The following is a 280,547-nucleotide window of genomic DNA, read 5'->3' on the forward strand; positions in this document are numbered from 1 at the left end:
TCAAGTGCCTATGAGAATGAATGAATGAACAACAGTAAATCACATCCACATGAAACTTCAAAACTCCAGTGATAAAATGAAAATCCTAAGCACTTCCAGAGAAGTGGAAAAGGTTATCAACTAAGGAATGAGAATTAGATTACTACCTATCTGTCATTTCTCAGACCCAGCAACACTGGGTGTGAGAAAATGCTGGAATACTATGCTCAAAATTCTAAGAAAAATTAACAGTTGAACCTAGAATTCTATGTCAGCCAAATTTCAAGTGCAAACACAATAGAAAGATATTTTTAGATACAGAAGAACTCAGAAAACTTAATTGTTCATCCTTTCTGAAATAATTTTTCAAGATTTACTCCAAAAATTTTTTAAAGTAAATATAAAAAGAGGAAGCTTTGGAATACAATACATTGTAGACAACAAAGAAAACAGTAGCTATTTCAAAAATCATTGATTTTTTAAAATTTAATAACCATTTATAACCAAAATTACAAGAAACCTCAACATGTTAGGTACGTATGGGGTTAATCAAAGAGGGAGAAAGAAAAAGTGCACATCTCTTGTTTGGGAGTAATGTTTAGATACTTATTAACTCTAGACTTCACTTGAAAAACGTAAGTTTGAAATGGTTCATTTCATAAGTATTCATTTTTGAGAAATATATACCTTGAGGGAGTAATTAAAGAAGAGAAATAAGGGGCCTCATTAAGATTACTAATCGCACCAAGTAGCTACTAATACATGTCTGATGGAGTGAAGAAAATGGGCTTATGAGAGGAGCAGAGAGCAATGACCTTCCTTAATTACCCCTTCCATTCCTTGGCTCTATGTTTTGGGAGATGGACAGTGCACTGGACAAAAGTATAGTGTTTAAGTTCCAGCTTCCCATTTATTAGCTGTGTGAGCTTAGTCACCACACTTACCTTCCCAGAACTATGGTTTGTCCATTGTTAAAGTGAAATTGATACCACCATGTAAAATTGCTGCATAAATAAAATAATATAAGCCTCCCTTGGGGACCAACCACGTGCACTTCTGGACAGGAATATAGAATGATGTCTAGACAGAGCCTGAGACCCTCCCCACTCCAAACAACCTTCTGGTTTTCCCTTCTTCCTCTTCTTTTTCCTCACTCTCCTTAGGAATTCTCAGCGATCCAAACTTTGGGACAGTTGTGCAGAGAAATTTTCATGGTGGGCTAGCTGCAGCCGGACCTCACTTTATCTTCCCCAGAATCCCTCAGGAGCTTCATCACAGCCCGGGGGACTTAGTGTAAAGGTCTGGTAGCTTCAGTTTAGCTTTGCCACTGGTCACCACAATCTTGAGGCAAAGAACTATTGTTTTCACAACCTCCTCAGTGGGTAGGACCTCAGAGAAGAGCTCTAGGATTCATTTCTTAATGCCAAAAGTAATAGAACTACAGAGGCATGTTCTTGCTGATTTAAAAGTTGCTTTTCGATATGTCAAATTCTCACCTATATTTGTTGTTGTATTTTCTTTTTTTCTTTTTTTTGCGGTACGCGGACCTCTCACTGTTGTGGCCTCTCCCGTTGCAGAGCACAGGTTCCGGACGTGCAGGCTCAGCGGCCATGGATCACAGGCCTAGCCGCTCCATGGATCACAGGCCTAGCCGCGGCATGTGGGATCTTCCCAGACCGGGGCACGAATCTACGTCCGCTGCATCGGCAGGCAGACTCTCAACCACTGCGACACCAGGGAAGCCCTGTAGTTTTGTTTTAAATGTTCCTCCTTATCTGTCTTTTCTTTACCATTTCCAAACCTAAGAACTGTGGGTTATCTATAATCAGCCTTTAATGTTTTCATTACCCTCAGTTGGTGAATATTTGAAGAAACTGGGAATTCTTTTTTTTTTAATAGACCTTTATTGAAGTATAATTGCTTCACAATACCGTGTTAGTTTCTGTTGCACAACAAGGCGAATCAGCCGTATGCATATATATATCCCCATATCCCCTCCCTCTTGAGTCTCCCTCCCATCCTCCCTATCCCACCCTTCTAGGTCATAGCAAAACACCAAGCAGATCTCCCTGTGCTATGCTGCTGCTTCCCACCAAAACTGGGAATTCTTGAAGCTCTGGTAGTTGCTTGAGAGAGAGTCAACAAATAACAGGGTACAGAAAAGCCTCAAGTAAAACTAGATGGGTATTATTGGGTACGCATGATGTAAGGATACACATAGTCTTTTATGTTGTGGAGTCAAAATGTGCCATCTGAACCGAATAAAAACTGTACAGTTTATTAGCTTTAAAAAAACCTGGTCGGGCTTCCCTTGTGGCGCAGTGGTTGAGAGTCCACCTGCTGATGCAGGGGACACGGGTTCGTGCCCCGGTCCGGGAAGATCCCACATGCCGCGGAGCGGCTGGGCCCATGAGCCATGGCCGCTGAGCCTGCGCGTCCGGAGCCTGTGCTCCGCAGCGGGAGAGGCCACAACAGTGAGAGGCCCGCGTACCGCAAAAAAAAAAAAAAAAGAGAGAAAGAAAGGAAATAAGGTCTTCCTTATTTTCCTTAGCAGTTACAAATTTACCTAATGGTATCAATCCAAATTAAGCAGAGAATAAGGTAAAGTTATTTTAAACATTTGGCAATTTGTGTTTTAAGTCCTACTGACAATACTAAGAAACCCATAATTTAAATCACAAATCAAGTGAAATAGTCATTTTCTTTAAAAATGCTGGGTTTCTTGGCCTATGTTGTAAAAAAAAAATATTATAAGGGACCGATTACAGCAGGAATTTTATAGAACATTTGTGGAATGAAATATGTGAAGAATTTCTCTAGTTTATTGCCTTCAAATGAGCCACACCATAAAAGTGGTTACAACACACTTTTATATATGTAAATATATCCCTGGGCCCTCTTAATTGTTGGTAGACTAGTTTTGCTATGAAAGACTGAAGAACTCCAGCTGGATTCTGTCCTCAATTGTTACTGAATGTTTGATTTAATTATCTAGCTGAGCTGCTGTAATTAGTATCCACAAACTTTGTCCTATGGTGACTTGAATTAGACTTTAGGGAAGGCTGTTACCATCTGGATGGGCCCTCTGAAATATAGCATTCCACCTGGGCAGCTAACCCCAGAAATTAATGTCCATTCAGTTTCCATTCCCTCCTCCTAATGTGTTTGTGTACTGTTCAATGACAACTGTAACATGTTTGTAGTACAAACAGTACTTTGAATTTGGGGTTTAGATCTCTTCAGGCTTTCTCATGTGGCTGGAATGTTGGCATGGCTCAGAAAACAAAAGTCAACTTAAAAAAAAAAAGTTGGTTCTTCCAGGAAGAAAGAGATGGCTATCCAGCTTGACAAATGCAGTGTAACGTGAACAGGGCAGCAGGGCTAATTCTGTTAAGCGACCGCTACAGGCCTTTGCTTGTCTTGGACTTTCAGCCTTTTGCTGCATGCAGGGTGGGCCTTGTTAAACTGCCAGTTCCACAATTTTATATCCAAAGGCTTTTGACCATTTTATATCAGGCTTTGCTTCTCTGTTGTGATTTTTCAACAGCAAAGTTCAAAGTGCTCTGGGACTTTTGTTTCTGAGGCCGTGATAACACTTAGCAGACTAGGTGGATTGTTGTTTGCTGAATGCAGGCTTAGAAATGGGGTTCTAAGAGGAAAACATAATTGAATAAAATCATTGATTTGGATACGACAGTGGGCTTTGCTAATTTCTGTTGGCTGGTACTTTTTTAAAGTTTGAGTTGGACATCGGATCTCTGTTTCCACTGAACCGTTTCAGAAACCAGAATACAAGGCTGAGTTTCAAGGTGAAGAGCAGTGTGGGGTTATCTTTCTACTGCCGGGGCATTCTCCAGCTCGGCAGGGTTCTTGGCATTGTGGAGATGTGTATTAAGTGCTTACATTACCTCATCTGTGTCAAGCTTAACTGAGGCACAGATCATTTAAAAAGTAGACCCAAGTCCTGAGGCCCAGTGCTGAAAATCTAAGAGCTGAAAATCAATGTCACTCGATGGATACAAATCAGCAAGCCTCATTCAGCACACATTTATTAAATACCTGTAATGTATTAGACACTCTACTAACCATGTGTCCCATATTGTGCAAAAAAATAAATAAACATCCAGTTAAAAGTTTCTAAAAATGACTAGATCTCCAACCAGCTCCATCAGAACCCTCAGGCAAGTTTATATACTAAGCAGATTGCTGAATCCTACCCTAGATCTACTTAACCAGACTGAGGGGGAGGCTAATTTTGTATTTCTAACATGTTCCCCAGTGATTCTTATGACTAATGTTTGAAAACTATTCTAGGCCCATGACTCTCAAATCTGGCTAAATATTTGAATCACCTGGTGAATTTAAAACCACCCAAGGGGTGGTGTGGTGAACTGGGAAATTGGGAGATTGGGTTTGACATATATACACTAATATGTATAAAATGGATAACTAATAAGAATCTGCTCTATAAAAAAATAAATAAAACTCTAAAATTTAAAACAAACAAACAAAACCACCCAAAGACGTAGTACCACAGCAGATGGATTAAATCAGGCCCTCTGGAGGGAAGAGGGTTCCTGGAATCAGTTTGTGTTTGTTTTTGTTTTTGTTTTTTAAGAGCTCTTGGAGTGATTCCCGTACGCAGTCAAGGCTGAGAAGAAGCCTGGACAGTAAGCCTTACAGGAATTCACAAGAGAGAGAAATGACTCCCATCTGGGGAAGGCGGGTGCTACCTTTAGTTTCTTCTCATATCTTGTAAGAGACATTATGTTCTCTTTGGAAAGTGTCTGTGTATGGGTTTATTACCGTTAATAAAATGAAATACTTATACAGCATCCATCTAAGAAATAGAGTATTTTTATAGACACTACTTAATCTCATTTATCCTCAATTCATCCCTTGTAATGTAATTAGAAGAAGAATTTATTACTGTCCCCAATACAAATAAAGCAGAAGATCAGTACTTTGCCCGAGATTACACAGCAAGTTCATTCTAAAAACCTGACTCCACTGAGTTTGCTTCCAAGAAAAGTTTTTTTTTAAAAAAATAGTCTTTAAACAGTGCTGGTTGAAATGAACCTATTCAATTCTGAAAATTATTCAAATATACATTTTGCACATGCATATCCCATAATAGACTGTCTTTCTTTTGGCATTCTTTCTTTTGTTTGTAAATGAGGGGATATCCTGAAGGTTTGATAATCTTTTTATTTCCCTGTTTTACTGTCCCCATAAGTCAATAGCATTGAGTGAACTAATGGGCTTACTCAGTTAAGGTTTTCACCTGTCCAGTTTTCCCAGAGCTTTCCCAGTTTTAGTACTGAAAGTCCCATACCCAGTAAACCACTCAGTCCTGGACAAACCTGGACAGTCTCTATCAAAAGTGGAAGTAGCCATGCTTTAAGGATCATGGAGCCTGAGAATTTGCATTTCTAAAAGTTCCTATGTGATGCTAATGTATAGATGGGATGCAAGATCATACTTTGAGAACGAGTACTAGAGGTGCTAGGTAGACTTCAAGTTGAGCATAGGTAACAGGCGGTATAGATGGTGTCTTGGCACCAAAGAGCTAGAAGCAGACCACATTAGGTAGAGATGTAGCCTGGGGGCCAAGGTTAACATGGCAGGACCCAGGCTATAAGGACCTGGAGTACTAGACAGATAATGACAAGAGGACCTCCATTATAAAGGAGTATGACCAAGATCTTTCTACTATATGTAGGTGCAAGGTGGCTCCTCAACCTTAGATCAAGGCAAAATTCAGTTCCGGGGCAACAATGCAAGGTCACAGACTTAATGTCCAGTCAGTGAAGCTATTGATTAGGAATTCTTAAAGATCCCCTAACAAGAATAAAAGTATGGGGACCAACCATCCTTGTTGCCCAGGACTTTCCTGATTTTAGCACTGAAAGGCCAAGGCCTGGGTAATTCCTCGGTCCTAGGACAGTTGATCTCAGGAGACTGGAGCCCAGGTCCACCTCCATCTCTTGGTCAGATGGCTGCAGCCATAGGAAAGGAAGGCACAGGTAGGAAGAGAAGAGGCCAGCTGGAGATAGAGGCACAGAACAAGGATGGTCATTTCAGCCTATGGCCTTCAAGAGAGGGAAAAAGGGCACCCAGGAAAGTAGTCTATAAATGTTGAAATGCATTTGCTTTAAATGGTCAAAAAACATTAAATGACTCCACAGGCCTTCAGTTTTTCTAAACTCATGAAAGGGGAAAAGTTCAGCACAAACAGAATAATCCAGACACCCCATAGATGGAAGTCACTCTCACTGCCTTTTGACAATCATCACATACACTTAAGATCCCACTGTAAGTATAACCTTAAAGGGCCCTGATATGTGCACACACACTCCAATAGGGAAAAATTTTTGTAAATATTGGCAGGTATCCCGTGTTATTTTGGGTCCCCACCATAAAAAAAAAAAAAATTTAGCTAAGTAAACACAGTTCAAGATGACTGAAACATGAAAGAATATTTAAATCTAGGAAAAGAGTCTCTCTGGTTGAAAAGTGATTTTACCTAAGATCCTTAGTGCAATCAGCTAGCATGCCAGAGCCATTCAAATCTCTCCAGGACTGAATATTAATTAACATTCCATCAGAATGGCGAGCACGAGGCCACTATGGACAACAGCACATCCTACGAGTAACAATAGATTTTTAAGTTGTTCTTCGTGAAGGTCATCCACAAACTGTACAAAAATAAATTGACAACAGAAAATTTTCCAACTGTAACAAGGATCATCACTAAGGAAAGTACCAAAACCAGCATAAAGAATCCACAAGCCAATGCTGAACTAACCCATCTTTCCAGTGACCAAGTAAACCTTGCTAAATGCTGCATACATGGAAATAATCTCCTCAGTCATACTTAAAATAGTCACTATGGTGATGAACTTCAGCCTAAATGGATGACGAAGAAGAGTGCCCCAGTATGCTGATTTTTCATGGATTGAGAAGAAATTGATATAACCAAGGTCTTCAAAATGCAAGTATGGGGACTTCCCTGGTGGTCCAGTGGTTAAGGCTTCACCTTCCAATGCAGAGGGTGCCAGTTAGATCCCTGGTCAGGGAGCTAAGATCCCACATGCCTCAGGGCCAAAAAACCAAAACATAAAACAGAAGCAATATTGTAACAAATTCAATAAAGACTAAAAATGGTCCACATCAAGGAAGAAAACCAATCTCTTTAAAAAAATGCAAGTATGTTCCTCCTGGACGAGCCATTCGTCTGATAAATTGCAACAGAGGGACCCAAGGAAGACGCCCTCACAGAGCCCTAGTGAGAGTTCAGAGCAGACAAGAAGATTGAAAATCTCCCAGATAATCTTGGAAAGAACGCCAGGTAAACATGAGATTACTCACTCATGCAATCACTCATTCAACAAATAGTTATTAAGTGGCATCTATATGCCAGATCCGAGGTGCTATGGATATTCATGCTTGTGTCTCCCCCAAATTCATATGTTGAAGCCCTAATGCCCAATGTGATGGTATTAGGAGGTGAAGCCTTTAGGAGGTGATTAGGTTATGAAGGTAGAGCCCACATGATGGGTTAAGTGCCTTTATAAGAAGAAACACATGCAAACTTGCTCTCTCTCTCTCTTCCATGTAAGGATACAGTGAGAAGGTGGCCATCTGCAAACCAGGAAACAGGCCCTCACCAGACATTGAATCTGCTGCTTTCACATTTAATGTACCACTAAGAAGTAAAGGATGTAGGTGGCTCTAACACCTACTAGACTCTGCGACCTACTAGGTGAACGCTCACAATAGCCATGCTAGTTCTAAACAATACATTTGGGGGGAAAAAATGGAAGCTTAAGGGTTTTATTTTGTTTTTCTTCCAAATTGAGAAGTTACTGGACATTGAAAATGAAATGTTCTGCTCATTTGGAGGAAATCCCTAGACAGGTGGCTGGCAGAGGTCCCACCTCCCAGTATGGAAAAGCCTACGAGCAGAAGATCTGCCTGCTCCCAGCCAGAGAGTAGGCCTTTCCTCCGCCAAGGTCTAACCCAGGCTTTGCCTCCCTGAATTCTTGCCAGAGGGTGGTCCTCCATGTAGGTCTATTAAATTCTTCTTTTAAAACCTAAGTTAACCAGAGTCAACTTCTGTATTTGAAACCAAGAATCCTGGGTATGGTACATCCACACAATTATAGGAGAAAATATCTTCAAAATATTTTTTAATGGGTGGGTAGAAGATAGAAAGGGGTGAGAGAAGAAGGCAGAAAGAAGGGAAAAACAAATATTCCATCCATCAATGGAAAAAAAAAACCTTTGAAAATGTGTATTGTCTTCTACTCTGATTTCTTTTGGATGCAACTTATGGGTCCACGAGCCAATAACCACTGGTATTCAGTATATTAATAGACATCAAGTTGTGAGGACAGAAGGGATACAACATGATGTCATGGCTACACAAACAGCAGCAGGTTGATAACTTAAAGTTACAGAAAAGAACAGTATCGCCTTTCAAATAGTAATTGGGCCCTGACATCTACATGCCAAGTATTGTCAGACTCATGTCCATGGCTGTAGGTATTCTATGTCATTTTCAGTATTTGGGCACAAGTTAATGGAAAACAAAAAAACACTGTTTAGTTCAGACTCTTCTTTTTTAATGCAATCGGCATTGTATAAATATTTACTTTAAAAAAATTTTTTTGCAGGGGGAATAGGGCTTAATTTATTAGCAAATTGCTAGGGGGAATTTATTAACTACACGATTTCTTTTTTAAAAGGTTCATATATTATGCAGCTCTTCCAGACTCTAAAAGCACAAATTATTGTGCTTAAGGCCTTTGATTTTCAGTTCTTCAGCATAAACCTCACATAGCAAGGCACAGACACTGGGCATTTCTCCCTGGAGTCACTTTGCCTTATTATCAGGGCTGGACTTAAGTATCCTTCCCTGGAAGGGGCACAAAATCTCACATTATAGGACAAACATTCTGGAACCAGTACAAAGAGGCACAGTCATGTTGCAGGATGTGGTTTCAGCCAAAGGTGATACGATCACAAGGCTAGGTTAAGAGAGGAAATGACAATCAGTTGTCTTGAGTGTGTTCCCAATACCTGGAGTCTCCCTGCTCTTTTTCCTTTCTAACTCTGCAAGTCTCACTTACCACTGATGGGAATAATTAGTAATAAGAGCCGGAAGCAAAAGCTTTGGGACACTTGAGCTCTTTTGAACACAATGTAATAATAGTAATAAACTCACAAAAGAATCACTGAATTGAGGGCAGATTCTATTACACCAAAGAACCTGTACTATGATATTAATTAAGAAGATTGTTCTAAACTATATACTATACTCAGAGTTAAAACTCTCCCAAAACATCCTGCTCCACCTAAGAACCATTAACTCTCCGGTTTTCACACCTGGGTGACAGATATTCACACTCTGGATCTTTGATCTGACTCACTTTTCCATCATTAGAAGATTCAACATACAGGTGTTACACTACATGCAGAAGATTATGTTAATCATAATCATTCATTCATTGATTCATACATTCAAGCAACGACTGAATTGTGTGCCTGCTCACAAGGAACTGAAATTCAGATTCAGCTCATATATTTTGAGTATCCACCATTTAATAGGTATTGAGCTGAACACTTTATGTAGGCACTGATCACATGCTAGGTATTGAGCTAGTTACTTTAAGGAGTTATCTCATCTGTTCATAACAACTTCTGCAGTAGGCACTAGCATTTTTCTTTTACAGATAGCAAACTGAGACTCAGAAAAGTTAAGTGACTTGTCCAAAGTCATATAATCATCCAAGCTTTAAAATTGGTCTTTTAGCCCTAAGTCCTCTGGCTCTTTCCAATTGGTAATATTTTCTGTCTAATGATCCTGCCTTAACATCCTTGCTCTATGTAAAAGGGTGTCTGATCAGGAAGAAAGAAAGCCACTTATACTTTGATCAGGAAGAAATGAAACCACTAACTGTTGGAATCAGCTTTGCCCATGAGCTGATGGATTAGTTCACACCACCTCAAGCAAACACAACCCCCAGAGACATGGCACACATCAAATCTTTTCAGTTCTTGGGAGCATGGTGCCCAAAGGCTGCTACTTATAACTGCAGCAGAGACATATAAACAGATGGATGTGACATATTCCAGAAATGGCAGTTACATAATTTCTAGATTTTTCTAACTGACTCTTACAACTTGTCCAAGACTGAGGATGATTTACCAGGTGCATCCCAACAGGATAATCAAAAAGAAATCATTTCCCAATTAAACAAGTACAAATTTAATTATACGTCTTTCTTGGCTCCATTATTTTGAAATTTCTAACTCGGTGAGGTTGTTTTTAACTTTATTTTTTTCTTTTTAATTTGTGGAAAGAGGCCATATACACACGTTTAGGTAAGAGCATAGGTTCTGAAATTAGACTGCCTGGATTCAAACCCTGGCTCTATTACCTAGTGGTTATGGAAAAAAGCGTATTTCTTTACTGGGATTCAGCTTCCTCATCCATAAAATGGGTATAAAGTGCTTAGAACAAAATCTGGAATATACTAAATAAATGCTTCCTGTTTTTTTTTAATTCTACTAGTATAAAGGAATATACAATTAAACCTGTCCATGTCCTCCAGTTTCTCAGTTCTCCTTCCCTGGGATAAACTCTAGTATCAGTTTAGGTAGATAAATGATAGATAGATGGATAGATAGATAGATAGATAGATAGATAGATAGATAGATAGATATAGAGATGGGTATAGATAGAGACAGATAAAGAGAGAATCTATGTATACGTAGTTATTCTACGTATACAGGCATACCTCGTTTTATCGTGCTTCGATTTACTGTGCTTTACAGATACTGAGAGGGTTTTTTGGTTGGTTGGTTGGGGTTTTTTTTTGCGGTACGCGGGCCTCTCACTGTTGTGGCCTCTCCCGTTGCGGAGCACAGGCTCCGGACGCGCAGGCTCAGCAGCTATGGCTCATGGGCCCAGCCACTCAGTGGCATGTGGGATCTTCCCGGACAGGGTCATGAACCCGTGTCCCCTGCATCGGCAGGGGGACTCTCAACCACTGTGCCACCAGGGAAGCCCGATACTGCGTTTTTTACAAATTGAACGCAACCCTGCTTCATGCAAGTCTATCAGCACCTTTTTTCCAACATTTGCTCACTTTGTGTCTGTGTCACATTTTAGTCATTCTCACAATGTTTCAAACTTTTTCATTATTATTATATTATATTATTATATGTGTTATAGTGATCTGTGATCAGTGATTTTGATGTTACAACTACAACTCACTGAAGCCTCAGATGATGGTTAGCATTTTTTAGCAAAGTATTTTTAGTTAATGTATACACATTGTTTTCTTAGACATAATGCTATTGCACACTTAATGGACTACAGTGCAAACGTAACTTTTATATGCACTGGGAAACAAAAAATTTGTCACTCTCTTTATTGCTATATTTTCTTTATTGCAGGGGTCTGGAACCAAACCCACAATATCTCTGAAGTATGCTTTTATACAGCCACAGACAGACACAAATACATATACTTATGTATACACATTTATATATAATGTGCATATGACTTGCGTGCATGTTCTACTTTTTCACAAATATAAGTACACCATACACATGTTGATTTTCTCCTTTAAAATATTTTTGAAGATATTTCTATATTGACACATTTATATCTGCCACATTCTTCTACAAGTGATGTATAATATTCTATTTTATGGATATACCATAATTTACTTAACTAGGTTCCTACTGACAGATATTCAAGGTGTTTCCAATATTTTGCTACCTAAAAAACAATATTATAATGAGCATCCTTGTGCACACATGTGAGAGCTTATCTGTAGAAAACTCTCAGAAGAGTGAATTTTGGGTTGAATATTCTGTGTATTTTCAATTACTATGGATATTGCCAACTACTTTCTTAAAAAGTTGAGCGAGTTTAACCACCAGCAAAACATGAGAGTCTTTGTTTATCAACACCTTTGTCAAGATGCACTTTTCAATGCCAAATTAGTAGGAGAATACTAATGACATTTTATTATAATCTGAATTTGCATTTAACCTATGAGTGAATTGGGTATATTTCCAATGTTTACATATTTTAATTTCCTTTTCAAAATTGGTTTTAGGTCACCTGCTCCAAAGATGGTTATTGATACTTGAATTTTGTAGAAGACATATGCTGGTTCTCCTGAAGATTATTCTTCAGTAGTTGAAATTGGCAATACATGCTTCTTTGAAATTCAGTGGTGCTGAGCATAAATTCATGGTATTTATTAAAGAAAAATGTATCAGTACCTACATTTTTCATTCCTATCATGAGGAGTTACAGGTGAGGAGGAAGACATCTATACCTATGTCACACTACCTCAAAAGAGGCTTGACAAGATTTTGATTTTTTGTGTGTGTGTGTATTTTTAACAAGGATTCCCATTTTTAATAAGTACTTGAAGGTGATTCTAATGCACTGCTAGCGTTGAAAAGTACTAGTCGCTAGGATTCCCCTGGTGGCGCCAGTGGTTAAGAATCCTCCTGCCAATGCAGGGGACACGGGTTCGAGCCCGGGTCCGGGAAGATCCCACATGCTGCAGAGCAACTAAGCCCGTGCACCACAACTACTGAGCCTGCCCTCTAGAGCCTGCAAGCCATAACTACTGAGCCCACGTGCCACAACTACTGAAGCCCGCGCGCCTAGATCCTGTGCTCCACAACAAGAGAAACAACCTCAATGAGAAGCCCGTGCACCTCAACAAAGAGTAGCCCCCGCTCGCCACAACTAGAGAAAGCCCGCGCGCAGCAACGAAGACCCAATGCAGCCAAAAATAAATAAATAAATAAATTTATAAAAGAAAAAAGAAACTACTAGTTGATGTTACAAACTCACATGGATATATTTATTATAAATCCCCTGCCACCTTTCTGCCAATATACTCTAAGATGTATTCTTTTGACATTCTTTTTTAATATTATTTTCCATTATGGTTTATCACAGGATATTGAATATAGTTCCCTGTGCTATACAGTAGGACCTTGTTGTTTATCCATCCTATATATAATAGTTTACATCTGCTAATCCCACATTCCCAGTCCTTCCCTCCCCGACCCAAGATTTTGACTTGATGCTATATGAATATAAAGAGAAATTCTCCATCCCACACCTTGGTCCAAAACTTGAGTTAAAAGTACTTCTGAAATTGGAATATGAATTTGAGAATTGCCAGATCTAAGTGGTGAAACCTCTCTGAGGTGAAACTCTGCTGAGTTCTTACATACCTTAAATAATTAGTGGACAGACAGCAAAAGAACATCCTTAATTTTTCTTCCATAGAAGATCTTCCAAAGTTGATGCTGGCAGGATACTTGTGCCCTAGGAAATTCCTTGCTTTCATTCTTCATATTCCTTGAAAAGCATTCTATTGTCCCATTTTAACTTCCAATAGAGAATTTTCCAAACATCGGAAGTAAAAGAACATGAAGCAAACAAATTTATTTTATTTGTCTGAAACAGAGTGTCTTCTAATATCAAGAGTAAATTCCTTGGGATTGCTGGGTCGTATGGTAGTTCTATTTGTAGTTTTTTAAGGAACCTCCATTCTGTTCTCCATAGTGGCTGTACCAATCCATATTCCCACCAGCAGTGCAAGAGGGTTCCCTTTTCTCCACACCCTCTCCAGCATTTATTGTTTCTAGATTTTTTGATGATGGCCAGTCTGACTGGTGTGAGATGATATCTCATTGTAGTTTTGATTTGCATTTCTCTCATGATTAGTGATGTTGAGCATTCTTTCATGTGTTTGTTGGCAATCTGTATATCTTCTTTGGAGAAATGTCTATTTAGGTCTTCTGCCCATTTTTGGATTGGGTTGTTTGTTTCTTTGTTATTGAGCTGCATGAGCTGCTTGTAAATTTTGGAGATTAATCCTTGATGGTCCAGTGGTTAGGACTTGGAGCTTTCACTGTCATGGCCCAGGTTCAATCCCTGGTCAGCGAACTAAGATCCCACGAGCCATGTGGCACGGCCAAAAAAAAAATTGTAAATTTCTTATTTTTATTTTTCTATCAGCTATTAAAAATAAAACATAAAATGTACATTCATATGCACTATTTAGGGTGTTATAGGCATGACTGTTTTTGAAAAAAAGGTTTTAAAAATCTATCGCTTATTTATGGTTTAACATAATATGGTATGGTATAACACCTACTTACAAAAATGTGAGACTATAAATAAACATGACGAAAAATTATATATATATACATACATATACATGGTACATATTCATTCACAAATATCACAAAGTCTATATCTTCCAAAACAGTTGATTTGACAGGCTTTAATTTTTTAAGTTCCTCATTGGGAATTTTATTCATAGTCAATATTATGCAATTTTAAATAACCTTAACCATGGCTGGTATTCATTCTTTGAAAACGGGATAGTTTTCTCTAGCTACCTATTGCCTTTCTCTTCACTCCTCACATTAGCTTAACCTTCCATATAATCCCTGACCATATAATCCTATACAGAAATGTACATGTAAATATGTCTACATATATGAGCATTGTTATTTTACAAAAGGGGATCGTATAACTTCTATACCTTGCTCTCCTCACTCAGAAATATATTCAGGGACTTCCCTGGTGGTCCAGTGGTTAAGACTCAATGCTTCCAATGCAGGGGGCCTGGGTTCAATACCTAGTCAGGGACCTAGATCCCACATGCCGCAACTGAAGATCCCACATGCCTCAATTAAAGACCCAGCACAGCCAAATAAATAAATAAATAAATATTTTAAAATATATATATATATATATATCCAGAGAAAAACATGGCTCAAAAAGATACATGCATCCCAATGTTCATTGCAGCGCTGTTTACAATAGCCAACACATGGAAGCAACCTAAATGTCCATGGACAGATGAATGGATAAAGATGTGGTACATATATAAAATGGAGTATTACTCAGCCATTAAAAAGAATGAAATAATGCCATTTGCAGCAACATGGATGGACCTGGAGATTACCATACTAAGTGAAGTAAGTCAGACAGAGAAAGAAAAATATCATGTGATATCACTTAGATGTGGAATCTAAAAAAAAAAATGATACAAACGAACTTATTTACAATACAGAAATAGATTCACAGATTTAGAGAACAAACTCATGGTTACCAGGGAGAGAAGGGTGGAGGGGGAGAGATACATTGGGAATTGGGGAATAACATGTACACACTGCTATATTTAAAATAGAAAACAAAAAAGGACCTACTGTATAGCACAGGGAACTCTGCTCAGTACTCTGTAATAGCCTAAGTGGGAAAAGAATTTGAAAAAGAATAGATACATGTATATGTATAACTGAATCAATCTGCTGTACACCTGAAAGTAACACAACATTGTTAATCAACTATACTTCAATATAAATTTTTAAAAAATTTAAATACCTTGTGGAAAATACTATAGGTCAAGAGATATAACACTAATGCATTATTTCTAATGAGGTTTTTGCCACTACAACATAAAGCCTTACACACTGATGCATTTCTTTCTGTGGAACAGAGTCCATGGACTGGGCAAAAAAAGCATACATATTTTTTTTAATTTAATAGATGTTGGCAGATGGATTTCTCCAAACCTATAACACCTCATATTTCTACCAGCCATGACCATGAGAGTAATCCTTTCCCTAAATCACCACCAGTAATAGTTATCAAAGTTCTCCTCCATTCCTGTCAGTCTGGTGTAAAATGACATTTTATTTTTACTTTTATTTGAATTTTGTTTGCTAATAATGAATTTGAGAATCTTTTTATAAATGTATTGGCCATTTGGATTCACTACTCTTTGTCCATTTTTCAGTTGGGTTGTTTCTCTTTTTGTCAAATATTTAGCTGTTTGGACAAATCAGTTACAAATATTTTATTCTAAATTGAATGTTCATCTGTTATTTTTTATGGTATCTTTTGTCATATCAAGGTTCTTAGCTTTTATAAATTTAAACATGTCTCTGTTTTTATAGCTTCTGGATTTCTATAGCTCCTCAGTGCATAGATTTTATACATTCAGTTTTTAGGTCATCTTACATGACTTTTGCAATTTTACTTTGACCAGGTAAGCTTTTCAGCCATTGGAATTTAAATTTAAATGTAGAATAAGATAGGGACATACTTTTCTTCCAGATGGGTAGTCTGTTGTCTAAACATCATTTGTTAAATAATTGACTGATTTCTCACTAAAATGATCTACCACTTTAGAAATATATTCAACTATCATCTACACTGGACTCTACTTCTTCATTGTTTCTTCTATTCTTTTACCAATACCACATGACTGAGATGCAGTAGCTTTATTATACATGTTAATACCAGTAAGATAAGAGCTCTCACAAATCTCCCTTGCATATTTTCTTAGCTATTCTGGTGCATCTGTTCTTCAATATGGACTTTAACCTTCTTTGACGAATGATCCTCCCAAAAAACACCAATTCTTATTTTAGTGCATTATGCTTACACATTTATTAGGTGTATGTATTTGATGTTTGTGTTATTAAGTACTCCTGTTCCACAGGTATGCTTTCCATTGTTCAAATCTTACTTAATTTGTTTCAGTAAGGTTTTATCATTTCCCTTACAGAAAAAATTTGTCTCTTATTCAGTTAATTCTTAAGTATTTTACATTTTTCAATGACTGTAAATAGGAAATCTTTCCCATTTCTGTTTCTAAGTATTTTGTTAAAGTACATTTTGAAAATTATTGCTTTAAAAAAAATTTATCTTGTATCCATGCCCTCACCAAGTTCTTCTTTTTAAATCTGGTGATATTTACTAGGGCATCTTGAATTTTCTAGGTATACAATATCATCATCAAAAAGAGATCACTTGGACTTCCCTGGTGGCGCAGTGGTTGAGAGTCCGCCTGCTCGTGCAGGCGACACGGGTTCGTGCCCCGGTCTGGGAAGATCCCACATGCCGCGGAGTGGCTGGGCCCGTGAGCCATGGCCGCTGAGCCTACGCGTCCGGAGCCTGTGCTCCGCAGCGGGAGAGGCCACAGCAGTGAGAGGCGTACCGAAAAAAAAAAAATCATTTTATTACTTTTTTCAAAGTTCATATCATTTTTTTTTTCATTTTGGCTGCGCTGCATGGCTTGCAGGATCTTATTTCTCCGAACAAGGATTGAACCCAGGCCCACGCCAGTGAAAGTGCTGAGTCCTCACCACTGGACCACCAGGGAACTCTCAATATATCATTTATTTTAGTTTCTTACCTTCTATATCCACTAGCACCTCCAAGATAATGTTAAGTATGATGGTGGTAGTGGATATCCCTATCTAGTAACTAATTTAATTAAAATAGTTTTTGTGTTTTAAAATTTAAAGCATTTGCTGAGTGGTTTATATTTTCTTATTTCATCATCTATCTTCCTTAATAATTTTATTAGAAGTAACTAATGATTTCTATCAAATGCCTTTTAAGCATCTATTGATAAAATTTCTTTTTTTTCTTCAATGTGTTGATATAATAGATTATGTTGATAGATTTCCTGATACTGAAGAACTCCTGAAAATCTGGGATGGGGAATCTGCTCTGTAAAATGCATTGCAGATACTGTTTGGTAAAATTTATTAAGAATTACCCTCAGACTTCCCTGGTGGTCCAGTGGTTAAGATTCTGCCTTCCAATGCAGGGGGCGAGGGTTCAATCCCTGGTTGGGGAACTGAGATCCCACATGCCTCGCAGTGTGGCAAAAAATTTAAAAAAAAAAAAAAAAAAAAGAATTACCCTCTACACTACTTAGTGATCTATGGGTTTTTTGGTTGGCCATCTTTAGCAAGTTAATTTTAAAGTAATTTTGGCTTGAAAAAGTGGATTTGAAAGATTTCCTTCAACTGTTCAAATAATACTGCAGTTATCTACTTTTTAAAGATTAGCTAAATCTGTTATGAAAACGTCTGATCATGGTGCCTTTCTCAATGTTAAAGTTATAATCATCTTTCCTATATTACCTTTAAAATTTAATCCAATCTTAGGTCAGTTTTGTTAACTTTTATTTTGTTAGGAAATCCTTTATTTTTTTCTAGGTTTTTCGAATTTATTACTCTAGAGTGCATACATTTATTTGTTTGTTTTGTTTTTTATTTAACATCTTTATTGGAGTATAATTACTTTACAATGTTGTGTTAGTTTCTGCTGTATAACAAAGTGAATCAGCTACATATACATATATCCCCATATCCCCTCCCTCTTGTGTCTCCTTCCCACCCTCCCTATCCCACCCCTCTAGGTGGTCACAAAGCACTGAGCTGATCTCCCTGTGCTATGGCTGCTTCCCACTAGCTATCTATTTTACATTTGGTAGTGTATATATGTCAGTGCTATTCTCTCACTTCGTCTCATCTTACCCATCCCCCTCCCCATGTCCTCAAGTCCATTCTCTATGTCTGCGTCTTTATTCCTGTCCTGCCCCTACATTCATCAGAACCTTTTTTTTTTTTAGACTCCATGTATATGTGTTAGCATATGGTATTTGTTTTTCTCTACATTTTTATATTATAATTATTTTAAATTTCTCTCTATATGTGTTTATGTTTCTTTTCTTGTTCTTAATATTTACTCCTTTTCTAACTTCCTTAATCAGTGCTATAAGGTGCTCATCTATTTTATGGGTATTTTTAAATTTTCTTTTGGATTTGTTTTTCTTTTTTCTAATTTTTTATTTGTTATTCATTAATTTTAGATTTCATTTCTTATAACTTATATCTTTTGGTTTACTTTGGACTTCTCTTTCTAATTTCTTAAGTGGAGTTATTATTTTCATCTGTTTCGTTTTCTCCTTTAATAATGATGGCATTAAAAGTAAAAATCTGGACTTCCCTGGTGGCATAGTGGTTGAGAATCTGCCTGCTAATGCAGGGGACACAGGTTCGAGCCCTGGTCTGGGAAGATCCCACATGCCGCGGAGCAACTAGGCCTGTGAGCCACAAGTACTGAGCCTGCGCATCTGGAGCCTGTGCTCCCAACAAGAGAGGCCGCAATAGTGAGAGGCCTGTGCACCGCGATGAAGAGTGGCCCCCGCTTGCCACAACTAGAGAAAGCCCTCGCACAGAAATGAAGACCAAACACAGCCAAAAATAAATAAATAAATAAAAAGCCAAGTATTTGAAGTCCTTTAAAAAAAAGAAAGAAAGAAAGAAAGTAAAAATCTTCCTGATTACAGATTTTGATAGCTTTCAAAGGTTTAGATATGAAATGTTCTCCTTTACACTGTTTTCAACACAGTCTGTAATTTCACTTTTAATATTTTATTTGATCCAAAGATTATCTAGAAGTATACTTTTCAATTTCCAAAGAAACTGAAATTTTAAGCCAACTTTTTATAATTGTTTTTCAATTTTATTGAATTTGATCAGGGATTTTGAACTACAAAATTTCTACTTTAAAATTATTGAAGTTTAGGGACTTTCCTGGCTGTCCAGTGATTAAGACTCCAAACTTCCACTTCGGAGGGCACGGGTTCAATCCCTGGTCAGGGAACTAAGATCCCACATGCCACACAGTGTGGCCAAAAATATAAATAAATAAAATAAAAGTATTGAACTTTAAAAACTTCCAGCCACTCCCCACAGCAGATACTGATGAGCTAACAATGGAAGTCACCCTGGGGCCCCTTAATGAGATAGGGTGATAGCTCCATGACCCCAGCTAGGTAGGGTCTATGAGGCCCATGCCAGCCTAAAGAAGCTACAGAAGACAGACCTTCAACCTTCATCTTCCCAATAAATATTTCTTGCGTCTGTCTACATCTGTCAGGGGGATTTGAGGCAGGAGATGGATGGGCCCCAGGCTGAGCAGCTGGAGTTGTCCCCTGGGGACAGATACTCCAAGACAAAGACAATAGCAGGAGGGAGGAGAAGTTGAGCCCTGCCCAGATAAGAGATAAAGAGACCACATAGTCCTCATTCTCAAGGTCAAGAAGACCTTCCCAACTACACATGCACAGAAAGGCTCCTCAGAGGTCAAAAGGGAAGGGGCACCACCCCATAGTAAGTGATGTCAACCTACCCATAGGCCTCTTCACTAGAATCCATCTTGGCTAGGAGATGCTCCCATGCACACAGGGGAGGACCCTGAGATAAACCAAATACGAACTCAGGATTGGCCAAAGGAAACCCAGAAGAAATGCCCCATATAAGTGATTTAAACTACCACAACTGTGCGACTCTCTCTCTGAGTCTGCCAGTGTGTGCCTATTCACACATACTCTTTTTCCTCCTAATAAACACTTTTCTTGTTTCACTACAAAATAAATAATTAAAAATTTTAAAAAATAAAGTTATTGAAGTTTTCTGACACCAAGTACAGTACAAGAGCAAGATCTACTTTGTAAATGTTCTGTAAGTATGTGAAAAATATTTATTCTCCCTTAGAAGTATGTAAGGTTTAATACACATCTATTAAATAAAGTTTATTGATTGTATCATTCTTTCTATGTCCTTTTTCTGTTTTTAACTAGAGTTGTCCCAGTATGTAAGATGAATATTTTGTCTTCCAAATAATTTTATTTTTTTCAAATTTTGCCTTTATTCCTAAAATATTTTACTTTGTATAGTTAGCTGCTATGTTATTTGGTGTAATATACTCTTCATAAACATTATTACATAATGTACTTCTTCCATGCATTTAATTTTAAATTTGACCTTGTCTGTCATTAATATTGCCATTTGTTGCATAAAATAAATTGTACTTGTGTCAGAAAATAGATGTTCTGGGTTTTGTAAAGAATGGCCAAAGAACGCTCTCCTTTTGGAAAAAGGATTCTATGAGATACTGTCGATGTTAAGTCTTTATACTGTTTAGCCTGCATTCATGTCACAAAGCTATATATGTTCTAGAAACAGTGTTCTTGAATGGTCAGATGCTCATTAAAAACTTTTCAGATTGTGTCAGGTATTGTGGTTGGTTTTGATTTTTAGACAGTAACAGACTCTTGTTTTACAGGTCACGCTGACACAACTCAGCCTGTAATCCCACTATTAAGACCCTCTATCTTTGTTCTTATCTTCTTGCAACTGGACCACAAAACAGCTGCAAATTTCCACCACACACTCCTTTCCTTTTATTTGAATTTGTCTCATATCTCTTTGTTCAGTCTTCAATTTTAGCCATTAACACTGCCTAAATGAGGTTTTATTTTCTTGTAAATAGCATATAACTAGGTGTTATTTTTACCCCAGTCTATGCTCTCTGTCAATGATGTCCCTAACTGCTCTTTTCCCCCACCAGGATGCTCTAGCTCATCTCTACTTCCTTCTCAACCCTGATAAGATGAGGCCCATAGAATATCTTCATTCCCCTCACTCCTCTCCTCCTGCACCCTCTGCCTCCAGTGAGAACCTTGGAGTGCTTCTACTTCCCACTGTTCTCCACAGTCCCAAACTCCTAGGTCTTTCTGAGTTAGTGTCATACATATTAGAAATTTCAAATTTAAAAACTTCTACACAGCAAAGGAAACAATCCACAAAGTGAAAAGGCAATCTATAGGATGGAAGGAAATATTTGCAAATCTTATAGATAAAGGGTTAATATCCATAATGTATAAGGAACTCAAAGCACAAAATAGCAAAAAACAAAACAAACAAAAACCCCTCAAAAAATCCAATTTAAAAATGGACAAATGACCTGAATAGTCATTTCTCCAAAGAAGACATACAAATGGTCAATGTGTATATGAAAATGTTCTCGACGTCACTGATCATCAGAGAAATACAAATCACAACCACTATGAGATATCACCTCACACATGTTAGGATGGCTATTATCAATAAAAGAAATGATAACAAGTATTCGTGAGGATATGGAGAAAAGGAAATTTTTTTATGTTGTTGGTGGGAATTTAAATTGATATAGCCACTATGGAAAAACAGTATGGCAGTTCCTCAAAAAGTTAAAAATAGAAATAAATTTGCTTCAGCAATCTCATGTCTGGGCATATATCCAAAAGAATTGAAATCAGGATCTCAAAGAGATATCTGCATTTCCATGTTCATTGCAGCATTATTCACAATCGCCAAGACATGGAAACAACCTGCATGTCATCAACAGATGAATAGACAAAGAAATGTATATACACACAATGGGATGTTATTCCACCTTAAAAAGAAGGAAATCTGGGACTTCCCTGGTGGCGCAGTGATTAAGAATCCACCTGCCAATGCAGGGCACACGGGTTCGATCCCTGGTCCAGGAAGATACCACATGCCATGGAGCAACTAAGCCTGTGCACCACAGCTACTGAGACTGCACTCTAGAGCCCGAGTGCCACAACTACTGAAGCCCACACACCTAGAGCCCGTGCTCTGCAATAAAAGAAGCCACTGCAATGAGAAGCATGTGCACCGCAATGTAGCCCCATTTGCCGAAACTAGAGAAAGCCCGCACGCAGCCACGAAGACCCAACACACCCAAAAATAAAATAAATAAAATAAAATAAATAAATTTATAAAAAATAAAAAAAGAAGAAGGAAATCCTATCACACATAACACCGTGGTGAACTTGGAGGACGTTATGCTAAGTGAAATAAGCCAGACACAGAAGAAAAAATACTACATGATCCCACTTACAGGAGGAATTTCAAATAGTCAAACTCATAAAAGCTGAGTGCAGAGGGTGGCACTAGGTGCTGGGGGGAGGGGAAAACAAGAAGGTACTGGTCAAAGCATACAAAGTTTCACTTATGCAAGATGAATAAATCCTAGAGATCTTCTGTACATCATTGTGTCTATAGTTAACAATACTGTATTCTCTACTTGAAACCTTACTAAGAGGCTAAGTGTCCTTATCACAAAAATAAAAAATAAAAATAAATAAAGGGGGCAGGAGGAAACTTTTGGAAGTGATGGATGTATTTATGGTATTCTTTACGGTGATGGTTTCACAAGTATGTATCTCCAAACTCATCAAGTTTTATACATTAAATGTGTATACACAATAAAGTGGTTTAAAAAAAAGAAAGGACATTTACTTAAAGCTTATTCTTCCTGTTTCAAAGACCTTGCATGGTACATATGGATCACATTTTGAGCTATCATATTCTTATTCAGGTAGATGTATAGAGGGAAACAAGGGAGGGAGGGAGGGAGGGAAGGAGGAAGGAAGGAAGGAAGGGAGGGAGGGAGGGAGGGAGGGAGGGAGGGAGGGAGAGAGGAAGGAAGGAAGGGAGGAAGGAAGGAAAAAGACATTTACTGCTGCTCACCACTGTTACCTTGCCGCTATATTTTCTCCATCTTAAGACTTCTGTTGTGGTTCATTTGTTGTTCAGTTAGAGGATTTCCACAAGTACTTTTCTTAAAGAGGTGTATGGTTGATATACTCTCTGAATTCTTCTTTATGCTCACATATATTTCTTTCACTCTGACAGGCCAATGATATCTTATTTGAGAATACTTTGGGTTGCAACTCTTTGATTGGTGCTACTCCACTATCTATCAGCATTCAGTAAATTAATTTGAAATATAAATAAAGGATGTCATTTGTCCAGTGCTTCCTGGATATTTGCTTTGGCTGATTGTTTGTTCCTCCTGCCTAGAACATTATAATATTCTCTTCATTATTAAAGTTGGGAGGACTTTATCAGTATATGTGTCTCTCTCTTTATCAGTAATTGTGTCTTTTCTCATCAGTAAAGCCTGTAATTTGGGCAGTCCTTACAACTGACAGTCTCAAGACTTTATTTATTTCAGATAAATATTTTACTAGTATTTGTTTAATTATGCTTTTCTTCCATCTGCTCTTTTTTCCCTTTAGGAATGTTGATTGTTTCCATGATAGTGATCCTCAAATTATATATCCAGGTTGCCTACATTTTCAATTAGGGCTTTCATTTGTGCTTTGAGAGTCCTTTCAGCTGATCATCAGCTGACCAATTCAAACATCCACAACAACCATCCTTATCTTCAACTCATCTACTGAGTTGTTTATTTCAGAAATCATGTTGTTAAGTTCAAAGAAGCCTTTTATCTGCTGCTCTTAAGCACATTTCCTTTTTTAATTTAATTATTCTTCTGCTCTTCCAACAATTCGCTTCTGCTGAATTTGTGCTCTAGGTTTTCCTCCTGATATTTTTTTCTCTCTCACTTATGAGAACCTTAGATTTGTTGTTCTTTATCTTTGACAGTTCACTGGGACCCCAGTCATGGTGTGGAGAATTCTGAATGGCTGGACTCTCATGAGTATTGGAAGGAGAAGCATCCTCTGGCCCCCTAGGCCTGAGTGTGGAAACCTCAGCCTCTTATCCCCCACAGTGTCTCCTTGTAGAGAGAAAAGGAACCAAATTCATGTCACCATGTCCCCAAAAGCCCTACTGCTATCTATCCTTTTCCTCAATGTTTGTTTGTTTTTAATGTATTAATAAATAAACTCTTTGAACTTTAGCTTTTGAAAAAAGGTATACTGAGGTTCCACTTTATTCTATTGGGTTGCAACACTGGGTTGCAATAAGCCTCTATCACCAGGCTTTAGGGAAATAAAGGGTCCTTAACTTCTGGAGGATAACAGGCATCAGGGAGAAACTGAACAAAGCTAGACACTCTTTCTCTAGAAGAAAATGCCCTCTTGGACATTCAGATGGTCACCAGATCTCTAGAAGTACATGAACTTCAGGTTAAGAGATCTCTTTTATAAGGGCACTCATCCCCTTCATGAGGACTCCACCCTCATGAGTTAATCACCTCCCAAAAGCCCCACCTCCTGACACCTTTGCCTTGTGAGTCAAAATTTCAATATATGAATTGAAAACTCAATTTTTATTCATAAGTCAATGAATTATTCATTGAATTTGTGTTTTAATTCATATGGTCAACTGACACCATAGCATTCAGTATGAAGGGAGAAAATAAAACATATAAAAGGAGTGAGCCTGTCATGTCAGTTACAAATATAAGGAGCTGAATCATTTTAAGTTTTCACTAAATTGCTTTTTTAACAATGAAGATTAGGTAGGTGATCTCTAAGATGTCTTTCAGTTATAAAACTTGCTGTATTTGATTCATGCTCTAAAGTTCTGTTATTTCTGTATCAAATATTGTTTTGCAAATCAAATTGTGAAGTCTTTGGAAACAGCAGCTGTGCCTTACACTTGTTTTTATCTGCCACAGAATCTATGGAAATGTCATATACAGAATAGACATTTACACAATGATTGGTCATTCAATATTTTAGTCTCTGGATTTCTCCATATTCCCTTAATTATTTCAATAATTGACATTACCCAAAACAACCAAAGTCGATTATTTTTGGCAGATGAAAATGTGAGTGTACTATTTCTTATTCATTTACTCCTTTACATATAAACCATTCATTTATCCTGTTTATTTGTTGAACATTGGCAGCTCCATCTATTTCATGTAAATTTTTGGAGTTATTATGCCTACTCACAATTATGACTTTTTTGTTGAAGAATTACTTTGGCTATAAGACTTGGCTCAGGGAAATTTCTGGGGAATAATAGTCAACTGCAAGGAATTGGTGACCTAAAATGAGTTGGTCATTAATTTTGTTGAAATGCCAAAGCTCATTTCTGAAAATGGTGGGCAAAATAAGCAAATAGGTAACTTTTAATAGGTAGTACACTTTTAATGCTGTTCACATAGAGACTTTAATGAATTTTCACAACCAAAATGACTTATTAGCATTCCATTCAATAAAGAAAATAATTTTTGTTAGTTTCTAAGTAGCTCTCGTATCCAGAGACTATTTAAAGAGTTTACATCTGATTTAAGATTTATTTGTTTTTTTGGTGTCACTTAAGTATTTCAATTTGTACAGTAATGTTATGGACTAGAAGGAGAATTTGTAACAGATGATTCCGATTATGGTCTTGGTCACACCAGAGAGTAGCTATTGGGCTTCATGAAGCTACTGATCCCCTTGTACTCTTTGGCAAAATAGGAATAATAACCTCCCACTCCAGAATAATAGTATAAACTCTGATGACATGAAGAATTTTTACAGATTTGTCTTTCCTGGAAGACATCTCCTAAAGACATAATGTTCTTTCTAGAATTCTGTGTTTCTAATGACAGAGAAAGTCTTGCATTTATTTTGTCAATTAAATCTGTTAGAATAATTAAGTTTATCACAAATATGCCTGTAGAGACAAAGGTCACTGATGTTCTAATGAAGTCACAGATTCAAATGAGAAATGATGGATAGTGAGCTAAGGATTATAGTGCTGGCATGTATATTATAAGGTTTGGTGGATAAATGTAACTCCTATAACAAACACATTCTAATAAATATAATTTACTTTAACCAACATATGCAACGCCACATAACAAACCATGATGATAAACACACAGGTTACATTCTACAACCACATTTAAAGTCAGAAGCTCACAAACTTAGAAATTATTGGTCTTTAAAACTATTAAACAAAACTTCTTTCTATTATAGGGAAGCTCTTTTCCATTCTTAGCAAACAGACTTGAAAAAGAAAATTCAATGTTATTATAAAAAGAAACTAGATACAGATAGATATAATTTAGATTTCATACATTAAACTAATTGATTCATTAAACTAACTGACACATAGCTGCTAGATTGAGTTATAATTTCTAGTTAGGACTGAATTAAAATTTGAGGCTTATAATTCTCTATTACTGACCTAGTATGCCAATAATAATCACTATAACAATAATAATAATAAAGTATGTAACACTTACTGAGTACTTACGATGTGCCAGGATTTTTTTTTTTTTTTTTTTTTGGCTGTGTCGGGTCTTAGTTGCAGCACGTGGGATCTTTTGTTGGGGCATGCGGGCTTCTCTCTAGTTGTAGCGTGTGGGTTCCAGTGTAGCGTGGGCTCAGTAGTTGCGGCACACGGCTTAGTTGCCTCATGGCATGTGGGATCTTAGCTCCCAGACTAGGGATCGAACCCGAGTTCCCTGCATTGGAAGGTGAATTCTTAACCACTGGACAACCAGGGAAGTCCCCAGGATTTTAACTATGAATATTTTATTTAATCCCCAGAACACCAACGGATGTAGCTACTATTATGACACTCATTTCACAAATGAGGAAATGACAGTTTAAAGAAGTTAAGGTACCAGAGCTAGGAAGAGGGTGGATTCTCATCCAAGCCATGCCCTTAAGAGTTAAACCATTTGTACTTCTCATAAGTCAACAACCTGAAATGCCCTTTTTTCATAATATAATTTAATATGACAGTGCTGTTTTTAATGAAGTAATCTGCATTGCTGAGGTGGGGTCATCACAGGCTACTTTCCACAAAATACTACTTTCCAATCTCTTTCTCCTCAGCATACTGCCTTCCTTTATTTCTCTCTCCTTTATCTCTTTTATTGATTATTCCTTCCCTTTACCAATTTCCATTTTCCCAACTTTTCTCCAATTATCCTTGTCTGTGCAATAAGCTTGCCAGGAGCACCCAGAAATACTGAACAATTCCTGAAAGGGGATCTTTGGGGCTTCAGAGGCTGATGATCCTTGAGCCAGAAATTGGAATCAATAAACAGTAGCTGGGAAAACAGAACTGCTTTCCCTGCATTTTCTTTCTTTCTCTCACTGCTTCCATTTATCTGGATGTAACTTAAAACAAAAAACTGCCTAATATAAAATGAATGGGCTATGGGAATTCCCTCGTGGTCCAATGGTAAAGAATCCACCTTACAATGCAGGGGATGCGGGTTTGATCCCTGGTCGGGGAACTAAGATCCCACATGCCACGCGGCAACTAAGCCCACACTGCAACTAGAGAGCCTATGTGCCGCAAACTACAGAGCTCATTTTCTCTGGAACACACATGCCACAACTAGAGAGAAGCCCATGCGCACCAGAAGGAGAGATCCCATATGCCTCAACGAAGATCCCACGTGCTGCAACTAAGACCCTACACAGCCAAAAATAAATAATAAAATAAATTTTTAAAAAATGAATGGGTTATTTGTAAACTTATTTGAATTGGGGGGTTAGAATATTCTGACAAAATAAAGATAGAGTTTGAAGGGGTCATTTATTTTAGCTCATGCTTTCTGTCTGATACACAAGTTATTATTGTACTATATCCAGGTCAACCCCCTTATTTTATACATAAGAAAGCTAAGGCTCAGAGAAGTGAGGTTAAACTCAAGGTGAAATAAACAAGATAATGGGATTTCAAATGGCTGGGAGAGAAGGGGAGAATCACTTTAGAAAAGGTAGTGGGTTATATTAGTTTCCTGTTGTATTAGTTTCCTCTAACAACAAATTGCCAAAATCAGAAATTTATTTCCTTACAATTCTAGAGGCCAGAAGCCTGGAATCAAGGTGCCAGTAGGGCCATACTCACTCTGAGGCCTCTAGGGGTGAATTTGTTCCTTACCTCTTTCATCTTCTGGTGGCTCCAGACATTCCTTGGCTCATGGCTGCATCAATCACTGCAATCTCTGCTGCTATGCCCACTTTGCCTTCTCCTCTGTGTGTCTGTGTGTAATCTCCTGCTGTCTCACTCTTATAAGGACACTTGTTACGGGATTTAAGGTCCACATTTTGGCCTGCTGAAAACAAGGAGGGGGCCCAACCCTCTGAAACCAAGGAGGAAGCAGCCTTGCCCCCCTGGTCCTGTGGTGGGAGTGGCAGCCCTGATGGTCTCTGAATCACCTTCAGGGTTTCAACAGCGTGGATCCATTTACACGCAGATTTTTTTCACTGAATATGATCAGAAGTTGGTTGAACTCGAGGATGCAGGACTGTGGATACAGAGGATCCACTGTAAAAGTTATACTTGATTTTTGACTACAGGGAGGGTCAGTGCCCCTAACTCCCCATGTTGTTCAAGGTCAACTGTACTTCCCTTTTCTTGAAGAGTAAACCACGTTTGCCGCTGAATCATCCAGTCCTGTAGAATCCTAGAAGTATAACAGCCTTCGTTCTGTTTTACTTTCTCTGTCCCCTTTAGTTCAAACTGGCAGTGTCTCTGTTAGTATAATCTCATCGCTATTCCTGTCTTCTGCTGAGATAGTTGATCAAATCTGGAGGCACCCATTATCTCTTTATCAAATGGTTGTTCAGCCACACACTTATTGTTCTTTTCAGAATGCAGTTCCTCATTTTTTGCAACATGAATAAGCTGAGATTTTCCAAATCTTCAAGTTCTGGTTGCTTTTTGCTTAACAATTCCTTAAGTTTATCTCTGTCCTCTCCGATTTTACTATACGTGGTAAAGAGAAAGCAAGCTGCTCTCCCAATCCTTTACTTAGAAACCTCCTCAGCTAAATATCCAATTTCATTGCTCACACTGAAACATAATTCAGCCAATTATTTGCCACTTTATAACAAGGTTTGCCTTGCCTCCAGTTTCTAATAATCTGTTCCTCCTTTGCGTTTGAGACCTCACTGAAATTGCCTGTAGCGTCTGTACTTATACCAGCCCTCCATTCACACAATCTAGGCTTTTTCTAGCATGCACCTCAAAACTCTCCCATCCTCTGACTACTACCCAGGCCCAAAGCCACTTCCACATGTTCAGGTTTTTGTTACAGCAGCACCCTTACCTCACAGTGCCAAAATCTGTATCAGTCAGCTTCAGCTGCCATAACAAAATATCATCAACTGGGTGGCTTAAATAAGAAAAACTTATTTTCCCACAGTTCTGGAGGCTGGGAAGTCCAAGATTAAGGTTCCTGGTTATAGCTCTCTTCCTAGCTCATAGATTTTCATCTTCTTGCTGTGTCCTCACATGGCTTTTTCTCTGGGTACAAGCAGAGAAAAAGAGAGCAAGCTCTCTGAGGTCTCTTCTTATAAGGACACTAATCCTATCAGATCAGGGCCCCACCTTTAAAACCTCATTTAACCTTAATTACTTCCTTATGAAAATGAGCAGGACCTTGTGGGGCTCCTGGGCATGGAAGCCTTTCTGTGTCCCACATTGCTTGTTTGTAGGGAGCAGACTCCAGCCTCCATGACCTTCCCTGAGTTCCAAAGGGCAGATTTGAACAGTTGCTAATCAGAGAAGGGAGTGAATGCAGAGACAAGGGAGGAACAGCCAAGAAACAATAGTGCAGCCTTGGGGTAGGGTCCTGGTTCAGCCTCAAGGGATACACATATCAATACCTTTGAGCTCTTTATAGAACTAAAACCCCCAACAAATGGAAGATGTAGCATTCTTCATTCCAGAGAAGACGACCTGAGGCCAGATTAAAGGAATCAGAGAAGCTCATCAAAAGATTACCTGAGACCAGATTAGAGGACTGCAGGCCCTGCACACACCCTAATCTTATCAGCAACCCCTCCCTTGAACCATTGCTATAAAATTCCTCACCAAAACCTCCAGGGTTGGGACACACAGTTTTTCAAGAGCTCGAGCCTGCTGTGTCTCCCTTTGCCTGGCAAAGCAATAAAGCTATTCTTTTTTACTTCACCCAAAAATCTGTCTGCGAGATTCGATTCGCCACCGGTCACAGAGTTTTCAACATCACTTAGAGGTCCCATCTCCAAGTACAGCCACACTGGGGGTTAGGACTTCAGCATGTGTCTCTGGGTGGGAGGAAGAAACATTCTGTCCATGACATACACCTTAACCAAAAAGAAAAAAAAAAAAAAAACAGAAAGAGTAAAAGTAAAATGATGGACAAAGCTAAAACATGATAAACACCAAACAAAGCCTAGTGTAGCTATACTACTATCACACAAAACAGACTTTCAGGTAAGAAGCTTTACCAAAGATGAAAAGGAACATTTCACAATGATAAAGATTCAATTCCCCAAGAATACATAATTATTCTGAACTTGGTTGTCTATTAACATAGGTTGAAAATCTATAATGCAAAAATTGAAAAATCTAAAACAAAAAATAGAATATTCACAATCGTAATGAGAGATTTTAACATACCTCTTTCATAACTGATAGAACAAGCAGACAAAAACAATCAGGGCAGAGAAGACTTAAACAACATGAAAGTTGTCTTTAAAAGGCTAGGACCAGGAATTCCCTGGTGGTCCAGTGGTTAGGACTCAGTGCTTTCACTGCCAGGGCCCAGGTTTGATCCCTAGTCAGGGAGCTAAGATCCCACATGCTGCGTGGTGTGGCCAAAAGAAAGAAAAAAAAAAAAGGCTAGAACCAAAGAAAAAAAAGATAATATTTGCCCTTAGTGACCTAGAATTATTCTAGAGAATATCAGTATAAGATGTGGGGTAGTGATGGGGGAAGAGAACAAAGTGACATGAGAGCATTACTTGTCTGGTTCAGGGGAAATACAGACACTGAAAATTTTCAGCACTCAATAGAAAAAAATAAATATGACAGGAAGTTCCCTGGTGGCCTAGTGGTTAGGATTCCAGGCTTTCACTGCCATGGCCTGGATTCAATCCCTGGTTGGGGAGATCCGAGCAAGCCACATGTCCATAAAAGGATAAATAAATATGACAATAAGCTTAGGTAAAGGAGTAACCACCATAAGAATGAAAATAGAATGTACAGCTTTTTTTTTTTTTTAAAAACATCTTTATTTGGGGCTTCCCTGGTGGCGCAGTGGTTGAGAATCCACCTGCCGATGCAGGGGACACAGGCTCGTGCCCCGGTCCGGGAAGATCCCACATGCCGCGGAGCGGCTGGGCCCGTGACCCATGGCCGCTGAGCCTGCGTGTCCAGAGCCTGTGCTCTGCAACGGGAGAGGCCACAGCAGTGAGAGGACCGTGTACCAAAAAAAAAAAAAAATCTTTATTGGAGTATAATTGCTTTACAGTGGTGTGTTAGTTTCTGCTTTGTAACAAAGTGAATCAGTTATACATATACATATATCCCCATATCTCTTCCCTCTTGCGTCACCCTCCCTCCCACCCTCCCTATGAATGTACAGCTTTTAAGCACAGAGAAGAAAACTCAATGTATCCAATGGAAAGTGGGAAATTGAAATGATATTCACAAACTTCCCCTCTTAAAAAAACACATCCAGATGGTGAGTTCTGCTAAACTTTAAATAAAAATGCATTTCCCAGCTCCACCACTGGGACTGTGTGAGCTTTGGGAGAGGTTATTTTGCCTCTCTGAGTTTTAATTTCTTCTTCTGTAAAAGGAAGTTATTGCACATAAAGAAACTAGCATAATGTCAGGGTTAGGCATTCAGTAAACATTAACTACATCTTTTACCATTCCTACCAATTTTTACTATTATTTTTACTACTGTTTCTACTCCCATTATTCATGTTTCTTTATAGTCTCCTGAATCCCAGACATAATGAATGAACTCATGATAAGACTATCAGTATTTGTTTTAGCCTGACTTACGCAAATAGGTATAATTAGATCTTGCAGACATGGGGAGTGGCTCTTTGCAAGATGAGATCCAGACCAAGAAAAAAGTTTGTGTGAACTCCAAAGTAAGCCAGAAGTAGTACATGGTGGCACCGTTGTGGTGCAGAATGCATTAAAGTGTCAGTTACAAAGACCCACTGATTTGCATGTGGAAGTCAAATTCTTGCCCAGTTGAAGTAAGTTAGAACAGCAAGCTGAGAAGAGTTCATTCTTGTCCGTGATTTGCTGGTAGGGAATCAGGAAACACATCACTAAGGAGGTCTGTACATCAAGCCCCTCACCTCTGTTTAATGGATAGCAAATCTCAAGTTGAAGTTGGCTTTGCATATAGTCGGTGCTCAAGAAATGTTTATTTATCAATTTATCAACTTTGGTCCTTCTGTCAATTTAGCAATTTCAGTCATTTTATCAACTTGTCAGTTACGTCATACATAGCCTGCCACTCTTCTTCAGATCCCAGGCATTTCCAAAACTGACTTGTTTATCAACATCAAACCTTCAGACTAAGGAGATCATACTCAGTGGAGTAAAATTCAAACCAGGAGCTTGTGTTATTCATTATGGATTAACAAAAGAAAATATGCTTTTATTATTAGTCTCTACAGAGATATGGTGAACCAGTCCTACCTTTCAGGAAGTGTGCCTTGAAAATTTAGTGGAATATTTATTGGCAACAAGAAAAATGAACACCTGAAGAAGCTGGAAAACATATCGAGGACAAATGCCTAAGTTCATAGCAAAATATCTGGCAAGAAAAAGAATATTAATGGTAGTGTGAAATACACAATGGATTCAGTTATGAATTTTCCCGTCAAAGTTTCACTTCAAAAAACAAACAGTGCAGGGACTTCCCTGGTGGCGCAGTGGTTAAGAATCCACCTGCCAATGCAGGGGACACGGGTTCAAGCCCTGGTGCGGGAACATTCCCACATGCCGCGGATCAACTAAGCCCGTGCACCACAACTACTGAGGCTGCGTGCCACAACTACTGAAGCCCACGTGCCTAGAGCCCATGCTACGCAACAAGAGAAGCCACCGCAATGAGAAGCCTGCACGCTGAAACAGAGTAGCCCCTGCTCGCTGCAACTAGAGAAAGACCACGCACAGCAACGAAGACACAATGCAGCCAAAAATAAATATGTATATATATTTTTTTAAAAAAACAGTGCAGACTAGTCAGTGTTTCATAATGGAAAAAAGGCATATCTTAGGAACTAGTTCGGGGAGATATTTTAGTCCCCTTGCTTTGTTTTTCAATTACTCATTTGACTATTTTGTGCACTTCCTTTCCTTGGGGAGATATTCTGAATCTGATCTGATTGTTTTCTTAAACTTATTACATGTGTGCAAAATACTTTTGGTATTTGCAAATTTACAAAATGTTCTTAGCCTCAAGAGAAAATAAATAAGTTAGAGAAAATTAAAACAAGGTCCAATCATTAAGCACATTTTTTGAAATCCCTCAAGTGTAGGAAGAATGTAGGTAGAAGAGAACAACAGTCAGACTTGGGCCAGAACCTAGAGAAATCTCTGAAGATGTCAAAAATGATTTCATATGAGTAATTGTGTTTGTGTTCTTTTCTGAGGATTTCTTAAAAAGAAGAGTTGGAGAAAAGCATGAAAGAGGCAAGCTTATCAGAATTCAAATTTGGCAAGGGTATTTTGGTGTAGCTAGCTTTCTCCAGCCCATCAAGTTACCACCTAGTGATAATTCAATTTCTTTCAAATCAATGGGAAGGGACCCAACCTAGCACTAAGGGGGCATAGAAAGATGAACAAGACTGGATTCTCACCCACGCTAACTAGTTAAGATGATGAAACTGGTTAAAATTTTTAAATAATACTATAATATTGTATAAGATTATAACATAACCATATTATAAAGAGAATTTCCAAGGTCATCTTCTCCTAGAAGTCAAAGAGAGATGAATTCTACTTCTCATCTGTTTAAATCCTTCTTACCCCTTAGGCTTTGGTCCTACATCTGTTTCTTACTCTACAAAACTTTCCAGCTTTCTTGTTGTTAATGCTGCATATGTGATTCCATTATAAATACCCTTTGATTTTTTAAAATTTTTTTGGAGTATAGTTGATTTACAATGTTGTATTAGTTTCAGATGTACAGCAAAGTGATTCAGTCATACATATATATATAGTCATTCTTTTTCAATTCTTTTCTCATGTAGGTTACCACAGAATACTGAGTAGAGTTCCCTGTGCCATACAGCAGGTCCTTGTTGGTTATCTATCTTACATAGATAGATATGTGTGTGCATGTTAATCCCAAGCTCCTGATTTATCCCTCACCCATACAACACTCCTTGATTTTAGTTCTAAAAATCATGGAAGGAGTGTCTTTAGCCCTAAGGAAGCATAACATGCAGGGGCAACAGAGCATAGTGGTTAAGAACACAGACTTCAGAGCCAGATGATTTTGAAATAAATCTCAGCATCACCAGTGTGAAACTTTGGCATAGTTACTTAATCTCTCTAAGCCTCAGTTTCCCCATCCTCAAAATGGGTGTATTAATAGTTCCTACCTCATAGAGTTGTGAAGATCAAATGAAGTAGCAATTGTACTTGGAAAACTAGTGGGCGTAAATATTAGCTACATAAGCATTAGCTATAATTAACTTTTGATATAGGTATATTCGTTCATGCATTCCACAAATATTTCCTGAGTGTCTATTCTGTGCCAGATAATGGTCTACGCACTGAACTCCAACAGTGAATAAGACAGATAAGGTCCCATGGAGCTTCTGCTCTTATCTCAACAAGGAAATGGGTTCCTTTAGGAAAGAGAGTATCAAATACCATTTTGTATATCCCATGGTGCTTTGCACAAAATAGACAATAGGTGTTTGTGAGGAAATTATAATCAGTGGAAGAAAAAAGACATGCCTTGAAAATCTTGCACTCCTGGACAAAGAAAATAACAATTATGTATAGACAAACCAATTGTATTCTGCTAAGAAACTCTGGAATCTAGTCCTTTAACATTTCTTAAAAGAATTCCTTGGTAATTGAAAATATAGAGGATTACACGAAGTTTCCACTGAACCATGCCACATTTTGCTCACAAGACAAAGGAATGCATGGCACAGAGCACACTTCGGCCAGGTGAGCCCAGATCACCTTGGGTTTTGTGGTCGTTCAGTCTGAAGCATCTGACTGTCAATTAGAAGGCTTGGCATTGCTCTCAGCCTTAGAGCCACAGGAGGAAATCATGTGGCCAGAGTGACTGTAAGAGGCCAGGGAGGCCCAGGAATGCCTAGTTAAGGAGTTTCACTTCTCTAAGACTTGAGTTACTAAACACATGTTCACCTAGGACAGTAATTTATTTAACTTTAATTCATTCTTCACAGTAAATAAGAATCAGATATTTTCTTTTTTAAAAAAAAAAATAACCTTGGGAATTTCTACTCTAATTATAAAAATATGTTTTGTTCATTTAAGAAACTAGAAGATATAACTTTGCACACCTACACAGTCTTTCTAAAGAGCAAGTTTTGAGAATTGTGGAGAAACTTAGAGGGAATTTGCAAACACATTGGCCTGGGAAATCAGGAGACCTGGGGTCTAGTTTTGACTGCAATTAAGTAGCTGGTTGAACTTAAACAAGTGAAATAACATCTCTGGACCCCAGTTCCCACATCTATAAAATAAGAGCTCTTAGGTGCCCCTTCGACCTCTGATTTTTTAAAGTATTTATTAAACAATCATGTACCGTATGCCCATCACTTTCACACGGTAGAAAAAACAACCTTGTATGATAGTTGCATTTTACAATGAGGAATTTAAGGCTCAGAGAAGCTCGTTTATTTACCCAAGGCACAGGATATGGGTCAAAGGTGCGATTTAAGCATATCTTCTGATTCTAAGTCACATCCTCTTCTTACCAAACTACAGCTGCCTTTAATGTAATGGGGTATAAAATGGCTCTGGGTTGGAGAAGAAAGAAGGTTCCTGATAACAAAACTTCATTGCCCACTTGACCCTTTTGCCCAGGATTAGCTCTGCTCTGTCACTTCCCTGTAGGAAAACCTCTATGCTTTACATTTGTGAAGTGAATAGTTTAAAAAGTTGAGTCTTACCTAGAGACGGTCTCTGAGTTTCACTGAATGGACATTCAGAAGATGTGTTCTCAAATAAAGGCCTTTGCCTTATTTCCACCTGTGCCCCAGTGATGGTGGAGAAATGTAATCAGAAAACAGGATGGCATGTAGATCAAATCCAACCATAACAATCTCCCAGGAACCATCAGACATATCAGTCATTGTGCCAGTTATACCAACAACCCCAGCAAAAGTAAGATATCCACCCATTCTCCCTGCTAAAGGGATAGTCCCTTAATTACCACCCAAGTTTGGGGCAAAGACCTGTCCTATGGCTGGCCAATCCATAGTCTTGTCATTGGACTACAATATGGCCTGGCCAGTAAATGCTTATCCAGAACAGAATGCCTGTTCTAGGAATCTGAGTAGTGAAATACAGAAAAAGTAGGTCATTTGGTAGCCATAGAGAAGGTACTGGATATAGAGTGTCTTCATATGGACACATGGTGCCTTCATATTAAAGTTGGACACCCAACAAAATACATCAGGAGCTGGGGTGCCGGTTCTGGCCAAGCAGGTGGGGCCTGCTGAAGGTCCACAGCCTCTTCCCCATGGCTGTGCTCCCTAGACAGTTCCTGGGCCTTGGCAGATGATGGCCATGGCAATACCCACATAACTGTCCTGTGCATCCTGGGTCACTGGTACCAACTGTGGTCCCAGCCCCCACTTACCCACACCAGGATTGCAGCCCCCAGCAGATTACCACACCAGTTCCATAGCCTGTGAAAGGAGATGCGTTCACAATGCAAATGAAAGTCATGGGTGCTCCATCTGGGCAGAGGGAGCCAGAGACAAAAAAAAACTTAGGCACCCAGATCGAAATGAACAGACCCAGGATCTGTTCTGAGAATCCCAGACTTGTGTTAGGTTCCAAATCATTTCCCAGTTCCTCTTCCATTTTCTATAGAGATTCTTCTACTGTGAACCCTGTGCTTGGGTTTCTGAGAGGCTATTTTTCTAAACAATATATGTATACTGCTACATTAAAACTTTTTATATTATTGGAATAGATGACTCTCTAGTCTTTACAACCAAAAGAGCTGAATAAAACTCTGCACAATTATTTTAGTATACTATATACTACTAAATTCTATTTAGTAGAATAGAATTCTATTTAGTAGAATAAAGTCTATTGGGTAGAATAGTAAACTATTTTGTTATACTCTATACTACTAAATTCTGCTATGTCAAATAAGACAGAAGTTAACAGGGATTTGGTAACCGGTTTGCTGATTTCAAGGCCTAATTAATTTGCTGCATTATACTGCCTTGTCATTCTTTGGGCTGATCGGACTGGCTCAATGATAACCATTGAGATTCTTAAGAATTCAGTAGGATATACCAGGAAGAGACATCTAAAACCATGCTTTATCTATCAGCCCAAAGATCACATTCTTCTAAGGCCAATTCCATAATCTCTGGGAGCAAATTTTGGGCATTTGGTTTTAATTCATCTATACCTTCTATACCAATAAGAAGTTTTTTCAAATGTGATGAAACTATATGTAGAAATATGTGTATTGATTATTTATGAAAGTAATAAATATTCTCACAGTAGGTCAAGCAAGCTTCTCTTTAGAGAAATTTTTTGGCCAATAAAGTTGAGTCAAAGGGTTTCCAGCCTCTGACTTATTCAAGGCACTCAGCCCTGTAAATTTCATTTCCATCAAGAATAATGAGCTCTGCATGACTTAGAAAAGAACAAAACACTTTGTTCTTTCCCTGAATTCTGACTCTCAATGCCCCTAATGCATCTAGCTCTTCTGATGCTCATAGGAACCTTCTTCACATATTTTAATTTAATGTTAACATTTCCCTCATTGGCTCATTAACTGCCCTCCAGTGCAGGTTAACCAATGAACCCCGAAAGAGGTCTCCAGTTGCTCTGCAAGGATGATGAGCAATTCTCACCCTGCACTTCAGCCAACAAAAATGTTCGGCCTTTTTACAAGGAGCAGAAGTCCCAGAAGGTCACACAGTTCCATGGCATAATATATGCAGAAAAAATAGTAAAAAGTTTTATGGCTCTAGGAGAGCCAGCTGGTCTCAGTAATGCCCCAAGGCAGGTAAACTTGCCGTGTCCTCACTCAGCCTCATGCCTTGACAACGTTAACCAAGGGCACTTAGACTTGAAGTGCTATTTGGGATAACTCCTTGCACCAGGTTCTTCATAAGTGCATTTATATTTAATTGGTGTGTTATCTAAGAAATCAGGAGAATTATTTATTTAAAACATGAAAGCTAAGTTCTTTTAATGAATGAGATGTTTTTGTACTCTTGGCAAGCCAAGAAATATACATTCCACTTTTCACTGGGAAAGAAACAAGACCTTTTGCCAATAGAATTTCAGTTGGATGTTAGCTTCTGGTAGTTGACTTCCATCCAATACAAGTATTCCTTGAAAAGCTTTCCCTACTTCCTGAACATATACCACAATGATAAGCGTACACAGGAATATTATCAGAAAGTGGGGAAACCCCTTCAAAGGTTACCATTTCATTACAGACCGCTTTAGATGGTCAATACTCACACCAAGCAGGAGATACTGGGTGTGGTAGCCCCTACAAAATACAGGGGAGAACTGGAGGTAGGGAAGGATTATCCAAGTAATTTAAGGAGAAATCAACCCACTAAGAATCATTTACAACATTTACTCACTTATTGAAATTGTAATGTTTGTATAAATTTCCTTAATACATAGATTTGCTCAGGTTGAGGGTCAAACCATGAACATCTTGTCCTAGGTGATATTTGGCACCCCAAAATGTCATGGAGTGCCCAGAAGGCAAAGTCTTTGCCTTTTATCAAATATTCATCACTTTGGTTTTGCATTTATATAACTATATATGTATGTGTATTAGGAATATGTGTGTGTATATATAATGTATATATACACATAATATATGTATATTACATAATATATAGGTACTGATATATATATACATAACACATATAACACATGTGTTACATAACACATAACACATATACTGATATATATATATACATAACACATATACATAACACATAACACATGTATTCTTTATGCATAATTATGTATATATACATAATATATGTATTTATATACATTACATATATATTCTTAACACACACATATATAGTTTTTTCTTCACTGAACTCTAAGGTAATCATCACCCAAAATATAATTGCTTACAGATTCTGTTTAGTTTCCTAAGATTTCTTGATCCTACAAACATTAATCTGGTCCAGGAAATTACACTGGCTAGATGCCTTTATGAAACATTGACTGGATTTCAAAAGAAATTCTATTTCTTCAGAAAAAGAAAGATGCGATGTCCATGGGGTCTTTGGGAGAAGACAAAAAAAAATCTAAGCGATTCAAAACTATCCTTACTGCCTGCAGGTAAAAAGGCGCATGTATCCCAAATGTCGAATCTGATTATGGAGATCAGACTCTAGGAGGATGTGACTATAAAAAATGGAGATATTAATTGTAAAATGCATTAAATGTATATAAATAAACCTATTAACTCTCGACTGCATTTGCATATTCATTACTCAATAATACATTAATTGGCATGTAAATAATCTATATCTTGTTAATTACATCATTAATAGCATTATCTGTTTAGAGCAGCACTATCCAATAAAAACATATGACTCGGGCTTCCCTGGTGGCGCAGTGGTTGACAGTCCGCCTGCCGATGCAGGGGACGCAGGTTCGTGCCCCGGTCCGGGAAGATCCCACATGCTGCGGAGCGGCTCGGCCCGTGAGCCATGGCCGCTGAGCCTGCGCATCCGGAGCCTGTGCTCCGCAACGGGAGAGGCCACGACAGTGAGAGGCCCGCGTACCGCCAAAAAAAAAAAAAAAAAAATATGACTCACCCATATATTTGTAATGAAAATGTTTTCATTTCCCAATCAAGAAGTAAAAAGAAATTGAAGTTTAATTTAATACTATATTTTACCCAATATATTCAAAACAGTAATGTTTCAACATGTGATCAATATTTTTAAATTATTAATGAAATATGTTACAGTCTTCTTTAAAATTCATGGTGTATTTTACACTTGCAGCACGTTTCATTTCACACTGGCTGAATTTTCAGGGCTCAGTAGCCCCAGGTGGGTAGACGGTGCAGGTCTAAGGGTGCTGGATATTAAAGGGCTGCACACTATACCCACTACCATCTCCCCCAGCTTTCAACTGGGGGCCAGTACATGTTAGAACTTTAAATTAGCCTGTCTTTTACATCCGCCATGCTTGTGTCTTTAGAGGTTCGAAATAGGGTCTAAAGTTTAAACTGCTTTTAATTATTAGTTGTACCACACTAAGAAAATAAAATCAATGGTAATTGATGTATTATTTCCCTATTGCGGCTATAACAAATTACCACAAACTTAGTGGCTTAAAACAACACAAATCTATTATCTTATAATTCAGGAGATCAGAAGTCTAAAGTGGGTTGGCAGCCTTCCTTCTGGAGGCTCCGGGGAAGAATCCATCTCTTGGCCATTCCCAGCTTCTAGAGGCCACATATGTTCCTTGGCTTGTTCTCTTCTTCCATCTTCAAAACCAGCATCTTCAAATCTCTCTCAATCTGACTGCTACATCCATCACCACATTTCCTACCTGTACTCTGACTCTGCTCCCTCCCTCTTAGAAGGAGCTTTATGATTACATTAAGTCCACTTGGATAATCTCCCTATTGCAAGATCATTAATTTAATCACATATGTAAAGTCCCCTTTTGCCAGGTAAGTTAAAATTGTCACAGGCTCTGGGGATTAGGATGTTGACATCTTTGGGGGACCATTATTCTGTCCACCACAATTGAATGTAGGCAACTCAGGCCTACAGGGAAAATTCTGTCACAACACATTTAGTTGTGACATAGATCTATATGTGACAAAAACTAGCTATGTCCTAGCTAGCTGTTTCAAGCAATATTTCAAAAGCATAAATATGTAGTACAATAAATATTAGACATGTGCTCGACATTTGTTTTTAATTAGTAGGATTTGGCAATTTCTAGAAGTAACTTAAGCTGGAAGCTTGTACTTTTTGATCACCTTCACCCAATTTAAAAGGTACAAAAGGTCAAATGGTGCAAACTTCCACCTTAAATTACTTCTAAAAACTGCCAAATCCTACTTATTAAAGACAAATGCCAGGCATTTAAGTTCTGGGATGTAATGTACAACATGATGACTATAGATAATAATGCTGTAGTGTATATTTGGAAGTTGCCAAGAGAGTCGATTTTAAAAGTTCTCAGCACAAGAAAAAAAATGTGTGACTATGTGAGGTGATGGATGTTAACTATATTTATTGTGGTGATCATTTCCCAATATACACATATATCAGATTATGATGTTGTACACATTAAAATTATACAATGTTATATGGCAATTACATCTCAGTAAAACTGGGGGAAAACAGAAGTAATTTACATTTATGCTCTGATGACTTACAGAAAGTCAAGATAATAAGTGCCTGAGTCAAGACTGGAGAGAAAAACTCTCCATGTGTATATGAGCTTTTTTTTTTTTTCTTTTTTTTGGCTGCACTGGGTCTTCGTTGCTATGCGCAGGCTTTCTCCAGTTGCAGTGAGCGGGGGTTACTCTTCAGTGCAGTGTGCAGGCTTCTCACCGCGGTGGTGTCCCTTGTTGTGGAGCATGGGCTCTAGGCGCGTGACCTTCAATAGTTGTGGCATGCAGGCACAGTAGTTGTGGCGCACAGGCTTAGTTGCTCTGTGTCATGTGGGATCTTCCCGGACTAGGGCTCGAACCCATGTCCCCTGCATTGGCAGGCAGATTCTTAACCACAGCACCACCAGGGAAGTCCCTATATGAGCTATTTTAACCTGCTTTTCCAAATTTGCCAGGGAAAATTTTCACTCACATTCCCAAGTAATTAGTGCCACTTCTAGTATAAGTGAGCCATAAAGGTATACTCTCTCACAAGAATGTAATAAAGTTTCTGAATAGGCCTCCTATTCTTTGCTAAATTTATGCCATGAAGTAGAAAACATTTTTAATAAAATCAACAAATATTTAATGAGAATAATATGAGGAAGGCATAGGGCCCAGCTCAGAACATTCCATAACTTAAACTATCAATTCAACTTTCTTAAGAATAACAACTACTTTAAGAATTTCATTAGCAATCAGTATAGGCAAAAATGATAATTTTACTTACAAACTGTTAATTGATCCTGCTGGAATGCTGTCCTCTTAAGGCTCTCTCTTCAGCTTAACCATCTTCTGAGGTTCTATTTATACACTAAAAGAGGCAGTAATTGAAATTGTAAAACATGTGTTCCTGAACTGCCTGGACCACCTGAATTCCCCACCAGACCCTTTGTGTGTGCTCTGGCTCCAAGTATCTTATCCTTGGAGGACATATTAGTAAGCTAGGGCTACCATAACAAAATATCACTGACCGAGAGTCTTAAACAACATATTTCTCACAGTTTTGGAGGCTGAATGTCTGAGATCAGGGTGCCAGCATGGTTGAGTTCTGGTGAGAGCCGTTTTCCTGGCTTGTGATGGCTGACTTCTCACGAGGTACTCACATGGCAGGGAGAGAGAGAGACAGCAAACTCTCCGATGTCTCTCCTTACAAGGACATTAAGCCCATCATGAAGGCCTGCCCTCTCCTGACCTCATTTAAGCCCAATTATCTCCCAAAGGCCTCACCTCCAAATACCATTACATTGGGGGTTATGGCTTCTACCTAAGAATTGTGGGGAGGGGGCACCACAATTTGGTCCATAGGAGGGGATGTGCAAGATCAGGCAGAGAAAAGTCTCAGAGTGATGGTACATGTTCTGGCAACCATGATCAAAGTCAGCCCTTTAGTCATCCTCCAGCTCTCGTGGGGACTTCTTCCAGACTGGGGACAAAGTAAATGTGATTACTGCTAAAAACTCATTTCTCCAGATCTCTAAACATGGCTTCAATGTACAACCTCCAAAGGGTGTTTTCTACCCAAAAGTGGAGCTTTGGGCTTCCCTGGTAGCGCAGTGGTTGAGAGTCCGCCTGCCGATGCAAAGGACACGGGTTCGTGCCCCGGTCTGGGAAGATCCCACATGCCGCAGAGCGTCTAGGCCTGTGAGTCATGGCCATTGAGCCTGCGCGTCCAGAGCCTGTGCTCCGCAACAGGAGAGGCCACAACAGTGAGAGGCCGCGCGTACTGCAAAAAAAAGGAAAAAAATGTGTAGCTTTGCAGTTAAACAATTACATTCTTGAAATGAGGTTGTAACAGAGAAGAACAAACCTGACTCCATATTGGATGTATTCCTTTAGCTCTAATCTTTGTGCTCTGTTGCCTGTGCTTAGTCATGCTGTCTCTGCACCTTTTGTAAAAGAAAGTTGCCTATAGCCTGAAACATACAGGATAGCTCATTCTCAAGGCTGTAATCTTTAAAGGTACAGTAAGTCCCCTACATATGAACGAGTTCCATTCTGATAGCACATTCATTAAGACCAATTTGTTTGTAAGTCCAACAAAGTTAGCCTAGGTACCCAACTGACACAATCGGCTATATAGTACTGTACTGTAATAGGTTTATAATACTTCACACACAAATAATACATAAAAAACAAACAAAAAAAATAAAGAAAACATTTTTAATCTTACAGTACAGTACCTTGAAAAGTACAGCAGTACAGTACAACAGCTGGCATATAGGGGCTGGCATCGAGTGAACAGGCAAGAAGAGTTACTGACTGGAGGAGGGAGAGGAGGTGGGAGATGGTAGAGCTGAAGGATTGTCAGCAATAGGAGATGGAAGGCAAGCTGCAATTTCACTCACTCACATCCTGGGCTTGAAATAAAGATACTGTACTCTACACAGTACTGTAAAGAACACAAAAGCACAACCACTTGGAGAGGATGCACACACGTGACAATGTACACCAGACACATGAACTAATTTACGTGATTGGACATGGGAGCACAGGTTCGCATCTTTGAAAGTTCACAACTTGAAGGTTCATATGTAGGGGACAATGTATAACACTTTTTCATTCATATAGAGAAAAAATGTTGCAGAACAAAGAATAATTTGTCTTGATTTAGGAACATTGTGACCAGACCTACCATGGACAGCCGCAAGAACAAAGAATTACAGCACCAAGAAGTTTGCAACAATCAGTCACACCCCCTCCCTTTTACTATAAAAGAAGTCTGAATTCTAACTCAAGTAAGATGGTTCTTTGGGACACTAGTCCACCATCTTCTCAGACTGATGGCTTTCTGAATAAAGCTGCTATTCCTGAACTCTTCTCTAGATTTATTGGCTTGTCATGCAGTGAACTGTATGAGCTTGGGACTCAGTAACAATGTCGAGATTGAGTTTTCTTGAATTGACATCTCTACGGAGAAACCAAAAGCCTAGGTAGGAATATGACTTTCTTACCTAACCTCACTTTAAATAGAAATGGATGGGGTAAAGTTTCATAAGCCAGGGGAAAGATTCAGTTTATGATTCCTAAACTAAAATATCACTGTGCAGAAAAGAGAAGTGAATGATGAGTATCCATGATGATCATTTTCATGAAAACTTAGTTTCAAAAAGACCCTGAATTTTATTCATGATTTGTCTTTTTTTACAAAAAAAGGAAAGGGTAATCATTAACCACAGAGATTAACTGGAAATGTTGTCTATTTCTGTGCTTTATCCTGTATAAACACAATGTAATTATGACTTCTGTTGGGAACTTCAATAAAACATGACTTAAGACTACAGCAAGGGTGCCATTAAAATGTGAATATTAACTTTCCAATAATTTCTAGAAATTGAAATGGAATCTGTTTGGCAATAACATGACATTTTGACACCAATGAAAATATTTTATGTGGTTATGTAAGTGATAAAAATGAATGTTTTATAAAAATTTACCCAGAAGGACTTATAACTAGGAAAAACAGTCATAATTAACAAGATTTCATAAAGTACACAGCAGCCAAAGATAATTTTTAGACCAGCTGAAGGTGATGAGGTCATTGCTGATCCTAAGTTCATAAGATCTGAGCACATGTAGAGATTTTTTAAAGCAGTTAAAAGAATTAATTTTCCAACATAGAGAGGCTGAGAGAGTCTCCCTCTTCTACGTGACTTTGCATTGTGCCAAAGTAATGGAATTGAATGCATACTTGAGCTTTTCTAGCAGCCGTTCCTATGGTGCAGAAGTAAATGTGTCAACCCTGGTACTGACCAGCTGGAAAAGAGACGTGAGTCTACTATTTCTGAATGTATTATGGAGCCTAGATTTTGTTTCCAGGGTAGAATGTGTCCAAAGCAACCAAATTTAAGAAGAGGGTTGTGAAATTATCCAGTGGATGAGTAACCATCTTAACAGTTCAACTGGCTGATGCAAAAAGAGCTGTATTGGCAGGTAACCATACCGCTTACTGTGCTGGCTGTGCAGTATTGGAGAGATTCTTTTTAACATTTTTAACTGAGATTTTTATAGCATAAGAATATTAACAACAGCAATGTCAGAAGAACAAAAACCAATTCTGTCAAGTATATATATATGTATTTTTCAATATGAACATCATTGATCACTAAATTTATAAGGTCTACTGAGGATTTTTAAGTCAATAATAATTATGATAATAGTAATAATAATAGAAGGCATTTCATTAATTAAAACATGCTTATCTTTGACTCCACATTTAACTGTAATTTTCATTAAAATATTTAAAATTATACTTCTAAATCTAACCAATAACAAATATATATATGTATTTTAGTGTGTCATAGTATGTTTTTAAAACTGTTTTAGATTCACAGCAAAATTGAGTGGAAAGTACAGAGTTTAAATATACCCCCTTCCCCTACACACATACTGCTTGCCCACAATCAACATCCCCCACCAAAGCGAGATATTTGCTACAATCAATGAACCTTCACTGACACATTATCACCCAAAGTCCATAGTTTACAATTCGGCTTCAGTCTTAGTGTTGCACATGCTATGGGCTTTGATGAATGTATAATGCCATGTATCCACCATTTTGTATCATACAGAATAGTTTCACTGCCCTAAAAATCCTCTAGCCTCTGTCTGTTCACCCTCCTTCCCCACTAAACCCTGGCAACCACTGATATTTTACTGTTTCTATAGTTTTGCCTTTTCCAGAATGCCATATAGTTAGAATCATGCCATATATCACCTTTTCAGTTTGGCTTCTTTCCCTTCAAAATATACATTTAATTTTCCTCCATGTCTTTTCATGGCTTGATAGTTCATTTCTTTCGAGAGCTGAATAATATTCCATTGTCTGCAACGTATCACAGTTTATATATCCACTCACCTACTGAAGGACATCTTGGTTGCTTCCAAATGTGGGCGATTATGAATAAAGCTGCTTTTGTTTGGATATAAGTTCTCCATTCCTTTGGATAAATATCAATGATTGCTGGATCATATGGTAAGAGTATGTTTAGTTTTGTAAGAAACCACAAAACTGTCTTCCAAAGTAGCTGTACCATTTTGCGTTCCCACCAGCAACATATGAAGGTTCTTATTGCTCCACATCTTTACCAGCATTTGGTGTTATCAGTGTTTTGGATTTTGGCCATTCTAATAGGTGTATACTCATACCTCATCATTTTAATTTGAGATTTCCTAACTATACTTACTTACAATCTGTATGTCTTCTTTGGTGAGGTGTCTGTTCAGATTTTTGCTCAGCTTTTAATTAGGTTGTTTGTTTTCTTATCGTTGAGTTTTGAGAGTTCTTTGTATATCTTGGATAACAGTACTTTACGTGTCTTTTGAAAATATTTTCTCCCAGTCTGTGTCATAGTGTTTTAAGTGTAGTGAACAACCCTGAAATGTTGATGCTTTATGAAAACAAACAAACAAAAATTTTTGAAAAGAATTCTTTTGTTGGAAAGATTTAGAGTCATTCTTGAAGATGCACTAAAAATGTTCTATTTTCGACTCGTGTGTTATTTCACTAACTACTAAACTATAGTGGAATTAACTTAAATAATCTACATAACCCCCTTACACCAAGAGGAGACTTGTAAACTAATCAAGGTTGGTTCCACTCTTGGATATCATGAAGAGAGCCAGCTGCAACTTGTGGTTTCTATTAAAATGCAAGCCAGGCTAAGATGAGACAAGAACCAGCTAAATATATCTTGCCAGAAAAAACGAGGAGATATTCTCTCTTATGTAAGAGGCTTATACCAAAGCCTTTTTAAGAGTAGAAATATACCTTGTTGCAATATGCTATTAGACTCCATTGCCACTGAGAAAAAAGAATTCTCACTAAGAAGATGAAATCAAAATGCCTAAGCATTTGATTTTACTACCATACCACCAAAACTACCAGTAATGATGGGACCAAATATCCTTAAAATAACAAATGTAAAACATCTCTGAAATAAGAAGGTATTATCACAACATACCAGAAAATGCAGGGAATCCCCATGTATCAGTGAGGGTTTTGTTGCATACCATAGGATCCACTCCAGTTAGTTCAAGCTAAAAGGAATTTTTTTTAATATGATATCCAATGGGTATTATAATCATTGAAAGGCTTAAAGATCAGCTCTGAGCTGAACTTCCAGGAACACCTCCTAAAGGCACATTACAGAACTGAGCTACTGGCCCTGCCACAGTCAGGAAACCATGGAATCAGGAATCAGCTGCTGCAGCTGCTAACTGCAGACTCAACTCACATATACCCCCATCTACAGCTGCCAAATGAAGGAACTGTGCTCTGCCTCTCGATACCCATGAAGCTAGAGGCCTAACACTGAGAATCCTGTCACAGTTGTTGCAAAAAAATCAAACTCCTCTACAACTCAGCTTGCCAGCAGAAATAACACAGGCAAGAAGTCAGCCTCTACATCAGAGTGTTCCACTCTTCCTTCCAAAACTTACGTGGTTGTAAATGATTGGTGGGATTTAAATCACATCTAAAACTGGAGCTTCAGGGGAATCTAAAAAATGTAGTTTTTGAGGGTTGCAGCCTCAGTAATCCAGGAAGACTTACTATAAGGAAGATGGAAAGGATACAGGGAGTGAGGTGACACAGTGTCCCACTCATCCTAAAAAGGGAGCAGGAAGGATGTGACTGTCAGAGGAAAGTCAGGAGTGACTAGAGAATGCCAAGTGTACAGGTTGTGGACACTAGGAGTTGGAGGGAATCCTGGAGCAACCACCAGGGTGGCTGATTCCATCAATATCAGAGCAGTAGGCAGGCGATTTCTAACTCCCCTCTAACTCCCTCTGTTGAGTAGATAACAGACACAGACTGGAGTATTGGGTATGAGTGTTGGGCCAGAGGCCATGCTTAAGAGAAACAGGGAGCTCCACTTCCTTAAGAGAAGTTACTGGTATGCCCTGCCTGGCAGCACAACACCTCATCTTCTCAAAATCCCTGGAGGCTAACTGTGGTATGCATACTGCTTTCATACGTGGGCTAACAGAACGTCAACTACAAAGATGAGCATGCAACTGAAAATTAAACAACTGAGGTAAACAAACACCATGAAAGAGAAACATACAACATAATGAAAAGAGGAAACTTCACCAAATTCGAATTTATACAGCAAACAAATGGAAACTTCAAAAAAAAGTAAATCTCAAAGGGATGAGAATAGATATTGCCTCCATGAAACAAAAGATTATAATTTTTTAAAACCCTATACTAGGAAGAAAAAGGCTTACCAAATAAAAATCTCACTAGAGAAGGCAAAAAGCAAAATACGTTCAACTAAAGAGAGGACACATTAGCTGGAAGCCTAAATTTCCCTCAAAATGACAGAGATGGTGTAGAGAGTGCTGTAGTATGTCACCCAGATTCCCCCTTAGGGACCAAGGCACTCCACCACCTTTGGCTGCTGACAGCTCACAGCCAAGTCTCTCTGCAGGAATTGTCCTTAGGAAAGAGAACTGCCTGCCCAAGGTTATATGTCCTTTCCCCAAAGGCACACAAGTCCCCTTGCTAGAATTTGGGACAATCTGAAGGGTCATCCCAGCTCCAGAGCTCCATGTAAGGTCAGCTGAGGCCTTGGTTGCAACTGCATCATGGCTCAACTTCTCCCTTTTCCCTACCTTGCCTCTCTCCACCTCACAGATATTGTTTCTTAGAGAACTTTGGCAGTAAACTTCCTGTACACACACCACAGAGTCCATTTCAGGTAGCCCAATCTAAGACAGATTGAAAGAAGAAAAATAAAAAGACCTGAAGACACCTAGGTGTATCTCCATCTATATGACTGGATTTCCAGGAGACAAGAACAGAGAATGAAGGAGAGGGAAAATCAAAGAAAACATAGAAATACACTTCCCAAAACTGATGGAAGAAAGACTGATAACATTGAAAGAGTCCACCAAGTATTTAACAAAATGAAAAGTATATATACACATATAGTATTAGTTGGTGTTCTCCAGAGAAACAGAACCAGGATGTGTATATATAGGAAGAGTTCTATTTCAAGGCATTGTCTTGCAGAATTACAGAGGCTGACAAGTCCCAAGATATGCAAGGTGGTCCAGCAAGCTGGAGACCCCAGAAGAGCTGATGTGGTAGTGTACATTCAAAGGTTATCTGGTGCAGAATTCCCTTTTGCTCTGGGGAGGTCAGTCTTTTACTCTATTCAGACCTTCAACTGATTGGGTGTCAGCCCACCCACATTGGGGAGAGCAATCTGCTTTAATACAAGTGAACTGATTTAAATATTAATCTCATCTGAAAACACCCTCACAGAAACATCCAGAATAAAGTTTGACCAAGTTTCTGGGCACCATGTCTCAACCAAGCTGACACATAAAATTAACCATCACACAGATAGATATACTTACGGATATGCATCTCCTACCTTGAGTCTTTCAGAAAACCAAAAATATACATTTCCAGGGCCAAAATTAAATTTTCCATAAAGGAATAAGACTCAGATTGGCACTACATCTCATCAGCAGCACTGGATGTTAGGAAGACACCGGAGAAATATTTTCAAAATCCTAAGGGAAAGTGATTCTCAACCTAGAATTCCTTATACACACAAACTACTTCTTAGGTTGAAGAGTAAAATAAAGATATTTGGGATATTACCATCAGTAATCATTAATAAAGGATGTATTCCAGCTAAATATGAGTCCTAGGAAAAAACATGGGATACTATAAATATGTGGGTCAGAGAGCCAGTAGAGTCATTAAATTAAAATCACTGTCAGCTGTTTTTAAAAAAACAAAAGTATCATCTAAATTCTCAGGTGATCCCAACATGGGAAGTGGGGTTGGGAGACATTAGGAGAAACCAGTGAAAACATGCTAAACTTTTTATCTTTATTAAGAGAGGATATGATGCTGATCAGTGGGAACACTGTGAGAACATAATGTCTTTGTGCGCATGTGTGTGTTTCAAAGTTTAAGGGTGAAAAAATTACAGTGAAAAAAGGACAAAGGCATAGTAAGCAAATGGAAACAAAAAGAAAGCAGTGCTGTGTTCTTAATCTTAAGCAAGGTTGAATTCACAACAAAAAGCAGTAAGCAAGACAAAGACATTTTATAGTAAACATAATCCTCAGACAAGATATATTGATCATAAATATCAATGACCCAACTGGTATATCATGAAAAACTACCAAAAAATATATAAGTAGACAGAAGCATGCTAATAATGAAAGACTTTTGATTGCGTCAATTATAAACAATTAAATCACTTCATTCAGGCCATAGAAAATCAAGTACATATAAAATAAGATTCTAGAAGATCTAACGACCTAACTAATAAGGTAGATCCAATTAATATAGTGAAGTCTATACTTTAAAACCAGAAAACAAAGTGCAGAGAGTGGGAAAGACATTACTAAGCACAATGCAAGAATCAGAAACTTTAAAAGTAGATTCAATAAATATTTTTAAATATCTGCATAGCAAAAAATACTGAAAATCAAAATGCAATAACAAACTGAAGGCAAATAATTACCAAACATATGAAAAACTTTCATGTAGTAGACAGGTCGTGTTTTTTGCCCAGCATCTATATCAGTACCACAATTTTGCTTGGTGGATCATTCTGGCTCTCTGGTTGTGTTGGGCCCCCCCGCCTCTGCGTCCCAAGAGAGGCGGGGGAGCTCATGTCATCTACCTGGTCACAGGATCAAGTCAATCATTAGCACATGACCTATTCGGAGCCAGTAAGAAAGAGCGAATGACAAGGACTTCTGTGCAAGCAACTGGAAAAAAAGACTCTTCCACTGAATTTGGTGGCATGAAGCTGTAAAGATGCAGCCATCCTGGTACCAAAAGGAGGATTAGCCTGAGAATGAAGCTGAAGAGGCAAAACTAAGGAATGAACCCCAGAGCCATATACTGGTGCCTAAACAGATTAGATAGAAATAATCAGTATTCTCAATGTCTTTAAATATATGTGGGGCGGGGTGGTGGGCAGGCAGAGGATAAACAATTAGAAGAGACTTTGAGGCTGAACTTTGATATGCAGAAAACTATGCAAGTGAAAAAGTACTTATCACTAGGTGTTGTGGGTTGAATCATATTCCCTCAAAAGACATGCTGAGGTCCTAAGCCATCCACTCACCCCCACCTCTGTGTATATGCCCTTATTTGCAAATAGAATCTTTCCAAATATAATCAAGTTAAAATGAGGTCATACTAGAATAGGTAGGGCCCTAAATCTAATGACTGGTGTCCTAATAAGGAAAGATTGGGAGATACAAAGACATACAGGAAAGAAGGCCATGTGAAGACTAAGGGAGAGATGGGCACTACACTGCCACAAGCCAAGGAAGGTCAAGGATTGCTGGTAACCCCCAGAAGTTAGGAGAGGCAAGGAAGGATTCTTACCTAGAGGCTTCATGGAGAGCATGGCCTGTCGAACAACTTGATTTTGAGTTTCTCACTTCCAGAACTACGGGAGAATAAATTTCTGTTCTTTTAAACCCCTTAGTTTGTAGTAATTTGTTATGACAGGCCTAAGAAACTAATACACTGGATAATTATTAACTTTAAGGAAAAGCAAAAAGTTGTACAAGAAAGCAAATGTAACTAGTATATTACACATCTGTTTTGAGTAGCATTTATATAAAAAAATAATGTAAAAAAATCACGATATAATCATATTGAGAACATGGGGAGAGAGGGAGTGGCAATTACATTTGTTTATTTGAGGCAGAAGAATTAAATTCTTGCCTTCTATCATGAGAACTTTACCTCCTACTATGGGAACTCAACAGATAATGCTAAAGTTGAGAAATCAAGTAATATCATTATAAGCTTGGTATATAGAAAGATGGGAATAGATGGCCAAAGAAACAGCTAAAAGTTGAAAATGGCCTCCCCTGGGAAATGAGACATGAGAAGTTGGGTGCTGGGGTGCTAGAGTGGATTGTTTTTTCATAATAAATCATGTAGAATTATTTGGCCTATGTATGTTATCAACCTCGGTAAAAATAAAAACAAAACCAAAAAGGAAAAATATGCAAAAATGAACAGACAATTCACAAAAGAAGAAACTCAAATGATGAAAATATGAACACATGCCTAACCTCAGTTACCAATTAGAACAATTTAATTTAAAATAAACAAAAAATAAATCTAACAATATTAAAATCTGCCACAAAGAGGTGGCAGAAATATAAATAAGTACAATTAGCTTGGGGAGAAATTTTGAAATTTGAAAATGTCAAGTAAATTTTAAAATGTGTACACATTACAACCCTGCTGATCCACTCTGGGTTGAATCCCAGGAAATTTCTGTAAAAGACCAGAAAAAGCCATGTTTAAGAAAGTTGATTACAGTGTCATTCATAACAGTGAAAACCTGGAAAAAACTAAATGTTTACCAATTGATATTTATCCATGCCAGGTAGCAATTGTTTTATAATTTCCAAAAAACTATGTGGCAATTAAGAGCAGTAAACTAACTTTACATACCAAAACACAAATCTCAGATAATGTTGAGTGAAAAGGAAATTTGAAGAACAATACATCCAACCTATCACCAGTTACACAAATATGAAAACACATAAACCAGATGTTGTCTATGAATGTATGAATAAAAGCATGAAAACATGAGTTAGACGGATCCTAAATCCATGAAATAAGTTATTTTGGATTGAGGATTACAAAATGGAACTGAAGGTGAGTACAGAAAGAACACCCACGTCACTTGTAATATTTTAGTTCTTATATTTTAGAACTATTTTAAGGAAACATGAGAAAATACTACCAATTGTCAATTCTGGGTGTTGGATATTCAAGGTTTTTAAAAAATGTTATCCAAGTACTTTGTATTTTTATTTCTCAAATTTAAATATTTTAGTGAGAAAGAAATTTCAAAAACTGACTCGAAAAGAATGCAAATACCTGAATAGTCTAATAACCTATAGAAGATTCCCCCAAACACCAGAGAACCACCCACTAAAAGCACCAAGCCCAATCAGTTTTATGGGTAGTTCTATCAAATGCTCCAGAAACGATGTCCTAAGGAAGCATAACCCTGATACAAAACAGAGCTACATCATTAGCATTTCAAATTTAACAGTGTATTAAATAAAAGAAAAATGCATCGTTTTGCTCGAGTGAGGTTTATAAAAAGAGAGCATTCGTGATTCAACATAAGAAAGGCAATTTCTGTACTATATTGCACTACTAAAAAATGAAATAAGGAAAACAAATCTTAATCTTAAGGCTCAACGTTGAAAGTTCAATGGATGTAAAAGAAAAAAAAAAGGTTAAATTTAGTAACCATTACATTATGTATTTTTTCAAATCTTTGCCAACTAGGAATAGAAGGAAACTTCTAAGTGTAGAATAGAGAGAGAAAACATTCCCCTTAATCAAAAACAATAGACGCTGCCTCTATCCGGTGCTAGTCCACAAAATAAAACAAATTTTAATACTCTAAAGAAGAAAGTAAATGTTAGTAGCTGCAGATTATATAACCGTCTAATTAGACATTCCAGGTGCATCTGCTGACAACCTGTAAGCGAGGTGACCCTCCGCCCCCCGGTGCCCCGCCCCCACTGCAGGGCCTGCGCCCTTGCACGTACGCATGCGCATTGCGCATAAGCGTGGGCCGGAGGAGCGAAAGATGGCGGCGCCTTGTTTCCCTACGCCATTGCACAGGCATGTGGGCCGTGGCTCCTTCAGCGACGTGTACGAGCCCGCGGAGGACACATTTCTGCTGCTGGACGCGCTCGAGGCGGCGGCAGCCGAACTCACGGGGTGCGAGGAGGGCGAGGGTCCCCGCGGGAGAGGGCTCGGGAGTCCTGGAGAGGCGGCCGCGGGCGATCAAGGCAAGGACTGTCGCCGCCGTCCCCGAGAGGAGGCGGTGTCGGTCCACTTGGCGACAGTTGACACCAGAACACCGTAACTGAGGATTTTTTCCGTAGATACACGTAGTCAGTTTAGCGGGGATCTGTCCGCAGTTGCCAAGGTGGTGTTTTGGTTTCAGGGGCTCCATGCTTCCTCACCACGCCGGGATGTATCTTTTCCTATCAGCTGTTAACTGAGGACCCTAAGCCCCTGAGAGTAGCGATATTATAACACGTTCAAAAGCAAAACATTCTGAAAACGCTGCGTCTTAATATTACAACTTTTAGTAGATAACAGTGTCGCATGGCATTAATTTACTCAGTGCATAAAAGCATCCTCTAGCAATGGAAGGGCACAAAAAGGAAATGAGGTTGTAAAATATTGGAGTAGGGGAGTGTATTTAAACCCACTGAATAGCATACTCAGCTATCTAGCAACAGCCATTAGCCCCATGTGACTACTGAGCACTTGAGATGTGACTAGTACTGATTTTTTCATTTAACTGTAAAAAATTTAAAGTTACATGCAGCTAGCTGCCTATAGAATATACCCTAGCTCCTAATAAGTATTAAAATTGATTTGTTGACGTGCTCATATAAGTTTTAAATTAATAATATAAAAAGAGTAAATACTTTACATTGTCATTTTTTAAATGAAGGAAACTTGGATAATTAGATTTATGTAAAGATCAAGAGTTGAAATGGGTTTTCTCAGGATGAAACAAAGAGTTGTCAGGCTTCAAAGATCCATATTGTGTTTATTTATCCCTCTTGGTCAGATTTTTCCACGTGTAAAATGCCCCAACTATTATTAAACTAGTTTTTCATTGTGAACGATGGAACTTTTGGATTTACTGGAATATAGAATGGAACAGTACTGTTTTATAACTTGTCTTTTACTATCAAGATATCACAGAAAGATTTACAAGCACAAAGTGCCTTGCAAAGTGTGCTGTAAAAGGAACTGATTTTGTTTTAAAGTCTTGGGTATTTCTGGTCTTGGAGTTTTAATTATTTATGAGGCCACAATAGTTATTTTCAAGTAGAAGCCGCCTGGTAAGATTCAACAGACCTTCCTACAGCACAGTAAAGGCTTGTCAGATGTGTAGAAATGGTTCCAAAAGTGAGAAACCCCTGGAGTTTGTTGTTTTTGAATAGTTGTTTGGAAAGTTAGGTGCTAGAGAGCCCCCTATATCCCATCAAACCTATTTCTGTAATGGGGATAATTCGTGCCTTTGATGTATATATATGATTATAGGGAAGGACAAATACAGTAGAATCAAGAATTTATTATATTCAATAGCATTCTTAGGAGTATTATTAATATTCTAAGATCAGATACTCAGATATTTTCCCAATTCAGTGTAAAGCTGTACAAATATGGAATTTCTTTGCTGCTCTAAATCTATTATCAGTAGAATGGGGGAACTTTTCTTTCCCTGGGATATGCTGATGGACTTATGAATTACTTCAAAGTGACAGAGAAAATGTTTTTCATAAATAAATATTGTAATAATATCCTATCATTTTAGGAAATACCAAACTAGAAGCTCCTTGTTGGAAGGGCTGATGTCTTCCATATTAATATTTCCAACCCTAAATTAACATTCCATGGTTTATGTAATGTTTTATAGAAATTAATTGAAAGCTACCTGTTATATTACTATTTTACAGACTTAAAATAAATTACATACCCCCAAACAGTTTTGAACTATGCAGTATTAAGCACAAAGTGGTTGTCGGAAATTAGCTTATTTATAAATTTCTTTTATATTTCCATATATTTGTAGGTGAGGGATGATGCTGGAGAAACAGACATAAAAGTAGCATGAGTTATTTTCCGAGATGTGTATTTTTTTTTTTTTTTTCCCGGTACGCGGGCCTCTCACTGTCGTGGCCTCTCCCGTTGCACAGCACAGGCTCCGGACGCACAGGCTCAGCGGCTATGGCTCATGGGCCTAGCCGCTCCGCGGCATGTGGGATCTTCCCAGACTGGGGCACGAACCCGTGTCCCCTGCATTGGCAGGTGGACTCTCAACCACTGCACCACCAGGGAAGCCCCCCGAGATGTGTATTTTAATACCACTACTAATACTTGTTTTATTTTGTTTTTTTAGAGTGGAAATATGCCTTGAAGTAGGGTCAGGGTCTGGAGTGGTATCTGCATTCCTAGCCTCTATGATAGGTCCTCAAGCATTGTACATGTAAGTATACAAATTCATCCACATCTTGGTCTAAGAGATTCACTATGGATATAACTGCTTGAATTAAATCATTTTTGTAAGTAAATAATATGTATCTGATAGTGTCTATTTAAGCGTAGTAAGTATTCAGATGCAAGTTATGCTTCCCTAAAAGTTATAACTGCGTGTTCAAAACCATTCCATCATACTGCATAATTATATAAGAAGCATAATAATTTTAGGTCATCTCTAAATTTGAATCTTTTTTTAAAAATTTATTTATTTATTTTTGGCTGCATTGGGTCTTCGTTGCTGCGCATGGGCTTTCTCTAGTTGGTGGCGAGTGGGGGCTACTCTTGCGGTACGCGGGCTTCTCATTGCAGTGGCTTCTCGTTGCAGAGCACAGGCTCTAGGAGTGTGGGCTTCAGTATTTGTGGCATGCAGCCTCAGTAGTTGTGGCTTGCAGGCTCTAGAGAGCAGGCTCAGTAGTTGTGGTGCATGGGCTTAGTTGCTACACGGCATGTGGGATCTTCCTGGGCCAGGGGTCAAACCCGTGTCCCCTGCATTGGCAGGTGGATTCTTAACCACTGCACCCAAGCTACTGGGACCCAGTCCCTCGCTCTCTTCCTCCCCTTCCGAGACCTTTGCCCCAGCTTTGCTGGCCAAGTCGTGGGTCTTTCTTCCATCCCTTCATTGCATGTTACAGTTCACTTTGGCCCTTTTCCATCCATTCCCACCTCATTGCTAACCACACAGTACATTCCAGCCCCTCCCCTCAGAGGCCTTCAGAAGGCCTACACTGGTTCCCTCATCCCCATCCTTGTCCTGCCCTCTTCCCTCACCAGCTGGTTTAGAAGGATTTAGAATTCCCTTTGGTTTTTTTTAGTACATTGTACGCACCAAAGTGTCAAGCCAGCCGTTGATAACACCCACCACATTCTGAGCTGCCTCCTCACCATTGTGCAGGGCAGTTTGCCTCCCTCCTGCTTCCCCACCTTCCTCCCTACCTCCTTAACTTTGTACTAGGCCAGCCTGGGCCTGCACCAGCTCAGCATCTTCTCAATTTTTTTCATATTATATATTATTTTAATTTTCTATTAAATTATTGGAATAAAAAAATGAATCTTATTTCAGATAAATAAGTTGATTATCAGAAAAAATTGGAAGTTAATAAAATTTCTCTTTAGAATATTTGAGAATATAGAAAATATAAAGAAGAAAATAAAAATCACCTTGCTGGTTCAGTGTTTAAAACTCCACGCTCCCAATGCAGGGAGCCTGTGTTCGATCCCTGGTCAGGGAACTAGATCCCACCTGCATGCCACAACTAAGAGTTTGCATGCCACACCTAAGGAACCCACCTGCCGCAACTAAGGAGCCCACGTGCCACAACTCGTAAGACCAGGTGCAACCAAATAATTTTTTTTAATCACCTATAAATTTTACCACACATGGTCCAACTGTGTTTCCTCTATTGTTTTTTCATTTCCCATGTTTTTCATTTAATATTGTATGATGAGCATTTCCCTTTTAAATTTCAGTTTTGGTAGCTACATAGTATTCTCCTGCTGGATTCATAATTTAATAAATTCCTTCAGATATGTGTGCATGTAAGTGTATTCTTCTACTCTTGGACATTATATCAATATAACAATTTTTTTTTTTGCGGTACGTGAGCCTCTCACTGTTGTGGCCTCTCCCGTTGCGGAGCACAGGCTCTGGACGCACAGGCTCAGTGGCCATGGTTCACGGGCCCAGCCGCTGCGTGGCATGTGGGATCTTCCCAGACCGGGGCACGAACCCGTGTCCCCTGCATCGGCAGGCGGACTCCCAACCACTGCGCCACCAGGGAAGCCCCTGAGTTCTTTTTTTTAATTCACCATTATTAAAGCATTCCAGTTTTTTTTATAGATCTACTTTATGTAAAAGGAGTAGAGCATTCCTTGAATTTTTGTCCGTAGACACAGGATGTAGTTGGTTTTTTTCTGTTTATAGGTGCACTGATGTCAACCCTGAGGCAGCAGCATGTACCCTGGAGACAGCACGCTGTAACAAAGTCCACATTCAACCAATAATTACCGATTTGGTAAGCTGTTAGTCCTTGTCCAGTACTGTAATAATTAATTTTCTTTTCAAGTAAGTTAAGGTCAAGGTGATTTAGGTCAAAGAAACTTGAGTCATTAATTAACTTTTAACCCGCTGAACAAAGTAAATTCTTGACTGAGATAATCCATCTTTTCCACAATTCAAGGGAACTTTCTCTTGGCCTGTATAGATCAGGTATCTTTCAGTCAGAAGAATGCTCAAACTGGCTTTAATAAAAAGAGTGAACAGTTTCAGGAACTCAAATGATGTTACAGGCATCTTTTTCTTAACTGTAAACTTCTCTCTAGTGGCTGTATTCCTCAGCAGTCGTTCCCTTCATGGTAACAAGATGCTTGCATGTATGTATCTTGTTTCTCAGCAACTTCACAGGGAAAGAAACACTTTCTATTCAGTTACTCTAGCAGAAGCCCCAGAATGAGTGCCATTTATATCAGCTTTAGTCATACGCCTATCTCTCAAGGGGGATTGGAATATGCACATGATTGGCTTGAGCCTGAGTCATAGTCCCACTCCAGCAGCTCGGTTGGGATAATCCAAGCCACTTGGATTGAGAATGAGAGGAGGTAGAGTTTCCCCAATGAAAGTCAAGGACATGTAATCAGATGAAAGGCAGAATGGGTCCTGGGCAGGTAAAAACAACAAATGACGACTACAGAACCATCATTTTAAGTTACACATCGTACGTTTTTCAGTTCCAGTTTTTAAAACATTTTACATTATATTAGTAAGATTTGGATGATTCTGAACTTTTTTTCAGTTATAAATGTGAATGCCTTTTTATAAGCAAAAATCATAATAGTATGTACAGGTGGGCATAAGAAATATAAAATGCTTTCCATGCTTCTTGACATGTATTATTCTTGTACTGGTAAGGGTATTGAGCTTTTCTCTTTTTTAAACTCACAAATGATTTTGCAGCTTAGAAGGAATTAAGCCAAAGATCTAAGAAGTTCTATACATACCACTAGAAGTTGTTACTGCCATTAAAAATTAGACTATCAAGAAAGATACTCAATCAGTGTGGTGATTTTACTCTTTAAATTTTTATTTTATTTATTTTTTAATTAATTTACTAATTTTTGGCTGCGTTGGGTCTTTGTTGCTGTGTGCGGGCTTTCTCTAGTTGCAGCGAGCGGGGGCTACTCTTCATTGCGGTGCACAGGCTTCTCATTGCAGTGGCTTCCCTTGTTGCAGTACATGGGCTCTAGGCATGCGGGCTTCAGTAGTTGCAGCACATGGGCCCTAGAGCACGCGGGTTTCAGTAGTTGTGGCTTGCGAGCTTAGTTGCTCCGCAGCATGTGGGATCCTCCTGGACCCAGGGATCAAACCCATTTCCCCTGCATTGGCAGGCGGATTCTTAACCACTGTGCCACCAGGGAAGTCCCTAAATTTTTAAAGTTGTTTCTTTAATGTGTCCATAATTAGTATTATATTTTTTTTGATAGAACAATAAAACTTTAGAGATACAAGAAATTCAGAATATCTATTTTTGTTAACAGAGATAAGGGACACTTTTGAAAGTCACATAACTAATAAAGTGATAAATCCAGAATTTAAGCCCACATCTTCTGAATCAAAGTTGAGAGGTCTCACAGCTGTTTTATAACATGACTGGTGGTAGTCAGTTCTAAAGCTGTCAGAATCCATTCTTTCAGTAACGAAAGCTGACCATGATGCGGAGTGTTGACTTGTGGCAAAGAAGGTAGGAAGAGATAGGTATGAGCATGGGTATTGTGATCAGATTACAAAACTCTTTACATTTGCTTGTATTCAGAACACTGGACATAGGGTGTCACAGCTATCATATAAAAGAGAATCATTGTTTTGGTTAACTGAGTTTGTTCACAAAGTAGTACTTTCATTGTATTTCTTTTGTAGTTTTAGAAAAAAACCTTTTTCAAATATGTCTTATGCATTTCCTTACATTCTTAAAACAAAATGAACATAATTTTACCTTTTAGTGATTCAGGGTCATTAATATGAATATCAGTTATTATTCTGTACTATACGTGATAATGACTAAGGTTTATTCAGGTGTTTCTGCCTTTACATTAAGTAGCTATAGCCTGCAGTGATTTTGAGTTTTTATTTTCTCTCCTCTTTGTCTGTCTTTTCACTTGCTTTATGTTGTCATGTTTCACTGCTACCCATTGATAGCACTTTCCTGGCTCTTTTCATGTGCTTTGTGCTAGAATACCAAACAATTAATTTAGTTAGACTTGTATTTAAACTAAGAGTTAAGGGATTCTGAATAAGTGCTTCTCACACAGAGTACCTTTTGCTGTATGGATTTAAAACTTGCTGTCAGAGGCCTTTTTTGCTTACTTCTTAATTCTTGGGTTTATTCTAGTGCTGTGAGACTATTCAAAAGGTAGATATGGATGAGTGAGGGTTGCCTGTAATTAGATTTTCTATCCAGTCCACAGTGACTTCTCATTTAAATCCATTTTCTTTTTAACTCCGTAATTTTCTATTTTTTTAGTATCAATTTGTTCCTTTATTTGAAGTCCAGTACTGAAATGATTATTAGTATATAGTACCTCAGGGCTTACACAGCAAATTCTTTTCTAATTTCCTTACTCAGCATTTCCTGAAAATTACATTTTTGAATTCTTTTTACAATTGGGAAACTTAATTTCTTTATGGAATTGAAAATAAAGCTTTTGGTTATTTCAAATGTACTTCCTCACCAATGTTATTACTAGAAAGAACAGCAGATTAACTAGTCGCCTTTCTACTTGCAGAAGATATACCTGAATTATGTTCCACAAAATAGTTATCTGTTCTCTTTTTAAATGAGTAGAGAAAGAAATTACCTTTGAAGAATAACAGGGTTGGAATTCGTGAGTGAGAGTCAGTGTGAAGTAATATTTGAAGGAAATGGCTTTAGGGGTGAGAACTCATCCGGATACAGCATTTTTACTTTACTGTGCCTGCGAAGGTATAGGATGACATCATCAGACATAATTTTTTAAATACTTAGTTATTTAATTCAATCAGAGGGATGCTTTAAATGACATTTTGCCCTAAATATACTTTCTTTAAAAAGACATGTTTCTTATTCTATAGAAAGTTGTATCAGTTCAAATATTTATAAAATGCCAAACAACTGATGTTTTCAGGTCTCTTCCCACTATTTTTAGTCCTTTGTTTCTTTGATATCTAATTGTTTTAGCCAATACATATACAAGTAATTAAAGACGTAGAAAGAAAAACAAAATTCTGTCTTCTGATATTTTTGTCATTCATGTATGTTTTCTGTCATCTTGTAAAATATTTCCCTTGGTTATAGAAAATAAATGTTTAAGTTAGCAGCTATAACTTTAAAGTTGTGCACAAATCTATGCAGAATATGTGAGAGCTTGCCTCCGTCTTCTAAAAGTGAGCCCAGAATGTAAACATGTGAGCTGTTGAAGAGCAGAGTGTTCATTCTGATAAATAGTTTATTTTCCCTATTTTTAGGTAAATGCATATAATCTTTATCTGAATGAAAGTGTGAAGATATTTATCTCCATTTCTGTCTTAAATTTGGCTCTCTAACACATTTTTTCTAAAAACATGAGGGAGTATATTTAAAGATTGATTAGATGGATATCTATCTATCCATCTACTTATTTATTATTTCTGGGTCCAGCTTAAAATTCTGACTATTTTGAACATTTTTTAGGTCAAAGGCTTGCTACCAAGATTGAAGGAAAAAGTTGATCTTCTGGTGTTTAATCCTCCCTATGTAGTGACTCCACCTGAAGAGGTAAGACATACAACAAAATTTAATTACTAATATTTTCAGCTTTTTTCTACCTAAAAGTCAAACATACTTCATCATATGACATCAGTCAGCCGCTAATAACACAGACTGCTCTCATTTTACTTGTAATTGTCAATTATTGGATACTATTGGTAGACATAGGAAAGGAACCTGAAACTAATGGAAATACAAACTGTGGTCCATATCTATTCTTTAAAATCCCATCCAAATCAAGCCATGGTGTTTAAATTCATGTATCTGTGTGTACCTTTATCATGAATAACAAATTTGCAAAAAAAAAATATTTTTAATCACCTTAAATTCACATAGGAATTATTTCTGAAAGCCTTAGCTTTCCTCCTTTCACAGGTGTCAGGAAGTGGGGGTGGGGGAAAGCAGTCCTCATCTCAGGTAGGAAAAAGCTATAACCCTGACATGCATTGCTGTAGCATTTCCAGTGATGAAGAGGAAAACCGCAGTAACCATTTCCCAGTTTAAAGAAAGAATGGTCAAAGCAGACAAAAGTTTAGTGATGGACTAGCTAGCTTTCCTCTGAATTATTGTACCTATTTTATTCTTTGATGATCACTCTCTGGCAAGGCTGATAAATATTACATTCACCTTTACCAAGATGGGAAGGGTCTATATTGCTGCTGTTACTACTGAGAAGTTTTTGCTCCCCTGACATATGAACTCATGTGAGAAGGAAAGTCATTGTCATAAGGTGAACAGCAGTGGAGGGAAATGCAGCTTAATAAAACTTTTTTTAATATATAAATTTATTTATTTTTGGCTGCGTTGGGTCTTCATTGCTGCGCGCGGGCTTTCTCTAGTTGCGGCGAGTGGGGGCTACTCTTTGTTGTGGTACGCGGGCTTCTCATTGTGGTGGCTTCTCGTTGCAGAGCAAGGGCTCAAGGCACGTGGGCTTCGGTAGTTGTGGCATGTGGGCTCAGTAGTTGTGGCTTGCAGGCTCTAGAGCGCAGGCTCAGTAGTTGAGGCGCACGGGCTTAGTTGCTCCTCTGCATGTGGGAACTTCCCGGACCAGGGATTGAACCCGTCTCCCCTGCACTGGCAGGAGGATTCTTAATCACTGCACCACCAGGGAAGTCCCTGCAGCTTAATAAAACTCTTTAGAAAAGCACTATGGAAATAAATATCAAGCGTGACCAATAATCTCAGTCTTTGAGATCTAATTTAGGAAAATGATTAACAATAGAATATAAATTGTAATTTACAAAAATATGTTTAGTGCACCTTTATTTATGATAACAAGTAATATGAACCTATATATGTAACAGAAGAGAGACAGTTAAGTAAATCATGGTTCATCAGGTCTACAGACTACTGGGAAGACTAGTGAATGAGGAGGAGATTCTGGGAACATGGTGAGATGAATGGGCTTCCTTTCTCCCACATTCCTACTCCTAAGCTGTGTGTGTAATTATGTACGTAATTGAGTGTGGGCAATGACTTGGGCTTTGTCACAGTTGCAACAGAGAGAGCTAGTGTCATAATTTCCATTAGCTGAGCAATTAGCTGGAGAGCAGGGTTAAATACAGCACAACAAAGATTTTCTGGAGCCTGAAAATATGTTTTACTATGTAAAACATTAGGAAATGAATTTAAAGATAATGTAGTCTCTGTCAAGACCTGAATCAGTGGTATGGAAACCAAATGAAAATATTTCAGTGCATTGAGCATGAAGATAAAAAAAACGAAACAATGAAGGTAAAAGTTAAGAGACTTAGAGGTTAGATCCAGGAGACATACAAATAATAGGAGTTTGTAAAAAGTTGTGGCTATACTTACTATTACATCCCTCAACATGAGGTTAGGTACTGTTGGTTTGTACCTGTGACTTATAAAGGATCAGGGGAAGGCACAGCAAAGCCCAGGTAGTAGGCAGTCAGCAGACCACCGAACGTGACTCCTTCCAGAGATGAAAACTTCCCCTCCATGGCCTGTGAGAATGTGCTTGTCGCCAGGAGATCCTCCTGGAGGGTGGTCTCTAGTGCAAGCAGACAAACCTGGCTGAGCATCCCTGGGGGGTGTGTAAACAGGGTCCAGCACAGAGGGCTCCTAGTCCACACTGAAACAGAAGTGACAAGGGACAGGCTTGGCAAAAGCTGTCATCACCATGCACTCTTTCCATGGGTAACTTTACCCTGTGAAACATCCAGAGAATGGGCTCCACCAAAATAAGGGAGTAAGCCAAGAAACGGGAAGATATGGGCCCCAGAAAAAGGGAATTCTTGGAATGTTAGAAAAGGGAAGTCTCCAGGATGAAAGGCATGACAAAAAAAGCAGAGGAACTGATAAATTCCCTAGTATTATTAACTATGTGGGAAATTATATTGAGGAGCTTATGATAAATATGAGAATAATTTAAATTAGATACAAAAAAATTAAGCAAATGAACATGCTGAATGCCCATCAATAGCTAAATAAGAAATGATACTCTAACACAATAAAATATTATACAGCCATTAAAAAGGAAATTGAACTATACCTGATCACATGAAGAGATTTCCATATGGTACTGTTGAGAAAAGCAAGATACAGGCAAGAATGTAGATATAATCCTTTTTTTGTAAAACACGGACAAAAAAGAAAAACGTGTGTGTGTGTATGTAAGATGGGAGGGTAGCAGACAAGCAAAACAGAAAAGGGAAAAGTACAGTTTTTTTTTTAAAAGGAGGTATACGAACATATTTCTCTTAATTGTACATGTATATGGTTATAGGTATAAAGAAATTCATTTTTACGGGCTTGTGGGATCTTAGTTCCCCAACCAGGGATCAAACCTATGCCCCCTGCAGCAGAAGTGTGGAGCCCTAACCACTGGACCGCCAGGCAATTCCCAAGAAATTATTTTTAATGGGGAAATATGTGCCATGATAAATGAATAAAAGCAGAATGTATAATTGTATGGAAATAATTTAAACTAAAATGTGGACAAAAACCATTAAAGGGATTAGGAAGAAAATAATTGTATTAGGGTTTAAGTAGTTTTTGAGTGATTTCATCAAGATATTCTTTTTTTTAACATTTTTATTGGAGTATAATTGCTTTACAATGGTGTGTTGGTTTCTGCTTTATAACAAAGTGAATCAGTTATACATATACATATATCCCCATATCTCTTCCCTCTTGCGTCTCCCTCCCTCCCACCCTCCCTATCCCACCCCTCTAGGTGGTCACAAACCACCTAGCTGATCTCCCTGTGCTGTGTGACTGCTTCCCACTAGCTATCTATTTTACATTTGGTAGTGTATATATGTCCATATATACACTACCACTCTCTCACTTTGTCCCCTTCCCCGTGTCCTCAAGTCCATTCTCGAGTAGGTCTGCATCTTTATTCCTGTCCTGACCCTAAGTTCTTCATGACCACTTTTTTTTTTTCTTAGATTCCATATATATGTGTTAGCATACGGTATTTATTTTTCTCTTTCTGACTTACTTCACTCTGTATGACAGACTCTAGGTCCATCCACCTCACTACAAATAACTCAATTTCATTTCTTTTTATGGCTGAGTAATATTCCATTGTATATATGTGCCACATCTTCTTTATCCATTCATCTCTCGATGTATTCTTAAGTTTTAGAAACAATATACAGTGTTAAGCATCTAAAGATTTTTAATGCTATATAAACTCATGGGTTTTGTTTCTATACTATAATTAGATCATTGTAGGAAAAAATGCTTCAATGTACTTTTATGTAATAAGTGGGTTCCTGAAAAAGGGCTGTAGTACTCTCAGTAATCTAGAAGACAGCCAGATACAGTGGGACATTTTGAAACTTTGTTTCTGCAAAGTAGATCTCTTATAATACAAGTTCTCCCTTTTAGTTTCTTCCTAATTGTTCTATATTAAGAATTTAAACATTGTATTAATAGTATCAACTATTATTAAACCACATTATTATGCACAGAGCACTGTTCTCAAACTTTAAATATACTTCCTCATTTATTCCTAAAGGACAAAAATAATTTTTTACCATTTTCCTAATTTTACAGATAAAACTGTTGTTTTTCTAATTTTACAGGTAAGAGAGGAAACTAATTCATCAAGATTACAGACTTATCTATATAAGATTTGGAGACATGAAGGGTTCTGTAAGGGAGTTTTCTCCTGTAGTGCCAGCTGCCATAATTAAGTGTGAAATGGTGACAGATATTTAGGACCTTTAGCTTTATGTTGCTAATCACACAAAGATTTATCCCAAGGGCAAAAGAAAAAAAAGATTACAGGCTTATGCAAGGTCACACATGCTAGGAAATGATGGGGCTCAGATTCAGCTTTACTGCTGCCTCCTCATCAGCAGTAAAATAAAAAGTACATTACTGTTTGGTGAACGTTACTTGTCAAAAAGATTCAGTTTTTTTTAATGTAACTTAAGTCAAAACAGAACAATCTTTCTAATTGGTCACAGGTAAGGAGTCACGGGATAGAGGCAGCTTGGGCTGGTGGCCGAAATGGTCGTGAAGTCATGGACAGATTGTTTCCACTGGCTCCAGAGCTCCTTTCACCAAGAGGATTGTTCTATTTAGTCACCATTAAAGAAAACAATCCAGGTAATACAGACCAGTTGATCTTTTAACCATTTACTTTGCTGAAATCAAGGCTAATTATGTCAAAGATGGTAGTAACCCAGAATGTTAATGAATGTAATCACTGACAACAGATAATACAGACATAACATTCATGTTGAAAGAGGAGAGAGATTTTTTAGAGGTAGATTTTTCTGATTTTAAAGAGTATTGTCTTTTTTGGAGTGAGGGTGATTTTTTTCCCTAATTTATCAACTAATATTCAAATACAGAATCTATAATCTTCTTAAAACACCTCACCCTCAGTTCACTCTGTGAATTTTCTCTCTATATTCTAGTCTTCATGTCTTGGCAGTTCTGCTGCATACTCTTTAGTTCATCTGAAGTTTTATCATGAAAGGTATCTCCTGATAGGATTTTTATATCTTGGTTTTCAGATTACTTGGTTAACTAAATCGACCATAATCTCTCTTCTCTTTTCTGTACATCTCAGGTTTGATTATTATCTTATATGTTACATTCTCAGCCCCTCAAATCACATCATAATTAACTAGGGTTTTCAGATTGTTTGGTTTTGAGGGTTTGTTTTTTGTGACCTCAGTTTCTTGGTTTCATCTTTTTAGTGTTAGTTATTTAGAAAGAGAAGGTCTTGCTTTTTTCAGTACCTTTAAAGAAATAAGCTACTTCATTTACTACCACTTTTCAATGTCAGTATATGATTTGCACACACGCTCGTTGGCATTTTTCATCCAAAAGGGAGGATATAGGGCAGAGATTAGAGCCAAGCAACTAAAAAATGAATCATTTACTGTAATAGTAAGTATAACTAACGTTTCTGTTGAGTCCAGAGTAGGCTACCACTGCAAAGCAGTTATTCAGTCTGATTAGAATTCTCAGCAACACCCTGAAAATCCAAGGTGCTTTCATCTGTCTGAAGTCCAAGTTCACTTCAATAGAAATTACATGGTATATGCTATTTTCTTAGATAAATAGAATTTGTAGATAGTCTGTCTATCATCTTATTAAACTGTTTAGTGATAATATGTCCTTCACCATATGATTTAATTGGATTTTACCTTTTGTTTTAATTTTCGTTTTAGAAGAAATTTTGAAAATAATGAAGACAAAAGGTCTACAAGGGACCACTGCACTTTCCAGGCAAGCAGGCCAAGAAATCCTTTCAGTCCTCAAGTTCACCAAGTCCTAATCTATAGTGTGTGCTACTGAGAGCTGCATGCATTTGGCATATTTTGAAACAGAAGTCATTTCTTAGTTAACAAATAAAGTCAGAAATTTGTCATATAGAAAAAGGCAGAAGAGTAAGGCATTTCCTTTTGCCCAGGAATCAGGCCTACAGAAATATTTGCACAAATGCAAGTAAATATATATAATATATATATAATTTGAATTTTATATGTTACGTATATGTGGAGAATATATAATAAATTATATTTGTAGGGCTTCCCTGGTGGCGCAGTGGTTGAGAGTCCGCCTGCCGATGCAGGGGACACGGGTTCGTGCCCCGGTCCGGGAAGATCCCACATGCCGGCGGAGCGGCTAGGCCCATGAACCATGGCCTCTGAGCCTGCACGTCCGGAGCCTGTGCTCTGCAACGGACGAGGCTACAACAGTGAGAGGCCCGCGTATCGCAAAATATATATATATATATATATATATATATATATGTATATTTGTATATGAAGAGGATGTTCATTTCAGCATTACTTGTAATGGCAAAGCAATGAAGTTAACCTAAATGTCCATCAGCAAAGGGATTGGTAAAATAAATTACAGTATGTTCATGTTACTGAACATGAGTGACATATCCAGCCATTAAACACAAGTAAGTTCTGTATATACTGAACCAGAAGAGGTTCATGATGTGCTACTGAGTAGTGAAAAAAATCAAGTTGCAAAATAGTACTAACCTATATGTATATTTTTGAAAAACTAACAAAGAAAGTTTGTGTGTATGTGTGTATAAGAAATTCTCAAAAGGTAAATAACAGGTGGGAATAGAGGAACTTTCATTCTTTTGTGTTGGCATTTGTACAATCATAGTGTATTCTGTAATTAAACACAATCGTTTATTTAAAATGTTTTAAGTTTACCTTTACTTATTGTCTCCATTCTCTTTCTATTATTTAGAATGGCTTCTTCCTCCATTCTTCTCCTTGGTCACGTTTTTCCTACTTTTTATCCTCTATCATATATTTCTGTTTTCTTCTTGCATATATATTGCAGACTGCTTTCATTTTTTTCTTAGGTCCCGGAGAGTTGTATGTAAATAAACCCAGCACTCAAATTAATCGCATTTTTAAGAGCCCACATGTATCTTTCAAGAAATGTCAAATTACCTTTACTAAATTTAGGAACCTCTTCTGTAACTTCTCCACCATTTAAAATATACAGTTGACCCTTGAACAACATGGGTTTGAACTGTACGGGTCCACTTATACACAGATCTTTTTCAATAAAGACACACTACAGTATTTCACTATCAGTGGTTGGTTAAAGCCATGGATGCCATGGAGGGCTGACTGTAGAGTTATATGTGGATTTTTGACTGTGAGGGGGGTCAGTGCCCTAACCCCGGTGTTGTTCAAGGGTCAGCTGTATTTATCAAAATCAATTAGCAGGACTGTGTAGGACCAGAGTGAGAGCAATATATAATTTTTTAATTTGGCTACATTCAGAATCACCTGAGGAAGTTAAAGATTATGCATTCCTAAGCCCCACCATAAACCCATGGAATATTCTGCTGACCAGACCTAAAAACTGTATTTTTTAAAATGTACTTCTCAACATTCTTTAGTCACCCTGTCAAATTTTAGAACTATTGCTTTAGATGGCATGCTCATTTAATCCTTTGGATAATCCACAGAAAGAATAGAATTATCCACCTTTGATGTTCAGAAAGGTTAAATAATTTGTTCAAAGAAGCACAGTAGTAAAGAGTGAAAACAGTATGGCAACATTTCAAACACAGATCTGACTCCAAAAGCTGTCTTTTTCTTTGCTTATGCTGCTTTCAGCAGCAAAAATGTCAAAATTAGTATTATCTTAAATCTGATATCTGTAAATAAATTTCCATTCCCAGAAACAGTGCCATCTGAATGAAGTCTTATAGTAAATAACCTCTTGTATCCCAGGAGAAAAAAAAATTAACCTTAGAATTTTGTTGTGGGCTCTTAGTCATAGTTTTGGGGAATGAGGTCCTGAATACTTTTTCAAATAATGTTTGAAATACTTTTAAATGAGTATAGAGGACTTCTATCAACATAGGAAACTAAACATAGAAATGCTATATAAAACACCAAGGACTTCACATACATAGCTGTTGCAGACTGAATTGTGTCTCCCCCGCTACCCCACCCCTGTCACCACCACCAAATGCATGTGTTGAAGCCCTAATCCCCTCTTACCTCAGAATATGACTGTATTTAGAGATAGGGCCTTAAGAGAGGTAGTTAAATAAAAAGGCCATTAGGGTGGGCCTTAATCCAATCTGGTGTTCTTTTTTTTTCTTACTGGGGTATAGTTATTTTACAATGTTGTTAGTTTCTACTGTACAGTGAAGTGGAGTTCTCTGTGCTATACAGCAGGTTCTCATTAGTTATCTGTTTTATACATATTAGTGTATGTATGTCAATCCAAATTTCCCAATTCATCCCACCCCCCCTTTCCCCCTTGGTGTCCATGCATTTGTTCTCTACATCTGTGTCTCTATTTCTGCCTTGCAAACTGGTTCATCTGTACCATTTTTCTAGATTCCACATATATGTGTTAATATATGATATTTGTTTTTCTTTTTCTGACTTACTTCACTCATATGACAGTCTCTAGGTCCATCCACGTCTCTACAAATGACCCAATTTTGCTCCTTTTTATGGCTGAGTAATATTCCATTGTATGTATGCACCACATCGTCTTTATCCATTCGTCTGTCGATGGACATCCATTCGTCTGTCGATGAAGGACATTTGCTTCCATGACCTGGCTATTGTAAATAGTGCTGCAGTGAACATTGGGATGCATGTGTGACTGGTGTCCTTTTAAGGAAAGGAGATTAAAAAACATCAGGAATGCTTGCACACAGAGGAAAGACCATGTGAGGACACAGAAGGTGGCCACCTTCAGGCCAAGGAAAGAGGTCTGAGGAGAAAACAACCTGCTTCTACCTTGATCTTGGACTCCTAGACTCCAGAACAGTGAGGAAATAAATGTCTGCTGTTTAAGCCATTCATCCTGTGTTATTTTGTCATGGCAACCCTAGCAAGCTAATAGCCAAAGCCAGGGAAATACCCATATTCTGCAAACAGTCAATTAGAGCGGAGGGAAAAAAATTAACTCAGAATTGGTCACCCAAGGAATGCAGATACTGGAATTGTTATATAGAATATTTGAAATATTTAGAGCTAACATAGTCACGAAGGAGACACACAAGAAGATACTGTTTGGAAAGAAGAAATTCAAGGCAACTTTTAGAAATGAGAAATAGAATTCCTGAAATCAAAAGCCACTATGGGGACTTCCCTGGTGGTGCAATGGTTAAGAATCTGCCTGCCAATGCAGGGGACATGGGTTCAAGCCCTGGTCTGGGAAGATCCCACATGCCATGGAGCAACTAAGCCCACGTGCTGCAACTACTGAAGCCTGCACGCCTAGAGCCTGTACTCCTCAACAAGAGAAGCCACCGCAATGAGAAGCCCATACACTGCAATGAAGTTTAACCCCTGCTCGCTGCAACTAGAGAAAGCCCGCACACAGCAACAAAAACACAATGCAGCCAAAAATAAATAATTTTTTTAAAGAAGCTACTGTGGAGAGGGTAAAAAAGATAGCTAACAAGAGAGTTAATGAACTGAAAGAAACTCACAGAATGTAGCTCTGAGAGACAAAAAGAAAACATGAAGAAAAATAATGATTATGGAGGATAGAATGCAAAGGTCTAGCAAAACAAGAATCCCAAAAAGAATGTAAGAAAGAGACTGGAAAGGTAATGGCTAATGTTTTTCCTGAACTGACCTTTTAAAAAGAAGATGAGGCCTCTCTCATCTTCTGAGATGGACCACACTCTGTCTTTGGAGTGTGTATCTCCCTGTATAAACCTTTCACTTTACTATGGCTCGCTCTTGGATTCTTTCCTGCAACAATGTGAAGAAATCAGGAAAATATAGACCATAACCAGGGGAAAATCAATCAGTAGAAACAGACCCAACGATAGATTATAAACTACTAAACAAGGACTTTAAGATAGTTATTATAAATATTATGAATAAGTACAAAGATATAAAGAAAAACTTGAATATAATGAGAAGTAAACATTTTAAAAGAACTAAGTGGAACTTCTAAAGATCAAAAATATGATATCTGAAGTAAAATTATCACTACAAGGGATTAGCAGAGGAAAAGATCAGTGAATGAGAAAACAGTGACAGCATGATCCAAATACAAAAAGGGAGATTTAAAACCAAACAAAAAACACTGAAAATATAGGAACAAAACCTCAGTGATCTGTGGGACAATATAAAGCAGGACAGTATATATGCAGTCAAATTCCCAGAAAGAGAAGAGAAAGAGTAGGAGAACTGAAAAAAAAGTGTTTAAAGAGCTGATAGCCAAAATTTTTCAAAGTGATAGAAATTATAGGTCTTCCCTGGTGGCACAGTGGTTAAGAATCCCCCTGCCAATGCAGGGGACATGGGTTTGGGCCCAGATTCAGGCCCTGGTCCGGGAAGATCCCACATGCTGTGGAGCAACTAAGCCCATGTGCCACAACAACTGAGCCTGCACTCTAGAGCCTGTGAGCCTCAACTACTGAGCCCATGCACCACAACTACTGAGCCCATGCACCACAACTACTGAAGCCTGCATTCTAGAGCCCATGCTCCGCAACAAGAGAAGCCACCGCAATGAGAAGCCCACGCATTGCAACGAAGAGTAGCCCCTGCTTGCCATAACTAGAGAAAGCCCTTGCGCAGCAACAAAGACCCAACACAGCCAAGAATAAATAAATTAATTAATTAAAAAGAAGATGAATCCTGGAAGCAAAAAATGGATAAAGGAGAATCCACACCTAGACATATAGTAGTGATATTGCAAAACACCAAAGACAAAGAGATTTTAGAAAGCAATCAAAGAGAAGGAAGGTACACATCACTATAAAGCAGATGTTGACAAACTGTGTTTGTAAATAAAATGTTAGGACACAGCCACTCCGGTTCATTTCTGCATTGCCTGTGGCTGCTTTGGACTTCAGTGGCAGAACTGCAAGAGAATAAGTTCCTGTTGTTGTAAGCCACTAAGGTTACGGGAATTTGTTCCAGCAGCCATAGGAAGCTAATACAGTATGGTCAAAGTTCAAGGGTAACCACCAAAATACTAGAAACAGGAGAGAAAAACAAAATTATAAAACAAAAAGACTCAATTAAAAAAAAAGACAAATAGGGCTTCCCTGGTGGTGCAGTGGTTGAGAATCTGCCTGCCAATGCAGGGACACGGGTTCGGGCCCTGGTCTGGGAGGATCCCACATACCGCGGAACAACTAAGCCCATGAGCCACAACTACTGAGCCTGCGCATCTGGAGCTTGTGCTCCGCAACAAGAGAGGCCGCGACAGTAAGAGGCCCGTGCACTGCGATGAAGAGTGGCCCCCGCTCACCGCAACTAGAGAAAGCCCTCGCACAGAAACGAAGACCCAACACAGCCAAAAATAAAATAAATTAATTAAAAAAAATTTTTTTTTAAGCTAAAAAGAAGACAAATAAAAAAAGGGGGTAAATCAAGGTAATGAGATATAATTTAGAATATCTCAGTTATCCAAGTAATTGAATTAAACTCACTAGCTAAAAGAAAATGTTATAATTTTTTAATTTCAATTATACAGTGATTCTAAGAGACTTACCTGAAGTATAGTACATTTTAAGATTGGAAATAAAAGGATGGGAAAAGATATATTAGACAAATCAACAAGCTGAGATAGCTACATTAATAGTTGACTATACTGGGTTGAATAGTGTTCCCCCCAAAATTCACGTCCATCCAGAACCTGTGAATGTGACCTTATTGGGAAATAGGGTCTTTGCAGATGTAATTAAGGTGACATCATACTGGACTAGGGTGGGCCCTAAATCCAATGTGATGGTTGTCTTTGTAAGAAGAAGGATATTTGGATGTAGAGACACAGGCACAGGGAAAATACCACATGAAGATGAGGCAGAGATTGGAGTGATGAGTCTACAAGCCAAGGAGTGTCAAGGATTGCCACCAACTACCAGAAGCTGGAAGAGGCAAGAAAGGATTCTTCCCCAAAGCCCTCATGGGGAGCATGGTCCTGCTGACACCTTGACTTCAGACTTCTAGCCTCCAGAACTCTGAGAGAATAAATTTCTATTGTTTTAAGCCACCCAGCTGTGTGGTATTTTGTTACAGCAGCTTTGGGAAGCTAATACACTGACAATAAGTTACAAGCGTTACTAGGGATAGAAATGAACACTAAAGAATGATAAAAGGTGTACAGGCAGATATTCACAGTTATAAACTTGAATGTAACTGTAAAAGAGCCTCATACTATATAAAATAAAAAGAGAAATGCAAGTTTAAGCTGACTAATCAGTCATACAGGAAGATTTCAAATCCCCTCTCAATTACCACAACATCAAGATTTACAAAAAACATAAAGGTAGATTTGAACAATAGAAATGTTTGATTTATAGACTAACGTATAATAGAGCTCTGGAGCCAACAATTAGAGAATACATAAGCATACATGGGATGTTTACAAACATAATTACCTATTAGGCCAAAAGCAAGTCCCTGTAATAATCAAAGAATCAGTATCATATAGCTCATATTCTCTGATTATAAAGTAATTAGGTTATAAATCACTAAGAAAAAGATAAATTTTAAAACTCTTCATACATTTGCAAAATTTAAAACATGCTTCTAAATAATTTATAGGTCAAAATTAAGTGATAATGGGCATTTTTTAAATGACTGAATTATATGAAAATTTCAACATCAGAACTTAGGGAATTCAGTGGAAGTAAAACTTAGAAGGAAATTTACAGCCTTAAATGCTTAGAAAAGAAGAAAGGCTTAGAATTAATATACTAGGTGTCCAATTTGAGAAGCTAGAATAAATTCTCTAAAAAAGTAGGAAAATTGGCAATATGATATAGATGAGAGCAAAAATTGACTTCATTTTTATTTATTAATTTATTTTGGCCGCACTGTGCAGCCTGTGGGATCTTAGTTCCCTGACCAGGGATTGAACCCAGGCCCTCGGCAGTGAAAGCGCTGAGTCCTAACAACTGGACTGCCAGGGAATTCCCAAAAATTGATTTTAAAAGAAAGATACAATAATATATCAAAGGACAAATATCTGAAAAATGAGAAATTCTGATTATATTGATAATGAAAAAGAGAAGTCACAAATGAAAAATATGAACACTTGGATGCCACTAATTTTTACATAGAGATGAAATGGACCACTTCCTAGAACTTTCTCAAGCTTCAGTATTCACTACAATATCCTGCATGGGTTGTTAAACCACAAGATAAAGGTAGCACATGTTTGCATCTGAGTCGTTTTCTCAGGCTGGTCCCTGCTTATAGATGTTTAGAGGTCCAAAATCTCTTTTCATTTTGGATGGTCTCAGTCCAAGTTGTATTTCCACTGACGTAGTTCTCTTTAAAACTTTAAGTTCTCCTGAAAATCATTTTGGGGTTAACTCGATTAGATATATGCCACACACATAAATCTTTTCAAGATAAGCTCTGCTCTACCTTGGGCTTCTGTTGAGATATCTTAGGGTTAATGCCCTTAAGCTTCCTAGAGGCCCTATTATTTAAGAGAATCTGTGAGGCTCATCCTTAAAATATTTAAAGAGCCTTTATTCTGACTGAAAATGCTCTAAGACACCACCTTTGATCTTTCCGAGGTCTTAGTGAAGGATTTTATAGTCATACCTTTAATTTCATCTTTAGGCCATGAATTTGATTTTTGCTCCAAATGGCAAAGTGAAAACAACTTAGGCTGAGTTTCACTGTCATTCTCACAGATCTATAAACTCCAACTAGATTGGCTTAGCTCATTGGCATAGGCAGTAGAATTGGTAAGAAAAACCTCATGATTTAAGTGAAGAGTGGGAAAGGAGTGTGAAGTACAGGTCACCAGGGAGACTTGTTTCCAACCTATAGCCCTTGGCTGTGGGTCCTATGACAGTAATTTTGCAAACGTGCCATAACAACATTTTGGGGAGTGGATTACCGTATGAAGGCCCATTGGCTCCAGTAAGCCAGCACTAATGGCGGTTCCACAGAAAACACTGCAGGACATGGCACTGTCAAGAAATGTAAAGGATCTGAGATTTTACCCTACTTGTAAGCTAACAGGTTAACCTGACACACTCACTGTTGGCAGAAGAAAGAATGCTTCTCGATCAGAGACAGAGAACTTTACTACTCAGCTTATCAATTAATATGAGCATCAGCATATTTTCATCAGCTTCTCCTTGCCCTGGAGTCCTATGGGAGTAACATGGATGGACCCAGAAGGATAACTAGTATACACAGTGGGTTGCATTATAGAAGAGAAACCCTGAACTTAAGGGAACCCCAATTTTTCCGTGTGGGCATTAAGCATGCCTTCCCTTTGCTGTGGAGACACTGTGTTTATTAGACTGGACGGTAAGAGTAACTGCTCTTTGAGAAATGTCTTCTCTCTGCTTTGGAGAGAGACACTATCACTATTTTCTAAAGGATTGTCGCTCTACAAATGTATTTTAAAAAATTATTTATTTTATTTATTTATTTTTGGCTCCGTTGGGTCTTCGTTGCTGCGCGCGGGCTTTCTCTAGTTGCGGTGAGCAGGGGCTACTCTTCATTGCAGTGTATGGGCTTCTCATTGCAGTGGCTTCTCTTGTTGCAGAACATGGACTCCAGGCATACGGGCTTCAGTAGTTGTGGCACGCAGGCTCAGTAGTTGTGGCTGTGGGCTCTAGAGCGCAGGCTCAGTAGTTGTGGCACACGGGCTTAATTGTTCCATGGCATATGGGATCTTCCTGGACCAGGGCTCAAACCCATGTCCCCTGCATTGGCAGGCAGATCCTTAACCACTGCGCCACCAGGGAAGCCCTATACAAATATTCTTGAAGAGATAATCCAGAACAAAGGGAAGTTAGTGCCTTAATTTCAAGACATGAAGGAACACAAGAGATCCATGAAGATTTATCTTCCAACATGCATCTTCAGCCAAGTGGGGGAGATACCAGGGACTAAGAACAGTGATTGCATGTCCACAGGGCCTTCTGCTGAGACACTGCAGTGAATATCATAGCTCGTGTGACAAAAGAGTCCCACAGACTGGGTCTTCTGGCTCAGAGCCCCTGAGCATAACTGCCACAATAGGGTGATAGTTGAGATTTTGGTTAAAGGTTAGGTCCTACGGGTCCAATCCTATTCAAGACACTACAGCTAGGGCTATGATAACCAGCTGGTTTCAAACAGGTGACAACCAGTGAAATTTAACCATTCACCATTGCCAGAATTCAGAATACATTAGTGAGTCTCCTGAAGTTTGGTGGCACTGACAGAGGCTTCTGTTAACAGCTTTGGGGTGCTATTCATGTTGTGTTGATCTAGTTCAAGGGCTGGCAAACTACAGCCCACAGGTGAAATCTAGCCCACTACCTGCTTTTGTAAATAAAGTTTTATTGGACCACAGCTTTTCATTCATTCATTTGCTTTTGCGATACACTGGCAGAGTTAAATAGTTGCCCATAAAGCCTAAAATATTTACTACTTGGCCCTTTACAGAAAGTTTGACAACCCCTGTTCGAGTTAACCAGGGAGAAAATCGAGCAATGCTTCTTAACCCTCACTGCAGACTATAATTGCCTGAATGTAGTTCAAAATATAATGATGCCAGGAGCCCCACCATACACCATCAAATCAGAATCTTGAGGGATGAGAGCTGGATATCAGTATATTTTTAAAACTCCCCATATGACTCTAATATGGAGCCAGGATTGATAACCACAGGAATAGAGGCTTTGGTAAGGGATGCCCATCCCCCTTCATAGGTGCAGTAATGGTTGTAGAAGTCTGAGCAACTCCCCTGTCTCAGCAGAGGAAAAGGGGGCCCCTACACTGGCAAGGGCTGGGCTTACCCTGAACTGGCCCTAGGAATACAGACACTGGACCTAAGAAGAGAACATGAACCAGTGGCCATTACATCCCTTGCTTCAGTGCTAGCTGAGCATCTCACTAGAGCAGTTTACACAAGAGTCAGAGAACTGGCTGATGGTGCCAACCTCTGCTTTCAGAAGGAAGGCATAACCTACGTTGATGGGCTAAGTCAGTCCTTGATGACCTGGTAGACCTATTCTATCTAAGGTACAAGTAATCATTAGTGAAGTATGCTCAAATGGAGGGCACAAGATACAGTGACTGGCATGTGTAACATGGCACTAGTGCAGAGTGGGGCTAAACATGCCACAGCTAGGAGTGTAAGTATTAGAGAGCCCAAAAGTGATGAGGTAGACTTTTCAGAGTTGGCCATAAAAGGTATTACAGCTTCTGTCTTACTGTCTTGGGTCACTCTCTCTGGAGGAATTCAGATGCCATGTTTGTAAGAAAACTCAACCCCTTGAAGACACCTAAGTGGTGAGAGGCCACAGTCTCCTGCCCACAGCCATGTGAGTGAATCATTTGGAAGAGTATCCTCAGACCCCGATCAAGCCTTCAGATGATAACTGCAGCCACAGCCAACATCTTGACCTCAGCTTCATGACAGACCCCAAAATAGAGCCACCCAGTTATGCCAGCCTCAAATTCCTGACCCATAGAAATTGTGTTAGAAAATAAATGTTTGTTTTAAATTAAGGTTTGGGGTGATTTGTTACACAGTAATAACTAATAAAACCATCAAACAGCTTTCTATTCAATGTGGAGCTTTTTAACTTAATTTGTAACATGCACAATGTTGTCAGATGTTGGTTGTATCTTCAACGGAATGAATATCCAAGAGGTTTATTCAGTTCCTTGAATTGAATTTTAAAATTTTTGGACCAATTTTGGCATTGACTTAACTGATTTCTTTTGACATAGCTGATGATATTGACATTATTTAACTGCAACACATCAACAATGATAGCTTTGCTTTTCATGTGTGAAATAAAAATGAGAACAGAAAATAATGAAATTACTTGAGAATAATCACTTAATTTAAATGGAAAGTCATGCTTCACAGACTGAGTGATATATAAATGCACTTTTTGCAGTAGCATGTAATAAAACAATTGTCTATGAGCAGTCACTTTAAAATAATTATACATTTTTGAAGTAGGTGGATGGCTCCCACAGTGTATTGTAAATATCATATTTTTAAAATTAATTTTTATTTTTTGTTTTAATATTAGCTTAAATGTTTAATAGTTCAGTTAGTGTAAAGTGTATGTGTGTGTAAATTAACTACAGGGCTATTTGGCAGTATATCACACTTTAGTTGTTATAATAAATAATACAGTCACTGCAACCAATTTCAAATTCACTTCTGCTTCATAGCTTTGATAAATTAGAAAGAACACTGTTTTTAGCACAACATTGTGCTCCACCAAAATCTGTATGTGCATTATCTCCACTGTGGGGATTTTAAAGTATGTCCACAAATTCTTTGACACTCCTCCTTTCAAAACGTGGAGTCTACTTTTTAACCCCTCGAGTGTGAGCTGGTCTTAGTGATTCACTTCTAAGGATTAGAGTATGCAAAGGGAAAAACAGTAACCACAACAAAGTAGAAATAATAAACACAATGAAGTATACATAGAAATTTATTTCAAAAAGTGAAAATAAAAATGAAGGCCAAAATGCTTTGTATATTTTTTAAACAACAACAAAAAAAATTTAAACTCTCACTTTTAGATAACTGAGTCAAATTAACAGTCATATTGAAAATTATGAAATGAAAAAGTACCACATATCAATACTTGTGGAAAAGGGTTCAAGTAATATAAAGAGAGAAATATATCTCTCAAATACATCTATTAGAAAACAAAAACTATAGAAGATCAATGAATAACTCAAGAAGTTACAAAAAGAATAAACTATTACAAGTATAACAAAATAACAGAAAAAAATTAATGAAACATAAAAGAATCTGAGTGGTTAAACAAAACAAAGACCTGTTCTCTGAAAAGATTACCTAGATATATCTTTAGTTAGGTTGATCAAGAAAAAAGAGAGGGCTTCCCTGGTGGCGCAGTGGTTGAGAGTCCACCTGCCGATGCAGGGGACGCGGGTTCGTGCCCTGGTCTGGGAGGCTCCCACATGCCACGGAGCGGCTGGGCCCGTGAGCCATGGCCGCTGAGCCTGCGTGTCCGGAGCCTGCGCGTCCGGAGCCTGTGCTCTGCAACGGGAGAGGCCACAACAGTGAGAGGCCCGCATACCGCAAAAAAAAAAAAGAAAAAAAAAAGAAAAAAGAGAAATAAGGCACAAATCAATAATATTAGGGATGAAAAATCATACAAATAGTGCATAAATACTAAAAATCATAAGAAAATACCATGAATAACTTTATACCAATCCATTTAAAAACAGATGAATAATTTCCTAAGAAAATAAAACTTACTAACTTGTGAAAAAATAGAACATTTTAAAGAGTCTATGACCATTAAAGAAAGTTAGTTGAGTATCTGCCCACTCCACTCCACAAAACAAAAGCACCAGGCCCAGGTGACTTTACAAGTGAGTTTTATCAAACACTCAAGAACCCTAACTCATTTTTTTAATATGAGGTATTATATCATTGATATACTAGTATATCATTGATACCAAAACCAAACAGAAACAATATAAGAAAGAAAATTATAGGTTAATCTCACTTATGAATATAAATACAGTACAATAAAGATTATCATAGGGTGGTTTGTGAACAAAGAAGCAGACTTTGAAAAAATATCTTTAAAATCCACAAATATATTATTAGTAATAATAGTATTGATCATGACCAAGTAGAGTTTATACTAAGAATGCAAGGATGGTTCAAGATTAGAAAATCTATTTAGGTAATCACCACAAGGATAAAGAGAATGAAAAAAGAAAACCTTGTCATTTAATTAGATGTAGAAAAGTATTTGCTTAAACTCACCATCCATTCAGGACTTAAGATGAGGAAACAAGATGTGAAATTCTATAGGACTGTTCTCAGAACTACTGTCAAGCAGATTATGACAAACCTTGAGTTACACAGGCATGAAAGGGTATTAAATTAAGGAAAGTGCTTTCCAAAAAATGTAACTACTTAATTGTAATCTTGTGACAACTAAAAACTCACTTCTAGTAAGACATGTCAAAATGTATACTCTTTTGCTGATAGAAAATGTAACCTTTACATACCTGTGTGGGGCTAGTTTTGTTTTGTTTTTTTTTAAATATACTTCAACCAAAACAACAGATGGCAGCCAATTGAAAGCAGAAGCAGACATGAGAATCCAGCTGCCTTCTAACAAGTCAGACATTAAAGAAATTTGCAAAAATTGTAAAACTATGTTGCTCTCTCACTAAACATTTTATTTCGGAAAATATAATTATTTGTCATAAAAACATGCCAGTTCTATATTAACAGGTGATGGATTTGCTATTGTTATTTAACATAAATTAATAAATATGTATTTTTTTAAAAAAAAGAAAATGTAAACTTTTCACTTTGTAAGAGCTGTCTGTTCTGTTATTATGGAAGAATTAGGCTTTGACTACATAGAGTTCTGTTTGATTTCTCTCTTTTTTCAGGCAACGGCTAGAATCTTAGCAATGTAGCCTTTGAAAGATCTGACCCAAGCAGTACAGAAGTTTCTTCAACATTTCTAGCACCATGACTTGACTGGCTCACCTGGAAGATAGTGTGACATGCTATTCCTGACAAACTCTCTAGCACCAAATCTAAAATTAAGAAACATTTTAAAATGTCTCTAAAACTATCAATAAAGAGCTGTCTGTGTAGGTCTGTTTAACTTGTATGGGAACCTGCTGCCAACCTTTCTGTTTCCATCTGCCAGAATAGAATTTCCCAAACAAATTTTGGGAAAGTATGTACCACTTCACATATTTTAAAATTGATAACTAAAGTTTATCATCGTAAGTTTAAATAGGTATAAATAAGATAATTTCCAGGGGCATACTATAAACACTTGCATTTTTAAAAATAGAAACTGTTATATCATTCTCTTAAATATACCTAATAGAATCTAAATGCTATAGCAATTTGATTCCCATCATCAATAAAATAATACAAGAAAACTCTTCAACAGTCAGACATTTAACATCATTCACTGGATCTGTATTTTTACTCCATTTCCCTTATAGAATTATAGTATATTTGGAATGCTTAAAATATTTTCTTTATCCCCCTATAATACTGCTGTATAGTAAAAATATGAATATAAATTTAAAAATTTAAATATTGATTTCCTGTGACTAAGCTATAGGTATTAAAAATATTTTTCTAGATTGTTATTAAATAACTATTAGAACACAAATAATAAAAACATAAACATTAAAAATTTTATAGGTAATTAAGCATAAAATATTTTAAATCTTACTGGAAATTCATCTCTTATTAGAGAGTTGAGACTGGTTTGTAGTTTTATATTTTTTAGTTCATAGTTCCACAGATATATATATATATATATTACTTATAACTATATATTACTATAATTACTTATAAATATATAACTAAGATAGCAGTTGACATAAATTCTATCCCTATTTTTCCTATTTATAAATAAAATCACTGAGAAAACTCTTCATGTCAATAAGTAGATGAAAATGGAGTTTTATAGTAACTCAGTCTTTGTTACTCAATGTCATTGCATTCATTAAATTTTTCTGAGTAATATGCTAAACATGAAATAATTTCTAATGATGTATTGACTGACAGCTCTATTAGGCGGCACACAGGATCTTAGTTCCCCGACCAGGGGTCAAACCCATGCTCCCAGCTGTGGAAGTGCGGAGTCCTAACCACTGGGCCGCCAGGGAAGTCCCTCTATTAGGCTTTTATTTTATCAAAAGTAAGCAACTGAAAACCACTGAGTTGCAAGAAAGGATTTGTTAGCCCTTACAAACATCTTTCTCAACATATTTAAAATTACCTCTCTAGGCTCCCGGGGGTTTTCTGTTTTCCCTACCTTGGCCACTGTAAAATTAGAGATAGATGGGTGAGAATTATTTCTTAATTCTGTAAACAGAAGGACAAATATGCCAAGAGATGGCAGGAAAGAGAATCAGTCTGAGACAGGTATATTAACAGGAAGATCGATTTTTGGAGAGTACATGGGAGTTGAGAAAATGAAAATAGATTCATTTAAAATTCTCCATGTACAAGTACCTCTTGAAAAGTCTTGGTGTGTTCTATTTGTTAAATTCTGTTTTAGGTAAAATTAGGGTAATTGCTGTATCTCGGATTTAGGAGTAAATGTAGTATCAATGAGGGTCTCTGCTTATGAATTAAAATGCAGCCACTTCTGCATATTGTCCCAAGTTATACTGATAAATTTATCTGAAGGAGAGATGGAGGAGGTGGACAGTGAAAGGCACCCATCATTCAGGAAGCCTTTTCACACTGGTGAGCATTTGGGAGGAAAAAAAGAAAAAAAAAGGTTTAACTCAAGGATTGACTTGGCATATCTATGTTCTTCCCGGCAACAAACTGAATATATACTGCCTCTCAGGGTGAGTTACTTTTGTGAACTAAAATCGATATAGAGTCTACACCAGGCGAAAAGACTAAGCTAAATGCAAAGTAAAACACACAGTGAAAGTTCCTGAACCAAGACAGATCGGATTCTAGTTTGAGATCAAATGAAAACGGAAAGTGTAATCTGCAGCTGGCTTTGCCAGTGCTTCTGCATCACAGCCTCTCTCCATCCAAGCATGAGTTGGTGAAAGTATATAAAAGCTCTACATAGACTGAGACATGACATAGAGGGGTAAAGGGTTCCAGAGCGTGCTCAAGCAGAGATACCCAAATATTGCATATGTATAGAGTATTGCTATGAAGGCTATAAAGTTTTTAAAAGAAGAGAGAGGAGAAAATGAATGGAATTGATATTCTAGGAATAATCTAGGTACCTGCTTCCCTCTAGTAGGAGTTTTTGTCATGGAACAGATTATGGGGACTTCTGCTTTTGGCTACAGTAGACTAACTTTTATCAGGCCAACTACCCTAGCCAAAAATTAGATATAATTATAGATACAGATATAAAGATGGAGATCTCTGTGGTCTGCTTGAAAAGACCAGGGCCACCAAGGCAGTAAGGACCTGAAGAATCCAGATCATGTGCAGAAGGGAAGCATGGAAGTGAGACTGATATTTAGCATTTGTTTTCCCCTTAAGGCAACGGCCTATTCATAAGCAGGGGCCCAAGGCTGAAAAGCTAAAGGTGGGAAAAGCTGAGCAGAAAGTGGCAGCCCAGAGGTTGAAAAGGTAAGTAGAGTTTAAGGCATTCTTAGAGGTGTGGGGATATAAAAATTGGAGTTCAGGATCAGCCAAGGTAAAAGAGCGCTAGATGAAATGTAAATATACCAACCCTCAAAAGGACTGAAGATCGGACTTCCCTGGTGGCACAGTGGTTGAGAATCCACCTGCCAATACAGGGGACACAGGTTCGATCCCTGGCCCAGGAAGATCCCACATGCCACAGAGCAACTAAGCCCATGCATCACAACTACTAAGCCTGTACTCTAGAGCCCACGAGCCACAACTACTGAGCCCTCACACAACTACTGAAGCCCATGCACCGCAACTACTGAGCCTGCATGCTGCAACTACTGAAGCCCACGTGCCTAGAGCCCATGCTCTGCAACGAGAAGCCACCGCAATGAGAAGCCCACGCACTGCAAGGAAGAGTAGCCCCACTCGCCGCAACTAGAGAAAGCCCACATGCAGCAATGAAGACCCAATGCAGCCAAAGAAAAAATAAAATTAAAAAAAAAAAGGGGGCCAAAGATCAGCTTTGAACCAGCTAATTCTTACACTGATCTGTTCTTATACGAACTGCCTGCTAGAAGCAAAAAAGTAAATCCTTTGTGAAAGAAGATAACATCATCAAGAGTTAATATCACCATCTCAATAATTTTTCATGTACAATGTCAGGCATTCAGGCAAGAATTACCTACCATACCAGGAGGCAACAACAAATGATTGAAAATCAAGAGAAAAAGAGAAACTGGCATTAAGAATTATCAAACATGGGCTTCCAAATAACTTCTAAGTAACTGTAATATGTTCAAGAAAAGACAGCAGGATGAAGAATTTTAGCAGTGTTCAAATCAATAAAAGAATTAAATAGATATTATAAAATTGAAAAATAATGCAACTGAAATTAAGAACTCAGTAGATGAGTTAAACAGCAGATTAGACACAGCTGAAGAGAAGACTGGTGAATTAGAAGATAGGTCAATAGAAAAAAATCCAGGCTGAACATGAAAAGAAAAAGAATAAAACAACAACAAAACAGAAGAGAATCTAAGACACATATGGTTCATTGTGAAAGTCCTAATTAAGTAGGAGTGGAAAGAAGAATAGAGCAAACATGATATTTGAAGAATTCATGCCTAAGAATTGTCCCAAAATGACTAAAAAAATCAAATTGCAGATTCAAGTACATTTGCAACTCCTAGCAGAAAAGATCTGACACCATAAACAAAACAAAGAGAAAAATCTTAAAAGCAGCTGGGGGTAGGGTGGGGCAAGGGTGACATTTCTTTAAAACAAAGAAGAGCACTTACAGATTTTTTGCAACAGAACAATGGAACTCCAAAAGACAAATGAATGATACTGTCAAGGTGATGAAAGAAAAGAACTGCCAAAGATGCAGAAAAGAGTGAAAAGCAATACAAATAGTAATGATGACACATATAAATTAATATACAGACTTAAAAAACAATAACATCTTATGTTTTGTTTTTTGGCTGTGCCATGCAGTTTGCAGGATCTTAGTTTCCCAACCAGGGATCAAACCTGGGCCATGGCAGTGAAAGCGCCAAGTCCTAACCACTGGACCACCAGGGAATTCTCGTTATTAGTTTTAATACATAAAGAAAAATAAAATACTTGAAAATAGCAGTACAGAAAACAATAGTACTGAAGTTATATAAAGGTCCTTGAATTGTCCAGGAAGCGGTAAAGGTATTAATATATGAGATGTTGTTAAGTCAAGTATGAACGTTATAATCTCTAGAATGACCTTAAATAATAAGCTAATACGGATTTTATTTATAATGTAAAATAGGACAATAGGAGGCAATGAAAATAAGTATTCATTAAACCAAAAGGCAGAAAAAGAGAGACAAAGGAACAAGAGACGAGACAACCAGAAAACTAATTATAAAATATATCCACAACTGTATTATGTAAATGAGCTAAATATTACAATTAAAAAACAAAGACTTAAATTGGATAGAAAAGATTGTACTTTTTTTTTTTTTTTTTGTGGTACACGGGCCCCTCACCGTTGTGGCCTCACCCGTTGCGGAGCACAGGCTCCGGACGCGCAGGCTCAGCGGCCACGGCTCACAGGCCCAGCCGCTCCGCGGCATGTGGGACCTTCACAGACCAGGTCATGAACCCGTGTCCCCTGCATCGGCAGGCAGACTCTCAACCACTGTGTCACCAGGGAAGCCCAAGATTGTACATTTTAATGGCATATGCAACAACAGTGCTTACACAAATACCAGAGGAGCTGCAAGAGACACTGTTAGTTGTCCTCCCATATCTGTTCTCCCCATCTTCCTCAACAATAGAACTCTTGATTTTTAGCTGGATATGTGGCTGCTTGGAATAAAGATTATATTTTCCAGCTTCTCTTGCAGCTAGTGGTGAACATAAGAACAAATTCTTTCCAATGAGAAATAAATGTGTTGTGTGCGACTTATGAGGACAGTCCCTAAGGCAAGCGAGCATGCTCCTCTTCATCTTTCTTCCTTTGTGCTGAGTGTAAAGTACCCAAAATGGCTGGTGCTTGAGCAGTCACCTTGGACCATGAAGTGGAGTCACATATTGAGAATAGTGGAGCAACAACATAAGAATCCTAGGTCTATATTCATACATAAGAAACCTAGGTCCATATATAGACATAAGAAGCCAAGGTCCATATACATACATAAGAAACCTAGGTCCCCGAACTGCTTATGTCTAGACTTCATTTACAAAAGAGATCAATTTCTTTCTTGTGTAAACGATATTTACTTTGAATCTTTTGTCACTCAGAGCCAAACCTGATCAATACTGAATTCTCAAGGACTTCTCCCAAAATTAAAGAATATTAACATCCTTCTAAGCTAGATCTTGGTCTCGTATCCAGAATATATTAAAAAGTCTTAACAACTCAGTACCAACAAAAACAAAACTTTACCCTGATTTAAAAATGAGGAAAGGATTTGAATAGATATTTCTCCAAAGAAGATATACAATCAACAAGTATATGAATAGACAGATGCTCAACATCATTAGTCATTAGGGAAATTCAAATCAAAACCACAATGAGGGATTCCCTGGTGGCACAGTGGTTGAGAGTCCGCCTGCCGATGCAGGGGACACGGGTTCGTGCCCCGGGCCGGGAAGATCCCACATGCCGCGGAATGGCTGGGCCCATGAGCCATGGCCGCTGAGCCTCCGCGTCCGGAGCCTGTGCTCCGCAACGGGAGAGGCCACAACAGTGAGAGTCCCGCATACTGCAAAAAAAAAAATACAATGAAATAATATTACATATCCACTAGGATGGCTATATATAATTTTTAAAAATGCAAAATAACAAGTGTGGGAGAGACTGTAAAGAAACTGGAACCCTCATACCTGGCTGAGTGGGAATGTAAAACGTGGCAGCTGCTGTGGAAAACAGTTTGGTGTTTCCTTAGAAAGTTAAACACAGAATCACCGGCAATTCTACTTCTATGTATATACCCAAAATAATTGAAGACAACTACTCATAAAAATAATTGTACACGAACGTCCAAAGAAGTACTATTCACAATAGTGAAAAAGTGAAAACAACCCAAACGTCTATCAACAAAAGAATAACAAGCCAATTGTGGTATATACATGCTATGGAATGTTATTCACCCGTAAAAAAGGAATGAAGTACTGATACATGCTACAATGTGGAGGAACCTCAGAAACATGCTAAGTGAAAGAAGACAGGCATAACAGGTCACATGTTATACAATTCCATTTATATGAAATGTCCAGAAAAGGTAAATCCATAGAGACAGAAAGCAGGTTGGTGGTTACTAGGGGTAGGGTGGGAGGTTGGGAAGTCACTGTTTAATGTACTGAATGCTACTAAACTGTCCACTTTATTTTATTTTTTGGCCATGCCCCAAGGCCTGCAGGATCTTAGTTCCCTGACCAGGGATCAAACCCAGGCCCACAGCACTGAAAGCGCTGCATCCTAACCACTGGACTGCCAGGGAATTCCCACTGTCCACTTAAAAATAGTTAATTTTGGGAATTCCCTGGCAGTCCAGTAGTTAGAACTCCACGCTCTCACTGCTGAGGGGCTGGGTTCAAACCCTGGTTGGGACACTAAGATCCCACAAGCCACATGGCACAGCCAAAAATTAAAACTAAACTTTAAAACACTAAAATAAAGTGGTTAATTTTATGTTATGTGGATTTCACCTAATTAAAAAAAAAACTATACAACCAACAAACCTGTTAGGAATAAAAAAGCCTCTCTCTCCAGTCTTGATAACAGACTGACTGTTCTACAGCCAGTAACAAGTAAATTAGAACCAATTCAAAATCTATGTAATCAACAATAACTTGATTCAGCAACCTTGCCTCTGCAAGCCAATCATTCAGTGACAGTCTCACACTTTTGAAGGTCAACCAGTCAACAATAAACTTATCACTAAATCTTCTGAAAGCCAGCTGGCCAGAATAACCATGACTGTAAGAGTGACATCAACCCACTCCACCTCTGTAACCAACACAACACCAGAACAATACCGGAGTCAAAAACCTTATGTAAAATTAGCAATTGGATTTGCTCAAAATGACGGGCCAAACCAGCATAACTCTCCCTTTCTTAAGTAATATAGGCTTTGTTTCAGATATCAAGTAGTAATCTTGATCTCTTCCTTGGACAATTCTCACATCAAGATTATTTATAATACCTCACTTGGCAATATCCCAGTGGACCCCTGGACCAACAGGAAAGATCAGCGGCCTCTTGAGTCCCAAACTCCAACAGTCCTCACATCTGTTGCCAGGTAGTTTCTCAAAAACAATCTGAACTTTGACTAGGGTTCACTGAGCTCTAATTGCTGAATTTATTTTATCTAAGAGTTCTAAACAAATAGATCTTCATATAAGGTTACTTAGTACACTTAGTTCTGTCTTTATGATAATCAGACCCACTGCTTGGTTTGCTTTCACTTTCCTGTTCATCTATTTATACAAATTCTTGTCTTATGTTTTCTTATTTTGTCCCTTACTGTCTTGTGTCTGTTGAACATATAAGGAAGTACTTCATAGGGAACAGATGGAGGCATAAACTAAGTCTCCAAATCAACACAAGTTGGCCCTAAAGACTAATGATTCATTAGACTGATGAAAACTGGCTGTTAAAATGATGGGTCAAACTTTGCTTTGGGTCCCCTGTGAGATCCTCTTAAGAGTTCTCCCCAAGACCTGGCAATTTGTGAAAGAAGTTCACTTTGTTTAGTCCATATTTCAGGATCAGTTGTTGGGGTCACTGATCACTTGGCTCCTTCCTATCCTCTGCTTCCTTGAAGAACCTCATCTATCATTAACAAACACACTCGATGAACATAGTTCCTTTTTCTTTTTGTCACTGATTTGTCTGTGTCAAAGACACAACCTCCTCCTGGCACAATTTTCCCTATAATCCTAACTCTTGTGCTTAACTTGATAAAGGCAAATTTTTTTGCTAAAAATGTCTTAGAATTACAATAGCCATTATAGGGAACTTCTGATATATCAAAATTAATACATTTCAAAGGAGCTCTAGAGAAATTAGGGGGAAAAAAGCCTAAAGCATTCAACAGTCAACTTTTGATTGGTATGCTGTGGCCTCAAAATGAAACAATGACTCTTAGAAAGCCTCTGTGAAAGAAATACCAGTTTGTTCCCATTCAAACCTTCTAAACCCATCCTGCTTGCACCTTTCTCTCTACCCAGCTGTAGCTTTACCATCCACTAAAACCCCTTCTATCCTTCTGCACCTTCTTTTACCTCCCAAACAAGTAATCCTTTCCTCAAAGGTTTTCTTAACACAGATCATTTACATTATATATATTCCTTCAAAACTATTAGACCAGAATGCAGATCTAAACAAACTGATATTTGAACCTTGATCTAGAGTCAAGTTGAGAGCTTTAATCAAGAATTTTCTTACCCTTAGGAAGACAAATTTATGCAGAATTCAGAATTTTTTTTTTAAATACATGGACTCCCGTATTTTTTTTTTTAATTAATTTATTTTTGGCTGTGTTGGGTCTTCGTTTCTGTGCGAGGGCTTTCTCTAGTTGTGGCGAGCGGGGGCCACTCTTCATTGCAGTGCGCGGGCCTCTCACTATCGCAGCCTCTCTTCTTGCGGAGCACAGGCTCCAGACACGCAGGCTCAGTAGTTGTGGCTCACGGGCCTAGTTGCTCCGCGGCATGTGGGATCTTCCCAGACCAGGGCTCGAACCTGTGTCCCCTGCATTGGCAGGCAGATTATCAACCACTGCGCCACCAGGGAAGCCCCAGAATTTTGTTTGATATTTATTGTCCTGGACTACCAGGTTTGTACCAACCAGTTCACTTAATTGTCAGCCCCTCAGATGAGGGTAAAAAGCTTAAAAGCAGCAAAAACAATGACAACAAAAAAACACAAAAAATTAGGTGATGGTTTAAATAACTCAGCTCTTCATAATTCAAGAAATAACCTTGAAAGGGTAAGCAAACAGGAAATGCACTACCAAGGCCATTTCAGATGCCTTTCCCTTAGGAAAAGTCTTAACAACTCAACAGCAACAACAAAAATTCAAAACTATGAACAAACAAACAAGATGAATAAGTAGCAGACTCCAAAACAAACCCAGAAAAAATTTCAAACAATATTCTGGAGTATCCTCAAGAGCTAATGTAAAGACAGACAGGCTTGTCCTTTTTTCTCTTTTTTCATTTTCAAAAAACAAAAAAAAAAAGGACAAGCCTATTCGTTCATAGTTTTGAATTTTTGTTGTTGCCGTTAAGACTTTTCCTAAGGGAAAGGCATCTGAAATGGCCTTAGTAGTGCATTTCCTGTTTGCTTACCCTTTCAAGGTCATTTCTTGAATTTTTCTGTCTGAAAAAGAAATTAGGACGCAGGGCTTTCACTGCCCAGGGCATGCGTTTGCTCAGAAATGCCAATTTAGATGATCTCCAACATGTCGTTAAACATTTCAAAAATCTAGAAATCAAAACAAACTTCTGACCTTCAAGATAAAGCAACTGATAATCAAAACACAAATAAGACCAAAATGTTCTCTGTTCTATGAGAAATGGGCAGTTGTGGCTAGGAATACCATAAGCAGAAGGGCTAGGAAAAGAATTAATGTTCAGTCATGGCTAAGAAACAGGACAACTATCCAAAACCTCTCTAGTAATGTTATTCCAGTAAACACTAGCACTTAACAATTCCCCGACCTTCTTCTAGACCCCTAAGGAGGAAGATCTATAAATACAGATGGACAACAATATACTGATATGGGTAACTTACCTACTACTAACTTTACCTACTAATAATTCTATTTCCATAGTACATCAGACCCATCAGAGTACTGAAACCACTCAAATAATGGAAATGTCCAATAATCTATAACTATTATTTCAGGACCATTATCAGAATATAGTACTTTCCTCATGGTAAAACCATTTAATAAATGGAACTGCCAGTTAAAATTTACTGCAGAATTATTTTTTAAAATTCTGGAAAATGCTACATGTGACCAAAGTATAGCTGATTTTGACATATGACTACACTATGTGTGATTCAAAAATTAACCAAAGGATAAGCTATGATCCCAGAATTTTACGGGTAAAAGGCTCTCAAGACATAGGTAAAAGTATTTGTAGCGGAGTTTGAGTCCAGAGTGATTCTTCTTAGATTATCAAGAACCTTTCTTTTTTTATGTACATGTAAGTTTAGGCCTGCACTGTCCAATACAATAGCCACTAGCCACATGTGGCTAATGATCACTTGAAATGTGGTTAAGTGTGACTAAGGAACTAAATTTCAAATTTTTATTTAATTTTTATTAATTAAAATTTCAAAATAGATCCAGTTATTGGAAAACTGTTAAGTGTGTTTGGAGAAAACTTGGGTATATGAATTTACTTTTTTAACAGTAAATTTCCTGACATCTAAATACAGATAAAGTATTTCTGATGAAAATTTCCTATCTAAATTGAAATGCTATAAATTTAAAGTACACTGGATTTCAAAAACTTAATATGAAAAAAGAATGTAAAATAGCTAAACTTTTTAGTTGATTATATGTTGAAATAGTATTTTGGATACCAAGTTAAACAAATTGTGTTATTAAAATTTCACCTATTCTTACATTTTTGGCTACTAGCAAAACTTAAAATACCATATGTGGCTCACACTATATTTCTATTGAATGGTGCCTGATTAGTCCATGCTCTAAGGTAAGTGTTGCCAACTGGGGACAATTTTATCACCTAGGTGACATTTAGCAATGTTTGGACATCTTTGGTTCTCATAACTGGGATACTGCACTGGCATCTAGTAAACAGAGGCCAGGGATGCTGCTAAACATCCTACAATGCACAGGACAGTCCCCAGAACAAAGAATTTTGCAGCTCAAAATGCCAACAGTAGTGAGGTTGAGAAACTCTGCTTTAATGGTTTTTCAACAGCATCACATACATCAAAAATTTGTTGCCTCTTACAGCCTATCCTTTGATACAATAGCTTACTTTCTCTTGCACTGAGAAACTGCAGCCTAGAGTAATTAGTTGAAGTATCTTCAGAATTTGTACTTAGTTCACCTTTAAATCTGACTTTATCAATAACAGCTAACATCACAATGCTGAAAGACTGAAAGCTTACCCCCTAAGATCAGGAACAAAAAAAAGATATCTGCTCTCACTACTTCTATTCAACACTGGAGTTTCTAGCCAGATGCCTAATAAGGCATCCAGAATGGAAAAGAAATAAAACTGTCTCTACGGCCAATGACAAGATCTTATATATAGAAAATTCTAAGGAATACACACACACTATTAGAACTAGTAAACAAATTCAGCAAGGTTGCAGGGTAAAAGATCAATATGCAAAAGTAAATCTGATGATACTATATAATGTATATTTTCACTTTCTCTCTTTTTTTTTTTTTTTTGCGGTACGCTGGCCTCTCACTGTTGCGGAGCACAGGCTCTGGACGCGCTGGCTCAGCGCGGCCATGGCTCACGGGCCCAGCCGCTCCGCGGCATGTGGGATCTTCCCGGACCGGGGGCACGAACTCGTGTCTCCCGCATCGGCAGGCGGACTCTCAACCACTGCGCCACCAGGGAAGCCCTCTCCTTCTCATTTTATCAACTGTACACCAGAACTGTATGCCTTCTCAAATCCAGAAACTCTCTTAACTTTAGCTGATAAAAGAGATTCCCACGATTATGATTCTGCAGTTCAAGAAGTCCGTGCCCAGAACAGAAATTTTGAATACTCCACTACTAAGTTCCTACAGATGTCGATCGTTAATGGGTCTTATCTTAAAGAATGAATGTTATCTGGCTATATAATAGTATCCAGGACTTAACCAGATAGGCTCAAGTGGTCCAACTTATGGTCTTCTATAGGGTACATCACATTACTAAAAATAAAAGAGTAAATCGATATACTGTAGCTACTTTTTTGAAATAGCACATCAATTTGGAATGCCATGGAAACTGAAGTTTCTTAACCTCCTCAGGTACCCCTATAAAATCTGGACAACAAATATACAAATTATTTGATGCCTTGGTGCTACACAAAGAACTTGCTGTCCTTAAAAAGAAAACCACAGATTAAAAAAAAAAAGACTTTAATTGGAAATAGCTGACCCACATGCCAAACACTCTGCTCAGTCCAAAGTCCTTTTTGCAAGGAACTTTTACAAAACAGAAAGAAAAATTCATGGAGAGGTTCAAGGATTCCACCATAAATACACAAAATTTTGGCCTCTACTTTTGAAAACCAAACAAGCAAACAGAATAACTGGACTTTAAAACCTAAAGTATAAAATCTGGTGAAGCCCAAAGAGCCTCCTAAGTTCCACCAGATAAAACCTAGGATGGACACCTGCCAAAATCTTCCATAAGACAACTCATTGCAGTAAGGACAAATTGGCCATGATAGGAAACAAGCAGAAGGAAAGGGAGTTCTTGGATGCAGAGGATATGACTATCCAAGAAAAGTCTTAAAGGAGAGCAAGAGTAAAAGACTACTCGCCTACTCTTCAAGATTAATTATAAAGCAGTTTTTTAAATTAAAAAAAAATTGTGTAGAATTAACACAGATAAATAGACCAATGGAATAGAATACAGAGGCCAGAAACCAATACACATACAAGATTCGGTAATATAAGAGAGGAGGCACTACAGAGTCAATGGGCAATGGGTGGACTATTTAACAAATAATATTATGAAAACTGGCTATCAATATGGGGCATGACTTCTACCTTACAACAGTCACAAAATTTAGTTTCAGGTGAATTCGGTATATTTCGAAATTCATAACTTTTAGAACAAAATATGTATAAAAGAATTTTTTTAAGCCTCAGGGAAGGAACCAATTTTTTAAACCTAACACAGAAAAAGCTCAAGCGTAAAGGAAAAGAATGATCAATTTAACTGAAAAATTCTGTATAATTAAAGACAGCTACAGACCATGTTAAAGTCAAGGCACCTACTTGAAGAATCCCTGTAAGAGATACAGCATTAGGATCAAAATAATAATATATAAAATCCATGAGAAAAATAGGCACATAGATAATATATTCACAAAATAATGACCAATAAATATATGGAATAAAGCTAAGATTCATGGTAGCCAGGGAAATATAAACTAAAACAAACAGCTACTATCTCACATCTCTGACTGGAAAACTTCAAAAGTGGTGAGGGCTTCCCTGGTGGCGCAGTGGTTGGGAGTCCGCCTGCCGATGCAGGGGACGCGGGTTCGTGCCCCGGTCCGGGAGGATCCCACGTGCCGCGGAGCGGCTGGGCCCGGCTGGGCCCGTGAGCCATGACCGATGGGCCTGCGCGTCCGGAGCCTGTGCTCCGCGGCGGGAGAGGCCGCAACAGTGAGAGGCCCGCATACCACAAAAAAAAAAAAAAAAAAAAGTGGTGAGACTAAGTGTTTTAGTGATGACTTAGGAAAACCAGAATTCTCTTACACTACCACTGGGAGTGCAAACTTGCACACCACTTTGGAGAGCAACTTGACAACATCTAAAGTCACAGAGCATACATCTAAAATCATAGAGTATCTACCACCTTAAATTCATGTGGGTGCATATGTCCAGAATATCTAGCACATTTCATTTGCATGAGAATATATTATCAAGAATGTACACTTGCAGCACGGTTCAAAATGGCAAACAGTAACAATTGACATGACCATTAGTGAGGGAAATGGTAAGCAAACTGATATAATGATACTAAACAGCAGTTATGTTGAATGAGAAAGCAAATTACAAAAGAGCACTTGTGATAGGCTATCATAAACTTTTAAAAAGCTGCCATATATTATTTATGGATGTAAACACATGGTAAAGTATAAAATCTTAAGTAGAAAGGAGTCACACCAACTTCAGAATAGTGGGTTAGCTCTATGGAGGGAAGGAGGAGATGGCCTCAGGGAAGAGTACAAAAGAGTAACATTTTATTTCTTTAAAAATCAGAAGCATATATGGCAAAATAGTTTATGAAGAGTACAAGGGCATTTATATTATTATTATTATGTATATTTGAAGTATTTTGCAATTAAAAAGAATTTTAATGGGCACATATGGTATAACAGTCAAATAATAACATTAAGTATTCACACCACAAAAACTTGTCAAGTAATAATATTAATTATTTTAAGCCACAGAACTTATGTACATACATTACAGCATGTGATAAATATGAGTTAAAAATAAATTCTAAAATTTGCAATTTACATTAGGGTTTTAAATTAATAATTTTCCTAATGAGCTTTGAATCTCATGCAATTTTAAAATGTCCTTATGCTAGAATTTTAAGGGATGCTCTCGAGTTAACAAAGATATATAAATAAACTTTAATTAATGTGATATTCTGAATTTCAGTCTTATTTTGGAAAGCTTTTTCTTTAGCATATAAACAATAACAAGCTTTACATTTATATTTACAAGTCTCAAAGAAATGTGCTAAGAGTCCTAAGTATGAAGAGTAGGTATCCCACTTAATTATACTGTTTCACCAAGAACCTGATGCCCTAAATAATAATGTGGAAAAACAATGCTCCATTATTCCCTTTTCTTTTCTACTTGGGGTTTGGGTCAGAAATCAAGATGCACCAATCCTGGAAAAGTTATAAACAAAGTCTTACTATAAAACAATTTTTAAAGGAAAAGTGTGTAATTTTCACAGAGGAGTAACACAATCCTTTGGGTTTACCATGTCAGAGAGAGACACAGAAAAAGAGAGAATATTTTAAGAAAGGGGTTAAGAAGAGGTAGTAGCATTTTGCTATCTGTACTTCACTTACTGACTCCTTGAGCCTCAAGACTATAAGATAATAAATACTACAGAGAAAAATTTAGGAGACAGACAAAACTGGGCCGGACACTGCGTCTACAAATACAACTCGAGATCTTTAACTCACACGTAATACTTCACTCTCCACTACGATACTCTGACCACATTCATACTATTTCAATAATAACCATTTTACCCAGTTGATGGTAAGCAGTAATTTTATTTAACATGAGTTGCTTTTTGCCAATTAAACATTTGCAACAGAGATGATTAGCTGATTCTTCAAGTAACCTTGCTAGTAAAGATGCTAATATTTCCCATGTGATGGAAGACTGCAATAAAATTATTCCAAGTTCCAAACTTCCACACTTTTATATTTTGGGCACGATTTTTAAGGGCAATAGTGCTGTGGCAAAAGGCAGGTTTTCACCTACCCCATTTCAGCCTGTTAAACTGAATTTTACTTGGTATTAAAATTCTTAACTTGTACTTCGGAAGGCTAGAAAAAATCACCTCCCCGCAACTCTCTAACTTAGTGTAACTTTGACCCGTAAGAATAGCAAAATTTGCTTACAAAATTGAAAGGCTCCTACTACATTTTTATATTTTTTGTTTTTTCCACCACTTAAGTTTCAGAAATAACTCATTTATTTCTTTGCTCTTGATAGAGGAATAACTACCACTCTGCTTCACGAATAAAATAATCTAACTCCTGTTTCTCTCAAATTCTCACCCTCTGGAGACTCATTCCAACTGAGTACTAAATTCACTGACAAGTCTGCAATTCAAATTTCACTAGTACAAGGAAATTCTTCTTCTACAGTAAAAGGTCCGTGTTGTGAATTTAATTTTCTGAATTTCATAACCCTTTACAAATGGAGGCACCTTAAAGTTCAGTTTATATTCTTTTATATAGGATTTCAGAGCATGCTTTAAATAGCTTAAGATAAGCTATATTAATAGCTTAATGTCATTTATCATTAAAATAATCTATAAATATCAGAATACTAATTAATTTTGTTGTCATAACTAATAAATAAGTCTTAAAATATCTGTAAATGTAAATCAACCCTCTCAATTCATTTACCTCACTCAGACTGTTCTAGAACATAGATCAACAAACTGAATGGGTTTATCAGTATAATACAGTTGTAGAACGCTTTCACAAATTCCAGTTCTGTAATTTAGGGTTTTTCCCTGTTTATTTTTAAATGTACAAAGAGATTAAACTATTAATATAAATATTTTCTCTCCAGTATGTAATATTCTTATGTAAAAGAAAAGGTTTCCGAACATTTACAAAGCAATCTAAAGGTAAGTAAACCTGATTTTAGGATCATTACATTAACCAAAATAATTTTCCAGAGAAGGTCCTATTTGAAAGAATGCTCACTGGCCTTCTCACATCAACACTTCAAGATGAATCCAAATCCACTGCCTTTGCTTGATTTACTTCAGGGATCAATTCCAATGGGGAAAAGAAAAAAATCTCAGAAAAAGGTCTCACGACAGAGAGGACAAGTGGATTTGTTGCTAGACGTAAACCATTTGTACTGAAAAAGAAAAGCGTATTTAAATGTTAAAAACTTTTAAAATTGCCATTTTACATACACATCTAAAGTTACCTTCAAATGATAAAGACAAGGGAGAATACTGAAATGTTTGCTCCCCTCCGCTCATCCCCAAAATCAACACAACTCAGTATTCCTTCCAAAGGCCACACTGTGACGCTTTCCACCTAGGCTCATGCACACAACCACGAAGATGTGTGAGGAAGACCTCCTGTGAAGGAACTGAACATAGGGTGGCTTTCTTTCCAATACGCTGTTTAAAAAGAGCAAAAAGCTCTGATGCCAGATGGCTCTCAGTTCCAATATTTTCAGTCTCCTTTACGGTGTAGATCTTACAAGACCATCTATTTTTTGAGTGCCGAGAGCTATTTTAGAAACATCCACTTATTAAAGGGCTTTGATGCCACCAGTCTCAGTAAATTACTAACTATCTTTCACAAATTTTGAAAAATCATTTTTAATATGTCTCCCATTAACCACAATTAAGAGTTTAACATCTACTGTTTTCCAAGGTTAGATATCATATATATATATTATATATAAGATATAAATAAGTTAATTTCTCTTTAGCTTACCAAGCAGGCTGAATGGAACTTTTTCTTGCATGTTCTACAGGCTTTTTTGGGAAGAGAATAGTTGAAACCATGAATGACTGAGAAACAAATCATACAATCTTCAACACCCTCAAAACGTTTGTCTACATTATTTTTCCATAATGCTAAGCCTTCCATAATACTGCCATTCTGTTAACAAGAAAAATAGATAAATAAAGTCAATACACACTGAAGACCACCAGTATTATTTTTATTCAGTTTCACAAATTTTAAAGTTGTATTATAATTTGGAGAGAAGAGAATCTGCTTGGCTATATTCACGATTCTAAGTTTTAAGAATACTCGTTTTTAAAATGACCTCCCAGGTTTTAGGAACCAGATGTAATTTTTCTACATTAAAGGCAGACTTGAAAGAAAGGTTCCTGCCCCAATTTTCAAGTTTTATAGTCTTAGCTTATTGTTTGATGAAACTTTTTAAATAATTAAATCATTTGGATCAGCTCTCCTAACTTTTAACTAAAAATGATGAAATTAACTATCTCACCTACTCAAATGCTGATTTGTTCCAGCTCTACAATATTGGTGAATATACTTGTTTTAAAATAATTTTTCTTTACTGTAGAATGTTTGAGATACATGACAATGTGCAAACAAAACTAGAAACTTACAATTTGTTTAAAAGGCAAAGGTCTTTGAAAGTACTGGGATTTCTCTAACCACAGAAGGACAGTTGAAATGTTAAAGTAAAGTAGCTCAGAAGACATTCATCTGTCCCATGTCTCACAAAATGATTCCCTCTCAAACTTTAATACCATGCATTGTTCTGTATCATCTACAATGTCAATGAAGTGAAGTCAATTCTTCTCAAACACCAGAAGAGAAAAAGCTGTAGAGTCTGAAAAATTAAAACAGCTTGGCAGGGGACCTCCCTGGTGGCACAGTGGTTAAGAATCCACCTGCCAATGCAGGGGACATGGGTTTGATCCCTGGTCTGGGAAGATCCCACATGCCGCAGAGCAGCTAAGCCCGTGTGCCACAACTACTGAGCCCATGTGCCACAAATACTGAGCCCATGTGCCACAAACTATGGAAGCCTGCATGCTCTAGGGCCCACGTGCTGCAACTACTGAAGCCCACGCACCTAGAGCCCGTGCTCCGAAACAAGAGAAGCCACCACAATGAGAAGCCCGCGCACCACAACAAAGAATAGAGCCCACTCACTGCAACTAGAGAAAGCTCGTGCGCAGCAAGGAAGACCCAAAGCAGCGGGAAAAAAACAAAAAAACCCCCACCAGCTTGGCAGATTCAAATCATTTAGGCATGTATCTGTTTATCTAACAAAATACAGTATCTATTTCTACTTAAGCAGAAGAGATATATTTTTGTTTTATTGCCCTTTCAAATAGTAAATCAGCAATCTTTCTCTAGTTTAGAAAGCCAAATGTGTACACAGACACTTACTTGATGGGTAAGGTAAGTGCTTAGCTGCAGCATCCAGTTTCGCCACTGCTGAACAGCTACTCCAACTCTTTTCCCACTTTCTACTGTTATTGAACCCAATGGATAATTTGAAGGCAGCTGTATTATAAGTTCAATAACTATATCTTCAATAGTATAAGTGGCCATGACTTCTCGAGTAGTAGCTCGAGCTTTAACCTGCAACACATGGAAGGTAATATTTTTTTTGCCAAATTTCTTTTCTTCCCTTTCATTCAAAAACCATCTTGACAGGTTGACTGCTAGCAGCCAGTCCTCATTCAAACAAAACACAGGTAAACAGTGTTCACTTATCTGACATGAGATGTTTAATAAATAGGTTCAAATACCTGAAATGTTTTATAGTGATGTTATGACATTCAAAGATGTTTCAAAAAGAAATGCACTACTCATTAAAAAGTATGTTTTAGTATATTAGGCTTGTCACATCATAGTTTTTGCATAGACCAATAACAGAATGGGTTATTATTATTCTTTCTTTTCCAAAGCTAACATATCAAATATCACTCTATTTAGATGTTTTTCAAGTCTTTCTCTACCACAGAATTCTCCTGAGCTTTAGAGCCAACCAGCAACTGCCAGAATATTTATACCTGATCTTGATTTTCTTACTAGCATTGCAAACTCAACATAAAACACAAATTATCATCCTTTAAAGATTTATTCCTCTGGCTTTCCTATTTCCACGCTAAAAACCGTAGCATCTTCTTAAAATTCTCCTTCTACCACATTCCAGATATTAACTAGTTGCAAGTTTGGATAAATCACCATAAAATTTCTCACATCCCCTCCCCCTTTAAGGACTATTCTCACTGATACTGCCTTCCCTGGGCCCTCCTCATAATGTCTACACATTACAAGTCTCCCTAACTATTCACCTGAACCCAAGCTCCATGCCAACAGCCCATGTTATAAGACTTCAGTCACAGAAATTTCACAGATTATAACTCTGACAGTGTCACTGCCCCGAAAGCAAAATTTCAGAGAATTCCCTGGTGGTCCAGTGGTTAGGACTCCACACTTTCACTGTTGAGGGCACGGGTTCAATCCCTGGTTAGGGAACTAAGGTCCATAAGTCACGCGACACAGACAGAAAAAAAAAAGAAAAAAAAAGAAAAGAAAAATTTCAGTGGCTACATAGGCCCAAATATTTTAGACTGTTACTTGAGGCCTTTCCCAGTATGTCCCCAATTCATCATAGAAGCAGTTTGTTCTCTATTTACCTTCATGAATCCTACTCCATATGAATACTGGGCTATTCATCATTTCTTAGGCCATCACAGAAATTACATTCCCATCTTCAAGCTTTTTGCTTTTACCACACTGTTTTCTCTATATTAAATGCTTTTCCCCATAAGAAAATCCTGCCTATCTCAAAGTAAAATTCCTCCATAAAGTCTCACCTAATCCCCTCAGCCAGATGAACTTTTCCCACTCTGACCGCAGAGCATTATTCCTCTTAATGTGCCACTTTCCAGTTTCCAATGCAAAAAAACCATTATCAGTATCGCTCTTTTCCCTTTATTAGACTGTATGTTATTACAGGACAGGAATCTGACCCTTCTAAACTGTTCATTTTGCAGGTGACTGGCACACAGTGCCTGGCATCTGTAAGCATTCCAATATATATTTTGAATTAACTAATGAATGTCCAAGAACTATTTGGTGGGGGTAAATAAAATTATAACATCATTTTAACCTATGCATTGAGATCTGATATCCAATAATCCGAAAATAAAGTGGACAATTTCTGTAAATTCTGAACCAAGAGTTACAATTGTGATGATACTCACTACAACAGATAGACATAACCAATACTGAAACAACTTTTCTAGAAAAAATCCAAGACAATACTAACCGTCATGCCATTAAATAGCTGTGTACTTGTTTGCACAGAAGATATTTCTTGAAAAGAAAGAACACTGCTAACATACTTGCTTGTAAATCTATCTACAATATTGAAAACACGCTTCTCACTACTATTCCACCACAGCCTAACCATGGCGGGCAAGTCTTTTAATGTCATGTGATAGACTGAACAAGCCAAATGTGGAATATGGTATGGAAGAGTTGAGGTATCTGAGGAAAAAACAAATTCTTAGTTAGTAACATATATTTCTTACATAGAATAACAGACTAATATTAGTATTTTCTTAGAAAATCATTTTCAATTCCTTAACACTAGTGCTCATAAAACAAACATACCAAAGAAACCAGAACTCGAGTATTAGCTTTTTCTCACACATTCAAAATGAACAATTAGAATTGTAAAAATAATGAAAATCCTGAATGACACTGAAAAATCTGCTTAGAAATAGCACTCTTTATTTCACACGAAAGATCACAAATACAGTGAAACACACACACTTCAAAGAGGAGGAAGAATTATAAAGATTCTTTTTCTTATAAATTATGAAAAAGAGTCTGGCCTCCTTTACTTTTCCCAGAGCTCACTGATGTGTTATGCAAAAGTTCTAGAATCCCACCTCAGTACTCACAAGACAAAGTCCCCTCCTCAGATCTCCAAGGCATTTAAAAAATTCCTATTCTCAGGAAATCACTTAGAACACTGCGGCCCAGCTAGATGCATGCATGTCTATTCCTTCAGCTAAAATGTGAGCTCCCGGAGTGAAAAATAAATTTTACTTATCTTTGTTTCCCCAACTGAAGACTATTTATTTACAGGCCTACAAAACATATTGCGTAACAAATACTTGTTTACTTAGTAAAAGATAATAGTCTCAACAAAGTAAACTTCAAAAATTAATTAAATTCTTAACAACCTTATGCACAAAATCTAATTATATGTCCTATTTAGAGAAATATGGAAAACCTGGCACTTCAACACTCTCATAGCCAGGACACACATCTGGGATTATTCTCCATGCCCTCAGGATAACCTGATCTGAACCTAGTCTCTAAGAAAGAACACAAACACACATCATACTGACCTCTAATACCCAACTGGAGTTCTTCTGTAAAGAATGTTTTAGGGTCCTTATTGGAGAGCTCAACAGCTGTCTCTGCAAAGGTCGGATTTTCTGGCATAAGCCTGAACAGGTGATAGAGCAATTTATTCAAGCTTTTTGTTTTTCGAAGGTACATTGAATACAGAGCTCGAAGCTGGTGGAGAGTAAACAATTTTTGTTAGGAAACCCAATTAAATGAAGAAAATCAGTAGATATGAACAAACTAACATGTAACAGACTGTACAAGAACACAATACAAAAATGAATTCATTTGAACACTGAGAATGACATGGAAGAGTCCTATAAAATATATGCCACAGTTTTACTTTCCAGTTGTGTCATTTGAAGGCACTGCTCCCGCTTCTCATAAACTAGCAGAAGTTTTCACTATCCCCTCATTATCAGACATATGCCTCTAACATCTTTCTCAAACTGTCTCCCTGTTGATAAGTTCACATCCACTTGGAGTCTCTGAGCTGAGAAAAATCTATTCACCATTCCCCAGAGACGATTTGCTCACTCTCCTCCCAAATCTTCCACAAGTTCCTTCCGCAACATAATCCCTAATCTTTCAAAATTCTGTTTAAAACGAATCCCATTTTTATGGCTGACCTCATGCTATATCAAACATTTCAGCATCCCTTTATGACAGCACAAACTAGTATTTCAAAATGTCTTGGGGTCTTCTCATTAGTTGTTTTATAAATCAGGACATTTCACAAAAAATATGGATTCTTTTTCTGGTTTCTTTTTAAAAAAACAGGAAAATTTGGCACCGTTGGGTGTACTATAGGTATCTATGTGAGACATGTGCTTTAGACTTGTTCCTCAGTAATGTAGTTTTCATTCATTAACATTTACCTTGTAGCTCTTCGGTATTTGTACCCGTTTTAAAATTATTTCTTACACTATGTTTCTTCATAGTACAAATATACCATTTTCTGAACACTATGAATGGTCAAATACAAAGATCAAGCCATAGTATTTGGAACTGATTCTTAAAAAAATGATCAAAGAACCTTTACAATGAAGAAATCTGGAGGACACTACCTTTACCAAGTAACCAAACTTAACATCACCAATAAAAGGACAGATGACATTCTGTGCTCCTGAGGTGAGGCACTGAGAATACATCACCACTGTGCAGTAAATACTCTTGATGAAAAGCAACCAGAATCTAATGTTGAGGAAACTGCCAGACAAATCCAAACTGGAAGACAGTCTACAAAATAACTGATCCGGTGAATGACACCAAAGAAAAGTAGAGGAATTATAAGCTAAAGAAATATGACAGACAAATGCAAACATGACCCTTGATTGAAACCTCAATATAGAAGGAAATAAAACTATAAAGGACATCTGACAACTGGGAAAATTTAAATACAAATTAGATAATATTACTGCATTGAAATCAAATTTGAGTGTCATATTTATATTACATTTATGTTGAAACATGTCTTGTTCTTAGGAGACACATGTTTAAATACTTTTGGTAAAGCATCATGATGTCTGCTGTCCACCTTCTCTGTAAATCCGAATATTTTTCAAAATAAAAAGTTGGAAGCAAAGTAGAATTTCTTAAAAAACTTAATACATATAGCATTGGGCTTTTAAAAACACATGTCTATTACCCAGCAATCACACTCTTAGGTATACAACGCAAGAGAAATGAGAAATATATGTACACCAAAAAAATTTATGCACAAATGCTCACAGCAGCTTTATTCACAATAGGCAAAAAGTGGAAACAACCTAAATGCCCACTGGATGACTGGATAAACAAAATGTGGTATAGTCATACAACGCAATATTATTTAAGCATAAAAGGTAATGCCATACCGATACATGCTATACTACGAATGAATCTTGAAAACATTATGCCATATGAAATAAGCCAGACACAAAAGGCCACATATGTGAAAGGTCCACAGTAGGCAAATCCATAGAGACAGAAAATAGATTAGTGGTTGCCAGTGGCTGGGGAGTTTGAAAGGAAATGGGAAGTGACTGCAGATAGGTAAGGGATTTTTTTGGGGGGTGGAAGGATGTTGAAACTATTCTAAATTTAGATAGTGGTGATAGGTGCACAATTCTGTGAATACACTAGAAACACCAAGCTGTACACTTTAAATAAATTTGATGATATGTGAAATATATCTCAACAAAACTATAAAAAACATACATACAGGTGCGTGCACATGCGCGTGCGTGCACACACACACACCTTTGCTTCTAATGCAATCTGATTCACTAGTTTTAAGAAGAACGTTAAAAACAACTCAGATTAAGGACCAAAGTTTTTTAAAATTTTTCGGTTTGTTTTAAGGATTCCTCTAATTAGTGTTATTTACTGGGTTATGCTGGTTTATCTGTTGACAGCTCAGTTCAATTTCTAGGCTCAGTAAATGCTGCTGTAATGCTTTGTGCCCCCTCCCCCTCCCCCACTCTGGCCTAATGGGAAAGATGAGGCATGACCAGATTCCTAATTTCTGAATATACGATAACGAGAACGAAATTCTTACACATAAAAACTTCAATTTGCTGTAGTTTTTTAGAGACCAATAATATTTTAAGAAACAAATTTAAAAGCTTAACAAGGAGCTCTTGAAATACATCATACAGCGAATTAAAATTAGCTCAAATCACAAACATAAGTGGTAGGACTGAAAAGAAATAAAATAATTTGAACATCTAGATCAGTGCTGCCTCTGTGATTTGATTTTCCCCTTAAAAAAATGCAAAAGTGCTTATGTTTCTATATTTATACCAAGGTATGGGTTATTAGCAACATAAATTATAACTTAAGGATTCTAAAAAATTACATTGGAAATGAATGCCAAGATGTTTAGTCACACCTTAAATATGTAATAATTAAGTCTTTTTGTATTAACCTGTCAAAGAAGCCACCTACTTTATTAAACTAATTCAATCAATGTGTTAATCTTTTTAAAAGTGGGAATCTGTCAAAAGAATTTTTAAAAATGGAGTAGATTTCTCCAACTTCCTTCTTAAACATGAGACAACAGAGACACCTAGTGCCTGCTAAAATAATTTGGTCAAAATAATTACAATAGGATATTTTCTATATTTAGCAATAATAGTCTGAATTATATAAGGTAATATTTCACAGATCTTTCTCTGAACACTGATTTTCAAGTAAGGCAATTTCCAATGATGTAGTAATTGACATCTCCACAAGAGTCAGAAGTTGACCAAAGGAAAAAGAATAGCAAGATCCGATTCTTTTGAAACTCTTTACTGTGGTAGCACAAAATTAAATTATAGAAATCTGGTTTCCTGCAATAAAAGGACTTGGTGGCTACATTCAGTTAGAAAAAAAAAATTAATCTAAGCACATTCCAGAGATTAATTACTTTTGCAAAAAAACTGTGTGTGTGTGTGTGTGCGTGTGCGTGTGTGTGTGTGTGTAAAAACCTGTAGGAGGATGAGGAAGCAGAGAGAGAAATAAATTTAGCAGAATGTCTGAAATTAGCCAGATAAGATTAGATTAAAATGTGAGGCATTTCCCCTTTTTTTCCAAAAGGAGGGGAAGAAAAGGGTTTAGGACAGTAACAGAGAAATACATATAGGACAGAACTGCCAAAAGTCGTCTCATTTTATTTACCTGAGATGCAGCAGCTTTGAAGAAAGTAAGTATTAATTTCCAAGTGAGGAGGTATCCCAGAACATAGCAGAAGTCTTCACTCAGTGGCTTAATAGTAACTATCTGTCCAACAGGAATACATCCCAAAACATTTTCTAGTAAGTCTTCTTGAGTGCTAAGAAGAGACATCAGTGCTGCTGGTGGTGACCTAAGAATCAATGATTAAGCACCACAATTTTCTTCATAACTTGTCCCTTAACAAATTGACAGCACGTACGAATTTCAAGCATTTAAAAAAAAATCTTTATTTTCCAAAAAACATTTTAAGTCCCCCTTTATAGATTCAGTTTTGACCCCTAATTCACATAGAGGCAGTTACAGAATTTGAAAGACATAAAGTATTATATAAATATATACCTACATTTCCATATTTATAAATATAAAAAAATAAAAATATAATTTTTATATTTATAAATATATAAAATATGCTATAAAATATGAACTCTAGAAGTTAGCACTTAAAGGAAAGACCCTTTTAGAAAACATATATTTCAACCTTCTGTTTTATAGATGAAAAAAAAAATCAGATACCCAGAGAAGCTAAATTATTAGTCTGAAGTCCCTTGGCTAGTCAGGGGAATGATTAGGGCTAACAAATTCTATCAGGTCCTTTATCATCCTATAAAGGGTAAAAAGATCATAAGACTCTATGTTTCTTCAATGAAGTAAATTTTAACATTCACATTAATTCATGACAATGTGAAGTAATTTTCTTCTTTACGGAAGTACTGCACTCATTAACACTTACAGATGAGCTTACAAGATTCTCAAAAAGTGAAATACTTGCGTGCATCTCCTGTCAAACTCTCTTCTCTCTGACATTCTAGCTTGGTTCTCTCCTTTCACCTCTGTGATCTTTCTTCCCTTGTGGCTTCCTACTACCAGTCCATAAACAAGTCTTCTTTAAGCTTCTACCCTTAAGTTTTTACCTTCAATACCACCATCTCATGTACCAACCCTTTTCCATTCCATACCAACCGTCACTAGATTTTACAAACAACAGCTCTCCACTTTCTACACTAACCTCCATGCACTGCTACGACTTCTGGCATGGCGTCCCCCTCTGCTTGCTTCTTTGTACAGTTTAGGCTTTATACTGTTGCCAGAATCAGCTGGTAGTATCCCATCTTCTACCAAACAATGCCCCGACTCCTAGAAAATGTCATTTTGAAGGCCCTTCATTACCCTTCCAGCTTCATCTTCCACTCTACCCCTCCTTGCCTACTCCACACATATTCATTTATACTTTTATTCAAAAAATGAGCACTATTTATGACTGTTTTAGGCCAAAAAACCTGGGTCTGTGCATACAGTCAGGAACAAGAGACAAAAATGTCTGCCTGCACAGAGCTTATATTCCAGTGGAAGAAGATCTAGACAATTAAAAAATACGTTAAATGGCAACTACTCAATATTCCCCAAGCATTTCCTGAACACTCATGCCTCAATGCCTTTGCACATGGTGTTCACACAACTTTTCCCTGCCCTACTAAAGTGCTCCCTAATCTGAAATGTCCAGCATAAATGTCTCTTCCTCACGAGAATGTCTTCTCTTCCTGGCACAGCAGTTGTGTCCCTCTAACATCCTTTTCCTTAGCACTTGTCATACACTGTCTTCTATTATAGGGTAATATCATCTAAATTAGATTATAAACTCTTTAAGAAAAATACTGTTTACCTAACACTGTATTCTCCCCTCAATGTTTAATTAATACTTTGCACAAAGGGGTGCACAATGGATTTTTGAATTGATATACTCTTTCCACAGCTCCCATGTGGCCAAAGACAGTTTTACTAAACAGTAGCAAACTGAAAATGATTTAGGAACAATTAAGAAGAGAGAGTAACTATCTCTTTGGGTGAACTCTAAATTTCATTTGTATCTCACAGATAAACTTACAAGATCTGAAGGAACATATACTCTAAATTTAGAGCTTTTGTATTGCCTCAGTCTTCTAAAGTCATTATGATGGATTATGAGAATTTAATAAAGCAAACTACAGATGGTCCCCAACTTACGATGGTTTGACTTACATTTTTTCAACTTTGCAATAGTGTGAAAGCAATAAGCAATCAATAGAAACCATACTAAGAATTTTGGTCATTTCCCAGGCTGGCGATATGCAGTACACTACTCTCTTATGATGCTGGGCAGTGGTGGCGAACTGCAGCTCCCAGTCAGCCACGCGATCACACGGGTTAACAACCAATACGCTCACAACCATTCTTACCCGCTTTTCACTTTCTGTATCCAATAAATTACATGAGATATTTAACACTTTATAAGATGGCTCTGTGTTAGATGATTTTTTTTTTTTTTTGGCTGCCTTGGGTCTTCGTTGCTGCGTGCGGGCTTTCTCTAGTTGCAGTGAGCGGGGGACACTCTTCGATGCGGTGCGCAGGTTTCTCACTGCAGTGGCTTCTCTCGTGGAGCACGGGCTCTAGGCGCGCGGGCTTCAGCAGTTGTGGCGCACGGGCTTAGTTGCTCCGCGGCATGTGGGATCTTCCAGGACGAGGGCTTGAATCCGTGTCCCCTGCATTGGCAGGTGGGTTCTTAACCACTGCGCCACCAGGGAAGTCCCCGTGTTAGATGATTGTGCCCAACTGTGGGCTCATGTAAAGTGTTCTGAGGCTGAGTAGGTGAGGTTAAGCTGGTGTTCGGTAGGTTAGGGGTGTCAAATGAATTTTTTAAGATTAATTAATCAATTAATTTATTTTCGGCTGTGTTGGGTCTTCGTTGCTGCGCGTGGGCTTCCTCTAGTTGCGGCAAGTGGGGGCTACTCTTTGCTGCGGTGCGTGGGCTTCTCATTGCGGTGGCTTCTCTTGTTGGGGAGCACGGGCTCCAGGCACACGGGCTCTGTAGTTGTGACTCACGGGCTCTAGAGCGCAGGCTCAGTAATTGTGGTGCACGGGCTTAGTTGCTCCACGGCATGTGGGATCTTCCCGGACCAGGGCTGGAACCCGTGTCCCCTGCATTGGCAGGCAGATCCTTAACCACTGCACCACCAGGGAAGCCCTCAAATACATTTTTGACTCAACACAATTTTCAACTTACAATGACTTTATTGGGATATAACCCCGTAAGTCAAAGAAGCTTTGTATTAAAAAAAACTTACAAGGCTGGTTCTTCTTCTTCATCTCCATATGACTTTAGATTATCCTGATCATATTGTGGGAATTCAGGCATCAATCTGGAAGTTAGAATATTTAAATTATATTAAATGGTTCATTGTTAAATCATGCTTAAAAGCAAAAAGACCAATACTTATTCTGTAATGAGTATTTTTACTGAGTTTTTTCTGAAATAACCCATTATGGCCAGGACTATCTAAATGTAAACTGTGCATGGAGAACAGTGACCTAAAAGATCAAAAACTTGGCATCCCTGTTATTGAAATGCATAGTCAAGCTTACTCTGTTGTTGTTTTAACTGTGACTTTTTTTAATGACTAAAAGTTAAAGCTAAATATATATTCCATTTTTTTAGAACACCACGACACTGATTCAATTGAAAGAATTCTTACTTGTATAGCATGTGATAAATAGCAATTTGCACAGGCCGAGCTCTGTAAAGGAGTAATGGGGCTAATGTATTTAACAAAGTTTGGAGATACTCTGGCAAGTTTGTTTTTTGGCCAGCAACCAATCTTGCAGGGAGTTTTTGACTCAATAGCTGATCCTTTGGGATATAAGTTAATGTTTCACACATGGGCTTCAGCATTGCATTCTGAAATGATGTTTCAGATGTATCTTTGCTTTCTCCTGATGACAAAAAGGAAAGAAATATTCATACCCCAAAACAAAGTGAGTAATACAGCTTGACCCATTCACAGACAACCAAATGTTACTTAAGAAAATGAAATAAAAACTTGACAAACATTAAAGCAGTCCTAACTAGAAACATGAACTGAATATATATTTCAGATAATCTCAACTATTTAATGACTTCTATTATCTCATCCTTAAAAAAAAAAAAGACATGTGAGTTAAAAAAATCTATTCTTTTTATCTGAATTAGTATTATTTTAATTTTCAATGGTCTTCGGCTGTCTTGCCATTTTTCAATTCTTGTCTGTAAAGCAGAAGCATATACGATGCTTCTGAGATGCCAAGCTTTCTCTCTGGCTCTTTTACTATTTTGTACTGTGTGACTTAAACATCCAGAGTTGTTTTTTTTTTTTTTTTAACTTTTCAACAAGTCATTTTCAATGAATCTCACTATTATTCCCTTTTTCACTTGCCTGTAACAGTCACCAAAAGAGGTAAAAGCAAACTGTGGATGCCTGGAGAAAAAAATTCTTTCCATTCACTGATTAGATTTACAGGAAGACTGCCAGTGGTATCCAGAGTTGTGGAATCAAAAAAAGCACTGAGTTCACAGGTCAAATCACAGCTGACACAGGCAAACAGTTGTACAAGTGGAACAGAATACAATGTCTGATTCTCATTTGTTGTCTGAAGAAACAAAAATTAAATAAGTAAGCAGACTTCTAGAATACTACAAATCAAGGCAATAAAGAAAAGTCCCTTTCATTTCTCTAAACTTGAAAAGAAGCAGGTGAAATGCATAGTCTCAGAAGACATTTATATATTTTACATCAAAATAACTTCGTTTCAAAACTAAATATTAGGAATTATCGGTAGAATCAATCCATTTATTCTAAAATGTTTTTTATTTCTAAAACTATGAAAGAAAATATTATCAATTACCATTTACCAAGTTGAGTACATTAAAAGCACATTTATAATCTTCTCAGGATCCCTATAGGAGCCCTAGTAATTGGGTATTGTTAAACTATTCTAAAATAAGGAAACTGAGGCTCAACTAGGTAAACTTTAATACTCTAAGCCACACAGCTGACAGCAGGCAAAGCAGAGATTCAGACAAATTCAACTCTGACTGACTTGCTATGTGACAGCCCATAAGTATTACACATCTGGTTGCTTTGGGTCATAAAAAGAACACTAATTCCCTCTGAATTTGCTTAATCTTTAATGCATTACTCTGGCAATACTGAAACAGTACATTTTAAGAATAATTTAATTAGAACCAAAAGACCTAAAAACTTGTCATGAAAAGATAAAACCTTAATGGGCTGTACTGCAAATATTATACCAGGATGAGCTAACGGAGAGAACATTTTAAAAGCAATTAGCAGATTTGTTACTGAATGATTTTGTCAGACATTAAACCTCAATCATTTTACTGATCTGTCAAGTAGTAGCTGGTGTGGAACATATCTATAAAGTGTTTAAACATTTGCAAAGGAGCTAACTACAATCATTACTTGAAGGAGATTAGCGAATAGTTCTGGTACACAGATATGCACGAAGACCCAGTAGCTGTGATGACCCAGCAGGTTAATTTACCTCCAACCAAGCCAACATGGAGCACATGATGAAGTCCCATTCACTCTCTGCCAAAGGAGATGAGCAGTATTTCAGAAATAGGGAAAGGAACCGGATTATTTCTATATTTACACCGAGTATCTCTGGACTTACTTCTGACAGATTACTGTGATAAAGACAAAAACAAAACAAAACACTGAAGAATTATATAGACATTCAATTGGAAACATTTAAATCTCATATATTTACAATAGACTGACTGAAATGTCTACCATCTTATTGCTCTACAAAACTGTGACTATAAGATACATAATCTCAGTCCACATCATAAATAGAGGGAAAAAAACTGTATAAAGTATTACCTACCAACTGAAAAGAAAAATATCTTCATGATCTTTCTTCCAGGTTATCAGAATTTTTAATATACCATGTAATAGCTCTCCATCATCTATGCTTTTGGTTTGCAGACAAGAATTGAAAATGGCGAGATGTCCAAAACCTCCTAAAGCAAAATAAAAAATTAAAAATGTTTTAAATTGTATTGCTACTATAAAAAAGAAAGTCTACTTTGAGATAGGTTAAAAACTTTCTTCAGAAGTGTCCAGGTTAAGAACCCTGAAAATTAGGGCTGACATGAAAGAGTCAACAAATGAGCTTATAAACTCCACAGGGCAGGGACCCTGTCTCCACACCCAGTGCAGAAAAGAAAGTGTGGAGGGGAAGCTGGGAAGAAAGTAAATGATACTGTGCATTAAACTAACCTATGCTACTTTTTTGTTTTCTTAAGTATAGTACTTATTCAGCATACCTACCTCTCAAAAAACAAACAAACCCTAGATAGAGTGCTAAGTTAAATAAAGTTGGAAGATAGAACATCCTATTTCGTAATTCATACATTCACTCAGTAAGCATCTGCTATGTCTGGAAAGTTCTTAAGGGTTCCCTACTCTTTAGTATCCCTGGTTGCTCCTTATCCTTCAACTCTCAGCTTAAATACTGCCTCCACACTGAAATTCCCAAGTATACAAAGTATGCACCTCCTCATTTCTCTAATATCCCTTATTTGTTGCCTTTATAGCACTAATGTTTACTTGTTTGTTTATTTATTTATTTTGGGGGGAGGAGCTCTACTTTTTTATTATTAAAATTAATAATGTTATATTAGTTTCAGGTATACAACATAGCTTTTCTGATATTTTTATACATTATAAAATGATCACCACTGCAGTAAGACCAGTTACCATCCATCACCATACAAGGTTGTTAAAATATTATTGACCTTATTCCCTAGCTGTACATGTTTACTTATTTATTATCTTAATTAGAAAGTAAGCTCCGTGAAAGCAGGAACCTTGTCTGTTTTACTTACCACTAGCCTATGTCCCCCTAGCATGATGCTTGAGATCCAGAGACATTTATTTTGACTGACTAAATGAAGAAGAACAAATAAATGAGTGAATACAAGGTACACTGTTAGATGCTGGGGAGAGAAAGCTGAACAAAATCCAGTCTCTGAAGGGACTCATCTAGCAGTATTGGCAGACTTAAAAACAAATTAGAATATAATATGGACACAAACTGAGAGCCCAGAACAGGAAATCAGATTTGAGTCAGAAGAGGCTTCCTAAAGTTGGTGTGTGAACTGGGATTTATCAAAAGATCAAAGTCTGCAAGCCTAGAAAAGGGACACTCCAAGGAATGCTAAGGCACAAAGTTGTAAGAAAGTATAGTGTTCAAAATTCATGAGAATTTAGCGTGGTCAGGGTCCAGGATGGAAGCAAAAGAGGTAAAACCGGAGAAATCAGTTGCAGTAAGATTGTAAAATGTCTTATAGGCCAAACTAAGGACTTAGGTTTTTATCCTGCAGGTAAATGGGAACCAAGGAAAAAAGCAAAAATTAATTAATTAATAACAACGTAATCTTCCTTTAAAGGCTGAGGAAGAATTTTTTTAAAAAATCTTCCTGACAAAATAGAAGAGGCTCAAGTTCAATCAGAAACAACTGATTTTCTAATAACTGAAAAGCATTTCTTAGCTAATTCTGTTTTGTCACTTTGGCTGGAAGAGCAAAATTGACTGTCAAATCTTAAAAACATTCCCCTTCCTGTTGGCCTCTGCACAGCTGGGCACCTCTGGTCTGTGCGAACAGCACATAATTGTGTGGCACCGCGGTCCTGTCTCCGGCCCCTTCCCCCTCTCTGCCATCCTTCAGTTATAACCCGTGCTGGAGAAATAACCTACACCTCCATCAGGTAATCCTCTCTTCCATGCACAATAAGTTCAACTGTATCCCTGTTCCAGAACTGCAAATCCCAACCTAATCCCACAGTTTAACTACATAAGGGAGCTCAACGGTAAAGCTTAATGCCACAAAAGTTTATTTTTGACACCGGCTGGCCCTTTGTGCTATCAAGGCAATTATGTTTCATTATGTTCTTTGATGGACATATTCTTCTTCCACTATTTCAAACTTTCCCTACCCTTCTTAAAATCTACAATCCAGTTTTTACTTATTAAATGACCTAAAGAGACATGAAGCCATGAAGTTCCCAACCCCCTCTATACCTACATGTGCGTCCATCCTACACCTCTCCTTATCTTGTCTCCACCTATACGTGGTTGGTATCTTCTAACTGCTCTAGATCCAGCCCTACATGCCCTCCCCTCTCACCTTCTCAGTGGGAGCTATCATCAGTTATTCCGTCTCTATTTTCTATTCCCCCTCCGTCCCCACAACATGTATTTCCCCTTTGACCTTGTGTTCATCTCCAGCTTTCACCTCTTTCAACGTCCCTTTCTGCCAAACACGCAGAACAGACTATCTGCTCCCATTTTCTCACCACTATTCATTCCAACAATGCCAAAGCCAATGGCTGAACTGTGGCATTTAACGGGTGATGAATATTACCTAAAACTCTGCTTTTGCTTATCTTTTTTTATCTTTAGTCCTTATTCTCAAATGTGCCTCCATCCACATACCTATTAAATCTATGTACTGGTGTTCCCTTGATGTTCTTTTCACTCTTCACTCTCCCTAAACAAGCTCATACTCATTTACAGGTTATACTATCACCTACATGACATGAACTTTGAAAGCAGTATTTCCATCCAGCCAATAGTCTATTGCTTACTGACAATCTCCATTTTAGTATTTATTCCAAAGACCCCTTAACCTAATGTGTCTGAAACTCAACATTAGCTCCCTGTATACTCCTTCCCCATGCTCCTTCCAATACTCAAGTCTCCTATAGGGTTTCCTATAAGGCCTAAAGGTACTTCCATATACCCAATCCAGAAATATAATCACAGAACCCCATCAATTCTACTTCCTGCATCTTTCATTTCCATCTCTTTTCCATCTGTGCCTTGATTCAAGCTCTCTTATCTCTCATCATGATTATTCCCATAGCTCTCTACCTAGTCTTCTGCCCCTAATCTCTCTTCTCTCACATTCACCCTTCACACAGTTGTCAAAATAATCTTTCTAACGTAAATGTGATAGTCTTACTACCTTCCTATCTAACTTGGGCCAATAGCTCCTTACCTCCTACCACTTAAAGTCCAAACTCCATAACTGACAAAACTAGGCCTTTATGATCTGTTCTTCAAAAATCCATATTCTTGTGAACCCTAACAGCTCTGTCCCCAACTTTCTACCTTAAATGCCAACCAAAATGAACTATCTACATTCTCCTATGTTTTTGTGTACCTGGAATACCTTTCCCAGTCGTGTCCATACGGAAAACTATCTTTCATCACTCCGTTGAAATATTTCTCTTTGTGAAATAGCCAGAACACCTCAAAGCAAAGTGGAAAACTCCTTTTCTGCACTTCCACACATATGACATCTTTTTGCTACGTCAGTTATCATACAACTTTATGTCTACCTTCTCTACAAAAGGAACTGCCACATAGCCAGGGTCAGTAAGTGCTTGTTAAATTAATAAGCAAATGAACTAATAGAGTACAGAATGTCCGAAAAGTTTAAAACATAACAAAAGCTGTTCCCTCTTTTGCCTTTGTAAGTTCAATCACTGGTTGACTAGGGAGAGATGACGCACAGCTAAAATAAGCTATACATGGAAAAGAAATGATTAGAGGATATCTGTGGTTATGAATCTTCCCGTAAGGCAGCAGCATTTCTGACCTGCAAAATGGTAACAGCCACTCTCCAGTGACACTCGTCCTACTGAGTCAACTTGTTATATAGCAAAAGTATAAACTAGGAAAAAAATTAACTATAATTCATCTCTGCTAGATTTGGATTTAGATATTAAGAAACACTTCTTTCATCTCAAGCAATAATTAGTGAAATATTTATTACCAAGCAACTAACCATTAATACTGCAAACATCTTCCTTGGTCCAGGCCAAAAGGGCAGGTATACATTGAGCAATGAATTCTTTCTTGTCTTCTTTTGACAAAAATGGACAGAGACTTTGAATGGTATGCATATTACCTTCTGTTAGTGGAAAAAAACTGTTTAAAGAACAAAAAAAAGGTATGAATTATATTTATCCTAAATAGTTATTTCAGAAAATTCTTCTTATTCAGACTATTCAGAAAGACTAGTATTTCCACTATATAAAATAATTGTAGAGAAAAAAAAGAAACTAGGAAAGAGACTGACACTTGCTGAGTCTGGATGACGAACTGTGGATAATTATTTTTTGCTGCTTCTTTCTCTTTTTCACATGTTTCTAATTTTTAAAATAACTTTCACCATGTATAATTTTTTTAAATTATACATGATTATGCTCTCTTTAAGAGTCTACTGATTCAATTTAAAGAGTACCAGTTGCATGTTGTTTGTATGAACTGATATTCATATATGTGCATATATAGTTGGGTTTTATTTACCTAAGTTTTGTATTATTTGCCACTTATATACTTTGTAGATTGTTTTTTATATCTTTATTGGAGTATAATTGTTTTACAACGTTGTGTTAGTTTCTGTTGTACAACTAAGTGAATCAGCTATATATATACATATATCCCCATATCCCCTCCCTCTTGAGCCTCCCTCCCATCCTCCCTGGACCAGGGAAGTCCATTCTTTCCACTTTAAAGCTATATAACTAGATTAAAAACAAAACCAGGGACTTCCCTGGTGGCGCAGTGATTAAAGATCTGCCTGCCAATGCAGGGGACACGGGTTCGAGCCCGGGTCCGGGAAGATCCCACGTGCCGCGGAGCAACTAAGCCGGTGCAACACAGCTACTGAGCCTGCGCTCTAGAGCCCGTGAGCCACAACTACAGAGCCCGCGTGCCACAACTACTGAAGCCCGAGTGCCTAGAGCCCGTGTTCTGCAAAAAGAGAAGCCACTGCAATGAGAAGCCTGCGCACCGCAAGGAAGAGTAGCCCCCGCTCACAGCAACTACGGAAAGCCCATGCGCAGCAATGAAGACCCAACGCAGCCAAAAATAAATTAAAAAAGAAACCCCCCAATATTCCACACTATCATAATTTAACTATTTCCCTGTTAGTGGACATTTAGGTTTTTCCCCCCAAATTTTTGCTCTTACAAATAATGCTGTAATAACTGTCTTCGAGCAGATACTATTCTGCATATGTGCAAATACCTCTTCAGGCTAGATTCCTGGAAGTAGAATTGCAAAATCAAAGGATTTGAGTGTATTATATTTTGATAATTTCAAGTTGCTTTTCAAAAAAGCATAATCAATTTACATTTTCACTAAAAATGTACAAGCTTGGTTTGCTACACACTTAATGACTCTTTTTAATTCCTGGCAATACGGTAGATAAAATGTACTACTTTTAATTTGTATTTCTTTCGTATTTCACATTTCATAAATGAATTATCTTTGCCTATTTCACCTATGAATTACCTGTTCAAGTCCTAGACACATTCTTCAATTTGAATAGTTTTATTAATAGAAGCTATTTATATATTATGAATATTAATTCTTTATTAATTTGCAAGTGTTTTCTTCCATTTTGCGACCTGCCCTTTAACCTTTGCTTACTGTACTTTTATCATACAGAAGTTTTCTTTTTAAATTGTGGTAAAGTACACATTATGTAAAATTTACCATATTAAAGTGTACAGTTCAGCAGTGTTATGTTCATTCACATGGTTGTGCAACCAATCCCCAGAACATTTTCATTCACAAAACTGAAACTCTATCCATTAATTAAGAACTCTCCATCTCCCTTCCCTTCAGCCCCTGACAACCATCATTCTACTTTCTGTCTCTATGAATTTGACTATGCTACGTACCTCATATAAGTGGAATCATACAGTATTTGTCTTTTTGTGACTGTTTTATTTCACTGAGCTTATGTCCTCAAGGTTCATCCACATTTTTTTTAACATCTTTATTTGAGTATAATTGCTCTACAATGGTGTTAGTTTCTGCTGTATAACAAAGTGAACCAGCCATACATATACAAATATCCCCGTATCTCCTCCCTCTGGCGTCTCCCGCCCACCCTCCCCATCCACATTTTAACATGTCAGAATTTCCTTCCTTTTTAAGGCAGAATAATATTCCACTATATCCATTATATGTATATACCACATTTTTGTTTATCCATTTATCTGCTGATGGGCACAAAGGTTTTTGTTTTTACAAAATCAGGTATCTATTGTTTCTTTTATGGATTCTGGGTTTGTGCTTTGCTTAAGATCTTCCCCATGCCAAGATTATACAGTCTCATTTTCCCCTAATACTTTTATAGGTCTGTTCTTTACATTTAGTTTTCATCTGGGCTTTACTTTTATGTATAATGTAAGGGAGTGGGTCTCACAATTTTTTTCAAACACATGTCCAATTTTCCTAATGTCATTTATTATTGACTCATCTCACTGATTTGAAAGACCACCTGTATCAAAAACTAAATTTTCATATATGTGTGGACTGGTTTCTGGACTCTATTTTGATCCAGTGATCTGCGTGTTCACCAATTTCACAGTGCTTAATTATTATTTTGGTAGGGCAAGTCCTTTTCACTTTTCTCTTTCATAAATGTCCCAGCTATTCTTAAGCATTTTCTTCCTTCAAATGCATACTATGTTTAGAACAGTTTGTCAAGTTTTTCAAAAAATGGTGCTGAAATTTTGATTGACATTACACTGAAATTATAGATACAACAATTTTTATAATGTATCTTCCCACCTTCTTTTGTGATCTTAAGTTTTACAATTTTAAATTTTTGTTAAATTTATTTCTGGGTATTTACAGTTTTGTTGTCATTGTGAACAGAATTTCTTTTTTCCTATGCCCTTTTTTAACTGATTATTACTGGTGAATAAGAAAGATATTGACTTCTGTATGTCAAGTATATGTCCATCTCATTTGCAATTACTTTTAATAGTTATTTAGTTAATTCCCTATGACTTTTATAATCAGAAAAATATTAAAAATTATGCTGAATAAAAAAAGCTAACATCAGGACTTCCCTGGTGGCGGTGGTTAAGAATCTGCCTGTCAATGCAGGGCACACGGGTTTGACCCCTGGTCCAGGAAGATCCCACATGCCGTGGAGCAACTAAGCCCGTGTGCCACAACTACTGAGCCTGCGCTCTAGAGCCCGCGAGCCACACCTACTGAAGCCCACGCACCTAGAGCCCGTGCTCTGCAAAAAGAGAAGCCACTGCAATAAGAAGCCCACGCACCGCAATGCAGAGTAGCCCCCGCTCCCCACAACTAGAAAAAGCCCACGCACAGCAACGGAGGCCCAACGTAGCCAAAAATAAATTAAATTACTTAAAAAAAAAGCTAACATCAAAAGATCATATGCTATATGACTCTGTTTATATAACATTCCCAAATGATAAAATTATATAGAGAACAGATTATTGTTTGCCAGAGGTGAGGAGAATGGTAAGAGGGGAGGTGGCTGAGGCAAGAAAGGGTAACATAGGGGATCCTTATGATAAAACTATTCTGTAGCTTGTAATGTGGTGGTGGTAACCCACACAGAACACACACACAAACACGTGAGTGCAAGTAAACTTGGTCAGTGAATTGTATCAATGCTATTCTCTTGGTTGTGAAATTGTACTAAAGTTATACAAACTGGTACCACTGGAAGAAACTGAATGAAAGGTACACAGAATTTCTTTGTATTTTTTATAATTGCATGTGAACCTATAATCCACATTAATAACTGAACTCAAAATAATATATTTAGGACTTCCCTGGTGGCACAGTGGTTAAGAATCCACCTGCCAATGCAGAGGACACAGGTTCGAGCCCTGGTCCGGGAAGATCCCACATGCCGCGGAGCAACTAAGCCCATGTGCCACAACTACTGAGCCCACGCTCTAGAGCCGGCGAGCCACACCTACTGAGCCCACGTGCCACAACTACTGAAGCCTGTGCACCTAGACCTGTTTTCTGCAAAAAGAGAAGTCACCACAATGAGAAGCCTGTGCACCACAATGAAGGGTAGCCCATGCTCATCACCAACTAGAGAAAGCCTGCGTGCAGCAACAAAAACCCAATGCAGCCAAATAAATAAATTTATATATATATAAATTCTTCTAAAATATAGTTTTAAATTTTTAAATAAGATAAAAAATATCAAAATTTAGCTTACAACTCTACTGCACCAGAATACATACACACACACACACACACACACACACACACACATAATTTCTGAATTCTTCTTGGTAAATCAGTAAATTCAAAATGCCTCTTGGTAAATTTCAGCTAGATGTTTAACCCGAATGTTCAGCTTCTCTAGTATGATCAACTCTAGTACATCTCTAGTATGTCCAACCTCACTATTTGTCTTAAGAACACATTTATTGCGTTTTTAGAATATTCTTCAATAGGATGATCCTTATTTAAGAGTAAGTAACCTTTTTTTTAATTTAGTTCTTTTAATTTATTTTTTATTGAAGTACAGTTGAATTACAATGTTGTGTTTATTACTGCTGTTCAGCAAAATGACTCAGTTATACATATATATACATTCTTTTCATATTCTTTTCCATTATGGCTTATCACAGGATATTGAATAAAGTTAAGAGTAAGTAACTTTCCTTATCATTTCCATTTAGAAAATAAAATGATGCAAGAAGGATAGGGAAGGGGAAAAGATAGATTTTACCAGAGAGATTTCTGGGGAAAATAGAACATGTTTATGAAATGTTAATTATTTAAAGCACGTATAAAATTCCTCAACAAAATGTTATAAGGTTAAAAATGCTTATTAAAAAAAAGACGTGTCGCAACCTAATGCAATTTAAATTGTTAAGTCTCATTTTCTTTAATTTCCTCATTTCCTAAGTCTTGTTTTCCTGACTCATTAGAGACTGTTTGTTAGTTTGGGGTTGCCAAAGTGACCACTCATAATAAATTTCAAAGTAAAAGTATTTTCAATAAGAATACCCTTCTTTTCTCCTATAATGCCGTTTTACTTCATCAGATGAAACACTTCGGGAAAGGATCAACTTAGCAATAATAAGAGACCAAAGGGTGCCATTTTCCCTGGATCTAAAAGAGGAAAAAAAATTCCGTTTTTAAAGTGTACTTAAGAGTTTTAAACAATGCTTACCTGGATTCCTTATACAGGACTAAATAAATCACCTTGTAAGGGTATCAATTCACACAGCACTTCTGCACCCAAACAACTGCTGTTACCAAAAGGATTGGGAACTTAACTTCTGAAACTCCTTTACAGCTGATATTGAGCTCTCATCCAAGGCAATCCCAAAGCCCCTCAAGTTCCAATAGGGGAGATGACCTTAAAGATTAAGCTTGAGGACCAGAGGTTGCAGCTGGAAAGAGGACATATCCCAGAGGACACCGAGGATTGTTGAAGTTGAGAAAGCAAGGAGGTATTGATATCCACTGAGGAAAGTTCTGAGTGTCAAGTATGTAGAGTGGGACTGGAAAGGAAGACCTGTTCAGCCTGGGGCCTCTGATACTGCAAAGCATACGAAAAATACTACAGGCAAGTGAAAAACTCTTCAAGAGAGCAGTTCAACACAGTAATTTCAATGAGCTAACCATCAAACTGCTATAACCTCTACAATAACTCTGTTTTCATACCTACTTCCTCGTCTAGGGGAGAGGGTGTTGTGGTTATGATATTAAGACACACCTGCAACAACATGCAAGGTAAAAGGTTAAATTTAGAGTAGTGGAAGGATGGGTTACATATGTCAAATTAAAATAACTTCTACAGGATTGTCATCTGGCCCTTGAATGTATTTATGGATTTAATAACACAGGCAAAGTCCAAATATCTCACCAGAAGAGTAAATCAAGTACTTAGTATCCACAAAGTATTTATCATTAAGAATTGGGATTAATTTAGATAAACTCTCTGATTCAAAGATTAGCATGAAGTGGGCTTACATTTTAAAGACACAAGCCATAAACTAGCAAAACAGTCATAAAAAAATGGAAATTGAAAGAGATTCTTACCTGTTAAATAACAGCTGTAAAAGGCCAGAAGTATTACCAAGTCCACATAAGTTATCATATGTAATATTCATTTTTTGAAGCATTTCACAAAATCCAGTTAGAAAAATAGGTGGATTGTCTAATTCTTCATACCACTGCAATGAATAGAGCAGTTCTGCAACTAACAGAATGGACAACACATTATTGAGTATACTTTGTGAACAGACCTTTGAACTGTTTTCACTTGTCCCCCCCATTCCCTAACATTGTTATGCCCACTAATTTCAAAATATCTATGAACTGGGACTTCCCTGGTGGTCCAGTGGTTAAGACTCTGCACTTCCAATGCAGGGGTCACTGGTTTGATCCGTGGTCGGGGAACTAAGATCCCACATGCTACGTAGCGCAATCAAGCAATCAATAATCTGTGAACTGATTTTCCACTATTTGATGTTCAAGTACGGGGAACTAAGATCCCACATGCCGCATAGCACAGCCAATCAATCAATCAATCAATATCTATGAACTGATTTTCAACTATTTGATGTTCAACTATAATGAAAGCTGAGAATACCTAATACAAAATATCACTCCTCTCCCAAACATTACTTGGTCCCTTTTCTGATTAGTTAAGAATGTGACAGTAACCTAAGTTATCAGAGAGAGATACTGGAAGAATCTTCCTACTATTTTTGCCACAAATGATAAGAAGTTGCATCCAGGATAAACAACTAAGTGACCCAAGACCTGAGAAGTTCAAGTCAATGTGTTAAGAAATGGGAGAGGGGCTTCCCTGGTGGCGCAGTGGTTGAGAGTCCGCCTGCCAATGCAGGGGACACGGGTTCATGCCCCGGTCCGGGAAGATCCCACATGCTGCGGAGCGGCTGGGCCCGTGAACCATGGCCGCTGAGCCTGCGCGTCCGGAGCCTGTGCTCTGCAACGGGACAGGCCAAAACAGTGAGAGGCCCGCGTACCGCAAAAAAAAAAAAAAAAGAAAAAAGAAATGGGAGAGAGCACGATCTAGTACACAGGGCATGGGCCTAGGTGACAGACTAGTCTGGATTCAAATGAGCTGCACACATCGTTATCAGCTAGGATAATACAAATCTACCTCACGGGACTACTGTGAGAAGTAAATGACCAAGTATCACAAAACCTGGCATGTCACAGGTTTTCAATACATAATTAGTCACAACTCTCTTTTATAAAGCCAGGTATGGATTTTGGAGTTAGAAGACTTGAAACCTGGTTCAAAAATCAAATCCCATCCCTTGCAAGTTCCAGATAAGAAAAACAACAAAAATTATTACTCTAATTTCCATTGTTGTTTTTGGACAGATTCACTCTATGAGTAAAGTAAAGAGCAGGCTAATCTCCTCGACCTCAACTGCACGTGGAGTTCGCTCACCACGAGAGGTGTTCCAGCTTTCTTCCACAGAGCACAATATTCTCCTCTGCTAGTAACTGTACTCAGCTGAGGGCTCACAATCAAAACTGATACAGGAATTATGCAAGTCCTTTCAGGCCATTTTGTACAGGTCACACTGCTACCTACAATTCTACACCATTTCCTGGAATGGGGGAATTTTTAAATCCTTTTGAAATTCAACATTTGAAGCTCCACTTGCTGGGAAAAAAAATTATTGCCCTATACAAAGGTAGATTGATTCAAAGTTAATTGAAAATTCAGAATCCTTGATGAAACACAAGACTCACTTAACCATTTTCTTTAGGGTTATGTGCCATAGGATGCGCTTATATTGATGTCATGCCAACTAGAGTAACATCTTATATCAAATTTTGCTCTATTGCTAACAAGACTACAGCAAGATATTCAGTATGATTCCATTTGATTTGCAATTTAACATTCATCTCTTAAGTGTCCTCAAGTTTCTCATTGCTAAAATAATTAAAAGGAGCTGAGGATTTTTGATTCTTTAAAGATTTAGATTGAAGTATAATCAAAATTATTTCAAAATTACATTTTAATTACTTCAAGGTTTATATGTATTTATCTGAATGCTCATAAATACTTACTTATTTTCTCAAGCTCATTATTTTCTAGGACTATTTCCTTTTTCAGTGCAACTAATATCATTTTGCTCAATAATGCTGAAGTACACAAATGGCTGGGAAGTTTCTTTGTATCTTGTTCTTTAAAATCTGTTTTGAAACACTCATAATTCAAACTCAGTCTTCCTTCTAAAAGAGGTCTATGCAACCACTATAAAAAAAGAATACATTAAATTATACACAAAAGCATTCAATAGTTCAATTAATTACTACTTCTGCAATTAAGAAGGGAACAAAAATAAAGTTATTAAAATATCTTCAAAATGTTATTAGAATAACTTCAAAAATGAAGCTATTGCTAGTTTACTAGTAAAACCACAGAAGCCTAGAAGTTTGGTTTCTACGAACAGAAATTATCAACGTGTGTGTTTCTTTAGGATTCCTTCAGGACAGAACAAGGTCTTATTTACCTTGTACCATGGCAACTGCCAAGTGTCAACTGGTAACTTGCAAACAGCAAACACCCAACACAGGAGCATTCAAAGGCAGAAACGCAAAGTAAGATACTCATTTCATTTACTTTTTTTCTTCCCCAGAATAAAATTAAAATATTTAAGCTTGCATGAAATCCAAACTTCAGAATAAAATAAGTACTCTCCAATCTCAAACATACCTGCATAGGAAGAGACTGTCTCATCTTTTCCCATTCGCTGTTGTCTGGCATTACACTTCCAATATAAACTCCCAGAAGATAAGTATCTTCACTCTCTAGAAGCGCATTTAGCAAATCATCAACAGCAGACAAGAGGACCTGAAGACTGAAAATAATGCAAATAACTTAACCACTACAGTTATGTTATAACCAATTTGAATACCCTGGTATACATTAAATACCCTACGGAAGATAGGGTATTTAATGAACAAAAAAGACAATTCAAAATAAAAGTAAATCGTCTCTCTCTCCACCCTCCCCTCGTGACTTACACACAATCAAACAGGGGATTTTATCCAACATTTTATAATTGAAATCAAGTGCTGCTTCTAGTTCAGAAAGAAGGTGAATGACCTATTTCAGATCAGATATTTCTGAAATATAGCTACTTTATTCCATTAAAAGAGTATGATAATCAGAAAAAGATTTAACCCAACCCCAGTAATTCTGGATGCATTCTCTTAGTTTTCATTTTTATATATGGATTTAGGCATGAAATGTGAAATACATCTGCAATTCAACGCCTTACAACAGTGGCTACCAGACTCTCCCAAAAAATAAACAATGAAGGACAATCATTGTCTGTGGTGGCCATAAGAGTTTACGGTTACAATCCATACCAGCCTAAGACACAGGACAGCACCCCTATCACATCACTAACCATAAATTATTATGGTCAAAACAAATCACTCTCCAATTAATTGAGCTTAAATGCATGATCATTAAAACAAAATCCTTTTGAAAAAATCTGTTTGGATCTTCCCTTAGAATCCTGTAGATTTCTTACATAACAAGTCTTTTTTTTTTTTTTTTGCGGTACGCGGGCGTCTCACTGTTGTGGCCTCTCCCGTTGCGGAGCACAGGCTCCAGACACGCAGGCTCAGCGGCCATGGTTCACGGGCCCAGATGCTCCGCGGCATGTGGGATTTTCCCGGACCAGGGCACGAACCCGCGTCCCCTGCATCGGCAGGTGGACTCTCAACCACTGTGCCACCAGGTAAGCCCAACAAGTCATTTTTCATAGGCATTCACACTAATCATGGAACCTTATTAAGGACAATGATCAATTACTAAAGAGACACTCTGCAACTGAGCACAAAAAAAGGTTACCTTGTGATATCCAATGATGAAGACTGAACTTGGTTTTTCAGCCACAGAGCAGATAAACGTAGGAAGGTACTCTGTTTATATGTGTCGCCAGTTTGATGGACCAATAAATTCACACCAGAGAGCCAAGTATTTTTCAGTTTACTGATAAGAAAGTCTAAAATCAAGATGTCAACAGTGATTCATAATCCCTATGAAGTAACTATAATCAGTACAAAATGTCTGAAAGAACTCATTGCAGATCTGAGATTTGTAAGGTACCATTAAGAAAACATAAAATTACTATTCAACAGCTAAAACAAAATAACTATGTCATAAATACACAATAATGTAAGCTAACTCATGCCATATAAATGTAAAAATGCTAAGATTTTTAAAGTCAGCTTTTTTCTGCTCTGAACTTATTTATAAGAGAGTTGACCTTTTGGAGATATAAAAAATATTATACCATTTTCAAATAGAAAAGTTAGTATTAAAGAAAGGGTTGGGGAGGAGGCTTTTCCATTAAAACCTTTTTTTTTTTAAGAGTATTTTTTACATTCCTTTCACAAATAAGTCTGAATTAACATATAAGACAGGAATATAGTCCTTAAAAAGGGAATCTCAATTTCATTTTACTATACACCAAGATTGAATGTCTTTAACTATAAGAGAAGAAGGTATTAATGTCCCCCTTTATAAATATGGAAACTGAGGCAACAAGAAATTAAGCAACTTGTGAGAGCTACTGAGTGAAGGAGCTAAGATGCTAACTCACCTATCATGGCCCCTTTCAAAACCGTTTCCTTGATATCAAGTAAAAACTTTACACATAATGTCTACATACACCTTTAACTTGGTTTCTAAAGCTGAAAGTGTTTAAGATTTGTAGTCCTTTACTCAAAATGCTTTCAAAGTTCAAACACATTATGATTCAATTAATAAAGCCTGGGCACTTACACTATGAAGATCAGAGCCGGAGATTCCCAACAAAACATTTGAGCAGTAGGCTATTACCTGGCAAATGTGTTTTTTCTTTGCTCTCAGCACACAACTGAAAGAGAGTTAACAATAAATCTTCAGATGATGGCATTAGCAAGCATCCTTTTGCTGAGCTGAAATAGTTATAGGCCACATCACAGATAAAAGACACTGATGAGTCATTATTTTCAGCTTCTGACAATTTCTTTGCTTTGGATAAAGTTTCATGAAGTTTAACAATAATTCTTTCAACATATACTTCTCCAATCAAGTAATCTACAGAAAAAAATTCAAACAGACAAAATACAAGAAATATTAACAGTGTGTTTTCCTTTTTTTAATCTTTGTTTTTAATTTTTTAACCAATGTATTTTAATACTTTACTTGGGGTTAACATTCCATCTTGGTCTCGCCATGTGTTGTTTTTTTTTTTTAAAAAAGTTGCTTATGTTTTATATAAAAGAAAATCACATCAACAAATCAATCTGTTCCCCACACATAAAAGCCCTCACATTAAAAAAAGCTATTTTAAATTAAGTAAAAAAGCAATGCTAGACAAAATTAGAGTGAATGGCTAAATTCAAAACCCTTTAAAATATAAAACTAAAAGTATTAAATATCTTCCAAGTCATGTTACAGAGATTTATAAACATTTAGGGTGCTTACAAAGTTCAGATATTTGAGTGAACTAAATCTTGTTATTCTCAACTAATATTATGCAAACTGAGCAGCATGGAATCCTCCCAAAAGGTGAAAAAACTACTCCCTCCCTACTAAAAAACAAAAGCCATATTTTTACCTACCATTTTTAACATGCTGGGATAATACCAAGCTTAAAAGAGACCATCTTTCTGAGAAGTAAGATTCAGAAGGTACTGTGGATTCCAAGTCCTTATTACAAAGATGATCTGCCAAGGTTACCAATTTCTCGCCAAGGATATCTCCTTTTAGCCAAGGAGTTACTAAAGCATGTTTATCTGAACTAGAACATGCCTAAAACCATAAAATTAAAGCAAAGATTAGAAGCAAGATCAAAAAGTAGACTTGCCAAAATATTACTTGTACCATATTACCTCCTTTCATCATCGTGGCCTCAACATCGTCCCCCATGCCTCCTCCTCAAGTTCTAAGAAGGCTGGTATCTTCCCTATTCCCCACTAAGCCTTGCTTATGTATGCTTCCATGCTTTGTTCATTCTATCTTCCCAACCATAAATATTCCCCTTCTTCTTTATTTATGAAAATCACATCCATTATTTGAGATTTAGTATAAATCCCACCTGCTTTGTGAAGTCTCCCCCATCCATGCCAGCCCATACTCATCATTGCTTTTCTCTGAATCTCTAGAGCACTCACTAGGTTGTATTATTATTTATAATGTTTCATCTGTGTATGTGTTATTTCCAATGAAACTGTAAGTTCCTTGAGAGCAGAGACTGTCTTAAACTTCTTTGATACCTGCTATCAACACTGCAGATATATTCAATGAATAATGAATGAACTTTAAAGACAGATTTTAAAATGCTCTACAAATATTAAATTTTTGTTCATTAATTTTGCTAAAGAACAATTAACATATAATAGTGGTAAATTACTTCAATATGAACAATGGGACTTATCATTTGCCCAAATTTTCTGAAATAGTTACTGGGGTAGATAGCTGACAGCAACTGGTTTATTTTCGTGGGGTGGGGAAGCAAGGAAAAAAACTGTAAATCCACCCCCAAAAGCATGGTGATCCATGTTCCCAGAGCTTCTTTTGGTTTAAGGGCTGAGAAGAAAGGAATTTGCAACTTGGCTCATTTCAAAGCAATCTGGAAAAAGAAAAAAAAATCCAAGTGCAGATTGGGTAGTGCCCCCAAAACTGTTTTATCTCCTTATTTAAAAAATTGTAGGTAATGAGAGCTTCTATTTTAGTCCAAGCTTTACCACTATTCTGGCTTTATGACCTTAGACAAAGCTCTTAACCAAAGCTCTTAACCAACCTGGGCCTATTTCCTAATTTGAAAAATGAAGGTTAACTTAGAAAATCTCTAAGGTTCTTTCTGGTTACAAAAGTCAGGTTTGTTTTTAAGGAAGCTGACTTTAGGACTCTGCTCATAAAGTATGATGTTGCATAAAAACAAGAAAAACTAGAACTTAGATGGCTATAATATTGGCTTTCCTACGATAGCTTACCAAATAAAACCAATCTATTTTATAGAATCCTACAGAATCCAAAAAGCAAACTTCTGAATAAAATGTCTCTCAGGTTAATAAGACATGAAGTCCAACTTCTCAATGTTTTAACATATCCACAGAAAGAATCTAACAGGGGTTAGGGAGACTAGTTAGTCACAGAAGTACAGGAAGCAAACACTGGCTATGAACTTCCAAACACTGCCCAGGAAGAGTCTTCCAAACAGATGTACCTGAACTACAGATGTACCTGAACCTGGCAGGTACATTCCTAAGTTGGAAATGGATATATCCATCTTTATCTTATCAAATTATTAACTATATACTTTTGCTCTGATTCTAGACTTATCAAGCAGCTTTCTCATAATCTGGCTTTTCACGTAGCCTGCCTATAGGGAGAGGAGGTACTGAATAAAGTAATTCAAAATGGTGTGCCAGTAAGTTATATTTCCCATTGAAAAAGAGTAAATTAATACTCTGTATTTATTTTGTAAAAATAAACTATTGGGGGAAATAGGGAGTTATTGTTTAATGGGTATAGTTTCTATTTTACAAGGTGAAAAAGTTCTGGAGATTGGTTGACCAATAATGTGAATAAACAACACTACTGTACGCTTAGAAATGGTTACTCTGGCAAATTATATGTTTTTTTCAACATAATTTAAAAAGACAGAAAAAAAGAAACTTGTAAATTAGAGTTATGTAAGTAAAATTTTAAAATAATGAAAAAATTCTTTAAGAAAAGGAAGACTTTTAGGCAGCTAGCCATAACATTTCTATGGTTGGAAAAGTGTTACATTATATCATTTACATCTTCATTAGGAAAGAATACTTAAGCCATTTAAAAATTTTTCTGAATTATGTTTCTTGATTTCTTTGTATTATTTTCATCACTAATTTTCTTACTTAGTCAAATGGCAATTAAATAAAGGTGGGAAGACTTTAGTTTGCCTGTATAGTATTCCAGGGTAAAACAAACTTAATTTCCTGATGCGTTCTACTCAAAGCTAGAATCATTCAATCCATTTCTACAGAAGAAAAAATAACTAGGATAACAGCAGAAACCTTAGTTTAAAAGATAAACTAAGATAAATGCTTAACTCTTCCTCTGTTACCCACTAGGGAAGAGACGCTGGATCTTCCAGAACCTGTTCATTCTTCCCTGATACTCCTAACCAGAAAAATAATACTATAGAAAGGTGAACACCATGGCTTCTCAAATTATGAGAAGAAAGTTACAATAATAAGGAAGTTCTCTAACAGAGACACCTAATCACATACCATTATGTGAATATAGCTGTGGTTTAATTTTTGTATACCTATAAATACAAAAAAAAAAAAGAGAAAAATCTCTAAGATACCTTTTCAATGACCTGAAGAATAGAATTCCATTTCAGATCCACCTAAAAGAAGAAAAAGAGAAACAATCTGCTAGAAAAAACAGTAACTGGTAAAATTTTTTATAAGTAAATGAAGTGACCATGGAACCACTACAAAACTAAAACATTTTTTTAGCAAGTCCAGCTTTAAAAAGTATGGACTGAAAGAACTTACCCTTTTATTACCAAGCTTTTGTCATCTTAGCATATTTACTCTTACTGAACAGCTACCCAGAAGTCTCACATACTTCCCAATCCCAATCAAGAATATATTGTCTTTAAACTGACATTCATAGTTAAGAAACAGTCCCCAAATAACTCCCATACAGGTCTCGTTCTACTCATCCATAATCAGTGTGCCAGTGTAAACCATTATAGTTTAAAAAGATACAGGGAACTCCCTGGTGATCCAGTGGTTAGGGCTCCATGCTTCCACTGTAGGGGGCACGGGTTTGATCCCTGGTCGGGGAAGAAAGACCCTGCATGCAGGCATGCATGAATGAATGAATAAATGAAAATAAAAAGATACAGAACAGTAATACCTCAATTAGATCATCCAAGACAGCTTTTCTTTCCATATGACTATCACAGCAACAAAGGGCACTGTACAAAATGTCCACCAAGAAACTAGCATCCTTCCTTTGATCTTCATTTAGCCAACCTATTACTTTCTGGTATAAAAACTGTATCGCAGGATTTTTTTGTGCCAGTTTGGCTATTTCAAGAGGTTTGGCTTTGACAATACTCTGTTTTTCATCACCTAACAGCACTTTAAATACTTGGCTTGAAGAGAAGGAGTTGAGCAGAGTGGAAAGAAACCTTAGATGTTGCTCTGACTTTTGTTCATTGACATAATTAACACTCATTTCTGCTAGTTTACAGACTAAGTCTTCCAAAGGTTTTTTCCTTAGGGGTGATATAAGGTCTGAGCAACTGTGAGTGAGAGAAGGTTCAGCCATTAATTCAGAGCCTCCACTATTCTCTCCTTCTGAGGAGACATATTTCTCATTCTCTTTATTACTTTCAGGCATCTCATCAGCAAATCTAACCTTACCAACGTTTTTTTTATTTAACTTCAAGGAGCTCTTTGGCTTCTGAAGGACCTGTAATAGGTTAGAAACACCCAAAACTGACTTAACATCGGTTTCAGGCTCATTGATTTTCTCAACACAGATCTCTGACAGTCTTTCCCAGAAATTCAGTAGCACTTTCTCCAAACTGTAAGCTGTTTTATCATCTTTATCCAAATCTGCTTTGGCTTCCCATGAACTTAAAGTTTCTGCCAAATGGTTAAATAGCTGCTCATCTTGCAATCTTGGGTCTTTGAGAACTGCATCAATAAAAGGAATCAACTAAAAGAGAAGGTAGACATATTAAAGTTCAGTTGTCAGGGAAAATGAAATTTAAACAAGGTATTTGTAAAACATTATAAATTTTCATATTTAATAACTGAAAAACATGAATTTTTTCCCAGAACTATGAAAAGAGTTAATTTGAACCTGAAAATCATCTCCATATCATTCAGAGAGCCTAACGATTTCACTGTATCTCCCCGAATTACTTCTTTTTTATGATATAATTGACGAAGATCATTGGTCATCAACTCTTTGGATCTTCTGAACTTATTCAAAGTGTTTTGCTTTTTTCTAAACCAATATGAAAGACATATAGGACCCACAGAATTCAGAATGCTTTCTCTTAAATTACAAAGATAAGAGAAATTAACTATCTGAGACATCAACTAGGATCTAGGCTTATGTAATCATATTAATTTCCTACCATAAGGAACCATATTCCAGGACCCGCTCTCATCACTAGTTCTAAAAGCCAAGCACAATTGCTCACAAAAGGATAAATGTACTACATATTTTAGAAGGAACAAGATGATTATAATATAAACTAAAATACAAAATGTTGAAAATTGCATCTTCTAAATTGTTTTGCATTGCGACTCTCTAAAACAGAGTTTGTAGAACCAGAGAGTGACAAGTACTTAGGCATTATGGTATCATGATAACAACTAACAATACAGAAATTTTCGCTTATTGGTCAGCAATACACATTACCTAATTTGTAAATCATAAAAATGAAATCTTTACAAGGAAGGCTAATTAATAAAAATGGCAACAAGACACAATGAGCTTGATTCTTTATAGTTAGTGTGCAAAGGCACTGATGATTTTTACATTATAAATACCTGATCATTGACGAGCATCTCTTCTATCTCTTCCTCACCTAAGTTTTGCTGCATTATAAAACGTAAGCATTCAAAAAAAGCAGATATTACTGCTGAGCACTCTGAAAAGCTGGTTTTGGTTCTTTCTGTTGATAGCCTAAGAAATAATAAATACCTGTGGCTTATTCCTTCATGAAAAAGAAAATAAGCAATACAAAAATACCAAAATAAAGGCATGGAAAAGAATTTCTAAAAATAATTTCTTCAATGAAAAACTAAGAACAACCAAAATACAGCCCGATTAGAATATAAACTTGAAGAACTATGAAAAATAGCATATCTTCAAAAATGTATCAACAAAAGATAACATATTTATTTTCTATTCATGGACCAATTCATGTGCAAATTTCAAAGAGAGGACTTAACCAAATAAAGATAATACTGTAGTGGAAAAAAAAAATTTTAATCATTAATAAAACTGGGTATCTTTTACTAAGTTCAACAAATACGCTGAAATGACGTTTTAAGTGTGACTTTAAACAGCTATTATATTTAAGTTAATGGAAAAGTTCACTGGTTCATTTTCTGCACTTGGGCATTTGTATTTATCAACATACCAAAAAATGGGTCATTGAAAAAGAGCCTATTTCCACCTAAGGGCCTTGCCATAATTTATCTCACTTTCTGCTGCATACTACCACTGAAGTGTTGAAAGTACCCAAAAAAAGAATTCCAATTGTAATTCTCTGAAAACTTTAAAAGTGTTTAATGAACAGCAAAACAATTTGGGGAAATTTACATATGATAATAACAAGTATGTCGTTCTGCCCATTTATGAAAATAAGAAAAAATCTATTTTGCTTTAAAGGTCAAGAATTTAAATTCCTTACCCTGCAACTAGGGAGGTGAGAAAATTTTTGAAGAAATCCAACTTTGGATCTGTAATAGACTGAGGGAGTTTGCTGATAAATGGCAGAAGATAAGGATATATGACAGCAGCCAGACCCCGACCTCCTTCACGAACCATAGCTGACAGCTTGGGAAACACACTTTTTTTTGCATTTACATGAAGCCAACAGTCCTTCCCAAAAAAAAAAAAAAAAAAAAAGATTATAATAATAATTAGAGATCATAAACATACATTTCCCAATTAAGAGAGAAGACATATAGACTCTCAAAAATAAAAATCAAGTATTCTAACTAAAGACGGTCAAAATCTCTCACCACCATTAAAAACTAAAAGTCTGAAATTATAAGAAATTTATTACATTTAGTAATTGTGTATACAACATACTTCCAGGACAATATTGATCAGAAATAACTATTTAGGGACTTCCCTGGTGGTCCAGTGGTAAAGAATCCACCTTACAATGCAGGGGACGTGGGTGTGATCCCTGGTCAGGGAACTAAGATCACACATACTGCGGGGCAACTAAGCCCGCACGCCACAACTACTGAGCTCGCACACCTCAACTAGAGAGCCTGTGTGCAGCAAACTACAGAGCTTGCACACACTGGAATCCGTGTGCCACAACTACAGAGCCCACGTGCCCTGAAGCCTGCGCACCGCAACTAGAGAAGAGAAAACAACCCGCACGACATAACTAGAGAGAAGCCCGCACATAGCAATGAAAGATCCTGCATGACTCAATGAAGATCCCACGTGCTGCAACTAAGGTCTGAGGCAGCCAAAAAAGAAGTAATATTTAACTGAAAAGACTTCTATAAAAGCTGCTTTCTAAACAAACAAACAAAAAAAATCTGCTTTCTAAAAGGGACAGCAATATTTAATCTTAAATATAATATTCAGATATGTTGATTTCATTGGGCCATATAAGTTTTAAAGGATATTGATATTGACTAAACTGAAAGTAAAATAAAAATGCTATACCATTTTATAGTCAGTTTAAGATTTATACAAAGCTTTGGATTAAATATTTTATTCCCAGGAAAGCATTTTTCTAGCAAGTTTTAAATATTACAATCTGATAGGCTCTCTCACATGGTATCTAAGGCTTCTAAAATACAACTAAGAAGACAAATATTCCCAGCTGTACTAAATGTACCTCTTTAACCTACCTCAATAGTTGTAAGTGTGTAAAGCACAGCTTCCCAGAGAGCAGGGCATACAATGGGGTCACTGTCATCAATGCTAAGAAGGACAGATGGGCTCACTTTGGATGCTTCATCTTTCATCAACTGTGGAGTACGCTGGCACAAAGCAGAAACTAACTCAAAATAGGCTGAGCGGATCTGAAAGAAAAAATGGAAAGCTGAATTAAACTAAAGCCTAGTCAAGGTATGATAAAATTTTATTTATGGTAATGGCAGGTAGGCTATTCATACTAACCCTTCCATTAATAAAACTAAAGGGGCTAGAAAAAATACTTTTTAAAAATCTGAAGAACACCACAGAGCTTAAAAGACATTAGGAATTACCAAGCCAAAAGTGAAGGCAGAAAGAATTCAACTTTCTATTTCTTTGGCTCAAGCAAATACAAATCCTCTCTAGTGTAAGAAGCCTTCATCTGGGGGCTCAAATTACCCCTATGAATATACTAGTCAGCACAAAGTTAAATACAGCCAAACAAAAAATAAGACACCATGAGCCACTATGCAGAAACAAAAGATAACACAGAGACCTGAGGCTTTAAATCTTATAATTATCTATCAGTTACAAGCTCCATATCAACAATGTTTATTATATTTAAAGAAACAAAAGTTTAAAGAAATTTGAACGGAAAACGATCTTAGAAAAAGCACAGCAGATCTGAAAAAGAACCAAGCACAATTCCTAAACTAAAAATGAATACACAAATAAATAAGAGCACAATTCATAGCTTAACAGCGTCATACTCAACATTAAGAGTTTACAACTATTTCCATTAAAGTAAGAAACAAGAAAAGGAAGCCCGCTACCACCACTTCTATTCAACGTGGTACTGAGAACCTAATTAATACAGAGAAAAGGGGAAAAAAAGAAACTAGAAAGTAACCCAAATTACTGTTTATAATTATAGCAAAATAAAAGGCTATAAAAAATATTCCAAAAAATCTAAAGACAGGACTTCCCTGGTGGCACAGTGGTTAAGAATCTGCCTGCCAATGCAGGGAACATGGGTTCGAGCCCTGTTCTGGGAAGATCCCACATGCCATGGAGCAACCAAGCCCGTGCACCACAACTACTGAGCCTGCGCTCTAGAGCCTGTGAGCCATGACTACTGAGCCTGCACACCACAACTAGTGAAGCCTGCGTGCCTAGAGCCCATGTTCCGCAACAAGAGAAGCCACTGGAATGAGAAGCCCGCGCACTTCAATGAAGAATAGCCCCCGCTCGCAGCAACTAGAGAAAGCCCACGCCCAGCAATGAAGACCAAAAGCAGCCAAAATATAAATTAATTAGTATTTCTTTTTAAAATTTAGGAAAAGGAAAGCTAAAGACAAATAATAAGAACAGGAGGAAGAGGAGCTTCAAGATGGCGGAGGAGTAAGACATGGAGATCACCTTCCTCCCCACAGATACATCAGAAATACATCTGCATGTGGAACAACTCCTACAGAACACCTACTGAACGCTGGCAGAAGACCTCAGACCTCCCAAAAGGCAAGAAACTCCCCACGTACCTGGGTAGGGCAAAAGAAAAAAGAAAAAGCAAAGACAAAAGAATAGGGACGGGACCTGCACCAGTGGGAGGGAGCCGTGAAGGAGGAAAGGTTTCCACACACTAGGAAGCCCCTTTGCGGGCAGAGACTGCGGGTGGCGGAGGGGGAAAGCTTCGGAGCCACGGAAGAGAGCGCAGCCACAGGGGTGCAGAGGACAAAGCGGGGAGATTCCCGCACGGAGGATCGGTACCGACCGGCACGCACCAGCCGGAGAGGCTTGTCTGCTCACCCGCCGGGGTGGGCGGGGCTGGGAGCTGAGGCTCGGGCTTCGGAGCTTAGATCCGCAGGGAGAGGACTGGGGTTGGCGGCATGAACACAGCCTGAAGGGGTTAGTGCACCACAGCTAGCCAGGAGGGAGTCCGGGAAAAAGTCTGGACCTGCCGAAGAGGCAAGAGACTTTTTCTTGCCTCTTTGTTTCCTGGTGCGCGAGGAGAAGCAATTAAGAGCGCTGCTTAAACGAGCTCCAGAGACGGGCGCGAGCCGCGGCTATCAGCACGGACCCCAGAGACGGGCATGAGACGCTAAGGCTGCTGCTGCTGACACCAAGAAGCCTCTGTGCGAGCACAGGTCACTCCCCACACCGCAGGAACCTGTGCAGCCCACCACTACCAGGGTCCCGTGATCCAGGGACAACTTACCCGGGAGAACGCACAGCGCCTCAGGCTGGTGCAATGTCACGCCAGCCTCTGCCGCAGCAGGCTCGCCCCGCATTCGTGCCCCTCCCTCCCGCCCCCCACCCCCGCCCCGGCATGAGTGAGCCAGTGCCCTCGAATCAGCTGTTCCTTTAACCCTGTCCTGTCGGAGCGAAGAGCAGACGCCCTCCGGCAACCTACACACAGAGGTGGGTCCAAATCCAAAGCTGAGCCCCGGGAGCTGTGCAAACAAAGAAGAGAAAGGGAAACCTCTCCCAGCAGCCTCAGAAGCAGCGGATTAAAGCTCCACTATCAACTTGATGTACCCTGCACCTGTGGAATACCTGAATAGACAACGAATCATCCCAAATTGAGGAGGTGGACTTTGGGAGGAACGATATATATATTTTTTCCCTTTTTCTCTTTTCGTGTGTATGTGTATGCTTCTGTGTGTGATTTTGTCTGTATAGTTTTGCCTTTACCATTTGTCCTAGGGTTCTGGTTTGTCCGTTTTTGTTTTTTTTTTAAGTATAGTTTTTAGTGCTTGTTATCATTGGTGAATTTTTTTTGGTTTGGTTGCTTTCTTTCCTTTTTTTTTAATTACTTTAAATTTTCTTTTAATAATTATTTTTTATTTTAATTATTTTATTTTACTTTATTTTATCTTCTTTTTTTCTTTCTTTTATCTTCTCCCTTTTATTCTGAGCTGTGTGGATGAAAGGCTCTTGATGCTCCAGCCAGACATCAGGCCTGTGCCTCTGAGGTGGGAGAGCAAAGTTCAGGACACTGGTCCACAAGAGACCTCCCAGCTCCACATAATATCAAACGGCGAAAATCTACCAGAGATCTCCATCTCAACACCAAGACCCAGCTCCACTCAACGACCAGAAAGCTGCAGTGCTGGACACCCTATGCCAAACAACTACCAAGACAGAAACATAACCCCACCCATTAGCACAGAGGCTGCCTAAAATCATAATAAGGCCGCAGACACCCCAAAACACACCACCAGACGTGGAGCTGCCCACCAGAAAGACAAGATCCAGCCTCATCCACCAGAACACAGGCACTAGTCCCCTCCACCAGGAAGCCTCCACAACCCACTGAACCAACCTTAGCCACTGGGGACAGACACCAAAAACAACGGGAACTACAAACCTGCAGGCTGCAAAAAGGAGAACCCAAAAACAGTAAGTTAAGCAAAGTGAGAAGACAGAGAAACACACAGCAGATGAAGGAACAAGGCAAAAACCCACCAGACCTAAAAAATGAAGAGGAAATAGGCAGTCTACCAGAAAAAGAATTCAGAATAATGATAGTAAAGATGATCAAAACTCTTGTAAATACAATGGAGAAAATACAAGAAACATTTAACAAGGATCTAGAAGAACTAAAGAGCAAACAAACAGTGATGAACAACACAATAAATGAAATTAAAAATTCTCTAGAAGGGATCAATAGCAGAATAACTGAGGCAAAAGAACAGATAAGTGACCTGGAAGACAAAACAGTGGAAATAACTACTGCAGAGCAGAATAAAGAAAAAGAATGAAAAGAATTGAGGACAGTATCAGAGACCCCTGGGAGAACATTAAACACACCAACATTCGAATTATAGGGGTCCCAGAAGAAGAAGAGAAAAAGAAAGGGACTGAGAAAATATTTGAGGAGATTATAGTTGAAAACTTCCCTAATATGGGAAAGGAAATAGTTAATCAAGTCCAGGAAGCACAGAGAGTCCCATATAGGATAAATCCAAGGAGAAACATGCCAAGACACATATTAATCAAACTATCAAAAATTAAATACAAAGAAAAAATATTAAAAGCAGCAAGGGAAAAATAACAAACAAGGGATCAGGTTAACAGCTGATCTTTCAGCAGAAACTCTGCAAGCCAGAAGAGAGTGGCAGGACATATTTAAAGTGATGAAGGAGAAAAACCTACAACCAAGATTACTCTACCCAGCAAGGATCTCATTCAGATTTGACAGAGAAATCAAAACCTTTACAGACAAGCAAAAGCTAAGAGAATTCAGCACCATCAAACCAACTTTACAACAAATGCTAAAGGAACTTCTCTACGCAAGAAACACAAGAGAAGGAAAAGACCTACAATAACAAACCCAAAACAATTTAGATAATGGGAATAGGAACATACATATCGATAATTACCTTAAATGTAAGTGGATTAAATGCTCCAACCAAAAGACACAGACTGGCTGAATGGATACAAAAACAAGACCCGTATATATGCTGTCTGACCTAGGTCTGACCCACTTCAGACCTAGGGACACATACAGACTGGAAGTGAGGGGATGGAAAAAGATATTCCATGCAAATGGAAATCAAAAGAAAGCTGGAGTAGCAATTCTCATATCAGACAAAATAGACTTTAAAACAAAGACTATTACAAGAGACAAAGAGGGACATTACATAATGATCAAGGGATCAATCTAAGAGGAAAATATAACAATTGTAAATATTTATGCACCCAACACAGGAGCACCTCAATACATAAGGCAAATACTAACAGCCATAAAAGGGGAAATGGACAGTAACACAATCATAGTAGGGGACTTTAACACCCCACTTTCACCAATGGACAGATCATCCAAAATGAAAATAAATAAGGAAACACAAGCTTTAAATGATACATTAAACAAGATAGACTTGATTGATATTTATAGGACATTCCATCCAAAAACAACAGAATACACATTATTCTCAAGTGCTCATGGAACATTCTCCAGGATAGATCATATCTTGGGTCACAAATCAAGCTTTAGTAAATTTAAGAAAATTGAAATTGTATCAAGTATCTTTTCCGACAACAACGCTATGAGACTAGATATCAATTACAGGAAAAAATCTGTAAAAAATACAAACACGTGGAGGCTAAACAACACACTACTTAATAACCAAGAGACCATTGAAGAAATCAAAGAGGAAATCAAAAAATACCTAGAAACAAATGACAATGAAAACACGATGACCCAAAACCTATGGAATGCAGCAAAAGCAGTTCTAGGAAGGAAGTTTATAGCAATACAATCCTACCTAAGAAACAAGAAACAGGGGCTTCCCTGGTGGTGCAGTGGTTAAGAATCCGCCTGCCAATGACGAGACACGGGCTCAAGCCCTGGTCCGGGAAGATCCCACATGCTGCAGAGCAACTAAGCTCAAGCGCGACAACTACTGAGCCTGCACACCTAGAGCTGGTGCTCTGCAACAAGAGAAGCCAGGACAATGAGAAGCCCGCGCACCGCAATGAAGAGTAGCCCCCGCTCAAGAGTAGCCCCCACTCACCGCAGCTAGAGAAAGCCCGTGCATAGCAACAAAGACCCAACACAGCTATAAATAAATAAATAAATAAATAAAGTTTAAAAAAAAAGAAACATCTCAAATAAACAAACTAACCTTACACCTAAAGCAATTAGAGAAAGAACAACAAAAAAACCCAAAAGTTAGCAGAAGGAAAGAAATCATAAAGATCAGGTCACATATAAATGAAAAAGAAATGAAGGAAATGATAGCAAAGATCAATAAAACTAAAAGCTGGTTTTTTGAGCAGATAAATGAAAATGATAAACAATTAGCCAGACATCAAGAAAAAAAGGGAGAAGACTCAAATCAACAGAATTAGAAATGAAAAAGGAGAAGTAACTGACACAGCAGAAACACAAAGGTTGAGAGATTACTACAAGCAACTCTATGCCAATAAAATGGACAACCTGGAAGAAATGGACAAATTCTTAGAAATGTACAACCTTCCAAGACGGAAGCAGGAAGAAATAGAAAATATGAACAGACCAATCACCAGCACTGAAATTGAAACAGTGATTAAAAATCTTCCAACAGTGGTGCAATGGTTAAGAATCTGCCTGCCAATGCAGTGGACACGGGTTTGAGCCCTGGTCTGGGAAGATCCCACATGCCATGGAGCAACTAGGCCCGTGAGCCACAACTACTGAGCCTGCGCGTCTGGAGCCTGTGCTCCGCAACAGGAGAGGCTGCGACAGTGAGAGGCCCGCGGACTGCGATGAAGAGTGGCCCCCGCTCGCCACAACTGGAGAAAGCCCTTGCACAGAAATGAAGACCCAAAACAGCCAAAAATTAAAAAAAAAAAAAAAAAAAATCTTCCAACAAACAAAAGTCCAGGACCAGATGGCTTCACAGGCAAATTCTATCAAACATTTAGAGAAGAGCTAACACCTAACCTTCTCAAACTCTTCCAAATTACAGCAGAGGGAGGAACACTCCCAAACTCGTTCTACAAGGCCACCATCACCCTGATACCAAAACCAGACAAAGCTGTCATGAAGAAAGAAAACTACAGGCCAATGTCACTGATGAACATAGATGCAAAAATCCTCAACAAAATACTAACAAACAGAATCCAACAGCACATTGAAAGGATCATACACCATGATCAAATGGGGTTTATCCTAGGAATGCAAGGATTCAATATACGCAAATCAATCAATGTGATACACCATATTAAAAAATTGAAGGAGAAAAACCATATCATCATCTCAATAGATGCAGAGAAAGCTTTCAACAAAATTCAACACCCATTTATGATAAAAACCCTTCAGAAAGTAGGCATAGAGGGGGCTAACCTCAACATAATAAAGGCCATATATGACAAACCCGCAGCTAACATCATCCTCAACAGTGAAAAACTGAAAGCATTTCCACTAAGATCAGGAACAAGACAAGGTTGCCCAGTCTCATCACTATTATTCAACATAGTTTTGGAAGTTTTAGCCACAGCAATCAGAGAAGAAAAAGAAATAAAAGGAATCCAAATCAGAAAAGAAGAAGCAAAGCTGTCACTATTTGCAGATGACCTGATACTGTACATAGAGAATCCTAAGGATGCTACCAGAAAACTACTAGAGCTAATCAATGAATTTCGTAAAGTAGCAGGGTACAAAATTAATGTAAAGAAATCTCTTGCATTCCTATACACTAACGATGAAAAATCTGAAAGTGAAATTAAGAAAACACTCCCATTTACCACTGCAACAAAAAGAATAAAATCTAGGAATAAACCTACCTAGGGAGACAAAAGACCTGTATGGAGAAAATTATAAGACACTGATGAAAGAAATTAAAGATGATACAAATAGATGGAGAGATGTACCATGTTCTTGGATTGGAAGAATCAACATTGTGAAAATGACTCTACTACCCAAAGCAATCTACAGATTCAATGAAACCCCTATCAAACTACCACTGGCATTTTTCACAGAACTGGAACAAAAAATTTCACACTTTGTATGGAATCACAAAAGACCCTGAGTAGGCGAAGCAATCTTGAGAAAGAAAAACAGAGCTGGAGGAATCAGGCTCCCTGACTTCAGACTATACTACAAAGCTACAGTAACCAGGACAGTATGGTACTGGCACAAAAACAGAAATATAGATCAATGGAACAGGATAGAAAGCACAGAGATAAACCCACGCACATATGGTCACCTCATCTTTGATAAAGGAGGCAAGAATATACAATAGAGAAAAGACAGCCTTTTCAATAAGTGGTGCTGGGAAAACTGGACAGCTACATGTAAAAGAATGAAATTAGAACACTCCCTAACACCATATACAAAAATAAACTCAAAATGTATTAAAGACCTAAATGTAAGGCCAGACACTATCAAACTCTTAGAGGAAAACATAGGCAGAACACTCTATGACATAAATCACAGCAAGATCCTTTTTGACCCATCTCCTAGAGAAATGGAAATAAAAACAAAAAGAAACAGATGGGACCAAATGAAACTTAAAAGCTTTTGCACAGCAAAGGAAACCATAAACAAGACGAAAAGACAAACCTCAGAATTGGAGAAAATATTTGCAAATGAAGCAACTGACAAAGGATTAATCTCCAAAATTTACAAGCAGCTCATGCAGCTCAATATCAAAAAAACAAACAACCCAATCCAAAAATGGGCAGAAGACCTAAATAGACATTTCTCCAAAGAAGATATACAGATTGCCAAGAAACATATGAAAGAACGCTCAACATCATTAATCATTAGAGAAACGCAAATCCAAACTATGAGATATCATCTGACACCGGTCAGAATGGCCATCATCAAAAAGTCTACAAACAATAAATGCTGGAAAGGGTGTGGAGAAAAGGGAACCCTCTTGCACTGTTGGTGGGAATGTAAATTGATACAGCCACTATGGAGAACAGTATGGAAGTTCCTTAAAGAACTAAAAACAGAACTACCATATGACCCAACAATGTCACTACTGGGCATATACCCTGGGAAAACCATCATTCAAAAAGAGTCATGTACCACAATGTTCACTGCAGGTCTATTTACAATAGCCAGGACATGGAAGCACCCTAAGTGTCCATCAACAGATGAATGGATAAAGAAGATGTGGCACATATATACAATGGGATATTAGTCAGCCATAAAAAGAAACGAAATTGAGTTATTTGTAGTGAGGTGGATGGACCGAGAATGTGTCATACAGAGTGAAGTAAGTCAGAAAGAGAAAAACAAATACCGTATGCTAACACACATATACGGAATATTAAAAAAAAAAGTTCTGAAGAACCTAGGGGCAAGATGGGAATAAAGACACAGACCTACTAGAGAATGGACTTGAGGATATGGGGAGGGGGAAGGGTAAGCTGGGACAAAGTGAGACAGTGGCATGGACATATATACACTATGAAACGTAAAATAGCTAGCTAGTGGGAAGCAGCCGCATAGCATAGGGAGATCAGCTTGGTGCTTTGTGACCATGTAGAGGGGTGGGAGAGGGAGGGTGGGAGGGAGGGAGATGTAAGAGGGAGGAGATATGGGGATATATGTATACATATAGCTGATTCACTTTGTTACAAAGCAGAAACTAACACAACATTGTAAAGCAATTATACTCCAATAAAGATGTAAAAAAAAATAAGAATATATCAGAACAAATTTGGCAGAAATTATCAAAATATTGTTGTAAATAATAAAAGGATTAAAAAAAAATAACAGGAGCTCAGAAGAGTTGCTGGATACAAAATTAATGCACAAAAGCATAGCATTCCTATACCACAGTAGAAACAAAATAGAAAATGGAATCAAAAAAGGAACCCCATTTCGCAATAGTAACAGAAACCATGAAGTCATGTTCAGTATGCAGTATATTATAAAATACTATTCCAGGATGGCAAGGGCCTAATATAGGCTAAATAATTTTGAGAAAGAAGAACCAAGTTGGAGGGTTTCAGGACTTACCGTAAAACAGTAACAATCAAGAAAGTGTGGTAATGGTGTAAAGATAGACATAAAATGTAAGGGAGTAAGAGTCCAAAATTAAAATCTCGTATGTTCAACTTAATTTTGCCAAAGGTGCCAGGGTGGTGGGGTGAGGAGGAGCTGATAGTCTTTCAAGAAATGGATACCTATGTGAAAAAAATCTGACTCTCACCTTTATGCCATACACAAAAATTAACTCTAAATAAACCTAAAATATAAAACTTCCAGAATAAAATATAAAAACATCTTTGCAACCTTCAAGTAGGCAAAGACTCCTTATATAAGAAATGAAAAGTATGAAGTGTAAAAAAAAAAAATTGATAACTGGGACTTTAAAACACCTACTCTCCAAAAACCATGGGAAAAAAGTGAAAAGGCAAGCCACAAACTATAATAAAACATTCATGATACTTTACCTGACAAAATACTTGTATCCAGAATAACTAAAGCATATTCATAACTCACAAAAACCAAAAACCCAACTTAAAAATAGGCAAAAGAATATCAAGTAGTGACAGACTGATACATTGATCTTCCTGCAAAGAACAACTATAGACTCTATGAACCCGACACAAAAAAACTATCCAAGGGCTCTGAAGACTGAAATACACATTTTGGAGCCGGTATCATAACTTGGAGTAAGCAATCACACATACTGAGTTCCCATTTTGTGCAGTTTTGCCCTGAAGGTGGATGCAGTCACCACCACAGAGGCACTGGGGCAGCTACAACTGCAACAGAAAGCCTGACATCCCTCTGGTTGGAGGAACTGAAAGAACCAGGAAAAGGAGCCCAGGGTAACCAAGATGGCAAGAGAGTAGTAGGGAACTCCAGAAAGAAGAGAACCAAAGAAAAGAACCCCCACGTTCTGTGTTTAAACAGTCTAAATCTACAGCTGACACTTGAACCATGCCCGCTGCAGGCATGAGAGTTTGTTGAGTCTAACCAAGTTGATTGCCCACTAACACAAAGACATCAACGCCCTTTGGAGCAATATAAAATAACCCTGTCTCCAAAACATAACATTCCAAGATACAATCTAAATATATACGTCTAGGATGCAATCTAAATATTTATGTGTAGGATACAATCTAAAATCCCTCAACATATGAAAGCCAAGAAAATGTGATCTCAGATGTTATTATCAGACATGTACTTTACAGCAGCTATTATAACTATACTCAGGTAAAGAAAAATATGCTAACAATGAATGAAAAAACAGGAAACAGATACATGTCATTATACATTTGTCCAAACCTACAGAATATACAACATCAACAGTGAACCCTAATGTAAATTATGGATTCTGGACGATAATGATGTATCAACATAGGTTCGTCAATTGTTTAAAAAAAAAACACAGGTACCACTCTGGTGAGAGGATGTTGATAATAGGGGAAGCTATGTATGTGAGGGGCAGGAGATATATGGGAAATCTTGGTACTTTTTCCTCAATTTTGCTGTAAACCTAAAACTGCTCTTAAAAGAAGTCTTAAAAAAGTAGAAAATTTCATCAAAGAAATAGAAAATACAAAAACCAAGTTGAAATTTTAGATATAAAAACTACAACATATTAAATTAAAAATGAGCAAAAGGGTTAAACAGACACCTCAAAAAAACAGAAGATAGGGAATTCCTTGACAGTCCAGAGATTAGGACTCAGCACTTTCACTGCTGGTACCCTGGTTCAATCCCTGGTTGGGGAACTATGGTCCCACAAGCCAAGTGGTGCGCCCAAATAAAAATAAAAAAAAAAAAGAAGAAGAAATACAAATGGCCAATAAACACATTAAAAGATGTTCAATACCATTAGCCATCAGGGAAATGCAAATTAAAACCACAATGTAAAGTCTCTACCCCAGAGGTCAGCAAACATTTTCTTTAAAGAGCCAGAAAACAAATATTTTAAGCTTTGCAAGCCATACAGACTGTGTTGCAACTACTTTGTTCTGCTATGTTAGCACAAAGCAGCCACATACAATACAAAAACAATTTACAAAAACAGGTCACGGGGCTTCCCTGGTGGTGCAGTGGTTGAGAGTCCGCCTGCCGATGCAGGGGACACGGGTTCGTGCCCCGGTCTGGGAAGATCCCACATGCCACAGAGCGGCTGGGCCCGTGAGCCATGGCCGCTGAGGCTGTGCGTCCAGAGCCTGTGCTCCGCAACGGGAGAGGCCACAACAGTGAGAGGCCCGTGTACCACAAAAAAAACACAACAACAACAACAAAAAACAGGTCAGGTGTGCCAGATTTTGACCCATGAGCTGTAATTTGCCGATCCCCGATGCCACACCCAAGAGAATGACTTAAAACAACGGACAATATTGAAGTAAAGATATGGAACTAAAAATTTCATACACTGCTGATTAAGAGTGTAAAATAGTATAACCACTTTGAAATACTGATACAAGCAACAACAAAGAATCTTAAAAACATTACGCTGAGCAAAAGAAAGCCAGATACAGGGAATTCCCTGGTGGTCCAGTGGTTAGGACTCTGCACTCTCACTGGCGAGGGCCCAGGTTCAATCACTGGTTGGGAAACTAAAATCCCACAAGCTGTGCAGCACGGCAAGAAAAGAAAAGAAAAAAGAAAAGAGAAGAAAAGAAAAGAAGCCAGATACAGAGTAATATATGGCTCCATTTATATGAAAACCTAAAAAAGACAAATCGAATCTCTAAGTGACAGAAAAGTAGATAAATAGTTGCCTAGGTTAAGGGAGAGGATGACTTGCAGGGACACAAGGAACCAATTTTTGAGTGATAAAGATGTTTTACTTCTTGATTTTAGTGGTTATGTGGGTATGTACATGAAGATGAGTATATACATCTGTCAAATCTTAAACTGTAAGCTTAAAATGACTGCATTTTATTGTATGTAAATCATACCTTAATAAAAGTTGTTTAAAAAGATATTCTAGGATATTTTTTAAATACCTGAATAAATTGTGAGATAATTTTAACATCAGGTTCAATAACCTAAAAACAGCAAGTCTCCCCAAATCATTCAGTGGAACCCCAATCAAAATTCCAGTTAGATGTTCTTTTTGAGGAATTCAATAAATTTACTTAAATTTATACAGAAGAATAAAGTTCTAAAACAACTTAGTCTTGAAGATGAAGAAAAGAGTGCCTCCCCTGAGCAATTATTAGGACATATCATAATGTCATTTTAACAGTGGTACTGGTGTAAGAAGAAACAAAGACTAATAGATCAGAAGACAGAGTTTTGAGAAAAACTCATGAACATATGGGAACTTAATATACCGTAATGGCAGGACCATAAATCAATAGGGAGAGAATGAACAGTTTAACTAGGTGATGTTAGGAAAAGTGGCTCACTGTACATGAAGAGAAATGTAAACAGATCTCCACTTAACACCACATAAAAAGGTGGGTTACTGATGGATTAAAAACTTCATATGAAAGATAAAACTAAAGCGATTAAAAGATATAACTGTTAAGAAAGATATAACTATTAAAAAAGGATATAGCTGTTTAAAAAGATATAACTATTAAATATAACAATATTTTTATGGTTTAAAAGTGAGAAAGGCCTTCATAAGGCAAAATCAGTGGTTTTGATTACATCAAAATTAAGATTTCTTTATAAAAGAGGACACATGAAAGGTGACAGAATGGGAGATTATTTACAATGCCTAACAATGACAAAAGGACTAATATTTAAAATATACAAGGAACTCCAGTAAAATAAGAAAAAGAGTACTCCAACAGAAAAAAAGGGGTGAAAGATATGAATAAATAGTTTACAGAGGAAACATAAAAATCTAAAAAGCTTATGAAGAGATGTTAAAAGTCACTAGTTAGCAGAGTAATTAAAATTAAAGAAAGGTATCATTTGAACTCCTAATTAGACTATTGAAAAATAAGAAGTTGAATGATGCCCAGCCCTGGCTACAGTATAAGGATATACAGTAGTCATCATGTATTGATAGTTGAGCCTAGACTAATGCAGCCAATCAGGTAAGCAATCTGGCACTACTTCAGAAAATTAAGTACGCCTATACTCTTTGACTCAGCAATTCAGAAATTAAGAGAATTTCAGAAAAAGAAATTCTCACAGATCTGGGGATACATGAATGAAGATGCTCACTGCTGCCTTATTTGTGAGAGCAGGGAGTCGAAGGCAATCAGGGTGTCTACCACTGGGAGAATGAACAGGTAAAATGGAATGTATGCAAACTTCTGAGTACTACACATCAGTTAGAAGCCATGGGCCAGATATACATACATACATACATACATTCCTGTATATATACAGGAATGTAATGGATTTAAATATCTTAGTACTTCTTAAAAAACTACTGGGACTTCCCTGGTGGTCCAGTGGGTAAGACCCCGTGCTCCCAATGCAGAGGGCCTGGGTTTGATCCCCGGTCGGGGAACTAGATCCTGCATGCATGTCACAACTAAGAGCTCACATGCTGCAACTAAAAGACCCTGTGAGCTTGGGACTTCCCTGGTGGCGCAGTGGTTAAGAATCTGCCTCCCAATGCAGGCGACACAGGTTCGAGCCCTCGCCCAGGAAGATCCCACATGCTGCAGAGCAACTAAGCCCATGCGCTACAACTACTGAGCCTGCGCTCTAGAGCCCGCGTGCCGCAACTACTGAAGCCCTCGCACCTACAGTGCAAGGAAGAGTAGCCCCCACTCGCCGCAACTAGAGAAAGCCCACGCGCAGCAAAGAAAACCCAACACGGCCAAAAAAATAATTAATTAATTAATTAATTTAAAAAAAGATCCTGCATGCCACAACTAAGACCTGGCGCAGCCTAAATAAATAAATAAATATTTCTTTAAACAAACAAACAAAAAGTACATGTATAAAAATTAAAGGGCTTCCCTGGTGGCGCAGTGGTTGACAGTCTGCCTGCCGATGCAGGGGACACGGGTTCGTGCCCCGGTCCGGGAAGATCCCACATGCCGCGGAGCGGCTGGGCCCGCGAGCCATGGCCGCTGAGCCTGCGCATCCGGAGCCTGTGCTCCGCAGCGGGAGAGGCCACAACAGTGAGAGGCCCGCGTACCACAAAAAAAAAAAAAATTGAAAAAACTACTAAGTAAAAAGCAATAAATGGGATGAAATGTAACACAGTATCATTAGTATCATTTATGTGAATTAAAAACACATGCAAAAAGGCTGTGACATGCCTAACAGAGAAAATTAGATAAACTTCATTCAGGCATGATGTCTAGTGCTGTTGTGTGGGAATTCAAAGTTAGTGAATCAACAATATACATTAAATAAGGTGTCTTTAAACAGATACACATAAAACAAGGTTATGTACTAACCGTCAAAAATGTCGTGACAAGAGACTAACAGGAGCCTAAGCCTGCATTTCCCCTAAGAGCAATGCTTCGGTGTTCACTAATTCAGTGTTCATGGACTTCACAGAATATAATCACAGTAAGTAATGAGAATCGACTGCACAGACGAAAGCACATACATTAATCACACTTAGAATGGGCAGCTGGTGGAGGTGGAAAATGGAGACAGACAGACAAAAGGGAAAAAATAAATACATTAAAAGGAAGAGACTTGCACACACCCAGCAGTTTTAAGGTGCCATGAACAGAGGAAGATCATGATTCAACTCTGAATCTGAGGTCCAAACTACTAAATAAAAAAATGAAAATACAAGAACATTCTAGTAAGAGAGGTAATTCAGTCCCACCACAAAAATGTGTCTGCAGAATTTTAAACATAAACAATAAACATGAAGCCTAAATAAAAAATAACAAGATCAGGGGAGAAAAAGGAATCAGAGGAATGTCTTAAAAAAAAAAAGATTACGATACCTGAGGTATACTGTGTTTTCCATACTTCCAAAACTTATTCTGTGATAAAAGAGACTTAAATTTCTCCTCCAGAGAATCAAACTCATTATCGGGTAGGAGGCAAAGCAATTTTTTCAATGCCAATAAGGAACAAGTTACAACCCGATAGAATTTAGCTTCTCTTTCTTCCTCTGGAATAGTTCTTGATGTAAAAAGAAAATAAATACATATAAGGATTGAGAATAAGACAAACTTCTATTTTAAACGTTTTATCGTTGAATATCTACCAAAGTTGCTTTATCTCTATATTCATTCTCTCTGTGCCAAACCCCCACAAAATGCCAATATACATAGAATTTTAATCACATATTATTCGAATAATAAAAGGTGAAAGTAAATCAAGAGTTGTGGCTTGAAATAATGTGCATGTACACTGCTCTCGGTAGCAGTTAATTGGATGATTAGAGAATAAATAACACTGCACCTAAGAGTACTTTCCCTTACAGATTCTTAATAGTTTGATTAGAACACAAGAGTAAAAAGTAAATGGAACATCTTACTATTCTTACAATAGAACTATTCATAGTTCTTCAACTATTTTCATCCAGACCTTAAAATGGTTCCTGCTATGACTGTCAAAAGGCAAATGTGGAAAAAACCTAAAAACATCTCTTTGTAAAAGAACCAAACACATGTGCTCCCAGATAATTCAAGTTAAATAGCGGGACAACTTGCAGGTAAAAGCACTTAAAACAGCACCTGGAAAATAACACTATATTAAGTATTTTCACCTCTACATTTAGCATCCCTTTTTAAAAAAATGTCACATTGAAATTATCATCTTATTACCTATGAGAGAAACATAGTTTCACTTAACCTGAGTTACACAGAAACAATACAACTTACTGTGGGTCACTGAGTGTATCAGGTGTTTCTTTTATAAGATGATCCTGCAGCACCTATGGGGGGAAAAATGCCATAGACTTGACATTTTATTGAATTGTCAGTGGTGAAGAGACAGAACATAAACTTCATCTTAACTAAAAGTTTTTATCCCCTTTCTCACAAAAGTAGCAAAATTAAGTAGCAAAACTAAAAGGTTTGAATTTTACCAATTTTTTTCCCCTATCAATCCCCAAGGTTGGCACCTGCTGGGGTAAAGAAGGATAAGGTACTTCTTCCAAACACCTCCAGTTTCCACTGAGAGGAATTTTCCCTTAAATACTCCTGGCCTCTTGCTTCTCCATTCCTCTTGCACACAGCAGTGAAGTGAATGGGATGTCCGATTAGTAAGTTTGGGAGTGAATTAGGCTCTGCTTTCCTCGCCCCTCTTTTTTGAGCACCTCCCTGCTCACAGAGTACACACATTGTGCTCTGCTCCATCATGGAGGAAGGTTTAAGGCTCCATTTGAAATGCTGAGTAAGTCTGCTTACTTCTGGGGTACAGTACTAGCAAGTCCACTGTTCCAGTATCAATTTTATCAGCAATAATAATAACCAATATTTACTGAGTTTTTCCATTTACCATGTATTGCTTTGAGCACATTCCATGCATTAATGAAATCCTCAAAACAACTCGATGAAGTACAAGTTAATTCCTACTTTAACAGATGAGGAAATGGAAGCACAGAAACTTGCCCATGGTCAAAGACCCCAACTAATGGCAGAGTGGACTAGAACCCAGTGGTATGACTCAGAGCCCATGTTCTCTTACAGACACTATGACATTTTGATCTCATTTGCCTAACTCCTCTCTAATAAATTTGTTTTGAACTTAGGAAAGTTCAAACCCAATATCTGTATATCTGTGACACAGCCAACTAAAGGTAAAATAATGGAGGAAATAATCCACATATCCAATGATCAGTTACCCATCCATAATAAAACCAAGAACAAAAAAACAACCAAATAAACAAAACTATGAATAGCCAAATTAATTATCTCAAAATCCATTTTCTAAAACTCTTAAGTGTCCAAACTCATGATACTTCACTCATAACATTCATCACTTGATATTTTAAAGAAACCAATGATATTTAATTTATAGTTGGGATAGAGAACTCCCTTTGAGAGTATGATTAAACCTACAAACCCTAGGGAATTCCCTCGCAGTCCAGTGGCTCGGACTCAGCGCTTTCAAGGCTGGGGCCCTGGTTCAATCCCTGGTGCGGGAACTAAGATCCTACAAGCCGCGCAGTGTGGCCAAAAAAACCCACACAACTACAAACCATCACCCTAGAAAAACAACTCTGGTACAACAGAAAAATAAAGAATGTAAGAACCAAGAACTTAAAGGGGGAACTAGAATGCATGTGTGTGTAGAGAGATGTTGGGTGAAGAGATCAGATAGGTAAGAAGGGACCATATCATGCAGAGCCTTGTAGGCCAAGATAAGAAATCTAGACTTGTAAGTATAATGGGAAGCCACAGAAAGGTCGACTAACTGAAAGGAGGGAAGCAGGGAGAAAACAAGGGAGGAGGAGGGAAGGTGTTTAAGTAGGATTATACATAGGGTGCTATGGAAATATAAGAGTATTAAATAGAGAAATAAATGCAAGCATTATCTTTTTTAAAAAAATTTTTACTTCTCCTCAATGGACTCACAGCCCATCTATTTTTATTTCTTGGTATAATACTAACAAATTGGCGTCTAGTTTTTTCCAGTCCATATATAAGGAAGAAAAGAAGGAGAGAAAAAATGAGGAAGGACAGTATTGTGTACAAACTAAAAGCCACAAAAGTTATGGCTGATATCGGTCTGGCAAAACTGCTGGCCAAGTGTTGGAGAAACGTGTATCTGTTAATGGGAGTATCATAAAAAACCGGGTAAATAAATATTTTAAAAAATAATAAATAAATAAACCTATTCTTAAAAAAAAACTGGGGAAAAATCCCAAATGTGTATTAAAATGAAAGAAGTTAAATAAACTGTTGTATATCTATATATACAAAGGAATACCAGGATGAAACAGATCTGTATACATGTATTGATTTGAAAATATGGGGAAAAAAAGTTTAGATTTGATTTATAGATTTATTCTTTTTTTAGATTATATATTACAAAGCACATATCTAAATATTTTTAGATACAGTAAATTAAAACATTAAAATAAACAGGGAAAACTTAAATCATTTAGAAAGATCCAATCCAAAAAGTTAATTATGTTTTAAAAAGCCAAAATGGTCAACTTTGATAAACACCATTTAAAAAACGCAATCTTCCACTGAAAATATTTCACTTCTCATACCCTCACAATGCTAGGTAAAAGAGCTGCCTTTGTAATACGCTTTATATCCCTTAAATACTTTAAAAATAGATACAGAAAGGTTCCAAGGACTTACACTTGTAATTTCATCCTTACAAAATGCTATGGCTTCAGGCTGCTTGCTTGGAGGGAAAGCTGCTTCAAAGGCATCTTTTGCTGCAGATGCAGCTGGTGTGTAAGTATCACACTGAGCCATTAGCCAATAGCCCATTAAACTTTTTAAGTAAGGAGCCAAGTGTTTCTTAACTTTAAGGATAAGTTTTTCAAAAGCTTGCTGTGTGGCTTCTCGAACCCGGCGGTCATGATCCTATTGAAAATATAATATGGTTTAAAACAGCTCTAACCCATAAAAATAAATACTGACATTTCTGGGTATGCGATGAAGACCCATTAATAAGAATTCACCTATGCACAAAGCTAAACTAAAATCAATAATTATATTAAAAAACTGATTAATTTTTCCTTTTCCCAATGAGATAAAAATGACTGTATTCAAAGAGTCAGGGCTAAACCTGGAATAAATAAGCAATTCATTCTCATTCTTCTGCAGCAAGTATACAAAGAAATTACATTGTCAAAATTTACTATGGCTTAAAAGTATCTAGGTAATTCTATTGTAAGGACCTAACAGACTCCTTTTTACAACCCAACATGATCCAATCTGCATAATAATATTGACATAACATTCCATAACCCTCACCAAAAATGAATCATATAAATTTGACAGTCCCCACAACTTCAACCAAAAACAAAAACAAAAAACAAAACAAAAAAACCACAACAGAAATAAACTAGTCAAGTCTTAATACTTACTAGTGAAATTTTGCAGAAAATTCTTGGCCAATATGGAAGAACTCCTTTTACAATTTCCGTGTCTCTCTCTGTACACATGGTTCCAAATTCCTGCATAGCCTAAAATAAATTATTAAAATCATTAAGGATCAACAGCCATAATATTGGCTGTTGATTATATTTATGCTGTTCTAGAAGCTTAGTCTATTTTATGTAACGTGAGAATACACCATCCCTGTTTGTGTCACATGGGACTAATCCGAAGAGTTCCTTATAGGTTACTATGGTAGAAACTTTTCAGTTGTTTTAAAAAATATATAAAACGTACACAAACAAAAAAAAACCCCATTTAAAATTATAGAGTCAAAATTACATTACTTAATAGGAAAAAATGTAAAGCCAGAATTCCAAAGTGATTCTAAAAAGTGCAGAACAACAAACTAACTTATAACCCAGAAGATAAGTATAACCTAAAGTCTGTATCAGCAAAAAGTACAATTGTAAAAGTACTTATTAGTGATGATTCTTCATTTAAAAGTACTTATTAGTGATGATTCTTCATTCTTCTTTACATAAAATATGCCAATGACATTTTAACAAAAAGATTTTCTTGATCATTTTAATGAAAACAATAAAACTTGCTTTTAGTTTTGTCGTGACATCTTTCTTTGAAAGTTTTCGCAGCACCATTCGGAAATCAGAATCCACAAGACTGTCTATTTCTTCAGCTCCTTGAATAGCAGGAACATAGCCTAGGTCACTGTGAAATGTTCCAAAACCAATAAATCCAGGCACTGTTCCCTGTTCCTTGGCAAGGAGTTCTGCAGCTCGGCCACTGTTTGAAGGCTGGTAAGAAAGTAGGGAGAAAAAAAGTTAGAGTCAAGGAAAAGTTCAAAATTTAACTTTGAGTTCTTTGGAGTAATTACTTGACAATTCCCACAATGAAGCAAACTTCTATTTGAGGGCTTTTTCCCCCTAGCCTATGCATCTATTGCAATGTCTGCCAAAGATAAATATTTTTGTCACCAAGAATTTAACAATAATGATCCTAGGAGCTATTTCCTAGTTTCCTAAACATCAGAACCATGTTTTTAAAGTTGCGATTACAAGCCATTAGAGGCTCATGGGCCATGACAACATTTTAAAGAAATAGAACAAAATTTTAAAAATCAGAATGCATCACATATGGTAAGAATAAGTACTGTTTTATGAAATTTTTTATTTCCAACTTTTGTATAAATAGTATGTATACACATATATGTATACTGTGTAGTGATGCAAAATTAACTCATAAATGGATATCTCTTTATTCATCCACTCATTCAACAAATATTTATTAAGCAACTACCCTAGGACAACTCTAATGATAGCAACTTCTAGACCAGGAGTTCCTTGTGGGCAGACACACTCATTTCCACATACCCAAAGCCTAACCAAGTCTCTTTGGGCTAAAATGGTTACAAATTACATTAGTATGTACATAAAAATCAATACAATGATCAGGATATAAGATACACTCCTTTGTTTTGAAACAGTCAGTGGCTTGTTTGATTGATACACAATATAGTAGCTTCCAGTACTAAACATTAAAGGATTCTTTGTGACAAAGAAAGAAAGTACTTGAACTGTTGAAAGAAATTAATGTATTCATTGTCATCTAATAGGAAAATGTCTCAGTTCAATGTCCAGGATGACATCACAACCCATCTAAACTCACCTATTTCTTATTCCTCCGTAAGAATGTCTGAAAATCCAAATGTGTGATTCAGTTTGTTCATACCTAGCAAAACTGTGTTTGGGAAAATCATTTATCAAGGAATAATAATCTGTACTACTTTCTAAACTGAAATGAGTGACCAGAAATGAAAATGATGGACTAGATATTTTTTCAAAACAGTGGCACTTGGCCTAATTTCAAAAAAGGTTCTCTATTTTAAAACTTTATTAAAATGAACTAACATTATTCAGTTTACCTTTCTCAATATTGATACATGAATAAAGAGCTACAAAGGAAGTTAGTGAATTATAATTCTGAAAACTATGATGACATTAAGACATTGGAGTTTTACCTATAATCTCATGTGTAAACAGTTTTATTATGAAACAGAATAATGCAATAGTATAAAAAGCTAAAAGCTAAAGGAGTCAAGGCTGAATTCTGAACTGACCTGAAGACCAGAACTGACAGTGATAACTAAGTACAGAAAAGATATCAGATGTCCAGTTTCACAGAAACAAATTATTTTCAAGTAATTGTATCTTTTTTTCAATGTCTACTTTGAACTTAAAATGTAGTTACTGTTTCTTGTTACCTTCTCCACTGTACGTTAGATGCTCATACCCACAGTTCAAAAATTAAGAACCTCGATACTATTTCTGGCAGTTAATTGTCTCTTTTTTTTTTTTTTTTTTTTTTTTTTTGCGGTACGCGGGCCTCTCACTGTTGTGGCCTCTCCCGCTGCGGGAGCACAGGCTCCGGACGCGCAGGCTCAGCGGCCATGGCTCACGAGCCCAGCCGCTCCGCGGCATGTGGGATCTTCCCGGACCGGGCACGAACCCGCGTCCCGTGCATCGGCAGGCGGACTCTCAACCACTGCGCCACGAGGGAAGCCCTTAGTTAATTTTCTTATACTACACCTACTTCATTCTTTTGTGCCTGGCTTCTAGAGGTATAACATTTGAGGTGGCAATCCTGAGTCTACAGTTTAAAGACCAAATTCAGGAAGCTTTCGGGATCTTTCACCATCTGGCCTCGACCTCTCCAGTCATCTTTCTAACACTTTTTTCTTCCGTTGTCCCACTTCCTCCTCCCTGCTCCCTTTTGTTCCCACCATTTATGTTCTAGTTCCAAACTCAATACAAAGTTCCCCAAATATGTCATGCCTTTTCACAATCTGGTCTTTTTATTCATTTTTTTCAAACAGCAAACATTTTTAAAAAAAAATTTTATTGGAGTATAGTTGATTTACAATGTTGTGTTAGTTTCAGGTGTACAGCGAAGTGAATCAATTATACATATACATATATCCACTTTTTTTTTTTTTTAAGATTCTTTTCCCATACAGGCCATTACAGAGTATGTGAGTAGAGTTCCTTGTGCTACACAGCATGTTCTTATTAGTTATCCACAATTTGGTCTTTGTGTAATCTTTTCTCTCCCTGACAAACTCCCACTTATCCCTGAAAACACATTCATGTTTTCAACATTTGCCTCTCCGGTCAATCACCATTCTTTTCTGTTCTCCCACTTTGCTTCTGATACCTGTATCATAATTCTTTAATATATTATAATTATTTGCTTACTTATCTATCATCAAACTAATAGTTCAAGAACAGAAAATTTCTCTGTCATCTTGGAAAACACGGCATTCAGTATTCAAACTCTTCTGTTGAATGAATGACTGCCACTCTGAAGTTCAAATCCCAACTCCACAACTTCCTGACTACATGAATTTAGGCAAGTTAATTCTCAAAGCCTCAGAATCATCATCTTTAAAATGAGACAACAGTCACTAAATCATTACTTAGGTGTAGTCAAGATTAAACATAAGTTTTCAAACCACCATAATAATAATTGATTCCAGCAAGAATTATCAAAGGATGCTAAAAACCATTAAGTGAAAGTTTATGAGAGAACAGGTTATTCTGAAATTACTACTCCACATATTATTTGTTAATAGCCAATAAAAAGAGACACTTATACAATGGACATCACCTTAATCAAGTGATTACACATATACCACCAATAATGGGATTATGTGTCTCATTAATAAACAGACATTATGTGTCCCCGTGGTGTGAGAGGCACTGAGAAATTACACATCATCTATGAAGCATTTCTGTCAAATACTGTTTAACCTGAATGTAATTATAAGGAACAATTAGACAAATCTAAGTTAAGGAAATCAATTGCCTAGACTCTTCCAAATTGTCCATGTCATAAAAGAATCTTCCTCCAAAAAAAGGCACTAGGAAAACTGCCTAGATCTAAATGATAGCTAAATGGAATGGGTGATCCTTTCATGGATCTTGGATGTTTTTTAAAATGCTATATCTAGGGACTTCCCTGGTGGTTCAGAGGTTAAGAATCCGCCTGCCAATGCAGGGCAGGCACATGGGTTCGGTCCCTGGTCCGGGAAGATCCCACATACCGCAGAGCAACTAAGCCCGTGCACCACAACTACTGAGCCCATGCTCTAGAACCCACAAGCCACAACTACTGAGCCCACGTGCCTCAACTCCTGAAGCCCGCGTGCCTAGAGCCCGTGCTCTGCAACAGAAGCCACTGCAATGAGAAGCCCGTGCACCGCAACGAAGTGTAGCCCCTGCTCACTGCAACTAGAGAAAGCCCACGTGTACCAAGAGCCAAAAATAAATTTAAAAAAATTTTTAAATGCTATATCTAAATAAAACTTATAGAGAACAATATTGAGATGACTACAGAAATCTGAATACAATAATGTATACTATTAGATAATAGTATTATACTGAAGTTGAATTTTCTGCATGTTATAATTGCTCACGGTTATGTAGAAGAATGGTGCTGTTTTTAGAATATACATGCTGAAGTATTTAGAAGTTAAGGGTCATGATTTCTGCAACTACTTCTCATACGGTTCAGCAAAATACATATATTTAGAAAGAAAAAGCAAAAGTGACCAAAGATTAACAATTGGTAATTCTAGGTAAAGAATTATGAGTTGTTGCTAATATTTGGAATATTTCAAAAGTAAACATTGAGAACATTTTTTAAAGTTAAATGAGGATGCAAGTAAAGCATTTAGGAGAGTACTAAGGTAAGTTACTATTATCACTGTTACTATTATTAACCTCCAAAACAGATTAAGTGACAGATCTAAGAAAATGTGGTACTGGAATCACAAGAATTGTTTCACAAACAGGAAAAAAGCATCCTCATAAAATTAGACTGTGCCATAATAAACCTAGTACTATAAAAAATATCATTACGGCATCCCCAATCTTGTAGGTTTAGTCCACTCTGGGGTTTAAACAAGTATTTAGTGAACTTCTACTATATGCTAATCCTTGTTCCAGGCTCCGAGGATAACAGCAGCAGATAAAAACGCCTGCCTTCATGATACTTATATCCTATACTAATATCCTAGTGAAGCAAGACAGTAAATGAAGCGGGACAGTCAACTAATATGTTAGAAGTCATAAATGCAACGGAAGAAAATAAAGCAGGAAAGGAGAAAAGGGAGCGGGGTGGAGGGCTACAACTTAAAATAGGGTGATCACCGGAGACCTCACTGAGATATCTCGGGCAAAATTTGGAGGCACCTAACAAAAGAGCGTCGGGGAGCCTGCCAGGCAAGGTCAAGTTTCGGTGATGAGATAAGCGTGGCCAGATGGAGTGAGCGAGGCGGAGGGAGTTGAAGATGGGGTCGGAGGTGGAAAGGGGCCGCAGCAGACCATGCACCGTGTATGTATCGTCGTAACGGCTTTAGCCTTTACCCCGAGGGATGTGGGCAACCACAGCAGGTTTATGAGCGAAGGAGCGACACGATCCGAGATACCCTGCACACCAGGCTCACCTTAACTGCTTCCCACCCAATTCCCTTGTTCACCCCTGCCACCCTGGGCAGATAACCTTCCTCTTGAAGCCGATACGGAACCAATTCTTAATGAAAATGTTGGGCGGGGGGGATGTGCTCGGGTGGGGACAGCTCTGGCACGGAACATCTTTTCTCTTACGACTCCCCAATCTGCTCAGAGATAATCCACCCCGCCCGCGGGGACGCACACACAACAGAGAGGTCACACTCGACACGCAAACACACGCCTCCCCACTGCCGCGCTGCACACATCCTCCGGCCCTGCGCCGGGCGGAGCCAGCCACTGCGAGGCGAGGACTCCTAGGTTGGCTGGGCCACCCCGCACTCACCCTCAGGTTTCCCTTGGTCCTCTGCTTGTTCTTCCCGCCCATGGTCGCGGTCTCAGCGGCACTCTCGAACCTCAGCCCCCCAGTTGACACGACCGGGCCACAACTTCCGGCCCCTTGCACCGGAAAAGGGCCCATAGGAACGCCTTCCCCTGGCCCTCCCCTTCCGTCACCCACCCGCCCACATGCCGCCCCACTTCCGCTCCCGCCTTCTGCCGCGTCCCTGGCCATCCGTGGCGGGATATGTCGCACTTGGAGACACGCCCATCTGAGTTGACGTGACCCCTGCCCAATAGGAAGCCAAGCATAGCGCTAAATCCTGCTTCTTCCCTTTCCTGCAGCAAAGATTTGTTCCCTGCTTAGCGGGTAGGAAATCGGCATGGGCCATAAGGGAGGTGTTTTCATACAAGGGTAGCAATAGAATGACACAGTAGTGGCTGAAGGAAGATGGGACAATGTTAGACTTTTTAAAATGCAATTATCGGGACTTCCCTGGTGGTCCAGTGGTAAAGAATCCGCCTTCCAGTGCACAGGGCGAGGGTTCCATCCGTGATCGGGGAACTAAGATTCCCACATGCCAGAGGGCAGCCAAGCCCTCGTGCCACACTACTGAGCTCGCTGAGCTCGAGAGAGGCAGCGTGCCACAAAGCACAGAGCCCACGCGCCCTGGAGCTGGCGAGCCACAACTAGAGAGAAAACCCGCAGGCCACAACTGGAGATGACCCCGCGTGCCGCAACGAAAAGATCCCGCACGTCTCAAGGAAGATCCCGCGTGCCGCAACTAAAACCTAACGCAGCCCCCGCCCCCCAAAAAAGCAATTATCGGTATCACCTGGGTGTTTCTTAGAAATGCAGACTGTCAGGCCCACTTTGGGACTATTAAATCAGATTTTGCATTTTTAACAATGTTCCCAGGTTTTGTTAAAATTTGCAAAGTAGTGCTCTAGGCAATATTCTCTAAATCCGCCCCCCCCGCGTTTTTTCCCCCCATATCAAAAGTGTTAGTGCAGCTTTTCGAAAAGAGGGTAGTGTGGTAGTCTCTCTTAAAATTTGAAGTTTACAGGTTTTGTAGTTAGTGATTTTGCTCCTCAGAATCACAGCACAGAAACATAAGCACATGTTGCTGGTTATTATCTCATGCGCACACACTCACCGTATTATAATCGACTCCATGACACGGAGGCTCTGCAGACTATTTCTCCTTTAGTCAGCCGTCTTCCTGTTAGGTTCCTTCAACGTGGGGGGGGGGGGGGGGGCGGGGCGGGGGACAATGGACTAGAAGGAGACGGAAAGAGAAGAGGAAGAAGCGACTTTCTGCATACTGCTAGCATCATCTCAGCAGCAGCTCTTTGCCCTGGTAGCAGCAATTGGTATAGGCAGCAGTTGTTTTCCGTCTCCATCTTTTTTTTCGACCACCAGAGTCAACCTAATTGCACACCTCAGGGGTACCAGCAGCAGCCAGGCAGGACCTTTCCCCTCCGAAGTATGAGTCCTAGCTCCATGGGCCCTCTCCTTTGAGCTCTTAAGACGGCCAGTGGTGCCCCCTTCTCAGAAGTCAGAGGCCCAGCATCACGGAGTACCTTCTTTGAGCTCCGGAGAGCAACTACAGCCGGGCACCACCCTCTCTTCAGAGGCTTGAACTGAGCCCCAGCTTTTCCAGGCCCTCCTCCAAACTTCTAAATTCGAATTACCCCAACCTCTTCTTTCCTTCTTTCCTTTACTAGCCCTAGTGATAGTAACTGCTGTGCAGTAATCACCTCTGTTACCTCAGGATTCTCCTTTTGCTTTTATACTCGTTTTTAACCAATCTCCCATGTTAAATTTTTTTCTCTTTAAATAAGTAGTGAAGTTTCTGTTTTCCTGACTGGACCCTGATTAAAAAAAACATACAGAGACATGCTGCAGGATGTTCCCTAAAACACTATAATAGCAAGATAATTGAAAACAACCTAGTGTCTATCCATTGGGGGAATGGCTAAGTAAATTATATCTATTCTATGGACTATTAGGCAGCAGTTAAGAGGTTTATCTGTACGTACATGGGACGAATTCTAAGACATTCTTAAATTGAAAGCAAATAGAGTAATATGTACAGCATAATACCATTTGTGTCTAAAAAATTTATAAAACAGTATTATATGGATACATATATATTATGTAAATACACAGAAAAAAAGGCTGCAAGGATCATACCAATCTGATAATTGAAGTTAATCCTTAGGGGAAAGAGGTGGCAAGAAAAGAGGTTAGGGTTAAGAATTATAGTCAAAGGAAATTAAGCCTTCCCTGTAAGATTTTATTTTATACAAGGAGAATATATTCATGTATTTATTATGTAATTTTTTTTTTTTTTTTTTTGCGGTACGCGGGCCTCTCCCTGTTGTGGCCTCTCCCGTTGCAGAGCACAGGCTCCGGACGCGCAGACTCAGCGGCCATGGCTCACGGGCCCAGCTGCTCCACGGCATGTGGGATCTTCCTAGACCGGGGCACGAACCCGTGTCCCCTGCATCGACAGGCGGAGTCTCAACCACTGCGCCACCAGGGAAGCCCCTTAGAACACCATTTTATAATTGGTTTGGGCATTCGAAAATAGTCTCCGTTACGTAACAGTTCCCAGTGGTTGTCTCTTTTGAAGATGAGACCCTCGTAAACCAGAGTACTCTAAACAGTGCCTACCAAAGTGGTAATGTTATGTCAATTCTAATCAAAATATCCATAACTCTAATGTAAACCAAAGTCTTAATGAACTTTGGACACATGATTTAAAAGTTTATCTGGAAGAATAAAAGGAGAATCAAAAGGATATTTTTGGTAAACAATGAAGAGAGAAGTCTGTCCTATCTGATTGTAACATCAATTTTGATGTTATAAAATAATAAGTTCTAAAATAAAAGACCTAATTAAAGATAATTATAAAATCCAAAATACATAAAAATTAAACAATATATATGTGCAGTACGTAGAGGAAAAAAACTACAAAAATTTAAAGAGTTATAACTAGAGAGAGGATGGGAAATTACAATAGCTGAGATGTCAAATCTTGAAAGTTAAGTTTGTAACTTATGTACTCCCAAAAGAATTCTCAGTAAGATTTTGTTTTCAGATATCACAAAACTATCTCAAAAGTTCACATGAAAGAATAACATGAAAGAATAGCTAAAGATATTTTGAAAAGCAGGCATAGCAATGACTTGTCCTTCTAAACTTCAAAACTCAAGATATTGCCGTAACAATCCTAACAGTGTTGTTAGGAATAAGCTGAAATAGAATGGCAAATCCAGAACCCACATTCAGGCTCTGATAAAAGTGGCATCTCAAATGTCTGAAGAATATGGATTATCCAGCAAATATCATTGGAACAACTGCTTACCTTCTGAGAAAATAACTTTAGTACCTACTTCATGCAGCACTCTAAAATGAATTGCTGATGACTGAATGTTAAAAATGAAGCCATAAGATGTGGTACAGGGATACACACGCACGTCATTAAAGTACAAAGAAATATATGGGGGGACTTCCCTGGTGGCGTAGTCGTTAAGAATCCGCCTGCCAATGCAGAGGACACGGGTTCGAGCCCTGGTCCAGGAAGATCCCATATGCCGCGGAGCAGCTAAGCCCCTGCGCCACAACTACTGAGACTGCGATCTAGAGCCCGTGAGCCACAACTACTGAGCCTGTGTGTCACAACTACTGAAGCCCACGTGCCTAGAGCCTGTACTCTGCAACAAAAGAAGCCACCACAATGGGAAGCCCATGCACTGCAATGAAGACCCAACACAGCCAAAAATTAAATTAATTAATTAATTAAAAAAAAAAGAAATATATGGGAATGATAAATACTTTAGGGTGGGGTTAATACTGCTAAGGAACAGAACTGTAATCAGCAGAAGTACACAAGAGGATTTCAACCACACTTGTGTAGTAGAGTGGTAAAGTTTTACTTGTCGGTAAAGTTTTCTTAAACTAGTTGGTAAGATTATGACTATTCATTTTTTACTTCTTTTTACCTTTTTGTATAAGGTAAATATTCATAGTAAGATAAATAGTATGAATGTTACATATCTACTTCACAATAAGATTTTTTAAAACAAAAAATGTTATAAGGTTATATAGACATATTTTAAAATTATCCTGGAGTAGGGAAAGCATTCCCAGTCAATGCTCCAAAGACAGAAAACCATAAAGAAAATGATTGATACATTTCAGTAACATTAATTTGAAAGTTTTTTTTTTCTATGTCAGAAAAAACAAATAGACAAACATGGGAAACATCTGCAACATTAACTAGGTGTTAATATGCTTACTGTTAAAAAAAAGTTCTTACAAATAAATATTTTAAGGCTTCTCATTTAGGTATAAATAAGGCATAAACAGGCAATTCACCACGGAGGAAATATAATTGACCAGTACACGTGTAAAAAGTATTAGCCCATTCTAAAAGTCAACTGAAATAACATAAACCAATGTAGATTTTTCAATCTATTAAACTGGCAAAATAATAATCAGTGTTGGTAAAAATCTAGGGCAAAGTAAATTTTAGAGGTCTTGCAACGTTCATTTCTCAACCTTTCACAAGTGCAATCGGCAAGACAAATCCAGAGTTTAAGAGTGAATTTCCACTTCTAGAAATCTAACTTGAAGGGATAATAATGGACGCTCAGAGCAGCTTTGTTTTTGAAACTAAACTAAACCAAACCAAACCAAACCAAAAATGTTACGATCTCACGACCAAAACAGTGAACTGCTGAAATCAATTATGGTACACTCAGACAACCGAATACAAGACAGTCTTGAAAATATTTAATATAATGGAAATGTTTACAACCTATTGTTTAATTAAAGGTAGATACAAAGCAGCATGTACAGTATGACTTGTTTAAAAAAGGAAGACGACATACACATATATGCAAAAGTAATATACTAAAAAATAAAACATAAAACGAAAATTTGTCTTCTTAGGCAGGAGATTATGGGTGAGTTTTACATCCAGTTATTTGTACATTTTCTACAATGGTCATCTTTTCTAGTAAAAATATATTGCTTACACTTATTTACATATATTTTGGGGGGTGGGGAAAAGCAAGAGAACAAGTTTACAAAATCCAAAATGCCAAACACCCTGGGGGGGGGGGGAATTAAGCCTCCATACGGTATGAGCAAAATGCCTATATTCAATCATCCAAAGCAAATTATTATTTAGGAACTATTTGAAAATAGATAATTTGAAAATATTTTAAGAACAAAAGTGATGGTGTATCAAAAATTACTTTTTCCAAGAATGTATGTATATGTATAACTGAATCACTTTGCTGTAAAGTAGAAGTTAACACAACATTGTAAATCAACTATACTTCAAAAAATAAATTTTTAAAAAAGAACTCAGGTAAAATAAGAACTTTAGGCCAATGAACTTAAGAATTTTCTTTATGAAAAAAATCACTTTTTCCTATCATTTGCATTTTGGGTTAAACTTAGTGTTATTTAAAGAATCATAAATTAGAACCTCAAACTATCTCAGGAAGACAATAGTGTTGAGAACACATGTCATTTAAACTTCTCTGAAACTACTTAAATTTCTTTCAAAAAAATATATCAGTTTAAAACCAAATATATATATTTTTAATATTAAAAAAATTAATCCTTCATTTCAGTAATTCCCTGGTTAAAATCGGGGGACACCCTGAACCTCGAAGGTGCCACTCAGGTCCCAGAGAGCATCATTCCTCCAATCATCCCAGCTGTTAGCAACATCCGGGAAATCCCAAGAGAGTAAAAGATAAGTATTAAAAAACAACAACAACAACAACAACCCAACAAAAACCGTATCTCAGTGCCAGGGCTGCAACTGGCACGGTTGCAGGAACCCCGTCCGAAAGACAAGCGCAGGACTCAAGCCAGGGTCAGAATCCTTTCACCAGACCCGAATCCAGCTGTCCCAGCTGCGGTTACGCTACCTGCGCTCACCACGTCTCCCACCCTCACGGGCTAGTGCTTCTGGGGCGCGCCGACGAAGGCGGGGCGCATGCGTGAAGAGTCCTAGGGCCCCTCCCAGCTGCGTTCTGTAGCTGCATGTGCGGCGGTCCTGCACGGGGGAGGTGCGGGGTTGTAGGAGAAGGCCGTGGTGTCCGTTAAGGCCCAGCGCTCTTGGGAGCCGCTCGGGACCCCGGTTTCCGTAGGTAGCCAGGCACCTGCCTTTCATTATGAGCCGGAATCTTCCCTCGCCAGGCCCTGTTCCTCGAAGTGGTCCGCAAAGGTCATTAAGGCCTCCATCCTTCCTCGACGCGGTGGGATCAGATTGCCAGATTGTGCTTAAGTGGAAGCACATGCTCCTTGTACCCCCTTTTGCAGAATTTTTGTGGGCCCAGTTTGTACTATGTAGTTGTAATAATTGTTTTGGGGGGCAGCGGACTGGCAAGTTATGTATGTGCACCTGCCCTTATATACCTTTAACTCTTGGCTGCCTTGTAGCTTTAATGGAATTTCACGAATGATACGTTATGTTGGGTTTCCCTGATACACAGCTAAAACCAAAACCAAAAACAAAACGGTGTCACAGTTATTTTTATACAAGTGCCGAAAGTAATCATCCGTTGTGCACCACAGCAGATGTGGTATTTTTGTTGTTTTAATGCAGTTTATCAAATTAATGTGCAGATGGTAGGACTGGCTTTGACTTTGTTACTCCAAACTGAACACTTGGGCTTGTGGGATTAATTTTAGAATGTTTAAATTTTGTTTTGTTTTACTCGACTCGATAATACTATTGTTTGTACAGGAATTACTTTTACAAATAAAAAATGGACATGTAGCCAATGTTTCCTGCCTCCACTCTTGCTTTCTATAGATCTTTTAATTTTTAAACATGATTTGATTTGGGACTAAGTTTCTTTTAAAGGTTTGTCATTATTTCTTTATAGATGATTCCAGTTCAAGATATTTTTCAGATTAATACATGACAAACTGTCACTGTGGAATAAAGATACATACTGAACAATTTTACATTTAAGGATGTCTATATATGAAGTACATAATCATTGGTAAAAGTCTAAGAAAGCTATGTTGCCTCTAACATTTAACTATAGTTTCTTACAGCTTTTATTGTGTCTCTTACATTATATAATGTAGGCAGGACCATCTAATTTGCTGTTTTCTAATACTTCCATCCACTCTCCAAAAAAATTTATTGATCATGAGGTTGGAAAATCTGTACTTTTCTTGGTCACTGTGTTGATAGTCCAATGTCTAAATTTGACAGGTCTGTCTGGGAAGAAAACTTATAATGCTACATTATTGTAGTCTATGTTTTTATATTATACTTGAGATCTATATATTTACACATAACAATGTGTTTTTAATTAAAATAATGTATAAAGACTAAAAAAATTATAGCAATTTAGTCCTACTGAAAGTAACATGTACATCATTTGGCCCCTTTGGTGGCCTCTAGGGATGTCAGTCTCACGCGCTGTGGGGTATTTCACCCAAATCTGGAAGTGGCTGGAGGGAGTCAGAAACTAAACATCCAGCTGGTCCAGCTGGCTGTGTGGTGGCAGCAGAGGAAGGACTAGTATTTCCAGGCCAACTGACAGGGCACTGGGGAGGTGGGCAGCATGGAGGGAATCTGAGGAGGCACCATGAGATATGCAGCCAATATAGGCACTGTGCTATGAATACCACTCGGATTCTTATTTGTGTTTATATTTAAGATCTATCCACATTGCCTTGTTAGTTCCACTTTATTACTTTTGATTTTTACTTGGATAGTATGTAGTATAATGTATTTACTAATTCACTTAGTGATGGGCACGGTACATTGCCTCCAACTTTTTACTAAGATAAACAATGCATTATGTCCCCCATGCCCACTCCTCTATCCAAGTCTGACTTTTCAAGGAATACCCAACACACAGTACCAAGCTGAGTGCTAGCAATTAGTAAATATTTAATAAACACTTTGGAAACTGATTTATGGAGGGCCTCAAAATCCAGATAGTGGGGCTTCCCTGGTGGCGCAGTGGTTGAGAGTCCGCCTGCCGATGCAGGGGACACGGGTTCGTGCCCCGGTCCGGGAAGATCCCACATGCCGTGGAGCGGCTGGGCCTGTGAGCCATGGCCGCTGAGCCTGCGCGTCCGGAGCCTGTGCTCTGCAACGGGAGAGGCCACAGCAGTGAGAGGCCCGTGTACTGCCAAAAAAAAAAAAAAAAAAAAAAAAAAATCCAGATAGTGTGTTTATTTGACTCTAAGTCAATTTGCTGAAAATAAAATTACAGAAAGCCACTTCCAGAGAGAAAAATTTGTCAAAATCCAATTTTCCAAAAACGAATGCTTTAAATTACCAGTTTGATGAATAGTTGAGGCCTATTAAAAAGTCTGAGCTCTGCTCGTGCTTCAAAGCCTTCTGTGAGGTGAGCCAAGGAGCAGAGGCAGAGCATGAGTATACAAAAATAGAGATGAACTGAAAACTCCGTTTAAGAAAAATTTCACTAATCTTTGTATCAAGTGCCTGGGGCAGATGCAAAACTAATGCTTTGAAAAAAATCTATTTGGCAAACTCGCTTTTAACTGCTAGTAACAGACACAGAAATATAAATAAACTGGTTTTATTTCATAATAAGCTGTCTAGAGATAGGCAGCGGCTAGTGTCCGATCAGTAGTTTAACAGCTTGAGGACTGGCATCTCTGTGGCTCTTTTGGCCCTTCCTTCCCTCGTGGTTGAAAGGACTACTGCAGCTCCAGCCATCACTCTGGTATTTCGGACAGAAGGAGAGGGAAGAGGTGCCCTAGCTGCATCTATCATTTTAATCAGGGAAGCAAAAGTTTTCCCAAAGGTTCCCTGGCCCCCCCACCAGCTGCAAGAGAGCCTGGAGAGAGTGAGCATTAAGCTTTCCCAGGTTCTTAGTGGAGGCAGATAAAGGGGAAGGGGATTGGGAATAAGTGGCAAGTTAACACCAACTCTATCGTCCTCAAATATAATTAACTTCTCTTTCAAAATAGGTAGTTTATATGTCAAGACATGTCTATAAACAATTTTAAGATTATAATTTAAAACTCAGTTCTGGGCTTCCCTGGTGGTGCAGTGGTTGAGAGTCCGCCTGCCAATGCAGGGGACACGGGTTCGTGCCCTGGTCCAGGAAGATCCCACATGCCGTGGAGCGGCTGGGCCCGTGAGCCATGGCCGCTGAGCCTGCGCGTCCGGAGCCTGTGCTCCGCAACAGGAGAGGCCACAACAGTGAGAAGCCCGCGTACCGCAAAACAAACAAACAAACAAACAAAACCAAACTCAGTTCCGCATTCAATCATGAATATTTTTAACAGATGCATTTCAGCTATACTACTTTTCCTCTTTTTCTCCCCCTTAACATTTTAGAATGGGACTAAAGGGAAATTACTTAATCTTTCAAGAAAGAGTCGGGGAGAAAGTCAAAAGACCAACAGTAGCAAAACACTTTCAACTACTCTTCTGCTCCTTGTCCTTCCACACCAAAGAGCATCTGGAAAACATCCCCACATCCTTTGGCATTTAAAAACTGATACAGTTGACCAAAGTCCATGTGGTTTCCTCTGGCTCCATTAACACTGAATACTTTTTCTTCAAAAACTGAAAATTTTCTTTGTCTTTCCATTTCCTCATTTGTACCATCAAAAGCAATGTCTTCTCGATGGCGAATTAAAATTCTCTTCCAGTTTAATTTTCTGAGTCTGAAAGAAATTTTCAGAGTAGAAATTTTGAAAATGTGTTGTGTATTCTAAGGCACTGAAAATAGAAGTTATGAAACAGATTTCTCAGTGCCTTTTCCTAGAAGTAAAGAAATCTACTTTTATCTCACATGGATTTTATTTTAATCAAATATGATTCTGGTTATAATCCCACCCCCAAACTCACTTATTGCCATTATCACTGCCTTGTATTAGCATTTTAGAAATGTGGAAATTGCTGAATCTCGACCTCCCAAAGGGACTTCTCAGAAATGAGAAGATTAGAAACCCCCTTGTTTCACAGGGTTCACAATTTACAGCATCACTAAGATGAGGGGAGAATCAGATCCATAGACATGGAGAGAACAGTAGACACCATCTTGGGCAGGGGCTCGATTTAACATCTATCTACAGAGCATCTTCTTTGCGCCCTGTATCAGGTGAAGGGAGTGATGCTGATCATATGTGAGTGCTGTTTTAGACTGAGTCCCCATACATACTGATTTCCACATCTCTAGTATCGTGCTTAGTACTAAAATTATTGACAAGGCATACAAAAGTTGTGAAAGCCAACCTTGACCAGAATTCTTCACAGGCACTTTGTGGGCCTTCCACACAAACAATACCAGGTTTCCCAGGCATGCTAAACCCAGATAGGGAAAGCTCCTTTGCCCACTCTAGAATGTTCTTTCTTTTGCATTTGTTGTAGATGTGATGGCTGTAGATCCAGAGTCTTGTGAGAATGAGGTCAACTGGCTGGACTGTACTTCCTGGAACAGGGGAAGGTGTGTTGTCTTTGCTGACATAGTCAGAAGCGTGTTCTCTAACCCACTCTGTGGCATTCAATATACAGACATCTCCAAGACAATTCTTTTGTAGGTATGTGGTCAGATCTGTATTCAGCTGTGCCTGCTGGGATCTACTTAATAATACTGATCTGATGGAAAAGATATGGGATTAAAAAATTAAATCAATTTTCTTGGAACAGAAAACAAACTTGAGAATTGCTTTTATTCTCAGATTAGTTTTGACCTCTAGAATTGGCCAGTTTCTGTAACATACCTGACAGTAATTTCAGGCAGAACTGCAGGGTATTTAAAGGGAAGAACACAGGCCAGAGAAAACATCACCTGATAAAAAACAAAAAAAGAGAGAGAAAAAAAAATGCCGTAAGGGCTGTTTTAAGTTGAGACATGTTTCAAAAGTAAACATGAAACATGCTTCCAAAAGTAAAACTTAATTACCACTGCTTCCTCAGATATGTCCAGGTTCATAGTGATAGTAAAGTAAACTTTTGAAGATCGTCCTTCCATTGTCCTCTTTTCAATACAATCTTTTAGTTCTGCTAAAGCCAGCTGGTCATTCACTATGAGCTCATTCACACCGGGGAACATACTGGCTAGCAGGTCTAACTCAGAGAGCTGGGCCTCTGCCTGTTCAATCTCAATCATTTTTGGATATCTGTAGGGTTCTAGGAAGATAGGATAATAGAGACATTTACAAGTATTATACAATCTTGGGAGAACTCAATATGGGTACTTACTGAATATGGAAACTTATTGAAAATTTGATTTCTTCATAAAATATGAAAGTTAATCAGAATACCTTCTGGCTATTCTACTTTCAGATGTAATATGCTAAGGACCCAAAGAACAGGACAATCCAATGAGAGCCATAAAACTCTAATAATAAGCAGGCACCAAATTCCTCTGTTTCTAGATAGTTGATGTGGCATCTTGAGCTGCCACAATGAGCAATTACATTGAAGTAAACTAATTATGTAGTCAAACACCATATCAATGATATAACAAGGACAGAGGCTCTGACTGGTTACCTTGGAAAATTAGAATGAAAAGAATAAGGAAGAGAGTTAGTTATGTGGACGGTTAATTTTTCCACCTTAATATTAGTTAGTTTTTTAAAAAGTAGAAGAATGTGAAAAAGGGAGAATAAAGGCTAATTATCCCACAGCTCAAGTAACCCATGTTAACATTAAAAAAAAAAGTACAAGATTATAAAATTCAAATGGCAGAGAAAGGTTATAAAATGAAGATACAGTTTGCTGCTGGTGACTGCTTCCCCTATCTGTCCAAGTCCCCGATCCAAGGCAGAGTTTTAGGTGTTTCAGAAACAGAAAACATTTTAGGCATTATACATATATGGAAAACACATGTTGGTATGTGTAAATAAATTAAATATATAATTAAAATGTATCTACGGGGATCATATATGCACATCTTTTTTCCTTACTTCCTATCCCTCTTCCCCCCAAATATATTTTGCAGATCTATTCACTGTCAGCACATATTGTTTTATCTCATTCTTTCTAGTGGTTGACTGTCATACTGAATCATGTAGATATGTCATAATTTATTGCGTTTGTTATCTACTGATGGGCACTTGGGTTGCTTCCAGATTTTTTCTATTATGAATACTTCTATAATGGTAGTTTATATATATTGCATGTTGAACTGTGAATACTGTATATTCAAGAATCAGTTTGTACAGGTGGCTGGTTGATACAGCATTTAAAAATTTTGGTAGATATTGCCAAGTTGCCTTCCAGAAAGTTGCTACATGGAAGTTTAAAATTTTTACACAGTCCCCTCCTTTAAAAAAATTCTTAATACATAGTCTTTTTATGGTGTTTTGTGTCTGTGTGTGCCATTCATGAGTTTTTATTTTTAAGGATGCAAACTCACCAGCCTTTTCTTTTACAGATTCTGGACTTTGAATCTTTGTTAGAAAAGTCTTCCCCACTCCAAGGTTATAAAGGTTACCAATCTGCTAATTAAAATATGATTTAAAAAAATTTTTTAGAATTTGATAAATTGATTTTAATTTCATTTGCAAGAAAAATTGTGGGGCTTTCTAATAAAACACGAAGGCTGAGCACAGGTATTTATTTCTCTTTCTCTATTTTTCCCCCATTTAAACTAGAGTAAAGGAACAGATTCTTAAAGACAAAGGGAGAGGAAATAATAGATAAAAGCTGTCAACAAAATTCTGGAAGATGGAAAGGGGTGAATGAATTATAACTGACAGATTTCAGCTTTCTTCCCTCTGTTAACTTGGTCAGGTGGGGAAGGGAGCTGCAGAACTTCAGAAAGGCTCAGTACTGTCAACACCAGCTACCTTGGAAAGCAGCAGTGTGTATGCAGTAGAAAACATGAATTTGTTGAAAGTCTAGGGTCTAGACTTTAATTAGACTCAGTTCAGCATCTCTTAATATTGGCACTATTGACATTTTGGATGAGATAACTCTGTGTGTATGTGTGTGGCAATCTCTATCTTTTAATTATAGTATTTAGACATTTACATTTAATGCAATATTAATATGTTATGTCTTAAGTCAACCATTTTGTTTTCTATTTCTTTGGGGGTTTTTTCCTGCCTTTTTGAAAATATTTTGCAATTCCATTTTGGTTAATCTATAATGTTTTTGCATGTATTTCTTTTTATAGCTTTTTTAGTGGTTACTCTAAATTATATATATATAATATTATATATATATAATTACACACATATGTATATACAAATTATAACAGTCTACTGGTATCATATTTTACCAGTGTCAGTAACATACAGAAAACTTATGTCACTTTTACTTTTACCTTCCTCCGTTAATAATATAGTGATCTTAGGGAGGGAGGGAGACGCAAGAGGGAGATATGGGAACATATGTATATGTATGACTGATTCACTTTGTTATAAAGCAGAAACTAACACACCATTGTAAAGCAATTATACCTCAATAAAGATGTTAAAAAAATAATAATATAGTGATCTTAAATTTTTCTTCTACATATATTTAGAACAACAGTGTAATAATTTTTGATTCAGCCATCAAATATGATGCAGAAAACTCAAGGAAAATCCATTTTATTCATTTATATTTTTGCTCAGTCATGATATTTCCTCCATAATTCCTTTATTGTTTCTTTTCTGTTTAGAAAACTTACTTTAGCCATTCTTTTAGGGTAAGTCTTACAAATTCTCTTAGTTTTCCTTTATCATAGAATGTCTTGATTTCTCCTTCATTCCTGAAGCATATTTTCACTGGATATAAGTATTTGGGATGATAGTTCTTTACTTTCAGCATTTGAACAGTATTATGCATCTTCCTTCTGGTCTCCATAGTTTCTGATGAAAAATGCTCTGTTATTTGAATTGTTTACCCTTATAGCTAAGGTTCATTTTGCTCTTGCTGCTTTCAAGATATCTTTCTTTTAGTTTTCGGAACTTTGACTATGATGTGTCTTAATGTGGATTTCTTTGGGTTCATCTTGCTTGACATTAATCTGGTCTCTTGAATCTGTTTATACCTTTTGACAAATTTGGGGAATTTTCAGCCATTATTTCTTCAAGTACATTTTCAGTTCTGTCCTCTTTCTCCTCTCCTTCTCGGATGACATGAATGTCAGATCTTTTGTTATAGTCTCACATGTCCCTAAAACTCTATTTATTTTTGGTCTATTTTCTCTCTGTTATTCAGATTGGGTAATTTTTGTTGTAACTTCCAGTTTGCTGATTCTTTCCTTTGCTCCTTTCCTTCTGGTGTTGATTCTATCTACTGTGTTTTTAATTTTGGTTGTTATATTTTTCATTTCTAACATTTCTTTTTAGTTCTTCTTTCTGTCTTCTGTTTCTCTACTGAGACTCTATTTTTTTCATTTGCTTCAAGTGTGTTTGTAATTGCACTTGAAAATTTTTATGATAGGGGTTTTAAAATCTTTGTCAGATAATTCTCCCATCTCTGTCATTCTAGTATTGGCATCTATTGATTTTCTTTTTTCATTTAGTTTGAGATTGTCATTGTCCTTGGTATGATGAGCGATTTTGATTGAAACTTGGACATATGGGGTATTAAGAGACTCTGGATATTATTTAAATCTTCCAATTTAGCATGCTTTATCTGATACTGCTTCAGGAGGGGAAGAGGTGGGTGCTGCTTCATTACTACCAAGTGTGATAGAAATCCAGGTTCCCTACTCAGCTTTTATTGACATCTAAGGTAAGCAGGGAGTGGAGAGAGTTCTTCATTACTGCTGGGTGAGGATGGGAGTTCTAGTGCCACTGTAGACCTCTAAGGATACCTCCCTGGTTGGGAGTGATAGGAGTGCCTCATTATTGCTCCCCAGGTGGCCTCCACTAACACCAGGGTTAGGGGTGGCTTTGTTAATGGTAGGTGGTGTTGAGAGCTCTGACTTTCCACTAGACCTCTCTGACAACACCCCAGAAGGGGATAAAAGAGGGTCCCTTGTTATTGCTGCATCACGCAGACATACAAACTCTTCATGTGGTCTGACATGGACCTGACATGGGGCTGACACTGACACTGTAGTGCAGTCCTTGTTACTGCCTAGCAGGGAGGAAAGTCCTGGGTCCCAACTCAGACATTTTTGGCACCTTTCTGACAAGGGGTGGGCATTAGGTGCTTATTACAGCTCAGTGAAGATGGAATCTAGGCTCCCTTTGCTGGTGTTAGTAGGGGAGAGGCCACAGTGTTTTTGTGGGATTTGCCTGGTATACAGTATTTATTATTTAAATGTTTTCTGTCTTGCTAGACTGTACTTTTCTTGATACCTTATTAGATACAGCAGGTTTTTGTTAGGGCTTAAATTTTTCTTTTTTTTTTTTCTGGTTGGTACCCTTGGATTTCTGGATACCAATCTAAAGATGACAGAGAGACACAAAGTGAGCAAATGCTGTTGGAAAAATGGCACCAATAGATGTGCTCAACGGTTGCCACAAACCTTCAATTTGTAAAAATCACAGTATCTGCAAAGTGCAATAAAATGAGGTATGCCTGTATATTCAAACAGTAGAATATTATGAGATAATATTAACAATGGATATTAACACTGATGTTCATTTTATATGGTTACCTAAAATAGTAGATTGTAGAGCAATATAAATAATCTTAATCAATAAATAATGATATTACTATTCATTCTTATACCATCACACATACTTGAAAAAAAATCACAAAGAGAATTCACCAAACTATTAACAGTTGGCTAAATGTGGGTAGAGGGAAGAAGAGAAGGATTTTCACTTTTTAATTTGTGTGCTTCTATATTGTTTGACGTTTTATGATTAGCATGTAGTACTTCTAAATTCACCAGAAAAAAAATAAGGGTTACTCTTCCGAATGGAAAAGAAGAGCTCAATCCCACTGTTGCACAGGAAAACATGGCTTACCTTCTCAATGAGAATTTACTCCGTGAAATCAAACACCATTATTTCAGCTACTGGTGTCTTCATGGAATTCCTTTTAATCTTTGGTAAAGGTTTATCAAGCAGCTACTATATGTAGAGCTTCATCCTTCACTCCTTCTTGGAACTTTCTATTTAGTTCAAAGATCAGGACTTATATCTAATAAAATATAGAACAATGAAGGTAAAAAGGCCAAGTGCTTAATGACCAGTATAGGTATTATCACGAGGATTAAGATAAGAGCATAATCAATGAAATAGGTCATCAGGAAAGATTTGAGGAAGGCAGCAAGATATGGGTTGAGCCTTGAAGGAAGGGTAAGACTTAGACAAGGGAGGAGGAGGCATAGTGGGGAGAGAGAACAGGTGTGCAAGGCAGGAAAGCACAAGAAAAACAGCATAGGCCGGAACCTGTCCCTTCTTCACAAGCTCAACTACCAAGGTCTAATTCAGGGACACATCGTTTGGAATATTTCTTCTTGGGCTGATTACTTTCTGATTATCCTCTAAATCCATTCTTGGCCCTTCTTTTCCCTGCCCTGGACTCTGGACAGCTGACCTCTATAGCCTATAGCACCCAAGTCTTCTGCCTTCCTTGTGGTTGGGTTCAGCCAATGCTCCGGCAGGAAGTGGGAGGATGGGAGGAGAAAGAGGCTAGGGTATTTCCTCACTACTCCTTCCTTGCTTTGGTGGTATTCTGACAATGGCTGTGACCCTCTATGACCAAGCTTCTGCAGGCAGCCCTTCTTCTTTAGCTCCAGCAGAACTTTCAGCCAAGGGATAGTCATGGTTCCTTTAAACGTGGCCACACCTCTGTAAATAGCCCCTTTATGAAACAGCCTATTCAGTTTCAAAGTTGAGTGTGCATCTATTTCCTTCCAGAACCATGACTCCTCTTACCTGGCCTCCGCCTCTAATTTCTCCATCAACCATCAATTCACACTCCACATTGTCATCATACTGATTGTATGCAGTGTCTGATAGAAGTATACTGAAACAAGCAAGAGGGCGCCAACTATCTATTAGGGAAAAGGTCACATAATCGGTGATTGGGCAACAGTGTTGTGGTCTGGGAGAATGGGGTGGAGGTGTGTTAGGTTCCCGGCGGATGGGGGGAAAGGCATACTGGCTAACAACCCTGACAGCTACCCAATAGAGTTGAGACAGGCTGGGACCTGGGACCTTTTGCTGCAGTGCCTGCAGGCGGACAAATGTCTCCTCGAGCAAAAAAATACAAAGAAACTATAAGGGACTAAAAATTTGACTACATGCAGGCGCAACTGGGGCAAATTATGAACAACATACAAAAAGACCAAAAAGCCACACAGCACCACCAAGGGGATAGGCAGACCACCCCGACCCCTGGACCCACCCCTATCCTCACCCCATATAAGGAAACAGCTCCCCTGCCCCCGGAGTGAGCAAGGGAACTTGTTACTTGTTTTCACTCCCTCCTGCTGCAGCAGGGGTTCCAATAAAGCCCTGCCTGAATTTCTTGTCTGGCCTCTTATCAATTTCTATTGATTAAGGAAGCCAAGAACCCTGGTCAGTAACAGAGTGAATTTATCCCAGTTCACCATCTGGCTGTTAGTTTCAAAGACACAGTATCACAAAATGCCAGCGTATTGAGAGCGGATCCACTTCCCAAAGGGTGTCTTGCATGATCCATTATAAGCCCTCTAAGAACACGTCTATTTATTCAAGTCTTCTTTATTTCATCCAATATAGTTGGGTCATTTCTTTAACATCAGAAAATGGTATTTGGCCAACAATTTAGCTAGTTCACTCTATGGTACTTTTAAAGAGCAAAAAAAGTTCTTCCACTTAAAAAGAAATGCAAACTACTCAGAGGTGTCAGGTCAGTAGCTGCAGTGGGTCCTGTCAAAAACACCAAAGATTATGGGAATGATTAATGTGGTGGGGTGTTGACTTCATTAGGATTAACTGGACACGAATCAGGAAAATATGAAAATAATGCCTTGTATACTATAGGCAGTCTCCACAGATCAGAGTATAAACCAATGCCAACACCACCTAATCATTCCCAATCCCAGTGGTTTTCAACTCACGTCCTTAAAATGCCTTACCAGGGTGTCAATGCCATGCTGGGGAAAAAAAATACATAAAGCATTGTGTTCTTAAATAAGTTCTTGAAATGCTAAATGACACAAAGCTCAATAGGTTTCTCTAGGGTGACCATGGGTCATCTTCTTGTACTGACTGGTTTAGTATTTATCCTAGACAAAAGTGACCCCATTTGTACAATAAACTCTTTTTTTTTTTTTGGCCACACCTCGCTGCATGTGGAACTTCCCCAGCCAGGGACTGAATCCGTGCCTCCTGCATTGGAAGCATGGAGTGTTAACCACTGGATCACCAGAGAAGTCTAGGACAATAAATTATATGGCACACTTTTTGTGTGTGATTTCTCAGAGTCTTTATTGTTAGATGCCAATATGCACCATGAATTTCTAACAAGAGGGTTTAGTATGCATAGTATCCCAACCTATCTGACCCCCAAACATTTTTTCCAGACCTAATGATATTTGCTCTTCTCTACACAGTTAGAACTGCACATGCCTCCCTCCATTAAATATAATGTTTGCTTTACTCTCTAGAGACTTTGTATATATATATTTTTGTGTGTGTGTGTGTGTGCGTGCGTGTGTGTGTGTGTGTGGTACACGGGCCTCTCACTGTTGTGGCCTCTCCCGTTGCGGAGCACAGGCTCCAGACGCGCAGGCTCAGTGGCCATGGCTCACGGGCCCAGTTGCTCCGCGGCATGTGGGATCCTCCCAGACCAGGGCTCGAACCCGTGTCCCCTGCATTAGCAGGCAGATTCTCAACCACTGCGCCACCAGGGAAGCCCAACAAATGTTTCCTGAGCACCTATTGTGTGTCAAGCACTAAGACTATAACAATGGATAAACGTAACAAAAAAAACTCCGCTCTCAGAGATTTAATCTAGTGGGAGAAGACCATGACAACAAAACCCACACATATATGTATGTCCAGTGAATAACGGTTATGAAGAAGATAAAGAAGATAAGGCTCAAGTTGCAGGGTGGGTGGTTGAATTTTACACGGGGTGGTCAGGGACAGCCTCTCTGCTAAGGTGACTGCAGGGAAGAGACCTGAAGGCACTGAAGAAGAAAGCCATGTGTTTAACTGGGCAAAAAGTTTTCCAGGCAAAAGGAACAGCATGTCCAAAGTCCATGAAAGAGGATGGTGCTACACCAGGCGGCTGGGGCCGAATGAGCCAGGGGCAGGGTTTTATAAGGACACAAGGTTAGAAAGGAAATATGGGGCAGTTCATGTTGGAACTCATAGGGATGGCTAGGATTTGGGATTTTATCCTGACTGATATGGAAGGCCACTGGAGGGGTCTGACTTACTTATGAAGAGGCCCGCACTCACTGCTGGGAAGAGGGTAGGGGAACAACGATGGAAGCAGGGTGACCAGGTAGGCACTACAATGATAGGAGGAGAGGGGATAGTGGCTTGGATTAAGGTATGGCGATGGAGGTGGTAAGCAACTGTTCATGTTCTGGACATAGATTTCGTATAGAACCAATAGGATTATTGATGAATTATATGTGATATGTAAGAATAACTCGAAGGCTTTAAGAAACTGGAAGAATGGATCTGCCATTTACTTAGATGGGGAAGATGATGGAAATCTGAAGTTTGGTTTTAGACATACTAGGTAATGAAGTGCCGATCAGGACACCTATAAGCAGAGATGTCCAGCAGGCAGTTAGATGTACAATTATGAGATCCGGCTGAAGATATAATTTGGGGAGTAATCGACATTTATTTAAAGGCACGTTTGTTTACTCAGTCAGGGAGTGAGTGAATTTGGGAGGAGGCCTCATTGAGTTTAGAGGTCTGGAAGATGAAATGGAACCAGTAAAGTTTGGGACTAATAGACCTACGGGTGGACAACTACGCTAGTGATGTCACAATAAGTGATTTGTCAAATTATTTTCGTAGATGAGATTTCAGTCCCAGAAACACCCTTATGAGAAGTTTCTGACTCGAGATTTTAATGAATGTTTTAAGAACGCAGAATGAACCTTGAGTTTCCTGAGCGGAATCCTTTTCACCCCCCCACCAAGTTTTTTTTTTTTTAAGGGAGGAGCGCGTCTCGCTGCCCGAGTCCTAACCGTCTCAGAAAGTTGCCAGGGCCACTACCGAAGCCAGATACGCAGGCACCGTCGCCCCTAACGACTGACCAGGCCGGGGGCGGGGGTGAGGGGAAGGGCGAGGGTAGCGGGGTGGTGCGGGGAGGGTGGGCGGGGCCATGAAACCCCGAAGCTAGCTCTAACCAATGAGCGGTGAGAAGGTCGTGGGAAGGGGGTGCCACCAGGTAGCCAACTTCCCGGGACGTGGAAGGGGCCGCTGCGGCGAGGGACCCCTCCAATCCCGCTGAGCACCAGTGGACAGGGACTCACCTCGAGCCATGGACCCCCTCGGTGCTGTAACCCCGAGTGTCCTGGCTGTACGGACAGCTCAATTCGCATGCGGAGGGAGCCTCAAAATTCTAGGGCTAGGCAACCGGAAGTCTACGAACCGCTCTGGCCCGGCAGCCTGGGAGAGCTAGACCGACTCCTCCGGGGCTGGCGCATGCGCACTTGTAGGCCCGCTCTTCCCGGAAGCCCGAGCAGAGACCAGCGGGATTCCTGGGCGCAGCCTCTTTCTTCTCGGTCGCGGAGTTTTTGTTCTCCCGGATTGGCGTTTCCCAGCTGCTGCCACTGTCAGTGAGAAGCATAGCCGGCAAGTTTCCTGAGTCAGGAAATGGTCCTTTAAAATAACGCTCTTCAAATTTGAACTTGCAGCGGAATCTTTCGGGGATCTTGGTATATAATGCAGCTCGGGATTCGGTAGGTAGTGGTGGGGTCCCACTTTCTGCATTCCTAAGGTCTTCCCGAGCAGTAACGATCCTCTTGGTCCCTGAAGGACGCTGAGTAGCAAGGCAATAGGAACAGTTGAGCGTGGATGCTGGCCTTGGCGACCTTAGGAAGGACCCTGTGCATGCACAGAAACTTGTCCCGGCTAATAAAAGGACAGTTTGAACGCGACTCCAACACGAGAGTAATTAAAAATGTTTTTCTTCACGAACTAAATATACACAATGCACTTTTTCCTTTATGTTACATATTCATTGTAGAAATCTCATAAATGAGGTTTGTAAACTGATATCCATTGATGTCAGGTACTACTGAAACTGCTAGGTGGCGTTTTCTTTTTTTTTGGGGGGGGGGCGCTCCCAGGAGCTCTGCTCCATTATGTCTCAGGGCAGAAAGAATTCAGCCAGAGGCAAAGTGATGGATAAGAAGTGACTTATTAGAATAGGACGCTTGTGAGGCTTATAGGCGGGCAGGCGAGCGTTGTGCTGCCCCGAGTACTTCGTGGGTTACATTTTTATAATCAAAGGAAAAGTGGGGAGGGGAAAAAGACCACCTTCTTCCTCATTCTTGAGTAGATGTCATGTTTCCATCATCAGCTCCTCCTCCAGGTTGGGCAGGGGAGTTTTTCTTGTCCCTACATGGTCAAGCCGGGACTGTTATGGCACTATGGAAAATTATTTTAGGTCTCAGTACAATGAGGGTCTTTCACTTTGAAGTGTCACCTTTCCATAAATTATTGTTTTTTATGTGTGCAGAGAGCATGTCCTAGGAGTCATTAACTTACTGAGCTCACTGGGCAGGATGTGAGTCTCATGCTACCATTGTTTTATTGTTTTGAGGCATGCCTCATACTTCTGTTGTATGGTTTTGTGGTTAGGCAAACCTGCATTCTTGAGTGATCATTAACTTACTGTGGTCTCCCAAAGCCCCCTAAAGTTCCCTCTTTATCTGCAATCCCCTAATGGGATTTCTGAGCTATTTGATTATCCTACTCTATCCCTATCAGTTTTTTCTTTTGAAGTAAAAATGAAATGAACATCTTAAATGTATATTTGCTGAGTTTTGACAAACTCAAACACCTTTGTAACTCAAATCCTATTGAGATATAGAACATTACCAGCACCCCAGAAAGTTCCTAAATGCTCCTTCCCAGTCAGTCCCCACCCAACCCAAGAGGCAACCACTACTCTGATTTTTTCTCCCACCACAATTAGTTTTGTCTGTTCCAAAACTTCATATGGATGGAATTATACAGTAGGTACATTTGTGTAAGGCTTCTTTCAGTATAAAGATTCATCCATGTTTTTGTGTGTATCAGTAATTTCTTTTTTTTGCTTAGTTGTATTCCACTGTGACTATACCACAGTGACTGCTGTAGTCCACTGTGACTATACCAGTTCTTCCATTCCTCTTTTGATGGAAATGTGGGCTGTTTGCAGTTTTTAAACTATTATGAATAAGGCTGCTATGAACATTCTTGTACAAGCATTTCTCATGACTATATTTCTTCAGTATTTATTAAGCACCGTGTTCCAAACACTTCCAGGTATTAGAGATACAGCTATGAACAAGACAAAGATGTCCCATTTCTCAAAGAGCTTATATCTCCTTGTTTCTGTGTATCTATGGAGGCAAGGGGATAGGCTGGGGGAGGAGGTAATGTAGGTAACTATGAAAGAAAAATACCAGATAGTGATAATTGCTGGGTAGAGAAGTAAAATAAGGTGATGTGAGTGATCGGGTAGCTATGTTTCCTAGATTGTGCAGCCAATTTCTTTGTGAGGAAGTGACTTTTAAAGTGTGAACAAAATTAGAATAAGATCAAAAGGGAACAGCATTCTAGGAAGAGGAAGCAGGTGGTACAATGGCCCTAAGCCTGTTTTAGGATAGAAAAAAAAAAAAAAGCCTATGTGCTGAATGAAGAAAACTTATAGCAGTAAAGAGCAGGAGAGCCAGTTTCCCCCCAAATTTAACCACCGTTACTCTGGCCCATTGGACAGATTAGGATGCCACTTTCTTTTTATTTATTTATTTACTTATTTATTTTGGCTATGTTGGGTCTTCTTGCTGCGCACAGCCTTTCTCTAGTTGCAACGAGCAGGGGCTACTTTTCGTTTCAGTGCTTGGGCTTCTCATTGCGGTGGCTTCTCTTGTGGAGCCCGGGCTCTAGGTACGCGGGCTTCAGTAGTTGTGGTTCACAGGTTCTAGAGCGCAGGCTTAGTAGTTGTGGCTCATGGGCTTAGTTGCTCCGCGGCATGTGGGATCCTCCCAGACCAGGGATCGAACCCGTGTCCCCTGTATTGGCAGGCGGATACTTAGCCACTGCGCCACCAGGGAAGTACCCAGGATGCCACTTTAACCTAGTTTTATCAGATTACTAGTAAGGATGAATATTTCTTCATATCATGCTCTTTTATTGTGAATTACCTGTTTATATCCCTTGCCTGCTTTTCTATTGCCACCTGCATCTTTTTTTCCTAGCAATTATTGTGTCTTCTGCATAAGACTATAGTCCAGGGCGATGAGGCCTATGTTTATTTCACTTTACAGAGGGCTTGGCACTTACCTATTTCTAACGAGTAAACAGTAAATATTTGTAAATTTTACCCTGTGTCGGCAAGGTTAGTTCAAGACTATTTACATATTCAACTTTAGAAGTCGACTGGACAGAATTAGGGAAAAAAGCGTGAACTTTAAATGTCCCCTCTTAGCCAGCCTTCAGATGCGATGTGTTTGAGTAAGGTATCTATCCAGGAGACTCCAAAGGGCTGACCACCACCACCTGGTACCCATACTTTAGAAGTATTTCAATAACCCCAGAGTCACACGCGAGCGGGAAATACTCATTGACAGCCAAGCTTCCAGGGGCTGCCGCGTTCAGACTTCCGGTGTGAGCCCCGCGCAGGCGCTGATTAACTGTCGTCAGTGCCGCCGGACCCTGGGGCCAAAGCCACTTCCCATAATGCTGCGTAACGGAAGTTGTTGCTTTCTAGGGGTCACGCTGGCTTCCGCTCTGTCGCTCTCAATTCGTCACCCGGAGGAAGACGGAGCAGGCTGCCCAGCCCGAGGGCCCATTAAGGGATGCAGTTATGGGCGCTGTCGCCGTGGGTGAGTTCTGCTCCCACTGCCTCGCAGTCACCGCTCGCACGACTTCCTGCGCGCCGGGAGTCCGAATTTCCTGCCCGACTTCGTTCTCCTCTTGAAGGCCCTCGTCCTTATGCACGTTCCCTGGCCTCAGCCCGGTACCGCGTTCTCATTGGCCTCATGTCCTGTCCGTTCCAGGAGCTGACCAATGAGTTGTTGGTGCTGGCGCCCTCCTCGACCCGGTGGAGCCCGAGGTTCCCCAGTGGGTGCGGAGCAGTTGGAAGGGAAAGGGAGGTGTGGCGAGCGCCGCGCGGCTAGGGGCACCTTATGGGTTGGGGCTGAGTTGGCTGCCGCGTCCGTGTGGTGGTTAGTAGGATAGGCAGCATCTGTCACCTAACCAATTCAGTGCTCCCAGGGTAGGATAAATGTACGCAAAACTTGAAAGCCGTGTTCTAGTCTTGCAAAGTTTTCCAGACGTTTGCATTTTTAATGGAACCGAGGGAAGACTGGGAGGGCGGAGAGGGAAGGGAACTGGATAATATGAGAGCCGGCAAAACCAGCTCTGATTTAAATTTTGTGTGGAGTCCTGCAAAAAGTAACGCTCATCTGAAGACTCGTCTGAAAAATTGTATAGATTTATTGATGTATTATAGCTGATGGTACTCACAGTACTCTCTTCTCACGACTCATTAGATGCCCTTTATAGTTGTCAAAAATTTATTGGAGGGGCTTCCCTGGTGGCGCAGTGGTTAAGAATCCGCCTGCCAATGCAGGGGACGTGGGTTCGAGCCCTGGTCCGGGAAGATCCCACATGCCGCGGAGCAACTAAGCCGGTGCACCACAGCTACTGAGCCTGCGCTCTAGAGCCCGCGCTCTAGAGCCCGCGAGCCACAACTACTGAGCCCACGTGCCATAACTACTGAAACCCGCGCGCCTAGAGCCCGTGCTCCGCAACAAGAGAAGCCACTGCAATGAGAAGCCCACGCACCACACGGAAAGTAGTCCCCGCTCGCCACAACTAGAGAAAGCCCGCACACAGCAATGAATACCCAACACAGCCAAAAAATAAAAATAAATAAAATAAATTAAAAATAATTTATTGGAGCTTTTCCACATCATTGAAGCAACCCCCTTACTGTCCTCTGCCTGCAGCAATTACAGTTCGTCTTTCAAGTTTTACTTTGGAGTCTGGGCTACTGCAGTCCTCAAACCAGATTTGCTAGTGCTGTCTTCATTACTGCAGATTTCTTCATTCTTTACCTTTCTCTTTTTCACTGGAACTTGTGTGCTTCATTCTTATGTACCTACCTTTGCACCTTATAATCATCCTTAATTCCTCAGGTACTATTATCTTTTTCTATTTCAATGCAAGAAGTATTTCTTGACCTACTATGTACTAACACTATGCTAAATGCTATAGGCGATTCAGAAGTAACACTGAAAACCATTTCTTGCTTCTAGAACTTTAGATTCCAGATAGGGAAATAACACATGTCCAGGTTAAAGATTTAAGAAGCAGCCCATTTATGTATCTGATTAGGGTACAAGATGAATAGTGCACACTAGCTGGGGAAGTAGAGTTGAGTGGTTCATTTAGAGTAGAATGGTTGCCTAAGTCTCCATTGAAGTGGAAATCTTGGAGAAATTGGGAAGATTTGGATAGATGGAGAGAACTATCTGGAGATCAAAGGCTTAGAGGTAGGGGCAGGGTGTTTTGGAGTGAAGGATACTGAAGAGACTGGCTTGATTCTGTGTTGGAACCAAAATATCGGAGTTTTAGTTCCATCTCTGCCACCCTGTGATCTTTCATCGTTTTGCTTGAGTTTCCTTCTTTAGCGAAATGCTCCATTTAAAGGGTTTTGTGAAAATCAAATGAGATAATACTTATGAAAAGGTTTTGAAGATCAGAAGCACTATATGATCAAACATTAGTGGTTCTTTGTTGAGAAGTAATGAGAGTAAGGATTACCACAGCGGTGGGAACAATTTATAAGGGACCATGAGTGCACAGCATAGGAGGGTGGGTTGAAAAACTGTTAAATACTTTGAATCAACAGGGTGATATGATGGGGCTTCCCTGGTGGCAAAGTGGTTGAGAGTCCACCTGCCGATGCATGGGACACAGGGACACAGGTTCGTGCCCCGGTCTGGGAAGATCCCACATGCCGCGGAGAGGTTAGGACCGTGAGCCATGGCCACTGAGCCTGCGCGTCCGGAGCCTGTGCTCCGCAAGGGGAGAGGCCACAACAGTGAGAGGCCTGCGTACCCCGCAAAAAAAAAAAAAAAAAGAGGGTGATATGAGGAAAATGGCATTATTGGAAGATATGTCTGGTACTGGCATGCAGCACAGATTAGAGGGAGTTGGATTGGAGGCAAGAACTTGGATGCTGTTTTTTTCCCCTAAAATCTGCAATTCTAGATAAGAGAAATTATGTTAAATATTATCTTGGGGTGAGAAAATTACATAAAATATACGCTCATTTTATATATACCCATATAGTTGTGTTCTTTTGTTAGTAGTTAATTTATTTTGTAAACATGAAACTTTGTTACGTTTTATATTATCTTTGAAAAGGTTAACAGTTATTTAATTTGCCACTCATTCTTCATACAAACCTTTTGGAATTACCTTTAGTTACCCTAACCCATTAAGAGCTAAAGGAGGAATACTTCTAATACTCTAAGCCAGAGCACGATGACAGCTAAGTATCAATTAATTGGCAAGTGTTTTAAAAACGTATGTCCCAGGTCCTACTTTCCATTTATGCAATCAGAATTTTAATAAGCATCCCAGGTAAAATAATTATTTTAGTCAGTTAAGTGATTTTGACACTAAGTTATTCTAATGTATGTAAAATATACTTTTCAAAACCGCTATTAGGTAGACATGTATGTACTTTCAGTATTTTTCATGTTTTCTAATTTTTAATTGTTGACTAAGGAGGTGATTTGATATGAACTAGATTTATCATAATAGTCCAAACTGATTTTGTCAAGAATATAATGTAAATGGTTGAGAATGCAGATGTAATCGATTTTCAGCTAACATCCGTAGGAAATCCTGGTGTGGAAAAATGCAGAACCGTGTATCACTTTTTATATTTGGCTTTGAATTATTTTGTGAATTTTCTAACTCCCTCTAGGAGATTGTTTTCAGAATTATTTTTAATTTTCTTTGAGAAATATCAATCAAATTGCATTCCCTGCAGGAGCTAAGAAAGATGGCTTTGAAGGACGAGAAATTATCTTGTTTCAAAGTGCCACCACCATTCCACATTTATCTAGTGAGAAGTTGAATTCCTAATAATATAAGGGGCTGAGACTTTTCAAGATCTGTGTAAGAAGGTGTAGGTTCTCTCCTGACCTTTACATTTATTGAAAACCTTTTAACCTTACTAAGAATCAGATTCCTAGGCTATGAAAAACAGAGGTAATACCCTACTTCAGGGTTCTTACTGAAAACTGGATGATACATGTGAATGGTTTTTGTAACTTAATAGACACACAAAATTATGTGGTTTAGTTATGTTACTGTCTCCAAGAGAACTGTAAAACATACTTTTTTTTTGTCAAGCTAACTTTATCTTGTTTTCTAGATTGTTATTTTGTGTCAGTAAGTAATCCATAAAGTGCCAACATGGGAAAGAAACGGACAAAGGGAAAAACTGTTCCAATTGATGATTCTTCTGAATCTTTAGGTATATTTCACAAACTAAATCTTTAAAGTACTGTTTGTATCCCTAAATGGACATCTATTTTAATATGCAAAAATGGGATCAAAGTGTACATTATTCTGTAATTTGCATTTTAACTTAATCTTTGTATAGACATGTCATTTAATAGCACAACATTTTTAATGGCGTGATGTTTATTCTATTGATGTAAAAGACCATGGTTGCACATTTCATAATTTATTTAGGTAATCCCCTACTGTTACAAATGTAGATAAATCTTTAACTTTTCAGTGTTATGAATAGAGTCATAGTAAACATTTTTGTAGCTAAAACTGTGCACATCTGGTTATCTTCTTCTTGGTACAGATCCTAGAATTAGAATTGCTGAATTAAGTGGTGTAAACGTGTTCAAGGCTCTTTTGGATCTATTGCCAAATTGCCCTTCAGAAATGTTTTACTAATTTACAGGCCCCCTTGCAGCGTAACACAGTGCCCATTTCTCTGAACCTTTATTGACACAGGTTAGTATCATTTGTAAAAATCTTTTCCTGATTTGCTAGTTGAAAAAGAGTATTTTCTTTTTCCAGTCTGTGTTTTTTTGATGACTTACTGGGATTTAGTAGTTTTTCATATGATCTCACTTGCATTTATATTCTCTTGGTGCACATTCATTGGACATAAAGCTAATTGTGTCACTTGATGAGTTTCTAAACCTCCAGGGGCCCTCAAAGAACTGAAGCCCTTTAGAGTGGCTTGTGAAGCCTGTTAGTGATCTAGCCCCAGCGGGGGTTTTCAGTTTCAGGTCCAGCTGCTCATTTTTAAACATGCGTGACTGCCATTCTCAGGAGACAGCATGCACTTTTACATTTTACGCCGCCATCCCTTTGTTCATGAGATGTGGCCTTTTCAGATTGTTCTTTACTCCATGAGGTCATAGTTTAAAGTATGAGCGTGAAATAAGAAAGACTTGAATCCAAATTCTGGCATAGCTGTTAAGTAGTTATGTGACCTTGGGCACTAACTTTGAGGTTTCTTATCAGTCATTGGGGATAGTAGAGTCTTCCTTCTGGGGTGGTTGTGTGGATTAAATGAGATAATGTAGCACAGTGTCACACTCATAGTTAAGTGCTTAATTAATATGAGTTTTTGTTACTGTAAATATCTTCCAAGATTATACAGACATTACCTCCCCTGTGAAACTTTCGTTGACATCAACCTTCTCGTGCTGCTATAGCATGTTTCAGAGATTCTTGTACATTTATTTATTTATTTGCTTCTCCTGCCAGAATGTGTGCTGCTTAAAGAAAGAGCTGTGAGTTGGTCACTTTTTAGGTTCCGTGGCATCTGTCACAGTGCCAGGTGTGCAGTAGTTGTATTGTTGACTGAATGAGGGACTTTCTCTACAAACCTTTTAAAATAAAGAGAATAATAGATGTGATAAATAAATTGAAGTGATTTGGGGTGGCAGTAGTTATACCAAGGACTTCAAAATTTGTATAACATCCCTTTCTTACGTAATCGTCTTATAATCAAATATCAAACAAAAATTTAACTTTTCAGGTTATCTAAAAATTTGTTTATAAATTCATTTTTGAAGTTCAAATCAAGTGTAAGTTTTGAGATTAACTGAAGAAAGACATATTTTACCTCACGTACTCCTTTATTATTTGTTTTAATAGAACCTATGTGCAGACACATTAGAAAAGGATTGGAACAAGGTAATTTGAAAAAGGCTTTAGTGAATGTGGAATGGAACATTTGCCAAGATTGTAAGACAGACAATAAAGTAAAAGATAAATCTGAAGAAGAAACGGAAGAAAATTCTTCAGTTTGGCTGTGTCTTAAATGTGGCCATCAGGTATGCTTAGGTTTTGATTGATATGGAATTTTATTATTTAAGTATGAACTTACAAATTTATATAAGTATGAACTTCTTTTAGAAGATATTACCTAAAAGTACAGTATGGGTGACCAGAATGCTAGCTGGCATAGGTCATGTTCCCTGGGGAACAGATTCTGAGAGTGAGATTTGTGTGTAGGTGGTTTATTGGGGGGTGTTCTCAGGTACCACCCAAGGAAAACAGTGAGGGAAGCAAGTTTAGGCAGAGGGAGAGCAAAGAGGCAGTGCTATGGGGTCTCAGCTGATCCCACAGTGAACTCTGGCCTTCAGAGAGGTCCTGAATTGAGGCAAGAGGCCAGGCCTTTGTACTTGTACATAGACCAGCCATTGGATATGGGCTGACCTTGGGGAGGGGAACTAACCTTGGGCAAGGCGGCTTCCTTCCACTGAGGATAATTCTTGGGGGTCGACGGACTGAGCTGTGAGCTGTCACCAGGCCACATTTCTGGCTGCTGGGGGAATGAATACCTTGGGGTTGGGTGGTATCTGGGTTGCAGAACAGCTCACAGGTATTACCTTGGTACTAGAGGTCAGGAGAGCCTCTTAGTCAGCCTTAGTGGTGGTAAGTTTATATGTTAGGAAACTGGACTACTGGGCAGTGGTAACATTTTATAAAACTATAGTATAATATCACAACCAGGATACTAACATTGATGCAATCCATCAGTCTTAATCAGGTCTCCCCAGTTTTACTTCTCTTCGTTTGTGTGGGTATATGTGTGTTGTGCATGTGAGTATGTGTGTATTAAGTTCTGTACAGTTTGTCACCTATGTAGTTTCGTGTATCCACCACCACAGTCAAGGTATTGAATAGTTCCAACATTACATGGACCTCGTGTTGCGTTTCTAAAATCATACTCACTTCTCTACTGCCATCCCTCCCCCCAGTCCCTCGCAACCACTAGTCTGTTCTCTGTTTCTAAAATTTTGTCATTTTAAAAATGTTATATAAATGGAATCATGTAATATACAACATTTTAGGATTGGCTTTTTTCACTTAGCCTAATCACCTGAGGGTTTACCCAAGTTGTGTGTATCAATAGTTCTTTTTTATTGCTGAGTGGTATTACATGGTATGGGCGTACCACACCTTAACTGTTCACCTGTTGAAGGACATTGGGGCTTATCTCACTTTTCTGGTGATTATGAATAAAGCTGCTATGAACATTTGTGTACACGTTTTTGCGTGAACTTAAGATTGCATTTCTCTGGGGACAATGTCCAAGAGTGCAATTGCTGGGTGATATGATAATTAAATGTTTAGTTTTTTGGGTTTTTTTGGCTGCCCCACGTAGCATGTGATCCTAGTTCCCGGACCAGGGACTGAACCCATACCCCCCGCAGTGGAAGTGCAGAGTCCCAACCACTGGACCACCAGGGAAATCCCCTTAAATGTTTAGTTTTTAAGAAACTCCCAGACTTTTCCAGAATGGCTGTACCATTTTATATCCCTACCAGTAGCATGTGTGATCCACTTTCTCACATCCTTGTCAGCATTTAGTATTGTCACAGTTTTTTATTTTAAACATTCTAATAGGTGGTACCTTATTGTGGTCAGACAGTTAAAAAAATTTTATATGCTAGTAAAGAACATATTTATTGTTTATTTATATTTGAAAAGTTTTCATTTAACCTGTTAGATACATATGATGAGGGTGAATATATTTTACTACTTCAAATTTTCCACAATACATTTCTTATTATAAATTTTATCTATTTTGCTATCTTTTTAATTCCTAAGGGTAAGACAATGTCAGTATTAACTGTTAACTTTTATCCCAGTAGAGTTATCTTTTGCACTGTTAGCAAGGGATTCTCACCTGTTGTCTTATGATAACTCATGTCATGTTTAAGTTTCAGATAATCTCAAATGGTGTTAAAATTTTCAAAATTAATATCAAATGTTAGTTTATTTTAGATTTAAATGTTGAGCAGGATAAATTGAGTCAGTAGGTTTGATATCATAGTTGAAGGATTAGAAGCCATTGATAAATATTTCCCCTCTGAAGGATATTTTTAGTAGCTACAATAGAAACAGGACCACTTATTGTAGTGCTATCCAAGAGAGTTGGAAGCCTGGTTCAGATAGATACACAGTGAAGATGTATTTCTTAGCTGTGATTTAATCACCTGGAGACACACAATATGGTCGTGTTCTTTTATGAATATGTCTATGCAGATGTAGGTGAAAATCTCCCATTTACTTGTTCAATTAATGCTTATTGACCTCCTTCACTTTGCTAGGTTCTTGGTAATAGGTTAATTCTGTTTTTCATGCCTTCAGGATTTACACTCCAAGGGAGGAAGGATATCAACATTAACAACTTTAATATAAGGTAGAAAATAAGGAATGCCACCAGGAATTTATACCATGTTTTGTAGGAGTGTGTTTAGAGGAAGAATATAGTGTTTTCTTATCTTGAAGGATAAGCACAGGCTTCTGAGAGGAAGTGACCTTTGAGCAAGATCCTGAAGACTGGGTGGGATTTGATCAGTGGCAGTAACAGTAAAGAATTTCAAGGCAAATGGAATAATGTGAACAAAATTGTATTGTGGAAGGGCTGTGGTTTTAGCTGGTAGATGATATTCAAATAGGAGATTATGGGGGATAATCCTGAAAAGGTGGATTGGGATCAGAGGGTATCAGGTTTGGTGAGTAGGAGTTTAAGAGCAATTCATCACTTTTGAATTGAGTATATGAACAGAGCTTTGTTTTAGGAATATTAAACTAAAAAAATATGTATATGAAGAAAGGTTGAAGTTAGGAAAATACTTAGGAAGATGTTAAGGAGTCTAAACTAGAACTAGTGAATGACTACATTAGCATGGTTTAGTTGGGACTGGAAATGACAAGTTGGAGTGGAAGAGTCCTTCTAGTGCTTGGGTTTATAAATACCTTCTTCCTTAAATGTCCTCAGCTGCCTATTCATATTTAAGTTTTAACAAAATCTGGACTCTCTACAGTCTAAAGTTTTATTTTCAATATTATAAGAATGGCAGAATTTCTTGACCCACTTCCTTATTCATTGTAGATTATGAATTCTCTCCTGGTGAATTTTTGTGGCTTTGAGGTTTATGATTATGATTCTCTAGGGCTGCGGCAGAAATTCTCAGGAGCAGCATGCCTTGAAGCACTATATGACTCCGAGATCTGAACCTCATTGTCTGGTTCTTAGTTTGGACAACTGGAGTGTATGGTGAGTTTCAACTCCTGTGCCCATTTGCTGGAAATCATTTGAAATGTTGGAGAATGGAGGTGTTTGAAATGTTTAAAGAGCAAGAAGGTTAAAATTTTTGTAGTATTTGTTTAAATACCATCACTTTCAGAAGGCTAGAGAATGTGATGTTATGAGAAGCTTTTGCTTAGTATTGTACAAACACAAAAATTATAGCATGGAAAAGACATAGGAATTTTCACACTTGTTTTTCTTTCTTGTGATATTACAAAGTGTATGGTAGATTGTTTTTAGTTTAAAAATTGGGACACTAAGAACAAATTCCAGATAAACTGAGAATATAGTAAATTTTGGCAATGAATTTGCATGAAAATGTCAGGCTGGTATTTCTTTTAACCTCATTAAAATAAAATTTTACATCTTTAAAAACCATTTACATAGCAGTGTTCACTGAACATTTGTCAGTTGTAAAATTTGTTAATTTTGATGATGTAGGTCTGTGATTTGAAATATTAGAAAAAACTTTCACTTTAATGTTATAAATAGCCATTTCAGTAAAATATTTGGAGTATTTTCACAGTATTTATATGTAGCTATAATTCAGGCTAACCTTATTTAACAGTAAACCAGAGTTAATATGTATAGTCTCCTTCAAAACAGAATTTTCAGTTTCTTTAGTAGAATAATTTGAGGGTTACACACTTTGGGTTCCATGAATTAAAATTAGTGCCCTTCTGTGGTTGTCAGTTTGTTACTTTTCTTCTCTGGGATCTTTTGGGACACAGGTGTTACCTATGTGATGATGAGGTCCAGTATTGTAATTCAAACCGATTGGGTCAGGTGGTTGATTATGTTAGAAAACAAGCCGGTATTACAGCTCCAAAATCAGGTAAAATCATTTGTTTCTTAATATATACTGTAATGTTGATTTATATAATCTGCTGATATTTAGTTTAACATACCATAGCATTACATATAGCTGAATAACATTAATTATGATTGATTTCAAACTATTTTTGGTTAAGAATGTAAAACAGTGAGAATATAGATAATTATAAGGAGTTAGAAGGGAATCTGAGAAACAATAGTCAAATGTGATGTAGAGTCTGGACTAAGTAATGGGCAGTAACACCCTATTCCCATACCCTGGCACAGGGGCTTAAGGGAGACCTGCCTTATAATGAATTTATTTTGTTACATTTGTTTGGATGATGTGAACGTAAAGTGCCTGTAACTCCTTCAAAAGGCCAGATACTTCTCAGGTTTTTTTCATACATAATTAAATTAATTGGGTTGGCTTTCATCATTTGCTTTAAAAGCTTGTTTACATTTTTACTGTCAGAGTGGTATCTTTTATGGAGCCAGAATTGTTTGTTCCTAACTTCAGGATTGGTTTTTGACCCTCAGACTTCATTTAAAAATTTATTTCATGTCCACATTCTTTATTTGATTGCTTTATACTCTGATTTCACAGGGTAATATATGCTCATTTGTAGAAAACATTTGTGCATTAAAAAGGGATTTATATTGAAGCATATACTGTTTGGTTTCATTTGTCAAAGTAATGCTTACATCAGTTCTGAATATTTTTTGTTTATTGGTTTTTCTCTCTTGATGGTAATTTACTTATATTTGTAAGAAAACATTTAAAATCAAACAGGTGGCAAATCATGTTATTAGGTAAAATTCACAAATTCTGGTCCCCAGTATAACTTTGCATTTGGTATGGCTGTGTTATACATTTTGCTAATAAGTCTTTTCTTCTTCTTTTTTTTTTAAAGCAGCAAAAGATAGTGGTAATATTGAACTTGAAAATAAAAAACTAGAAAAGGAGAGTAAAAATGAACAAGAGAGAGAAAAAAAGGAAAACGTGGCTAAAGAAAATCCTTCCATGAATTCTACTTCCCAAATAACTGTGAAAGGACTCAGTAATTTGGGAAATACATGTTTCTTCAATGCAGTTATGCAGGTGCCAATATTAATTTTTCCCCCTTTAAGGAAATCTAGTGTTTTCCTCATAGGGTGTTTTTGCTTATTTGCTACTTGTAGGCTTGAGCTTTTCCCTTGTAAGTAGTTTATTTCTATGTTTTCAAAAAAAAACTCAAGGGAATGTTTACTTTGCATGACAGTAAAACACTGTGCTAAGCACTGGGGTGCAATAGGGCTCAAAACAAACATGGCCCTTGCCCTCAAAGAACTTTCACTTGGGTGGGGGAAACAGGAGAACCAAGTACAGAAACAAACGCCTAGTTGCACGTAGTGGTAAGTAGTGGTGGTGGTAGGGTAGCTACTTCATATTGGGTGGTTGGGAGAATGACCTTCTGAGGTGATGAAGCAGCTCAGAACTGAAGTATTTATGAACCAATTAGAGTGGGGGGAAGAGCATGAAGTTACTTTTTGTTTGACAGTCGCAATAAAAATTGCAGTGTTGATAATGATTTTCTGTTTTGGTAGAATAGGCACTTAAAAAACATTTGAATGAATTGGTTTGCCTTTAAATAATTTTCCCTTTCTTTTCCATACTACATTCCAGAATTTGTCACAAACACCCGTGCTTAGAGAACTACTAAAAGAAGTAAAAATGTCTGGAACAATTGTAAAAATTGAACCACCTGATTTGGCATTAACAGTACGTACTTTAAAATTTTCTTTTATTCAGTACTTTTCCTCTCTGAATAGCAGCATTTTAAATTATTTTTAAGAATTGATGCTCATTTTCACCTCTTTTGTTTATTTGGTTTTAAGCTACCAAGTTAAGGATTTTCAGGCTATTGGAAATTTATAAGGGACCTTTACATTTATTTGCTCTATGTATGCCATGTACTGCTGTGCTGAGTGTTTGGCTTCTTTCTTGGGAATGCTGTTGATGTTTGTGAAGCCCTAGGCATGCATTCTTATTTTTGACATCTTTTCAGGTGACTTAAATGCTATAGAGCCAAATGAATTTTACGTTATCCATTTTTATTATTTACATTTTGCTTTGGCTCTTTCAGTTCCTAGGTAGTAAGTTCCTGATAATCTAAAACAGTAGAACTGAATTCTTTATCAAAGTCTATGACCAGAAGCCTTCTCCATCTTTTGATGTACATTTTGAGAATTTAATTGGGACAGCTCTGTCAGGAACATAGGAATAAAGTTTGACTAGTTACATTTTGATAAAATAAATGATTCCAAAATTTGACTGAAAAAAGTAATTTTTATTCCCATATTCAGGAACCCTTAGAAATAAACCTTGAGCCTCCAGGCCCTCTTACTTTAGCCATGAGCCAGTTTCTTAATGAGATGCAAGAGACCAAAAAGGGAATCGTGACACCTAGAGAACTCTTTTCTCAGGTCTGTAAAAAGTGAGTATCTGTTTTGATTGTGCTTTCAGTGCATCAGTAGGATGCTGGGAAATAATATGAAAAAATTATTAGCTTTAGAGTTAATTCAGTAGATATATTAAAGCATGGTTTATTTCATTTGGATTAAAAAATACGTACTTTGTATGAAAATTAAATCTACTAAGGATGTTGTTGGACTAAACAAACTTTTGAGAAACTAGTGAACACTCCAAGATTTGGGATATGATCCTGAGATTTTATAAAAAAATAGTTTCCTTTTAGTAGACTCACCGTTGTTTTTCTTTTTTCTTTCTTTTTCTTTTTTCTGTAGAGCAGTGCGATTTAAAGGCTATCAGCAGCAAGACAGCCAGGAGCTGCTTCGCTATTTATTGGATGGAATGAGAGCAGAAGAACATCAAGTTAGCATATTTTGACCAGTGTATTTTATAATCTGATCTTCATTAACTTCTTTGTCATTTGATGTCTTAAGAGTTATTAGAGCAGTGAAAACTAGTTGAGGCCATTATATTAAAAATTTTTTTTTTCTTCACCAGCCTTTTCAACCAGTATATTTTAATTATTAGAATGAATGAAGGGAATTAGAAATGAGTCTCCTTTTCATAATGCTCTACTTTGCTTGATGTTTACAGCGTTATTGTTCTTTAAGGGTTCTATTGTACTAGCCTATACCAGGAGAGCTATAAGGTACTGGAAAATGTGTGTCCCCCAAACGATTCCCAGTTGCAGCGCACCCTTACTCTTCATTCTGAGTGTGATTTAACACTGCTTTTTGAATCTAAGAAGTATTTTTATTTTGTAAGAATCAGGGAACATTTGTATTTTAATTTTTTTGTTAATTACCAGGATATAAAGTAATTTGGGGGGATGTGGATATAATTAATAATAGTAATAACACAGTGATAACAACTAATATTTATGTTGCTCTTATTTTTTGTCAAGCACTGTTCTCAGTATTTTGTAAGCATTACCTTACTCAGGTCCTCACAACCATTCTGTGAGTCATTTTCTCACTTCATAGATTATGAAACTAGAGTATAGAGAAGTTCAGTGCCTGGTTCAGGGTCATCCAGTAGTGATGGAGCTAGACTTTGAGCACTGGAGTTTGTCCCTGTAGCTCTCATTATCCACTCTGCTTCTAGGACATGGTATTTCAGTGGTCTTTTCAAAGGAGGTGGGCATGTTCTGAAAAGCTTTGGTTTGAGTAGGTTAAAATCTTGAAATGATAAGATGGTGCCTTTGCTCAGGGGTTACTGATTGTTTTTTTAAGTATAATTCTTTTTAGCTCCTGGAATTAATTTTGAAAATGTGATTTTAGAAATATTAAGTTTTATTCAGTAAGTTTGGAGAGCTAATTAATTCTTGATCACTTTCTTGACTTGATTACATACTTTTTAAGGAAAATAACTATAAAATTTAATGGTATATATATCTATTTTATTACTTTTAGAGAGTGAGTAAAGGAATTCTTAAAGCATTTGGTAATTCTACTGAAAAATTGGATGAAGAGCTAAAAAATAAAGTTAAAGGTAATGTCTGAATTTTTGAACTAAAGCACTATAGTTGAATTCCTCTGTACTTTAGGACAAGATCGCTAACACATGTATTTCAAATCCACAGTTATTAATAATTTATATTATTTATATTATCCACAGTTATTATAATTTCTCTTTATCTTCGTTGATTTAAAACAATTATTCAATACTCCAAAGGTAAATACTTTAGAAAAATTTAACTTCTGGTGTATTCTTTTTATGCAATATTATGGTAAAATTTATAAACATAGAGCTAAGATGACATCACAATTTTATTTTTCAAAAAGTTAGACTTTATTTATTTGGCCGCACCGTATGGCTTGTGGGATCTTAGTCGGAACAGCTAGTTCTCTGACTAGGGATTGAACCCGGGCCCTGGCAGTGAAAGCGCCTCATCCTAACCACTGGACCACCAGGGAATTCCCTCAAAAGCTTAGACTTTAATTAGCAGTGATTGTCTTTGAGAGTTGTCAGCTCGTTTATTAATCATGGAGATAACTTTTTTCTTATTATGTGACCCTTGAAATGTGACTGGTGCAACTGAGGAGCTAAATTTTATTTTCGTTTAATTCTAACTAATTTAAATGTAGGTGGCCCCAATGACTAGCAACTACTGTATTGTAAAGCACAGTTCAGAATCAACACATAGCAACTGTTTACCTCCTTGGTGCCCTTGGTGCTGGCCTGGCCAGCAACAGAGAGGGAATCAAGCCTATTTGCACTGTCTGTCATAAAATGTGTTTCTGTATAAATGACACCTGTCATTTGAATAAGGCCTACACATTTCATGTGATTAGAAAGTTGAACTACTAGGTAGTTAAATTATGTCACCTTATGCTAAACTTATCAAGGTTATTTCTGGGAACATAAAAAAATAAAAGGAGGATTTTGTCTGAAATACTCTTCTGAGGGCTTTTTGTTTTTGTTTTAAGTGGAGTTCACAAAGCAAGTTACTCCCAAACTTGCTGCCGGTGTTAGAATGTTAGAGCTAGAAGCGAGCTAAAATAGCATTCTGTGTGTAGCTCGATCTGCTTGTTTTACTAGGTAAGATACTGATATACAGAAAGTCTCAATGACTCGCAAAATTTATTTTCCACTGACTAGATCTTGGATAAGAACTTTTTTTTTCTTTTTCACAAGATGTGATTATGTTAAAATGTGTTATGCTTAGAAGTGGAGTATACGCTGCTGACTGTAGCATAAAAATAAAATTGTGGTAATTATGAATAGAGAAAAGTCAATAGGATAGGAAATTAAAATTAAATTTTAGAGTTAGATTGGTAAGTAGTTTTGATTTATTTCATTAATTATATAAGGATAATTGATAGACTTTTTCCCCTTATAGATTATGAAAAGAAAAAATCAGTACCAAGTTTTGTGGACCGAGTATTTGGTGGTGAACTAACTAGTACAATCATGTGTGATGAATGCAGAACTGTAAGTAGATGTAGTGCAGACTGGATTTATGCATTAATATTAATAATGTACAGTTTATCAATTGTTTCTTTCAAAAACAGAAATGTCTAGTTAGTTTTATAAGATATTCTTTTTGAACTGTCCAAGTATGCATAGTTTTTTCCTGGAACTCTGAGCACTCCTTATATCAGGAAGAAGTTATTTAATATTTTAATTGATTTCCCCTAATCCAGAGTCCTCAACACTGTGTAATTTTTCATTTCATTTTCCTAAGCCTTTATTTTAAAATTTAGCACCCCCCCATGATTTTACTATATAATGTTTAAAATGAATCTTTTCCTCCTTTTTACGTTTTCTTTTTTGGTTGGTTAAGGTCTCCTTGGTTCATGAATCGTTCCTTGATTTGTCTCTACCGGTTTTAGACGATCAGGTAAGACTTACATTTATTTTATTTAAGTAGAGTTTTTTCTTTCCTGAGCTAGATTTATGGGGGAGGGCTTGCTACCTTTTCCAAGCTGTACATTACTAGGCCAAGCATGGAGAAATTTTTCTTAGTGTATATGAGACAGAAGAATTTTAAAGATTTGAAAAGAGAATGGGATAAATATATATATATATATTTAAAGAGTGTGTCTGGAATTATTTATAGATAATTAACTTGATTAGTTTACATATCAGGAAATATTTACTTCATATAAATTACTATTTATTTTCATTATTTAAGATTAGCCACAAATCCCTTATAGACTTAAGTTTATAAATGTTAAGAGAGTATCTCAGTTTTAAGCCATATTAATTTAGTTCCTATCAAGTAGTCATAGGAAAAAGAGAACATATTATGAGTATTGGATAAATCGTTATTCAACTTAATATGAATTGGGGGTCCCTTTAAATCACTGTTACTTAGTGATTAAAGTCTTACTAAACTTGCTCTGTTTTTTCTTTCTTTAAAACTGTCATTTGCATTCAAAGAAAGAAAAGAATGAAAAGGAATACCTGTAGTGGGACATGTAAATCACTTACCAACAGAGAGTGCATTTAGAAATAGACGTAATTACAGCATGATACAGCATGTGTCTAATACAACTCATTAAATTCCTTTCTATTACACTCATATGTTAAGTTGCCTTTTTTACTGTTTTACTTGTTTGTTTGCTTGTTTTCTCAGTATGTGAAGATTGCTTTCTGGTGTTTGAGATGAATGAATTTTGTCCTGGACATGTTTCCAAACATTGTGAAAAATAAATCTGGTGTAAAATAGGAGTAGAAAACTATTTAGGTAACATGAAATCTCTTCACCAACAATAGTAAAGTTTTATTTTTGGCCCATATTCTCTCCATATTTTAAGAGTGGTAAGAAAAGTATAAATGATAAAAATCTGAAAAAGACCATGGATGATGAAGATAAAGAAAGTGAGGAAGAAAAAGATAATGACAGTTACATAAAGGAGAGAAATGATATTCTTTCAGGAACAAGTAAGCACTTACAGAAAAAAGCAAAGAAGCAAGCCAAAAAGCAAGCCAAGGTGGGTAATTAGGAGGAAAACCATACTTTCCTCATTTTAATTTTTTGAACTATTGAGTTTAAAGTCTGAGTGACATTGGTAGACATGTCTGTTATTTTATATACAGCACTTTCATTGGGCAATTACAGAATTAGCTCATTTAGTATTCTCTGCAGTGAAGTTTCTCTGAGTATATGTGAAGAAAATGTGCTTTTTAAAAAAAATTCTGCATTACTTGTGACAACTTTAAAAAAACTTTAGTTCATTTTCAATAATTTTTTGAGTTGCTAATACATTGACATTCAAAAAATTTTAAATATATAATACAAATGTGTACAATAAAAATCTCCCTCCTTGTGTGACATAGATACTACTTTCATTAGTTTCTTACGTGTCCTCTAGGTTTTTTTGGAAAATATGATCAAGTACAATACAAATATGTAGTCTTGTTTTTCACTCCTTTTAAAAATTATGCACAGTGTTCTGGACCTTGCTTTTTGTTTGTTTCTGCTTAGATTGTTGGAGATCTTTACATTTCAGGACACAAAGATTCCTTTTTTAACAGCTGTATGGTATTCTATTTTAGTAGTAAACATACTACTAAATATAGTATAATAGATGTACTATAGTTCATGTAACCATTTCTCTTTTGATTTAGGTATACGAACACCTATAGTCTTTTGCTATGATGGCCAGTGCTGCTGTGAATCACCCTATACATATGTCATTGATTGGGCATATTTTGAGAAGAGGGATTGTATTTGTGGTTTGATAAATTAATTGCCCTCCACAAAAGTTGTACCAATTTATAGTCTCACCAGCAACATATGAGACTTGCTGTTTCTCCTTATCCTTGACAGCAGAATATTAAACTTTTAGATTTCTGCCAGTCTGATAGATGGAAAATAGTATCTCAGTGCAGTTTTATTTTCTATTTATTTTAATGTAAGTGAAGTTAAGCATGTTTTTATGTTTAAGGGCTGTTTGTATTTCCTTTCCTTTGAAGTATTTGCTTATATCCTTACCCCATTTTTCTTTCATGTGTACTATTTTTAACTGAAGCATATCAGAAAATTTTTTTGTCCAGAGCCCTATGTGCTGCCCTTCAGCTTTCTGGTATTACGAATTAGCCTCACAGGGACTATCCTTTTAGTGACAACTCAAAATGCTAACCCCTTGAGTCTTTAGGCATTCCAGTAACAGAAATCTGGATAAAATGCAACTCCCCTGCCCCGCACTTGGACATAGGCAGCAAATGGCAAAGAACGTGTTTTAAGTGGGTAGAGTATTTTATTGTCCTCTGTATATGTGGCTTCCTTGCTTCTCTAGTTTTGGGCCATTTGTTTCCTGGAATGTTTTCCTCCATCCCTCTGCCCATCCTTGAATTTTTGGTTTGTTTTTATACATCCTTGTGTTTTCAGTTTATTTTTATTTTATTATTTTTATTATAACTCACATGGATATATCCCTTCCTGGTGTGTGTGTAGACACTCGCCCCCTGCTTTAATACATGGCAACTTGGGTTCAACAGCCTTACTGCTCTGTCTAGATCAGAGACCATGTCTTGCACATTTTTATTTGCCCCCATGTGACAATTTTTTGATGATTGGTGATGTTTTATCCCTGCTTTCAATCAAAGAACTTTTCTTTTAAATTTATTTATTAAATTTATTTATTTTTGGCTACGTTGGATCTTCCTTGCTGTACATGGGCTTTCTCTAGTTGCAACGAGCGGGGGCTAGGCTACTCTTCATTGCGGTGCACGGGCTTTTCATTGTGGTGGTGACTTCTTGTTGCAGAGCGCAGGCTCTAGGCATGTAGGCTTCAGTAGTTGTGGCATGTGGGCTCAGTAATTGTGGCTTGCGGGCTCTAGAGCACAGGCTCAGTAGTTGTGGTACGCGGGCTTAGTTGCTCCGCGGCATGTGCGATCTTCCCGGACCAGGGCTCGAACCTGTGTCCCCTGCATTGGCAAGTAGATTCTTAACCGTTGCACCACGAGGGAAGCCCCAAAGAACTTTTCTCTATAATTTATTTGACCCCTGATAGTAAAGGAACTTTTAGGGTTGGAATTCTGGGAGTGAACTCTTCCTTATTAACTTATTTATTTTTGATTGATAAACAGGAAAACCTGATGTGATACGTGTACGCTTTTTCTCTTCCTCTCTCTCGTTTTTTTTTTAATGTTTTGTACTTTTTACACAGAACCAACGAAGGCAACAAAAAATTCAAGGAAAGGTTCTTCATTTAAGTGATATCTATGCCATTGACCATCCTGAAGGTAATGAATGTGAAGTTGAAATGTCACTTCAGCGAGAAGTGGATATTAAATCCAACCATATTTCACAAGAGGAAGTTATACATAAAGAATATTGTGTTAATCAGAAAGATTTGAATGGCCATGAAAAAATGATAGAAAGTGTAACTGACAATCAAAAATCCACAGAGGAAGTAGATATGAAAAATGTCAACATGGATAATGATCTGAAGGTTTTGGCATCTCCTGCTGAATGTACTAGGAATTTAAATGGTGCCTACATGAAGGAAGGGAGCAATGGAGAAGTGGACATTTCCAGTGGATTTAAGAACCTTAACTTGAATGCTGCTCTTCAACCTGACGAAATAAATTTAGAGATTCTGAATGACGATCATACTCCCGGGACGAAAGTATATGAGGTTGTAAACGAAGATCCAGAAACTGCTTTCTGTACTCTTGCAAACAGGGAAGCTTTCAGTACTGATGAATGTTCAATCCAACATTGTTTATATCAGTTCACCCGAAATGAGAAACTTCGAGATGCTAATAAACTGCTTTGTGAAGTGTGCACACGGAGACAATATAGTGGACCAAAGGCAAATATAAAAGGTATTCAGATTTTTTCACAGAAAGTAAAATTAATGTTTAGGGGTACATTTTGCACTGTATCAGTAGAGTACTACTGTTTTAATTGTATCAGGGTTTGGATGGTGTCAATAAGTTCCCTTTTCCCAAAATACTGTGTAAATTTTTTTTTTTTTTAGAAGATGTTGGGAGTAGGAGTTTATTAATTTATTTTTGCTGTGTTGGGTCTTCGTTTCTGTGCGAGGGCTTTCTCTAGTTGTGGCAAGCGGGGGCCACTCTTCATCACAGTGCGCGGGCCTCTCACTATCACGGCCTCTCGTTGCGGAGCACAGGCTCCAGACGCACAGGCTCAGTAGTTATGGCTCACGGGCCTAGTTGCTCCGTGGCATGTGGGATCCTCCCAGAACAGGGCTCGAACCCGTGTCCCCTGCATTAGCAGGCAGATTCCCAACCACTGCGCCACCAGGGAAGCCCCCTGTGTAAATATTTTAATAGAAGGATGGATAAGCAGAACTTTGTTGATGTGGCTAGTACTCTGTGGCATCCCAGCAGCAGTTAAAGTGGGGCAGTTTGCTCTCTGATACCACTCCCTGTAGGGAAATCATCCCAGTGAGATGTTATCACAGCAGGCTCCTTAACAGATAGGGGCTGTTTCTTTGTATTCTCAGTTTCCTGTCATTTGTGATGAGCCTCATCTCTCTTGCATCCAGAAAACCACACTTTAATTCTTCAGCGTGCTGAAGTGACGTGCCCAGTGCAAGGTACTGGGAGGACAGTGCTTTCTTACCATCTTCTTCAAATACAGAACAGAAAGATATTAATAATCCCCCTCCTACCCTTGCCCCTACCTGGTTTTTTTTTTTGATCTTGGGTAAGTGGGATAGGGAGGCATCATAGATTCCTAAGGATTCTTACTAGAATTGCTGAAACATTTAGAAAGTCTAGCTTTTTATTTATTTACTTGTTGATACAAAAAGTAAATCGTGTTGATTTTATAGCATTTCTGTTTGCTTTAGAGCCGGTGTAAGTGAACTGTGGTTTGCAGGCTAAATTTGGCCTGCTTGTTTTTGTGTGATCTCCGAGCTAAAAATATTTTTTACAGATGAACATTTGAAAATGATTTTATAGTAGAAAACATGAACTTTGAACCCTAATTGTTACCTCTCCAAAAATGATTCCATTCTTCTTTTCAGTAGATTGCAATCATACTCAATTATTTTATTATAGTTTGAATTCTATAAAATTTGTGTATTAATGTGTACAAAATATCCTTGATTTTGCCTCTTGGTCCAAAAAGCCTAAAATATTTATTATTTGGTTCTTTCCAGAAAGCGTACTGATCCTTGCTTTAGATGTTTGGAATGTTTTTTTTTTTTTTTTTTGCTGTACGCGGGCCTCTCACTGCTGTGGCCTCTCCTGTTGCGGAGCACAGGCTCCGGACGTGCAGGCTCAGCAGCCGTGGCTCACGGGCCCAGCCGCTCCGTGGCATGTGGGATCCTCCCAGACCGGGGCACGAACCTGTGTCCCCTGCATCGGCAGGCAGACTCTCAACCACTGCGCCACCAGGGAAGCCCCTGGAATGATTTATAGCAGATGTGAATGCTATATAGAGGTCTAAAATGATCCTCACACTGCTAAAATTGCTTTCTTTCTGTAGGTGAGAAGAAACACGTTTACACCAATGCTAAGAAGCAGATGCTAATTTCCCTTGCTCCTCCTGTTCTCACTCTTCACTTAAAGAGATTTCAGCAGGTACCCCTTGTTCGTTACCTAAAATTTGTTTTAAATATGTGACACCTGCTTTATTTGTTATTGTCTCAACATATTACTATATTTTTTGGCTTTCTGTTATTTCTTAATTCTAACTTCAAAGAAGTAGGAAAGTAAAATAATACATATGTTTATGTTACCACACAAAAGGGGTTTGATGAAGATGCATGTCAAGGTGGAAGAGAAATTTAGGCACAATCACGCCTCAGTTTTACTAGAACTCATGTTGCTCTTTTTAGATATATTAGCATTTTACTTTAATCTTATTTTCAGGTTAGAGAAAGAAGACCAGTTTACTAGTTATATCTCACACTTGGGAAATTTAGTGATCTGTGTGGTATCTTATTTTTACTGACCCTTGATAAAAAGGCATTGATTGGTACCTTGGCTTTTCATCATTTTGGTGACTCCATCTTTTCTGGAAGACTTTTTCCTATGAGCAGTACAAGTTGTAAATTCAGTTCGAGTCCCAAAGTACCTTTGTAGTGTTCTCTCTTCTGTATGAGTTTGACTAATTGGGTGGGTCTTTATGAACAGTTCACCAAGCTTGGTTAGAAAGTGAGGCTGAAAGTGTATGCTTCACAGAAGAGTATTCTGCTGTTGCCGAGTTGGGTTTTTTTTAATGTTTATTTTTTATTTGTTTTATTTTTGACTGATTCGGGTCTTAGTTGTGGCACATGGGCCCTGTAGTTGTGGCATGTGGACTTAGTTGCCCCGTGGCTTATGGGATCTTAGTTCCCCGACCAGGAATGGAACCTGCGTCTCCTGCATTAGAAGGCAGATTCTTAACCACTGGACCACCAGGGAAGTTCCTGCTATTGCTGAGTTTTAAGCACTCAAAACCTGTTGTCTAATCTGGCTTTTCCAGATGCTTAAAGCAGAAACATTGAGAGTTTTCTTATAGGAGCAGGTATCTCAACGTGTTGGACTCTGTGTGTGTGTGTGTGTGTGTGTGTGTGTGTGTCTGTTGCACTTAGCAAAAACAAATCAACTGGAAATCAATTAGTAGTCAGGGGGATAGAGTCTTCTAAGCAGATTGAACTAGGGCTAGATGTTAGTGTTCTTCTGGGCATTGGGGTGGGACTATAGTTTTTACATAACATGTACAGCTTTTCCAGGAAGAGAACTTAATGTATTATCCTTCTTTTATAGGCTGGTTTTAACCTACGCAAAGTTAACAGACACATAAAATTTCCAGAAATCTTAGATTTGGCTCCTTTTTGTACCCTTAAATGTAAGGTAGGTGGAACTTGCCTTTTTGGGAAAATCCTTTAAAGGGAAATCATAGCTTATTACCAAATACTCCAACAGCAACTCACATATATATGAAGTTGATAGGAACTACTGAGTAGACTGGGTCTTTGATCTTTGTACCTTTATAATGTCAAGATCTGTGATGAATCATGTTGAACATTAGGTGGTTATTTCGGTTCAACATTTTTTTGAACCCCCATTATTGTGGCAGACGTCTTGGGAGCTGAGGGCATATAACTAAAGATGAGCAGATATATTAATGGATAATCTCAGTTTAATATGGTTGAGTGATAGGATTGGTATACACAGAGCAGGGGTGATATGCACTTAACCCAGCATGTTGGTGGTTCAGGGAAGGCTCTGGAGGCTCTGCCTCAGAGGCTCTGCCTCAACTGCTACTTCAAGGAGTAAGACTTAGTATAATGAATCAAGAGGAAGCACGTTTTCCAGGCAGAGGGGACAGCAGGAGCAAAGGCAGGGCATGTAAAGTGGCACGGCGGGTGCCGGGGACTGTCTGTATAAGCAGGTCTAGAGCTTACAGTACAAGGTCTGGGAACGTTAGGAGATGAAGCCAGAAAAGTGAGAGAGGAATGAGGTTTTGGAAGATTATCGTGATGAGAAACTTGGGCTTTATTAGGTATGCGGTGGGGAGCCACTGAAGAACTTAAAGCAACAGGGTGACACAGCCAGGTCTGTATATTACATAGGTTACTTGCTGAAGCAATGGAGGCTGGATTTTAGGAGGACAAGAGTAGAGGCAGGGAAGTTAGGAGGCTGTTGAGTTAATTGTCAGTAGATGATGACAGCCTAAACTAGGGCTGGAGATGGGGAGATTGAAGGAATATTTCAGGAGGTAAAATTAAGACTTTTGATCTCTTTCCTCTGGAAGATGAGGCAGAGGCCTTTAAATGGATGCTGAGGGTGCTACAGAAGGAGTTGAGTATGATTCCCAGGGCCTGATTTGAGTGTCTGTGCAGTTGGGAGTGCCATAAATTGAGGTAAGAAACACAGGAAGAAGAGCAGGTTGGGAGGCGGAGAAAGGAATAATAATAAGTTCAGTTTTGGAAACATTGAGTTTCAGATAGTTTTGAGATATTCATGTGGCTATGTTTAGAAAACATTTGGATGTACATGTCTGAGGGCCAGAATAGAGGGGTTAGGGCTGGAGATAAGGATTCGGAAATCAATAAATAGGTGGTGGTTAAAACTATGAGAGGATAGGATCTCTTGTGTAAACAAGGAGAAAGAAGAGATGCTTAATGACAAAACTCTGGCGAGCATCGGAGTGTAAGAGGTGTAGGTGGAAGAAGACACCACCGAGGATATCAGCGAATCTCCATGTTGAAGAATTTGGAGAATAAAAGAAGCTATACTGTTGTTCTTTATCCAGATTTTAAATACTTCAGTGAATTGTCATTCTTTTTATGTTACTACCATAGGCCAGGGCCACTTTTGCTGGTATATGCATACTTCAGATATTTTGGCTTCCGTTCCAGACCACAATAAAGCAAATATTGCAATAAAGCAAGTCACACGAATTTCTTGGTTTAGTGCATATAAAAGCTATGCTTACACTGTATTGCAACCTGTTAACTGTGTAATAGCATTGTGTCTAAAAAAAGTGTGCATATCTTAGTTAAAAAATATTGCTAAAAAATGCTAACCATCATCTCAGCCTTCAGTGAGTTGTAAGCTTTTTGCTGATGGAGGGTTTGAAATATTTTGAGAATTATCTGTGACACCGAGACACCAGGTGAGCAAATGCTATTAAAAAAATTGGCACCGATAGACTTGCTCAGTGCAGGATTGCCGCAGACCTTCAATTTATAAAAAAACGCAGTCTTTGTGAAGCACAATAAAGCAAAGTACAATAAAATGAGATATGCCTGTAAATAGAAATAGCTCTGGTTGGATTAGTTTTGAATACAGGGTCATCAGGAATCCATCTTTTGCCTAAAATGCCATTGTCCTGTGTTCAGGTTTCAAGGAAAGGATTAAGTGGCCTCAGTGTCAGAATATCAGAGAAAAAAACTAGAACGTGTTAGACAGTATAGAGGTCATGGTAAATTTTTTAAGAAGTGTTGGTAACTTCAGTAGGTTGAGAAATGAATGAGAATATTGGAGATAGAGCATATAGATACATTAGAGCTTTTGCTGAAAAGGAAACGTGGTGCATCAATGAAGATTTTTTTTTTTTAATACTAGGAGACTTAATTAGGTTTGTAGGCAAAGAGGAAAATCTAGAAGTAAAAGATACAGAAAAGAGAGATAACTGAGCAAAGATCCTGGAGAAGACCAGAAAGGCTGGGATAAGGACACGAAGTTGGAGAATCTCTGAACCAAAGGGAGAGGAGACTTCACATTCCTGAGAGCGGCAACATGCAGCTGGGTGGGTGGTGTCTCAGTTTTCCTGAAGTGGGAGGTGAGGTCACCTCTTAAGGAGAGGCTACAGGCGAGCGGTGGAAGTTTGGTCTAGTTGCTGTGAAGGACATCCATGGAAGAGGCAGCTGAGGACACATTATAAATTATACAGTCACATCGAGGACCTGGTGAGGTAGAAAATCATGAATTTTCGAGGCTGCATGGTTACAGAATTGTTTCCTAGCAATGGCAGCTGTCTGTGTATGGGGTCGGGGAAGGTGCGTCGTGGAATTCAGAGCTGGGTTATGTGATGAGCTGGATGTGGTGGGTGTTGAGAGGTTGTCTGTAAGAATGACATGTGCATGTGAATCACATGGAAATCAGTAGGTGTGAGGCGGGGTCTGAGACTCTGCCTTCCAGTAAGCTCTCAGGTAATGTGATGTTGCTGTTCCATTACATTTTGAGAAGTGAAGAGGCTTTTTTTGGGAATGAGGCCAAAACAGGCCTCATAGGCCAGGAGAAAACGAGGGTTGGAGGATCCTGTTAGGTTGACTAGTATAGGTGAGGTGAGAGTTGGAAGAATGGAATTGTAGACTGAGACTAGAAAATTAGTAAGATTTTTGAAGTTAAAGGGTTCTGAGTGATGACCAATTCCAGAATGTAGTCCTGGCTGTGGTTGATTAAAATGGAATGGCAGGGAAAATTCTGTGAGGTTCATTGGCCACTGAAATCCCTGAGGAAGCTGACAGGATTTGGGGTGATGTAATAAGAGTTCTTTAGCAAATAGGGAGGCAAAGATTAGAGAGTGTAGTGACAGTACTGTTGAAGGGCAGTGATGCTTGTTCAGGAAGACTTTTTACAAGAGAACGCAAGTGGGGTAGTTGTCTGCGAGTGGCCCCCAGCTGGAACACCTGTCCCTGTTGCTGACCAGCCCTACAGCACATGTGATCTTAAAATAAGCAGCCTCCATGTTAGATGGGGAATGTGAGCTTCTGAGAGGTCACATGTCCTTCTCACCAAATCTGCAGGGGGTATTTGAAAATGTTAAGGGGTGGTCTTGGGTGTGACCTAAATGCTATCCTCTTGCTGTTAAAGGCGTACATTTTGGGCTGGAAATAGGATGATGAGTTGTTGAGGTATTATCTGATCCCAGACTCCTAAAGAAGCTTTGGCAAGTTCAGTTATTTAAGTATCTGGGCCAGGAAACTGTGATTATAGCAGGTAGACCCTGGTTTATGGTTCTTCCAGCAGGGCAAGAGCAATGGCAACTTTCTACTAAAAACATAAGCGTGCTACCACTCAGTAGGCTGAGAAAAGGTAGGGAGAAAATAATAGTCCATTTCAGACTCAGGACTTCTGCATTCTCGAAGGTTAGAGACCCTCTGCATAGTTGAAAATTGTCTTGTTGATGGCATCTGTATAAATGGGACTAGAACTAACTTTTGATTCCTGTTCATTTTTAAAGAATGTTGCTGAAGAAAATACAAGGGTACTATATTCCTTATATGGAGTCGTTGAACACAGTGGTACCATGAGGTCGGGGCATTACACTGCCTATGCCAAGGCAAGATCTGCAAACAGTCATCTCTCTAATCTTGTTCTCCACGGTGATATTCTACAGGGTAAGAAAGAGGTCTTACAGAATTCTGGTATTCAGCAGATATTTATGGCAAAACCAAAAAAGGATGAACTTGAATCTTTCCATTTATACATTTAATTTTACATTTCCTCCTGACAGATTTTGAAATGGACTCAACCAAAGGACAGTGGTTTCACATCAGCGACACACATGTGCAAGCTGTGCCTACAACTAAAGTACTAAATTCACAGGCTTACCTCCTATTTTATGAGAGAATACTGTAACAATTTCAAAAAGTGCTTTCTCTGGAAACATGTTTATGGCTTTTATAATGGCTGTAGTAATAAAAAAGTAAAGACTAACTGTAAGTCATGTTAACTTAAAATTAAATACATGCCAGAAGAAATCATGTTTATTGAAATACTGAAGGGAAAATACCTAAAAATTTACAGTGGTTTTGTATTGTCACAGTGGTTTTTATTCCTGCTTCCAGTTTCTGGAAAGGATTCTGAATTACTTAAGTCCTCTGTGCTTATTAATACGTCTGGGTGGTGGTTTGCAACACATCAATAAAATGAATTACCCCCAAAACTTGTTTTATTACTTAGAAGATTTTAAGTTGTACTGATATACACTACTAGAAAACATTTAGAAGAAAAAGTTTCAGACTGAAACTTCAAGTGTGTTCGTTAAAGCAAAAAAGTGTTAATTTTATAAGCATAGGTATTTGACCTTGGTGGTAACATATATAATGCTTCTGATGCCATGCAGTGTGCATAAGCTGGGGTGTAAGCTGAACTCTGCACTTGTTCTGTGCAATTGTTAATCGACCCAAGGAAGACATTCATTGAAATCCCCTTAATGCCAGCCTCTGGCCAGAAAGTCTGTGAACTGTCCTAATAAATTCCTTTTTTTTTTACCCAAGCCAGCCACTGTTTCCAAGTTGCAAACAACCTTAAGAGCCTTAAGAATATCAAACCTGTCTAAACTTCCTGTAAGGTTCTCTATTAGGAATTCCTTGATGAGTTTACCTAAGACCTAGTCAGCCATACTGCATCCAAATTCCTTTGAAATACCAAAAACAGTATAAAATTTCAAAATGTTACTCAAAGACCTTATATAACCAAAACATACAGTAGCACATGTTCTGTAAAATAAGTTAAATTAACTTTTTACTATGGTCTTTGCTTTTTTCAAAACTCCACTGTATAAAAACTGACTTGCTTCATTTATATGTCAGGAGGCATGTTTTCAGCTGCATCACAAGTATCTTTGTTCTTTGCTACCAGAATATATGTATTTTAAGTCAGCTATTTAACACATCATTTAATGTTACTGAAACAAGTCACCTCAGTCTTAGGGATTTTCAGAGCTGTGAAAAAATACATCTAGTCCAGGGACTGACAGACTTCCTATAGGTAGTAAATGTCTTAGGCCTAAGTAAATGTCAAGGCCTAAATGTGTTAGGCCTTGAAGGCCACTTGGTCTCTGTCACAGCTATGCAACTCTGCCATTCCCTTGTAAAAAGCAGCCATAGGCAATATATAAATATACCTGATCATGGCTGTGTTCCAATAAAACTTATGTATAAAAACAGGCAGCAGGCCAGATTTATATTGCCAACAGGCCCCTCATAACTTAGGTGACTTGCCTCAAGTGCCACAGTTCATTTCATTAACAAGGTTGAGACAAAACAGGTCATCCAGATCCAAGAACGGTGGTCCTCAGACAAAGAGGCTTTGATAGTAACAACATGTTTATTGTATCATCCAGCCGAGAATACAAGATAACACAAAACACTTCTTAATTTAGGAGAATATGAAAACATCAGGCAATTCCTAGAGTACTACTACAAACACAGCCTTCACCTACAGTAAAAATCTAGCCATTCAGTCATTTTGGTCATCATCCCAGTCTTTCTTCCCACTTGGAGGCTTGGGCCCACCGGCTGGTTTTGCCATGATGATCTGCAAAACAAAATCCACACGAGTATACTTATAAACTCAAGCTCCAGAGTGAAGAGAAAGAATATTTCTCTATTACCCTGCTTCATTATTAGGCAATCATCACCAATGAGCAATCTGTTATTACACTGCATATGAAACACTAGCATATTGTTATTGTCCAGCAGGCGAGTTTTCCGCTTTTGTGGACATTAATAGCAACAAAATTCACACACATTAGCGAGGGGCATTCTAAGACATGCACTTCAACAACCCAATGCTCGGAATGTGAAAAATATCTGCATGCATCACTGGCATAAATCAGTCAGTTTGGCACCTGATTTGCTATTTATATATGAGATTCGTCTTGCCAACCATCTTTATCCCAATTTCCTTGTGATTTAGAAGCTTTAGGTCCACCTGCCAGTTTTGCCATTATAATCTAAAGTGGTCGATACGTAAAATATATATAAAGTTCAACAATGACATTTTCTAGTACCTATAAATGAGAGCCATTCAAATACAGGAAATGTGTGTTCATAAACGAAAAAATCCAAGCACCTAGTTGCCTGGAAACATGCTAGAAGCCTCATTTATCTAGAATGCACTAATCCAGCATTTTCCAAGTATAATCATATAGCATGTTTAAAGGATTTATGTTTGGGCAAAAAAAAAAAGGTGTTGGGGGTGCATGGTAGCTTTGGGCTCAAATAAATTTGGGAGAAGTTAAAGTCAGTTGGCTTTCCCCACAGTAGAACTGTAAAACTCTGATATACATTCTAAATCTCAAAATTGGATACAGTATTCACTGCTTCCCAAATTTATAATTAAGAGATCTTTCTGTATAACATCAAGGGGTTTGGCTTGAGTCTCATGCAACACAAACCGTAAAATATCTTCACCTTCAATAGATTTCCCACCCCTTTTCAGAAGCTGCTTTCATAAAACAACCTAACCTGAAATTCTTGGAGGAACATTTTACCAAATGAGGATAAATTCAGATTGAATTAAAGGCAGTAAGTATAATTTTAGAACCCAAGTATAGTTTAAGAAAAAAGTACCTAAAAACAGTTCTCAAACTTTAGTGGGCATCACAATCACCTGAAGGGCTTATTTAAAACAGACTGATTCTTTCCAGAGTTTCACTCAGTGGGTCTGGGAATTTGTATTTTTATTAAGTTCTTCAGTGATGTTGATGCTATTGACTAGGAGGCAATTTGAGAACTAGTGAAATAAACACTTGAACAAGATTAATCCAGCCCTACTACATTTTCCAATGCTTAAAACTTGATTTACAAGTCCTTTTCCAGAATATGTACTATGCAAAATAGGTACAACTATATTGAAGAGTGTTCATTAGACAGTTGGATGGGTTCTTCAGATACATATTTCGTGTACAGAGTGCTAAGGGCACATAACAATGAACATCCTCCCCTAGGGTAAAACAAAACACAGCCTTCCCAGTTTAAAACCGAAATTCAGAAGTACCTGTGTGAGCAAGGCACTTACTTGTGTTATTAACATTACTGTCTTGCTTGGACACTGACATTCAAAAAGTTCCTTAGGAACTTCTACTATTAGAATTTCTGCTTACCTCATGCTTCAGTCTACTTAGCTTCTCCTGTCCCCTTATACTTTTGGTCCTCCTTTTTATTCTTAGCCACATGTTAACTTATAGAACAAACATTTCCTTAAGGCATTTAAACATTATCCTTGTTTAAAAACTCCAAAAACATATTCTTCCACTAAAAACTATTTGAAGCACTGATATAAAAATACACTATTAATAAATCCAGTACATAGATATCCAGTCTGATTATTTTCAATGTGTTCAAACTGGATCTCCAGGTTCCATTTTTGGTCATCTTACCTAAGAAAAAGTTCTTCCTTTACCGAAGTGAAATTTGTTTTGCTATAATTACAACCAACCGATCTGAGAATAAGTCTAATTTCCTTTCCATTTCTACCTAAAACTTGCTTCTATTAATTTGGGATGATTTTCATTTAATGGACTTATACTGTGCCCCTAGCAATTAAAATTTTCTACTCAGTATTTAAAAATTATTCATTGGTTAATAATCACTTCTAGAATTTTGTAGGAAAATACATTTCATTAAGTTTAGAAAACACCTTTTTGAAAAACTATGAATTCTGGTTTATCTGTGAATCCAAAGTAGTCTTCACCACTTTCTTCTCTGCCATAATTCCTCAAAAATATTGGCAGAAATACTATGATTTTTTATACCTTAAGATCTTAGTACCCCAAGACATAATCTGTCACAGAAGAAAAAAATTTAAATGCCAGGTCCTATCATCTCCACACTTCCTTGAAGGTGATACAGTAGTTCCCCCTTAGATGCCTTCCAAGAATCCCAGTGGATGCCTGAAACTGAGCATAGTAATGAACCCTATATCTGTGCTTTTTCCCATACATACATACCTATGATAAAATATATAAATTAGGCACAATAAGAGAATATCTGATTGGTAGCATCACTACTCTTGCACTTTGGGACCAGTAAGTAAAATATGTTGACCTGATAATCGAAATGGCTAACAGACAGTGCACACAGCGTGGATATGCTGGACGAAGAGATGATTCACGTCCTGGACCAGGACAGTGTGAGATTTCATCACATAGTATACTTATAATGGCACACAATTTAAAATTTATGAATTACTTATTTCTAGGATTTTCTTTCTTATATTCTAGGATTGCAGGTGACTTGTGGGTAAACTGAAACCACAGAAAGTAAAACTGCATGTAAGGGAGGGAATACTGTAGTCTGCAATATCCGCCTCAGATCTTTATGGCCCTTCCATATTCCATCTTAAATTTCCTCTCTAGATTATGTGTACAAAGGCGTTCTTAGTCTAAAAAGTCTTGAAAACTATGAATCTGTATCAGATTTTACCCACTCCAGTTCCCAAATGGCAAAGGATTCTTTCACTGGCAAAATCTTCATTTTAAATTAGCTGAAATACATTCAAAACAATTTAAAACTGTAATAGAATTAAAACAATTTTTTTTGGGGGGGGGGGTACTTTGAATAGAATGAGAACTGTGCTATATTCTAGTTCCATGAAAATATACTTCCAACTACATAAAAATTAGTATTTTTAAAGATCAAAATTTCACTTCTCACTCACCTGATCCACTCTAAGTACAGTGACAGCAGCATTAGTAGCCAGTTTGATAGCCCAGTATTTTCCCAGGTAAGTATCTAGAACACCAGCTTCCAACATGTCCTTTACAGCAGGAACTTCAGCCTGTCAACACAAAACTATTTTTATTCTTTCACTTTAAATGTTTATGTGAAAATATCTGTACTCAATAGAAACATGGCTACTTAAATAAAACTAGAATAAGTAGCTAGGAAAAAGTACTACCTCATCTACACTATAAAACAAATTTTAATAAAATACTAAATTCTCTATCAGATAAACTATGAAAAAGCTAACTGTTATGAAAATCATTTGTTCACAAATCAGAACATTTTCTGATTTTCCTTTTAAACTTAATACGTCTATTTTTAGGTTGTGCATTCACAAAATAAAACAAGTTCATAGTGTTTTTTTCAAATACCTCAATATCTAATCCAACATTCTTATTTCCTTCTTGATGTACTGCATAAAGTTTAGAGATTACTTCATTGGCCTTAACTCCAGAGTTTTCCGCCAGTGCCCGGGGAATAGCTTCAAATGCCTCAGCAAACTTCTTAATGGCATACTGTTCAAGTCCAGGACATGTCTAAAACAAAAATGTGTTTATTACTAAATTTATTCGAACAATGACAACAAAGTCAGTTTGTACACAGAAAGCCATATACCTCTCCATACGATGTGATCTGTTTGGCTAACTCAATTTCTGTTGCTCCACCTCCAGGTACAAGACGTTTATCCTATAATACGTAGTTTAAACAAAAAAACAACAGAAGTCACCAAGAAGCAATTTCCAGTTTTTTAAATCTTTTCAGATTCCAGTACTCCACCAGACTAGAGGTTTTAATCAGATTCAATTACAAGTTTTATAAAATTCAAATTCCAATTATGAATGTCATAAAAATGGCGTGATTTGAACCAACTACCTTACTGCACCATAGTGTCTGGTATACGAAAAAGGACCAAAGTTAAGAATGGGAACATCACTATGTGGTTATCTGTATTTCCAGATATAGCACTAAGAATAGTGCTGAAGCAACTGAAGGTGTATTATAATTGAAAACCACCATAAACCATCTCTTTAAAACAGTTATATATAAAAAAAAAAAGTCTTGGGCTTCCCTGGTGGCACAGTGGTTGAGTCCCCCTGCCGATGCAGGGGACGCGGGTTCACGCCCCAGTCCGGGAGGATCCTGCATGCCGCGGAGCAGCTGGGTCTTTGGGCCGTGGCCGCTGGGCCTGCGCGTCTGGAGCCTGTGCTCCGCGGCAGGAAAGGCCACAACAGTGAAAGGCCCGTGTACCGCAGGAAAAAAAAAAAAAAAAAAGAAGCCTTGATTTGCTATTTACTCCTTTTCATTTCATTTTAGAAAATTCATCAGCAACAAATACTTAAGTGGAGGCTTAAGGAGGAAGGTGCTTTGCTTTACACAAGCCATTCATTTTCAAGTTCTCAGAATGTCTGCCAACTGTGTTTTTGAGGATTTACAAATACTAAATTAAGATGAATGCTGATACTGACCCTTGTGAGAACTTTGAAAGTATTAACACCATCATCTACTGCCCTCTCTATATCATCCATCAGATTGTCTGTAGAGCCTCGAAGCACTATGGTAGAAATGGCACCATCTTCCTTTTCTGTCAATAAATTAAATATATTTGGGGATTAGTAAAAGCAAATGAACTCCCCACACTTCACATACATATAGTTTACCACTACTACTTACCATGCTTAAAAACCACCACCTGCGTATCTCCAACCTCTGAGAGGTAAACACTGTCACAATGTCCCATTTCTTCAAGGACAGGAGGAGTCTGCGAAAAAATGACTCTTGTAATAAAAATAATTCAAATAGATTCAACTCTCTTTTAATATTGTCCAAAATACATACCAATCTAGGAAGAGCTGTAGCACCAACTGTTTTACATAATCTTCTGAGATCCCATTTTGAGTTCAGCCTTTAAAAAACAAAACAAAGACCTTAACAGAAGTTTTAATTCCATGAGATACCAAAGTAAAACACAAGAGATTAAACAGGAAACTGTACATTGGGCCTCAGGTCACCTTCTTTTGACCCTGAAGGTTCAAGCTCAGAATGGGTCTGGACTGCACTGTGCAATCCAGTCACAGGTGTTTAGGGCATTATTCTAGAACTGGGAGAGTTCCAGTCTCCTTAGGATGTCAAGGGTTCATAGTTCTGAAATACCAAGGAAGCCCTGGTACACAGAAAACTTTTGCTTTACTTTGGGCAACTGCACGTTCCGTGAGGAGAAGAGTGATTTACTCTGCACGTTATATTATGTGCTCGGAGAGGTGGGAACGGGTGGGTGAACTGTCTAGTGTAAGCCACAAACGTGTTCATAAATTTAAAGCTATGTTCCTGACCCCACGCTCCAGCTGGCAGTGTGTACCAGGTCTGTGTCTGGTCTCTTAAGCTCCTCCCTCTCCCTCTTCAATTAACATCTGCTAACTGGTCCTTCAGCTCTCGGCCTAAAGGTAAGTTTTCTCAGATCTGCTTCCTGTTCCCCTAGATCAAGTTAAGTCCTCTTGCCATGCAATCTAATACCTCATACTTTCCCCCTTTTAACAGTCTTCATGTTGTGTTGAATTTATCTGCTTGGTGTTTCACCACTCAAAGCCATTTACAATCCAGGTTAACAGAATGCAGTCCCCTCTTACCTCACCAACATGATATTGTATTTGTTTGCATAATGAAGAGCCATGTCTGCCACTTTGCCACCTGTTACGACGACATTTGCACCACTACCAGCAATAGCTCTGACTTGCGTATCCATGAGGTTTTCTTCTCCCTTACTAAAATTCATCAATTCTTCAGCAGTCTTTATCAATACCGTTCCCTAGCAAAATAAGTAAGGATTTTCTTTAAAACCATTTCACCACGTTGCTGTTCAAAGTCACAGAATAACACTTTATTGAAGAAATAATTTAAAGATTTGGGAGAAAAATATGAAGATAAACATAAACATGAAGCAGAATACAAAATTTGTATGAAATTAACAAATTCAGCTTGTTCCTAGACCAATGCCCCTGCCCCCAACACTGATGCATTTGCTCTTTGACAGGCACTTTGGTGGAAAAACTGGAGAAATACACTGTACTTTTAGATGTTAGACAGGTATCCTGACATCTGTCTTCTGATGAATGTCAACCAAAAGAATGTTGTGGTTCTCAAACTTTTTCTAAAACATGGACTAAGTGACCAGCCCCACCCCACCCCACCCCTGCAAAACTTCAAAAACCGTCCACAACTCAGATTTCAAGCATTCTAGGGATGCAATCAACAGTGACCTATAAACATATGCTTCAAACTTCTTAACATGTGTTTTTAAAAACAAACTTCAGGGACTTCCCTGGTGGCGCAAGGGTTAAGAATCCGCCTGCCAATGCAGGGGACACGGGTTCGAGCCCTGGTCCGGGAAGATCCCACATGCCAAGGAGCAACTAAGCCCGTGAACCACAACTACTGAGCCTGAGCTCTAGAGCCCGGGAGCCGCAACTACTGAGCCCACGCACCTAGAGCCCATGCTCCGCAACGAGGGAAGCCACCGCAATGAGAGGCCTGTGCACCACAATGAAGAGTAGCCCCCGCTCGCCGCAAGTAGAGAAAGGCCGCACGCGGCAATGAAGACCCAACACAGCCAAAAATAAAAATAAATTTGTTATTAAAAAAATTTTAATGAACAGCACACACTCATTTTCTTCACTGAACATTTAACCTGCTGAATTGTGTAAGTTCTACTAGAAGTCAAGAGCTGTTTATTAGAATATAAACAATACTGTCATCATCTAATGTTCCAAGTTTTGTACTTAGTATTTGAATTAGATATTCAAATATAAGTCTGATTAAAAAATAAACATGACCCGGCAATTTTCAATAATTATGCAGTATTCACTGGATTAAGAGGAAACTCTACCTCAAAATTTTAGAATCATTAAAACTATCTGAAAGGATAACCGCAAATTTTTACCTTTAAGGTTCTGAAATCTACATACCTTAGTTTCTGTTATCATTCCATCAAAAGGACAAGAGTACACTGCTATTTTTGCATCTTTGACAGATGTTACATCACCTTCAGTTTCCTTCTTAAAAACCATGCCATGCAATACTGAAGAGGAATGGATACCAGAGCCCTAAGGAGTTGGATATCAAAATCACCAGTGATTTCATGAAAATAACATCAGGGCTAATTTGTTGATTCTGCATGCACCAAAAATATTCATTTCTAAATAATATAATATACAAAGGCAGTGACTCCTGGGGATGAGTAGGGTGGTGGACATAAAGCATACCAGTCTGCTCAATGCAGGAATCACTGTGGCAACGAGCCACTGTTATGGACAGGGGTCCTTCAGTGTACTGGGAAGAATCAAAGAACAACTGCTCTAAGCCATTCACTCACTCTGTACCAATGTACCAGGCAGAATAGGGATCAAAGCCAAGTTTCTGATTTCACAAGCTTACCATGTAATGGCGAAGGGGAAGGCAGTGCATGGATAAAGTCAGAAAACACCCAGCACGTATATTAATACACACACATTTACAGCTAACACATGTACTAATGTAAGCTAAACTCAGCTACATTAACAATCACATGTGTAAAATCACTACAGTTATAGGTTTTACTGCATCAAGCACCATATTTTTATCAAATACATACTCTTTAAATATTAAAAGTATGAATTTTATTATTATAGAGCAACAGAAAAACTTGAACCTCATTCAAAATTGCCTTCTAAGCTCATTTTTATAAGTCAGCATATATCAAGATTGCAAATAATATTTTGTTTATGCACTATTCTCAACCTTCCAGCTATCATGGAAAAATGATGACTTAAGAAGATAATATGTTGATATCCTTTTAAATTTAACAAGTGGTGTATTACAATCTAGCAATATCCAAATGCTACAACAAAGGCAGGAAGTCCTAAGTGCCTAAAACCCACAAGATAAAATTTAGAACAACAGAAATTTTTTTTTTTGCAAAAAAAAATCTGATCTATCTAGATAACATTAATGCATTTTCTAAACTTACCAGAATCTTACAAACTCTGATATTATCAACATTGAAGTGGCCAGAGTCAGGAAAAATAGATACTGTTAAGAAAACGAGACATATCAAAAGATATGTTGGGACAACAGAGAAAATATCTTAATCACATTAAGACATTTTAATTTTGGATCTTTTCATTTACTGATATTTACTCACCACATGCCTGAGCAATAAGTTTGGCCAGAAATGCTTCATTACCATATTGTTTACTCATTATGGAGGTATGAAGTAGAGATGACACTTCATCAACATCCCGAAGATTTTTTGCAGAACAACATACCAAGTCAGGAAGAATCTCATGGGCTTTTTTGCAGGCTATTTCATAACCTTCTATGACCTTAAATGTAAAAAGCAAAAATGTTTCCTCAAAAGATGTAATTTTGACATGACTTAATAAGGTAGCTTATTTTGGTAACCCAATGAATACCAATCTTTATTTTCAATAGAAAAAAACAAAGCACACTTCCAGAATAACATTCACGGCACAGCCTACTATTTAAGGGTGCAGGCTTTGGTGAGAGCCCAAATTTGAATCCTAACTGCCATCACTAGCTACTTGCGCAAGGTTTTTCTAACTTAAGGCTCACTTTCCTTATCTGAAACAAAACAGGATTACTTCTAATAGGCCCCACTCATAGGGTTCTTGTAAGGATAGAATGAGATACTGCATGTGAAGCATATGTACTACAATGCCTGGCACAGAGAAAACTGCTCAAAATCAGCTATTACTAATGGCTTTTATTTAGTAGGTATATATACATAAGCAAATATGAAACAGGGGTAGATTATAAAATGAACACTCACCTCTGAAACTGACAGGCCGAGTCTCAGAAGCTCTTCAGCTAATTCTAGAAGAGCTCCAGCAAAAACCAGAACAAAGTTTGTGCCATCTCCAACCTCTTGCTCTTGCATGTGAGAGGCCATTACAATCATTTTTGCAGCAGGATGCTGTACCTGACAGAAGGGGTTTGAATTTGAATATCAAGCTAAAACATTTGATCCTTAAAGCAAAATAAAATTGTTCATTTCCATTTCTTCTTAAATTAATAGACTCCAATCTCCCTATGGGTGATACCTGTCAGACAGACAGGTAACTGTCTGACAAGTAACAGTTACCTGTCAGACAGGTAACTCATGTGATCACACTGCTACACACTACTTATAGTGTAGTCACAAGAAGACAATCCAAGTCCACCTAGGCCTATGAACACGAATGCATCACCATAAATGACAATAACTTCACAGGCACTTTCTTTTAATGGTCAGTCACCCAGTATGTACACCTGCATACATAAGGTTCATAACTTTATTATATATTCACTAAATTAAAAAACAAAGTAATTCCAACCACTAAACCTAAGGCACTTTTAAAAAAGGCTTCAGAAGTGCTAAAATAGATGTCATTTAACTTCATCACAAGTCTCAATTTTTATGTATTCTTTTCGTAAGGGGTTATCAATTATGGTTTAAAAGGAGGGGAATATAAAACATTTCTTAAAAACAGCATATCAAAATTTTAAGTGATCGTTTCTTAGGATTTACATGCTTTCTAAGAAATAATCAGAGTAACAGCTGATAGCACTGAGAAAACTAAAAAGCTGACATTATAGTTTATTATGAGGACAGTATCCCCGTCACACTTGAACTCCTGAGAACATCACAGAGTACAACATTCACATTCACAATAAGCCCCTCTATAAATATCTTGTGGAATTAAATTTGTTTTGTTCAATATTATTACTTCAAGACTATACTGTTATTTAAGAAGTTGAAGAAATGTTAACTTATCTATGGAGTTCTGTCTAAAAGCATTAAGCTCTGGTGCTTTAAGAGCTAAGTTCAAGAAAATTCCCTGAGATTGAACATATGCTTCAATTAGCAGCTGGCTGAGGAATGGTGCTCTATGTGTTCAGGTGCCAGGCTGTCCTCATACCTCGGCTGGCAGTATCTATTCTACAGATTCTATAACATCAAAACTGCAGGTGAACAAAGCAAAATTCCACAAACTGATTGTTTTATCTTCACAAAGACAATTAAAAAAAAAACACACCACTATTTTCAAGTATCAGATGTTTCTACATTATGGAATAATTCACTTCAGTGTTACACTCTACAGAACAAGACAACATATTCAATTTGATATGATTATGAGCAAATATATTTTTTATCACAACCAATCATTCCATAAATAATTTAGGAGATTTAAAATTTGAGTTGCTAAGATGTTAAACATAAAGAGGACTCTTTATAATTAGGAAAATCTGTATAATGAATTTTCAAGTTGGGAATAAAAAAATCCCTTATTATTCAATTTGAAATAAAGGTTCTTTTACATTAAAATATACTGAATTTTTGATGTCACCAAAACATTTCTTGGCTTTTTTAAAGAAATAACTTACTTCTAGCTCTCTTAAAACAGTTGCTGCATCATTTGTCACAAACAACTTCTCCAGGTGGTTGATAATCATTTTGTTCATTCCTCAAAAATAACAATTAGAAAAAGAAATCCATTATTACTCAAACCCTTCTCCAAATACTGGGAAAATCTAGTCAAGAAATATAAATTTATATCCATTCCTAAAAATAACTTTGTAAGAACTCAAAACATATTATCTATTCTTTAAGGTTATCTCATAGCCCTATGGCTTTGCCTGACTGCACACCTGTACTCTTTCCTTTTTAATCTCTGATAATGTTTATTAGCGAGGATGCCAATTTTGTCATATTTTTATTCAATCAACACAGCATATTAACATGTACAAACACTAAAATAATCTATTTAAAAGTACACTTATTTTTTTGCTTATTCCATAAATCTGTATCAATTAATTCAGTCGATGGTAGGAGACAAGAGAGAATTTTTCTCCCTTAAATTATAATGTCGCGCTATGTAAAAGATCTGTTCCACATCTACAACCGTGAACACTAGGTACTGCCTCAATGGTGAAAGCACTATAACTTTTCTATCCTCTCAATAGGACAAAACGTAACATTTGGATTCCAACTTTTCTAAAAAGATATGAATTGCTGACTAAAGATTAGAAACACTGTACTGGTGTCACTGAGCTATGAAATAAATTTCAATGCCATACTATATTATGGCGAAAACTCTCAATTTACATATAATATCCTCAGAACAAGTTTGAAAGAGCTAGTGCACAAAATTCTATTACAGTACTGTATCTTTTAAAACATGAATTTAGAAATTACCATTTGGTCCATATGCTGTACGAGTTGTCTGGGCAAGCTCCTTGCAAGCCTGTATGTTCCTGTACACAGCCTCTTCCAACCCTGAAAAATGCTGTCAAAAAAAACTTCTGATTAGGCAGGACAGTGAATCTCAATAATTTCTTCATCTGTAAAATGGGGTAATATAATAGTACCTGTTTCAGAGGATTGTTAAAACGATCAAGCAAGATTTATATATGTAAAGTATGATGCCTGGTATTCACAAATGATCCATAGATTTGTCCACTAGTTGAATGAATAAAGCAAGACATTTTTAGGGACCACAGGCACCTACTTACACATCAAAACATAAAACCTGTAATTTTTTAAAAATGTAGTGAAAAGTGCAGGGAAGAGTGCTAAGATTGATTAGAGAAAGCAAATGAGCTCTTGCAGATAAAAATACCTTTTCAGAGTTTATCAGTACTTTCTAAAAGTTGAAATGTGGTCATGAATATTTATTGTGTTAAAACCTGAGCACTGTAAATCCAGCAGTTCTATGTCCCCTGGGAATTAACATATCTGCCTCATAAATTTTTAGGAACCAAAGCATACAGATTTTGAATGCTCATTTGAACTGCAATATAATTCCAACATGCACACATTGAAAACTACTGAATTGGTCACAGTACTAAAATTCTCAAGTTTTACACTGGACTTCTTTTAGACTTAGAATTTACCTGAGGTCTCAGATAAATTTCAAGAGCCTACTGTTCATGTGAACATTTTTCTAGAGCTGCTTTGCCCAAGAGAGTAGCCACTTGCCACAAGTGGCTATTTAAATTTTAAGTAATTAATTAAAAATTCAGTCCCTCAATTGCACTAGGCACAACTCAAGTGCCCAGTAGCTACTTGTGACTAGTGGGTACCATACTGGACAGTCCTGATATAGAACACTTCCATCACAGCAGACAGACAATACTGTTCTAAAGATCTCCTGCCTTACATTGTTTTTCCCCCATCCCCATTCTCTGAGGAACAGTCATCTCTGATCATAAATTAGATCCTGTCAAACCCTTTAATGACTTCCCATCACTTAGGAAAAAATGTAAAGCCCCTGTCAGGGATAAATGTGTAGGCACATTCTAACCCTTGCCTACAACTCTTCTCAATTCATCTCTTACCGTTCCGTTGGTAAGCTTCAGCCCTATTACCTTTCTTGCTTTCTTTTAGCAGGTGACACTCATTCCATCCTCAGGGCCTTTGTACTCACTGGTCCCTCAGCCTGGAACACTTCTGCCTTTAATCTTCGCCACTAAGCACAGAGCTGAGAGTTCTTTCCTGAACATCTTAATTGTTCTATCTACCCCAACCCTTCCTTTTTAATTTTTTTTTAGAGGCAGATTTTATTTCCTTTATCATTATTTGAAATTATCCTTTTTGTTCATTTGGCCATTTATTATTTCTGCCTCAGAAAAATAAAAACCATAGACGTTCTTCAGCCTTTTAAAAAAGTGAGCAATGTCATTTTCAGCGAAGCTCTTTCACCAATATTTACATTAAACCTTGATATTTACTATATTCACAACATCCCAAAAGTGCATCATGCCAACAAGAACCTAGTTCCCTAAACCTGTTACCATAAATGGAACCACACTATCTACATACCTTTAACTAAGCACAGAAAATATGGGGGACAAATAAAGGAACACTACCATTTGAACACAAGAGACACATTTATCAGTAGTGCTTTAAGATATTTTTAAAAAACTAAGCTTCTGAAATTACGTCCAAGATCTCGCCATAAAACAAAGCAGTTTTATTTAGGCCAGGGTGTCACTTACCTTGTGGGTTACAACTGTGATCGTTACAACCCTTTTTGTCCAATCTGCTCAATTTAATAATGAGAAAAGCAAGACCCAGAGGGGTAAGTTTTACATCAAGCTAGCTAACCTAAGTTGCGACCAGAATTCATTCGCATTGTAACCACTGTTTATCCTACTATAACGCACTGCTTCTGCGAACTAAATGGGGAGCCTGCTATTTCTCATTTAGAAAAAAGTTGCCAAGACAGGCCTTTGTCCCTCTCTTAACCGCACCACCCACTCCCCGAACTGTGGCAATCAGCTTCGCAGTTCCCAAAGCAATTTCACCTACGTTGTTTCACCTGTGTCGCCTTCTAAAAGAGAGACTCATCACCCCCGTTTTACGGATGGAGGTAAAATGCAGGAGCGGCCTTACATCTGTCCGACAACCAAGTACAGAACACGGTGTCTGCGGCCTCGTCCCCCACTCGCCGTCTCTGCCCGCTCGACCCTTCCCGGCGTCCGTAAAGAACCAAAATGCCCGCAGCCCTCCGCGGCAGAGCCCTCCCGAGAACACCTCCCTTTCTGGAATCTTCTCTCCCTCCGACCGCAGTGTCGGGGGAGCACGCCCGGCCCGTTAGTACACCCTTCTCCTTCGCCGCGGCCGCCGCTGCCCTACGCCGACTCTCCCACCTCACTCCTCCCTCCTTCCTCCTTTCCTTACCTTCGCTCCCTCCTTGAGCATCTGGGCAAAGCCCGGGGCCTTGGGGACGTGGAGAGCCATGACCACTACGCAGGAAGCAGTTCACGTGCCCGCTCAGACTATCCCGTAGGAAGCAAGGAGCGCGCACAGCCTCCTGGGAACGCAGCGTGCGGCGGCTTCACGCTCCTCCTCTCTCTCCAGCCGGGTCCGCCCCTTCCCCCAGCCGCCTGGACTGAAGCCTCGCGAGAAGGAGCACTTTGAGCAGTCAGAACTGTCTTGACGATCCTCGATATGGTCGATCGATCGGGCGGGTCGCGGAGCGCGCCATCTGTCTTCCGGCCGACGCACGCGCAGCCAGCCGGGCCGTTGTGGCACGCTGGCGATTTTTCCCTTTGACTAGGCTCGGTGCTCTGGACGTTTGAATTCCGGTGGTTCTGACCTGGAAGCCACACCTTCCAAGATTACCTTACTTGTAATCTTGCAGACCCTCGCATAACGTCGGTGCAGGTGTGCGCCGCCTCCCCCTTTTTTTTTAACCAAGGCAGGGCACCTGCCTTCATCCCCAAAATCTATTCGTTGAGCGTGTGCTCTGACTTGGGTGCTGTAGCAGCTCTGGGGACTTGAAGGTGATAATTAAAATCTGTAAGGATAACTGTATACTGAGTACTCCTATGTGCCAGGCTCTGTTACTTGTTTTATGTGCGGTATCTTAGCTAATGGTCAATCTTACGAGTTAATTCTTATTATTTACATTTGGTAGAAGGGGAATTTGCAATTTACAAACGGTAATTTGTACAAGATCACAGCGCTAGTAATGTTAAAGCTAGGATTCCTACCCAGATCAGATTGACTGCAAAATGCACGTTAACCAGCTACCTTCCTCTTTCCTGCTTTTCCTTGGAAATATAACTCCCTTTTACTCTTCCAGAATCCTTTGAAACCTGACCTCTATGTCATCCCACATCAGCACGTGACTGATTTCAAAAGAATTGAATGGTAATAGAATACTTTAAAGAATAATTTCACACGGTGAAAGTAATCCACTCTCCTTGTAGAAAATATGGAAAACTTGAGCAGAACGTTTGACTTGTCTTTTGTTCTTTGATTGGACACTTGCAAATGACTTATTTTCCTTAACTTGGGACAGATTTAATGTGTCTTAAGGAATTATCACGTGTCAAATGTATTATAACATTCTAATGAGCACTTAAAATACATAATTATTAAAAAATACTTTTGCCACCTCAAAGCAAGTGGTATGTGAACCACCTGTTGGGAAACATTACAAGAGATCAGTGATTCTCAAAGGGACAATACAAGATTTTCTCATGGATTAGCTAAGAAATAAATAAAAACTCATTCATCTAACTCAAAGAGAGCATTGCTTATAAATATAACCAACAACAATAACAACAAAAACTGAAAGGGATTAAAGATGACACTTGATGAAATTTTAATAAAAATGATTGTCTCAAGTCTTGATAAGGACCATTGAAGATAACTTGAGGATAAAACTATTGATGAATCGAGTTTCCATGGAAAATTTATAATAAAAAATGGATCTTAATTTTAGTAAATTAAAAAGGAAATGGAAATCTGTATGGTAATTTATCAAGAATTAAATTGATTTAATTGCTAAGAAGACTGCTTTTTAGATAAAAATTCATTTATTTTGTATTATTTGGGTTAGATGGTGTATTCATAATTACAGAATCAAAACATTAAGGGCAAAATTTCCACTGGCTCCAAATAGTAGGTCAAATATTCCTCACCCAGAATAGAAAATAAACACAAATCCTCAATGTGGCTTCAAGGACTAAGTTCTGGTCCCTGCTTTCAGCACATGTATCTTTGCCCTCTTGGCCTTAGTTTATCTCTGTTTCTATGGCTTCCACCAAGGTGGCACCTGATTCTCTTTACCTCTTTCAAATGCTTTTTCTTCTTTCTACATCTTAGCTTTGGCTGGCATCCTTTTCTCTGTGTCTCTTAGTTTCCTGACCCCCTTCAGGTTGGCCTCAGTGTGTTTCATACTTAAACATACCAAGAAAAAAATCTGGTTCATTCAATTTATTGCCATCTAACGAAAAGCCCCCAGGTCCTGTCAAATTCTCATCAAGGATACTACAAATCTCTATGGCTGCCTTGCATGAAGCAAGAATTCCTGGTGCACTTAATGTTGACCAGGGGGCCAGGATCATCTGTGACCTTAGTGTAAGGAATGCTTTGTGGCTGTTTTGTATGAAAATGAGCTGTACACGTGGCCAACATTCAGAGTTTCATCAGTAGTCTAGTCAGTCTGTCCAAGGCTATGCTGTAGTTAGTAGCTCTCCTAAAGCTTTCTGGATCAGGGCAAAGTAAAAAGTAATGAACTGTATAGTTAGTTAATTACTCCCTGGTTATTACCATTCTGAGAATGGAGATCTTGGACAGGATGAAAGTGATCATTTCCCCCTCACTTTAAATGTTGGCTTAGTTGTCCCAGTGACTATTGGTGCCTGGCCATGATTGAGCTGGTTAGGTTATGGGGATGAGAAAGGTGAAATGGAGTGAGACAGTGCATTTAAATTCTATTAGTGATGCCTTAGATCTCTGAAGGTTCATGAAATCTCGTAGAGGACTTCAGAGAGAAGTTTCCCTTCAGCTGTTATGAATGGATTGTCGATAAACTAAAACTGTGTTTATCAGTCCCTCTTTTAGTAAAATTAGAAGTTACTGCCTTAGTTCCTCTGATGGATGTGCTAGACTGGCACACTTGTGCAGTCCTGTATTGCAGAGGCCAGAGAGCTGAAATTATTTCCCAGGTTCCCTTGCTGTTATGGTTCAGGATAGAAATAAGTCTCCACCAGTAAGATACCTTCATGTGAGGGTTTGAAGGTGGTAGGGAGACAAAGTCTATTTTCAAGCTGCTCTGGTAGTTCTTCCAGCAAGCAGAATTATGAGAGGATGCTGTTTTGGCATTACTATTCCAGTAGTTACTCTGTGTGGAGGGGCAGCTGTGGTGATAGCGAAGGCTTCTTATCCTGTCTTCCTGCTCTCTGCATCACAGCTGTGGTGGTGTGTTCTTGATCTCAGGCTGTCCAGTGGTGATTCCTCATTCCCACCTTTCTGATCATACAGAAAGTATGGCTCCCAAGGTGGGTCAGTTCTGTGACATCTGGGGTTTATTCTTGGAGGCCCACCTGAGAACTTGTTTCTCCATCCATCCATGGTAGATTTTTTTGTTTTTCTTAGAAGATGTTGGGGGTAGGAGTTTATTAATTAATTAATTTATTTTTGCTGTGTTGGGTCTTCATTTCTGTGTGAGGGCTTTCTCTAGTTGTGGCAAGCGGGGGCCACTCTTCATCGCGGTGCGTGGGCCTCTCATTATCGCGGCCTCTCTTATTGCAGAGCACAGGCTCCAGACGCGCAGACTCAGTAGTTGTGGCTCACAGGCCTAGTTGCTCCGCGGCATGTGGGATCCTCCCAGACCAGGGCTTGAACCCGTGTCCCCTGCATTAGCAGGCAGATTCTCAACCACTGCACCACCAGGGAAGCCCCCATGGTAGATTTCTGAAGCATCTGATTCCTTGTATGAAAACCCTTTCTGCTTCTAAAACCTAGAGTGGTTTCTGTTTCCTACACGGGATGCTGATTGAGACAATTCCTGTGTTTATGATTGTTAGGAAGCTAAAAACAGTCACGGCCAGGCTTGTGAGCTAACATGTGAGATGAAATTCAGAAGTCATTCAGGATCTTGCCAAAACTAATTTTTACTCTTGATTTAAAAAAAAAATGGTTTTTAAAAATCAATTCTTTTTGGCTGGCCCAGAACTGAGAGTCAGAAAAGATTTTGAGATGAACCTGATGAGGAAGATTGAGGAAGGCTCAATATCGAGGAAGACTGAAGAAGGCCCAATATCAAGTGATATGAGAGACCACCCTTTTTCTCACGTTTATAATTTGAAATAAATTGCTTCTCTCTAGTACATGCAGAAAACATTTCTTTTCATAGTCTTACTGATTAAAAAGGTTAAATTAAATATGCTACCCAGTGAAGATTTTCTGTTATTAAAATTGTTTATGGTCTGCTAGTAACTAGCCTTTCTAACTTTGTTCTAATGGATCAAAGTATAGCATATCACTCCCCACCTTCCCCCCTTCTGGAAAAAATAGATTATTTATTATCTGAATTATGGCTTTATCAGATCACTTTTTTTTTTTTTTTTTTACATTTTAGCCAGTTTCCCATGACAAATTGCAAACCGGATTTCTCAAGCTAGTATTTTAAGCAAGGAGCAAGATTTTGACAAGGCTATTCCACAGTAAACTACTTTTTCCTTTCTGTATGTTTTATGCAGAAATTTTCAAGAACAAGATAAGATTGTTTATAGCTTTTATTGCTCTTTACTCAGTATTTGACTCTGTGGTTAGGAACCAGGTGTAGCCTAAACTGTGTAATATTGAGCTTTTAGTCCTGATTCTTATGTAGAATTTACATCTTTAACACCAGTGCAAAGATTTGGGTTTGGAAGGACAGTCTCCTGAAAAGTAATTATTTCAAGATGAGTAAAATAGAGATTTTTGACTACCCCCTTTCCTTTTACTTGTTTCTTAAGATTCAGTATTACTTTTAGATAAACCAGTTGAATCCCTCCCTACTCCCCCTGAGAGTAAAAGTAATACATATTATCTGCTAATATCATCAAGCTCTAGAAATGACTTTACCAGCTCTTGATTCTCTTTCCCATTACCTAAAGGATTAGCTTAAGTTCAGGCACTGTAGCTGTTAGCAACTGCTGTATCAGTTAGCAAAAACAAACCACTCCACAACTTAGTGGCTTAAAGCAACAGCCACTAATTATTCCTCACAAACCTAGGACTGTTTGGACACTTTGGCTGATCTGGACCAGATATTGCTGTATTAGGTGGGGATTGCTTATGTATCTGCAGTCAGCTGGCAGGTGGACTGAGCATTGGTAGGTTAGGAGGCCTCAACTGGGACAGTCCTCATGCTTCAGCAGGCTACCTCGACTGGTGCTGATGGAAATGAGGGTTCCAAGAAAGCAAGCAGAAATGTGCAAGTACCTTGTCAAATTTGCTACTATCCCGTTGGCCAAAGTAGGTCATAAGGCCAAGCCCAGAGTCAGTGTAGGAGGGCAGTATCAAAGAGTGCAGGCACAAGGAGCATGAAAATTGAGGACAATAGTGCAGTCAATCTACCATAGCTATTCAACCCCAACTATCCTTTTTGCAAGTTTTCCAATATTGATTTTCTTTGTATTCAACAATTCCACTCAGAAAGTTATCTTAGGAAAATATCAGAACCAATTTACCTTGTAGGATTCACTAGAAAGCAACATTACTTAAATTAAAATTTTCTTTTGGTGTGCTACTGAGATTTTCTCTTTTTAATCCTTGAGCCACAGTGAATGGCTGGTAATATCTATATTGAAAAGATTCAGGCTAAAAATCAGTGTGGTTGTTCTTTGCGTTGTAGAGCTTTGGTGTCTTACTTTTCCTTTTATTTGTATTTTGAAATAAATGAAGAACTTTTGGGAAGGCACAAATTGGTACTTTCTAAAGATATTTAGGTGTTTGCCTCAGTTAGTTCCTCAACTTTCTCGACTTTACAGAATATCTGCACCCTGGATTCTAGTTTGAGAATATAACTTTTAACCATCTCTTATCAAGTTCTTATCAAAAGCCTAACTGCAAAAATTAACATTTGAGGGAAATTCCCTAAATTCCATGCACTCTCATTTAGATAATAAATTTTGCCCTTGGATCAAGCCAGAGCATCAACATTCTAGTTCTTTGGAGAACTGAGTTTGAAAAAACGCATTTTGATACCTTACCATTGTCTTATAACAAGGAATATTAAAGGAATGGCCAGAGGTAAGGGACTCTTATCTTTACTCTAGGCCTGTTTTTGTGGATGTCAAACATTTCGTTACACAGTATCCTTTTTATATGACCTGTGGGGAAAACTTACCATCCAACAATTGTCTTTATTTTGTGATCTCTATGAATCTTACAACTTCTTTGTTTCTCTCTTAAATTACTAGAAACTTTGAGCCAATGTGTAGCCCAGCTCTACCACCTATATGACTATGGTGTGACATTTCTGTGTACTACTCACTAGTTTGTTTTATTTTCTTGCTTCTTCTTTCTTATTTTGTCCAGACCATCTCAACTTAAAAAATTTTTTTATCAATTTTATTTGTTTTATAAGTCACATCAAATCCTTTATGGAATGAGATGGGGTATAAATATATTTTTTAAGTGCTAATTTATGGATTTACAGATGGTTTGGGGATAATTAAAGGGGTTAGAAGCTTTTCTGTAGAGTGACCTTTCCCCTCCCTCCCTCCCTTCCATCCTCCTTCCCTCCCTCCCTCTCTTTTCCTTCCTTCCTTCCTTCCTTCCTTTCTCTCTCTCTCCCTTTCTTTACCTCCTTCTTTCTTTCTCTTTCATTCTTTCTTTTCTTACTAATTTAAACTGAGGAGTTTACATTTTTGCTAGAAACACAACCACACTGAAAGTAACACAAAACCAAAGTATAAAACAAGTCTGAGGGCTTCCCTGGTAGCGCAGTGGTTGGGAATCCGCCTGCCGATGCAGAGGACACAGGTTCGTGCCCCGATCCGGGAGGATCCACGTGCGCAAAGCGGCTGGGCCTGTGAGCCATGGCCACTGAGCCTGCGCGTCCGGAGCCTGTGCTCTGCAACCGGAGAGGCCACAACAGTGAGAGACCCGCGTACGGCAAAAAAAAAAAGTCTGAGACCTTATTATATTACTATACATTGATTCCATTAAAAACAGTAAGGGGAATCAAAGATTGTTGTAGAAATTTTTTCCTTAAGGTACACACATTAACTGATTCAGGTAAGATGGTCCCCGATTTCTTTTAGTTATTTAGCCCATGAGCTAGTACTTATTTTTGTGGTTGGATTAGCAAGGATGCTTGATGGTTCAAATGTTTATCAGCCATTGTCATTCTCACTTGTCCTATTCTTAATGTTTTGGCTATTTTTGTTACAATGATTTCTACTAGGATTTTCAATAGGGTCAGTCATTAGTCTCAGGGGAATTAAATTAAGAAGGATCTTCATGTCTATTTATGTAATGGTTGGCTACAGCAATTATGTTTTCTCATTGCTATCTGAGCTGTTTTCTGTTCCTTAACAGATATTCACTTTTCTGACTCTGTTCCAAACTGCACTGCAGAGGTGAAAGTTAAGCTACCTCAGGAATCCTGATGAAGAAAGAGGGGAATGGCTACCAAAAATCCCTTCCAAGAGATCTTTTTATCCCCATACATCATCATAACAGGGCTTTTGACAACTTAGGAAAACAGTCGAACAACAGTTAGAAATTAACTTCCTGAGATGAATAAGAAAATTTATTTAGAAAGAAGAGATACAAGGCAATATGTATTAGAAAATACAAGGCAAAATTTAGAAAATGTGAAAATATGCAATCACTTATCTCACGATGACTCTCAAACTTTGCAAAAAATTACAAAGGAAAAAGGAAAAAAACATTAGCACAATTTAGAAAATGTGAAAATACGCAATCACTTATCTCAAGGTGACTCTCAAACTTTGCAAAAAATTATAAAGGAAAAAGGAAAAAAAAAATTAGCAAGGAAAATACCTGTCTCCAAGCCCATGCACTTTCTCCTTATTTGAAATATGGAATGACTCTTAGGCCCTTACCTGGGGGCCTTTGGACTGAGAATTGCGAAATAATGCAGCTCATTGCCATAAACTTTATCATCTGATTTCTCAGATAGAGCAAATGGGAACAGGTGTGAGAAAGCACAACCTAAGAACAGTCAGACCAACAGATAATAGCCAGACAGAAAAAGGGCCTGAAATACTTAAAGGAGACTTGAAGAACTAGAGCAACATAATCGGTGCTGTTAAGAAAAGCCACTGTGTGTATCAGTGTTTTGCATTTAAAAATGGTGATCATTGGCTATAAGTAAGCAAAATAAATAATGATGCTTGCATCTTGTTTAAGTGGTCATTGAATATGTGAAACATATTTAAGTTCTATCAAAAATGATGGCAAAATTTGAACATCTTTTGGTTCTTGATGGGGGGGCTTCAGTTGTCTGGAAAATTCATTTATAAAAACAACTCATTCCTCCGATATTATTTACGACTGAAAGGCCATTATATTTAACATTAATTGAGTGCTAGTGACACGGTTAGTGTGTTGTTCGAAGCAATGTCGTGATGGTTTTGATGCAGAATCATAACTCTTTATCACTCTCTGTGAAAGACACCTCAGGTAGTTAAATCGCTTCCTTGCAAGGTAACCGAACATTTCAGATACTTGTATTCAGTAGTTATGTGGGAGGTGGCGACAGATTTTACCCCATGCCCTTCTCCAACCTCTTCCTATAAGACTGACAACTGTATTTCATCAGAAATAGGGTAAGGAAAATGTAGAAAAGTAGCAGAGGGAAATGAACCTTGGAAGTCTCTGAGTCAACTGCTGCTGTTGGCAACCTCTGGGCCATCTGGGGCAGGTCAGTCGCCTATTTGTTGATGTGCTGATTGAAACTCTGGGACTGGTTCTTCCCCTTAATACAAAACCAATTTTGAGCCAAGCCATTTAAGACCTTTTGAAAACTGACTCTAGAATAGCATGTGATATCCTGAGGAAAAAATAAACCATGATTTAGTAAACAGAGTGATCCACGGAGTAAGGATTGCTTTATATGGTGTTCTCACAGAAACAGAAGGCACAGAGGATCGAGTGTGGCCAGGAAAGAAATCCTTGACGCACCCATGTGAGTTCCAACTTGACATGGATTTCTGAAAATTCCCAGCCTAGTGCTTGCTGCCCACCTGCTTTGGGAAGTGGGTGGAAGAATTCTCACCAAGCCTGGGAAATAGAAATTCCATTTACCCGATGAGGTGGTAGGAGAAATTAAGAAATGGTTGTGTCATTTCATAGTGACCACTGTGTTTGGGATTGTTCCTTCATATTCCTTTTGCCATAGGCAGATGGCAAAAATCAAGAATGGTGGAGAGTGCTGGCCTAAGATTTGACTTCAGTTTGGTTGATGATAATGATGACAAGAAAGATAGTACAGTAAAACACGCCCCACAGTGATGAGAATTTGGCTTTATGGTGATTGGCAATGGAGTCCTATCCCCTGCTTGAGCCCTGTTCTTGCTACATTAATCTTCCTATATCTTGACTCTGAATTTTATAAGAATGAATATTTTGGACCTTCCAATATTATATGTCAGGGTTTAAGGGTGATGATGATGAGGTCACCTCTTGTTGCGTGTTTACTCTGTGCCATGCGTTCCTTGTACTGAGCCCTTCATGTTTGTTGTCTCGTTTAATCTTCACAGCCAGCCTGATGGAAAGCCTCTAATGACTTCACATTGGACTTAAAATAAAAACCACGGTTTACACCAGGGCTTCTAAGGCCCAGCATGATTGGTCCCCATCTACTGCTTGTCCTGCTTCTTCTTCTTTTTTTTTTTTTTTTGCGGTACGCGGGCCTCTCACCGTTGTGGCCTCTCCCGCTGCAGAGCACAGGCTCCGGACGCGCAGGCTCAGCGGCCATGGCTCACGGGCCCAGCCGCTCCGCGGCATGTGGGATCCTCCCGGACCAGGGCACGAACCCGTGTCCCCTTCATCGGCAGACGGACTCCCAACCACTGCGCCACCAGGGAAGCCCCGTCCTGCTTCTTTTTCACTCACTCTGCCACAGACACATAGGCCTCTGTTTTGTTCTTGGAACATGCGAACTCCTTCCCTCCTTAGGGCTTTTCTACCAGCTGTTCCCTCCGCCTGGACGTCTCTTCTCCTAGACCTAAGCATGGATGACTCCACTTGTCATTCAGGTCCCAGATTAAATCTTACCTCCCAGAAAGTGTTTCCTTGACAACTGCAATCTAAAGCATCTCCTCTATACCTCCTTCACATCATTCTGTTTTATTTTCATCACAACAACTAATGGTCCCTGAAAATTTTCATGTTGCTTAATTAAAACTATCTCTACCAATGTAATGTAAGAATTACTTTCTCAGGCATGTAATCTTCCTGAGAATTTGGACCAAACATGTTCTTTTTTTTTATGTTTCCAGCTCTTAGAACAGTGCTTGGCACACAGAAGGTATTCAATCAATAAATCAATGAACCCCAATGTTTGGATCAGGAAGCTGAAGCACAGAGAGGTTACCTATTTTAGGCCACCCAGCTTCTAAAGGCTTATGCAGTATTTATTCAGGCTTAATCCCAAAGCTCATTTTCTTAACCACCATGCTTTAAGACACTGATTAAGAGATCTCTTTACATCAAACCTGGACTCATGTAGAGGTAATAGCTGAAAACTAAACTTAGATGCCCAGGAGAGGGATTCTGGTTGTGTTGTAATCTACTAACTAAGTTAATTAGTTAACTTATTGAACCACTTTATTGAACCACTATGCATTAAATAGTGCCCATATTTCTCAAAAGTGCTGAATTTCAAGACTATGCACTCAAGAAAGAGCAGAGCTGGAAAAATATTTCAATTTTGTTCTAATACTTTTGATCAACATAGATGCTTTTATCTTCTTCAGCAGTTTAACTATGAAAAGTGAAGCTTGGGGCTTCCCAGGTGGCGCAGTGGTTGAGAGTCCGCCTGCCAATGCAGGGGACACGGGTTCGTGTCCCGGTCCGTGAAGATCCCACATGCCACGGAGCGGCTGGGCCCGTGAGCCATGGCCGCTGAGCCTGTGCTTCTGGAGCCTGTGCTCCGCAACGGGAGAGGCCACAGCAGTGAGAGGCCGCGTACTGCAAAAAAAAAAAAAAAAGAAAAAGAAAAGTGAAGCTTAAATAGACACACAATTTAGGCTGTTCTAAATATGATTAAGAAGTTTAAGCATAAGCATAAACAGCAAATAACAAATACTGTCACTTTTTGTTATGTTTTCCTGCAAGTGTTTATTTTAAAATATGTAATCCATTTTTGACAAAAAGCACGCAAGTTTGCAGGCTTGCATTACATTTGTGTCATTGAAAATAATTTGTTTTGAATTATGTGTAAGGAATAAATGTAATTTCTGGGTTCCTGTAAGTGCCCTGTCATAAGCTCTCCTTAAGTTATTTCACACCCTGCAAAGTTTAATTTAAGCATGCTAGTTTTATTTGATAGGTTAAAAGGAATTAAATTAGTTTTAAAATAAATTATGCTGCAAATAATATAAATGCTAATAGGAAATGTATTCCATAATACTAACGCTATATTTCTTGAGGCTGCTGAAGCCCAGTTATTATTATCATTACAGGCAATCTTAGCCTACAATTGATCAACTTAGGAAATGAGTTTTGGTGACACAGAGGAAAGCATGTGTGTGTGTGTGTGTGTGTGTGTGTGTGTGTGTTGAGGAAGGTAGGGACAGTCCACCTTTTGTGGTCCTGCTTTCTCTGATCTCATGATGATGTGAACTTTCCTTTGTTTCCTTGTTCTTCAGCTTGGAATCTTGGGGTGCAACTGTCCCAGTGAGTTAGCTACCTTTTTTTGCAACAGAGAGAACCAACAAGAAACTGGTGCTGGTGCAGAGGGAACTAACAAGATATTGGAGTATTGGGCGTATGTCTCCCAGAGATACCTCTCCTCCCTAAATGAAGAAGCTGTGGACGGCTGCTCATACTGCTTGGGGAAAGTAGGATGGGCTCCTTAGATCCCACGTTGGGACTTTTATTTTGCCATAAAAATACTGTTGTATATTATTTTGAGAGAGTAGAAATAATGGTGTTAGTAGTCTGCCTCAAATACATTCTAGGTTAATGTGTATTTGTATATTTGCAAACTGGCCCAGGAACAAATGAGAAAAAGATGTCTAATTCTAAACAACCAGCATATAAACTTCCTCTGGGAAGATAACCCTTTCCTAAGTTGATGGCTGCTTGTCATTCTGCACTTGACACCATTAAGTTTGTAGCTGGTGAATGTTTGTGGTCTTATAATTTCTTTTTTTTTTTTTTTTAACTATTTATTTGGCTGTGCCGGGTCTTAGTTGCGGCATGCAGGATCTAGTTCCCTGACCAGGGATTGAACCCGGGTCCCCTGCATTGGGGGCGTGGAGTCTTAACCACTGGACCACCTGGGAAGTCCTAAGTGGTCTTATAATTTCTTGGCCTTGTCTGCCAGGTTGGTCTTAGACACAGGAACAAAGTATTAACCTCATAAAGAAATCGTATTGAAATAAGCAGCATAGCTTTCTAAGGTGAAACCTCATACTTTCTGTCTTTACATAGGATTTACAAAAAGGGACTTACAAAAAGGGTCTGAGCTATTCAAAGGGTGAAAGAAAAAAAAAGATGGAAGGGAGGAGGAAGGGAAAGACCGAAGGAAGGAAGGAAGAAAAAGACAGTTGGAGGGAAGAAAAAAAGAAAGAGTTGGACATGGCCTAATAATAGTTTTCACATTATTAAACCTGTTTCCTTGCCCTAATTTCCATATCACGGCATTCATGGTGAAAGCTGTAAGTTCAACAATGTGAAATGTAACTCATTCATTCATTTGTTTATTCTGTATTATTTTTAGAGACCCCTCTGTGCCTATTTTTCTCTTAAAATGTTACTAAGTAGCCAGCAGAGGGTGCTCTTTCCTTAATTTAAGTCTTTCCAACCACTTCCCAAAAGGGAACAAGCTGTTTTTATGAGATCAAAAACTGTTATCCAGTGAAAAGAGCTGAAGGACCTGTAACCTCTCTTTTCTTTCCTCTTCCAAATGTTACAAAACGGAATATGTAAAAGGCATAGGGGATGCAGTCTCTTTCAGCTTTTTTTGCTAATAGTAAAATCTAATCTTGATGCCTTCCTTTCTTTAGTGGAGCTAGGATTATCAAGCCTGTATCCTCCTTCATGAACTGATGTTTTTTTCAGTTTGCTACATTCTTGAAGATTCCTTTTTTCCTCAATTTGTGTGTGTGTGTTTGTATTCTTCCTTTCTTTCTATACCAACGTTGTCCAATAGAGATATAATGCAATCTGCACGTGTAATTTAAGTTTTTCGTAGTCACATTAGAAAAGTAAAATGAAACAGGTGAAGTTAATTTTAAATATATTTTGTTTACTCCAGTGTATCTAGTTTTCATCATTTTAATGTATAGCCAAAATAAAAATATTAATAAGAAATTTTACGGGGTTTTTTTGGGTACTGAGTCTTTGAAATTCGATGTGTATTTTATGGCACAACTTAACGGCACAACTCAACTTGGCCTGTCACTTTCAACTGCTCAATAATTACATGTGACCAATGGCTACAGTATTGGACAGTCAGCTCTACACCTCCCCCCTTTCTTTCATCATTTCCCCATCTCTACCTAAACTGGCAAATATCAGTGTATTACAAAATGATGCTATGTGTGCAGGGACTCTTTAGGTCTAATTATCTACTAATTTGGATCATGAAGGAAACATGACAAATGACCTGCATTGCTTTGAGAGACTGTCATCTACCAGTTTTGAGATCTTTTAATAGAATGTAATAATATTTTTTAGCCTGTTGATTTTTAAGTGGCTCTAATTCTCTCTAGCACAATAGGAGGTGTAGATTTGACTCAAAACTTTCAATTTTATTTTTCTGACTTTGTTTTCAAATACGTGATAATAATTACAATCTACTGTGTATTTCCTATATGCCGAGGACTGTGTGCTAATTATTTACCCAGATGATTCCATTTAATTGTCACAATAGCCCTTTGGGTTAGTTACTATTATTATCACTTCTATTTTAAAGATGAGGAAACTGAGGAGGGGAAGGGCTAGGGAATTGTCCAATGTGACCCAGCTAGAACACAGCAGAGGAAAGCTTTCATGCTGGGTCTGCAGGGCTCCAAATCCCAGCTTCTTTAACTTTATGCATGGTATTTTCCCAAGTTGTGAGTATATTAACTGCAAGTTTAGGATGTCAGTAAAAAGTAGAATTCTGCAAATGGAAGTAATCCTAGAGTTCCTGTAATCACACCTTTCTGTTTTATAGGAAACACACACACACACACACACACAAAACCAAACCTGAGGCTGAGGGAGGCTGAGTAGTTTCTCCTTTGGATATTCAGGTCTAGAACCCAGGCCTTCTGATTCCAAACTCAGCGCTCTTTCCTCTGATTACAAATGTTTCCAGATTTGGACTCCAGTTTATAGGACCATTAACAGTCCTCTCTAAAAATGAGGCAAGAGGTTTCAAATTCTTCTCAGGGCAAAACAGAACTGACATCAAAAGATTTGTTTGGGGTCATTTGTTTCATCATGACTTTGATTTGGCCTTGGTCTTTATTTAGCATTTCAGTTTTATGCTCTGCGACAAGTTTGGCCATGTCGGAGGACCGTCCAAAGGTCAGAGAGCTGGCTGCTGACGATTGGATGCTCCCTCAGAAGCCAAAGTCTATAACTGTGCAGTGGAAATCCCCAGCTCACCTCTGCAGGAGTATTGTATCCACTCTCTGGAAGTTGTGGGCATTGCAGGCTTTTCGCACCCTGCTCCCTGGGAGCCTGATGCTGGCCATCAGCACTTCATCCTGCTGGGACCTGGGTCACGGCAGGTGGATGGCTCTCTGGTGTTCTGGGCATCCTCTTTCTCTCTCATTCAGTCAATGATTCTGATTCTCTTTCACTTTCTCATCAGGGGCTGTGGTCTAGAGGAGAAAGACTATTCCTGAATTTGTTAATTGTGCTATTTTTTTTTCTTCTCTGATTTGAGTACCGATCTCCCCAACATCTTGCCTAAGGCTCATGATAACTCTCATAAAGATTTTGTTTCCAAGTAATAGTTCATGCCAACATGTATAAATAGGCTTCCTCTAATCTTGGATATACAACACATTTTTCATATTAAACAGTATATTTAAGAATTCTTCCAACTATTACTTCTCAGCTAATATTGAATTTGTTCCAAGAGTGACGATATTATTCAAGGCTAGAAATATCCCATCCGTAACCTGTTTAATTAGATAATTCTCTTTATTTTTGTGAAAAAGGATGATCTGGGTTTAAGTTCCAGCTCTGCCACTTAGCAGGCAATGACCTTGGGCACATCGAGTAACCTCTATGAGTTTCAGTTTCCTTACCAGTAATATGAGACTGATGATAATTACCTTCCTCATAGGATTAATATGAAGAACAAATGACACATATGAAAGTGCTTTGTAAAGTACAAACTATTCAAACCTTAGTTTATGTCACATTTTCACGTATCTGTGAACATATGAACACATATATGTTGTGGACATGATTGTTTATATGTCATGATGTAGACTTGGACCAGTCCAGGTCATAGTTATCACTCTAGGGCAGTGGTTCTCAACTGGGGGCAATTTTGTATCCCAGGGGATATCTAGCAATGTCTGGAGATATTTTAGAGTGTCACTTTAGGGAGATGGTGTAGAAGTTTAGTAGGTAGAGGCCTGAGACTCATCTAAACGTATCCTACAATGCACAGGTTAGCTCCCACAACAAAGAATTAACTGTTTGAGAAACCCTCCTTTAGGGCATTGTTTCTCAAACTTTAGCATCTATCAGTGTCACCTGGGAAGCTCGTTACAACACAAATTGCTGGACTCTATCCCTACATTTTCTGATTCAGAGGGTCCAGGGTGGGGGGTCCAAGAATTTGCATTTCTAAGATGTTCCCAGGTGATGATGATGTCTCTGGTCCAGGAACCACACCCTGAGAACCACTGCTGGAGATGATTCTATCAATATGCACTGGTTGATTTCAGAGGCTGCTTTGCTTAGCCTACCAAGTAAGCTAGTGTTTTTACTTGTTAAAAGGTACAAAATTTGTACCAGCTAGTGGAGGAGTCTGGCTTCAGGTCCAAATCCCTTGTGTGATCTCTGTGTGACTAGAAGCAATTACAAAGCTTTGCTTGGCAGGCCTCATGGAGGGAAGCTGCCCTCCCCACTCCAGACTTGGTGCATTACAGTTTTCTGGAGGGAGTTGCATGCAAGGACTCAGGTCCCCCCACCTCTCCATGATCATAGACATAGCTGCCTTCCTAGCCCAGGTGCCTCCATTCTACTGCCTCTTTACTGAGGGTCTTGGCTAAGACACTTCTCCCCTCGACTCACCTTTCCATTCCTAGCCTTTCCCCTTCCCCCTTTCTCCAGCTTATGGGGTCCATAAAGAGGGAGGAGCCTTTGGTTTAGGGCTTCTTTTGCTTGTGAGTTGATTTCTCTGACTGTCCTGCATGTCGTATGAGCCTCACCTGTGTTGTTTCCTGGCGGAAAATGGAACAGAGGGGAGCTGAAGCTTTTCTCTTTTGCCTCTTACTTGCACTGTCATAGTAAGTGAATAAAGCCTTGATTGTTACTCTCAGTTTGACTCATCGTCCTAATCGACCCCCTTGAAACCTGATTGTTCAATGGTAAGTATTAAGTATTTTCCTTTACCTGTAGTCTCCCCTCAACCCATGTGCTGTCAATACAAATGTTATAGTAAAAATATGTGGTGTCACTGCCTACTCCAGAGAAGCAATTCTCAACCTTGGCTGTACATTGATATTACCTGGGGATCTTATTAAAATGCAGTTTCTAACTCAGTAGGTCTGAGGTGGGGCTTGAGATTCTGCATTTCTGCAAAGCTCCAAAGTGATGTCAATTCTGCTGGTCCAGGGACCACACTTTGAGGGGCAAGACTAAAGTTTCAAGGAAGTAATGATTTCATTAAGAGAATTACCGTAAATACACAGACATACAAAACAATTACAGTGATGCCACTCAGTGGTATCAGCTGTTTCTAATATTAAAAAATGAGGTGATTTTAGAACAGTGGTGCTCAACCCAGGTGCATTTGAGGAGCTTATAATTTTTAGTATGGAAACTCAAACAGAATGTTTGAGTATGGCTGGAGCCTGGAGAGTGGAGGAAAGTGTGAATTCTTATGAATCTGGACAGGTACTATATTCAGGACTCATTTGGTTACAGGCAGTAGAAGCCCAACTTAAGGAGTTGAAGTATAAAAGGGAAATTGTTGGCTGGTTGAAGTCCATGAGTGGAGCTGGCCTCAAGGGCAGTGAAATGAGACCATCAGGTCTGTTTCTTTGCTCTCTTACTCTACTTTCCTCTGTGTGTTAGTCTTACTCTCCTCCATTTCAGAGGCATGTCCTTCATATGGATGGGAAATGGCAGGGCATGATTAGAGGCAGCTCAAGGTTTACAGCAACCCAGTTTAGCTACTAAAAAGGAAAGGGAGGTCTTCTTTCTTCCAGAATATGTATAAAATCCCAGATAAGAACTCTATTTACAACATATGCCATTCTAGCCAATGACTGTGGCTGGGGATGGAAGGCTTACTGTGATTGTGTGGCCACCAAAAGCACAGGTAGTGGGGAAGGGATATTACCTTAGGGAGAAAAGAGTTGCTTTTATCTAGAAAAAAAGGACAAGGGGAGGCTGAGCAGACGGAACCAAAAGATATTCACTAGAAATATCTAGTAGGAATATGGAGGGAGTATACATACCACAATAAGAACTTGAACTTTTCCCTAAAGGTAGCTTAGATGAAAAGTTTAGTTTTGAATACATTGTTGAACTGTATTGTAGCCAGCAGATATTTGGAGCTCACCTAAGGAGAATGGGAAAAGAAGAGAAAGGAAAAAAAGAAAAAGAAAAGATTTTCAAATAAATTGAAAATATTACTATTGCACACAAAATATGAGATAGAACAAAATTAAAATTTGCTTTCAATTTTAATAACACCACTGCAATCCCCTTACGTTGACCTTGAGATGTTCGCTAAGTACCTGTGGTTTGATGACAACTCCAGTTCTTAGGCTAGAAAACAGTCAGATTTATTACCCGTTTGTTTAGGTCATAGCCTTCCTTCTGCATCGTTTTGAAATTAATCATTTCTCCTATAGGCATATGGTCAACCACATGATATGTAGTTACCACAGTAACTGAGTTCACATGAATTAGGCAGGGGAGCAATATTCCAACTTAATTAAAACATGCAAGGATATAATTTATATGATGATGTCAAAATGGATTACCCATTAATGTTATAATATTGGGATTAATAGAAGCAGAATTGTCTTTTTAAAAAAATTTATTTATTTATTTTTGGCTGTGTTGGGTCTTCGTTCCTGCGCCCGGGCTTTCTCTAGTTGCAGTGAGCGGGGGCTACTCTTCATTGCGGTGCGTGGGCTTCTCATTGCGGTGACTTCTCTTGTTGTGGAGCACGGGCTCTAGGCGCGTGGGCTTCAGTAGTTGTGGTGCACTGGCTTAGTTGCTCTATGGCACGTGGGGTCCTCCCAGACCAGGGATCAAACCCATGTACCCTGCATTGGCAGGCGGATTCTTAACCACTGCACCACCAAGGAAGTCCCATAAGCAGAAGAGTCTTGCTAGTGGTTTTCAGGTTTTAGCTCAGTCAACAGAAACTGGTCAAGCAGTTAAGATTAGATAAGATCATAAAAATGTATACGAAAACAAATTGTAGGTTCTGTAAATTGTGTCTGTGTAACTTGAAGGGATTATGGAGGAAAACATAATCTAGTGGGTCTATTACCTAGATTTGTGCTGTCCAATATGGTAACTATATAAATTTAAATTAAGTAATATTAAATAATATCAAAAATTCAGTTCCTTAGTCACATTAGACACACTTCAAGTGCTTAATAGGCATATGTGGCTACTGTCTAACATATTGGACAACACCTGTAAAGAACATTCCTATCTTCATGGAAAGTTCTACTGGACAACACTAATCTCGACACCATCAATGGGTCAAGTTCCCTTTCTTTGGGATGAAATAAGCCAAATACAAATTTTAAAAGGGATTTTTCTCTCTCTTCGTGCCCCAAAGTAAGTTCTGTCAGCTCCACCTTAAAACACACTCCCAGATCTAACCTCTTCGCTCCTTTTTTTTTTAATTAAAAAAATTTTCTTTTAGCTGCACTGGGTCTTCATTGTGGCACGTGAGCTCCAGATCACACGCGCTCAGTAGTTGCAGCGTGCAGGCTTAGTTGCCCTGCGGCATGTGGGATCGTAGTTCCCCAACCAGGGATTGAACCCATGTCCCCTGCACTGGAAGGCAGATTCTTAACCACTGGACCACCAGGGAAGTCCCTTCTCTCCTCTTCTGCTGCTATCCTCTGAGTCCAAATCATTATTAACTCCCATTTGCACAACTGCTGTTGCCTCCTGAACTCACCTGGTTTCCATTCATTCCATTTATATGTGGTCACCATAGACCAGCAGGGTGATTTTTTAAAAATAGATCGGGGCTGGGCTTCCCTCGTGGTGCAGTGGTTGAGAGTCCGCCTGCCGATGCAGGGGACACGGGTTCATGCCCCGGTCCAGGAAGATCCCACATGCCGCCGAGTGGCTGGGCCTGTGAGCCATGGCCACTGAGCCTACGCGTCCGGAGCCTGTGCTCTGCAATGGGAGAGCCCACAACAGTGAGAGGCCCGCGTACGGCAAAAAAAAAAAAAAAAAAAAGATCAAATGTAATTTTTTTTTTAAAAAAGGAATGCAAAAGAAGGAAATTGAACATTTATTGAATTACCATTATTTGCACCACTGTGCGCTGTTCTTTTAAGTAAACTATCTTCTTTAATCTTTACAATAATACATGAGGGAGATATTTCTTTCTTCTTGCAAAGGTGGATGTTAAGGTTCAGAGAAGGCAAATAACTTGTGTGTGTTTACCTGGCTGGTAAGTGGCAGAGCTGTTGAAGAAATGAGTGAATGATCAGACAGCAAAGTCCACAAGCTTCCAATGAGACTGACTTGCCAAACGTTGTTAAACCCTAAAGGAGATTTGTTATTGAGCTTCTTTCTTTTGAGGAAGAGAGGGACTCTTTGTATCTTTATCTACTGTATATCTTTATTTATCTGGACTTTGCATCTTTAGTTGAGAACACGAGTCTCTTGATCAGATTAGAGTTGAAGGTCTCTATTCCTTTAACTTCCAAATATGCCAAAGTGACCGGCAGAGTTTTGACATGACTTATACTGAAAGCGTTCTCTCCCTGACATCATCCTAGGGTTTAAAGCAGTGGCTCTCCACTTTTCTGGGTTTGAGGTATACTAGAATTTTTGAAAGCATACAAAAAGAAGTTGAGAGATTAAAAACAACATACACACAGAAAGCCAGTAAAAATGATAATGGAGCATAATAAAGTAAAACATCTCAATATATGTAAGTACAACCACAACTATCACACTGTCAGTCATGGCGTCCCTCTTTGACACTATGCCACCTCTTTCTCTGCGTTGGACTACGTGTTCCATCTGTCACATCACTGTGTTCAGAGTATGCATGCCACAGCAAGAGTAAGTCTTATTACTTTTACTATCTTTGTTGTTGCTGGGGGATCTTTGCTGTTGCTGTGAAGAGACTGCAACACAGCAGTTGGTCAGAGTAGGAGGCTCTTTGTTTTCTCCTAAGAAACAGACTTCACCCCCATTTTATCCTCTGAGTGGCAACGTTGGGATGTACGGGAAGCTGTCTGCGTCAGCTTCTTAAACAATGGAGATTCCCAAGACTCAGTGGTCTTGGACTTCATGTCTTGGGTTGGATTTTAACTCAAAACAGCTCTGTGGCTCTTTCTCTTACAAAAGACATCTCTTGCTTGTTTTCCCAGTAAGAAACCCTGAGTTCCAGGGGTCATATGATACATGAATATCAGAGGATATTAAGGATATCAGAGGATATTTCTGTATGTCTCTCTTAGGCCCCTTTGCCAAATTCCTCTGTATTACACAGGTCCTCATCCTTCCCAGGTTTCCAACCGTCTGGCCATGCAGCGGTTCTAATTTATGTGGAGCGTTCCCATCAGCACAAACTCTTGCCATGATGCTGTTTACATTTTTTTTCCTTCTTGATACACATTTCCCCCCGCAAACCAGTCTCAGACCTTGTATCCCCCAAGGCCATGCTACTCAGAGGGTGAGTGTCAACATCAAGTCAAATGATCCTGTAAAAACAACAGATAATTCCACTCTGGGTATTTATTAGAAGGAAATGAAAACACTCATTCAAAAAGATATCTGTACCCCCAAGTTCATTGCAGCATTATTTACAATAGTCAAGACATAGAAACAACCTAGGTGTTCATTGATGGGTGAATGGATAAAGAAAATGTGATACATATAATGGAATATTATTCAGCCATAGGAAAAAAAGAAATCTTGCCATTTGTGACAACATGGATGGACCTTAAGGGCATTATGCTAAATGAACTAAGTCAGACAGAGAAAGACAAATACTGTATGATCTCACTTATATGTGGAATCTAAAACGAAAAACAAAAAACAAAAAAACAATTGAGTTCATAGATACAGGGAACAGATTGGTGGTTGCCAGAGGCAGAAGAAGAGGGGTGGGTGAAATGGGTGAAGGTGGTCAAAGGTACAAACTTCCAGTTACAAAAGAAATAAGTCCTGGGGGGCTTCCCTGGTGGCACAGTGGTTAAGAATCCGCCTGCCAATGCAGGGGACATGGGTTCGAGCTCTGGTCCAGGAAGATCCCACGTGCCGTGGAGCAACTAAGCCTGTGAGCCACAACTACTGAGCCCACGTGCCACAACTACAGAAGCCCGTGTGCCTAGAGCCCGTGCTCCACAACAAGAGAAGCCGCCGCAATGAGAAGCCCATGCACCACAACCAAGAGTAGCCCCTGTTCACCGCAACTAGAGAAAGCCCACCACAGCAACGAAGACGCAATGCAGCCAAAAATAATAAATAAAATAAATAAATTTAAAAAAAAAGAAAGAAGTCCTGGGGATGTAATGTACATCATAGTGACTGTAGTTAATAATACTGTGCTGTATATTTGAAAGTTGGTAAGCGAGTGGGTCTTAAAGGTTCTCCTCATACACACAAAATTGTAACTGTGTGTGGTGATGGATGTTAATTAGACTTACTGTGGTAACCATTCCAAAACATATACTAATATCGAATCATGTTGTCTACCTGAAACTAATATCATGTTATATGTCAATTACATCTCAATTAAAAAAAAACCAAAACATTTTTTCCTGTCAAGTTTCCTTCTGTTCTACTTTCAGAAACATTCTCCACGTCTCCTCTCAACCAGAGCTATGGTTTACATTTAAACTATTGCTGTCCCAGTAGAAAAACCCCTTTGCACCCCCTTAAATGTGTTCACTATTCCCCACCCCGTCATAAGAAGCGTGAGTTGGGAAGCTCACAGTAGTCATTGCATTTCCAAAGGCACCGCAGACTGACCCATAAGCAAATTCTCCACATGGAGGCGAGCTTTGCTGTTTTCCACTCTGCGCTGACCAGACTTACCCACATATGCTAATTTGAGAACCTCCTTTGCTCAAAGGGAAAGCTTGTCTGGATTAGAAAAGTCCTGTGTAGAAACCTGACACTGTCCCGGGCCGGCAGTATTTGGAATCACACACAGGAAAGGGCTGTGTATTTGTTGACCTGCCTGCATGACAGAATGTGTGTGTGGCCGTCTCTAATTACAGCCCTCCAGGAAGCATCACCCCCAAAGTACGACTGCTATGAACTCCGGTTCATCCTCATTAACTGAGGTGGAGATTCTCTTTCTGCCTGTATTGTCTTCTAAACCATATCCTTCCTGCAGTCTTTTTTCATGCCTTGGAGACTCACTGGCCATCCTCTGGGGGCACATGGGCCTAGCTTTGCCCCGATCAGATACATTCAATAGTTATTCGATAGCTTTTGTGAATAACCAGCTCTCCTTAGTCAAACACTGGGTCCCATTGAAGTGCCATGCACAGGGCCCTAGAGAGCCCCAGGTATGATTTGTCACACTGAGAAAAATGTGTTCAGAGGGGGAGGGAAGAAGCTAACCTGTAGCCGTTTGATTTCCACCCAGGTATCCAGGTCCAGTGGGATTAGAGTCTGATTAACTTCTGGGCCAATCCTGATCTTCTGCTTTGCCTCTAGGATCCCAACACTGGAAGTAGAGCTTGCCCTGGAGGATTTTAGGTTTAAGAGGCCTTTCTCTCTGATCCTTCTCAATCCTCCTGTAGGTGGTTTGTAGCTTCTCTTCCACCCCTCCCCCCGCACCATGCTAATTTATTAACCTTCAACAGGTCAGGTGCTGCCCTTCATTCTGATCCTGGCTCAATCCATGGAGCTTCTTGTGCTCTGAGCTGAAAGTTGAAATGATAAGGATGAGGTCTTTGGCCGGGAGGAGGGCCTGCTTGGTTGCTGAGTCATACCTGTAAACTCATAATCCCAGTGAAATCTGATTAATGAGCTAAAGGACATTCAAGTTGAATCCTTAAGGAAGGAGCAAGTAATTGTTTACCTGGAGAAGTGGGGTAGGGGGAGATTCCAGGCCATGGGGATAAACATCACATATAGAGGTACAGGGGCACAAAAACACATGGTACACTCAGGAAAGCTATAAGAAATTCCCTGACAGGGACATTCTTTTCATAGATCTTATTCTGGAAGTTCAGTGTAGATGGGCCAGCGGAGGAATAGGGGTGGTGACATTCAAGAGTGCTTTAAACCACCTACCCATGCTGCCTAGGACTGAGGGTGTGTCCTGTCCAGAGTTACCACTTGGCTGGAAGGCATATGGCCCTGCACTCTAGCTTTGTTGGAGGAAGGAGGCTACATGGAGGGAGTTTCTGTTTTATGGTAGCACAGAAAGAAATTTTTTTCCTTAAAATATTGCTGAAGGTAGCTCTCTGAAAGTAGGCTCTAGACAGTCCTTGCCTGCCTCCTGACCTTTTCTTCCCACCACTGGGGTCCCTTGAATCTCTCTGTCTTCCCATTGGTAGGCACATGCCAGTCCCCAGTCTCTAGGATCAAGCCAGACAGGGCTACAGGTAGCCCATATGGAATCTCCACTAGTATTAGAAAGAAGCACTTTCCTGTGGGTGGTCCAGGGCTTAGCAAGCCTAAGCCTTCTTTGTGAGCACCAAAAGGTGGCCCTTCTGAAGAAGAAGATGCTCCCTTCTTCAGGTAGAAGGAGCTCAGCAGTGGGGTCATGGCTTAGAGAGCAGAGCTGAGCTGGGTTTTGGTCCCTATCCACTTCTTTTGGTCTAGGGCCCTTGTACTGATCACAGTCTGCACAACTACAAGAGGCAGCTCTGAAGCATGACCTATGGTGGAGAGTCCAGAATTGTAAGACTTGTTTGTAATCGAATCACCCCTCCCACTAGTTCCCCTCTAGTCTGATGCCCCAGCTTTGAGCAGGATTTTGCACTAGGATTTAGGGTAGGTGTGTGACCCAATTCTGGGGAAATCTGCTGAGGGCTTCTGGGGAGGATTTTCCTCCCTCACCACCTAACTTTGGAAGTTGTCATGTGGGGATGTGGGCTATAGAGCTGCAGCAGCCATCTTGAGGCCATGAAGAAATAAAGTTATTAAAAACAGCAGCAAAGCTAATAAAAAGCCTTGACTTTACTGAGATGCTAAACTAACTAATCCTGTTTCTGGACTTCTTGTTATTTGAGAGAATAAATGTCCATTGATTAAACCATTTTTGTTGAGTGTTCTGTTAATGGCTAGTGAAAATATCTGATAAGGAAACTATGACTTGCCAGGTACTGTACTAGAGCTTCATAATATTCATAACAACTCTAAGCAGTATGTACTGCTATTATCTCTCGTTTTGGATATGAAGTTCAGAAATATAATGTGTTTTTCCCAACAACACTGAATTTCTGTTGTTTAAGCCCCTCAGTCTATGGTATTTTGTTATGACAGCTCTAGTTAAGACACCAATTTTTTTTTTTTTTGGCCTTGCTGCATGACTTTCAGGATCTTAGTTCCCTGACCAGGGATGGAACCCAGGCCCCCGCAGTGAAAGCTCAGAGTCCTAACCACTGGACCACCAGGGAATTCCCTAGACACCCATTTTAAGGATGTTGATACCTATTGCCAAATTGTCCTCCAGAAACATTGTAGCAATTGGCAGCCACATCAGTAACATACAAAAATACACATTCCCTGTACTTATACCAATACTGCATGTAATCTTAGAAGACCTGAATTTGAATGGCAGTCAACCTTCCAGCACCTGGGTATGCTTGGGCAAGTCACTTTCCCCTCTGAGTCCCAGTATTCCCATTTGTCAAATTAACATAACGATAATTATCCCAGCTTTATTAGTGCCATCTCACAGGCCCATTGAGAGTGCCAACAAGAGAAAGAATGAGAAGACATTTTGTAAACTGTAAACAAGAGAAAGAATGAGAAGACATTTTGTAAACTGTAAAGTAAAACACCTGTGATAGTGGTTGTATTAATTCATCTTACTGCCTCAGTAAACAAACCATAGAATGTTTTGGAGGTCAAACAAAACAGTCTGAAATAATACTGCAGTGTTAAATTGACTCAAATTGTGTGAAATTTAGTCAAAATGAAACATGAAAAGATACTTAGGTAAGTCCTAAAGTTCAAGATGAATCTGAATTCAATGTAGGCTGGCCCAAACCATTTTCTGATTCCAGAAGTGTAGCTCAAGAGTCCAAGAACTTCCCTTTCTTCATTGAAGAATTATATTCCTGTGCTGCTAGTTTGTATCTTCCTTCGAGGCTGACATTCTTACCCTCCATGGACCCCATCCGAGAAGCTTCATCTGTCATCCCATCTCCAAATTACAACCACCACTGGGACTGGGAGAGGATGCTTATTCCCTCCTCTTTTCTAACCTCTTTTGCTCTAGACCTTTCCTAGAGAAAGCTCTGTGGACCTAGGAAGGGGTCTGGATGAGTATTAAGTGCTGTGAATTCCAAGAAAGAAGAAATCCCGTTACACACAATGACAGTGCACATTTGAGTAATGCTTATTTTACACCCATTTAATTAATGTCATTATTACTATTTCCTCTAGTAATTAATTTAATTTTGATTAGTAATAGAAAGGTAGGCTAAGTCTATTTTCCCTTGAAATTAGAGAAATCTTACAAATTTAAAAAAATGTTTGGCCAGGAGGTGTAAAGGTTTTCATGTGTGAGACCTTGGTCAAAGTTCTTACCAATTGTTCTCTCTTGGTCAATGGGTGTAGACATAAACTTAGGAATGGATTTTGACTGGTGATTCCATAAGACTCTCACTTTACTGAAATCCATTTCTTGATTTACAAATTGCATATCTAACTTAAATAATGCAATTTTCCTTTACACACAGAATTAGTATAGTAATCATGTGTGTTTATAAGTGATAGTACCCTGAATTTGCGGATAAACTGCAATTTATACAGTTGGCCCTTGAACAATGCCGGGGTTAGGGTGGTCAACCCTCTGCACAGTTGAAAGTTTGCTGTTGGCCCTCTGTATCTGAGATTTCTCTGCATCTGAGGTCCTGCATCTGCAAATTCAACAAACCACGGATCATATATACTAATGTAGTATTTACTATTGAGAAAAACCTGCGTATAAGTGGACCTGCACAGTGGACCCTCAACAGCTCCTGTTGTTGAAGAGCCAACTTTATAAACAGTTGTGCCTCAAGCTGGCCCTATGCAAAATGGTAAACTCCTTCAGCTTTAGTTTTCTCCTTGTCTTTTCTACACCTCTTCTGTTATTCATAATTCCTCTTCTGCACAATGCCCAGGGAATCCTCTAGATCCCAATATTAAAATGTCATCTGAGACATGACACTTAAACCAAATCCTCAACCTTTGCCCTCACAATCGAAACTTACCAAGTCAGGATGTCAAATCATGAGATTCTCTGTGCTTCACAAAGTGACAGTGAATTCATCTTATCGAATCAGTCTCTCCCTTTCTTGAAAATAAAGCAGTTTTTTTTCCCTATAAATTAAAAAAATGTATACACCTGTGCATAAATGTATAAAGGTGATCAAAGGTTGCTTCTGTTTTTAAGTGAATTTCTTTTCTTTTTTGCTTAGTTTCCCCTCTCCCCCTCACTAGTATCCCCACATTACCCACTTCTCCCAATCCATGTTAACAAGTGTCCTTTCACATTTTCCTCCAACCTCACACGGTCCTACTCAAATATATACATGCAGAAGCCCACATATCTCTATGCATGTATTTTATACAAAGCAATCATACTATACATGCTTTTCACTCAACAGCTCCAGGTACTGGTCCCTCCAAGCCAGTTTCCATGGCTTGGATCCATTCTTTCAAATGGCTATAGAACATTCCTTCATATAAAAATAATATGAGTGAATCCACCGTTCTGTTACTGATGGGCATTCACTTTGTTTCTATTTTTGCCATCATGTGCTGTGGTCCAATAAGCTATCTTTCACATAAATCCTCTGTACTGCAGCTTTCCGATTTTATAATTCAGACTCCCAGGAGTGAGGTTTCTGGGCCAAAGGGTATGGAGAATTAAATTTTAATTGATGTTGTCAGACTGCTCTCCAAGAAGACATTAATCATGTCAATGCATAACTGTGTGTTTTCCTTGTAACCCTGCTAACAAGAGATGTTATCTGTTTTCAGAGGTTATCAGTCCAGTGATGTATAGAGTGGTATTGTATTGTGCATTTAATTTGCATTTCCTTGACTCAGTAAATTTGAGCATATTTTTACTTTACTTCAAACCTTCTACAACTTGTATCCATTCAAGTTTTTTTTTTTCTTTTGCTACCTTCCATTAAATTATGGGATGGGACATTTTACTTTAAATACAAAATTAATCTAGTTTTTCCTTCATAAAAAACCACATTCATTATATGAACATATATTCATATTTCTCTGCAATTATATACTTCAATCACCCATATTAATTACAAATTTTAACTAAAGTCATTAATTTTGAGGTACATTTTCTACTTTTTCACCTTCTGAAACTCCTTTATTCAAAGTTGGTGGCACTAGTTCTCAGATTTTCTTATGTCCCCCACCTCTGCTTTTCATTTTTCTTCTCTGTGTCTTTTTCCTCTATTTGCTGGTAGGCCTTAAACTTTCTATTCTACCCTTTCTACATAGTTTTTTCATTTCTACTTTCATGTTCTTAATTTCAAAGAACTTCTTTTCCTCTCTGAATGTTTCTTTTTTTATGCTATCCATTTTGTTTCATGGATGGATTATCTTCTTTTAAATCTGAATATATATATAGAGAGAATATTCTCTCTCTATAAATATAACCTGAATGTGTGTGTGTATATATATATATATATATATATATATATATATATATATATGTATATTTTAAAGTATTTTTTCCTCTCTCATCACTCATCAGTCTCTGTTTCTTCCAAGATGCCTTCTTTGTGGGATTTTTTTTTTTTTTTAGAGTATAGTTGATTTACAATGTTGCATTAGTTTCTGCTGTACAGCAAAGTGTATCAGTTATACATATCCATATTTGATCTTTGTCTTCCACATTAGAGATGTTCCTCAGGTATCTGGTAATCCTCCGTGGTCTGCCCCTGTTTAAAAGTGGGGAGCTGAAATCCTGGAGGGCAGCTCCGAGTGCACTCTCAGGCTGGCAGGCTGGAGGTGATCTAGCTGTGGAATTTGTTGGGAACTCTCCCTCCTCCTATATCAGTATCTTTAGATCTGTCTTCTTGGGCCCGTCAGGTTCCCCTGAGAAGACTCTTCCAGTCTCCTGCCTGTCTGGAGAGCAAGGGCTCATCAGCATTGTGGAAGTTGAGAAGGGCAGGAACACTGTGTACTTTGACTTAATCCCTCCGTTTCCAGTTCGTGCACCCACATAGCCTCTCTTCCCCCTTCTCCAGAGAACAAAGCCCCACTCTTCCACTGGTGGGGGGGGGGCGGGATAGGAGTGTGGAGTAGAAAAGGGACTTCAGGGCCTGCCTGTGTCTCAAGCAGATTTCAACACATCCTCTTATTTTAGTTTCTTGCTTTGTCCCCACTTCCAGAGGTACCTGCTGCCACCAATTCCTGAGCCTTTGGAGGATTCTGCATTGTATCAAGTTGGTTCTTTTTTTAAAAATATATTTATTTATTTTTGGCTGCGTTGGGTCTTCGTTGCTGCGCGCGGGCTTTCTCTGGTTGCGGCGAGCGGGGGCTACTCTTTGTTGCGGTGTACGGGCTTCTCACTGCGGTGGCTTCTCTTGCTGTGATTGTTACAGAGCACCGGCTCTAGGCATGCGGGCTTCAGTAGTTGTGGCGCACGGGCTTAGTTGCTCCGTGGGATCTTCCTGGACCAGGGCTCGAACCTATATCCCGTCCATTGGCAACTGGATTCTTTTTTTTTTTTTTTTTAAATCATTAATGGGTGTTGTTTGAATGAGTTTCTTTCTTTTTCTTTTCTTTTTTTAAATTAATTTATTTATTTTGGCTGTGCTGGGTCTTCATTTCTGTGCGAGGGCTTTCTCTAGTTGTGGCAAGCGGGGGCTACTCTTCATCGCGGCGCGCGGGCCTCTCACTTATCGCGGCCTCTCTTGCTGCAGAGCACAGGCTCCAGACGCGCAGGCTCAGTAGTTGTGGCTCACGGGCCTAGTTGCTCCGTGGCATGTGGGATCCTCCCAGACCAGGGCTCGAACCTGTGTCCCCTGCATTGGCAGGCAGATTCTCAACCACTGCGCCACCAGGGAAGCCCCAGCGACTGGATTCTTAACCACTGTGCCAACAGGAAAGTCCTCAAGTTGGTTCCTGACCTTCTCTGCTGATGGCTTACCACTTCTGGTGAGCCAAGCCATCTGTTTTTCTCACATCTGGATACTTCCAAACCCAAACTTTGTGTTGCTGCCTCTCCAATTCTCCATCTCCTTAAGGTTCTGTGCTCATTCATTACAAGACCTTTTGCTGTAGTTTTGGAAGAATTGAAATTAGATGCAATCCTCTATCCTTATAGAGGCAAACCTTTCTTAATCACTTTGCTTTGTGTGTCTTTCTTATAATTAGTATACAGCTAGGATTTCTTTTTTAACCCAATCTGACAATCTCTGCTTTGTAGTTTAATGATCGAGGCATTCTATTTATTCCACACCTAATTTTATATTTTTTATTTATTTTAGATTTCTATTTTTTTCTTTTTTGTTTCTTTGTTAGATCTGATCATATTGCAATTCATTCCTTTTTCTTTGATAATGACTATACTTTTCCATTGTATCTTCTCTATGTGGTCCTCATAATTATATATGTACTTCTTTACCATTGCTGGAAACAAGATATCACTTATTTCTCTTATCAAGTTGTTCTTTATACTTTACCATACATCCCTCCCATCTTGATTAGCCGACTCCTCCGGAATATTTTACTCTTCCTTCCACCTTCCCTCCCAGCAAATGAGACCTCTGGAAGTTTTACTGTAAATCCTCCCTACCTCCCAGCTTTAATTCTCAACTCCACTACTTTGGGGTGAAATAGTTGAGAACTTTTGATTTTACACTCCTGTTAGAATTTCTCCTTGCCATATATTTCTTCTTCAAGTGTCCCTTTTTGAGAATGATGCAGGGTTGTTGTGTTTAAAAACATTGGGATCCGGAGCCTGGGTTTGAATCCTGGTTCTGCCCCTTCCTTGTTTTGTGACTGTGGTAAAAGTCACAAGTTAAGTAAACTTAATCACTCTGTGCCTCAGTTTCTTCCTTGGTGAAGTGGGGGTGATACTAGTGCTGTCCTCATAAGGGACTCTGCAAATGTTTAGTTACTGCGTGACAAGAACTTAAAACAGCACCTCTTTCATAGTTAAGTAAATGTTAACCTATATTTTAAAATAAATTTATTTTATTTATTCATTTATTTTTGGCTGTGCTGGGTCTTTGTTGCTGCCCACGGGCTTTTCTCTGGTTTCAGCAAGCGGGGGCTACTCTTTGTTGAGGTGCACAGGCTTCTCATTGCGGTGGCTTCTCTTGTTGCAGAGCACGGGCTCTAGGAGCACAGGCTTCAGTAGTTGCAGCACACGGGCTTGGTGGCTCTGTGGCATGTGGGATCTTCCCAGACCTGGACTCAAACCCATATCCCCTGCATTGGCAGGTGGATTCTTAACCACTGTGCCACCAGGGAAGCCCAATGTTAACTTATTAATACTTTTAACTCATTCTTAGATATTAAATCATTGTTCATTTACATATATATTATCAAGATATATACGTATGTAACTACGTGTGTGTGTGTATATATATATATATACAGATACATATATATATAATGTTTTAGTACTTATATTGACCTATCTATATTATGTATGTATGTATGTATATATTCATAGTTTATTACTCATTTGTTTTTCCTCTTTTTATCTCTCTCTGTGTCTTGGAACCTCTGTTATTGTTTTTACTGGCAGGATATTTGATTATAGAATTCTTGGATTGTAGCCATTTTCTCTCCAAATTCTTTATTTTTCTTTCATGATTTCCACCTATTTATGTTTTTGCTTTGTGCTTTAAGATTTTTATTCCATTAGATATTTTATACCACTATTTTGAATCTCAACATGGCTTTCTTTTCCTCCAACTCATCTCATGAAATGTCAGCTGGAAATGATCATTTTTAGCTTCAGATTGTTTTTGAACCTGATTTGGGACTTTTTTCATTTCTTTTCCCTAGGCATTCTCCTCCACCTCTATTTCTCCTGGCCTGTGCTAAATCGGAACAATCCAATTGATTGCTCTCTCTTTCTCTGACCACTAAGCCTCTTACGTGTGTCAGTTTTTCTTCATTACCCGCTGTGGCGTAGTTCTGCTTGTGGAGGTCTCCAAATGGCAGCAGCCAAGCTTCCTAGGAAAGCAGAATAAATGCAGGCAGACCACTGGCCCATTGCTGAGACACCTGGGACAGTCTCGATTCCTTCTGTCTCATGCTTTCCCAGCTTTGTGATCTGTGAGTGCTTAGCTCATCTCTCGAGGGCCAGGGAGACGGTCTCCCTGGGGTCCATAGATCCCTGCAGGCCAAGCTGGGTTCTCCAGCTCTGATTGCCAAGTCCTCTTCCAACCCACAGGAAGAAAGCCCTGCACCACTTCTCTCCTCTGCAACCCCCCACAGAGCCCAAGGCTTTCCTTGGGTTGCTTATTACTCGGCATCGTGTGAGCGGGGGAGAAAAACGGGTTGGAGTTGGTAGTGGAAGGGAAGGGAATATTGATGACTGACTCCCTGAAAGGAGCCTCCAAAAATGTGGATAAAGCAAAGCAGAGTCTAAGAAGCTTCCTGGGGGTAAGATGGTAAAGGTGGGGTATTTAGGGGGTCTGGGGTAAAGTGGGTCTTTCCATGCGGCAGGGGTTGACTGGGCTTGGGCAAAGTTTGTAATATAGTAACTGAGACTTGGGAAACATAAAGAGAGTTGTGAAAACAGTCAGGAAGCATAAACATTCATCTGATAAACCTGGTTAAGGAAACTGTTGCTCTGAGAAGGGGATATTTGCTCTGAAGAGGACCAGTGAAAGGTCTAGTGCTTGGATAAATGAATTTTTTGAGGAGGTTCCTGAAATGCTCAAGTTATTTGCAACTTCATCTTCCAAGTTTCCTGGAATAGTAGAGTGATGTTAATGTAGATAGTAAGATGTGTGGTTGCAGATGGTTCCTGGGTTCAGGGGTCAAGATCAGACAACCATTCTCCCATGCTTGTCTGCTACTAGCCACAGCCTTCACAGGTGTGTCTTCAGCTCTGCTTTTTGAGGGTCAGTGTTTCTGACTTTTGGTTGCACACAGAGCAATGATGCCACTAAAAGGAATTCTAGGCCAGATTGGAGGGACAGGTTGTCTCACAAAAAACAAATGAAGAATGGATTTGAGGTTGGGGAAGACATTTCCGGAATCCTTACCTGGTCCCTGGTAGTTCTAAGCAGGGAGACGGGCTGGGAGACCTCCTAAAGGACACTGCTGTTGGTTAATTGACTAAATATTAAAAGTCATAGAGGCTCTGTGCCCTAGAGCCACGAGCCACAACCACTGAGCCCATGTGCCACAACTACTGAAGCCCGTGCGCCTAGAGCCCATGCTCTGCAACAACAGAAGCTACCGCAGTGAGAAGCCCACACACAGCAACGAAGAGTAGCTCCCACTCGCCACAACTAGAGAAAGCCCGTGCACAGCAACGAAGACCCAACACAGCCAAAAATAAATAAATAAATTTATTTAAAAAAAAAATGTCATAGAGGCTCATATCAATTAAGCAGAAAATCATAAACTAGTCTAAGAACTATGGGATTCCATTGCCTTTACCGAATCCAATCAGAAAATAACATGATTGGATTTATTTATTTAATATGGTTTATCAGAGAATGCTAAGGTTCTTCAAAACCATTCGTTTCTTATAAGACTACACCATCAATTTCTGGGTCTGTTCAGTGTTGCTCACACGGTTCTAGTCCACACTGGGCAAGGGCATTTGGCAATGAGGAGTATACTCGGTTTAGGATAGCAGCTTCCGGGCATCACTCGTGGCGTAGTGGTTGCGAGTCCGCTTGCCGACGCAGGGTACACGGGTACGTGCCCCGGTTCGGAAAATCCCACATGCCGAGCAGCGGCTGGGCCCATGAGCCATGGCCACTGATCCTGCGCGTCCAGAGTCTGTGCTCCGCAACGGGAGAAGCCACAACAGTGAGAGGCCCACGTACCACAAAAAAAAAAAAAAAAAAAAAAAAGCCCTGAGAGGGAACATAGGATAGCAGCTTCAGTGGTTCTCCTTGGAGATATCATTCTTGTCCAAGTCTGGGGGCTTTTTTTACGACTTGGGGGGCTTTTTTTTTTTACACTAAATTAATTATTTTTTACTTAAAAACTTGGGTGGCTTTTTTTTAGTGGACTATATTTGGAAGTTAGTTTTACAATTAATAAAACAAAAGATTTTTATTTTGATTTAAAAAAACCAGAAGCAGAATGCAGATAGAAAGCTAAACATTAGCAAATGATGATGATGATGATGATGATAACTTTCAGAGCTTACGTGATATGGATCAGGCCCTGGACTCATGAGGAATGTCTGCAGTCCATTCCCTTGAGCTCATAGATTTTAGTCAAAGCAAAACACCCACAGTTCCCTTAGATAGAAGATGAAGATGGAAAGGGTCAGGCAGGAAACTCTGAAAGCTGAAGGATGCAAATGCTTCTCTCAACGGGTTACTTGACCTTTGACTCTTTGACTCGGAGCCCTCAGGCAGTCTTGACTCTTTTCTTTAGTATTTGATCCTTAGCTGATGCAAGCCTTTTATTTATGTTTGTCCATTGGACCACAGGGCAGTTAGGCTGTTTTCACCTCTATAAAAGGAAGCGCAGAGTGTTTCCTTTGATCTGACCCACCCCTGCTGTGGCATCGCCATTCTCAGCTAACTTGGTCTTCCCCATGTAGGGCTCTGGATCCCACTCCTAAAAGCTCTAATTTAGGGATCAGAGCTTGAAATAGCCAAAAGGTATCCTGTTTAGCTGGTCATTTAAATAGCTAAGTCCCTGCCATGGCCATTTAAAACCCTCTCACCTTTCATTTAGCTAAGCAGTTCTTTTTTCAAATTAGGCTTTTTTGTGAATGCAGCATCTCTTTTTCTTTATCCACTGCAATTCTGCATCTATAAAAAGCATTGACTGAAGGAGGAGAGAGTGAAATCAACATTCCTTTTAGTAAATCACTTTAGTTGGAATTGTAGAACTAGCAGGGAACTGAGCATAATGGCTTCCGATGTCTCCCCCCTGAGTTCAGAGGCATGTAGGGTATGAATCCTGGCTCCAGTGATGACTAGCTTTTTGACCTCTGGCAAGTTACTTAACCTCTCTTTGTCTCAGTTTCCGGATCTATAAAATGGGAGTGAGAATAGTGTTAATCCTCTAGACAGGACTGGTTATATAACTTGCAGAGCCCCTTGTTCAAATTCCAGTGTTATGAAAATGCTGTGCCCATTGATCCAATTTCAAGATGGTGGGAACAGAGCATTAAACCAAGTGTGGGATCCTTTGGAGCATGAGGCCTGGTGTTGCTTCCCAGGGAGCTGGCCCTGCTCTTAGGACTGTTGTGAGGATTAAATGAATTATTGTGTTTAAAGTCCTTAGAGTAGTGTCTGGCACATATGCAATCTATGTAAATATTAGTTAAATCTAAAAAATGGCAGTGGGTTGATCTGGGAACTGAAGAGCTTGTTACCAGCTCAGGGAAACAGTGAGTTGGTGGTAAAGTGAGGCTTAACAGGGTCTGTGCTATGGCTCCCTGCCTAGTTTATTTACATATACTCCATGCTTTCTTCAGTGAAGTTCAGTCCTTCAATCAGTATTTTTGAATGCTTTTAATGTTCCATGCACAGTGGTAGAAAGTGACAATATGTAGCTCATGAGTTTTTTAAATTTATTTGGTATTTGTTCTTTATTGACAGTGCTGCAGAACTCTAGAATAGACCCCAAGCTATTCTAACTCTGTCATTGGACAAGCCATGAGATTCTTACCTCATTATGCCATAAGAATTTAGAAGAGTCAAGGAAATGACATTGGGATCTTGTCATTAAAATATGAACAAAAGTTGTGAGTATAAATTATTTTAAAAATATAAATATAAATTATGGATGAGTTTTCTCATGGGTTAAACCCGGGGGTAATTTAGGCGATCTAAAAGAAATCTTCCAATTGCATGGCGGCCTGGCCCGGGCTCGCCGCCTCTCAGAGTCTTGGTGCTCCTGGGTGCGCGTTTCGCCCTTACCCGCCCAGTTGTTGCCGCCTCGCCCCCTCCCCCTTCCAGGTACCTGGAAACCTCGGGCTGGGGAGCCAATTCTTGCCGGGGACGTGGGCCTGAGAGGCCGCGGGAAGCCAAGGATACAGTATTACATTTAGTCTTCATGTCTCAATAGGCTCCTCTTGGCTGTGACAATTTCTCATACTTTCCTCATTTTTGATGACCTCGACAATGTTGAGGAGTACTGCTCTGTTCTAAAGCCTCAGAGTTTTCTGCTTCAGTTGGCAGAAAGGGAAAGAGACAGTGGAGGAGCCACTTCAGATTCATAAAAACCCAAGCTTGGAGGTAAAGATCAAGATTCTCCTTATGAATAGCCAATTATTTCTCCGCTATTTGTTGAAAAGGCTTTCCTTCCTCCCATTGAATTGATTTTTGCCTTGGTCAGAAATCTTTAGAACATATAAGGGAGCTGTCCTTCCTTCTTTATTTCTGGTATGGAACGATGGAGATCTCCTCTAGCACCTAGTGCTAAGGCAACATTTTCAATTTGAATATTCCATTGGTCAGGCTGCTGCTGGCGGCCTGGCTTTAGAAGACTAGCTGCGTGGCTGACAGAGTCTTGGTGCTCCAGCTGGGTGTCAGACCTGAACCTCTGAGGTGAGAGAGCCAAGTTTAGGACATTGGTCCACCAGAGACCTCTCAGCCCCACGTAATATCAAATGGCAAAAGCTGTCTCAGAGATCTCCATCTCAAGGCTAAGACACAGCTCCAATCAATGACCAGCAAGCTACAGTGCTGGACACCCTATGCCAAACAACTAGCAAGACAGGAACACAACCCCACCCATTAGCAGACAGGCTGCCTAAAAAATCATAATAAGTTTACAGACATCTGAAACATACCACGAAATGCAGATCTGCTCAACAGAGGGACAGGATCCAGCCTCATCCTCAAGAACACAGGCACTGGTCCCCTCCAACAGGAAGCCTACACAACCCACTGAGCCAACTTTACCCACTGGGGAAAGACACCAAAAACAATGGGAACTATGAACCTGCAGCCTGCAAAAAGGAGACCCCAAACACAGTAAGTTAAGCAAAATGAGAAGACAGAGGAATATGCAGCAGATGAAAGAGCAAGGTAAAAACCCACCAGACCAAACAAATGAAGAGGAAATAGGTGGTCTACCTGAAAAAAATTCAGAGGAATGATAGTAAAGATGATACAAGACAATAAATGAAATTTAAAATTCTCTAGAAGGAATCAATAGCAGAATAACTGAGGCAGAAGAACAGATAAGTGATCTGGAAGATAAAATAGTGGAAATAACTACTGCAGAGCAGAAGAAAGAAAAAAGAATGAAAAGAATTGAGGACAGTCTCAGAGACCTCTGAGACAAAATTAAACACACCAACATTCGAATTATAGGGGTCCCAGAAGAAGAATAGACAAAGAAAGGGACTGAGAAAATATTTGAAGAGATTATAGTTGAAAACTTCCCTAATATGGGAAAGGAAATAGTCAATTAAGTCCAGGAAGCACAAAGAGAAAATTCAAGGAGAAACATGCCAAGGCATATATTAATCAAACTATCAAAAATTAAATACAAAGAAAAAATATTAAAGGCAGCAAGGGAAAAGCAACAAATAACATACAAGGGAATCCCCATAAGGTTAACAGCTTATCTTTCAGTAGAAACTCTGCAAGCCAGAAAGGAGAGGCAGGACATATTTAAAGTGATGAAAGAGAAAAACCCTGCAACAAAGATTAGTCTACCCAGCGAGGATCTCATTCAGATATGATGGAGAAATTAAAACCTTTACAGACAAGCAGAAGTTAAGAGAATTCAGCACCACCAAACCAGCCTTACAGCAAATCCTAAAGGAACTTCTCTAGGCAGGAAACACAAGAGAAGGAAAAAACCGACAAAAACAAACCCAAAACAATTAAGAAAATGGTAATAGGAAAACATATATTGATAATTACCTTAAATGTAAATGGATTAAATGCTCCAACCAAAAGACATAGACTGGCTGAATGGATACAAAAACAAGACCCATATATATGCTATCTACAAGAGACCCACTTCAGACCTAGGGACACATACAGACTGAAAGTGAAGAGATGGAAAAAGATATTCCATGCAAATGGAACTCAAAAAAAGCTGGAGTAGCAATTCTCACATCAGACAAAATAGACTTTAAAATAAAGACTATTATAAGAGGCAAAAAATGACATTACATAATGTTCAAGGGATCAATCCAAGAAGAAGATATAAACATTGTAAATATTTATGCACCCAACATAGGGGCACCTCAATACTTAAGGCAAAGGCTAACAGCCATAAAAGGGGAAATCGACAGTAACACAGTCATAAGAGGGGACTTTAACACCCCACTTTCACCAATGGACCAAAATGAAAATAAATAAGGAAACACAAGCTTTAAATGATACATTAAACAAGATGGACTTAATTGATATTTGTAGGACATTCTATCCAAAAACAACAAAATACACATTCTTCTCAAGTGTTCATGGAACATTCTCCAGGATAGATCATATCTTGAATCACAAATCAAGCCTCGGTAAATTTAAGAAAGTTGAAATTGTATCAAGTATCTTTTCCGGCCACAATGCTATAAGACTAGATATCAATTACAGGAGAAAAATCTTAAAAAAAAACCTATCCTTCTCAAACTCTTCCAAAATATAGCAGAGGGAGGAACATTCCCCAATGCGTTCTATGAGACCACCATCACCCTGATACAAAAACCAGACAAAGATGTCACAAAAAAAGAAAACTACAGACCAATATCACTGATGAACATAGATGCAGAACTCCTCAACAAAATACTAGCAAACAGAATCCAACAGCACATTAAAAAGTTCATACACCACGATCAAGTGGAGTTTATCCTAGGAATGCAAGGATTCTTCAATATACGCAAATCAGTCAATGTGATACACCATATTAACAAATTGAAGGAGAAAAACCATATGATCATCTCAATCGATGCAGAAAAAGCTTTTGACAAAATTCAACACCCATTTATGATAAAACCCTTCAGAAAGTATGCATAGAGGGAACTTACCTCAACATAATAAAGGCCATATATGACAAACCCACAGCCAACATCATTCTCAATGGTGAAACATTGAAGCCATTTCCACTAAGATCAGGAACAAGACAAGGTTGCCCACCCTCACCACTATTATTCAACATAGTTTTGGAAGTTTTAGCCACAGCAATCAGAAAAGAAAAAGAAATAAAAGGAATCCAAATCCGAAAAGAAGAAGTAAAATTGTCACTGTTTGCAGATTATGTGATACTCTACATAGAGAATCCCAAAGATTCTACCAGAAAACTACTAGAGCTAGTCAATGAATTTGGTAAAGTAGCAGGATATAAAATTAATGCACAGAAATCTCTTGCATTCTTATGCATTAACAACAAAAAATCTGAAAGAGAAATTTAGGAAACACTCCCATTTACCATTGCAACAAAAAGAATAAAATTCCTAGGAATAAATCTATCTAAGGAGTCAAAAGACCTGTATGCAGAAAACTATAAGACACTGATGGAAGAAATTAAAGGTGATACAAACAGATGGAGAGATATACCATGGTCTTGGATTGGAAGAATCAACATTGTGAAAATGGCTATACTACCCAAAGCAATCTACAGATTCAATACAATCCCTGTCAAACTACCAATGGCATTTTTCACAGAACTAGAACAAAAAAATTCACAATTTGTATGGAAACACAAAAGACCCCGACTAGCCAAAGCAATCTTGAGAAAGAAAAACAGAGCTGGAGGAATCAGGGTCCTAGACTTCAGACTATGCTACAAAGATACAGTAATCAAGACAGTATGGTACTTGGACAAAAAACAAATATAGATCAATGGAACAGGATAGAAAGCACAGAGATAAACCCACACACACATGGTCACCTTATCTTTGATAAAGGAAGCAAGAATATACAATGGAGAAAGGACAGCCTCTTCTATAAGTGATGCTGAGAAAACTGGACAGCTACATGTTAAAGAATGAAATTAGAACACTCCCTAACACCATACACAGAAATAAACTCAAAATGGATTAAAGACCTAAATGTAAGGCCAGACACTATAAAACTCTTAGAGGAAAACACAGGCAGAACACTCTATGACATAAATCACAGCAAGATCCTTTTTGACCCATCTCCTAGAGAAATGGAAATAAACACAAAAGTAAACAAATATGACCTAATGAAACTTAAAACCTTTTGCACAGTAAAGGAAACCATAAACAAGACGAAAAGACAACCCTTAGAACGGGAGAAAGTATTTGCAAATGAAGCAATGGAGAAAGGATTAATCTCCAAAATATACAGGCAGCTCAAGCAGCTCAATATTAAAAAAACAAACAACCCAATCCAAAAATGGGCAGAAGATCTAAACAGACATTTCTCCAAATAAGATATACAGATTCCCACAAACGCATGAAAGAATGCTCAACATCACTAATCATTAAAGAAATGCAAATCAAATCTACAATAAGGTATCACCGCACACCAGTCAGAATGGCCATCACCAAAAAATCTACAAACAATGAATGCTGGAGAGGATGTGGAGAAAAGGGAACCTTGCACTGTTGGTGGGAATGTAAATTGATACAGCCACTATGGAGAACAGTATGGAAATTCCTTAGAAAACTAAAAATAGAACTACCATATGACCCAGCAATCCCACTACTGGGCATATATCCTGAGAAAACCATAAAATCATGTACTGCAATGTTCACTGCAGCTCTATTTATAATAGCCAGGACATGGAAGCAACTTAAGTGTCCATTGAGAGATGAATGGATAAAGAAGATGTGGCACATATATACAATGGTATATTACTTAGCCATAAAAAGAAACGAAATAGAGTTATTTGTAGTGAGGTGGATGGACCTAGAGTCTGTCATACAGAGTGAAGTAAGTCCGAAAGAGAAAAGCTAATACTGTACGCTAACAAATATATATGGGATCTAAAAAAAAAAAAAGTGGTTCTGAAGATCCTAGAGGTAAGACAGGAATAAAGATGCAGTTGTAGAAAATGGACTTGAGGACATGGGGAGGGGGAAGGGTAAGCTGGGACAAAGTGAGAGAGTGGCATGGACAAATATACACTATCAAATATATAATGGATAGCTCGTGGGAAACAGCCACATAGCACAGGGAGATCAGCTCAGTGCTTTGTGACCATCTAGAGGGATGGAATAGGAAGGGTGGGAGGGAGTTGCAAGAGGGAGGAGATATGGGGATATATGTTTATGTTTAGCTGAATCACTTTGTTATACAGCAGAAACTAACACACCATTGTAAAGCAATTATACTCCAATAAAGATGTTAAAAGAATTTTTTTAAAATAAAAGAAATCTTCTAGTTCTAACGTTAGTAATATACTTACATGTGCCCTAATTCTTCTTTCTTACTGCCCATGTAGACACAGTGGAAAGGCCTAGTTGAAATTACTCTACTTTTTGTTCTTAATGTGCCCTTCAAGAAAATTATTATAAACAGATCAATGGCAGATAAAATTTTCTTAAAATCTTAGTTTAAAAACTTAAACGAGGGCTTCCCTGGTGGCGCATTGTTTGAGAGTCCGCCTGCCAATGCAGGGGACACGGGTTCGTGCCCTGGTCCGGGAAGATCCCACATGCCGCAGAGCGGCTGGGCCCGTGAGCCATGGCCACTGAGCCTGCGCGTCTGGAGCCTGTGCTCCGCAAGGGGAGAGGCCACAACAGTGAGCGGCCCGTGTACCGCAAAAAAAAAAAGAAAAGAAAGAAAAAAAAACAAGTTAAACGGAGTAAAAATTACTATTCTGTCGATATTCTTATTTATCTTCATTTACTTTTTCTTGGTAAAAAGGGAATATCATTCTTCTTCATTGTGAATTTCAGAATCTAAATTTGGAAATAGAATTCTAAAGGCATGCTAATTAGACTCTGAAGAGAGTTCTTTAAGATTTTGAATATATAAATAATTTGACCATTCAAAGTGTGAATTGGTTATAGTTAGTCTAGCGGGCTTTTTAAAGTAATACACTTTTTTCATGTTCAGGAGTGTTTTTCTGCCATTTGTGTGGAACTCAGACCATACAGAGCCCTGTAGTACAGACTTGTCTAATGTGAATTGTTTGGATTAATTTGGCAGTCTGTGAAGTACCACTTTGATTCTTATCTTGGTTATGCTCACCTTAAGGAAGGCATTTTGTTGGTTAATAATGCAAGCTCTCATTTTATCGCAAAAGCATTTGTGAACTCTGTCCTAACTATTGATAGATTTCTTATATTTAATGTATTCTTAAGTCTCATAAGGAGGTGATCTCCTGTCGTTCACTGGGATTTTTCTGTTCCAAGAAAATGTCAGTTTCTATTTGTAGACTCTTATAGGAAATCTTCATTCTCCTTTAGCTGGAGCAATGATGGGAAACTGCCCCTTCTCTGATGGACTTAACAATGCTATTTCTGCAACTCATTTGAGAGGCTGGCCAGCCATTCATTTGTGGTTAGTACTGTAATTCTTAAAATGTATTTTTAAGAAGGGGATGGAAATAACTGAAACTCCATTTTAATTTGAATGCTATCACTGCTCAAGCACATACAGAACTGTCAGCAAAATGTTTGTGTTGAGCAACTCCTATGAATTGAAAGTAGCTAAGCTAAAAAAGGGGAAATTGACAGGTGTCTTATTAGGCCTTAGCTATTAGTCATTTTTGTATCTGCACAAGTAATTGACACTCCACTTCTAAACTAGGAGTGTGCATTTGCATGCTTTCAGGAAGAAGTCCTGCTGGGTGATTCTAATCCACTATTTTAGGATGTGATGGTTTAATTTGAAAAATGTTTTGATGAACAAAACATGATCTCTTCCGTGTCACTCTTCTGGAAGTCCTCGGGGTTCACAGTATAATCAGGGACTAAATGGATTTTGCTCGGGTATGAAATATCTGATGACTAAGGGAGTTTAGCAGTAAAATTGGGGGTGGTGTTGGTAACCGGCTTCAACAGGAAAAGGAAGAAGGATTATCTTCATTCTGTTCTTTTCTGGACGATTGCTGTAAATGTATTTTTGGTTTATTACAAACCATTTGACTCTTTACTAAATCAAAACTAGGGAAAGAATTCTGAGGATAATTCCTTTTTCAATTAGGGGCTGTTCCACCTCCTAAAATGAAAGCGTTTAGAACTGTAAAGAATTTCAGAGCATCAGTTTTAAATCTTTTGCTTCCAGATGAGAAACTGTTGTCCAGAGACATGAAGTGACAATCTCGATGGGGCTAAATGAGTTAGAGACAGAACCAAGATGAAAAGATTACTAAACCAGTTTGATGCCATTTATGGATCTAGACTCCTCTTTCTTCTGTCTTTGTGACTTTTCCCACAAATAGATGAATTGCTAAACCACATCCCACTCCCCACCCACTGCACTTCTGTGTTGTTTTGCTTTTGACCCTACCTCTGAAAACATGGAGTACATCTAAACTGATCATCGAATGGAAAAGTTTGAGTTAGTGATTTGATGAATTAAATACCACTGCCTCAACGATAAAATGTTTCCCTACCAGCAGCTTCTCATTTAGGTGATTGTTGCAACTCACCACGCTATTGGTCTTTGTGACACTATTCAGGAATCGTGTCATACCTAAAAGTGACTGTGCCCTTTGGGTAACCTCTGTTGTCTCCCCACAACTAGCCTATAAGGGGGGTGTGGGGAGACAACAGAGGTTACTCAAAGTGGGGAAAGGGTTCAAACTATAGTGAAATCACCAATGCCCTCTAGGACACATTAATACTGTTGAGCTGACTGATGGCCCTGAACCTTTGTGCTGTCATGCTGTGTGAGTTGGCACAGTGGGCAGTGGGGTAATTTTGGTAGGGATTTCTACACTGGCTTGGCCAGCAACACACTCTATATTGAGATAGAGAACCACATAAATATATGGACATTAATGTATCCCCAACTCAACTTCCATTTAGCCAAATTCTCACACCTTCTCCATTTTCACCCATTGCGGGTGTGGAAGTGTGACAGAGGGGAAGTTGGAATGGTAAGAGACAAAAGTCTTAACCCATGCAATGAAAATATCTTACTTTTGCAAAGTTTACAAAGACATATGGCCATATGAACCCATTGTAAGGGTCCCACCCAGGGCTTTGGAAGTGGTCTGTGTGAGTGAGGGTCCCTGAAAGCTGCCTCTGCTCAAGAGATGCTTTCCACAGAGAATGATATTGACCCAGTCCTCTCTTTTTAAAGAAAGGTAAACAGTGGTGGCTGTGGGGAGAATGATCTAGAAGAGAGTCAAGGTAGTTTAGTGATGAAGCCATCACGTGGATGTTGTGAAGATCTTTGAGGAAGAATTCACCCCATTTGGTTGCCAATTCTGCATGCAGAGATGATGGAGAGGAAGTCCTGTTTGAGAAGGATTGGTGAGATTAGGAATTTTTCCTACCTCACTTCTACCTTTCTTTCAAAATCTAAATGTTATAAATCCCTGCCTTCTCAGAGTCTCATTCTGCTTTCAAAGGTATTATTTGGATAGTATTACTGTACTTCTGTATAAATTAAGCTAAAAAACAGAGAATGATGCTGCTGCAACAGGCATAAACTTTTAGCACTAATCTCTTTCCTTTTTGTTCTCCAGTTCAAAGGCATAACAGTTTTGCTGGGCCTGTTTCCTCAAGAAGGAGGTAGATTAAGATCCTATTCTATTCTAATATTCTGTGTTTTTCTGATTGCTAATTATATGGACTTCATATTAATTCCTTGCACAAGGAATAACTCATGGTCTTATTCATTGGATGAGGTGATCAGATTTGTACCTACCGGTATTAAATTACTAAAATAAACAAATCTCTTTGTATTTCCTGAGACTTTGCACCTCATTGCTTTTTGAGACTCCCAGTCTGGCAATAGGAAAAGGTATCTCTTACAAAAGCAATTTTAGCCGTATGCTTTAAACAGATTTTGGTTTGTAGATGAAGAGATTTATTTTGGCAAACAAATTGGCTCCAATGCTTTATTAGCTCTGGAACTCTGGAGAGATTACTAAAACTTTCTGAATCTCAGTTTGTTCTTCTATAAAACAGGAATGACAGTAGCTATTTTAAAGGGATGTTTTCAGAATTAAATGGTATCATATGTATGAAAAGAGCTTAGCTGAGTGTCTGGCCCCATCAAGGTCATTTTTAATCATCATCTTGGAGCTAGAATATTTTCATGGGACACAGACACATCCTACTTATGAGGATATTAGCATAGGATTTTTTTTTTTTTTCTTGCGGTACTCGGGCCTCTCACTGTTGTGGCCTCTCCCGTTGCGGAGCACAGGCTCCGGACGCACAGGCTCAGCGGCCATGGCTCACGGGCCCAGCCGCTCCGCGGCATGTGGGATCCTCCCGGGCCGGGGCTCGAACCCACGTCCCCTGCATCAGCAGGCGGACTCTCAACCACTGCGCCACCAGGGAAGCCCTAGGATTTTTTTAATAGATCTTTATTGGAGTATAATTGCTTCACAATACTGTGTTAGTTTCTGTTGCACAACAAGGCAAATCAGCCATATGCATACACATGTCCCCATATCCCCTCCCTCTTGAACCTCCCTCCCACCCTCCCTATCCCACCCCTCTAGGTCATCGCAAAGCACTGGTCCCATCTCCCTGTGCTATGCTGCTTCTTCCCACAAGCCAACTATTTTACATTCGGTAGTGTATATATGTTGATGCTACTCTCACTTTGCCCCAGCTTCACCCTCCCAGCCCATGTCCTCAAGTCCATTTTCTGTGTCTACCTCTTTATTCCTGCCCTACAACTCGATTCATCAGTACCATTTTTTTTTTTAGATTCCATATATATGCGTTAGCATACAGTATTTATTTTTCTCTTTTTGACTTACTTCACTCTGTATGACAGACTCTCTAGGTCCATTCACCTCACTACAAATAACTCAATTTTGTTTCTTTTTATGGCTGAGTAATATTCCATTGTATATATGTGCCACATCTTGTTTATCCATTCATCTGTCGATGGACATTTAGGTTGGTTCCATGTCCTGGGGCATAGGATTTTTAAGTGGCCTTTTCTTTTCTTCCCTCCCTCCTTCTTTCCCTCTTTTCTTCCCCCCTCCCTCCCTCCCTCTCTCTCTCTCTCTCTCTCTTTTTTTCATATGCCCAACATTAATTTATCAATTTGGAGAATTATTCTCTCTCTACTCATGACACTGTCCAAGTGCTCTACTCCTTTTCCACAGCAATGGACATGGCACTCAAGCTTGACCAGTGACTATTCTAACCAAGTGTTCTGAGGGAAATGATATTCTCCTTCTGTTGGGCTTTTGAGCTGGGGGTATGTAAGTTTAGGCAGCTGGTAGCTACCTCATGGGGACACTCCATCTGAGAACGAAGTTAACATAGGAGAAAGCTGACCCAGGAGGTGGAGAAAGACCGATTCCTGATGTCTTTTTGTCTTTGAATAAATCCATTTCTGAAACAAGAAGCCTTCCGGATTTCCTAGTGATGTGAGCCTGTAAATACTCTGTTATTCAAGCCAGTGTTGAATTGGCTTTTGACTCTTGCAACTAAAAGAATCCTAAATCAGATCTAAAACTTTTTTCTTTCCTCTCATTCACACGGGAGGTTTGCCTGGCATTTGGTCCTCTCTTGCACAGAAGGTTTTTGAAGTAAAGACCTACACTGAAAGGGCAGAAAGCCACCATATTTAATGGATCATGCAGCTCAGTATTTGGGATTTTTAGAAATAGTTCAATGAGTTTCCTTAATAATTTTAGTAAAAATGTGACCTTAAAGTTGAAGCTCATTTGAGAAATGTCACAAAGGCATTTGGGATACATCGCTTTAGGCCTTTTGATTTTAACAGGCTTGTGTTCATGCGTTAATATGGTACAAATGAAGCAGTTGTGGTACATGTGGTACAATAAAGGTACAATAAATACATGTGGTACAATAAAGGAGGCCAACGTTTACAGACCCCAGGTGTTCAGCACTTTCCTTAAACGTGTGCTTGTTGTATGAAGGCCAAGAATGTCATGGGTACCACTCAAACATGGGTTTCAAAGCAGGTCACAGAAGAAAAGTCCCACAAGGAACCAGTCATCATGCCCATGTCAGGGTGGAGAGGAGGAGCCCTAATGTATCAGCACTCGAGGAGTCCTATGTTCAAGCTGTGTGTACTTGCTTATTTTCAGGAAAGCATTCTGTCATGTTACATTAATGTGGTCAAATTCTATTTTAGCTTTGGTGCTTTATTTGTATTCAATTTGTAAACTTGGTTTTATAAGAGCCTTATAAATTTGGTTTTATAAAAGTTTTGTAAGAAGGTTACACATAGTTTTATGCTGTTCTTACTTAAATAACATTATTATCAAAATCACCTAAGGTCTTCATCGCTGTGCGCGGGCTTTCTCTAGCTGCAGCAAGTGGGGGCTACTCTTCGTTGTGGTGCACGGTTTTCTCATTGTGGTGGCTTCTCTTATTGTGGAGCACGGGCTCTAGGTGTGCGGGCTTCAGTAATTGTGGCTCACTGGTTCTAGAGCGCAGGCTCAGTAGTTGTGGCGCACGGGCTTAGTTGCTCCGCAGCCTGTGGGATCTTCCCGGACCAGGGCTCGAACCCGTGTCCCCTGCATTGGCAAGGGGATTCTCAACGACTGTGCCACCAGAGAAGTCCCCTGTTTTCTTTTAAGAATATTATTCACTGCTTATGAAGTTGTCCTGCAAAAAAAAAAAAAAAAAAAAAAAATCAGGCTTGAACCTGATCAAGTTTCTGGATCTCATTGTCAATTTACAGGTAATCTAGAGGACAGAGAGGCATGTTAAATGACATGATGGGGGTGCAATTGTGGGAAACTCTATGGTTTTTAAAACAAATAAATTTCCAAAAACTTAGTTGGAGGTAGTGCCTATAGATTTTTAAAAATGTAAGAATAGTAGGAATCAATTATATATTTGAAACTTGTTTGGGCCTTGATTGACCTAAATGGTAAGGAAATCCAAAAAACAGGGGATACATGTATACATATAGCTGATTCATTTTGCTGTACAGTAGAAACTAAGACAACATTGTAAAGCAACTATACTCCAATAAAAATTAATTAAAAGCAAAAAAAAAAATACTAAAAACAAAAACGGTAACTCAAAAAAATAATTTAAGACATTTGTGAGAAAACTGGAGGTTTGAATGTTGTTTGGATAGTCGATGATGTTGGGGAGAGTTATGACTGTGGTAGTTGTTGTTTGGTATGACAGTGTTTTTGGTTGTGTTAAAGACGGGAGTGGTCTCGCCTGTTGGGGTGCACGATGGGAATTTTACAAATAATAAGTTTATGTTTTCCTTAGGATAACATGAAAACAATAAGCTAAATCTATCTGTACTATAGTGACAAGTTATAAAACTTGGTTTTAGTAATCCTTCCAGATTGTATTCTTGGGAAAGATGCAAATGTTGATATATAAGATAAATATGATTTCTCATAGTCAACAATATTAAAGGAAATTTCATTGTCTCTCCAAGAGCCTGATGTCTAAGTTGTTTTAGAAATAGGAACATGTGAGTCAAATCTAATCAACTATATATGATATGCTTATAATATAAAACCATACAAATTCTACATAAGGTTAAAAGGCAAAACAATGGCTACACACACACACACACACACACACACACACACACACACACACACACACACACTATATTATTCCAATTTGGGAAACCTTAACTTTTCCTTTGCTTGCTTGTTGGCTAATTCTATAGGTTAAGGGTCTGAAAACTATGGACCTTGGTTCAGATCTGGCCCACTATCTCTTTTGGTGTGGTCCATGAGCTAAAAATGCTTTTTAAATTTTTAAACCATTGACAAATATTAATAAGAGAATAATATTTGGTGACATTTGGGAATTGTGTGAAATTCTAATTTCAGTGTCTATAAATACAATTTTACTGGAATACAGATGTGCCCATTTATTTACTATTTTTGTAAATGAAGTTTTATTGGCATCCATCCATCCATTTATATATTGTCTATTGCTGCTTTCCACAATAGAAATGGCAGAGATGAGTATAGTCTTATCCCTCAGCAGTGGATTGGTTCTAGGACCAGCCCCCCCATACACAAATCCATGGATGCTTTAGTCCCTTATATAAAATAGTGTGGTACAGCATCTGTATCCACGGGTTCTGTATCTCCTTGTTCTGCATCTGAATCCACGTATGTGGAACCCGGAGATATGGAGGGTCCACTGGAAATGCCACAGAGATTGTACCGCTTCCTAAGTCTAAAATATTTACCCTCTGGCCCTTTACAGCAAAAGTTTGCAGACCGCTGGTATAGATGAAAAAACAGGTCCCAGAGATGTAAAGTATCTGTTCTAAACTCACACAGCTTTTGAAGGCAGAATCATAATTCAAACCTAGATCTTCTAACTCTTCTAATACTGTTGGGTGTGGTTTTCCCTATGTTTTTTGCCCCCATGAATTCATAATTTCTACTTACATAGTGCTTATTGTCTTTCTGGCATTGTTGTAAGTACTTTACTTAGAAATAGAACTCTTCGAGTGGTTTAAAGGTTCTAATCCTACTCACACCTCTCTTGAGCTTTAGGGCAAAAATGATAGAAAGTTGGTCACTCTGCTATCTTAAGGCTGAAGCAAACTTGGACTACGAAAGTGGCTCCCAGTCACCTTTAAAATGAAAGGCTGTGGTAGTGTATGATCAGAAGTTCTTGGAGGAGGGCTACCTTGTTTTTGCTTTGGAGCTTCAGTCCTCGCTTTGTGATCTTTCACTGTATTACCCTGACAAGGAGGTTTGGGAAGGAATGGCAACACCACTGGAAGTAAGAATTGCAAAGAGACTTCTTTGGGACCGTGGGAAATCTTAGCTGAGGCCTGACTGGGGTCAGGAGGAGAGGAAGAGACCACTCAAAAGAACAGTGGCATGAGACCATCTCACAGCACACAACAGGTCCTCACAATGCTTTCCCGCCCTTCACTTGCAGTCCCGTGAACAAAGGGAAGCATCTCATCGACTGAATCTCTACAGCTTTATTGTGGTGCATCTCATAAAAGTTTGCCTTCCCCTCATTAGACCAAGGAAACATGCTAAATCCTTGTACTTATTTGCTTATTTAAGTATTTATTCCCCTGTGTTTGTTTCAAACAGATGTATCTGTGCTTTATAGAACAGCAGAGTTAAGAAAGAACTTTGGGAAAACCACAATTCAAAAAGAGACATGTACCACAATGTTCATTGCAGCTCTATTTACAATAGCCAGGACCTGGAAGCAGCCTAAGTGTCCATCGACAGATGAATGGATAAAGAAGATGTGACACATATATACAATGGAATATTACCCAGCCATAAAAACAATGAAATTGAGTTATTTCTAATGAGGTGGGTGGACCTAGGGTCTGTCATACAGAGTGAGGTAAGTCAGAAAGAGAAAAACAAGTACCAGATGCCAACGCACATATATGGAATCTAAAAAAATGGTTCTCATGAACCTAGGGGCAGGACAGGAATAAAGACACAGATGTAGAGAATGGACTTGAGGACACAGTGGGGGAAGGGTAAGCTGGGACGAAGTGAGAGAGAGGCATGGACATATATACACTACCAAATGTAAAATAGCTAGTGGGAAGCAGCTGCAAAGCACAGGAAGATCAGCTTGGTGCTTTGTGACCACCTAGAGGGGTGGGATAGGGAGGGTGGGAGGGAGGAAGATGCAAGAGGGAGGAGATATGGGGATATATGTATATGTATAGCTGATTCACTTTGTTATACAGCGGAAACTAACACACCATTGTAAAGCAATTATACTCCAATAAAGATGTTAAAAGAAAGAAAGGAAGAACTTTGGGGCTGTTGTGAAGGAAAGTCTGACATGTAAGAGTTTTTCTGTGGGGATGGAGTTGGGAGGGATGAATAGAAGAGAGGCAACTGAGAGCGGCAAAAAATGAAAAGTTAATTTTCTCCAAGGAGACTCTGCCCTGCCCCTCTGGGAGAGGTATGTCCACTGGAGCTTCAGACTGTGGTGAGGTGAGATAGGAGCTGGTAAACTATGGCTGTGGGCCAAATCCAGGATGCTGTCTGTTTCTGTAAATAAAGTTTTATTGGAACACAGACATGTCCATTTGTTTCCCGTTTTTGTAAATAAAGTTGGAGCACCTCCATTCAAATACATCTTGTCTGTGGCTGCTTTTGTGCTACAATGGCAGAGATGAGTAATTCTGAGAGAGACTGTAAGAGCTCATTCAGTGTAAAACATTTAGTATCTGATCCTTTACAGAAAAAAAACTGCTGTTTTTTTTTTATAAAAACTGTTTTTTTTTTTTTTATAAAAACTGACGGTTATAAGGGAAAACTCATTACTTCACCATGGTGAAACATTTCTTTTGGAGATTATAGGCTACCTACATCACGCAGCAGTGGAGAGCTAACTTTAAAGTATTGATGAAAATGTCTTCTAAACCATTCTTTAAATGCTGTACACAAATATTAGCACTTCTTGTTTAAATTTATAAAACCCTGGACCTACCCCAGCCCTACTGAGTCACCCCCATGGCAGAGCCTGGGAATAGGTATTTTTAAAAGGCATGAACCCACAATGAGGCAAATTTGGGAAATGCTAGACTGGCACATACCAAGTCTTCCCAAGATGCTTATTGAATTGTACCAAGAAATTGAGATCACATTAATTGTGATAACAGTCTGTACCATGAGCTGCTGTGTGTATTATAGACCATAATTCAGAAGCAAGTCAAGGATTCATCATTTGAAAAGCTCCTTGAATTCCATTAAAAATAACTTTCCATGTAACAGTAAAAATCCATTTACTGTTGAAAAGGAGAAAATAAAAAGTTTACATATTGCTTCTATCCAGAGACATACTGTTAATCTGTTAATATTTTGATGTACACATACTGTCCTTTCTGGATTGAATTAGTATAATTCTATTGAATTCTTAAAATACCATGTAGTTATTTTGGGTTACATTTGTGGGAAGGGATTTCACTTGAGTTTCAGATTTGTTATCCTCTTGGAAGTGTTTAGATAAAGAGCCAAGAAATACATCACTGCTCCCATGGGAACAGAAGAACTGGTGAATATTATTATTAAAGCCTTGAATTTATGTGATCAGGCTTGGACAGAGCACATTTAGACTATTTAGATGTATTCTTTTTGTTTCTTTCTTGTTGTTGTTGTCATATTATCCTTTAATGACATCTTTTCCTTTGTATCTCTTTACCAACTGGCATCACCATACCACTGTTGATGTCATGAGGATGCAGCCACTGACATTGCAGCCCACACAATGGATGGTCCCCAGGATTGCTGTAAAGGTGCTGGAGAATCCTCTGGATAAAGATCTATGCTGCATCTGTCAGGTGCTTTTGATAATATCATAAGAGGTGATATTTCCATTGTATTTAATATATAACTGTCGTGTTCTATCTCTGGTTGGTTCGCCAAGGGCTTTTATGATCAGGGCAGAGGAGGAAGGTGCTACCTCATTCTGGGCCTTTCCATTCTGAAGGGTCAGTTTCACTGGAATCCAGATGCTTCCAGTTATGGATTTCCTTGGCAATGTCCTTGTCACCACCAGCTTTTCTGAAGTCACACCCATGGGCTGATTTGGGAGCCAGTGCAGAATTGGTATCCACTTCCCCACCAGCACACACAAGATCCACAACTTCGGTTTCCTTGAGGTTGAATTTAGGTGTCACGGTAAAGATAGCTGGTGTCGGATGAACCTGGATGCTAACAGATCATGAAGAAAGTTATAACTTTGTCTCCTTCACTCCAAAAGTTGAGTGTCAGACATCGATAACGAAACAACTCAATTTGATATTTCATACACAGTGCATCCTGGTATAGTGGAAATAGCATGAACTAAAAATTGGAAAACCTGGATCTTATCTGGGTCATTATTCCATAATGATCATTTATCCTTGAACCTTTTACTTAAATTGTTTGAGTCTCAGTTTCCTCATCTGTTAAATAGGGCTGACAGTATTGGCCATGTTTATTTCATAGGATTATTGGGAAGATGAAGATAAACTCTTTTGAATAAGACTCTTTCTGGGGCTTCCCTGGTGGTGCAGTGGTTAAGAATCCTTCTGCCAATGCAGCAGACACAGGTTTGAGCCCTGGTCCAGGAAGATTCCACATGCCACGGAGCAACTGAGCCCACAAGCCACAACTACTGAAGCCCGTGCACCTAGAGCCCATGCTCCACAACAAGAGAAGCCACCACAATGAGAAGCCTGGGCACCCCAACGAAGAGTAGCTCCCGCTCGCCGCAACTACAGAAAGCCTGTGCTCAGCAATGAAGACCCAACACAGCCAAAAATAAATAAATAAAAATAAATAAATTTATTAAAACAAGAGTCTTTTTAATCAATTTTAATGCAATACGTAAGACGATATTATTATCCATAAAATAACATCAAACAGTAATAATAATTCCTGGAAAGATTTGCAGTTAGAAATGCAAATAGGTTTATATGTGAATGTTTTTAATCATCTGAATCTATGCCCCTTATTACTGTGGATAGCATAACAAATTAACCTTTTATTCATTAGACCAAGGAAACCTGCTAAATCGTTTTACTTATTTAACATTGTTTGAGCAGTTTAAGGTTTACAGAAAAAAAAAATGAGTGAAAAGCACAGAGTTCCCTTCTATTCCCTCCCCCCCACTTCTCCTCCCCTATTTCCCCAATTATTAACATCTTGCATTAGCGTGGTACATTTGTTACAATTGATGAGTCAATATAGACACAGTCTTATTAACTAAAGTCTGTAGTTTATAACTCTTGGTGTTGTACATTTTATGGGTTTTGACAAACATATGACATATATTCACCATTATAGTGTCACACAGAATAGTTTCACTGCCCTAAAAATCCTATGCTCCCTATTCATCTCTCTCTCCCTCTCTTTAAACCCCTGGCAACTACTGATCTTTTTCCTGTCTCCATAATGGTGCCTTTTCCAGAATGTTGTATAGTTGGAATCATGCAATATGTAGCCTTTTCACATTGGCTTCTT

The 280,547-nt window shown here is 38.4% G+C and overlaps 5 protein-coding genes across 18 annotated transcripts; 2 read left to right on the forward strand and 3 right to left on the reverse strand.

Moving 5' to 3' along the window:
* Positions 1–54,422: 54,422 nt before the first annotated feature.
* On the forward strand, positions 54,423–69,385 carry N6AMT1 (N-6 adenine-specific DNA methyltransferase 1). Its single transcript, XM_067739275.1, has 6 exons — positions 54,423–54,605; positions 56,812–56,898; positions 58,873–58,963; positions 62,651–62,734; positions 67,171–67,312; positions 68,389–69,385. The coding sequence occupies exons 1-6, from the start codon at positions 54,433–54,435 to the stop codon at positions 68,493–68,495; spliced, it is 684 nt and encodes a 227-aa protein (XP_067595376.1). The 5' UTR covers positions 54,423–54,432; the 3' UTR covers positions 68,496–69,385.
* A 26,825-nt stretch (positions 69,386–96,210) lies between these two features.
* LTN1 (listerin E3 ubiquitin protein ligase 1) lies at positions 96,211–162,140 on the reverse strand. Of its 2 annotated transcripts, none has more exons than XM_067739278.1 (30): positions 162,056–162,140; positions 155,643–155,846; positions 155,022–155,120; positions 154,285–154,515; positions 151,849–151,901; positions 150,964–151,144; positions 135,660–135,833; positions 134,471–134,661; positions 133,602–133,737; positions 131,947–132,756; positions 131,387–131,428; positions 128,652–128,841; positions 127,885–128,124; positions 126,892–127,045; positions 125,743–125,887; positions 125,094–125,280; positions 123,078–123,237; positions 122,037–122,141; positions 117,007–117,149; positions 113,037–113,172; positions 112,692–112,836; positions 111,563–111,776; positions 110,846–111,083; positions 110,438–110,512; positions 107,283–107,469; positions 103,640–103,811; positions 102,547–102,767; positions 100,653–100,847; positions 99,213–99,380; positions 96,211–98,619 (listed from the first exon to the last, which is right to left on the reverse strand). In XM_067739278.1, exons 2-30 carry the CDS (start codon positions 155,688–155,690, stop codon positions 98,557–98,559), a joined length of 5,103 nt encoding a protein of 1,700 aa, XP_067595379.1. In that variant the 5' UTR covers positions 155,691–155,846; positions 162,056–162,140; the 3' UTR covers positions 96,211–98,556. The 2 variants fall into 2 exon arrangements, with proteins under 2 accessions (XP_067595379.1, XP_067595378.1); XM_067739277.1 differs by lacking the exon at positions 162,056–162,140 and adding an exon at positions 160,906–161,054.
* A 7,346-nt stretch (positions 162,141–169,486) lies between these two features.
* RWDD2B (RWD domain containing 2B) lies at positions 169,487–181,453 on the reverse strand. Of its 4 annotated transcripts, none has more exons than XM_067739293.1 (7): positions 181,272–181,453; positions 176,803–176,977; positions 173,301–173,382; positions 171,843–172,069; positions 171,661–171,728; positions 171,173–171,535; positions 169,487–170,601 (listed from the first exon to the last, which is right to left on the reverse strand). In XM_067739293.1, exons 4-7 carry the CDS (start codon positions 172,047–172,049, stop codon positions 170,355–170,357), a joined length of 885 nt encoding a protein of 294 aa, XP_067595394.1. In that variant the 5' UTR covers positions 172,050–172,069; positions 173,301–173,382; positions 176,803–176,977; positions 181,272–181,453; the 3' UTR covers positions 169,487–170,354. The 4 variants fall into 4 exon arrangements, with proteins under 4 accessions (XP_067595394.1, XP_067595395.1, XP_067595393.1 ...); XM_067739294.1 differs by having other exon boundaries at positions 173,301–173,385; XM_067739292.1 differs by lacking the exon at positions 173,301–173,382 and having other exon boundaries at positions 181,272–181,452.
* Positions 181,443–211,752, forward strand: USP16 (ubiquitin specific peptidase 16). Of its 9 annotated transcripts, XM_067739284.1 has the most exons (19): positions 184,721–184,835; positions 188,408–188,509; positions 188,954–189,006; positions 190,165–190,343; positions 193,479–193,582; positions 194,347–194,450; positions 195,343–195,530; positions 196,095–196,190; positions 196,775–196,905; positions 197,216–197,303; positions 198,353–198,431; positions 199,783–199,874; positions 200,227–200,283; positions 201,203–201,379; positions 203,561–204,221; positions 205,855–205,949; positions 207,120–207,206; positions 211,048–211,204; positions 211,321–211,752. In XM_067739284.1, exons 4-19 carry the CDS (start codon positions 190,170–190,172, stop codon positions 211,443–211,445), a joined length of 2,415 nt encoding a protein of 804 aa, XP_067595385.1. In that variant the 5' UTR covers positions 184,721–184,835; positions 188,408–188,509; positions 188,954–189,006; positions 190,165–190,169; the 3' UTR covers positions 211,446–211,752. The 9 variants fall into 9 exon arrangements, with proteins under 9 accessions (XP_067595383.1, XP_067595384.1, XP_067595389.1 ...); XM_067739282.1 differs by lacking the exons at positions 188,408–188,509; positions 188,954–189,006 and adding an exon at positions 181,443–181,700; XM_067739283.1 differs by lacking the exons at positions 188,408–188,509; positions 188,954–189,006 and adding an exon at positions 181,443–181,700 and having other exon boundaries at positions 195,346–195,530.
* A 1,147-nt stretch (positions 211,753–212,899) lies between these two features.
* On the reverse strand, positions 212,900–227,192 carry CCT8 (chaperonin containing TCP1 subunit 8). Of its 2 annotated transcripts, XM_067739289.1 has the most exons (16): positions 227,034–227,192; positions 224,547–224,637; positions 223,736–223,815; positions 222,141–222,290; positions 221,493–221,673; positions 221,319–221,380; positions 220,279–220,416; positions 218,944–219,122; positions 218,156–218,222; positions 217,991–218,078; positions 217,786–217,901; positions 216,935–217,006; positions 216,691–216,855; positions 216,255–216,374; positions 213,442–213,546; positions 212,900–213,128 (listed from the first exon to the last, which is right to left on the reverse strand). In XM_067739289.1, the coding sequence occupies exons 1-15, from the start codon at positions 227,091–227,093 to the stop codon at positions 213,454–213,456; spliced, it is 1,662 nt and encodes a 553-aa protein (XP_067595390.1). In that variant the 5' UTR covers positions 227,094–227,192; the 3' UTR covers positions 212,900–213,128; positions 213,442–213,453. The 2 variants fall into 2 exon arrangements, with proteins under 2 accessions (XP_067595390.1, XP_067595391.1); XM_067739290.1 differs by lacking the exon at positions 213,442–213,546.
* Positions 227,193–280,547: the final 53,355 nt, after the last annotated feature.

The sequence above is a fragment of the Pseudorca crassidens genome, chromosome 5, assembly GCF_039906515.1.
Source record: "Pseudorca crassidens isolate mPseCra1 chromosome 5, mPseCra1.hap1, whole genome shotgun sequence".
Classification (NCBI taxonomy): domain Eukaryota; kingdom Metazoa; phylum Chordata; class Mammalia; order Artiodactyla; family Delphinidae; genus Pseudorca; species Pseudorca crassidens.

Coding starts and splice junctions, on each gene's coding strand:
- N6AMT1 (XM_067739275.1), top strand. CDS start 54,433: ATGCGCATTGCGCATAAGCGTGGGCCGGAGGAGCGAAAGATGGCGGCG. Junction 56,899..58,872: donor GGTCCTCAAGCATTGTACAT/GTAAGTATACAA, acceptor TTCTGTTTATAG/GTGCACTGATGTCAACCCTG. Junction 62,735..67,170: donor TAGTGACTCCACCTGAAGAG/GTAAGACATACA, acceptor AATTGGTCACAG/GTAAGGAGTCACGGGATAGA.
- LTN1 (XM_067739277.1), bottom strand. CDS start 161,040: ATGGGCCCTTTTCCGGTGCAAGGGGCCGGAAGTTGTGGCCCGGTCGTG. Junction 107,470..110,437: donor GAAGAAGAAGAACCAGCCTT/GTAAGTTTTTTT, acceptor ATTGATTCTTAG/GTCACCACCAGCAGCACTGA. Junction 103,812..107,282: donor TCAAAGCTGCTGCATCTCAG/GTAAATAAAATG, acceptor ACTCTCCACCAG/CTTCGAGCTCTGTATTCAAT.
- RWDD2B (XM_067739291.1), bottom strand. Junction 171,729..171,842: donor ACATATCTGAGGAAGCAGTG/GTAATTAAGTTT, acceptor GTTTTTTATCAG/GTGATGTTTTCTCTGGCCTG. Junction 170,602..171,172: donor TGTGAAGAATTCTGGTCAAG/GTTGGCTTTCAC, acceptor AATTTCTTTCAG/ACTCAGAAAATTAAACTGGA.
- USP16 (XM_067739280.1), top strand. CDS start 188,449: ATGGGAAAGAAACGGACAAAGGGAAAAACTGTTCCAATTGATGATTCT. Junction 195,531..196,094: donor TCTTCAATGCAGTTATGCAG/GTGCCAATATTA, acceptor ACTACATTCCAG/AATTTGTCACAAACACCCGT. Junction 205,950..207,119: donor ACTTAAAGAGATTTCAGCAG/GTACCCCTTGTT, acceptor CTTCTTTTATAG/GCTGGTTTTAACCTACGCAA.
- CCT8 (XM_067739289.1), bottom strand. CDS start 227,093: ATGGCTCTCCACGTCCCCAAGGCCCCGGGCTTTGCCCAGATGCTCAAG. Junction 221,381..221,492: donor ACTTATTGCTCAGGCATGTG/GTGAGTAAATAT, acceptor TTTTCTTAACAG/TATCTATTTTTCCTGACTCT. Junction 213,547..216,254: donor CTGTACTTAGAGTGGATCAG/GTGAGTGAGAAG, acceptor CGACCACTTTAG/ATTATAATGGCAAAACTGGC.